Source organism: Heliconius melpomene, chromosome 7 (assembly GCF_056956725.1).
Source record: "Heliconius melpomene rosina isolate 202511_hmr_F chromosome 7, ASM5695672v1, whole genome shotgun sequence".
Taxonomy (NCBI): Eukaryota; Metazoa; Arthropoda; class Insecta; order Lepidoptera; family Nymphalidae; genus Heliconius; species Heliconius melpomene.
Genome location: NC_140395.1, coordinates 11,747,501 through 11,956,477, shown reverse-complemented (window position 1 = coordinate 11,956,477; position 208,977 = coordinate 11,747,501). Strand labels below are relative to the sequence as shown.

Below are 208,977 nucleotides of genomic sequence, written 5' to 3'. Positions count from 1 at the left end.
CTTTTTACTGAAAGTATATTTAATAAAATTATTTTTTTCCAAAGAGCAAAAAACATTAGCTCTGTTATCGAATCTTCGCTATTGGCGAACTTATTAGCTGGCGGGATTGCAGGCTTTGTATCAAAGGCAGCAATATATCCCTTTGACTTAATTAAAAAAAGACTGCAAATCCAAGGTTTCCAAGAACATAGAAAAAATTTTTTTGGTAGACAGATCTATTGTACTGGAACTATTAATTGTGTAAAATTAACTATTTCAGAGGAAGGTTTCCTAGCATTGTATAAAGGATTTGGCCCTAGTATTTTAAAAGCTGTATTTGTGTCTGCTTTACATTTTGCCGTGTATGATGAAATAAAATATAGAATTTTACAATTAAGTAAATAAGATCATCACAGTGCAGTCGATAACATCTGATTGTAAATGCAACAGTTGTTCATTTGATTCCCATACAAGGGAATCAGTTATTTTCTTTTCATCACTCAATACTCAATGTCTCCAAAATGGGGCAGTTAGTGTGAAATAGAATGTCCTAACACTAGATCCCCTCTGCCTATGCTACTATTTGAAGGAAAAATAAATACAAGTAATTCACAGTGTTGTTTTATATATTTAGTTATAATATTATGAAGCTCTTGTTTGTATCTTAAAAATGGACTTAATAAATCTAAAATAAGAAAAAAAATACATTTTAATTATACCATACAAAATAAATACTTTTTGATATCATTGACAGCCAAAGAAATAGTTGTCTAGTCCTTAAGATTTACTTGTGTTAATTAATAATATGTACTTATGTAAAAAAATCTGTGATATACAGTGTCGAGCTTATTAGATCTGTTATAAGTTTATTTATCTGTTAAGGTGTAATTTATTAAAAATGAATTTTATTTATTTTGCATTTTATTTTTGATATTAATCATTACAAGTTTTAATGTTATTTATAGTTTATTTTTGTATTAACCAGTACATTTTTACATTCATCAATGATTCAACCATAGGAAATAACATAACCCATATTTCTCATCAAAGTATCCTTGATTGCTGGTTGCAATTCTCTTTTCATATAAGTTGTCAAAAGAGTTCTAATGCCTTTTGTAAATATGTCCTCCATTTCCCGCGAAATATCTTCAACATCATCCAAATCGTCTTCTGGTCGAAATAATTTGCTTCTTTCATAATTCATTCTTTGATTCGATTCGTAAATTGTATCCCAATTATTCATGGATCTGCCAGCCATTTGGTCCTCAGTTGTTATATCTAAACCAGGCTCAAAATTAAACGTATCAGAGCGTTTCTTTCTTTTCAACGGCAAATTATCCTTATTTTTAATGGAATTTCGGTTGATATATTTCTCACAACCATATGCGTAGACACTAATGAAGCCTTGTTCAACAAATTCTGAATCTGTTTTAACATTGAACTTTCCAGGTTGTTGGTTTAAAGGTTGTGTATGGAATCCAATTCCAGCTTTCCTCAACCTTAGTATCATGTTACAGCCATTATTAGGATTTTTCTGGTAAGAGGAATCATATCGAGAATCAGCATAATTTTTTCTAAGTCGTCTACTGGCTGGAATCGTTCGGTCGAGCTCGTGGGCATCATACAAATCGACGTTCCCGCTTATTGTTAGGTCGTGGAATAAAAGCATAGTGTCTAGAGATACATTTCTAGGGTCAAAGTAACATTTTTCAACTCTAACCCAATTGCTATTCTGTGGTAATCTCACTCGCATTCTGGTTACATACATATCGATAGGGGCACTCCTCATTGATTGATAAAGGCTGTAACCATTGAGGTCAATGCTGGGATGCTAGAAATAATATAAGAATAATATATTAAGAATTGAAAATTTCATTATTTATAAGCGATTCACATCTATTGATAACAAAATCTATATTTATAAATGTTACGTACTTAAATATAAATATAGATTTTGTTATCAATAAAAAATATACAAAGTCACCGGTGGTACATAATAAAATCCAAGATCCAGTCCAGTCTTTTACCGAGTTTTTATATATCAATAGAAGTCACATATATACGTATGCTAAAACTTATCTTCTAATTAATTTTTACATTTTTAATGTTTTGAAGACCAATTTTAATTGCTGGATACTTTTAAATAATGAAGCAATATTTTATTTACTTGTGGCATATCTAAGTTCTTTGGTTGATTTCGTTTTCTCCGCTTTAACTGGTCTAGCGCTGACTCCAGGCGGGATGAGCATCTTTCTCCACTCACGGGTGACGATCCTAGAGGAGGCAAACTAGATGCCACTGGCCGGTCGTACCGCTTCGTCTCGAACAAAGGAAGGAATCTCGCGTCTGCACAAAGGATACATTAATCAATTAGTTTAGTTTACCGAGTCCCGACATAGATTAACCAACATTCTACGTTCCTCCTCATCCTATATTGCTGGGAACATAAACGTACGTAATACAAATCCAAAATTTGTTCTTAATATATGAGAGTACAATCGTACCTAATATGTATATTTGTATCGTCGTGTTTATTATAAATCCCAGGAACTACTCGTTCGAATTGAAAAAATCTTTTAGTGTTAAATATTCCATTTATCGAGGAATGCAAAAAGCTTTATTACATCACATTAATCGTTTCTATGTAATCCACTGTAGGTACATACAGTCATCGTTGCCTTGGGTGTAGTTGGTAGGCTTTTAAAATGTGTCATAGTTTCATACAGAATTCTTAGTTAAGTATTTCCATTTGACCACTTCGAAAACGGAGGCAAAGCCGCGTGTTATATTATCATAGATAAGAATAAATTGTAGATATACGGTGAATATAAGTATATTGTTATAATTTTTCTAGTATTTTCATTGTTAGTCAAGCCCGTAGTCGTGTCACTGCAGCTCTGCGGCTGTAAACACGACGGCTGTAGGTTTGATTTCCACTCAGGAAATAAATTATTTTAATTTCCCCGTTCTGGTAATAAGACAAGTCTTGGGTTGAGTTCACATTACTGGTAGGTACCTAATATTTCGAAAACTAGGCGGTGTGAGGGAACAGAGTATTTTAATACTAGATTTCCTCTGCCTGCCTACTACTTATAAGCAAAACACAGCGCGAAATTTAAAAAAATATACAAATTTAAACCTGTAAATCAACATCCAAAGAAAAGATGTAGAGATAAAAAGGAAAGTTTACTCGCAATTATTTTCCATAGCAATCCAACTTTTCACTTCTATTGTCTCGTGTTTACCACCGTGAAATAGTATATTTAGAGAAATATAATGCGTGTTCTTTTTATATTATTAAGAATATTATAGCCAACAAACAATCCAATGAAATGTTCACAATTTAATAACTATTTTAGGTTACTTTTCTATTATCAGAATTTAAGAAGTGCTGATGCCTAAATCGCACTTGCAATAATCATAACGCATAAACGAAATGTAGGGGCATACACTTACATGTTACGATAATGAAATAATTTTAAAATGGAAAGTGTGTGAAATTTTGTAACGTGGGTATTTTTTGGAAAAACAATAATGAGATTTATGTAACAGATTATATTTTATAACATATACTTAGATACTTTGTATTACCGGCCTTTGGCAACCATTAAAATAATCAGCTACTCAATGTTTGGAGATCTATACAATATAAGTAGCAAAGAGAAAACGAAAATGTAACAGTCTGTAAATAACATGTAATGGTAAGTTATATCAACAAATGAGAACTAAATCTGCTTCTCTCTGTATCCCGCACACACCAGGGTAGTGTTAAGACACTCCGTTAGACATTTTCCGTCGAGTTCTGGACACAACACGCAAGTTATATGAAACGGAAATTATTAGGGGAATTGTGCTCAAGATGGCATACTATGATAAGATGACACACTACCAATATTGATGAAACTATTAGCGCTAAGTGCGATCTTGTGACGTTTTAGAGAGTGTCTGTAGATGCAGCTAGTACTTAAATTCAGTATGGCTGAAAGTGAATGCAGATGGGCTAGTAATTCATGTTTTCGTTGTTTTCAATTGCAACAAATTTTTCTTTCGCTTTTGCTTCATGGTGAAAAGACATGTAGGATAAAGATTTTCTATTTGAACTAATTATAAATATAAAATAGGATTATTATATGACACAACTAACGCTAAAAGCGCATCCTAACCTATAAACTTTTGTCACAACGGTTAAAATTAAATTCATATATCTATTGGGTAAGATGACATACAAAACGTGAGTATAAGATGGCATACTATCTTACCCTTATAAATAGAATCGATGTATTTTTTTTGCTTTACCTACAAAATGCCTGGCAATTACAAACGAATATACGAGTATATTGGTCACAAGAAGACATGGATAAGGCTGCTAGAGCAAGGGCATTCAATAGCCGCAAGTGACGAAGCTTATTTCCCTTTTGGAAAAGGAAGTGACTGATAACGGAATCCAACCTCATAAAATTTGCAACATGTATGAATCTGGCCTTAATACTGTTTAAAAGCCCCCCAGCAAAGAAGAAACTATTTATTTGTGAACTATGCTCGACAAATAATGATGGCGTTTTTATGCCACATACTAAGTATGTCATTTTACCCTGTAGATATGTCGTCTTACACTGAGTCGACCTAAGTGCGATTTTTGTTTGTTTTTATGATGTTTGAAAGATGATTGTTCTGAAACTAAAATAATTTAGTTGATTATAAAATATATAATAGTATACGCAATATGCTGTTCTCAGATCACTTTATTTATTTGAAACATTTGTCTTCAAACAAAAAGTATGTCATCTTAAGCACAATTCCCCTAGGTGCTTTTATTGTTGTTAACATCAATATCGTTTTAGGCATTTGGCATTTTTTTGTAAACCTACTCTCATATAAATCTACATAAATTTTATAAAACAAACTTACTTTTCTCGGATTCTGGACCCGACAACTCGTTATCACTAGCCGAAGCCGTTTTCGCAAACAAAATGAACATCCACCAAAATTTCACCATTCTCACTATAATGAGCAGACATCAAATCCGAGTTGCAAAATTTTGAGTCTAAGACTTCGTTCTTTTAAAAAAGTAACTGTCAAATAATAGCGCGAAAATAGACAATGGCTTCCTCTCACTACGGACCCAAAATGTGAAATAAAATGTGGAAGTCGAGAGACAATAAGAAGTGCAGCCAGTGGAAAACGATCCCCGCTCAAAGTTTAATATCTTCTAGACGTTCCGCCACAACTATGTAGAGGATACCACTTTTGCAATGGTGACACCATAGCGACTGCAACGTTATTAGAGCAGATATGATGATCGAGATGATTATACGACATTTAGAAACAAATAAGAAGTAATAAAACATATGAATTGCATGTTTATATAAATTAAGTATGTTGTTTTATAAATAAAGTTTACCAAAAGAGTTCAACGCGAGATTATTTTGTCTTCCGGTGTTATACAAACTTTTCGTAGTTTCATCATGCAGATATAAATTTTACCTTCTTTTTTTAATGTTAGAATATTATACATAGGTATGTATGAATTTTTTTTAAAGAAACTATATAATTATGATTGTTGCCAATTAGTCATCTACTTTGGATGAGGGTGCGGGTTCAATTCCGTATGAAAATTTATCTAGGTATGTAAATCTATAGATATTATCTGCTGATATAGCTTATTTAAATCCAATTAATTGTTCTCTAATCGAATAATAAATTATTTAATATCAGTTTATTAGTCACTGTGCATTATTACTTGCTGATTTAATGCCTTATATTATAAATAATAATTAATAGAATTAACAAAATTAAATATATTGTTCTTTTATATTTCGCTTATACCTTCTATTTCAAGGATATATTATTTATTATCATTTTTGCTTATATTCTTCTATGGCATTACTCACTTAGTAACCTATATAATATGTATCTAATTTTCTGTGTTAGCGTCGTACATAAGTAGACTGTAACGTAATTATGAAAGGAAATTGGGTTGGTGCGTTTCGAATTGTTCATACCTTGATGGTGTCAACGAGAGTTCACTGATCTTCATAGAATTTTACTAGCGTTGTACTTGTATGCTATATATTCTTTATCTTAGATTGATAGCGGCAACCACACGTTAAGCTGGTTGCTTCACATGACCTAAATATAAATTATTATCGGGTTGATAACGTCATCTCCATTGTAGTGTTTCTAACGTTTCACTGCTTTATTTTTTTTAGGTTTTTTAATTATTTGATATAAGTACACTTTATTTGCGTCATTTTCGTCACCTTTAAAGGTATCTCTTTGCCATTCTCTCGTGGCTTGAGTAAATAATTTGGTATTCTCAATATCGAACTTTGGTTACATAAAATACGCACTGGTTTCGGTATATATAAATTATTTTTTTTATCTTCTGTCAGAAAATAAGTAAATAAAATAATTAAAATCAATGTATAACAGTATTTAGCAAATTAGACAGACTTAACCCAATATTACTTGATATTACTACTACTACTATTACTACTACTTTACAACTCATAATTTTTAGGATATGAGTGACGTAACCTAAAGCCGCTCTTTGCTTATTTACCAGATCGAGGAAATGACTAAGATAACAATTTTACATTAATTGTGATCATGAATGAAATTACCATTTTTTGTATTTTCTTCATTAATATCTGTTGTAATATTTTCGTATTACATTACGAAATAGTATGCAACAGTTGAACAAAGAGTAACTATATATTTAATTTGGTTAGCTTAATTTTTAGCTCCATTGTTCCTTATATTTAAAACATTTAATTCACAAACTCAATCCCCGACCCGAGGTGACCGGCCGGCATTGAATGATTGAGGAACTCGGGCGCATTATCCGCTGCTACTGACATGCGGTGGGCCAATCAACGTGACGACTGACGCAGTTTAAATAATTAGCTATTGATATCAAAGGACAATGCCGACTACCTACTTATATATTCAATAAATATATGGAAATACTGTTAACAACAGCGCTTAATACCTGCTTAACTCAACTCGTGACATAGCACGGAGCTAAAAATAATATAATATCTTAAAATATACTACAATATCGAGATATTATCTACATTTCGTAAGATACTAGAATAATATATTCATATTTATTTTGTAACTCTCTCAATATTAGTATACCTATTAATGTCAAGATACGAGATAACAGGCCGCGACGAGTTGTTGAATAACATCGGCGCTATATTCTTCTTATCATTTAGATAGGTATATCGTAATTAAATTTTCCTTTAACTAGTTTTAGTTATTTGCCTCTACAGTAGTAGAAATATATACAATTAAAGTTATATTTTGTTAATTTTCATATATCTAATACAGTTTTGCGTTGTATCTTGTAAGAAGACAGGAGGAAATGTTTTTTCTTTTTCTCTACTATCCGCATTCATTTCTTAAATGACATGACTTGCTGAGTGCTAGGGCTCAGTATACTTTTTGTTATCAGTTATCTGATAAGAAAAATAAAAAGATTTGATATTGGTACAACAAAGCCGTCGGTGGAATTTGAACCTACGTTTAATTGCTCCAAGATGGCGTCATCAATAAGTACCTATATCAAAATTTATTATAAGTGATTATTTAGAAAATGCATGAGTAATATTATCGAAATATCTTACCATAACTTTTATTTGACTAGTTGATACCAGTCCTGGCGCGGGTGCCTCAAGCCTGCCTTACCCCACTATAAACGCGACAGTTTACCGGTTTGATTCCCACTCGAGGAAATATAATATTTAATGTTTTCATTTCTTCGCTCTCGCAATGAGGCAAAGCGTTGCGTTGAGTTCCGCCACTCAGTAGTCAGTGCCTCCAGAATTCGGCGGAACGTGGGGAACCCTGGGGAACTTAATGATAACCGAGTGTCTTAACACTGGGTTTCCAGGTTCCCTCTGCCTGCTATGTTCTGTAACCCGAACGTTAATGTAAAAACAATACAAGAATAGTATTGTCGAAATATCTTACATTGATGTGAATGGTTGCAAGTTTAAACTATACCTAAGAACATAATTGAGAGCTGGTCTCATGAGTGTTAATAAAAATGATATTGAACTACAATGAGCCATAAGTGCCGGTTATTTATTGAGTAAAAGATATGGGCCATAAATTATCTTCTTCATTTCCTTCATACATACATATATGTATGGATATGAAGATTGTTAGATATAATAATTTTGTTACCTTATATAGATACATATATAGGCTTGAGATCGTCGTGACCAGAGGCACTAGGGTATGGCTGCAACGCGACGGTTGTGGGGTAGATCCCCACTCGAGAGAACGAATTATTATTTATTAATGTTTTCATTTCTTCGTTATGTCACCAAGGCTTAACAAGCAATTGGCGGAAATAGTGGGGAACGGAGTGTCTTAACTCCAAGTGCCCTCTGCCTACCCTGCTTTGTGCGGGAGGATACAGCGAGAAGCTGATTTTTTTTAAATATATATATATATCCATCTTATCTATGCCATTTCTATATAAATTAAAACAGAAATTTATGAACAATTGCAATAAAATAAAGGGAATTCGTGCGTTTCAAAACTGTATAAATATTACGAAAGCATTGTTATGAGTTAGAGACAATAACATCATTAAGTATTTGAACACTATTGCATGTTCACGAAAACAGACGTACTTACCTAATTGCATGTCTAATTTGTTTTTTTTTAATTTGTCTTTCACATGTAAAATAAGAAGAGAGCTATATAACTTTAAAAAAATCTGAAATGCGATGCGTACTTATTCTATCTCAATTACGAATTCCGCCATGTTCTGGAGGCATTGAATGTTATGTGGCGGAACTTAACGCCGCATTTTTACCTCAACGCCAGAGCAAAGAAATGGGAATGGAACCCACAACACGTCGCGTTTACATTCACTCTTTGTGCCGCTGCGCCACGACTGGCCTCAAGTTTTTTTTTATGATGAAAAATTAAGAAATTATACATTTTACTTTTGCGCTTTAGCGGAGTCTAATACCGCTTTATAAATTTCCTATGAAGTTTGAAATCCAACCATTGCAATTGGCTAGGCAGATTAAAATTTTGCTATAATGCCTATTACTATATCGGATTGATGTAGAACACTTCAAATACGGTTCTAATAATTGCAAATTTATAAATTTTAAATTACAGTTACTTTAACAGTTCTTTAATTATAATTACTTTTCAACGTATGTTTCAAAATGGAAGGTAGAGAATAAAATGACAATTAAGATTTCTCTGCTTTCCTCGTAAATTCTAAGAAATAATAGTTATGTGTGATTACGAAAATTATTATAATTCATTACATTTTTTTTAGATTCATACTGTATCCTGCACATGTCAGGGTTAACATAGGGAACCTAACATTTTAGTTTGTGTCCATAATTGTGGAGGAGATTTAATAAATTTATAAAGAAATATATATTAATAAAACTAAATCTTAATAAAATTAAAAAGTTACCGAAGTAAAAATTATCACACAGTAAAACATTTCAATTTAATTATTTGTGAAGAAACAATAAAAGTTCTTCGACATAGTATTTTTATGCTGGCCAGTTGCTTGTATCTGGATGGTGTAAGTCGACCATTGTGAGTGAACAATGGGGAAAGCATTCGAACATAGCAGAGACGTAGAGCCATTAAAGAAATTATGTAAAAACTTTTATTCCTTTACCTCAAACTTTTATGTATGCGATTATTATAACGCGGATAAATTTACGATACTTTTTTATGTAAACTGAACAAAAATATTAACTTAATTATATTTTTTAATACAAACATAAGCGAAACAAATATAAAGAAAAGTTAAAATATTTTCTGTTTCGAGACACTGCAAACCACCCCCCATTCTTAAACCATTTCATCTCAATGGTAAGTAAACGTAGGTTTAATGACTCCACAAATTCGTGGACTGTACACGATTGTCATTGTTCCATAAACTATTGTTCGTTTCGAGACACATTTAACCTCATATGTAAACTTTGAACGGCGTAAGCAGGAAGCGTTACATGCGTTATCGAAATAATGTCGTAAAACTTGCGAAATCTACATTCTACATCATGTCGATATAATTTTGTAATAATACGTAAGTAATCTACGTTGATTGATAAAACGATGATAAAAATCATTATTGACTATTTGTTTTATTTCAGACCAATCGTGGCGCAGGGGCACAGGCGTGCGATTGTAAACACGACAGATTGTGGGTTCGATTCCCACTCGAGGATATGTAATATTTCATATTTTCATTTCTTTGCTCTGGTAAGGAGGCAAAGCGCGGTGTTTAGTTCTGGCACTCAACACGCAATTCCTCCAGAATTTGGAGGAAGCGGGAGCGGACAAAATGAGGAAGTATCTTAATAGGAATGACATATAGCGTGAAATAAATAAAATAAATTTACCTACTATAGTGGTATTTGGTATAATAAATGTTTTATATTATTTATTTGAAGAACCTTAAAATATAGAGTTGGAAGTGGAAGTTGGAAGGAACACATATTGTGATGATGGAGAACTTACCTAGTTGCATTATTATTGATGTAGACCAAGTATACCTACCAAGTTGATAATAAGACGAAAATGAGTAAAATTTACATGCTTATTTAAATTTTTCATATTATGTTACATTATGTATACCTACCTATTTATCTAGTAAAAAAATTGTATTATAACACTTAAAATATTTTCAATTTTATTATTTACTATCAAATATGTATAAATGCTACATTTATGCTGTAATAATAACTAGACACTACAAAGAACTACGTGACTTTAAATTAGTCATTAACATAAGTGGTCTAAAAAGAAAAACAAAGCTTACGCTCTTTCTTTTATTTTACTTCACAAGTTAAACTGTTATAATAATAGGTAAGATTTTTAGGTAAATAATTTTATTTAAAGTAACAAAATTATGCAATTCTTTAAAACAAATGAATGTGTATCTCAAGGTAGCTGGAACGATGCCACAATATCTGTCTGAAAATAAATCAACTGAGAATAACAACACATGGTTCCATTTTTTGTCTTCTTTTTTATTATATTTCTCTAAAGCCGTGACCTTTTTATAGTTAGTGAGAAAAGGAACGTTTAACATGTGGTGTTCTTATTTAAGTTTATTTTTGTTACAAAAGCTGCACTTATTCTACAGATTTTAGTAGTAGTTACATTTGTGCATTTCATATATATTAACTGTTATATTATTTTTATTAAAATTTATCATTTCTAAATAGAGATACTCTACAAATCATTTTCATGAGATTAATTTATATTTACTTATAAAAAAAACATAGTTTTTAGCTTTACACCGTATCCCACCTATTGTTAAGACACCATTCGCAATAAGTCACTTTCCCACTTTTCACCGAATTATGGAGGCCGCGGTACTCAACGCCGGGCTCTGCCTCGTTGGCAAAGCGAGGAAATGAAAATAATAATTATTCCATTTCCCAGTGGGAATCGAGCCCACAACCATCGCAGATTCAAACGCTTGTACCCCTGCGCCCCGATTGGCAAAAAATATTACGATTGAATATTATACTCATTTAAATCATATATCATATTCCCTCTTTTACTTGTATTTTATGGACACGTAAATTATTATTTTTTTATGACGCTATAGAAAAATAAGAAATACTTCGCATCCAACTGAACTGACTGCATATTTATGTTTATCAATGTTATGTAACGTATAGGTATTATAATAGTAGTGCTATGGTACTTTTGTCTCTAGCTCTACATCGTTGATGTCTTTTTAATAGTAGTCGCACTTTGATAGTAAAGACTTCAACGATTTGTTCTAATCAATTTCAAAAATAGAACAACGGCATTTTTTTTAAACGAGAGATACCTGAAAATGTGTGTTTTAAAATTAAAATTACAGACTGCTATTTTTTTATTGTGAAATTTAACGATGATATCTTAAAAAGTGCACTCTAGTTTTTAACAACAATAAACATTTATTGAAATAAAATTTTATGTGAATTTGTTTTTAGCTTAATATTTTGTAAACATATTATATGTAGTTGTTTATTTGTTATTGTGTTAAGTGAATACGAGGTAATTATAATAATAATTATCGATTACTAGTAAAGATACTGCAAGCGTCTATAATTCAAGGCTTATTGTAATTAAACAGCATTTGATTTGTTCTGCATTTCTGTTTGCCTTCCAATAAGATGTAATTAAGCACGTGATTTGATGGGAAGCTAACATTAAGGAAATTATATATTGTATTTCTGTATAATAATGAAAAAAGCACAATTAAATACTGGCCAATTAAAAGCGAAACCATAAGTGTGAATAGGTAAAATTAAAATATTTATTTAGATGTATATTTATACTTTTGTATTTTGTGAATATACATGAAATAAAATATTTCCAAAATTAAATAGGATCATAGGTTTTTATAATTGCTAATAATTGCGTTATTTTATTAAGCTGTATTATTATATGTTATGGTAGATGTCACCACTTGTATTGGATGTGCTCATTCGTCACGATTTTGACGTTTTAATCAAGTATTGTGGTTCGTGTAGGGAGTGATTTCCATAAAAATAGTGTAAAGTTTAGTGTAATCGACCTCGCGTTCAAAAATAACTTGTAATAAAATGCGTAACAAATTAAAACAGTGCTCTTTTTGAAGTTAAAGAAGATGAATATCGAGGTTGTTTCATTATTGATCCACATTTCATTGTTAGAAGATCGCACAAGGTAATCGTCTGTTTGTTTAAGACAAAAGGCAGAGGCTTCGTCCTTCACACATTAGAACATCGTTATCAATGCACGTAACCGATCGGTTTAGTTAGAGGTGATTATTGAAGTAACTAAACAGTGCATGTAAGTACTTACGCCGAGAGCACGTCATTGTTAAAACACAATTAAAAAGAATTTACTTTACATATTACTAATTTTGTTATATATCTACTCTACGCTGGTGGTGGTCTTTATCGCTTTCTGCTACGAAATTTGTCTCAATTATCAGGTAACTCAACAAGCTTACTAATGGGTGGTATCATATACTAGTTTTCATCATGGCTAATGAAAAGAATAAATTTAACTCGCACAAGTCTTCATCTAGAACTAAAAGAAGTAGTAAAGTTGATAAACTGCAAACACTATTAATAGGTTTTGACAATGACAAGATTACAGAGTTGGTTATGAGAGATCAAACGTCTCCGCATTCAGATGATATTGAAGAACCTGCAGAAAAGGAATTTGTGAAAGATACTCAACATAATACAGTGCTTTTAAAGGATTCAACAATAAAAAGAGAAGTACATGTTCCAAAAGACAGGTTTCTGACAAAACAAGGATATCTTAAACGTAAAAACAAAGATAATTTGCAACTTTGTAATGACATATTGAAAAATGAATTAATGATTGTGGACAACAGAGAAAAACAAACTAAAGCAGTGCATAATAATATCAATAACAATGATTTAATTACAAGTGATCAAAATAAGAAAAGTTCTGATAAAGAAATTGAAAAACTTAATAAAACAAAAAGAAGGTCACCCAGAAATAGTGAAAAAAGTGATCAAAGTAGTAGTTCATCAGAAAAAAAAAGGAAAAAGTCAGATGACAGTCCAAAAAGTACACAAAAGAAAAAAGATTGTGTGATTCTTGACTCTGATGATGCATTAGAACTTCCACAATTACAAAGAATTAGGCTGCCTGAAAAAAAAGGTGTCTACATCTGTGATCTATGCGACAGAAGATATTCAACTAAATCTCTGATAAGAAGACATATGTACATACATTTGTATCGCAAACAATTTCCTTGTGGGCAATGTAAGAAAGTTTTCCGCAAATCATATTATTTATCAGCTCATATTACAAGACAACATCCCAACTGGGATCAACACTACATGTGTAATTTATGCAACAAGCCATTTCTGCTTAAAGAGAACTTAATTGCACATATGACTACTCACACCAACACTGAAACAAAGTTCAAATGTTTTTATTGCAATCAAAAATTTACTCAACAGCATAAATTAATTGCACATGAGAAAAAACATTTAACAGTCAACGGTAAATATGACTGCCTGGTGTGTGAAGAAAGCTTTGACTGCAGAATAAAACTATCTCTACATTTTAAATCACATTTAAAAGTGAAAGATTATATTTGCCAACACTGTGGTAAAGAGTTCTTAAGGATGAATTCAATGAAGCGTCATGTACAAATTTCTCATGCTGGCATAAGAATCCAATGTCCAATATGTAAGAAAGTTCTCAAAGGTCATTTATCTGAGCATATGCGTACACATGAAAATAAACGTCCTCACAAGTGTCCTGACTGCGGGCAACGTTTTACTCAATCGACTCAGCTAACTGTACATAGAAGATCTCATTCTGGAGCCCGTCCATATCCTTGCAGAATTTGCAATAGACCGTTTTCCCATTCCAATGCCCTCATGTTACATATTCGACGTCACACAGGAGAAAAACCTTTCCCTTGTGCCATGTGCCCTCTTTCTTTCTCACAGTTACCTCACATGAAAGCTCATATGCGAAAAATACATGGACAAACTAACCCATACAGATGTAAAAAATGTGAGCAGTTTTTCAAATTAAAAATTGACCTTGAAGATCATGACAAAGTTTGTCAAGTAGGAGTAAAAGAATTGTCCTTTGAGGAGAAAATCCAGGCTTCAATTCAAGTTGAAGAGGAGGAGGTCGTCGAATCTTTTATGAGCTTGTCTCGAATGAGATTCCTATTGGCTCTCCTTCTCACTATGATTGCTACCAAAGAGAAACTGAAATATTTAGGTGCGTAAAATTTTTGATTACTATTTTACACAGACAAGAATGCACTCATATCTTTTATTAATGGTGTGAACTATTTCGCTTTTTGTGTGTGACCCTTATAAATTTTAGTCATTGTGGAAATCCTACACAATATTCATCACATTTATCATAAATACAAGTGAACCTTTTGTAACATGAGGTACTACAGCTCATGTAAATATAAATAAACCCTAAGTAATAGACATCAACGGGAACACCACCATTAAGTGTTCATTGACTTTTGAACACATAACATATATTTTATGTATTATTTTATGCACAGTCATTGATTCCCAGTGTTTTAAACTCACTATGATGCAGGTACATTAAAACATTGGTCACTGCAGTCTTTCTTCATGTTTTTCAATTATTTCGTGTGTTGTGTGCTGATTTGTGCTTATGTGCAGTTCAACGTTGACTACGTTGTTCGCTCCAATACGTTTGTGAACAATGATTATATTTAATTGTATTTTAGACAACATTTGAACCATTATAATAAGAGGCAGTTGAGTCGTCAGGCAGGATATTGGGTAATATATCGACGTGTGAGTTCATTTACCATTTCGTTTATAATTTGGTGCTGGTTGGTGAAGGGCTTGAATGTGAAGACATGACAAAAATAAATAGGCAATAAATAATTTTTTTTAGGTCTACATTTGCTTTTTTGGAATGTTTAATTGCAAGGCCTAGGATATTTTGTAAGGTGGTGGATGATGGTGGTGATTTAATAATTTGTTTCAATTCAAAACTTTAAATATAAGTTGCAAGAGAAATTATTACAATTGTATATATAGAAAATGTATATAAAAATTAAATTATAATTTTGTTGTATATAATTCAATCTTTAGTACATATATTATATCTTTCAAATGCTAATATAATTATTTTATGACAGGTTTCAACAAACGTCTCATAGACGATTTGCTAGTGGAATCACTTGAAGCCATGGGTCATGTTCCGTGTAAAAATGAATCTCTTACACCATTGAAACGTTTGAAGATGAATATTGAAATATTACTAAATGGCACTGTGCCTAAAGAAAAAATGGCTAAATTCAAGAAAGAGAACAAGAGCACAGAAGATATATTGGAGCTTCTCACAGACGAAAAAAAGTAAGGTACAAAAAAAAAACAAATAAATAAAGAAAACTTAATATGTTGACTTGCAATAATTTGTGATAAGTAATATTTTTTTTGGGAAATATGTTATTTATAAACATCACAATTTAATAAAAAAATAAAAGTAACAAATATATCAATGATTCTGGCAAATGATAAGAAAATTTAAGATTATATTTAATTATTCAAAGAAAAAAAAAGGTTTATCTTTGAAAAACAAACCAAAAGTAAGACTTGCCATTTAAACAAAGTGATGATTCCAAAGTTTGTTATTTATTGGATTATGTTATAATATAATTTATGTTAGATAATTTATTTTTAATTTTCATTTTTGAATTTTTCAATTAGTATACCTGAAATCTTTACAATATATTTTTTTAGAGTAATGTGGTATATTATACAGGCTGGAAGTGTCAGCACCACATTAAATGAAACTACAGTTTTAACTTCTCTATAAAAGCCTAATACAATTTAAAAAAATCTTTTTCCCATCTTGGTTAATTTCTTTAGGTATGGATTTGAAATATTTTACCCTATACGCTGTTTCCGTAAATGGTTCGCTGACACTTCCACCCTATATATTTTAACACTAACTATATTTATATTTTATATACACAGGGGGAATTTTTTTAAAATTATTTTGACGTTAGTGTTTGATATCAACTGAAATATTTACAAAATCGATCTTTGATATGGAAACCTGCACAGTGCTTTCTCCCAAAATTTCATACAAAATAATCTAAAAAATACTTTGAAAAAGGTTGCTTTTAAAAACTATCTTAAAATAATATTATGCACTAATTAATAGCATTATAGAAAAATATTTGAATGTATATATGTTTGTGCCATTGTTGTTGTGTGTTTGGACAATTAAGTTATTTATCAAATTATTTTATATAATTAATGTGTTATTTCTGATTTATGTTACTATATCATGTATAATATAGTTATAATACTATTTTTCTAAAATAAGTTTTACTCCCAGTGCCATTCCTTGTTTGATGGCATGTTAAAAATAAAATTTATAGGTTGTATGTATTTATAACTGATAATAACTGATAATTATGTTGAAACAAAAAGATATTTAGCATATCAATTATTTTTCTAGGGTAATGGTTAGTATAAATGAAAAACAACAATAGTAATCAATCAATGTTGTTACAAAGTTATTGAAATAAAAAAATAACCTGTCTAAATGTCTGCCATAACAGATTTTTGGTAATTACACTTTATCTACAAGTGTACATTACAATGATAAATATCATACTTTTTGCTATGAATCCATTTCCATTAAAATAATAATATAAACTAATAAATGTTTATATGGTACAGTTCACTAGTTGTGACCACCCTGAAGTTAGCAAAAGATGCTGTGCAGATTTGATTTTAGGATTTTTATTACTTCCTGAATGGAGAATGTTCAGAAAGCCCAGTTTCATGACTGCCACGATTCGACTGTACTGTATTAATTTGTGCATTTCACATGTTATGTAGAAAATAATTTTAAAGTAGATATAATATTTTTTTTTCTTCTAGACAATTCTGTACAACAAATTTAGGTTGTGTGTATCTGAATTGGTTTGTAATTAGCAACATAACACCTAAATGTTTTGTCAAATATACTTTCATATATTATATAATAAAATAGATATTGTTAAAATACCAAAACACATAAACAAGCAACTGTCAGTATAATGAAAACAAAAATAAAAATTGGACAATATTTAAATGTGAAGACATTACAAATTAAGTGTCAATTATTTAAAAAAGACTATGGCCAGTTGGAAGTAGAAATATATTTTATTGATCATATTATTGCAATGTAAGTCATACATATAAATAATCTTGAATAACATCTGAACTAAGTATTGGGTTAATCATAATATGCATGAATTATTCATATTAATAAATATGTTTATTACGAGGCCGTCGTGGCGCAGCGGTATAACGTTGAGACGCTGTCATTGCAGTCAGCTATCAACGCCACGGTTGTGGGTTCGTTCCCAGTAAATAATTATTTTTATTTCTTTGCTCTGGTAGCAAGGGCGGCGGATTTGAAAATGTAATATATTCTGTTTCATGTTAGAAACAGCAATAGCAAGAAATATTATGTGTTATAGGTAATTAAATGCTTATCATTTATAACAACAGCATGCCATGTACCAATTCTAATATATAATTTAGATTTTAATTTAGTTATTTAGTTCTTGCCAATATTTTAACCATTTTACAAAGTATTTAGCCAAAGAAATATTTAGATTCATTCTATATTCGATAATTCGGCTTTATTATATTGATTTTGTATTTTATTATTAATTTAAGAATTTTTATAATAAAATTAATATTTTGTTAAACATATTATAAGGCATATTTTTATTACTGGCTTAAATTACCAAAGAAATGTGAAGTAGAAATAAATGTTTTTAATGTAGAATTGAGTTTGTTTTATGTCTTCACCACACTCTTGCATTATTATCTTATTAATGAACCATAAATTAGCATATCTGCGTATTGCTTACACACCCTGTTAAACATATAATTATATTAATTTATACATCATAAAAAATATATACATGGACGCCGTTAATTCTGTTCGTCTGACATAGAAAAGGCTTTGTAAATGGGAAATGGGGTTAAATGTTAATATTATCATAATTATCACATGTTTATCTTTCAAATCAAGTTGAAAATAAATTTAAATTTTCATTAAGATTCTACGAGTGGAGTCAATTACTCGATAATAATTAATATTAATCACTCGTTTTAAGAGTCTGAAGCTACCTTTATAATTTGCTGTCCATAGATAATAAACCGGTATATGTCAAATGACAAACCTAAACCTGTGACATTTAGTCAACAAAACAAAGTGAAACTCGTGAAGTCGTCATAATTCATAAATCATAACAATACGTCGACATGCCGTGCGTGTTATCTTGTACACGTATAAATTTAGTCAAAATTACTTAGATACATTGAAAAACTTCAGCCATGGGTACCGTAGGTCAATCTATTACTCTTGCGAACAGTATTATTGGAGTCGGCATACTTGCTATGCCGTTTTGTTTTCAACAAGTAAGTTTTTTTTATTATCAAATAGCCTTGAAATTTGAATAACCAAAAACGTGATTTACATACCGTATACAATAAATAAAGCCTTACATTTTCTACAGATATAAATTTTACGAAGTAAATAAATTTTGTTTTTTTTATAGTGTGGAGTTGTACTAGCTACTTTAATTTTAATTTTCATGGGATTAGTATCTAGACTAAGTTGTTATTTCCTCTTAAAGTCTGCAATTATTACTAGAAGAAGAAATTATGAATTCCTTGGTAAGTAACTGAATTAACGTTTAATTGAATTTTATAAATGTAAATGATGAAGCATCTAATGAAGAAACACTATAAGCAAATAATATAGATACTGACATTATATTTTATTTTAGCATTCCATATATTTGGCCCTGCTGGAAAGATGACAGTGGAACTGGGCATAATAGGTTTTTTGATGGGCACTTGTATAGCCTATTTTGTAGTGGTTGGAGATCTCGGTCCACAAATTATTGCTAAACTATTAAAAATTAACCAAAGTGATATTTTAAGGTATTTAATACTTGGATATTATTGTATTGTATATTGTGAAATAATATTTATTGCTATTTAAATTATATGCTTTTTTGTCATATAATTTTACTTTTGAATAAATTTTCAAGTATAAAAATAATGAACACTAGATTGACATTTTAAGAGCAGCCCTTAAATTTGACTCAAGCCTTATTTAGCATATTTATACATTAAGTATCTGCTTAGTTTATATTTTATATTATAAATCAAGTATAATTTACTAGAAAATATAAAAATAAGTATTTTATTTTAGTAAAAGTCCAAATCAGTATTACTTTATCAATTTATCATTATTAATTTACAAAAATATTTATAAAAAATAGTGTAACTTGATAAGATTTTGTAATGGCTTGAATGGTCCGAATACTTATATGGTATCAAAGAGACACGGGTTCGAGTCCCATTGCCATCATACTATTATGCATTTTCGAAAATATAAAAAATGATATATTTATTTTTATCTTTTGATATTTTTCAGAACATCTATTATGGTATTAGTATCCTTAGTTTGTGTGTTACCACTAGGGTTATTGCGGAATGTAGACAGTCTTAGTAATGTCAGTGCCGCCACCATTGCCTTTTATTTTTGTTTAGTTATTAAGGTAAGGAATTTTTAGCTATTATTTTCACAATATTGGTACCATATTAAAGGTTGACGATATTATTACCGAAATATAATTACTTAAAAGTAAACTCTTGAAAAGTATGTTGCTTATTTGTTAGTTTACTCCTCCACATGTATACTCTTCTACAGTTCTGTACTGTAGAAGTAACTATAATCTTTGGTACAATAAAAAAATAAAAACATTGAATATATTTTCATTGAAAAACATTGATCTTGTTTAATGTAATGCATCTATGACTCTTATTATCTGTTTATTTATAATGGACATTCAAATCTATGCAACTTTTAGATGGATTTAAATGAAAAACTTCGTTGTTTTAAATGAAAATCTTTTAAATATTGATATCTAAAAAAAATATTCATTTTTTCAGGTAATAGCTGAAGCAGCATCTCAACTATTCTCTGGCGACTGGACATCTCGTATTGAGATGTGGAGGCCAGCGGGAGTTTTACAATGTGTACCGATATTTTCTATGGCACTATTTTGTCAAACGTAATTATTATATTTTTTATTTAGTCTTTTTTTAAACATTTTGCTGCAGTAAACTAAACAAAGTTGAGTGGTGGAACTTAACATCATGCATTTGCCATGTTACCAGAGCGAAGATATGAAAATAATAAATACCTCACATATTTCATTTCCTCTCTAGTGGTCTATGGCAAAACTGCCGCAAATGATATAAAATACTTTAATTTCAAAAAGTTTTATTTTTGTTGTGCTTTATTATATATACATTGAATCTATTTGAAAATTTATTGTATGTGTTTTTGTTCTAGGCAGCTATTTGAAATATTTGAATCTTTACCGACATTGTCTTTGGAGAAGATGTGTTTAGTTACTAAGAACGCTATCAATATATGTTCAGGAGTTTACTTTACTTTGGGTGTTTTTGGTTATATAGCTTTTGGATCTCAGGAAATTTCTGGTGAGTGAAATGTTTAAATATTTTTTATTATTATTATTAATATAATAGGGTTTAGAAGATAAATTACAATTATCGATTATTGAAATGATTGATTGAAAAATATTTCAAACATTAGTGTATTGATTAATTGATGATGATTAATTTATTGTTATTTATTGATTATACATGCTATAATTTTATTAATATTAAGATTTTTTTCTTTAGAACATAATTGTCTCTAGCAATTACCTTAGTCTGTAACATTTTTAGTAAAATTTAGTCAAAGTAAAAAAATCTTGTAAAGGTCATGTTTAAGTATGGTTCAACGATTTTACCCTAAATAGATGACATTTATAATATTAGCAAACTATTTCAAGTTCATATTATAGTTTTTAATTCAGTTCAATTAATTTGTAATATAATTATATGAATAATATCATTTATTTTTAGCTTCACACTTGTTTAGGCAGAGTGAACCTGAGATAAAAATTATATATTTTTTTGTTATAATTAAAAATGTTACAAAAGTTATTACTATTATTTGATATCTTGAATTTGAAAGCCGGCTATTTTACAGCAATATCAATTGTTTTTTGGCTGATAGTAACATGTGTTTAATGTAGGTGGCCAGATGTTTTATAGTACCTATTTACTTATTGTCTTTATTGATAAAATTTTGATATAGTCTCAAAATATAGGATCGTGACGTGGGTAGGATAAATCTGACTTTATGCTATGATTGGGTTCAAATCCTATTTGGGGAAATGTTTAAGACTAAACGATCAGAAAGTAAGCCAAGCAAATAGTTTTTTTGTTTATATAAAAATTAAATACAGTAAAATACTACATAAATTATTGATTTACATGAGCCAAGTTTCTAAAGTAGCTAAAATTAAATTAGGAAATATTATTATTTTTTTTTATTTAAAGGTAATGTCTTAACAAGTCTAAGTCCAACATTCGCGAGTGACGTCATAAAGCTGGGTTTCGTCCTTTCTTTAGCGCTCAGCTTCCCTTTGATCATATTTCCGTGTCGAGCGAGTTTATATTCATTTTTGTATAGACGGGTAAGTTATTATAGTATATTTTAGTATTACATATTATTAAGTGACGATTGCTTTGTAGAATTTATAAGGTTGTCGGGCGTTGCGTGTTGGGTGGCAGAACTCAACGCCGCGCTTCGCCTCGACACCAGAGCGAAGAAATAGAAATATATTTTTAAAAATTAATATTTCATTTCCTCGAGTGCTGATTGAATCCACAACCAGTCGCATTTACAGTCACACTTTGTGCCTCTGCGCCACGATTGGTGTCAATTATCTATGATTATATATCGTAAACGGCACGATAATCTAAACCTAAAATTAAGGAAAATAATCACTAATCCCAGGCACACCCTGTCCACGAGCACTCAAACGCTTACACAAACACACACAGTTCAGCAATCCCGCCATCAGCGTTCCGATCACTAACCCTCGGTATAGTAGGGATGTCCCTCGGCGTGGGACTGCTGCTGCCCACCGTGGAGCTAGTGTTGGGCCTGCTGGGCGCCACAGTGGGTGTGCTAGTGTGTGTAGTGTTGCCAGCTGGTATATATTTGAGGGTTGTTGGCAAGGATCATCACGAAAGGGCGTTGGCTAAGGTAAGTGTTGCCATTTTTGTTAAATAAGTTTTGGTTGTAATTAATTTTGATGTTAATGACTAAATAAAGTAAAATGATTTAGATTTTTTTTTTTACATTTAGTTTATATATTTAATAATTCTCTAACTGAAAACAGCAACCACAGTCAATAATGTAGAAGACGTGAATTTATAAAAAAAAGTTAAATTGATTCAATGGACAACATCGGATAGTAATATCGATTTGTTTTGTAAATGATTAATTCAATTTAAAATACGACAACATATAGTGTGGCAAATGGAATTGAACTAAATTGCTTAGACGTACATATGGATGCTCATTACTATCATTGAATAATTTTACAACATACATTATCTGTAAACTAAGTTGCATATCAGTCAAAAACAAATATATATAAGGCATTGTTTAAAACGAATTATTTTCTTTCCTCATTAGTTCACAGTGGTATTGGGCGTGATAATATTAATACTAGGAACATTCGCGAATTTGCAAGCCGCGGAATTATCTCGAGATAAATACGACGACAAATTCATTACTCAGGAGCGGATAGATCAGATTGTTGAAGACTTCTTTCACAAGAGGGCGAAGGAGGGTATGTACTAAAGATGCATGGATTTATCATAAAAAGAATATGAATTCAAATATTTATTTTACAAATTATAATACTTTCATTGTTTTACCGTTGTGTAATTTTAGATTTATTAAAATTGTTATTTTTTTTGTTACTTTTTCTATATTTTATTAAGTCGAAAATTATTTTATCAAACCTGCTGTATCAATATATATTTTTTCCTACAGAAGTAATTGGCAAGCCTCAATTACAGAAACAACCACTATCTGACGAAGACATAAATAAACTCAATAATCCTATAATAAAAGATTCCGAGATTCAACCTCCCAATCCAGTACCGCCAGAATCACATTCCAAAGAGTTATTACCTAAAGAAAATATTATAAAGCAGGTGATAGAGGAACAAAATACTTTAAATAAAGCATCTGAAACACATCCAAAAAATGTTAAATTAAAATTAAATGAAGTAAAAGTGGCAAACGGTGTCAAAATCGCTGAAGAAAAAGAGGAAGAAAAAATAAAACAAGAAAAACTTAAAGAACAGAAACTTAAAGAAGATAAAATCGTAGAAGAAAAACAATCGAACCAAGAAAAAATCGATATAATGAAGCATCAACAACTCATAGAAACGATTAAACAACATGGCAAAGAACAAAAGGAACTTATAAAGGAACAGAAAGAAATATTAGATGAGATTATTAAAACTAAAAAGGAGTTGGAAAAAAATAAAAATGAAGTTGACAGCAGTGAAGCAAAGAAAATAGCCGTTGAAAGTATACAGAAAATTGCAAACATGGCGATACAGAGCTTGAGCGGTGTTACCGATAAACCAGTAGAAACTAAAGACTTAAATAAAGTTGATCCATTGAAAAAAATTGCAGATATGGCTGTCAACGATATAGCTAAAAAGGCGGAAGAAACTTTAGACGCCATTAAACATATAGATGAAGTTAAAGATAAAAAACTAGACAAAGTTGTAGAACAGCCAGATAACAATAAAAATACTAAAGTTGATACAGACAAGCAGGAACCGAAAACATTGGATCTTAATAATAATATCAAAGATGTTCCTCCACCAGAACTAGATACTAAAGTCGATGTAGAGAAATCAAATGTTGATAAAATACCTGTAAAAGAAATTCAAAACAACATTAAAGCTAACTTACAAGTGGAACAATCTAAATTAAATCCTTTAGACAATAAACCAAAATTAGATATTAAAGAAGATAGAAATAAAAAAGAAGATAATGTTGTAATAGATTCAGTAAAGGAACATTCCCACAAGCCAGATGAACCACAATCATACAAAGAAGGCGAAGACTCACAAAAAATACCTCAACTGCAAAAAACAATTCAAAACGTCCCCTTGGCTATAGCCATGAGTGAGAAAATTAGTGAAAATAAAAAACAAAATGTCGATAACGGTGCTATACATTTTAATGAAGACAATAATAATAATAATAAAATTCCAATTATAATGCCAAGAAGAAAACGTGAAGTAGTTGATTGTACCGAAAAAACTACTTTGAAGCCAGAAGATAAACAAATATGTGAGAATATAGAGAAAGATACAAACGAAATGCAAGAAGTGTATTTGAAGAATGTAGATTTGGGTGAAGTGGGTTTGGTGAACAATTTACCAGTTAAAGCTATTATGCATCACATGAGATCTCTTAAAAGTATTCAAGATAGGCAAAAATAATTTTATTTAGTACATTTTGTGTAGAAAATAATAAAAACCGTCAATTATAATATATCAAAACCCTTTGACCAGATTATGTCGATTCTTTTACTAAATCACAATTGCTTATGTTGAACTATAATATACTGTATATAAATATATGTTTTGGGTTATAAGTAATAACAATTAAATGAGATTAAATTGAGTCCTAGTTTTCCTGAAAAATCAACTTTTTAATGATAAACTTACAATATTTTTGATTGAAGTTTTATAGAAATCTTTCCTCATTTAAAAATTCTTATTCTTAACCATTTACCATTTTTAAATAGAAATTCGTACACTAAGTGCAATCTTATGCATTTATTAATTAATATCTTTTTCCATTGTATTAATAATTAACAATGTTAAGATAGTAAGCATTTATCTATAATTACTAAAACCAATTATTATAATTATATAGATCATGATGAAAGAAATATTTGATAAATTTGTCGTGCAGCTTTCGGTATTATGGCTAGTTTTGTAAAAAACTGAAGAGTTAAAAAGTATCTTCTGATTAAACGCTAGTGGGTTCGTTTCCTCGCTCTGGTAACAAAACGAAGAGCGGCGTGGAGTCCCGCTATTCGAGTATTTGTGATCTCATATTAAGTAATGTTTTAACTAATTGATTATTTTTATATTTAAACCAAGGTTCTTAATGTAACATAAATTTCATACATATTAAATTTGGTTTATATTTTCTCATCTCATAAGATAGGTTAATTTTGTAATGTCCATTGTTTATTTCCATAAATTATTTATTCAATTTATGTGCATTTTATTATAAAATCATTAAAAATATTTTGTAAATTTAAATAAGTAGTAATAGTCCTAACATTAATAAATTATGGTTTAACATGAGATTAAATATATTTATTACTACTTTTGGTATAGTTTTTTGTTGGTAATCATGTTTTCCAGTTTTTATTTTTAAGAATAAAATAGCGTTATTTGACAATAAATTGTGTATGTAGTCTGTAATTACAGCTTTGTTCCTTATTCTTTATTTAAAGTAAAATTAATCATAAAAAAAATTGTTGTAGCAAGCTACCTTAAACAAATATTGTTAACTCGACTGAAATAAAGAATATTAAAACCCTGTGTTCCCTTAAAGTAAGTAAATAAAACCAATTAAACTGTTAATGTAATATATTATTTATACAAATGCAAAATTCAATGAAATATTAACTAGTAAATAAACAAATAATAATAAATTAAGAGTTACTCCTTGCTTTCTTTTTCTTTATCCGTAGCTTTTCTAGACCTGAAATTAGAATAAGCAATGAGAATTTATTAATTTCTGTATTTTAGAATAAAAATGTTGTGTTTTATACTAATTATAAGCTGAAAATATTTGCAGATATTATTATTACTATTTAAGTACAAGCTACAGCAATCTTTGGATAACGTAAATTTGTACAGAGAAACAAAAAAAGTCTTACTTCCTAACACTCGTGGATTGGCTAGTATTAGAGGCGACTGAGGCACGCCGGGATCGCCGAGCGGGGGTCACAGGTTCAATTTCTGATACTGACACGGGGGATCCTTGCTGACTTGGAGTGTCCCCCTTCTGAAAAAAAAAAAAATTACATTTCCCTGTTATAAAAAAAGACACAACATAATACATTATACAAATACAAAATGGTATAAAAACAAAAAAAATGCGATTCTTTGTCTCTTTCTCGTTTCGTCCTTGACAAAACATCAAGTACATGGTATAAAAATATTGTATTACCATCAATTCCAGTGTGCATATTTTGAACTAATCAAAGAGAGTCAACAGTTTTACCAAGATTTCGTGACATTGATTCATAGATAGATTCATATAAGTGTATAAATTAAAATTATACAATCAGTATTTTTTATATGTTATCAATATTAACGATAGAAAAATATTTTAGAATACAATTTAAAAACATACCCATAAGTCAGTCGAAGCGCGTCGTCCCTTGGGCGTGTGTAGGGCTTCGCAGGCACGCGCGAACGAGGCCCGGCGCCGGCGTACCGGACTGTCGTAGGGGGACAGCGCCTCGGGGGTAGCACCTTTTAATTTAATGTATTTTTAAGAGAAATAAACAATAATAAATTTCAAATTTGAACGTTACTATTATAAGATACATATTACATATTTTTTTAGGTTAAGTTGATTTGTTATAAAGAAAGTATAAGGGCAATGTGTGTAAGGAGAAATTTTATTGTGATATTATAATTAACGACAAGATATACAAAACGAAGTTAAATTTATGTATTGTGGCAACCCATTGCACTAATATGTAAAATACCTGCTAGGACTAGGAGTTAATGAATTAACTAAAAGCATAATCAGTATTTGTTCAAAATGCAAAGGAGCATTTAGATTCTTCAGAACAGATTTTTTTAAATGTACATATCTGATATATGATATTTTTTATATGAATTGGAATGCAGTTTCAGTATTTGTAAACATGTTATTGTAAATAGATGAAAATGTTAATCAATATTCATATATTGGATTATTGCTATATAAGCTAATACCTTAATATTTCACTGTAATTTAAGACATATTATTGTGTATATTGTATAAAAGTAAAGAAAATAAAATTTTAGCCATAAATAATATATAAAATGTTTATAAAAGACAGTATAAATTATACATAAATATTTAAACATAAAACAAAAGAAAATTATATTTATTGATATAGAAAGATATACAACACAAGAAATAAAAATACAAAATTGTTTACCAATATCTACAGACAAACTTCTAACGACTTTAGCGGGTTTCAGCAAAGATTTAGTCTCAGAAGCTGCTCTTGCCATGCGAGCTGGAAATGTTTAGTTATAGAAAAGCTTATTGAAGTGCTGATCTAGGCATTTTTTTAAAGTTATAAATGTGTCAAAATCTTGTGTAAATAAAATTACTTTTATAACGGATTTAATGCTAACATCGTTTAGTTATAATCATAGAGTTTATAATGTTAGCACAGAATTTATTAGAATTATTATTAAAAAATTAAAGTATATAAAACCCATTGTGGTTTGGATACATAAATTTTTCCTGTCAATGATCTGTTTTATTTTGATATTAAAAATAAACTGAGTTGTTTTAATTATTCTAAAGTATAGCTCAAATTAATAGTATCTGCTGATAACAAAATTCGTTAAAAGTATTTTTATTTATAAATAGGAGGTTATTAGTATTATAGGACAATATATTTCAAACAAAAGGTGGTACGTAAATATATTTACCTAAAATAAGATTGATCTTAAAGAACTGAGTTTCCTCCTATAATAACCATACTATTTAAAAACTATTTTAAAGGCATTAGCATTGCTAACATGCTAAAATGAATTTTTAACATTCCACATTTAAGAAAGAAAAATACTTATTAAGAAAACTTATAAAATTCCCGCTACGTTAAGAAAAAAATTATAAGTTTTCTTAATAAGTATGCTAAGATGACTTTCATTGATGATTACATGCTATTAAAAAAATGTGAAAAAATAAAAAATGAACAAAAGGCATGCAATATTAGAGAGGATTATAAGCATATTTAATACTTACATCGTCTAGCGAAGGTGACATCTAAGGAGTTGCTCATTTCCTCTGGATCTGGTGAGCCTAGGGTTTTTGCAGTAAAGGAACATTTACAGCAGTTTTACATACAAAAGCTATCGCTTAGCTAGTTTAAAAAAAATCGTTTAAAACAAATAGTTTGTAAATTTAAATATATATTTTTAGGAAATCCTATATTTTATTTAATTATTATTATCTTTATAGTGAATTGAAGACTATTAAATATTTATTTGCATCATAGTCAAAACAAATGTATACTGTTTTGGAAACAGTATTTAATACAAATTATTATTATTGTTTTTTAATTTTGCAATTAATAAATGCAATATCAAATAATTTCAAATAAAATAATTTATTGTGATATGACGCTAGCTAAGCGATCAATAAATAAGAATAGCACAATAGTTTAAAAACCATATCTAAGACAACCGCTGGATTCAAAGAGCGCAGGACCGGACAGAGTGACGAGAATTAAGGGAGGCCTATGTCCAGCAGTGGACGTCGAAAGGCTGATGGATGGATGGATCTAAGACATGCATGACAATAAATGAGATAAAACTCAGATAGACAAAAAAATATTTAACGAGCAATTCTAAAAGGATAAATATTAATTAATACCAATGTAAAAAAAAATCTCCAGAAAGATTAACTCAAATAGATATATTTCTTCAATTTTGGACCTAGTAAAAAATAAATCAGCGTCATACTGTAATCCAGCATACAGGAGGCAGAGAGAACCTAGTGTTAAGACACTCCATTGCCCACATTTCGCCTAATTTTTCGAGGCAATGCGTGTTGAGCGGCGGAACTTAACTCCGGGCTTTTTGCCTTGGTGCCAGAACGAAGAAAAGATTAATATTTTTAAGAAATAATCATTCAATCCCTCGAGTGACCGAACCCGCAACAGTTGCCTTACAATCACATCCTTGTCACATTAAGGTTTTTAGGACTATAAATTATGTACTTACCTTCAAAATTGGGTTTATTTAATAAATTAATTCTATCCATTGTATTTGGGTCCATTGAATAGGTCGATGATGCGTCATCATCATCATCATCGAGTTCTGAACGAGAAGTGACACTTGGTTCTCGTATTTTATTGGTTCGGGTTTGGGCTTGGGGGTTCCGGGTTTTGGGTTCCAACCGGGATTGTAGTACTGCTTTTTGGTTACGAGTTAACCTGAAATTTTTACATGTAAAGACTTTAATGTAAGGAAATTTGAAAAAACGAAGTTACTTTTCAATATATTTATTACTTAATATGTGAAAATCTTATTATCTGTTTGCTGTCTTTCGGTTTATAAATAAAGATTTATTTTAAATGTAAAAATAGGTTCATAAAATGTTGGTACTAAACATACATAAAAAAATATCATAAGTTTAATCTGACATACATAAGCTGTTAAACTCATTACCTATTTTTGCATGGGGTATTCAGGTAAAAGTCAATTAAGCCCACACATTTTCAAAGCCACCCAAATCCTTAATTAACAGAAAAAAAAAACATAATAATATATTGTATTTTCTACATACCTTCTAGCACCTAATTCTTGTATTGTATCAGCACTTTCTGCCTTAGCATCTTCCGTGACCACTTCCGGTATAACCGACAAATCAGTTTTCGCGCTCAATATTGACTTCCGGCCTTTACGTGATTTAATTTCACCCTCTTCCGTTTTACTCTTATTAGATTTAACTGAAACATCTGATATCACACTAGCACTATCATCTTCTTTTTTGTTCTTAGATCTAGAAGATCGCCGTCGTGGTGTTAGAACATCTTCTATATCTTCTATCTTATCTTCATCTTTAGATTTTCTACGTGTTACGCTTTTAGCTTTAACAGGAGATGTAGATGCAACACTAGAGTTATCATCCTCTTTTTTACTTGTAGAACGAGTGGAACGACGACGTGGAGTCAACACTTCCTCTGCAATATCTTCTTCGATCTTCTCTGATAATTCTTTAGAAGCTCTACGTGTCATTATTTTTTTAACATCCAACGGTGTTTTAGCTCGTCTTGGAGTTACTTCTACTGTCTTAGTTTCAGGTTCATTTCCTTCAATATCTTTATTAACTGATTGAGCCCTTCTTCTTGTTGAAGGTGTTTTTGGAAGTTCTGCATCTGTAGATTTTACGGAATTAGTCGATTGTGTACGTTTTCTAGAAACTTTCTCTTTTTGAATTACTTTAGTTTCCAATGGCTCATTAGCTCCTGTGGATTCAGATTTTTCTGTAATTTCATTTTCTTTAATGTCGGGGAGTTTTTGTATTTGTAAGCTTTCTGTACTTTTTAGAACCTTCTTATCTTTAGTATCCTTTTTAACTTCGATAGTTTTAGTTTCTTTATCATTTGAGCTTTCAATAACTAGCTCACTTTCTTTATCTTTAAAGTCTTTTTTTTCCTTTGAACTTTCAGCATAATTTAAGATTTCCTTAGTTGTAGAGCTTTCGTTTTCTTGTCTATTCTTTGAACTTACTGATTTGTCGGCATCATCTTTACTTCGAGAAGTTTCATCAATAGGCATATTTAGGTTTTCATCTGTTTCCATTTCCTTAGAATCGATTTTATCGATTTTATTATCGGTATCTTTTTTAACTTCAACTTCTTCCTTAATATCACTTTGCATAACCTCTATAGTTTTTACTTCGTTTGGAACAATTCGAAGTTTTTTTTGTTCAGAGATGATTTGTACAGATTTTTTTACCATATCTTCACTTTCGGGTTCTACAGGTATATTAGCATCGACTACATCTACGCTTTCACTTGTTGGCACTAGTTCTTTAATAATTTCTTTTCGGACATTTTCCTCCTCTTCTATAGAAGGTACTTCTTCTACCGTTACTACGATTCGCATAGCCGCTGAAAGAAAAATGTACATATTTATCAATTAAAATATTAAATTAAAGTTTTTAAATTTGAGAAGTAAATATGATTTATATAGAATAAAAAATGGACATTTGTACAGTACGGTTTACGAGTTTCTCTCTTATGCTAGCTGTAGACGGCTGCGCATATTTGATTTTAAGATTTTCCTTAATTTTTTATTATTTTCTTCTCAAGTGAACAACGTGCAAAAATTTAGAAAGTCTAACTTCAGGGCTGTAAGTGCGGTAGACAATTAATGTAAAAACCCTTGTAAGAATATTTTTTAGAATAAGAAATGCTATTGTATACAGCATGGCTTCCTTTTAAATAACAAAAGATATAATATTTAAAACAGATACCTGTTTCCATAGGTTCAACAATCTCTTCAGCTTTTCCCATATCATGTTTATTTTCATCAGAATAATTAAGATTAATAGATTCTGTTTCTACTATAGAGTTATCATCAGTGAGTATGGACATGTTGGGTTCTACATCCACTATTAAAGTTGTCAAAATATCTTTTTGCTCTTCAACAGTATTTACAGGAATTTCCATTGCTTGTTCTAAAATAGGAACACTTTCTATCTCTTCAATGGTTACATTTTCTGTAATTTCAGGTTTTTTTTCCTCAGGATTGGTAACTTGTTTGTTAATTTGCAAGTTATCAGATGATTCGTCTGAATCAACTATGGATATTACTTCATTTTCACTTTCATCTTCACCTTCAGATCCGGATTCCTAAAAATATATTCATTTTTTTATATAATAATAAGACCAATACTTTTTAGAAATTTATAAACATTTGAACGTAGTGATTTATATACGTTCATTTTTCACACTTTAAAAATAATAATAAGATTATCGTGGAGTAGTATAAACGCAACGGTTATGGGTTCGATTTCCACTTGGGAGAAGTAATAATCTTGATATTTGCGCTCTGGTAAAGCGTTGCGTTGAGTTCCGCCACACAATACGCAATGTCTTTAAAACTAGACGGAAAGTAAGGAAAAAAAGTACTAGTTGCGCTCTGCCTGTTCTGCTATGTGGAATACAGAAGACATAAATAAAGCTGATAAAAAAATAATAAAAAAAGCTAATAAAGGCATGTTCTAACTATGATGACAAGATCTATGACTATATACTATATCTAACTATCTATGTTATCTACCTATTATATCTATATGGAGATTAATTTCTATATGAAATGTAAATGCTATAAGAATGCTAAAAATACTCACTTCTTCTTCATTCCCTGAGTTCTCACCATCTCCTTCCTCGTCTTCCTCGTTCTCTTCGGAACTTTCACTCGATTCTTCTACAACTTCAGAATCAGATTCAACCCTACACTCATCCGACATTTCACCCTCAATTTCACTAATTTCCCTCTCTATTTCAACTATTTGCTCTTTCTCCTTCATAACTCGCGCCGTTTCTTGTGATTTCCAATTTACTTCAACTTCACTGTCACTGGTCATTATATTAGAATCTACTAAATTCTGGACATTCGATGTGTCTATAGTACTATCTTCAACGAATACAGGTTTCTTACAATCACTTTCGTTTATTTTAATGGAAGTTTGAGGTAATTCTTCTATTTTAACTTGTTTTTCTTGAGCACTAGTTTCTATGCTACTTTCAAAGCTGTGTAGAACAGATTTTCCAAAATCTTCGTGAATAGTTGTAAATGCAGGTACAGATTTAAGTTCAGTATGAGATTCTTTTTCTTTTATACTTGTCTCAGCCACACTACTCTCATAGCTGTGTAATACTGATCGTTCTATATAAATTTCATTAATACTGGTAAAAGCCGGTAGTGGCTTGATTTTGTCTTCGTCAGCTCCCGAGTGCTTCTCCGGTGAGACTACAAGGAAGCTTTCAGATGAGCTTTGAAGAACAGATTTGTTTACTATTGGTGAAAACGTGACATCCATGAAACTTGGTACAGTTTTATTAGATTTCATTGGAGTACTCTCTACTGTCTCAGTTTTTTCTTCAATGACATCTGTATCCATTTTTTCCACTTCAGCTTGTTTAGTTTTAGCAAACGTATTAGCTTCTAATACTATTCTGGATAAAGATTTTTTGTTTCGGGATGGTTCTTTTTTAGGTGACATTAGCTTCTCAGGTGTTTTTGAACGACTCCTATAAATTTAATATTGAATAATTTTTGTTATACTACTTAAGATAAAATTATTATATAAATATTGTTTATACCTTAAGCTACGTGGACTAGATATGGCTGGTTGTTCTTCCACTTCGACCTCTGGAGTACGAGAGCGACTTCTGAATAGATATTGTTAGTTACTAATCAATCCTCATTTGATATTAAAAAGTCAAGGAAACATGCAACGTAAAATGCGTAAATTATTAGAAGAGGGTTAAGTCAATGACAAATATGTTATATATTGGTATGTTTATATTACCTTTTGTACTTTTTTACATAGAATCGATCATTTTTATTTTTTTGTCTATAAATATATTCCAATAAGTGAAAGAAGCAAGTAATGAATGAATAAATTAAGTAACTTAATAAATGCTAGCCCTGAATATGATGAGCTTGATATTTCAGGTATACAATTTGCACTATAAGAATATTTTGCCAAAGAATAATATAAATATATTAAATATCTCAATCAATATTAATGTTAAAAAGGCTTTCCTATAAAATCTATTCACTCTTCAGGTATATTTAACAATAATAATGTATGGAATTATTTTAAATTGAATCTCATGCAGTAATATTGCCAATTTACGTAATATTAAATTAAAATAGTAACATTGATATTGAGAAAAGCGACTTGAGTTTGTTGCCGGCTCTTCAGAGCTGCCTTCCGATCCTTGTTAATGATAGTTTTACGTTCATTCAACGATTTAATAAGTTCTTGCAATAGTCTATTTGAATCCTACTAATATTATAAATGTAAAAGTGTGTGAGGATGGATGTTTATTTCATTTTCATGCAAAAACTGCTGAAACGATTTAGATGAAACTTTACAGTAGCTTATACATCAGAATAAAGCATAGATTACTTTTTATGTAAAGATTCTTTATGGCTTTGATAAAACAACAAGTTTACGCGGGCGAAGCAGCGTTTGTATCACTAGTAAAGGATATTTTCATTAAAGGATATTTAAGATATATTTAACCTTAAACTGCGACGAGTTGGCGAAGCTGGTGGTGACTCTGATACTTCTTTGGGCACTTCCTTGATCGCCTCCAGCCGTGGTGACTCTATAATTGATTTCTCTTTTCTTTCTGGTGTACGAGATCTGCTTCTATAAATATATATAAAAATTAATTATCTTCAAAAACTTTATTTATTTGTTTATTAAATTTAGATTTATTTAACTTATTTACAACTATAGTATAAACTAGCGGCTCACCCACGGCTGCGCCCGCTTGAAGTACATGATTATTCATTTAATAAACAGAATTGACTGACAGTCAAATGTTGATGTCAATGAATAATTTAATTTACTCGTTCAGAAACAGCTTCAAATGTTAAATTATTGGTTAGGGTAAGGATTTATAATATTCTTTGTAAAATAACTGTAATATGTAATAATGCAATATATTACAAAACATACCCAAATCGAATCAAATAATCCAATAACGAAATCGAATCCAAAATAATTAATCAAATATTGAATCGAAAATATTTAAATGAGAACCTCATCGGTTGTTTTGAAAGCCCGTTACAAATACAACTAACTTTTTTTAATGAACCAATTTTGATGAAAAGATGTTAGGATGTTAAGTTGAGTTAAAACAAAACAATTGGTGAAAGTTTTAAGTAAATTGGTTCAGTACTTTCGGAGATAAACGTGATCATTCATACAGACAGACAAGAAATTTAAGTCTTCCTCTATCTGTTTCAGTCAAAAATACTAAATGTATAGATAAAATTATTTTACTGTTTTATTATAAGTATAGATAAAAGAAACGTAATAACATCACACACCTGAAAAGACAAAGGTACAAACAAATATTCCTTAAAGTGAAAATCAAACTCATAAAGTCATAACCATAACTTGTTTGGCAGGAGAATCTTTATTGTATTACTAGCATATTATTAATAATTGTAATTTGGTAACACTGTGAGGTACTTACTTTGATTTCTACTTAGAGAAAAATATTTTATTTTTGTATATACAAAGTGAAATAATATTTTTGTATACATACCTAAGTTGTCTTGGAATAGTAAGTAATGGTGCAGAGGCATGGGGTTCACTTCCAGCCTCCTGTTTAGGTAATTCAGGAATAGGTGCTAAGGAGGACCTTGGACTGAGTTCCGGAGTGCGTGATCTGCATCTGATATATAAACAAATATAAGTAAGTTAAGACTTTTACCCACTAACTGCCATACAAATGACAACACAATAAAGAGAAACAAATACAAAGAGAGTACGGTGCACGAGTCGCGGCGTAAGGATTTATTATTAATTTTGTTCATTTTTCTCTGGCATGTACAATTCGCTAAAGTTTAGAAAGCAAATCTTCGAAGTTGGCCATGACATGCTGCGTCCTGTATGTTACGTTACAAAGATTTAGAAAAAATATTTCTCAGTATCATAAGCACAACTATCGAGAGAGAAAACGAGTTTTTTTAAGCTGAAAATTTTTATATTCATTAATTATATTAGAAAATTATACCTTCGTGCTGGTGTAACTATTGGCGAATCTAGACGTTCGGGTGTAGCTGAATGACTTCTGAAATAAAAAAAACTATCAGAACTATACACACTATACAAAAAAAATACTACCACAGGTTGGTGTAACATTTTAAAATAAAAATAGTTGTATTAACGAATATTATAGAGACTATCGTGGCGCAGCAGCAGAGGCCTAGTTGTATATTCCACAGATGTTGGTTTCCCCCACTGAGATATATGAATTATTACCATTTCCTTGCACGGGTATTTCATTAACAAAGTGCATGTTCTGATAACGATCATTACCTTTTCTTATCCTACTATTTGATATAAATAACGTTAAATAACGTTCAGCTACAATAAGATGCTTGGTGTACAAAAAAATATTACCCACCTATTACCCAAAGATGCCGTATCACTACCAGATCGTATACTCCGCCTCCCAGATGGTGTTCTTGGTACGAAAGTCTCTAAATTCTCCACTTTCACTTCCATCTGTGTTTCTCTCTCACTTTCCTTGCACGGAGAGATCATTGGTGTATTTCTATTTCCAGTATACCGTGGGTTTATTAGAGTTACAGGTATATCTGCTATGCTTTCTACGGACGAGTTTGGATCATCTGAGAGACTACTATTCACTGATATTGAGAGTGATTTCCTGTAACAAAAAATGTAACCTGTAATAAGATTAAAAAAGAATATGTTTTTGATTCATAATTGTTTAGTTAATTAATATGTTCCGTTTATATGTTCAAATTTCTCTTACATTGTGGAGTGTGGTAGACGGAAATCAAGTCAACGATGATTTTATATACTACTAACAGATATAAAATTACGTTAATAATTTATATATATTAGGGTGGGCCAAAAAACGACGACAGAGAAAAAAATATTTTGTTTATGATTATTAGTATTTAATATGTCTTACCAAATGTTACTTGATAAACTTCATGATTTTATGTTTTATCATTTTTTATCTACAAGAATGTATATATTCATTCGACGATTCAAAAGTGCTTATAATAGTCTATTTCAGGGTTTCTTAAACTATGGGTCGCGTAGCGAAATTCTGGGGTCGCGAGAGATTCTAATGTCAAATATTTATATATACCATTTTATAACATCACTAGAGTTGGCGGATTTTTGTATGTTTCAAAACGAATTCTAAAACTATATATTTTCATATGTATATTGTTACCTAATAAATAAATCATCAAAAAATATTTATTTATTTTTCTTTTATATTTGTATAGGGGGTCGTTAAGAAACTCGTGAATGGGGTCGTGAATGACAAAAGTTTAAGAAGCCTTGGTCTATTTGAATAAAGAATATTTTGCATTTAAATTTGAATAATAAATGTTCGTATAATTCAAGCGGATGAAGTCGCCCAGATCGGCTAGTAATAAATATAATAAAAGTAAATTGTAATGTAATTTCATAAGAAATCCATGTATGTAACCATACCTTGATCTCACAGTGTCTTTGTAAGATTTCCTCGACTTGACCTCTTCTGCCGCAAATTTTTTTGGCGGTGACTCCATTGGATGTTGTTCACTCTGAAAAATAAAATAAACCTTTTTATAACTATATTAATATTATAAAGTTGAAGAATTTGTTTGCTAAAACAGACCAATCAGTCTCTTGGAACTACTCAATCTTTTGGAACTACTAATTCAAAAATGTTATACATGGCATTTAAAATGTGTATAATTTTTAGTTATTTGAACACTTGAACATGCGGACGAAGCCGTATAATAGCCGAAATAGCTAGTAATTAAGAACTTTATTTATAACATTCTTATTTTTAATTCTTCGCTTCATACTAATAGCAGTACTACTGTGATATAAAGCATTGAAATTACACTCAGGAAATAGATATTTAAACAAAGCTTTGATTTAAATTTGCCACCAATCATATATATGTAATTTACACTTTTCTACTCCTGATTACCATTAAGCAATACAAAACTATACAAATACAACAAATAAGTATAGGAGGAGCTTCTATGTCCATATTTATTATTATAGTACGACAAGAACTTTATGAGACCAGCGGTGGCGCAGGCGCGTGACTGTAAACGAGACATGTTGTGGGTTCGATATCCACTAGTGGGAATAAAATATTTCAAAGTGCGGCGTGAGCACTCAACACCCAATGCCTCTTGATTTTAGCGGAAAATGGGCAACAGAGTGGTTTAACACTAGGTTTCCTCTGCCTATCCTGCCGTGTGCGGGATGCAGCATGAAGCTAAATAAATAAAAAAAATACCATGGGAGAAGTCCTATGTCCATTCTCATCAAACTGATCATTGTCATCATTATCTTGTACCTCTTCTTTAATATCTTTCATTAATACTGGTACAGCGACTGGTGATGGGGTTGAACCTGCTTCTGACGATGTTGGTATTGTAAAACGCAAATGCCTGAAATATATAAAAAATATTATGTAAAACATCGTATAATTAAATTTTCTAAGAAATATAAAAAAATACATATATAATATAAAAAAATGAAATTTCAAAATTTTATTATGTTAAGGATATTATTGTAATATATATATTAATTACACTTCAGGCTTTATCCTGTACTAGCGGCCCGCTCGCGGTTTCACCCGCATGAACTATGTTATTATTAATTTCTGTCTCCATGACTACGTCCTAGTGACGTCTATGCAAAATTTGAAACTCCTAGCATTTGTAGTAACGAAGTTTCATACAAACTTCCGACCCCAAAAACAACCCTTTAGAAGTCGAATATTGCAAATTCCCGTCTTAGCGAGCACTTACGTCCTATAAATAACTCCTATGCAAAATTTGAGATTCCTAGCACTTGTAGTTTCTGAGATATCGTGATGAGTGAGTGACCTTTCGATTTTATATATATAGATAATAGGGTATAACTGTTATATGCCTATCTCTCTCTAGAGAGCCTAGTCTTGAAACATAATTGTCCAATATCCACAACAATGCGTATTGCGTGGCATAGCTTAACCATGCATTTTAATAACGCTGCAATTTTCTTTAATCATGGAATGGCCATGAAACAATGTCGATAAGTATACTATGCAATACAAAATATTTTATTTAAATTTAAACCAGTAGTTCCTAAGATTAGCGTGTTACAAACTCTTCAGTTTTATAATATTCAATATAGAAGTATAGATTTACAAATAATTGTGATATCTTACTTATTAGCATCACTACAATGTGTGTGATTGCTTGCCGTCTCTAATTCCTCATCACTGTCACCTAAATATCTTGAATCCACTGGAGATAGGGGTTCTTGGTTTCGGCTTTCTGGTCGACGGTTCTAGAAAATGATTTCTTATTTAATATTAATAATGAATATAAACTTTAATTATTTACGTCATATTGAACGAACATCAGAATTATACGAAAATGCGTTTATATCATATATGAAATTATGAAAATAAGGGCTGTTATCGAAAATTGCGTCGTGTAAAATGCGACGTTTATGGGTTCAATTCCCATCTAGATTACATCAAACACATATGTATAAATACTGTTAAAATTAATTTAATTCACTTAATATTATCTGCTAATTTTGTTTTTAGCTTTAATAATAAACTCAATAGTACTATTCACATAAAACTAAATATAAAATTAAAATATAGTCAATAACCTTTAAAATGCTATGCGGTGTTTCAGCGCCATTTCTCTCATAATTTTTATGTGGGCTTTCAACTTCAGGCATGTCGAGTAGACTTGCCATTTGCTGGTTAAGTGTTTCACTGACTTTTAAAGTGCACGGGACTTTGGGTTTTCTTGGTGTACCCGTAAGGTCCAGTTTGGCTCGTTTTGCCGGACTCGCTTCTGAAGATTTTTGCTCTGATAAGAAACTGGAATAGAGATTTGAACATATTGTATGTTTTGATTTTTTCGTATTATTTATATCTTTTGTGTGCAATAAAGAATATTACAATTCCTATAATACTTGGCAACAGAATATACATTTTTTTATTACCTTCTAGTCTTATATGTTTTTGGTGTACAAATAAAAGGAGTATCTTCAATGTTGAGAGCACGTTTGATACCTTTCCTCATTCTCGGCTTGTTAATCCATGTCTCACTTGCATTTTCAATTGTGTCCTACATAATAAATGAAATTAAGTTTTTTTTATTGTTAAAAAAAGCTAGTTGAGGCCGTCGTAGGGCAGAGGCATAATGGTATGACTGTAACGGGACGGTTGTGAGTTCGATCCCAACTGAAGGAAGTGAAATATTTATTTACGTTTATATTTCCATTTCTTCGCTCTGGTGTCGAGGCAAAGCGCGGCGTTGAATTCCGCCACTCAACACGCAATGCCTCCAGAATTCGGCAGAAAATGAGGAACGGAGTGTTTCATCACTAGGTTCCTTCTGCCTACCCTGAAGAATGTGCAGGATGTAGCGTGAAGCTGAAAAAAAATGTCTAAATAAATGGTGTTGTCATGGTAAGGTCGTGTCTAACTGTGTCTACAGTTTTCGTGGGGTTGAATTGCCTTTGAATTTTTTTTTAATAATACTATTAGTATTCTTTCCAGGAGCTTTTTTAATCTGTCTATCACTTTTTTGGGATTTTGTAGAAGGATATAGAATTTTACAGAACTTCATATTTTTATTGATTCCTAAAGGAGTTTAGGTTTTTAAATGCAAAATGTAAGTAGAGATAGTAATCATTCTAATAAAAAGTACCTTCAATGACAATTTTTAAAAAATACAATACCTGTATGAAAGACGATTTGTACACAAATGTGTTCTTAGGAGAATTCGCTTGAACATACACTGACATTGGTTTAGGTCGCATAACTGAAACAAAGTTAAAAACAATTATGAATCAAATAATAATAAGATTTTTTTAGTGTTTTTAGTGTTCTATGATAACTTACACTATAATTATCAATTTGATGCTCAATATATACTCGCCGCTTCGCTCGCCTGAAGTACGTTTATACTATATGCATGTATTAAAATTATGTATAAAGTATTTTTTACTACATAATATATGAAACGTGAAGTTTGAAAAAAATATAAATAAATATCACACACGGCTCAATTAATAAGTATGGTAAGAAAATAATAATAAAACTTCAATTAATTTTCCATATACGATCAGAAACAAACTAAAAAAAATTTTTAACAAGAACAAAATTTAAAATTAGAACACAACATACTATGCGGTTCGAAGTCAGTCAAAGCGACTCTCGCGACAGTGACGGTGACGGCGGGCAGAGCGCCGCACGCCGCCTCGACGAGCGCGTCGCGCGCGCCCTCGCGCTCCAGCGCCTCCAGCAACGACTCCGCCGACAGCCCCACACTGGTCGCGCTCGCGGGGCGCGCGCGCGCTTTTATGTGGCTGTTGTATTGCTGAGCTTCTAAGTATCTATGGGATAATAATATTCATAAGGTGAATAAGAATAACAAGATCTATTACGGAGTTCAACATTATGAATTTTTATTTGTCTATTACTTACCTAATTTCGTCTAGCATTAGGGGTTAGTTCAATAAGAAGAATATTTGTAGAACCCATGAAATTGTTAAGCGTGTGATATCAGTCATGAACAACATGCCATTGAATTAATTTTTGTTACATTTTTCCATATTTACAATTCTCCATATTTGAAACTTAAGCTAATTTATAACCAATTGATAAGTTAATTTTGTTTTGGAAACAGAGCAAAAATAGTCTGTAATACCAACCTGGCTTGTTGTAAGTAGTACATAATAAGAATGTCAGAAGTTTGCGATTCATTACAATCTTTCAAATAATTTATAAACACTTCTTCTTCAAATGGTAATAGTGTAGCTTGAAGAACTTTAGCTAGCTGACCAGTATTGCGACATCCTATGAAAAAAGCAAAAAGAAAAATATAATGATTACACAGAGAGAAAACTTATAATAAACAAAAGAGAGAGTAAAATTAGTGTTTTTTTATTAATTCAGTTATTCTTAATTTTAACAATTTAAAATTATTATTCCACACTTAGGAAACAAAACGTATGAAACGTAGCAGAATTTCATCTTGTGCCTCTTGCAAAATACTTGTTCCCGAAAGGCGCGCAATTAAATCCCGCTTGGTTCAAATTTTCTTAATTAAAATGCGGCAAAAGTCAAGAAACTAATAAGACGAATACTCAGTTTTATATATTTATAATTACAAATCACTACCATTTATACAAGGTGAAAACAAATAAAAAAATGTATACACTAACCTTTATAAATGAAATTAAGCAAATGTTTTTTGTCATTAATTGATTCCGCATTTTGCACACACATTCTAATAACATCCAAGGCTTCGAACACCAAACCTCTAGCCAAATACAAATGGCAACAAGACTGCCAATCTTCTAATTTATCGTGATCACTTATCTCACTATTTTGCAATGGTGCAGGTTTTCTAACATGTAGGTATTGTAAAGCAGCTTGAGTTTTCTTTTGGGCTAAGAGAGATGACAATACAACATGGTGTTGCCAGTCTGATAGTGTATTGCCAGTTAGACATTGGAGTTGGTCAAGAGCAAACTATAAATAAACAATAAAAGATAACAATTAATTTATTAAAAAAAATTGTAATGTTTATTTTGATTATTGGTTAAATATTTCTTTTTTATATTTTGAGATTTCTTTTTGTAAGATTAATATTTTCTATAATAAAGCATTTTTAAGATTTTGCTTTGAATACCTAGCACAAATAACTAATTTATAGGTGAATCAGATAGGAAGGACGCAAAAGAATTTAAAATATCATTATTCAAGTGATCATCAAACCCAAACCATTTGTGTGTGTAGTTGAACACTAAACTACCTAAGTCCTTAACTAACTAACTCCCACGATAGTGTCCCACGGTAATGTAATAAATAAGTAATCTTACATCAAAGTCTCGATGATCAAGATGCCAAAACGCTTGTGTAGCTTTAATGGCAGTGTTGCTCAAACCAAACATAGTTGGAAATTGCATTAATCGACGGATCACTGCTTCATATCTGAAAATAATATTGATTATAATGTTATATAATCTTATAAAAAAAACGCACAATTATTTTTTAATAACAAAAATTTTTAAATCAACATAATATTCAAATTAACGGTTCCAGAAAAAGTATTGAAAGTGAAATTTGCAAATTTATTTTATTGTTTGAACTACTAATAACGGTAGTTACTAGTTTTCGATTATATACACGTTTAAAAAACGCATAAACAAACAAGAACAAAATAAGAACAAGACAAGATAGAATAAGGCAAATTAGAAAAAATAACATAAACATTTGTAATAACCATCAGCTGAATATATATGAAAAATATATATTAAACTAAATCACACAAAAACCAACCTCAAATCATCGTAAAGCATGGAATAGTCCAGAAGCAGGTATAACAAGAGAGAGTGTTTGTGTTCTTCAGCGATGTCGGGTAGCAGATAGAGTCGCAGTAGCGCGTATAGCGAGGGAGGCGGGTAGAGACCGCCGCATTCACTACCCGCTTTCATCCACATTCTAATAAGACAATTTATTATTAAAAAACAGTAACACAAAAAGTTCAAGTAAACAAACAACTAGAAAATGATATCAGTCAAAATCAGTTAATCAGTTTTGGAGCTACGATGCCACAGACGGACCTACAGACACACACACATACATCCATAGATATATCCCTTAATTTTTGGAATTTTAAAATTGAAAATCAATTATTTTCATTTCCCAACTTTAGTAGACAAAGCGAGGTGAGTTTCACCGTTCAACATACAATAATATTACATATACATTTAGCCATTCATGTAGTAACTATGCTTTAAGGACATTGGTTAGAAGGTTTAGTATCTCAAAAGAAAAAATAGGGCCAATTTGTTATCTGTGTTGTAATAAAATACAAGAGAAAAAAAAATTCAGAAGCCAAGTGTGACTAGTAGCACTTTTTTTTCTGACTAATTAAATAAAAGCAAAATACTCACTGATGTACTCTTTCACCTCCAAATTCGTTTTCAATAAGTTGATCAATATATAGCAAGGAACATGATTTATTGACAGAGTCTTCTTCCATTTTGTCTTGTAGCCGATGCAATTTGACACGACTGTAATTATAACAAAAAATATTTATTAGCTATATCATTTTAATCCTTAAAAGAAATTTAAAATTATATATATATTTAAAATTTTTGTAACATATTTTTTTATTTTCTTTTCCCCACTCTCCTAAGCAGATCGCGGCGTTGATTTCTGCAACTCAATTTGCAATAGTGACCGCAGTGTCATAACAATAAGTTTCTATCTACCCTGTTACATGCAAGATCAAAAGTAGAAAAATCAAAAAAATATTAAATCTACGATACAAACCGTTTATCATAAGTAGAATACAACTGATGAGCGGGATACGGCAATGCTTCATACGAGTGCATTCTCTCGGGTAAAAGGCCGACACTGACGAACCACTGCACCACTTGGAAGTATAGCGACACTGTGCCTATACCTTTGTACTTCTCTTCCATTTCACTTAACGCTGGGAATAGAGAGCACTTTTTAGTACAAGCTTTTATTTTTATAGTGTAAGAAAATAAGTGAATAATGGTCCATTTGAATGCCAATAGAGAATTTAACAAAAAAAATTTTTTTTATTTTAAATAGAATTAATAGAAAATGTGAAAATAAAGAAGCGTCTTTGGAATCCGCCGTTTATAACAATCTATTTTTCTTAAATATACTTAAAAAAATTGTAACATACCATCAGGTACAACAAGATTACAACACTTGGTGAGGATAGCATCTAATAATCCTGTGAGCTGAGTGAGCTGTTGAACGCAATGCTCGAGACAACGCACTACATTCCTGCAAAGTATAACATAAATCTCAAGGTATATCTTATGATATTTTCTTAATGAAATTCTACAATGCTATAAAATTATTCTATATCTAAAGATAGCTTAGGCAATAGACAAAACAAGAAATAGTAGTTCATAATATAATATACATATACATTTTTTAATAACTGATCAACGCCAAATTCGTTAAATTGTTTGTCTTTCTATTGTATAAAATAGTCAATTTCAAAATGACATTTATATAAATACCATTTAAAAAATATAAGCAAAACCAACTGACGACACAGCAAAACAACATGGCGTCAATGTAAAGTCCGGTTCACCTGGCTTTACATTCAAGTAATTGAAATAAAAGAATATTTTTAAATGTCTCAATAGATTTTTCTTGAATAAAGAATGTACCTGTCAGGTATTGTGGCGGAAGTAAATAGAGGTACAGTAAGATCTTTAGCATTTTCCTTTAATTCAATAGCTCGTTTCCAACTCCAATCCACCTAAAAGTTTATTGTATTAATTAAAATTAAGATGCTGTTTCTTCAAATGTGCTTTAATTAAATTTAAAAAAATATTATATTATTAAATACTGCATATAAGTATAATAATTCTTGATGGTCCCAACAAGAAGTATGACGCTGCTATATTGGAAGTTAAAATAATTGGCTTAAAGATATAGTTATATGATTTATATTTGTATTTTTACTTTGAATGTATGTATGTCAGTTTTTTTTGTAGGTGGATGATTAGATCTTTGGACTTCTTGTTTAACAATAAAACAAGTCAAGTGCAAGCAGGACTCGCCTACCGAGAGTTCCATGCAATTTTTATAATTAACGTAAGTCAATTTTAAAAAGTTGACAAACTTAAATTTGCAGAAGTACTAACTATTTTTGTATGAAATTATATTTTGTGATATACTTATTGTGTTTTATCCATTTTTGTTTTTTTTTAAACTGGAAGTTCCCACTGCTTGCCAAATTTTACAATTGTATGGTAAATCATCGAGAAATAATTAGTATTGATGACGCGGAAAGTATCATGCAATATGCAGTAAAAAAATAATAATATATTGACTAAGTTAACTTAGAAGTTTTTTTTTCCAATTGTAGGCTTAAATTATTGATATTAATTGTTTTTTTGAGGTATGAAAATCAAATAAAACGAGAACAAAATATGAAAATATAGTAGATACTAACGATCATTTATATTAATTTAAATTAAAAAATATCTTACCAAAAACGGCAAAGTGCATCCAACGCCACTATGAGTGCCGGTGGCCCAGTCGTGCGCGCATCGCTTTAGGAACCTGGTTAGTCGACCCTCTAATGCCACTGATAAAATATACCGACGTTGATCTTCCTGTTGAATAGAGAATAATTAGCTTAAATTTTCATTTTGTTTAAGTTCATTATGAGGATGATACATAAATAAAACAAAGTACCAGGCTAACAGCATGCGGCAGGCAGTACAACGGGCGTAACCCAGCCGCGACCGCCGCAGCGTACAACGCCGCAGGGGACAGCAGGCAGCTGGGACCAGCCGCGCCGACTCCGCGTACTAACTGCCGTTGCACACCCACTGTATGGAGCGTGGAGACTTCTGACGTGTTCAACCACGTGCAATCTGTAATGGTATAATGTTATTTCTTATTATTTTTTTTCCTGTATATAGTTGAGTAGGCAGAGGGAACCTAGTGGTAAGGTACTCTATTCTACATTTATCGCCCAATTTTCGAGACATTACGTGTTAAGTGACGAAACTCAACGTCGTATTTAGTTTTCTTAGAAAGGAAAAAAATAACTCATCACGGGAATCGAGCCCGATACTGGGGCATTTACCGTGCCTGCCTTTGTACCACGACTAGTACAATTTATATGAGTTTTTATAAATTTTTTTACTTACTATATTGCAATGAATTAGGGTAAAAATGTTCTTCCAGCCTGGTTGCGTGTGTGTATGGAGACACTGAAGTTGGGTCCAAACGTATGTCCAACGTCAAACATGATCCACGACTGACTTCAGGACAGTGTGACACACTCATAAATGCATTGTTCTCCATATGATATGTGGCTAGAAATAATAATATATAATATTTATTGAAACAACAAGTAATGCCGTTTTTAATTTTTATTTCACATAGTAGGTATGTTAAATATTTGTAAATTTTAAAAAAGTCAATATGTAATTCATAAATCAAGTTAAATTGATATGATTTTATGTACATGTATGTTCGTAATAAAAATATTCTATTTTCTATTTATTTATTTTAATTCTTCATTACACCATAATTGATATTAATTAACTAAAACACAAAACGAAAAAACAAACATAAATTAACAAAAAACAGAAACAAATGATGATATAATACATACCTGGCATTTGATCTTTGTACCATTGATCAAGATCAAACAAAAGCATTCCATGTTGAGTTGCTGGGTTAGGACTATCTCCCCAACATTCCCATATCAGTTGACACAAGTTTAACATAGCTAAAAAATATACCATTTATATAATGAAGGCATGAAAAATAATAAAAAGAGACTTCAGGTGTAAAACATAGATTTTTTCAGTTTCAAATATCATACTCACTGTCTTCACCTTCCTCTCCAAGATTAGAATTGATTGAATATGTATGACATGATATACATCTACCACCTATGAGCTGAGTGTCTGTCACTGCACTTAACTCTATTTGAAATCTTATTGTTGCCATTGAAAATTCCTAAAATTATAACAACCTTAATTGTAACAGGAAAATATTTAGAACAAAAATAAAACAAAGTTGTAAGCGAGTGTATGAAAATATCAATTGAGTGATCAGGGTGCTTGGACTTTAAAATGTTTTTTTTCCTAAAATATTTTTTCATCTTTGGCATTGAATAATAATTTCATAATGTTAAAAGTACAAGCAAGCTAAATTTTTGTTGCTTCTAAATAGTTTTCTTTAACTGGCTAAAGTGTGTCCAAAAGAGAGGTGATTCCAAAGTTATATTACATTATTTTTTTAATGTTTTTAAGTAATTTTAAATAGAACAAAATCTTAAAAAATAAAATAATATAGATAAAAGAATAATATATCAGTATGGTTAAAATATTAATTTCTCTTTACCAAAATTCTGTATCTTGCATATAGCAGGGTAGGGAGAGGGCAGTGTTACATTTTGTATTATTACCAGAGCGAGAAAATGAGCATAATACATTCCAGTGTAGGAATTGAACCCACAACTGTCACAATTCCAACCAAGCGGGGTGCTGTTGTGCCTTGATGGCTTCTCAAGATTCTTTATTTTTTTTTAAATTTGCATATATTTAATAAATCTTCATACAACATAACTTTTTTTACCTGATAAAGACTTTTAGTACAATCCAACATTCTCTTTCCTTGATAAGTTAGAGAATACATAACAGCCAAAGGAAACTCTTCTTCTTCAAATCTATCTATTACCGAGAAAACAACCCACAAATAACAAAATGCTCTTGGATCATCACATGGTTCCTGCAATAATAAAAGCAAAATCAATTGATATTGCTTTTTTAATTAATTTGCAAATAATATGTTAGTACATATAATTTCTACAAACATTCCATAAAGCCATTAAATATTTGCAAAAATTATTTTTCAAGTCATAATCTGTCACTGACAATAGTTTTTTAACATTTTCGTATTTTAATTGATCATCATTTGTTGTTTTTATCTTTTTAATTAACAAAAGATTTTTACACTTATTGCTACTTTGTAATTTCAAAGAAAAATTTAAAGTCTTATTTAAACTCCACCCATATGAGAAATTATCCAAAACTGTTAGTTTCAGATATCATATCAGTTATTGCCACACAGATCCAAAGCATCCCTGATTAGAATCTCTTTTGAATCTTATAGAAAAAATTATTAACATGTTCTTACTTACCTGAAATCCAAAATGGGTAACAGGCACACATTCAACATTGACCTGAGAAGTGAATTCCAATTCTAAATTCAAAAGATTCCAAATTTGAAATGCTCCAAAATTAAAGCCAACAACCAAACTTCCTAACTGTGGTATATATTGAGCCACCGTAACTCTTATATGACTTTGTTTGGCTTTCATTCGAACTGTTGCATCAGGATTACGGAAAATGTACTGGCCTTCATGGAAAGAATCCTCATTTAATAAAATGGCTAAGTGATCATCATTTTCAACTGCTAAGTCTCTTTGACTCTCAATTTTGTGCATAGCTTTAAAAGGCACAAACACCAAATTTGTTACATTATTTTCATTTCTCACTAAATGTTCGTAGCCTTTTGATATATCTTTTAATGCTGCAAAAAAAGTTTAGCTAATTGAATAATCTTTACATATAAAATAAAGTGACTTCTCTAAAATATATGTTTATATCTTTTAAACTATGAAACTGGATGAATTTTATTATGGTTTTCATTGATGGACAGAGATTGTAACGGGAGGTATAATAAGCAAATAGAAGATAATTTATGTACGTTTTGACTATCTATTCTCTTCTTTTACCCCAATTTTAGAGATATTGCATGTATCCCAAACCAGAGCTAGGAAATGAAAGTAATTATTTCTCTTAGTGGGGATCAAACGGATAGTTTTTAAAGTTTAACACTGTCTCATTTTTACACAATGGCCTAACATACATATACTACTACATATAATAGTAAAAATAGAATAGTCGAAACAAGATATAATATAAATTGAATATTCGAGAGATGGACAAGTTGAAATATATTTTTACCTTGCAACAAGATGGTTCTGTTGAGATCAAAAACTACAATTTCACCTCTTTTGGTACCAGCCATAACACAACCATCGAAGCAAACCAGGGGTCCATTCGGCAATGCATCACAAACCGCAAGTTCCGCAATAACAATATTTGTTTGTATGCACCTAAGTACTTGGGAGCCATTGATGTGAAACACATATATAAGGCTAGTTGTATTATCACACTCTAAACTTATTAACAGTTGCTGTGAATTATCTGAGAGTGGTGTTGGTAGCTCTACCACACTTGTCACTGTGATTCTACTACTGTGAAACAAAAAATAAATAAAGTAAAAAGAAAATTAACCTGTTACAAAATGTATAAAATTTAAATGCATGGGTTCAAGTCCTGTTACTAATGTACTGGGATTTGTTCCTGGGAAACCGTCTAAGTTTTTACATGGCATAAGTTCAGAATAGAACCCCAGCACATACAATTCTTTATTAGAATTATACTAACAATAGTTTTGCCTATTTTATTAATGATAATAATTTGAAGAAATTGCTAACCTTATGCCAATTCCGAAAGTTCGCGCAGCAATTTTTAGACCACTTCTTAAATCGACCACACAAAATTTCGGACCAAGAGCAAGCCAGCCATACTTAGTGTCTTTTAAGATGCCGCCAAGAGGAGTTTTATCTGTAAAACGTTTTTTTTGTTAATTAAAATAATAATCCCGAAAGCAGGTGTTTTAACTTCGTTGTTGTTATACCGTACCAGAGAATTCCTCGGTTGGTTGTAAGTAATTAAAAACAGCTGGCGACAGACTTGTTGTTTTAACAATAGAAAACACACTTTCTTGTAATCTTTGCATAGTTGATAGTTATATCAGTGATTTGTTTGGTAAATTATAACGGCTAATTCTTCGCCTACAGGTTATGATTCATAATGTTGGTTATTGGTTTACTTTTCTAAACTACACTTATAACATTGAAATATGTCAACAAAGGAATTTAAACTTATATTCTACATAAATTTACACTAAATATTTAAATCTTTAAATGCTTGTTTGACAGACGAATCCGGTAAGCGCGGAATATATTTAATTTAGACTTTAGTTTATGGCCTTGGTTTATGGACATTAAAAATATGTGACATGACATTGACATTTCTAATTTAATTTCCAACGCTCATTACTTATCTTTACCTGTACTACTTTTAAAATTAGTAGTCGATAAATTTTGATATACGTTAATTGAACAATTGTCATATTTATTTTATGAAAACATTGATCGTGTATAAAAATAATTGCGCCTTATACTAAGCTATAAAGTACCATATTTAACATTTTGATTAAAACCATAGACAAAGTTAGGTAGACGAATAGAGTTCGACAAATTAATAATTTTTATTAAAGTGAATTTTGCATCAGAATCTTTGCGTTAGAATAATAATTATTTCAAATTATAATGTTCGTAAATTGGAGTAACATATAATTATAATAAGAAAATATTAAAATATAAATGCACAATTTTTTTTTAGCTTCACGCTCTAGTGTCCCGAATCCGCATGTAACAAAGTGGGCAGAGGGAGCGTTCGTTATTGTGGCACAGTTGAAGTTTTCCTCACTGAACAACATAATTGGGAATTTATAACTCCGAATCAAAGCTTTTTTATCTTGTATGCTGTATCCTACACGTAGCATGGTAGAATTCTGGAGGCATTGCATGATTGGTTAAATTTCACCTATAGATGTCACTTTATAGTGGATCTTCTTAAGTGTATTTTTACTATAATTACTTATGTATACTTACATAGAAACTTTGGTATTTTCTGTCTATCTTTAAAGAAAATGAAGCATGTGTAGAGTTCATAAATCAACCTGTTTGTCTCTCATCAACATTTGTCTCTAGAACGTATTTCAAATAGGACATTAGTAGAGTTTTATTAAAATTGGGGACATAGAGAAGGAAGCTCGGACAGTGAAATATGCGTTTCTTAAATCTATATTTTTTTCTGTGCTCCTCAGCCAGCGCCGTGACAGACTCGAAATGCTAAATAGTTTCTTGTTTATAATAAATAAACATATTATCAATAAGATAATATTTAAAATAAAATGTAAATATAGGGCATTTTAAAAAAACTTGTATTTTAAAATTACATTTTGTAATGCATGTCTTTATTATTACAACAATAACAAATAAAATATATCATTTTATTATAATAGGATACAGTGTTTATTGTTGTACTATATTTCTTATGTGAATTTTCATATGGGTCCCAACTTCTAATCATTCGGACAAAAATATAGCACATATATATTTAATTACAAATTCTGTAAAAAGAGAAAAAAAAAACGATTAACAGCACACGTTATAATATTTTGTCTTGTATTATTATTAATAGTATTTAAAAAACAACTAATAAATTAACATAGTATGTACCATTTTATTATTGAGTCATTTATATTTTATTTTATTGCATTATTTATATAAATAAGATATATCGATAAAATATACCTATGTCTTATATTACAATTGCGATTTTAGAAAATTTAATTACAAAGATTATGGAGCCTAAAATTTATTTTAATTGAGCAATTTTAATGTTTTTTATGTTGATTTACTCGTGTTACTACGTTGACTACATTTCTATTGGTTTCGTTAGAATGTGGACTTATTTTTATTTGCCCTTGCACTATGTTTAACATAGACGTATAAGGGCTATCTGATGGCTGACTACCATCAAAATTATTTTCTGTTTTTCTGTTCCTTAGAGAATCATTTCGACTACCCACGTTTTCGTACACAGAATTTTTCATTGAAATATATGCTTGATTATTATTATTTTTATTTGATTCTTTAGTTTTTTGACCTGGACTAAAACCATTTTGAGTCACTACTGGGTTAGATTTTGAAGTACTTGGTACTTCATTTTCTATTACATCATTAGGATTTGCACTTTCAAGTGAACTATTGCGAGTAACATGAAGACTGTTAGATCTTGAAGAATTTCCTGTAGAATGTAGTGTTGATGTACTTCCTTTCATACTTTCCAATTCTTTGGAAAATACTTCTTCACTTTTTTGAAATCTCTGTACGTGAGAAGATACTGGCGTTGTATTTTGAAGGGATATTGCGCTCAATGATCTTGATCGAGAGTTATTGGATTTATCTGATTGCAATGTATTTTTACTGTTTGATTTATGTATTGTATCATTATTAGAGGTTTCCATGGACCCATAAGCACTGTCTTTATTGGAACTTTGGTAAGTCGATTCGTCTTTGACGCCATATTTTCTTATTACATTTGCAGGTGCTACGGGTTCTATATTTTGAACATCATAAGACAAGGGATTTTTATTACTGGATCGATTGATTCCGTCGATTGTTTCTCCTGTTCTAGGGTTAATATGCTTTTCCGTGTCATAACGAAGAGTAACTCTGTGACTTTCATCTATTGGATGAGGTCTGGATCTGTGTTCTAGTTCTACATCGCTATCATCATATACGCTGGGCTCATGAATACTTTCTTCCTATAAAAGTTTAATTAAAAAATTAAATAGGTTGAAACTAAATAAAACAATATTCCAGTACAGATATAGAAAATACATACTTCTTCATCACCTTCTTCTATAACACTATTTTGAATCCATTCGCGAATTCTTTGTTTTTTCGCATGGCGATCAACTGTAATTTCAACACCATTTTCTCTGAAGTGTTTTAATAATGTATTCTTTTCATTTGGATCACTATGAAAACTATACATAGATGGGCAGAGTTCATCTATATCTCCACCCGCTGTAAAATAAGAAGTAATGTAAATAAACTGTAGGTATATAACGTTAAAGTATGCAATAACAATCTATACCTACATGATTCAATAGCAATATGAAGTATTATTTATTTGGTCTCTAACCCAGACATTTCTTGAATTTTTATTATAGATCAAGCGATATTTTTAACTCACCAATTCGATCCGTATATCCTTTTGCCATCCACCTGTCATCAACGTATCGCGATAATTCAGAGAAATTTGTTGCTCTCTTTTCTATTCTCGGCTCTACAAACTTTTTGAACATTTTTTGAGCTTTTGAAGAAACCATTTTCCACAATTTAGGCTGTCTCTTTAATGGATTAGCGCTGCTATACCAATTATAATAGCTTAAAATAAAATTATCGCAAATTAAGGTTTTGAAATACAAAAAATAAAATAAATGAGATGATAGAGTAGACTAAAACATTTTTACCTTAAGTATCTAGGATCATCGAATGCTGCTTTTTGCCAAGGCAAACATCCCGTAAGACAAATAAATATGACTATGCCGAACTGCCATACATCATGGGTTATTAGCGCTCTAGAAAAAAGAATAAATAATATATATTTTTAGACTCCAATCTCTTTATATATTTTTTTTTTTGGATTTTCATATATCAAATCTGTGTAGTTATAAATAAAGATTTGATAACGTTGGATCTTTACTATAGTGTGCGCAAATGTATAAAAAGATTTTTCTTTCAAGTATTTTAGGTACAATATCAGGAAAAAATAAAAGTATAACTTAGTTTAGATTTGAATATAACCAATGTCCGAAGTCCATTACTTACTTGTAACTGCTGTCCATGGACAAACGTAACACTTCGGGTGGCGAATACGGCAGCCACTCATTCCTTCTCCTTACTACAGATTGTGCTTTTCTTGTTTCTCCAAAATCACATAATTTTATTCTTGAAAAATCAGACTTAAAAATAAGAATATTATCTAGTTTAACATCACGATGTACCAAGTCTCTTTGATGGAGATGCTCTAATGCAGCTGCTAGCTGTTTTGCTACTCTTTTTGTATGAATTTCACCTATTCCCGTGTCCAGCATATTAGACGTAAGATCTCCTGAAATATATAATTGCTCATAGTTAATTAGTACATATATTGATAAATAATATTTTGCAGTATTTAGTTCCATAGAAGTCAAGAACTAATGTGCGGCACATTCATTTTACGTTGGCTTGATTCCAGTAAATAATGTATACAAATGGTATTTTATTACCCTTCTATACATACTTAAAGTATTCATATATACATGTGGGTGATTAAAGACGTCAATAGTTTTTATTTTATTACAAACTGTAGATATTTACCTAAAGGTGCATATTCCTGGCAAAATACATAAAAACCAGCAGTTTCAAAGGCAACATCGAAAGTCGTTACTATATTCTTATGTGCACTTAAATGTAAGCCATAATGGAATTCTCTATAAAAATCTCTTATAGATACGTAAGGTTTTGGCAGGGCCTTCAGAACAATTTCTGTATCTGATGCTCTATGTTCAACTAAAAGAATTTTCCCAAACCATCCTTCACCAACTATTTGCAGAATATCAAATTCTTCAACCAAACATACCTAAAAAATTATTATTTATTATTTTCAAATAAATACATATAACAACAAATAAATATATCAAATTGTATTTTTATATTTATATAGGAATTAAATTAAACCTCACTTTTTCTAATTCAAACTCTCTAATTTTATGTATGGAACCAGTAAGTGCTCTTCGCGTTCCGCTATTCATCTTTTGTTTCGTCTATGAGTCATTATCTGAAAATAGAAATTATTACTTTTAACCTAATGACCTCGAATATTGGATATCTATGGTTATTATTTCTTAAATGATTGTTCGAAGAGGACTCGTATGGACCCAACGTCGTTCCCATTTCATAAGAAACCGTTGAGTGAATGGTCTTGGATGGATGCCAGGATATGATGTCTACTCCAGAACCAGACAGCTGTCCTGACGTCACAGTGACGTCGCCTATCTTTATACACAATTACCTGATAGCCTAAGCTTAAACTGCTTTTAGTTAAGGCAGTTTTGATCGACATTTGTACATTTAATTTATGCATAAGCTTAGAGAATCAAAAACATAATTAGAATTTCTTGTAACAATCATGAATTCCTTCTGTTTTAAAATATAGGCTTTTCTTATTTTTTGTACATGCTAAATGGTGTCAACTTTACTTATGATCGTATTTATAATATACATTGTACCTACCCCCCATATAGTAGGGCAAAAGAAATCTGAGAAACTAGTCTTTTTATTATTTTTATGGAAAAAGACAAGGCAAAGAAGCGTACGGGTGACCTGATGGTAAGTGATCACCCCCTCCCACGACCCCATGTAACACCAGAGGATCTACAGGTGCGTTGCCGGCCTATAAGGTGGAAATAGACGTGCTTTTTCAAGGTACCCAGGTCGTATTGACCTGTAAACACTATCCCAGATAATTATCTAGAATTTTTGAGGCATTGCTTGTTAAGTCACCAGAGCGAGGAAGTAAAAATATGAATAATAAAGTATTTCCTAGTGGGGATCCAACCCATAACCGTCGTGTTTAGTCGCACGCTTGTGCCACTGCGCCACAAAGGCCTCATGTATTCAATCAATTTGAAAATATTTAGTTTTAAAAATAATATTACTTCTATTTAATTATTGTCAATGCCATGGAGATAGAGAAACTTGACAATGGGTTCGACATTATGATTTTAATATATTTTTTCAATGTAAAATGTACTTTTCGCAATAGAGGTTTCTACGTGACAGCGACACTGGGTCCTCGGAGGGGCTGAGCTAGAAAACTGTTGACAATAGCTTAGCAGATATAGTCCTTTGACCTTACTTTAGCTTGTGAGAGAACCAACCACATCTTGTAGGACTCGAATCTTTGTTTGTATTTTGGTGAGTTGATTTGATTTTCAGTGAAATAATAGGTCTTTTAACATACAAATTTATTAAAATAATGCAAGTGCTTTTGACTTCCTTTAATAAAAAAAAGTATTTGGTAAATTGAGATTTTATCAACATTATTCCTTTGACGTTTTTACTGAAATATTTTATAGAAAAAATAACAGCATGCATCTTTTATGTTTCTCACGGTTCTACCGAACGATAGGTAAAATAATCTGAGTGAAACCATTCATACAAATATTCCACAAATAATTAAACACTGATAGGATTCGGAATCGAATCCACAGTAGTCGTCTATCGTCTTAGCCTTTATACAATTCCGTTAAAATAGTTTCAAGCATATGTTTGAAGAATAAATATCTATTATGTTGGTTTGTGAATTATTGAAAGTAGAAGTCAGTATAAACTAGTAGTTAGAGTGGTACATAATTATTAAAAATATGTACATGAATATTATTTCCTAATACCAAAGAAAGACTTATAAGTAAGAGCAAATTACCAAACATAAAAGGGCAAATATCCGGTTATTAATATCACATATACAAAGCACTTGGATTTGTTCCAACACTAGCACATCACTGTCACATTATGGTAAAATTATTAAATATCACTATCGACTCTACACATTCGTCACTGCAGTTGGTTTCAGTTAAAAATGGGTTATTAGGTATATTTCAGGACTGCGGGTAGGTCGGGCGGCGCTTATGTCTGAACTGGCGGCGCACACGCAGCGACACCCGGCCGGTTATTTTTGTGCTACGTATACAAGTAAAAATTATTTTATAAGTAAAACGTAACGATCAATGACCTGACCATTTTCTATGAGACTTCCTTAAAAAATATTATATGGGTAACCCTTTCTGCTAAGTAATATTTTTTTCACGCAATGCCTCCAGAATTCGGCAGAAAGTGGGGAACGGAGTGTCTTAACATTAGGTTCCCTCTGCCTACCCTGCTGTGTGCGGGATACAGCGTAAAGCTGAATATTTTTGAATTTATGGGGTTCTCACGATTGTACCTTTTTTATTTTGAAAGATGATATATAAAATAATATCGTAATAAGTATCTTTATACAAACAATCTTCAATTTAATATTAATAAGTATTACTATATGTCTGTTGTAAATGTTATTTACTTTTTTAATTTATATTGTCTACAATAAGATTTCATTAACGCTTTTGTGAATATGCAATAAAATATTTCTATTCATAGATTGAGCGAGTTCCTAGACCTTAATTTGGCTGTATTCCAGACATTTTAATTTCAATTACAGCTATTAAAATACTAATTAGTAGGTACTATGATTAAACTAAATCCTTTCAAATTCTATTAGGTATGCCGCAAGTAAAAACATTTATATACATTTTATTATGAGTCGACGTAATTCAATAAAAAATACGCTAAGCTAAAGTTATGTGCAGTAAGCATGTGTGTGTAAAGTTAATTTGGTGCATCACCGAGGGCCTAACGGTGCGCCAGGCAAAGTCAGATGCTTGGTTTTTGGAGCTATTTGCATCATACTCTGCAGAGCAGGCGGTTATTCTAGCTGACCGACAAAAAGTGGTGATGTAGTCACTAGTAATTTTGATATGGTGGACTTTTGCTAAGATCTAGGAGCTGGAGCAGGAACCCGTCAAAAACCTCACCCACTAGAGACCTACAGATTCACTTGGCTATTTGTTACCGTCATGCATCAAAGCTAATTAAAGAATAAAAGAATGTCGAGTGAAATTTAGAGCTTCAATTTTATTCTAAGTGAACACAGAACTTGGCATCCATGTAGACTCCCATTTTTTTGTCGGTGAAGTCGAGAACGACACATTAGAAGTAAAAGTGGTTTTAGAGAATCTTTCTATCTGAACTATCTCGTCTTTTATTAAGAACCAAGAATAAGTAAAATAGTACGACCTTAATTTACATTATACATATGACAGACATTATACATAATTAAAAAATAGACCTGATCTAAGTACTACACCATAAATATTGATATTTGGGAATTCGAATAAATATTCAACCATAGTATTATGAATGAAAACTGGCTACGAATAATTAAAATATGTAAATAAAATAAAAAAAATATGAGAGTAACATATTTTTGTAGTTTTGATAATTCATTAGTTTGAACATATTATAACATACATATTGGTATCGTATATAAAAGTTGTACATTAAAAAGCAAATATGCAACTGCAAAACATAGACTAATCGTTAAGGCAATCTGTGTTCATTCATTACACATTCAGCTGACATTAACCCTATGTCAACATTTATGTAACGTCAAACTTTAGTGAAGTTTCAGTTTTTTTGACATTTATATTTTTGTTTGTTGTGATTTTGTTTACTGTATATATGAATTGTTTATGTGTAACATACTAACGAAATAAAATCTAGTACAAATTATTTGATAATGGAAGACAAAAATTAAAGAAGTATTTTTCTACAATGTACACAAAGGTAATAATTGTATTATTTGTTTAGAGGTTAGAATAAAAAGTTCAAATAATTAAATATGCTAAAACTATTGAAATATATTGTAGTTATTGATTATTAATAAATTATATATGTTGTTCATGTAATTCATGGCTATTATTGTATTAATTAATAATAAATTCTATGCAAATAAAATTAAAAATCTACGTATTATTATATTATTAGAGTATAAAAAAGCTCATTTCAATCTTTAGATCAACTATTTTATCTATTTATAATAAATATAAATAATATGATAAATAAAAATTACTTGGACAAAAAGAGAATGGCTAAATGGGTTACCAAGAGGCACTTTCATTACATAATTTTATTTATACATTTTTAGTATAATTTGGTAGGAAGTAACTATCTTTTATAGTTTATGTACTATAAAAGAAAGTTTTATAATTAATTATAAATTAACCATAATACAGAAACTGTGTAGTTTGAAATGCTTATTATTGCTTTCCATAATAAACCTATTAATATTGGTAATTTTAATATATTTCTTAAAGTTCTAGAAATTGATGTGCTAGAAACTAGCTTGTTTTCATAAAATTACAATTGAAAAATTTAAATATTTTGTACTATTAATAGGCAATATTATAACTTATTAATATTAAGTTTAAAACTTGAAAAGAAATTTATTTTACATTTTATTAATTTTTAAATTCATCTGGAGGAAGGAATAATTAATTTTCATTTACTCACCCTGGTAGATAGTGTGGTGTTAAGTTTCTCCATTTAACACACAATGCTTTGAAACCAAGCACAGAGCAGAGAATGGATTGTCTTGATATTAGATTTTTTAGCCTACTCATAAGCCTCAAAAAATCAATTCTAGACTATTAGTATATTTTATGATCAGTGTCATAGTCATAGTATTTAGATCAAGGGTGGTAAATTGCATTTATATTAGGCTACATCAGTAGTTACAATTCAGTATGCTATTAGCAATAAAAACTATGGTTGAGTGAACATAAAGTTAAATGCATAAAAGCTGAGTTCTAGATGAGTTAAGCTGTCTAGATGTGTTTTACATGTACAAAGTACATATAATGTTTAATATATAATTGAACATAATTCATAGCATTTAGTGGGTATTGTACACACTACCAGCATGCTTATAGTCTTTCCCACTATAACACATAAGCCTAATATAAATATCAATATTTTTTTTTATCATTTCGTTAGATCCCTACTAGTTATTATGATCATAATAATTTTCATTTCTCCATTCAGCTGTAGTGTTGAGTTCTACTCTACACGTCAGTCTAATCTCAATTGAGGGGAAAGCGGAGAATGTATAGTCTTATATAGACACTGAGTTCTCTCTGTCTAGCTTCCTTGCTCGGTCTAGTCTACTTGACAAAATGTGGAAAATGCAGGAAAGTAAAGAGATATACCTATATATAATTATGCGAATATCTATATATATACAGGGTGTCCCAGGAGTCAACGATAAAACGAAAACAGGTGATAGACCAAGTCGTGACAGTTATGAGAAAAATATAAAAAAAAATCTGTGTCATGTATTTTTCATATTATATTGATTTAAAAAAATATCGGAAAAACCGACACCCTGTGATGATTTTTCAAGTCCTAAGACTACAAATATTACTTTTTTTTAATTTTTTTTTCTGTAATGTAATCATGAGTAACCCTTCTGTGAATTACCGTTTAAGATTGAACCATACCTGCATCAGTTTTCAATAAAATGCCGTGTTTTTGCCAAACATTAAATTCAAAACAATTAGTACACCCAACTTTAACCGACTGTACTATAAAAAAAATGTACTACACTGTTTTTGCAAGTAACTTTAAAAGTTGGCGCATTTAATCTGGATTCCGAAATGGTATAATACTTGCTGGATTACTTCTTTGTTGAAGAGAGAAAAATCTAAATACACGATAATCGGGATGACGTTCAACGTTTTGGTATCTTTTCCGATACATTCTAGCTGCAGCATTAGCATTACATAACCGTTCTCCATGAATTAAATGCATATTGGCAATGTGTCAAAGATCGAGTATATGGCCTGCGAGAGCCCGGACTCGAGCACTATCCTTATAAGTCCTGGGCCAGCCCCTAAGTCGGAAAAAGTTTGGACAGTATCCTGCGATCACAGACCACACCATTGACCTCCCGCCACTTAGCCCAGGCAACGCTTATCCGACCATCGAGATCGTGATGGATGCCTCCAGACTCGTGCATGACGGATCTAAGATACCTGAACTTTTCCGACTTAGGGGCTGACCCAGGACCTATAACGCTAGTGCTCGAGTCCGCGATCTCGCAGGCCATATACTCGGTCTTTGACACATTGCCAATATGCATTTCATTCATGGAGAATGGTTATGTAATGCTAATGCTGCAGCTAGAATGTATCGGAAAAGATACCAAAACGTTGAACGTCATCCCGATTATCGTGTATTTAGATTTTTGTCTCTTCAACAAAGAAGTAATCCAGCAAGTATTATACCATTTCGGAATCCAGATTAAATGCGCCACCTTTTAAAGTTACTTGCAAAAACAGTGTAGTACATTTTTTTTATAGTACAGTCGGTTAAAGTTGGGTGTACTAAATGTTTTGAATTTAATGTTTGGCAAAAACACGGCATTTTATTGAAAACTGATGCAGGTATGGTTCAATCTTAAACGGTAATTCACAGAAGGGTTACTCATGATTACATTACAGAAAAAAATAAATAAAAAAAGTAATATTTGTAGTCTTAGGACTTGAAAAATCATCACAGGGTGTCGGTTTTTCCGATATTTTTTTAAATCAATATAATATGAAAAATACATGACACAGATTTTTTTTTATATTTTTCTCATAACTGTCACAACTTGGTCTATCACCTGTTTTCGTTTTATCGTTGTCTCCTGGGACACCCTGTATATATATATTTATATAACTAGTGGAACTGAACGCGGCTATGCCGGCTTGAACTATACGAATATTTATTAAATATATTTATGAAATTATTTTCAGTTTTCAATAGATGCGTTAAGCAAGCTCATTTTGGGTGACGTTTTCTAACAGCAAACTTTGCAAATCGTTGCTTAGCAACGACGGTTGTTATTAACATGGCGGAATAAATTGCATGTCAAATTAATAAGTATTTTAATATATTGGTATCTATCGATAATATTACAAATATGAGAAAAAAGTATCCTATGTTCATCCCGAGACCCTCAAGTATCTCTATATGAGTATTTTATCACAATTAAATTAGCGGTATGACCCTGATTGCGTAAAAGACAGACAGACAGACAGAGTTACTTTCGAATTTATAATATAGGTATGGATTATGTATATATGCATAAATGTAAGTAACATTTTAATAGAAAGTAAAATTAAGTTATATTTTAATTTGTATCAGTGGTCAGCTAATCTTATTTTATAACTAGCTTTTTACTATCCTGTTCTTAGGTGCAACTACATGTATATTGTATGTATGTGGTTTCAAATTGCATCCTCGTTTTTATAGAGCCGGCGTAATAGACATCGTTACACTTAAATGATAGTAGACCGCCCACGGATTTTATAACACCATACATAAAAACTCTTCTTTTGTTTGATTTTTTAGCTTCTACTTTATAGGGTTCTAACTTTCTAAATTGTACAGTTTTGATAGATCATGGAGAAACTAGTTAAGTCCAAGTCAATTCCAGTTTTTTACTTCGCTACTCATCACGCAATGTTTTAATTACGCTCCTCACAGATATCGGCGGAAAGTCGTGCACTGGAAGTGTGTTAAAGAGAACAGTGTGTTTAACACTAAATTCCCAGGTTCCCTCTAGTGGTAGGCAACACTGCTAGTGTGGGGTACAGCGTGAATGTAAAAAAAGAAACATTTGTTCCGTATTATTCTCTACATTATACTCTATTAGAATCATAAAATAAAATCTTATCCTATATATAATTGAATATCGCTTTCAATAGCCTATATTTACGTACATTCCTCATACGTAATGGCATTTAAGTGCCATTATACTACGTTTTTCTAAATAGCACTTCATACATTTAACAGCAGTTATACGAGCATAGATATCATAAAACATTTAAGTATTCTATTGTTTTGAATAATATCTACTTACTAGTTTATAATTAATTATGATGTTATTGTATTAGCAAAGTTGATAGACAAGACACTCCTTACTCCATTTTCCACATATTTGCGTATCGTAGAGCTGAACTCAACACCGTGGCATATCTTATTAGGTAGGTAGAATAATAAATGTATGCAACATTTATGCTTTTGTTTGTTATTGAGATTCCAATATTCTCAGAAACACCTTGAGCAAAAAATTTTGGTAAATTTACCTCCATAAATGAATTGTGGAAAGGAGTGTCTTAACACTAAGTTCCCTCTGCCTCTTGCATACAGCGTGAAGCTAGTAAAAAAATATACTCTTTGTAACAAAGAAATAAATTAAATGCTTTAATTTTCAAAATACCTGTAAATTAAGTGAGAAAACTACTACTATCTATATATATAAAAGGACTTGTCCTCACTGACTGAGGTAAGACGCACGCACAGCCGTAACCGCTGGTGGTAGAAACGTGGAATTTGGACAGATGTTTACTTTTGTAATCTGGACATCCACTAAGAAGGGATTTTGAAAAATTTTAACCCTAAAGGGGTGAAATAGGGGTTGAAAGTTTGTATGGAAAAAAATTGAAATCGGCACCAATTTTTATAAAATTTGAAATTTAGATTCTTAAAAGTATTTAATTGAACACGTGTTTCATGGTTTTCTAGAATTCTCCCCTTAAAGGTGGAAATAAGGGGTTGAAAATTTGTATGGAAAAATCTTTAAATCGCCACCGATTCTTATAAAATTTGAAATTTAGACTCTTAAAAATATTTCATTGAACACATGCTCCATGGTTTATTAGAATTCGCCCCTAAATAAGCAAGCGAAGCTGCGCCCATCCGCTAGTAAGTAAATAAATCTGAAGTTTCACAAATATTTTACCATTGGCTTAGCCCCATTTACAATTTATAGGATAAGATTTTATTTATAACAACTATCATAGAGCTATTGCATATGTAATGCCTTTTAAAATGTCAGCACCAAAGGTGAAATGCCATACCTACGCCAGGGCTAAGTAGCACACTTAGTATTCATTGTTTGTCCTATCCTCGGTAGATATTTCATAATCTATTTCCATTTTTTGTTTCTCTTATTGTATAGATTCTAGAAAATGTTTTGAAATTTCAGAAATACCTTTCATTTCATGAGATATTTCCTTGGTTTTCGTTTTTATTATGTTTTATATGTATTATGTAAAAATGAAATTTTATTTTTTATTTCTGCTTTACTTTTGCTGAATAATTGGATTAAAGCTTCGTTACTACGGAATCTTTATAACCTTTTGTTAGCCGTCTGTCCGTCTGTAAACACCATTTATCTCGAGATCTCGTAGATATATCAAGCGGAAATTAATATCAAATATTCAGGTTTACGGTTCCTGTATTTAAAGTAAAAAAAAGGAAACTTTGAAAAATGTCAATTTATATTAATATTACCGATAAAAACTAATACAAAATTATAATTGTAGTTCATCTATCTATATATATAAACGGACTTGTCCTCACCAACTGAGGTAAGACGCTCGCACAGCCGTAACCGCTGATGATAGAAACGTGAAATTTGGACAGATGTTTACATTCGTAATCTGGACATCCACTAAGAAGGGATTTTGGAAAACTTTAACCCTAAAGGGGCGAAATAGGGGTTGAAAGTTAGTATGGAAAAAAATTAAAATCGGCACCGATTCTTATAAAATTTGAAATTCAGACTCTTAAAAGTTTTTAATTGAACACGTGTTTCATGGTTTTCTAGAATTCTTTCCATAAGGGTGCAAATAAGGGGTTGAAAGTTTGTATGGAAAAATTCTTAAATCGCCACCGATTTTTATAAAATATGAAATTTAGACTTAAAAATATTTCATTGAACACATGTTTCATGGTTTATTAGAATTCACCCCTAAATACGTAAGCGAAGCTGCGCGCGTCCGCTAGTTACTTATAAAATATAAGTTTGTCATAAGTTTGTCAAGTTTTAAAAGGCGTCCAATCCTAAAATTTGTACGAAACCCTTGCCACTCGACTGGTTTGGTTTCTTTGACAATTTTTCGTAGCTTTCAGAGTGAAAGAATAAAGATATTCCATTCCTCCGAAGTGGAATCGAACCCACAACCGACGCGTTTACATTCATATGCCTTGCCGCAACGACTGCCTTTATTACAATTTAAAATAGTGTAAAATCTAATATGATCTAATAACACCGCTATAGTTATACTATTACTTAATTATATCTTAATTTAACCATAGCTCCCTTAACACAAATTTATTATTCATAGCAAACTAATAAACTCAAATAGGTAAGTCTAATTAATTCGCTGGTCTTTCCCCGTTATTTAATCTGGCGTTTGACGGTAAAAGTTGCCAATTAAAGGCCTCTTAAGATAAGTGAGAAGAATGTAAAGTGAGCAGCTTCCATGTTCTACTGTACCTACAGTACACTATTGTTAGTTAAATGTTTGCAAATAATTAAGGTTTTAGTTTGCGTGAAAATGGTTTGGTTTTGTTTACAAATTCGTTACTTATCATCACCACTACAAGCTCAATACTACAAGCACTACAAGCTTTGTAATCCTTGTAAATGTGCAATAAAGACTTTTTATCTTATCTTATCTCAATAATTCTTTAAATTTTTCATGTTGAACTGCAGAACTCAACGCTGCACTTTGCCTTCTGAGCGGGGAATTGAAACTAATATAAATTTAATTGTTCCCCTAAGTGACGATTAATCCGTATAACGATTCCGTAAAAGTGGTATAGATTTTCAGCCATCACTTATAGTTACACTCGCAGAGCTCAATAAGACATAGCAAAGAAATTATAATTTCAACTAAATCTGTATTCGGATTAAGACAATCGTGGCGCAATGGCAAAAGTGTGTGATTGTAAACGCAACGGTTCTGAGTTTGATAGCGTTGCATTGTTTTACACCACTCAACATGCCTCGAGCGGCGGAAAGTGGGTTCCCACTGCCTCCCCTACTATGTTCAAGACGGAACCGTGAATCTAAAAAAAATAAGAAATACGTGCATCAATATAAACCTTGTCCGTTAATTAGTTAATTAAATTAAAAGTGTTAAAAATTTAGATATCGGAGTAACATTTTTTGGCTCACTTCCACTCAACAATCATCGAGGCGGTCACTTTTTCAAATACCTTTGTATCTTAGAAACTCGGTAAGAATAATTACCGGCGCCTACACTCAGTAGAAAATAGTTTTAAAATATTGGATCTGTAATGTTTTATTATTGTTTTGTTTTTGTTTAGCAGAGTAAGTACAGGAAATATGGGTACTTAGTGTTAAGTCACTCTCCGGACGCCGGACACTCCGATCCTTTTAAGACACTTCCGTTTCCCATCTTCCGCCAAATTATTGAGGTGGGGAACGGAATCTCTTAACACTACGTTATTTTTACCTACCCTGCTGTGTGCGAGATACAGCATAACTTGATTTTATTTTATATCTGTTAGACTATTGCTTACTTTTGAACTTACAACCTTTTGCTTCTCGCTTCTATTTACTGGAGGGTCCACAGTACAGTAGGTTACAAATATTTCTATCGTTCCAAAGCTCAATTACCAAAGACTAGATACGGTCAGCAGTTTATATGGAAAGCAGCGAACAATCCATCCTGTCCCGTACGCTCGTGCCCGTTAGCCAGCACTGCCTCTACGACGATTTAATTAAAGCATTGTGTGCCCGCCGACATTAGCGTGCTTCCAATAGGCTAGGCACTGTTAAGGTGAGGTCTCTTTGGATTTAGTTGCTTCTATATTATAAAGAGACTGATGATTGGTTTCGTTTCTTTTTTTGGCCGAATTCTGGAGTGCTTAACGCCGCGCTGCCTTGACACCAGAGCGAAGAAATGAAAATATTAAATATTCCATATCCTCCAATGGTGATCGAACCCACATCCAGTCGCGTTTCAGTCACACGCTTGTGTTCCACGATTGGCCGATTTAATAAAATTTTGCATGTACATTTATTCTTGAAATAGGCATTGGGTTTATTTAATGGTTTAAATATTAATAAGTATATGTTTATTTAAATTTGTAATAAGTATAACTAAATAACCAAATATTATATAAGTATAACATATTATTTAACGCTATAGGTAGAAAATAGTAAGAATATAACAGAAACAGCTTAATACTATGTAATCAAGCCTTCGCTTTAACAGTGAACTCTCGATAAGGTATTATGCGCCATTATTATGCAGTGCTCTAAGGTTTCGGGAACGCAAACTCCTCGTCAATTAAGGTATCGCACAAACTCATCTTCTCCAAGTTGCAGTAAACCTAAACCTATACGGCACAATGGTATAATGAGACATTGGACGGGCCTCGCCTAGATTGTTCTTTGCCAGATTGAGGGTCTACACGTGGCCTCTAATGGCTTTTAGTGGTTTCTTTGATTGGGTTATTGGTTTCTGGTTATGGGATGTTGGGATGTTTTGCATTTTTGGAGTAAGTATTTCTATTTTTTAGTCGTCGCGTTTTGCTATCTGTCTTAATCACGATTAAATTAATTTTTTTTAATAATTTCATTCAGTATATCTTAGATATAAACTTGTATTCTTACAATAAATATTAATTTCGCCTTCTAGCTTCTATTTAAAATTCTTATTTGTCAGTTTTTTTCATCTTCAAACTGATTCCGGACTTATCATGATGGCAAAGCGAACATGGGAAACCAGTGTTTAGGCACTCCGCTCCCATTGAGACACTTCACTTTTCCGCCGATTTCTATAGGCATTGCGTGCTTATTCAACGCCGCGTTTTACTTTGAGGTCAGAGCGAAGAAATAAAAATATTGAATATTTAACTCCCTCGAATGGAAATCGAACTCACAACCTGTCGCTTTTACAGTCACACGCTGCGTGACGACTGGTCTAATTTAATTTGTCAACAGTAAATAAATCCACCAAACAACTAGTAAAACATTATACAATCTACTCTTATATGCTCTCTCGCTGAAGAGAAAATCGAATGTAATCTCCAATTAATTGAACATCGGCGATAAAATTCTTCATTGCACCACCTCAACACTTCGCACGTACTAACTAGTTTGCGAATGTTGTGGGAAATTTGCTAATGAGATACATAATTAAGGGGCTGTTGAAGAAAATTGTTAACTAAACTACCCACATTTAACGAGATCGTAGATACATATATTCAATTAATTTGATTTGATTTTTATCTGTTTTGGTTTATTTTGTATGTTATTTAATTTAATAAATACTGTTGTAAAATAAGTTAACAAGTTTGTTTTTTAGTATAATTAAAATATGTAAACGTTTAATAATTGATATATTTACATACAATGGTAATAATGAATGTAGTGATCTCATATATCCTACTGATTGAATTTTACCTTTGTGATCGTATAATATAATTAATTGAATTAAGGAATTAATTGTTTTTATTTTAGCTTCATGTTGTATCTGAAGGTACAGGGAGCCTTGGAAGCTAGTGTTAATGAATTCCGTTCCGATTAGGACAATTCCGTTCCGTATTGTTCCGTTCCGTTATCAGAGCGAGGAAATGAAAATATCAAATTTTTTTTTTGCTCGAGTGGGAATCGAACCCACAACCTGTCGCGTTTCTGGAAGTACAATAGTGTATAAATATGTATGATTTTTCAATAAAAGATACGGTATGATAGAGTTGTATAATACTATATTCTACTTTACTTGTTCGTTTCTGGTTGCGTCGGAAACATTTACGCCGGTGGGAAATCAATTGCGCGCGAGCACGCGGCGAAAGTGAATTATACCTTGATTGTTATTGTTATTCCTCAGTAATATTATGTATATTTGTAAAGACTTACATTGTTTTTCATAAATTTCCATTAAATCGAAGGGACCTGACAAGTATTATTACTTAAATATTTCAAGTAAGCGTGTGAGTGTAAACGCGGCGGGTTGGGGTTCGATTACTATGCGAGGAAATGAAATATTTAATATTTTCCAGGAACAAAGAAATAAATAAAATAAATATTTAATTTATTTCTTTGTTCCCCCATTTAACAAGCAATACTTCAATAATTCCGCGGGAAGTAGGGGACAGAGTGTTTTACTCTTAACACTAGGTTTCCTCTGCCCTGCTGTATGGCGGACACAGCATGTAGCTGAAAATAAAATCGTATCCACCAGCTTAAAATTACAAAACGATATACATATATTATATTCATTCTATCTACTTTAGTCATTAAAGCTTTATCTTATCATAAAAATATCACTAGTATTTATATTTATATCGAAAATATTAATTTCCAACACACCTATGTACATTATTAGTACATATAATAATCACCCCATAACTTCTAAATAATTTTGAACTTACATTTTACAATTTCGATCGTGCAAAGTCAGAGTTCGGTGCTAGTAAAGGTACCTATGCTCACCGCTCCCTCCGTGTTCTCACGAGTCGCTGCTTGTTCGACTGTCTCCAGACGACACGGATTTTAATCGCAACACTGTCATTGCTGATTTATCTTTAGATGGGCGCTTTGCTAAGATTTCCCCATTTCTGCTGTACCTGTTTTCCAATCGCTTAATATATGGTGTGGAGATATACCTATATAAATGTTATTTTAATTGGTTACTTACATTAATAAATATTTTATTTTAAATTTGATTAATTGTAGTCATGTTTTTTTTTATTTTGTTTTGACAAACTGTGCCTTCAAAGAGAATGTCTTTATTAAAATTAAATATTATTTCTGCCATTTTGTTACGGCGAGCCTTTACTTCAACAACAATATTGATTAAATGTAATTTCGTTGTTACCAGAATTAAAAATTATAATCCAAATTTTAGCTCAATCGGATACTGGGAAGTGGGTCAAATTGAATTTCCAAGATTTCACATACTAACACGGCAAGCCCTATAAAAGCTTTTAAATGGTAACCAATGGTAGAATTTTTCGAAATGTATGTAATTATTTTCTATTTTATACATTATAGAATAGATTGTATGATTTACCAATTTTAATTATAAAATTGAATTACGAGAGAAAGCCGAATTTAGTGCCAAATTATATCGAAACCCATTCAATTATTATTATTAGTCTTCATAAATTATTTCATGCATTTAAAGATACAAATTCTGGCATTCACGATGTAAGTCAACATACGAGTATCTATTAATTCTACGGATTGAAAATGCTAATGTAGTAAGCAAATACTATCGAAAGTCAACTGGGTTCCCAGTTTCCCACGTGCTATAAGAAGCCACGCCTCTACCAGGCCTATCATGTCCGCCTGTCAGGAGAACCATTGTAAAGACAATGTTGTTATTGTTAAAGTGGGTAAATATGGCTTATAATTTAAGATGAACATTTAGAACAAAGGCTGTTTTTTTGTTTCATATTAGACGTTTAGTTAGAAAGTAAATGACCTATATTTACTTTCATTTCAATAATAAATTTTGGTTTTAAACCATTTATTGCGTTTAAAATGACAATTGTCATACAAATTCTTTTGTATTCCTAATTATATCGTAAATATTCTTATTCTATTTTAAAATATCTGTTCTTCAATCTCTTTCGTCTGTTCTCTATACAACGTGACATTGGGAAGTGATAAGTGCTCAACTGGCACGCTCGGAACGCTATAAACTAAGAACTGAACTGTTTCTTTTAACTATGTTTTAATTAATTTACAAATCGATTTAAAATCACAAGCTTTCTGTGTGCTTACATCGTTCGTAATTCAAGATAATCTAGCTTAGTTTTGATATCTTCATTTTCATTTCTCAACATAAGTTTTCTACAATTTGCAACAAAGTAACATCTCCTATCCGTACACTTTACGTATTGCACGTTGTCAAAAGCCCTCGAGTATATTCCTTAATCTATCAAATTACAAGCCGGCCATCATCTTAATATCCCCCGCCCCTCGAGCTTTCAATAAACCAGTACCGCATTGATAGAGCCTAATTATAGTACGGATGCGCCTGCGCATGGAGTTGAGGGGAATTTGTACGGTAATACGCTATATATTGCTGGAATTGTTTAGATTTAGTTGATGTGGACGTCTTCGTGTTTGTTATTTGGTTTGATTGCTGAAATTGCTTGGTTAGGTTGCGTATAATTGATTTATTTTGATATTTTTTTAAATTTAGACGTTATTTTTTTATGTACCTTCTATTTCTAACTACGTCAGTGGAAAGGGCTGTCTTAAAAGACATTTAATTTTTTTTCGTCTGTTTGAGAACAGGCCAGCTTTTAAAATAATAACTTGAACCAACAATATTTGCTTGTGTAGCTAAACATTTGCCAAATTTATTTTAGTATATATAGTATAATTTACAATTGTAATCGTACATCATTTAATATTCTAATCACTAGGTTGTCTAATAATATATCAAATGAGCTTCTTATATAACTATATTCAATTCAATGAATTTAATTTATTAACAAGAATATTGTGACGGAATTCAACAAAAACACGAATACACCTGCATTAAAATAATATGGACATTTACATACAAAGTTAGTTTTGAAAATTTACATGGAAATGTTAATTATGTTAATGCATTCGATATCCTTCCACTGACTTTAAAATTGACGATGCAAAGGAAACGTGTTATAAAAGTAACGAAAATATTTACTGGTTATTGATCTACATAAATAATATTTAAATTAAATGAATTTCATTAAAGGTTGATTGAATTTGAACATTATTTTGATTTCTAAGTTATTAAATAACTTATTAGTTACTAAGATAGGTACTATATCGTTAAAAACCACACATTATTTAATTGTTTTTGTCTTAATCTATTACAATAGTTACATATTAATAATATAATTAAAAATTAATTCATTTTAATAATTAATTCTAAATCTATTAATAGTTAGTACGTTGGTGAGTATGAAATATTTTATTAGTTGTTATGATTTACTTTAAAATTACAATCTTTGAAAGAAATTATGATATTAGTTTGCCATTGATATGTAAATTCTACCAGCGCTAAGCAGATTTAGCGGATCTTAAGTAAAGAAAAATGTACTTTATGTCGGAACCATATCCATTTTGTACTGTTCTTATTACACATCCACTATGTGAGAGTAGGTCCTACAATTAGCAGCTGATTCTAAAAAGTACCATATTTTTAAGGAGCTTTCTTTTAAAATCTCTATCAATTATTTGTAATTATATTTCTCTCGTGATCGTGCTTTTTTGTAGAAAAATACACATATTCAAAAGTTGAAGTTAGCATTAAGTTGTTAGCGACACTACCTACACCAGTCCACTTAGTTATCGCCCTAAGCCCTACAAATCGTCCGCGTAAATGTCCTATGAAATTGCATCGTGAGTCCCGAACAGACCATAAACAATGGTGGAACGCGACGCGTTTATGATCCGGTAATGGCGTTAAAACAAAGTTATCTTTTATAAGCTTGACATATCTAGGACGCTGTTGTAATGTCATAATATGAATTGATCGAAGATCGACTGTACTTTCTTTTAGGGTTTCCTATCTTGAAGATACGAGTATTTTGTATGAAATTCGCTTCAAAAATGTGGAAAAGTGAAAATTTATGGGTTTCTTACTTCATTCCATACAAAATAAGTGAGTGCATAGGCCCATAACCTTGTTACTTACTTCCCATTGGCCTACAACCCTGAAGTTGCAACCTTCAATGGCCGAGTGCGACTCGAATTTAGGCGGTTTATTTATATAAAATTTAGGATTCCTTATATAATGAATAATGTGAACATATAAATACCGCGTTAGTCCTGGAGTGACGTGATGTTGGCATAGTTGCTAGATATTTCACTGCCTGGCAGTTATATCAAACGCTACAATGTTGCCATTTGACGGACGGCACAGCCGGTGAAATGAAGGAGTGTATGAAATTTAATGGTTTATACCTGATGCTAGTTTAGAAACGTAAAGTATACCTCACTGGTAATATAATATTGGCCTATTATCTAATTTTTAAAACCCTTTAGATATGCATATGATCGTTCATCTCTTCATACTTCCCCTGGAACTGAGTAGAATTTCTTAAGATTTATCTAAATACCTGACAACTTGACAAGTATGACAACTATGACTATAAATTATATAAGCTTATAACTTATTGCATGAAATCTAACTTCACACGAGTTTTTAGCTGAAGCAAAATCATCATTGAAATAAATGTTTAGCTTGAGGCTCGCATTAATATCAATACTTCAGGTTAAACCACGTGAACAACACTGATGATGATGGCGATGCTAACATTACTATTAATGTTTACGAAATTGTTGGTTTCAAATTGATATGTAATTGTATCTTAATAATAATTTAGAAAATGTTCATGTATTTTTTTTAAATATCTTCTGTTTTCTTTTAGTTATTTTCTAAAATTTAAAACAAATTGCAATTGCGTGGGTCTTGATTAATATTCGTAGTAGTCTTTGAACTTCTCATGAGCAAAGCCTCAGGTGTAGACGTGATGCAGCCTATGGCTTTTCTGATATTAGAATTGAGTTAAGTATTTAATTTTAATACTATATGAATAGAAATATATCTTTATTTATTATCACTTTTAAGTGATTGATAAATTGGATTTAACTCAACCGTTTCTAACAAATAAAACACCTCAGAGTCAGCATTCAGATATTTAGTTACATAGCGTTGTATAAATAAAACTATAATTTTCTGTGTGCTACACCAGCGTGCTCGTATATTCGCCACCGCGTATCTTATTACTGAATATCTTCTGCAGTATTACTGGCACTATTTATTAGATTGAGTCGTGAGACCGCGCGCGGTAGCCGGTATAAAATAAATAAATAGAATATTCTAGTAACAGGCCAATAAAGTAACGGTGTTCGCTTACGTATAGACTAGCTGTGGACTGCGACATTGGACGTTGAATTAGATTTTTTTTAAACAGTCTAATAAGTGCAATTGCAATGCCTAAACTTCACAATTTTTTATTTAATTGTGTCTCAATAACAACTTAATTTTAAAGATTATGACATTATATTGAAAACTATAATTTCAGTGACATCAGTAATAGTGATAAAACAGTTATTTTGTTTCGATATATTGCTAAATCGGTTGATAAATAAAACAATTGAGTTTTATTTATGAACCGATTGAAGTAAAACAAACACTAAATGTTAGGGGAAATTCGCCAAAATTGAGTGAAAACAGCATTTAAATCGTCCTTAAGCCATTTTTGAGAGATTAGTGATAAAGGCACAAATAAACAGACAAAAACCCACCCTTTGTTTTGGGTTCTACAATAATTACAAATACACTTAATAACAGTTATTCTATAGATCTTCTATGCACACAAAGAGTAAGTTAACAAAAATTTTAGCAATATTATATGTATAAAACCGTCAGCTATCACGAGATGGCATATGATTTTTTTCTTAAGGCACAAATAAAATTGTACCATTAAGATCAATGGATCAAAATTGAAACAAAACGCTAGATCTTTCATTAGTTTCCACATGCATGCATATGCATGCGAAATAAATCACAGTACACAGCAATAATCCCGTTTGTTTGTCGATACATTAACGATTGATTAAATAACATTCGCAACTGCGCGGGCGCTTATCATAACGCCGGGTTTATTGCTCTATTACACTATTATAATTTACGATTGCTTATTGAACAGTTTAAATGTTGTTAGGGCTTTACAAATAAAATATATTAGTTCAAAGATCGAATAGTTATGGTCTTTTTTTTTCAAAGCATATTATGACTTTTCGCTATTTCTCATCTTCATTCGATTATGAGTCGACTCATTTTCCATATTGATATTGATAACTTCCGTATTGCGCAGACGGTGCATATATGTATTCTTAAATGTTTAGTTTTTATTTATGCCTTTTACCAATAACAAAAGTACTAATTCTTAATTCTATAATGAAAAGTCTATGAAATGTTATAATCATTACTAATATTTTTGTATATTGGACTGCGTCTATTTCCATAGGGAAACTTAGTAAACCTAGTGTATCCCTCTGTGTACACTCTTTGTAGAGTGACGGAACTCAACGTTAATATTATTAATTTTTCGAGCTTGGATTTGAACCTGCAACAGTCGCATTCATAGTAAACAAATAAATAAAAGATATACAAATACAAAATATTTCATTAAAATGCTTGAGCTGCATTCAAGTGCAGCTAAATTAAAAATATGACTCCGAAAGTGTCATAAATAGTAAACTGATCGCGCGCTCGCGCATTACCTCTTAAATATTGCGGTTTCTTGCATAAATCCATGTGCTTATAAAATACTTTATGATGCCAACAAATAGTGTCCGTTTATATTGGAGCTTTTCCGCCTAACTTTGGTACTGCTTTTTGTTTAAAATGACAAGCGGGCATGTATAGTTTGAGGTGAATTTTCTTTTTCATATATTATTATAGGTTTTATTTCGAAAAAAACTCTTATGTTTGTTATATTTTAATTCAATACTGATAACTATTAGGTTCTTTGGTACACCCTTATATGCTTATGATTTATGGGCAATTATGATTTAAAAAAAAAAACGGTTTCACGCTGTATCTCAGCATACAGCAGAGTAGGCAGAGGGAATCCAGTGTTACGACACTCCGTTCCCCACTTTCTGCCGAATTCTGGAGGCATTGCGTGTTGAGTGGCAGTGACACCAGAGCGAAGAAATGAAAATATAAATTTAAATAACTGTTTTATCTCCTCGACTCACAATCAGTTGATTTTACCGTCACACTCTGTGCTCCTGCGCCACTACTGGCTTCTGTGAATATATGCAGATTTGGATTTTTAAAAATAAAATATCTTTCATATAACTAAGTATGCTTACTCGTCACTTAATCTCAACCTCTTTTTAATGTATGCCTATATAAATAGATAATTTATATGTAAAACGAAGGCGACCCTTAGTTGAGTTAATGGTTCCAGCGTCGTCGCCGTAGAGGTTTATCGATGTCAATAATAGTTTTAGTGCACCAGTGTCTTTGTTCGCGTGTATTAGCATAAAGATTAGTTGTAAATTGCTTCTTGCTGCATCGTCTATTATATTGTTTATACGATACGAACGTACGAACTGAGATGATGAAATGCTTGATGTTAACATTTGATCTTTTTGATTTGATATTTTTATTCAATTTTAATATTTTTAATTGAGACAGCGTGTGTTTGTTAACGCGGCGGTGGTAGGTTCAGTTTGTACTCAGGGATAAAATACTCGTAGAAACGTACTACCTACCCTACCTACCTACTACCTACTCGTACTACTAGTAGAAACTCGATTAATTTGTGATAAAAATTTTGATAAAATTGAGATTCGATACTCAACACGCAATGTCTCGTGAATTCGGCGACGACCGAGGTTTGATTCCTCTTAACTCTAAGTTTTCTCTGCATACCCTCGTATATGCGGGAAAACTAAGAAAAAATATAACTAACAGTGTATCTTTATAAGAAGGTAAGGTTATGTTAATAGATATAATTTAAATAAAATACACCTGTAGTGAAACATAATTATCTTTTGTTATAGAATTGACTGCCTCGACTGAAATGAATAAAAAGTAAGTGCGATATACATATTTTTTATATTTTATAGCGGAAGAGCTGTATAAATTAAGAATGTGAATAAAGACGATAATATAATGATTAAATTTATTAAAATAAAATACAACAATTTCGAAACCACACTTGCATTGTAATAAATTTTCTCAAATAGTCGCTGCACCTGCTCGAATAAATTATGACGTGTCGGGACGTGTTTTGCATATCTGTTCTCGAAGTTGATTTCTAGAAATGTTGTACTGAATGGATTTATGTAATTAATACTTTATCTTTCAGGTAGGTTTAATTTAATGGACTTACATTTTTGATTTGTAGGAAAGTTAGCTACATATTTCATAATTATTGAGCTTTAAAATTTAAAATAAAATAAAATTTTTAAACCGTCTTGGCGCGGCGGCGTGTGACTGTAACGCCGAGCATTGCCTCCTTGCCAAACTGAAAATATGAAAATATTAAATATTTCATTTCCTTATAGTGAGAATCGAACCCGCAACCAGTCCTGAACCTGAACCTGACAAACATTTACCTAAAATCCTATTATTTCAATTCAAGTAGCTCTATCATATCGTTCAGACGTCGTACTGACATCTCAATGTGTGCTCGTACGTAGTAACTCCCCATGTTCAACAGTACCCGGTCGTGCCGCACGCCTGCATAATGTGCTCACCGAGGACCTATTTTTTGCTGGTGAATTTTAAATGGTACATGTCCATGTCCATGGGAGTTAGTATTTCTTGCGCCTGGATTAGGTAATGTGGCTACTATCGGTGTTTGCTTGAAACTATAGATGACGAGATTCTTCCCGTTCTTTAGTATCTGATGAAGTCTTGAGGCATTGCGTGTTGAGTAACGGAACTCAACACTGTGCTCTGGCCTCGTTACCGGAGCGAGAAAATGAAAATTTTAAATATATTATTTCCCCGAGTGGAGATCAAACCTTAAGCGTCGTTTACAGTCACACACTTGTGCTCCTGCGCCACCAGCCCACGACCCCAAAAGCAAATTGTTATATTTCCTCAATGCGTAAAGTGGGGAACGAAGTGTCTGAAAACTGGGTTCCCTGGTTATTAATAAAATGGTAATTGTACAAATTCAAATAAAAAAGTCAACAGAAAAGTTGAAATTCATTTATTTAAGAAATTATTCCATAAAAGAGATTTCTAAACATAGCGAAACGATCAAGTAGTACTGGCCCAGCATGTAACGGTAGCCGTTACTATAATCGGTTGATGTGGTTTTGTATTAGAAATTGAGAGGTTGCGAGTCGACTCGTGACATTTGTGAGCTTCTTTCTCGATCTCGGCTTGTAGGACCTCTATGTGGTTAGGTAGGTTAGGTAAGCTGATAGTTCCCCTCTGTTTCCGTATTGTTCGTATAATGTTAGCTTTTGATTGTGTGCTGATATTTGAAATTTATTCACCATTTTGAATTTTCCATCATAAATTTTGCTATCATAATCGTGTGTCTCTTCTGAATGTGAATATGGTTATTTTAGTATAATGCATGACATTGTTATGTTATTGTTGTTATGTAAATATGGCGCTTGTTTCTTTTATATGTACAAGATATTCTCGTGTTCGTTTAATGTTGTTATAAACATAAAGTATCGTAGATCTTTATGGTAAGCGCATAGAGTTTTAAATTTTATGCATAGCGTAGGTAATATTGGAAAAATTCTACCATTTAAATCTATATATTTAATTTGTTTCATTGAGAATTTGATAAAATATTATAATTTAATAACTGTTCCTATATACATTTTTCTATATTTCCCCACCGCCTTAGGGCTTAGGTAAACAAACATTGCCTCACGAATGCTTTACGTTCGGTTGCTTCATTATTTATTTGTACTATACCAGATGCGGGCATCGAATATTGTTTATTTGCCGCTTTCGAACTTTATGCTGGATACGACTCCGCCCGTCGGACACACCTCCTATATCTAAGCTTTTATCTGGTATCCTCGATGTTATGGACGGCATCCGAGGCGGCGCGGCGAGGCCGTAGCATCTTTGCCGAGATGCTATGTGCAGGCAGGGCAGGACAGAGGATAGTATTTATCCTGTTGCTATGCATAACAAATGTTTCCAATGAAATATTAATCTTATTCAAAGTTTCATTAAATAAATAGCATAGCATAGCACGGTAAGCAGAGGAAACCTAGTGTTAAGACACTCCATTCTCCACTTTCCGCCGAATTTTTCAACGCCGGGCTTTTAAGGTTCATTAAGTTTTTTTTAATTACTAAAGTAATCAAGGATGATATTATGTTAGTTTCTGAAATGTTCATTATTAAAATTTTTAACTAATTATTATTGTAGGGTATATATACTATAGATATAAAGTTTGAAATTATCTTAATGGACAAACAAAATTGATTTTATATGGTCTAATGTCACATCAATTTAATAAAATTTTCAATTTATACGACTTTGTACACATCAATTAAAGCTTGATAACTGTCTTTATTGAATTCTATTTCTGAAATAATTGATACAAATCGTATCGCAGATGCTATTAAGATTATGAAAGATTTATTTCCCAGATAGGATCGGATTTCTGTTTATTGTTAACTGATAAAAAGATAGTAATATTTATAGTAATATAATATTCTTAGATATATTTAAGCTATAAAGCATTTATTACTTTGTAGGGCATTAATTAATTATTTTATATGAAATTAAAAATATTAATATATTTTGTTATTTTTATAGTAAGATACCGTATTTGTGATAATAATGTAAGAATTGCGACGTAGCTTGGACATATGGATTGATGAAAACGTATGGCTTAATTGGGGTTTTTTCCAATATTCTTAAAACCGGAGGTTCAAATCCCGCTGCGTTAAAAAAAAATTACTTTTTTCTTTTAATCTTGGTACATTGCTATCATTGTTTATAATTGGCCAAATTCCCATTTCCAACAATATACTATATATGCCTACCTACATAAGAAGTCAATAATTACGTAAGCAAATCCAATAGTTAGAATAATTTATACTCTCCACGAAATTACTTGTTAACACCTTGTTAATTATTAGCGAACACTAAGTACGATTAAATTGGCTTTGAGTTGGAATACTAAATATTAATCACAATTAATGACTGATCTTAATTAATTCTTTGCTAATCCTCTTACAACTGTTCCAAGGGCTTTCGAACTTCTAAGTTATTGAGTTAATAAATTGATTGGTCAGCTAAGCCGTTCTAAAACTGAAATATGACGATAGATAATGAATAAAAGTTTATATTTCAAGTAAATATTTTAAATATTCTTTGAAAATTCTATTTATTTGTAAGGTAAATATAAAAAGTCAAAATATGCTTTAAAGTGTTTCTAGGTATGGACGATGTTATGGATTCTTTGAATCTGATCTGATTTTTATAGGAAATTGTAAGAAGTGGCAAGCATTCATCAAAATAGCTAGATCATCTCACATTATAGGTGAAATTTTGAAAACTGTAAGTTTCTTAAAAAAAATAATTTAAAAATTAAAATAAAATATATAAGATAAAGTTTTTTTATGTGTTATAAGCTAACCCTTGACTATTATTAATTGCGTACTGCGTGAACAGTAGCCGCGGGCGTCACGGTTAATCGCCTTAACTTCATTAATTAATGTCGCTTCGTATTACCGGACCGTCCACTACGATGTTTTTGTCTACCCGCATTGAGTTATACATATAGATAGTTAGAAATTTGAGTGATTTAATATATGTATATTAGGCTTATATGATTTTTGTATTTTAAAAAATAAGTTTTTCGGCGATTTTTTTTGAATAGCAAGTGAAATCTGTAGCAAATGCTGTGATACAAAAACTAAGATAGATAGATAGATAAAACTCTTTATTGCATACATACAGGAAATAAAACATTTTACAAGATAAATATAAACCAATATTGAAAACAGATGATAAAAAAGAGAAAATAGTTGTTCGTCAAAAAAATATTTTCTTATAATTAGCTGACTAGCGGTGCTAGTAAGAGGTGAAGATGAATGATTAGGTATAGTTTTTTATATTGTAAGCAGATTCTAGACAGGTAGACCTACAAAATCCACCCAAAATTCTTATATTCAATATATATATATAAAAAATATTGTTTTAAAAATTATATTTCAACAAAAAACAACTTTGGCTAATTCAATACATTAGGTACAATATAAATTGATAATTAAGCAGTGTCATGTTCAATTTCCAAAATTCGTGTTTTATGTTAATAAGACAGAGGAACTTATTTGTTATTATTCTATCGATATAAATTATGTACGAGTATAAAAATACATTAGAAGTGTGGGTGAGAAATTAAATACCTTAATAAATTTACTGTCTTTTATTAAAACAGAATAATTTCGAAATAAAAGTTACCTTACATCATTCTTTAAATTTTAGTTCAGTTTCGCGAAATTTTAGTGATTAAAACAACACTATTTTTTTTAGTTTCACGCAAAAATGAAAATCTTCTATATATATAAAATCGAAAGGTCACTCACTCATCACGAAATCTCAGAAACTACAAGTGCTAGGAATCTCAAATTTTGCATAGGAGTTACTTATAGAACGTAGGTGCTCGCTAAGACGGGAATTTGCAAAATTCGACTTCTAAGGGGTTGTTTTTGGGGTCGAAAGTTTGTATGAAACTTTGTTACTACAAATACTAGGAGTCTCAATTTTGCATAGACGTCACTAGGACATCGTCATGGAGACAGAAATTAATAATAACATAGTTCACGCGAGTTAAACCGCGAGCGGGCCGCTAGTATTTAATATGTCATTCCCCGAAGTGGGAATCGAACGTACAATCGTCACGTTAATTAACAGACACATTATAAATATTACACACAATATTATAAATATTAAACAAATATAAATTGTAACATATCCACTTCTTTTATTGATAGCTTTTCAAAAGATTGATTGCCAAATCCATGCAAAATCCTTAGGCTTAACTTTTAAAAAGAATTCCACGAGATCGATGTTCGTCTCAGACAAATCGTCCCCATTTGTTCCAGCTGATTGGTCTGTTGGGGGGAAGTATCCCGTGATTGTTTTCTGGGAACCCTTGCAAAGTTCAACGTATAAACGGATACTTTTATGAACGAGGCCAAGCAATCTGCAAGTCTTTTTCGTGTAATACATCGCTCCTAACAATATACCACCATTGATATTAATGTGTGGGCTTCCGATACTTTATGCTGATAAATTGTACATCTTATTTTGGCTTTAAGATTTATTGATGTAGCATGTTATAATAATAAGATACGGTGATATTTAACATTTATATAAAACGTAGGTACTGATTCTCAGTTATTAATATCTATCTATATCTATATTTATAATAAAATCGTAACTGATTGGTGTCTGTACATGGAAGATAAGTCAGGAAAACTTTATACAAGCATTTACAACCAACCTTAAACAATTTTATAATATCTAAGTATCTCGTAGATAAATAGCTGTTTTGTTGAATTAGCGAAATCTTTACTTTTCAGTATAGGTGTAGATATTGTTTTCAAAATGATATTATTATTAGAATACAAACGTAATGCGTAAATTAATAATTATGTAGTTAAAGCGGGCGAAGCCGCGAGTGGGGGGCTATTAGAATATATAAACCTATGAGATTTGTTGTAAATGTTACTTTGTTATTCAGGTGAGTCAACAAAGTAAAAAAATCGCTACAATATCTGTTTTAAAAATTATATTAAAGTCTTTTACATATCAAAATAACGCAAGTAAGTAACAAAATACTACTTATAACAATCTCATATTTCTGTTAACAATGTAGATTGTAGACGGTCTCTCATACGGTTTTTGTAATATTTCTCTCTTAGCGGGTTCATTTGTTACGTCTAGAATTTATATACCAGCAACATTATCTTGTCCCTTCAAAGTGAGTGGAGTCGCGTTTGCGAATATATGCTTATATTAATGGCGTCGCGGCGTTTTATTAATATTTTACGCGGGCAAGCAGATTGTGTGTGCATGATCGCATGGGCACAAGTGTGTGACTGTGAATGCGACTGGTTGTGGATTCGATGCTCATTCGAGGAAATGAAATATTTACTGAAATGTATATTTTCATTTCTTCGCTCTGGTGTCTAAGCATAGAGCGGCGTTGAGTTCCGCCATCTAACACGTAATGTTTCCAGAATTCGGTGAAAAGTGGGGAACGGAGTGTCTCAACACTAGGTTCCCTCTACCTACCCTACCGTGTGCGGGATACAGCGTGTAGCTGATTTGAACAGATTGTGTGTAATAATTGGACATGCGTGAGGCGTGTCCTGGTAATGTGGTCATAAGTTAGCCGGAGGCTCGGGGCAGGTGTCATTATGCCAATCTCGGCAAGTCAGCGACGACCTGTTTCCCTGGCGTTGGTATGATCTATGAGGTCTTATGGGTTCGTGAATTGGCTTCTGCGAATTAGGCCTCAGGCTGATTTAGGGAAGTTTAATGTCTGTTCCTATATGGGTATACTTATCTATTCTTGTAACGTTTGCAGCGTCGTTACCAATGTGGAATTAAAACACCAGTAGGTACGGTTCTTATCGAAATTATCGAATTATCGATCTAATATCTTATCGAATATAATAATAATAAATGTGGTTTAGTCATTACACATTAGAGAACAGTCATGGCCCACGGGCACATGTATGTCACACCGCGCCAGGTTGTGGGTTCGATTCCTAGTCGAGGAAATTAAATATTTAATAATTTCATTTCCTCGCTCTGGTATCGAGTTTCGTCACTCAAAATGCCTCCAGAAATTGGCCGGAAAGTGGGGAGCGGAGTGTTTTATCACAAGGCTCCCATTATCATATATTATTATATATCTGCTATATGCGGGATACAAGGTAAAGCTATTTTTTTTTGATAAATATGATTAAGTCAATATATATAAAAAAAACAAGCATAACAAAGTTTAATAAATTGATTATTCCCAATGTTACATCTAATAAAGGGCGAGCGTCGCGTCGCTGCATTTCATTAAGCACGGGCCTAATGAAAATAATCACCATCGAGCACGGAGCTGCTTGACAAACGACCGAATGTAATTTCACACGCCATTATAACACGCTGGGTTGAGCCACAATATCCTATTAACCGTCGATGTGCTTAGGCTTAATAGATTTGTTTTGAATGGAAATGAAAATACCTACCTAGGTATCCTTGGTACCTTGTGAAATATATTTATACGGTAATAAATAGAAACCTGAAATTACCTTTTTGTTTGTACGTTATTGGGGGACGCGAGATATTTTACGGTTTAAAGCGTAAAGCTGCTCGTAATTGGTAATATATATTGAATTTAACGATTTATAATTGTAAAGTTTAACGGTGCCAGACGATTACTTGGGGCAATTCCGCAATTATGCACTTAAAACCCTACCCTAAGTCTAGCTAGCTAGTCGGAATCATATAGTCCATGTGGTATTTATCATAGCGTAGTCGGAGGAAGAAACGAGATCGTCGCTAGGCGAGGCCCCACCGATAAATCTGCCGCACTTAACTCGCAACCGGTAAATAACTATGGGATTTCCGCGTGGAGAAGACGATGCGCCTGAGCATAAATCTATGCCGGTATTGTGATATTGTGTTGCCATTACGGGCCGCGGGAAGGCAGGACGTCACATAAATACGTGTTTTGCTGTTAGTGCTGTCTGAACGTCTCTACTACAGTTTTATTGGTGTTTGAAAGTGTATGTGGTGATTGTTAAACAAATTTCAGCAATATGAAAGTTATCCTTTTTTGTGATTGAAAAATTTGTACTTATTTTGACCGGATAATGAAAAATAATTAATTATTATTTAAGAAAATATAAATCGAAACGTGATGGGGGCAGTGACGGAAGTATTGTTGAGTACAACTTAAAAATGGCCATCAAAGACTGTCAAATACCACGCCCCTCACACCTCATGACTAGACTAGATTTAAAATTTAATTATAATTAACACAAATGTACATATATGTAAAAATATCTCTGATAAGTAATGTATAAATTTAAGACATTAAAAAAAAAACTCTTTTAGGCATCATTTAAGCTGCCGAAAAAAAATATATAAAAAAAAGGGTAGACAATTATATAAAAGTATCCTGTGGGTACGGTTAGTATTATCCAACTTATGTTAATGTTTTTCGCGAATTCAAGTACTTTAGCACGTCCTAGTAAGTTGATTTCGAGACAGCAAGAGCGATGCAACACGTGTTCCAGGTGAAATTACCATTATTATCGATCATCTCGCTACGTCCTAACGACCGGCAATAGGCGCAGGCGAGACGTGAATTTTATCCACAGATTTTAATGCGAAGACCGGACCAGACCCGTCCCGTTAGTGCCCAGTAATTGTGCTTTGTTTACCTTTTCTGTTATAGTAACACCAGCGTTTGATTAGATCTCGCCTCCCTTGTATGGGAAATTTATGGCGATAACTTTTCTGTGGACTCCTGTGGATATCGACGAAATGGTGAAAAGAAATATTAGGTATTGTTTGTAAATTTTATATACTTATTTACACTTACATATGTAACGTTTTTATGTTTATTTAAAAAAAAAATGCTTTTTTGTTAGACTTTAGAAGTTTAGACGTTAGACTTTAGGAAAAAATAGGCGATCTTTTTATGCTCTATTCTTTTATACTATGAACATTGTTTAGCTTTCCGCTGTATCCTGCACAAAGCAGTTTAGTTAGAGGAAACCTAGGAACCTAGTGCTAAGTCACATCCATTCTCCACCATTCTCCATAATTTTGGTTCACAAAAAGTTACTGTTCTATATATCTATATTTTTTAACATATTTTTTTTTTTTCAGCTTCACGCTGTATCTCGCACACAGCAGGGTAGGCAGAGGGAACCAGGTGGTAAGACACTCCGTTCCCCACTATTCAAATGGACTTACTAAATTAATTTGGAGCTTAGAATTTTAGCTATTCTTATATAAGAAGTTTTTCTGCCATTAAAAAACAAATTGATAAAGTAAACTTCTTATTTATAGTATTGAAAAAGATTATACAATAACATTCACATTCGACGGTTATGCCCGAAGATTTTCACTCTCGATTCACAATATTTTCACTTTAAAGTGTTACCTCTATCTAAAAACGACGTTATGCTTTTATCCCTTATCTCTTAGTATTGCTTATCTGTTTTAATGGTAACAAAATATTTGAAAGCCACATTTGATATGTGCAATACAAAACTTAAATGAGTGCAGTTTCCTTTGATTTCATTATCTCTCGCAGTGACTACAACGAGTTCATGTTATTCGATGTAATATTTATGTATTCGATTTAATGTTACGATTACGATTATTTTGTCGTTTGGAACTAGTTTAAAATGTATGCCGTTTTTTAAGGTTCCGTACCTCAAAAAGTAATAACGGAATCCTTATAGGATTACTTTATGGTCCTTCTGTCTGTCCGTCAAGAGCATTTTCCTACGGTCTACTGTCTACGGTCCCTTGAAGAAAAGAAAAAGTCAACGCAATTGAAATATACGAGTGTTTATGCATAGTTTTTACGGATACGGATGAAATTCACCGCGTAATTAAACCTATAGGGTAATTCCCGTGGTCCTACAATTATGAAATTTGGCAAGAAGTGAAATCTTTCAGTATTAGTAAATGAAAAATCCAAAAAGTGAAAAAAGTAAATAATAATTCGGTGTTACTTTTAATAAAGATGAACTATGTCTATGCTTGTAACTCTTAATTCTAAGCTATTCTTCTACACGCTTCATATACTCGTATAATAATAATAAAGTTTTAGTTTTCGTAATAACTATGAGAATTACATCCTATTAGAGGCTAGTTTATTGGTAGTTACGATGATCGATTTACAGCCCATCTGCTTGTATGTGATGGATTCTACCATATATAATAAATGCATAAAATATATATACATAGGCAGGTATGTATATGAATTAACACTCTATTTACTTATGTTCGACCCTTCCTGTTTAAACTATTTAAAAAATTAACTATTATATTAAAACTATTTAAAACTTTTTCACTCTACACGCAATACCTCCAGAATTCGGCGGAAAATGGGGACCAGAGTGTCTTATCACTAGGTTACCTCTGCCTACCCTGCTGTGTGCAGGATACAGCGTGATTTCTTTATTTTTAATCATTCATTCTCCGAGTGGGAATTGAACCCATAACCGACCGCGCTTGTGCCGCTGCGCCACGACGACGGCCTCAATTATTTCAATTTATACAAATACAATCTGGTTAGTTACTTAACTGGGTTCCATGTCCGATTTCACTTGTTTCTAATTCATTGCACTCCTTGGCATCTGAATATTGCAATTGATTACCATTTCTAAATATTTTACACTCGACAGTCTTGTATACGTTACCCTTTACACGGCTCCCTGTGACTGTGGGACTTGTTCGTGTATTGTATCTTGTTTGAGTTCGCTAAGACTGCGCTCAGTATTTATTATTTTTTGTGCCTATACTTTATTTAGAAATTAAATTTTCTTTATAGCGTTTTTTAGGTGAATAGTTGACTGTGAGTTTTTCAATATTGTTTTTCTTTCATAGACATAGATTTGGATATTTCATGAAAGGGGAGTATCCTTTGATAGTATCATCTTTCACAAACTGCGAATTTATGTGACGTTGGGGGCATCCCGGACATCACATCAACTCGCACTAGTGTATTTATTATGAATAAATGGCGCACAATAAAAATAACACATTTTTCATGTAAGTTATATTTATTATTGTAGTGTTGAGTTCTGCCACTCAACTTTTTTCAAAAATTCGGCAGAAAGTGGAGAACGGAGTATCTTAACACTAGGGTCCCTCTGCCTACCCTGCTGTGTGCGGGATATAGCGCGAAGCTGATTTAATTTTGATTTTTAATTTGTAAAGATAATGATTTTTCAAAACTATAAAATTTGATTTAGACTATACAAAGATAGTTATGCGGCATAGTAGATGTGCCGGCGGCAGGATGCGAAAGTAAATAAATGTGTCTGTTTTATTTACCGACGCTGCCTTCTATACGTTTTATTGGATTGGTATCTTGCTACGGGCGGCTCCGGATAGGTTTCACATCACTAATTTTATAAGGAAAGGATTAATCGTTGAATATTCTATTTTATTTTTATAAGATGAAAGAAAGATAATCTTTTATGCTATATTTTCACGAATATAATACGATCTAGTCTAACTTATATTCTAGAACAATATCTAAAGCAATTGTAGAAATCACGTCGAATGCTATAGGTATGATTCATATTTTATGACTTGCCCATAATTCGTGATTACAATAATTTTAAATTATAAGTGGAGGGATCGCGCCACAAAATATGGAAAATTACACCTCCGCGAGAACTAGGGAGCACTGCGGGATTGCAGTACGAATTGCGAAATGACATTTACAACGATCGGTCCTGCCCGTTCGCTTAATTAGATCGTAAAGTCTATCTGTGCCCTCATTACCGAGCACTCGGTGTTGCTATACCAAATAATTTGAAACTTTATAATTTACAAGTATTTTTTTAAGACTCGGAGGAGCATACTTCCTTCTAGCAAGAAGATAGAGCGCGGCGTTAAGTTCTGTGCGTTTAATAAAATAATCTTCAAGTACAATTCGGCAAATCATTCATTAAGAAGTAAAATATTAATCAGTTTTATTGTGAACGTCTATTTATAGCCACATAATTATAATATGTATGTAAGTCGTCAGTCTAATAAGTTTAACATTTACGATGGGTTGGTAATAAATTCTAGCATGATAAGCTCAACCGATAAGCACATTTTGTTATGAAATATATAGTTTTGTTTACATTTACATTGAAACTTTATTTAAATGTTATTATTAATAATATTAAATACAAGATTAATGATGTCGTTCTAAATGTATTTGTTAGGTGTGATAGATAGATATTTAATATATATATATACATAATTATTAAATAAATAAATATATTAAATGTTTTCAGAATGTATGTTTGTGTGTTAATTCGATACGAAGTGTCTTTTTTAAAAGTTAGACTTGAAAAAGTACTAAAAGGAATCAATAACGTATTTTTTAAAAAAATTTTAATAACTTATACATTTACCTTATTTTACGAACTTGGTAAAGAGAAGCTATCAAAATGTAGGTATATGTGTGCATTCTCTGTCTATAGGTTTAGAGACATCAAACATTGCGTGTTTGATATCGAAGTCCAGCATCGCATTTTGTCTAACTTAATGACTGAGTAAAAACGTAAATATTTTTACTTCGACAACTAAAATTTTTTTGCAGAGGGAACCTTTTAATATTAAAAGGTTCCCTCTGTGTTAAAACATTCCATTCCCATTAAAACACTTTCGTACTTCCCGCCGAATTCGGGGAGCATTGCCTGTTTAGTAACAGATCTCAACCCTGCGCTTTGCCTAGTTACCAGAGCAAGGAGATATAAAATGTTTAATTTCTTCAAGTGAGAATCGAACCTACAATCTGTCTCGTTTATTCTTATTCCTCTGCGCAACTGCAGTTTATATTAATTATTAACTAAATATACATGCATCACTAAAGTGTTCTTTAGATATAGTATAAAACTTAGGATTAGATAAACCGTCACCCTGTTTGACTGTTTCAACCGATAGTGCCGTTTTATACACAATAATCTTATATAACGTTGTAAATTATGAGTACCAATTTCGCAGCCTCCCATCGCTTCCTCGACTTTCACAAACGAGATTTGCTCTGATAAAAACCTATTGGTGTCAGCTGCCCAGATTGTACGAACCTGAAAGCGCATGTACTGCACCTATCTCTCAGACACGGGCCATGGGCTAAGCAAACACCATGGGGATGGTCCAAATCGTGAGAATTTTGTTTAAAGACTATAATATAGAACTATATGTATATTAGTCGTTGTTTTGATTGTTAAAGAAATGTTATTGTTGCTCTATCTAAAGGTTTGAGTTAGGTATGTGCATAAATTATTATTTTGGCATATGGCACAGAGGCACCAAGTGACTAGTGGTAGTAGTAAATGTGACTAGTTGTAGGTTCGACCCCATTCGATTAAATGAAATATTTATTAAATTTTATATTTTTATTTCATTGCTCTAGTGTCGAGGCAAAACGCGACGTTGAGTTGAGCCATTCAATACGAAATGCCTCCAGAATTGGGCAGAAAATCGAGAACGTAGTGTCTTAACACTAGGTTCCCTCGGCCTACTCTGATGTGTGGGATACAGAATCAATCTGACTTATTTTTATTATGATACAGAAAAAAGCGAAACACAATAGCTCACTTCAACAACAGTAAAAACTCATCACTTGGACCGAGTCCATGTTACCTTTCACCGTAGAGATATTGTCCGTACGGCCGAGATCCCTGCAGCTCATTACCATATACTGTGGCCGTGACAGCATCGCAATTAACTATCTGTTTATTGTTGTTGAATTATAAACGACGTCCCGCCGTATCACTCCCGTGTTGCGAATGGAAAGCTGGGCTTGGTCTGTGTTTGGTTTAGATTTAGTGCTTTGTTGCTGGGGTCGGCCATTTCCTTAATAAATCTGTGCTGTGTGTGCTGTGTTTGATGGTTATTGTTATAATTTGTGACAATAAGATTCGTTCTTTAAGTTTCTGTATCCCGCATGTAACAGGGTATGCAGAGGGAGCGTAGTGTTAAGACACTCTGCTCCCCACTTTTGATTCAATTCTGAAGGTTTTGCGTGTTAACCCTTTGAGTCAAACGAAGTACAGGCTACTCGCTATTTGGCTTTTAATTTTAAATTAATTATTTTTATAGTATAGAGGCATATTGCATTGAAGCCGATCTTAAAGGGAACGAGGTGTCTCAGTACTAGGTTCCCAGGTTACCTCTGCCTACACTGCTAGGTACGGGTACAGAGTGAACCTAAAAAAATAGCAAAACAATTATTTAAATTTAAATTCCTTTTCTTTTGAATTACATACATATAAATCGATACTATTGATGATCATCGGTATTGGTATTGGTATTTAAATCTCTAATGAATCGATAACTAAACAACCTTTCACGATGTTTACACACAACCTTTCATACGTTCTGATTTCCAAAAGCGAGCTTAATTCGCTTCGGTTTCGCTTTTACATAAATAATGAGAAATGTCAATTGGTAAAACATGGCTCTAGTGCCATTTGCTTTGCGCGTCTTACAATGTAAAGAGCCCTAAAATACGTGCATTTACATTGGATCTGGATGATAACATCGTATAAACTATAAATTACTGTTTTCATTCTACTAGTATTTTTTTGTATGATTGTTGCAAAAATATATTTTTGTATTTAGTTAGAGTCATTGTTAAAAAAAATATATTTCACACTTAATTAATAGAAAGTTCTATCAATACTAACCTATTTATAAAATCAACTATTTTATTTTATTAATTTTTAAATATTTGATATGAAAATAGAGTCAATAGATTTTAACTAAGTTATATATAAATAGACTAAAAATAACAGATTTTAACATGAAATTGAATTTAATAAAATTAAATACAGTTAAACAGTCGCACGAGTCGAGACGGCAATTCCATTAGTGTTTAATAGCAAAGATTAATAGCAATGTAGAGACATATTATTTTATCGAATCTCACATAAAGGAGTGGCAGAGACTTCTCACAATTTCTACATCACAAATTTATGGCAGCATTAAGCAATTTATCGTTGGCCTTTATATAATATTATAATTAAAACATAACAATTTAAATTTAATTATTATACCATCAGACTACAGCTTAGTCGTGGCGTAGGGCCACAAGTGTGTGTCTGTTAACGCGACTGGTTGTGGTCTTGATCCTCAATCGAGGAAATGAAATGTATATTTTAATTTCTTAGCTCTGGTGTCGAGGCAGAGAGTCGCGGCGTTGAGTTCCGCCACTTAACATGCAAGGTCTCCAAAATTCGGCAGGGAAATGAGAAAGGGATGGTGGAGAATTCCGTCCGAAAAGAATTCCTTCTTAAGGAAAAAAAGGGAACCCTTATAAGATCACTTTGTTGTCCGTCTGTCTGTTTGTCTCTCTGTCAAAAATCTTTATCTCAGGAACGCTTGGAGATAATGAATTGAAATTCAAGCCACATACTCAGTTCTTCGGTCCCTTGACTTGCTAAAAAAATCTTATTTCGTAATTTACTTAAAAAAAGATATGACCGTTTATATCGCATAAAAGGCAGATTTTGACGCTATAAATGAATTAATAGAGTACTTCCGGTTGACCTAGAATTATGAAATTTGGCAGCTAACATCTCCAGTACAGTACTATTACAAGATAAAATTTTACTTTTCTGGTCAAATCCTGAAAAATTCTTAAAAAAAGGCAAAATTTGGTTTGAAGCCTCTAGTATAAGTAAGGTATTAGATGAAAGGGCTCTGGCTAAGATAAGCTTTAATTTCCGAAAAAGGTCGAGATCTCCATTTTTTGTACGGAGCCCTCGGTGGGCCAGCCCGATTCGTGCTTGTCCGGTTTTTTTAATAATATACTTACATGTGAATACTGCCTTTCGCGCTTCTAGGGCATAACTCACATAAATAAAAATCGACCGCTTAATTAAGCGATAACTCATTTTAATTTCGTCTCACTCGGAGCAGTCTAAGCGAAAAATTGTAAAAGGTTATAAATAATTGTACTCTCACATTGGTATCGACATATGGTAATGATGGAACAACCTGCGATTTATTTCGAAGCACAAGCTTTCAAAGCGTATGAAGAATTTTAATTTCAGTAATTTATTACGAATAATGAAATGAGTTATAGTATGGTATCTGTCATGTTGTTAACGTCGCCTTTAATTTTTTTTTTTAGTTATTACAACTTTTTTTTAATTGCTTATTTGCTGATAGTGGTATAAATAGTTCTAGTCGATTAAAATTATCGTGGCTTTAGTAAATACCGTATCTATAGTACGGTCTATCTAGATATAACTAGCAAGGTAGGCAGAGAGAGCCTAGTGTTAAGACACTCCGCTCCTAACTTTCCGCCGAATTCTGGACGCATTACATGGAACTCAACGCCGCGCTTTGCCTCGACACTAAAACGAAGAAATTAAAATTTAAATATTTCATTTCCTCGAGTGGGAATCGAACCCACAATCTTCCGCGTTTCCAGTTACACGCTAGTGCCCATTGCCTCTAAAAACTTAACTAGCCTCTATTTAACTCTACTTGTGCTTACATTTATAAAGCAATAAAGACCTGCACTGTATTTATAATACAAAAGTTATAGTGTTGCGTGATAATATCCATAACAACTTTTAAAAGAAAGTTATGGGTGCAGTCCAACTGATAAGATAACATCAATAGCGCATTTCAAGAGGTTCTCGTCCCCTTTTTGTCAATATGTTTAAGTATTTATCTTGCATCGAGATAAGCCAGACCAACTCATATAATGTAATTAGTCTGTCATTCGAATACAGTTTTTTTATCTCGTGTGCCATCGACACCACTCAACACTATGAATTAAACGTATCCGTCAAGTGTGTTATTAATGTATTGTGTTCCCTCTAATGTCGATATGGAATTGATTTTTCGTCTGAATAAACAATTGAGGCCAGTCGTGCTATGGGTTGTGGGTTCGATTCCCGCTGGAGGAAATGAAATATTTAATATTTCCATTTTCTTCGCTCTGGTGTCGACGTAAAGCGCGATGTTGAGTTTCGCCACTGCAACAAAAAAATAGCGGGCCATGAATGAATTCGACATTTCGCTGGGCGCGTGACAGTGAGGCGTGTTCGAATGTTAACTTGCGCATACATCATCGTTCTTGATACACCTGCGATGCCCCGCCCACACCCCTTCCCCCCGCACCTCTCCAGGCCCCTCCAGGCCCCTGTCTTTCGCCTGCCATCATCAGGGCACCATTCCATGTCCAGACACCACCGAGAGTGGTCGTTATTGCCGCCGCAATTAAAAAACGTTCGGTTATTTTTGAACTTTGTGCACTTGTGAACTTTACGTGTTTCAATAACGTGATCGTCCTTTTGAAGAGTTCAACGATATATGGTAAGTTACCATATTTTATTTTAATTAGGTATTTATAAATAGTGGCTAAGTCGATATATTTATAAGAGTTACTTCACTATCGGCTCGTTGAAGTAGTATTATAATCAATCTCGCCTTTTATCACTAACGTGATAAATAACCTATTTATAAATTGGTGTTCATAGTATGTAATATAATAATAATTTTATAGTTCGTAGAAACATGGTAATTATAAATTTAAAAAATCAGCTTTACGCTGTATCCCGCATATAGCAGTGTAAGGGAGAGGTAAGCTTGGAGCCAGAGCGAAGAAATGAAAATAATAATTAATTTCGCCGATCAATCGAACCCACGACCGTCGTCGTTACTATAACACCCTTGTACCCTGCGCCTCTACACATAAACAAACAATAATATGTACTAAATGAGTGCTTCAACGTTTTTTTCACTGCTCTACCTGTTGCCGAGAGGGGAGGAGTTTGACATGAAGAATACAACACGCAAGCGCGAAAACTTTCAAAAACAAAGCCAAGTTCACTTTCATACACATCTCTTCTATTACTATTATATAACAAAATCTAGATATTGCGTGTGTTGAAATTACTTTTAAAATACTTCATAGTTTTAATGCGAGTCTAAAATGTAATTTAGTAAAAGTTGTTCAATGTAAAATTATACTTAGGAGATTGTAAAAACTATTGGTTATGACTTGTGTAAAAAAAATATAATTAAATGACTAGAAATTCCTGTTTTCAACTTTTTGTCTAGATATCTAAAGTTACTTTTTTATTAATGAACTTGTCGACTGCCAAAACAGAAATGTATTTTGTACAACGTAATTAATAACTTTATTGTTAACTTTTATAAAAAATTATAACTTTATTATTAACTTTTTTTACAACATTCATTGGTTGTTAATGAATGTTGTATTTAGAAATTTTTTAGTTGTAAAAAATTACAAATACTATTTGCCATATTTTTAATTGAATTTAGGACTATCACATACATTATACGGTCAACATACAAACAACATCTAAAAATAAAATATTGAAATATCTATACTTGAATAGCAAAATAATAAGAGGCACACTTCTATGCAGTATCTAGGCAGCCGGCTATAAATAAGATTTCAAACGCATTTGTTCACTATAGTTTGAGCGTGTGTACTGCCTGCCATTGGATTGTCGACGATGTCCCAAAAGATACCCGTGGAAACTATGACGGTGGAATACGGCACGAGAACACCTATAACATTGTCTATTATATAGACAATGAACGCTGTTTTATATATTAAGCTAGTCGTGGTAAACACGACTGGTTATGGGTTCGATTCTCTCGCGAAGAAATTATATATTTGTTTATATTTCTGTTTATTCGCTCTGATGTAGGAGCAGCGGCGTTGAGTTTCGCCATGCGTAATCCAGAATAAGACGGAAAGTGGGGAATAGAGTGCCTTAACACTACGTTTCCTCTGCCTATCCTGATGTGTGCAGGATACAGCGTGCTTTTTACATTTGGACAACAGTATACTTATGTTGTTCTCCTAATCTCAGTTATTTGGGATTCGAGTCGAGCGTTCACGAGTAATTTAGATGGAATTCACAACAAATTGCGACAGCGCTAATAACTGTTATGAAAAAGTTTATTGTTTGGCGTCATTATGTCCGAAAATTGAGGTATATGGACATGTTAAGTGAAAGGTGAACTCGAATTATTATTTTTTATTTATATTTTAATAATTACACCAAAAAATATATTATCGACATTAAAATTATTATAATATTTTTTTCTTTAATTTATAGTAGGTACAGGTAAAAACTAAGGCCCGTAATCATAAATCGCTCTCAACTCTGAGATCGATCTGGAGACCGTTCTCATAATTGAGTTAGAACGATTTTTAAACACGGGCCTTAGTTTTTACCTATATAAAATTTACTAAATAGAGCCAGTTAATAATTTAGTTAAACATAGCACTTAGTGAGGCTAAAGAAAGGACAGTGTTCGCATGTCTCTTAGCATTTAGTCCTTCAGCTAATAGCTCCGACGTGACTACATATGTTCGATCTCGATCGTTAATCTTAGATTCCCTTAAAGCGAAGTCTTAATGTGTTGTCGATTCCGCCATTACCGTGTACCGAGAAGGCTAGGTAATTTTTATGAGCATGTTTTTTAAATGTCTTCATTTTATATACAATTTAACAAGAATTGTAATTAAGAAATATAGACAATGTGTAAAAGGCCAGTCTTGGCTCAAGGGTGTGACTTGTGGGTTCGATTCCTACTTGAAGATATGAAATATTTATTAAAATGTATGTTTTCATTTCTTTGATCTGGTGTGGAGGCATAGCGCGACGTTGAGTTACGCCACAAAACGCGCAATGTCTTCAGAATTCGGCGGAAAATGGAAAACGGAGTGTGTTGACACTAGGTTCCCTTTGCCTACCCTGCTGTTTGTGGGATACACCGTGAAGCTGATTATTAATTAATTAATAAATTTAATTAATTCACTAACAATGTATACATAACATCAAAAAATATCAAAATCAATCAATTGATATCGAAAAATATGAACGTAATATGGTTCTGATATTTAATTGGTTTAAATCCAGATGTAGCTGATGGCGACGGGAAGTCTTCAATTAGTGTTAATGCATCTTCCAATTCGCGCTCGCACTGTTATACTTGTGAACGTGTGTTTTTGTGCGTGTTGAGTGTAGGTATGAGTATGACTAATATCCGCTCGGGGACATCTGCTTCATGCTTGAAGACTTGATGTCATCCATAATAATTTTATCTATAACGTTTATAAATTTTCTATAACACGATTGTTAGTTTATTGGCACTATATATATATATTGCAATATAAATTTAAATACTTTGTAAAGTTATTGGTACTACATTACCTTCAACAAGGCCGTCTCGTTCAGGAATATATTTATGATGGGGATATATAATTCTTGCTATAATGTTTTTTAGGGCTTTGCGTTACTGCGAGGCCGTCGGTGCCCAGCAGCACATGGGTGTGTCTGTAACGGGGCGGTTGTGCGTTCGATCCCCACTCGACTCAATGAAATATTTGTTTACATTTTTATTTTTATTTCTTCGGTCTGGTGTCGATGCAAAAGATCAGCACGTAATGCCTCCAGAATTCGGCGGAAAGTGGAGAACGGAGTGTCTTAACACTAGGTTCCCTCTGCCTACCCTGCTGTGTGCGGGATACAGGATGAAGCTGATTTAATTTAATTTAATTTTAAAAAGTCGAAGTGTGTACTTTTATTGTGTCGTACGGAAGAGATAACCTGTTCTTAATAACATATGTGTGTACGTACGCTATGGAGAAAGAGAATGCCACAATCATTTATCACGATATAATTCTAAAGTATTAGAATTTTTTTTTTACAATTAGTCTGCCATTGAATATTAATGATGCTTTATAGTCTTGTGTAAAAGTTGACTTACAGTTTGACATTATTACGGTAATAATATGTCAATATTTATTTTTGCGTTTTTTATTTTAAAAAAGACACTATTAATCTATTTTTTTTATTCTGGCATTTTACATTTATCATTAGATTTATTAAATGTTATATTTAAAACTAGTGACCCGCTCGCCGCTTTACTTATCTGAATTACTTTGGTTTTCTAATAATAATAATAATATTTTAAAAACAATATCTATTTTTATATCAAAAAGAAGTTTCGGCCAATTCAATAAAACCGTTACTTATAGCAGTTTTGTTGAACAAAATAGTATAACTTTGTTATTTTTAAACCGATTGATATAAAATACTAAATTTTAAGGAATTAGTAAATAAGGAAAGGTCCGATTCTGAGATTAGCGTGAACAAACGCACAGACAGATAAAAATAAAATAAAATAAACACCACCAAAAACAAATTTTCTTATATATTTGCAACGTACAGACACCGATTCGTTCCGATTTTACTATAAGCATAGATGACCCTCATATTGATACAAGCGTTGTGGCCGAATCTGATTTATCACGTCGCCGTGTTCACGTGACGCCCGCCTGTTTATGAGTATGTTCATTTGACAGGAGATGGATGCCTGGCGGGCTTTCTTATTGCTGTCGTTTGTTCTGGGATTTATTGGACACGAAGTAACGGTCGCGCCCTCACCGGTCCTCCGGTGGTACTCCTGATGTATTACAGGGTACACTCGCCGTGTTTTCTTCAACAGTGCCTGATTTTCGATGATATAATAAATGAATTTAAATTTGTTTGATTTACTAAATTGGGTCCCATTGGCCTTATTGTATTGGAGACGTGCATATCTTATTTAAAATTTTATATTATTAAATATAATAAATTAATATAATAAATATAATAAAATAAAATAAATAAAATATAATAAATTAATTAAGGCTACAAATATATTTAAATTATTAATAAAATTAAAAGTTGCAACAACAATAAATGCTATTGTTTTATGTCTTCTAATATGTACTTAAGACAAAGATTACCAATAGGTAGTTAGTTTAACAAAACGGATAGTTTATTAATATTCATATATATTAATCTCATGTAAGACTTGGAAGACGATGCACGGAAACCCATAATTTATGTCATCGGTGGAGATTTATAGGACGGTAATAGTTTTAATTTATTAACTGCAACAAACGTTTGCGTAAAGTGCATTGGGTACTTTCTAACGTGCCACTAGTTATTTTTGCCTCTAAAGTCCCTTTTATATAAATAAATGATGTTGTTTATAAGGGAAATGTGTAAGCTTGGATCGTAATTCATTCGATGAAAGTAGTAATAAATAAATTGTTTTAAGCAATTTAACACAGACAAGAATTCATTATCAATTTGAAAATCTTCATATATATCTTTGATTTGTTATTAATTTTTATTACCTATATGCTTCTAGTCATCTGTAATAAACTAAGCTTAGATGAAATGTTAAAGCTTTTCATTGGAAACGGCCATTAACTCATGCTTTAACTTTTTATAGACTGTAAGTGTCTAGCATTCGATTACGCCTTCATTGTTTAACCCTTCATATCTCAAGTACACGAAACGTTTACAGCAATGAATGTGTACTAACTAGCGGTGGCGGTGTTATTTATGACGGCCGATACTATCGATCCGGACTTGTCAATCATTTTGTACCAACGAAATGTCTACGAATTCTACTCGATACATGTTCAAATGATTCTAAATCTTGGGATGTAGAGAATAAATGATTTAAATCGTGAAACACTATTTGTAGAACGTAAGCGCAAGTTAGCCACGGTCATCCATCATTCATGGGTCCGGACGCGTAACGAGCCTTTATTCGAGAGTGGATAGATGCGCTCGCGACGGTTTTTACACCCTCCTGCGTTTTGATGGATCACGAATTTGTATTGGCCTTACTATTCAAATATACATCTTGATCAACGTCTCCTCTTCCAGTAGGTACAAAGGATTTACGTAAGTTTACGTTTTTAGTTTACACGTTATCTGCGTCTCTATCTCCAACATGTGTTAAGTATCCCTTAATGGTTGCCTATTCATTGCTGTAAATGGCGTTTGTTATTTCCATGCCTCCCTTTTCAACTTGGCCTCAAGCTTCGGTATCTGATGCGCATAATTGAATAACTAATACAATCTCGACTCCCCACTGTAAGTAAGCGACGTTCGTTCGTACGGAAGAGATCAGACCCCAACGATCGTCAGATTTTATCTTAACATTGACATTTCAATACTGGTATGGGATCAATCGTTCGCTGATGGTGGTACGTTGACATTTAGTTAAGAAATATGGTTGCCAGATGAACAATACGAATATTAAGAATAGGTTTTATTGATGTAATAGTTGTATTTTGTGACCAAAATTAATAGATTGTTATAATTTGATTTTTTTTTATATGTAAAATATATTTTTTTTAATGTCGAATGTCGTATTATCATACTGATTTAGTCCTGTAATATCCTAGGCGGATATGCATCCACTCTGAATTATAATTAAATTTAGTTTTTTCTTAAGAAACAGCCGATATTTAATTTTAAAACAGATATAAATTCATCCATATTTGATCGCCTTCCTCTTTAATTAGGAAGAATATCAAAATGTCTTTTTTTTCATATTTGTATCTACTGTATAAAGAGTCATGAATTAGAATTGCCAAGCTCAATAAATTTTCAATGAGGTTTACAACTTTGTCGAAAGGTTTCACGATCTTGCACAGACAGTACTTTCGATGGCACAATTTTATAGCTAATATATTATTCGATATTATGACTTCTGTAATTTTGAGCTCGCTCTATACCATAAATGACGTTGTTTCCAAGTTTTACTTAGTTACGCGTGATGAAACGTTTACAAGCTTAAGTCTTGTGATGATGATTGATGGCGGTTGTCAAACTGATGACAGACGAACGGATAGACAGTTTCATTTCATCTATTTGCACCTACTTAAGTCTAATGAAAATATTTTTTAAGGTTTTAGTATCGATACATGAATTAATAAGTTATCTGTAGTAATATGGTTAGTTTGGTTGGTTGGTTGAATGTGCTAAACCTGAGAAACTACTAGTTTCAATTGAAAAATCCTTTTTTTTAATAGTCTATATACATATTGGGGATGATACCTATATACCTTAAGAAGGTGTTATTATTTGTTTTTATTTTTGTAACTTTAAGCTGTGTCCCACTCATGTCTCTACAGTAGAAGGAACCTTAAACCTATTATTAAGAAACTCCGTTTCCATTAAGACACTTTCTGCCGAATACTTGAGTCTTTTAAAATAAAGCTCTTATCTATATATATAAAAGGACTTGTCCTCACTGACTGAGGTAAGACGCACGCACAGCCGTAACCGCTGTGCGTAGAAACTTGAAATTTGGACAAAAGTTTACTTTCGTAATCTGGACATCCACTAAGAAGGGATTTTGAAAAATTTTAACCCTAAAGGGGTGAAATAGGGGTTCAAAGTTTGTATGAAAAAAAAATTAAATCGGCACCGATTTTTATAAAATTTAAAATTTAGATTTTTAAAAGTATTTAATTAAACACGTGTTTCATCGTTCTAGAATTCTCTCCCTAAGGGTGCAAATAAAGGGTTGAAAGTTTGTATGGGAAAATTCTTAAATCGCCACCGATTTTTATAAAATTTGATATTTAGACTGTTAAAAACATTTAATTGAACATATGTTTCATGGGTTTCTAGAATTCACCCCCTAAGGGTGCAAATAAGGGGTTGAAAGTATGTATAGATTTTTTTTTAAATCGGGACCAATTTTTATAAAATTTAAAATTCAGACTATTAAAAGTATTTAATAGAACACATGTTTCATGGTATATTAGAATTCCCCCCTAAATACGCAAGTGAAGCTGCGCGTGCCCGCTAGTAAGAGTATAAGAGTAAAAAAATCTATTATTCGTAAATAAAGCGTTTCGATTATTAAGCGTTATATTTCGATCGCCGTTCGCTCCAAATTACTCAATAACGCGGTCAGTGTTGGTTCTTTAAAATTTTTCAATACTATTGTTCTTATAACAATGCACCTCTTTCTATACGTCTTTTTAAGCGTCGTGACTTTCACTTAATGAATATACCAATAAATCGATGAATATATTGAGGAATATATTGATGAATATATTAAGGATGAATAATTGAGGCTGTATAATGTACACAAGTATGTGAATATAATGTGACGGTTGTGGGTTCGATTCCCGCTCGAGGGAATGAATTATTATTTATAATTATTATTTGATTTCTTCGCTCTAGCACCAACGCAAAAGTACGGCGTTTTCCCCAGTTTCACTTAACGTAAAATGCCTCGAAAATTTCGAAAAAGTGGGGAATAGAGTGTCTTAACAATAGGTTCCCTCTGTCTACCTTCCTGTGTGCGGAATACATCGTAAAGCTGATTTTTTAAATTTAATAATAAAGCAACATAATTAATTTCGAATCTAACAACTTTGTGAATATAAATTTAATTTCGAGGTTATTTATTATGTAGGCAATATATTGTTTATTCTTCTAAATAGTAATTTAATTCTTATTTAAATTATAATAAAAACTGTTTTTCTTTGCTACGACGTGTGCCAAAATGTCGTAGTCTAGACACAGCTATCAGTCATTAAAAATAAGCTTGATTTCATAGCGTGAGTTTTTGTTGGTATTTTTGACATTTCTCGGAAATTAGGTATAGATAAGGCGTTTGTCGTGTTCAAAAGCGTACCTACTTTATTGCATGTTATTTATGTATTCTAATAAATTATATTTTAGATTTACTTCAATATAAAAATCACGCTGTATCCCGCATACAGCAGTGCAGGCAGAGAGATCCTAGTGTTAAGACACTCTGTTCCCCACTATCCGCCAATTTTTTTGAGGCATTGCGTGTTGAGCTGCGGAACTCAACGCCGGCCGATTTACTTCAATATGTAAGTTTCAATCCAATTTTCAATATTCACTATAATATTTTGGATTTTAAAATAAGAGTAGCCTCAGGGTTTAGTTGTTAAAGATATTACTTCATTTATGTTAGTGGGTGACTGATAAAATTAGTTAAGTTATTACTTAACTACGTCCCTTTTATTACTTAAATCCATGTGGCATATTTGAAGGCGTGGTTTATGATTGGTATAAGCATTTAATTAATTGACTTTATAAAGCGTAATATTTATTAGTAATAATTATTATACTGTTATTTATATGGAGGCCAGTCGTGGCTCAGGGGCACAAGCATGTGACTGTAAGCGCGAGTAGTTGTGAGTTCGATTCCCACTTGAAGGAATGTGATATTCAATATTTTCGTTACTTCTCTGGTGTCAAGGCAAAGCGCAGTGTTGACTTAGCCACTCAACACGTAATGCCTCCAGAGTTTGGTGGAAATTGGGGAGCGGAGTGTCGTAACTCTAGACTCCTCAAAAAAAATACGAGTTTCGTATATAGTTATTATTATACTGTTTAGCTAAACTACAGAATTAATATCATCCGTCTACCAGCGTCTGAGAGCGGTACATACTCGTACGTAATTATCGTGGCATCGATTCTATGCGCCTCTCGGTAATGAAGATATCGTCCCATCTTCTTTATTGCTATCGTGAAATATAGAAATGCTTATAGCCAAATTTATAGCATGTTGTTTAAGGTTATGTATGTAGGGAGAACAATAAATAACTATTTTCTACATTTAATTGCACTTATTTTATGGCGTTGCCGTTGTGGCGCAGGGGCGCTTGGAGGTATGTCACTGTAAACTCAGCGGTTGTGGATTCGATTCTCACTCGAGGTAATGCAATATTTATAATAAAATTTCCTCGATTTGGTAACAAGGCAAAGCGCGGCGCGGCGTCGTAGTACTTCAGCTGAAAGTGCGGAATGGAGTGTTTCGACACTGGGTTCCCTACTCTGCTATGTGTGAGATACAGAGCTCACAGGTAAAATTTTTATTTTATTTTTTAATTTATTTATTAGGAAGAGAAAGAAGAAGAAATTAATCAATATCTAAATAGAATTTCGATATTGACATTTTAATAGAATAGAATTGTAATATTGACGTTTTAATCGAATAGAATTTTAATATTGACATATTAATATAACTGTGTCTACATTTGAAGTCGTGTTAAGTATATTTTTATACTGTGTCTACAACACAACCTGTCCGGTTCGGCAGCGCGCAGGACGTTCACCGCGGACGTGCATAAATAATTGTAATCACTTTTTATCTCGGCGACACCATCTATTTTAGATCTCTCTCGACTCTTGGACATGGCGATTAGAGCTGAGCTGATGGGTTTAGATAATATTTTAAGTATGTAAGTTTATTATGAAATAAATTGTTAAATGATTTATGGTTAAATAAAAATTCAATTAATATCAGCTTCACGCTGTATCCCGTACATACGAGGGAGGCAGAGGGAAACTAGTGTTAAAACACTCTGTTTCCTATATTGCGTCGAATTTTTCGAGGCCTTGCATGTTGAGAGGTGTGATTCAACGTCGGGCTTTTTGCCTTAGTGTAAGTGCGAAGAAAGGAAAATTGTAATAAATAATAAAATACATTTTCTTGAGTGGGGATCGAACCGTCGCGTTACAGTTGTGTACGCGATGCCTTGTACCCCAACGCCACGACGTTCTCGATTTATTTTTATTTCTTAATATATATATATATATATATATACCCATAAATATTTGTATAATTTATGCTTATATAAATAAATAGTTAATATAAATCACTTCCCACCTATATACTCGTAGATCTTTTAACTACATACTCAAAGGATTTTTTTTAATGTGGTTTTCATTAAAAGAATGATTTGAAGCTCAGGTATGTATATCTCTATATTAATATGTCAAGCAAAATCTTAATATCTATTTTTAAAAAAAAATGTGCGGACGGAGGAGTGTGAAACATGTGCCATCTATCTATCTATATATATAAAATCGAAAGGTCACTCACTCATCACGAAATCTCAGAAACTACATGTGAAAGGAATCTCAAATTTTGCATAGGAGTTACTTATAAGACGTAGGTGCTCTCTAAGACGGGAATTTGCAATATTCGACTCCTAAGGGGATGAAATAGAGGTTGAAAGTTTGTATGGGATTTTATTATTTTAAAATTATTTTATTTTAAATCGCCACCGATTTTTATAAAATTTGAAATTTAAACTCTTAAAATTATTTCATTGAACACGTGTTTCAGTGTTCAAGTACAAATAAGCGGGCGAAGCTGCGCGCGTCTGCTAGTATTTTATATATAGAGATAATCCACAATGCTGATACTTTGTTAAAATAATACATAAAATACATTAAATTAATAAAATAAATATGTAATGGTCCTCTAGCTAGAATAAAATATTTCATGAAAAATGTGGTCCATTCGGGTGAAGCGAAACACTGATATATTATGATGATTTTTACGACAAACTTTTATCTTATTTTTTGTGTCAGAACTGTATTAGTTATCGTCTATACAATAAAAAATTTCTTATCTCTTTGTTTTTTGTTTCAGATACGCCGTCGATGTGTTCAAGTATCGATGCATAATACAAACTTTTTATAAATGTAAGTTTTTACAATTTGTCTTTAATTTTTTATTAGGGGTTTTTTAACTGACTTCAAAAAAGGGGGAAATATAGTTTTATTGTTGAAATTGAATAATATTTGATTACCTACGTATAGTAGGTACTTGTCAGCTAAGCTTCCAAGCACGTTGTATATTTGTCCACAATTTTTTTTGGTAATTTTAAATCACATGAGATCATCATTATTGATTTAAATTATAGGTATATGCAAATACCACTTAGACTACAGTCCAAGTTTCGTCAAAATTGGTTCAGTTGTTTTTAAGATACAGATATCTACGCATTTCTTTGGACTTTAGAGAACGTGTGAGTATTAGATAAATATGTACTTAGGTTAATTTTCTTTTCAATTGACGAATATTTTTGTTGAGTTTAATATATTACAATTATTTTTTTATTTAATATTTTATTTACCACGAATATAGGTAGACTTTAAGTATAATTCTGTTGAGTCATTGCACTTGGATAAGGCAGTAAATTCGAATGACTGACTGGACTCTAAATAAATACTCATTTTATTGGCTATAATAAGACACCGTATGTTTATTGCTTGGTAACTTATTTTATTGTTGTTTCCAACGCTAGATTCTGTCACAAAATCACACTTTTATGAAATTTCGCGGAAAAATATTATTTTTATTTGATGATCTGTTGGATGGAGTTATAACTGTTGAAATTCGCAATATTCAAATTATTATTATTTACAATTTTTGAAAATATTATTCCACACGTAGGAAAGAAAAACACTTTTTAGGAAGCGAAGAAGAAAGACAAGCGATAATAACAATGATTTTCTAATAAGAATTTTGAGCGGTAGCTTTACGTTCATTCGACGATTGAAGTAGAAAGAGAGAGAGAGAGAATTCTTGCAAATCTATTTGATTAAAATATATTTTGAATTTAAGTTGAATTATGAATTTGAACGGTGCTTAATGTCAACTTTATCTTCGTATATAAATACATATTTCAGTTAGCACTATATTTTATCTAATGTTTTCTTTGTAAAGTTATAAAAAGATGTCATTACTTATTAAGAAATGATGTAATACCGTTATATTACTTCATTTAAAAATATTATACTTACATAGTTCAACACATACATTTATCAGATATAATACCGCGTTACTGCAACTATTAAGAAATAGGTAGGTACGTACAATAGAAGTGCTGTGGAACGAATGTAAGACAATGCAGTTGTAAAATTAATTATGAATAGAGCTCTTCCAAAGCTATGTAAAACTAGTTTAGCTTTTTTTATATTTTTAATTTTTTGCTTTTTATTGTACATTCACTTTTATTCGGACGGAATTGAATATATTTAATAGATCATTATTTCTTAAATGGGAATTGAACCCATAATCTCACTCTGATAATATTAATAATTGCGACAGGATGGATTAATATAATGCTGATTTACGTAGATAACTTTAAATTAATAATTACAATTATATGCTGTAAAATATTTAATGCTTGCATAAGAACTACATAAAAGATCTCTTACTGTGGTGTCTATTTTGCATTCTTACGTCTATTGAAACTTAATTCTAATGACACTTGGGAGAAATATCATATTTAAAATATAGCTATTGTCCACGTAACGTACTTTGCTAGGTACCATCACGCAACTTGACGGAGGGAAATGTTCTTACTTTCCCCCGAATTCTGGAGGCGTTGCGTGTTGAGTAGACGTACATTGACTCTACCTAAAATTATTAAATAAATAATTAGAAAAGAAAATTGTCAAGATTACTTCTAATACATCTAATTTGTCTAACAGCACAACCTGTCATTAATTTATTATTATGTTAATAATAATTCTAGCTAGATCTAAACAACAGGAAACATCGCACTAAATAATGAGACGTTTGTAATACAAATTCTAACTGCTGATTTTGATCTCATCAGATATCTCTGTCACGCTCGTTTTGGTGTCCACCTCGGTGTATTAGAAAGGGACGGTTGAAGTTCCTGGTTACCTTTGAAATGTAATTATTAACTAACTAATGAGTTACTTGTTGGAAGAGCAATTTGCGCAGGATTAGAGCTAGTTTTGAAATGAGTTTAATAAACAGCTTTTAGTTTGTAGTTGAGTAGCGAACGAGATGTTATTTAAGTATTAAAGTTTTTATTAGACAGGTCTTACGTTGTACAATTTATAAATTAGTTATGAAAATTATATAATTACTAGCGGACGCGCGCAGCTTCGCTTGCGTATTTAGGGGTGAATTCTAATAAACCACGAAACATGTGTTCAATTAATGTATTTTTAAGAGACTAAAAGAGTCGGTGGCGATTTAAAGATTTTTCCATACAAACTATCAACCCCTTATTTGCACCCTTAGGGGGTGAATTCTAGAAAACAATGAAACACATTTTCAATTAAATATTTTTATGAGTCTAAGTTTCAAATTTTATAATAATCGCTGGCGGTTTAAAGATGTTTCCATACAAACTTTCAACCCCTTATTTGCACCCTTAGAGGAGGAATTCTAGAAAACGATGAAACACGTGTTCAATTAAATACTTTTAAAAATCTAAATTTCAAATTTTATAAAAATCGATAAAGATTTAAATTTTTTCCATACAAACTTTGAACCCCTATTTGACCCCTTTAGGGTTAAAATTTTTCAAAATCCCTTCTTAGTGGATGTCCAGATTACAAAAGTAAACTTTTGTCCAAATTTAACGTTTCTACCATCAGCGGTTAAGGCTGTGCGCGCGTCTTACCTCAGTCAGTGAGGACAAGTCCTTTTATATATATAGATAATAAGTTTTTGGGCAATTTAATTTTAATATATTGATATTAAATGATGTTGATAAAATTGTTAATCAAAATGCATAAAATTATAACAACGTAACAAAAACGAGAAATATTAAATTTATAATACATTACAAATTTAATATTTCTTGGTATTTATTACTTTGTACAACATTCGTTTCGTAACACCAAACGAGCGTAGCTTTCATACACGTCTAAGATAATTCCAGCGTGCACATACAAGACAAATTCTCTTATATCTAAAATCGATTTGCCACGGTAACGCCTCTCGCAGCGACGCATGCGCACGCGCACCATTGATTATTCACGCATGGCAAGCACTTATCAACATACTAATTTGAGTTTATTTAATAATATAGTATAGATACATAAAGTTTTATTATATTATATACATATAAATAGAGATTTTATTTAATAATCATTATGTAACTAAACTTGGATTTAAATTAAGCACTACTTTTGAGGCCCGTCGTGGCGCAGAGGCACAAGTGTGTGACTGTAAACGCGACCTGTTGTGGGTTCGATCCTCATTCTCTCCTCCTCTAGTTTCTCTTTATTCTCCGCCACTCAGCACGCAATGCCTCTGGAATTCGGCTGAACTGGGAAATATAGTGTCTTAACACTAGGTTCCCTCTGCCTACCCTGCTGTGTACGGGATACTTACTACTATGATCTATTATGCCACAGACAGTACTTATATAAAAATGAATTGTCCTACGAACACAGAATAGAAAGAGTTAAATTCTTTCATACATAATATCGTTACTCAGAAATTACTTAATGGCTGTGATGATTGCGTTAAATTGTCAGAATATGTATTTATCGAGACAATGTAACAAAAATGGCTTGTACTATAATCAGACCAGCGGGGGTGCCCCGTTTGAGTACATATCTGAATGAAGAGAATATTATGTTTTTATTGAATCTTGTACATAGCTGTTATAAAATATTTATTTATTTCAATTTCATAAGTAGGAATCGACCCCACAACCTGTTGCGTTTACAGTCACACGGTGCTTCTGCGCCACCACTACCTGCTTTGATAAATATATAATTCTAATCTATAATTGCTTAGAATTTATGAGCATTTCATTTTTTTTATATGGCAACGATATGTCTGGCTGAAAATAACGGAAGATCCCACGCGCGTGCGCGGGACATGTAGATTGCGAGTTGATGATAATGTTTAAAAATATATATTTAGAACTCTACCTTAAAGAAAGAAGATTCAAAATTCTATCAAACGGTAAAGCACCGGTAGCCTCTTTATCTGTAGTAATTTCGCTACCTACATACGAGTACCATTATATTCTAAAGAAGCTTGTGCTGTATGAACTTCAAAGCTTGGTCTCTGAAGTTTATACTAAGCATCCACTTATTGGGAGTAATATGGATGACTAAGTTAGTAGAGATATTGGTGAGTCAATATCTGTTCCTTACTGGATATTATACATATTACGAAATTGTCTTTACATTTGTTACTATCTTGCATAGAGAGGACTTATTGAAAAAATTTCTTAGGATATTCTATGTAATTTTAATAACGTATTTATTTATTTTTACATGTGTAAAAAATGAAACGTATATATATTTAAACTACATAAATAATTATATTATAATAAATATGTTGTAGCAAGTGTATAAAAATTACGACGTAGCTTGATAAGAGCGTTTGGCTTACGCCCAATATTAATAATGTATCTCCTATCTCCAGTTAACGTCTATCTCGTACTGTCCGACATATCTATCCAATCACTAACCTGCATGCCTACCTCCATCTCTGTCTATTTCAATCTATGGTAGCAATTTTTGGATTAGGATTGGTTATTAACATTGGGCGTTAGAAGTCTTAGTGTTTGGATGGTTTCCCAAAAGACGCTAGTTCAATACCGGCAACGTAAAAGTTTTATATATTTTCTAAAAAAGTATTTTTCTTCCCTAAGTGTGGAATAATATTCTAAAAAGATTTAAAACTGTACGAACTATTATAACAGACAAAAATTAAACAATAAAGAGTATCTGTGAAGTGTCTCAAGTGAACACTCAGTCACGATATTTAATTTTAGACTATTTGTGAGAAATGTTTTATACGAAATGCATACGGATATGCTGAAATTCTATTTATGCGAATCAAATGCACGTCAGTTCCTATCATATCCCGTCACGGGATCTCGAGTTAATGGATTTCTTGTGAAATTGATTTAAGAAATTCCAAGGCTGTATTATTTTGAATTTCAATTTAACTATTTTATTTAGGTACCTATGTATTTATCAGCAGAGGAGGTTGTAATTAAGACAAATAGATAAAGAAAATGTCCCAATATTTTAAAAGAATAGATATACAAATATATCGATACACAGACATAAAAACGAATTTAAAGCATCAAAGCTGTCAAACTTCTTGACCAAATACGAACATAATGGAGCCGAATGATTTCAAAATTATTTATATTTTTAAAGTCGTATAATGTCTATCATATGCTATAAATAAGTCATAACTGTATTCCAAGCATAAATACCCATAAAATTATATAAAATAAAAATATTGAAATTTAAAGTTGTCACAATAAATTCACTGACGGAAGACCGGTGTGCTACTCCATGTTATTATGTTTATAGGTCGAAATGGTAATGCATAGGATCGGCCACGATCACGGTATTCTCGTTTTGACGCGATATGTTCGTTATACATTATGGTGGATATTCATCTATATGCAAACTGCCCATGTAGACATGCAACTTGAAATTCTAAATCCAACAAGTATTCTACTAATATTTGGTATAGAGCATCATCTGTCTGTGTACGTGTACATTTCCTTGGTGTCCTGGACTGGTATTTTTTCTGGGGTGGGCACCAGACTATTCTAATGTGGGCACAGACCAACCCCCCCTATTCCTACGCCCATGGGAACGGATGTGACGAAGCGCGGCGATAAGTTTCATGACGTGAAAGAAGAGTCGGTTCTTTCTGCCAAACTGCTCTATCTGCACTAAAGTCAGTTGTTATACTATCGTGGGATTTATTTTACCATTTTAATATAACCTTAGTAATATTTTAATTCAGTTCTTATTGTCCTTCTTTTGCATTTATTACGCCTTATCTATACAATTAATTGAAGATGGCATTGTATAGTACGCTTTTAATATTTGATAAAGCAAAATGCAAATTGAAATTATGTATAATACTAGTGATTATTTTTTTTTCCTTAAAGAAGTCGTTCTTATATTGTTGATTTTCTTATATTCGGTTAATAATATGCTATTTTTAAAAGAAAGTAGACGATTTATTATTTTATCAAAAAATTGGACAACTATAGAAATTGTTATTTATATTCGCGATATTGACTTTTACTGAACAATGTAATTTTTGGCGCCAAAACAATCTGACCTCTGCCAAATATTCATATTATCTGTGTAAAACTTTAATTTATTGGCTTAATGATCTCAAAAAAAATTAAACCATTCGTGGTTAAGCCACAAGCGTATGACTGTAAACTCGATAGGTTGTGGGTTCGATTCCCATACGAGGAAATTAAATATTTAATACTTTCATTTCTCCACTCTGGTACCGAGGCAAAACAAATTTAAATTTAAATCAAAAATTGGCTTACGGAAATTAGAACATTCTATGATATGTATAAAATATCTGATAAGTAAGAGTTCAATCGACTTTTATAATATATATCATAACGCCACACCAACGGGTACACATAAAAAAACCATGCCATATTTTAATTATAATAGAGGATGTGGGTAATTTATATTTAGATAATACTTTTTGGCTCTATGATAAGAAGTTCGTTCATAAGGGGAATAATGACCATAGTGATAAAATAACAATCTGTCATATTTCGACTTCAAACATTAAGTTTATAGCGCAGTGGGAGCGCAGCGTCTTACTGCAAACATGATGTTTGTGGGTTCGATTATCTATGGGGTGTTGGTAACAAGGCAAAACGCAACATTGTGATCCGCCACTCAACACGTCTCGAAAATTGGGCGGTGGCGGTATTTTAACACTATGTTCCCTATATGCTCATAAAATAAATGAAAAGAAAATACATACATAGTAGCTGTAAGTAAACCTTAAGTCAAAATGATTCATGCATGTGAATGACCTCATGTAAATTAATAATGTCCATTTCTTATGTTATAAATATTTCATAGTTAATACTCGTGGTCTTTTATAAATTTAGATTATCTAATAAATACTTATTTTAAAATTGGCTTTTATAAAACAAAAGTTAAAGTTAACAGTTTGTCTATTAAACCAAGAACATATAGTAACCTAGTTATGGAAAAAAACACTCTGTTCTCCACTATATCATCGAACCGTCATCGAGACGTCACTATATTTATCTTGCTTGTAAAACATAGTAATTCTATAATTATATATGTAATATTATTTTGAACAAAATACAAGGCGACTATGAATAGAAAAAGAACGTGATTACTTTCTCTCTCTCTCTCGAAGGATCTGTGGTCCAAAATGTTAGCGTAATAATAAAAATATTAAAATACTTAATTTGCTAAAAGTATAGACTTCTCAATAGTTACTTTTAGCGTGTGATATGATAGTTATGTTTTCAAAGAATTCTTTATCAGTATTAGTCATATTTAAAAAGAAACCTTTTGACATTTCCGATTAGGATCTTATATCAGTCATGAATCACAGATAACAATTTTCATTTCGATGTTTACATAACAATACAAATAAGATTTAAGGTAATCTGCAATAGCATTCAAGTGTTTTGCAAATATAAAAAAACCCTTTAGTGATAAAGAAATATTTTTATATCTTAAGTATAGTTTTAAATGAAATTTACTTACGTCTTTACTTGTAATGGCTGTTTTGACACATTTGTTTCGCAAAATTGACGCTGTAGCGCCATTCGCGCGTCAAATTGCTAATTTACCTTTTTATTGCCTTAACAACGCTACTATTCTCTTGTTACCTTGTCAATTTGCTAGGTGAGAACATGTACAAACTTAAAATGCATGATTGTACTAGCCAATATACTTTGTTGGCAATAAGTAAGCTTCACGCTGTATATAGGCGGAGGGAACCTGGGAACCTAATGTTACGAGAGTCGGTTTACATTAAGACTTACATTCTCCATTTACCGCCGAATTCTGGTGGCAATGCGTGAGGAGTGACGGGTCTCAACTATACACTTTGCCTAAACACATGTAGACTCCAATATTAATGAAAAACACAATTGTTTCATAATTTTCATCCAGATAATTATTCAAAAATAAAAAAGCGAATCAGAAAACTTTGAAGCACACCACTTAGCGCTTTCATGCCACTCTACTAACTCTACTCTACTCTTCTCAAAGAAACAAATGTTATGCAAAAAAAGAAATCTGTCCATTTATGTATCTATTAACATTATAAGAAACATCACAACTTAATTTCATATTATATTAGACATTATCTGCATAATATTTAAAAAAATATCCATTTTAATATCATTTTAATATGTATTCATATATTTGTTTTCCCGTGTTTATATTATAACACATTTAGTTAATAACCATAGTCTACTGAGAAGCGAGCTCCTCTCATCTTTAATGTTATTTACAATGTTTTCACTTCTAATTTGCATCTGATCAAGTCTATTACGCGGCTTGAAGGAACATTAAAATCTATCAACTATTAATGGTTCTAACTTGTCGGTTCTCGTCTCTATGTAATGATTCTGGGTTTCATTTTAAGCGAAAATTGTTGGGTATAATATATTTAATAATAATAATATTATTAACTTACTTATTTATAAATATTTACGAAACGGATTTTTTTAACCGACTTCTATAGGAAAGGCTATTAATTCGAATGTATTTTTTTATGTTCGTTACCCCAGAACTTTTGATTTTGAACTGATTTTGATAACTCTTTGCTGTGCTAGTGGCTAGTGCTTCCCGTGTAGCCCTATTTTAATTTGGTCTATTTCTAACAATGTTATGTATGAAAATCCACATACGCTTAGGTAATTTGCATTAAGTATGCGAGCGAAAAATGGACGAATAACTTAATAAATAAACTAAATAAACTTTTCTTAAAAAAATATAATTATTTCGCATATATATTAAGTTTTATTATGACTGTAATAATAAACAAAACATAAGTTAATAAATTATTATTTTTATCATGTATATTTTATGTCTAATCCAATATAAGAAAAATACTCGAGTTATTAAAAACCGGATGCGTTTATAGTGCATTATATATATTGCGAAATTACGGGTTTGATATAACAAAACAAACATTTACAACCATTTAAAATTGTTCGCGTGTGATAAGATGCAGTCCTGTCTGATGATGGGTATCACATATTATATCGACGTTTGATCTCGATGTTTAATATTTGACTTGTAAAGTCTTTAAAAACATATTCGATTCTCACATTCTCAGCTTTATGCTGTTTCTCAAACATAAGGTAGGCAGAGGGAACCTGGCAATTTAACCTAGTGTTAAGTCCATTACTTTCCGTGCCCATTAAGACAGTTCCGTTGGCCATATTTAAATTTTCATATTTTATTAAGTTAAAGACATCTTAACTATTGTTGATAGTGTCAAGGTTGCAATGAAACCTATAGTTGTTTGTAGACGGGCTTTCTTTGAGTTTCCACAATTAGTGCAATTAGTGCTAATGCGACTCTGATTGTGGATAAAGCTGGCAGATGTGATCATGTTTATATATTGAAAGGTCAGATTCCATTTGTTTTCGAAGCTATGTTGACAAGTAAATATCGTTTGAAATTATCATCTATAACTACTCGTAATATAAATTTAAATCATAATTATTAATAAGATTGAAGCCCGTTATTTCAAAATAACTGTTTTTTAAAGCTTAAATTCACAGTTATTTGCATAATACTAAAACGCATATAAATAAGAATTAAAAAGTGCATGTCATTAAAAAAAATCAACCTACTTTCGCTAATTACAGTAAAATAATTGTAAATCAATAGCTAGCTATTCATATGGTTTAAGCGGACGAATTCGCGGGGAGGTCGCTAGCTTTGAAATGTTTGATTAAATAATGTTTCAAAGGCGCAAATAATTTCATCTATGACATAAATAGACGTCGACGAGTGTATCGGCCAGCTACCGACACGCGCATACAGATGCTGAAAGAATGTACTTGTGTTCTTCAAATCCTTTCTTGAACGTTAAAACTTTTATCGCTACCAAATCGACTGTCGTAAATCCCAAGTCGCGGCCCATTGTTGCCGTACACTTATATGGGAGCGGTCAAAATAAATCACGAGCGGGAACCATATCGGCACAAACGTAGTCTATCGCCGCGATCGAGAGATACCGAGTATTACGCTATTGAATTAGCATTACCGCTGTTCTCGATGTCGTTCCGGCTGAGTGCATGTCTCATTCATCATGGTCGTGTTATTTTTAATTTCTGTCTTTTTAAAGCGGTCGGTGGAATAGGATAGATCTTAAGATATATATAGATGCGAAATCTTCGTATCAGAGATTCGTGTGGACGTTTATGTCTTTACGAGAATGTTAATGTACATTTATTATAATCAAATTTATATTGTTGGTATTTTTTTCCAGGTATTTACCGAACTGAATGAACACCACATAAACAGTTCCACCTATTGAAAGTAAGTTTATAACAGTTTATAATAATTATTATATCTTTCAACAAATTTTAATTAAAACTTATTCTTCGCGAGAGGTCATTGATTTGTGAACAAAATTTCGTTAGTGAGCGTTTGACGCGTGCCTCTGCTTAATTTATAACTAATATATAGTTGGTGTCGATAACATTTGCACCGTCTGTACGTCTAACGTTGACCTGATTATAGGACGCGGTAAACAGTCTTCATTCAACTTGTCTATTTCATTTCATAGATAAGGCTCACAGGCGTTTATCACATTGTATTTGTTGACTCCTCGTATCTCACAGGAGATTTATTAATTCATGAATATCGATCTGACAAATAAAACAATTATTCAATTAGGCCACCGCCAGATATTGTCAGTTGACCGCGGTCCACTCTCAATCACTCCAAATGGACCCAATATAGGAGATATGTCTGATCGGATGTAGCGGTCGGATATTGAATAATAATTGGTCCACACAAAGTTGGATCGTCACGATGGAGATGGTATCTCTCGAGCGTGCCGCATCCATCAGCCCTGGAGGGGCGCTATCTGCGCCGGTATCGCGCACCAACGATAACCATTGTCTTACTGCTTCGATTATATCAGCGAAATTTGTGCTCGCCTCCGCCGTTTGTCTTTTGCCGCAAATGAGAGGTAATAGGACGCGACGGCGCATAAAAGCCGCGTTTCTGCCAGACTTTTGCCTAGTCATTAGTATGCCGTGGGAACCTAACCTTATCACTTGTTATTGGGAAATATTTTTTATAGATTATCATCCACGAATCTGGAGAATTATTAATGTTTAAGCCATATTGGTTTATATTACATTGTATATTCATTTAGTTGATTAAATCCAATAAACGATAGATAAAATTTAAATATCAATCCGACATTAAACAAATTATAAGGCAGTGCTAACGAAATATTAAAATATATTCCTACATTAATACTAAGCCGTTTGCAATTGAACGGACGGTAAAGTTCAACGGCGATGGCCCGGGCGGCCACTTAATAGCGTTAGCGTCATTGTCTCACAGTCATTAATAAGTGCTCGGACAGTTCTATTGGCCGCGGTCCATAATGGGTCGGGACTGCTCCGCTATGATATCACGAATTCGTATCCTAATAACCCTCGGGGGTATATCGACTCGGCTGAAACCAGAAACGGAGTCGTCCATGCCCGTGCAGTCCTCGTTTTAATTTATTTTCGATTTTGATATTACCTTTAATATAGCTTATGTTTATGGAATGAATATAAATAAATTCTATATGCAATTGAAAGTCCGATCTCTCTCAATGGGAGTCGGATGTCTAGCAATCAAATTATATTATATTATAGAATATTTATTTATGAGAAGTTTTTGTTAGAATAAATGCATGTCTCACTAGATAGTTTTGAATATTTTATCTTACGATTACAGATATTACTATAATTTAATACTATTCAAACGTAATTTATTAGTGCATTGCAGTAATAGTTTCTCTGAATGAATATATTAAATATCTACGTCTAAGAAAGACGTCAAGCGCACAAATTGGTGTTGTTTGGGTAAACACGTTCGCATGTTGATTTGTATGACGTGACCGCTGTAAACATTTGTAGTAATTTCGCATACGAGATATTATAAAACTACGATAATTACAGAACTATTAGGAGATTCCAAGTAAAGGATAAATATAGGTATGACTTTCCTCTACAACACGTGTTTCATTTTTTTAAACATTTTTCAAAAGTATATATTAAAGGATATTATTATACAAAAAACAGATAACTGTATAGTCATTGTCTTGTACTTTTATAATTATAGCCTATTTTATTTATAAATAATTTAATTTAATAAACCAATAACTCTGATTGTATCGGGCTCGCACTCAGCTGCTGTAAATCCAGTTGACCGCGCACGCGCTGTCCGTCAATTAGGCCCAATTAGTGTGATGCTCCTTTGATCCACCGACCCGTGTCATTCGAGTCTTTCTCTTGTTAACACGAGACCACGACAGAGGGAAGTAGCGTTTTATTTATTTATATACCATAGTAAACTTTAAAAATAGATTTGGAAATTTCTTTTATTTTCTGTTGGCTTGATCCCCACTCGTGGGAATGTATAATATTTATATTATTATTTCCAAGCTCCCGAAATTGGGCGGTAAATGGAGAACGGATTACTTTGACACTAGGTGCGGTTTACTTACTGTACTAGTTATATGCAGTAAGCAAAAAATAGATTAATATTAGGTTGTTAGGTTAGTGTTCTCTAGATGTTTTGATTTTTTAGAATAACGTGTTTCTTTACACAATTTTAATCACGCGCATCATTTGTAGAAAGTTATTCTTACTGGAAATACTTCTTTCTTTTATTACTTATTATACATAATTATTATACATATATTTATTATACATATATACACAATTAATTATTTTCTTTGACACATAATTAAGATATTATACACTTTGTATCATTTTTATTTCTATATTACTCGTAAATATGCAAATTTACTTAGTTGATTTTGGGGCTCCCTCCCAATTTTCCCCCGAATTCAAGAGGATTACATGTTGAATCGCGGAATTCAACGTCGGGCTTTGCCTCGACACCTGAGCGTAGAAATGATAATACTAAATATATAATTTCCTCCTCATCATTTTACTTTGTATAACATAATGTGAAGTAAAATATTTGAAGAATGAACAATTATAAATTGCGCCACTTACATCTCACTAACTAAAAAATGCTGAGTCGTGGTTTTTAAAAATAATTCGATTTGCATGCACGAGCATAAAGTCATTAAAAACTATTCTAGGAAGCGTTAATAATATTCATTATCTGTACAAGCCAGCGACATTCGCGGACGCCCGCGCTCATTTGTTTATAACACGACAAGATAAAGTTGACGGCATATTTCTTAATTGGTTATTGCACGATACATACAGACACTATCGGCCACTTATTCCAACATAATAAACATTATCATAACAATAACAAGTGCTAGCGGGTTCGAATGCTCGATGCTCGTGTCGGCGCGATAACCTATGGATCTCAGAGTCAGTTGGCACTCGGTTCTGTTCGCGTCAACTCACGTACGTCACTTTGTGCTTTCTAATATTCTGTCATTTGAAATAGTTTTGTTTTTTTTTTAATTTTTTTTTGCAATAGATACGTAGTGAGCTTTGCTAGTGTTTTTTTTTTCAAGTTAATAGTTTGTGTTGCCATTTTGTTGTTGTATATGCGCATGCGCTGCTAGCTGTAACAGGTAATAAAGGCTTTTATTTTTTAATTTTCCTTTTAATTTAAATAATTTATGCATTGTTTCAAATTGTTAAATGTTGTTTAAGTTTTTTTTTCCTCTATCATTATTTATAGCAAAACAATACAATATTATTTTGTTCTTATCATCGTGATATCATTATTAATATTATTTCAACAAAAAGCTCTACAGTTACTTGTTTTCACATCTCATTAGCATAATTTAAAAAACACGTTATAAAATGATCAAAAGTTTTTACTTTAATTTAAAACCATCGAAAATGCTGTAGACACTGTTAATATCAGCTATCTAATTAAGCTATTGAAGCGATGACCTCTCGATAGTGTTTTATGTGAGTTAAATTGTCAGGGGGCATTCCTATGCCGTTGAATGAAATTCTTTACCTCTCAATCTTTAGGTGGTTCGTTCATTAATCACCTCTTGTTTGTCCAAGGGCGAGGTACGGCGTTCAAATCTTTTGTACGTGTTTCTGTGATATTGAAATTCTTCACTTAACTACTATTTAATAGTACCTAGAATAATATTATTAATATATACGTTGCTTATGTTTCATACAAATTGTATGTTAGTAGCACTTTATTGCTCACCAGTTATTAATAATTACAGCTTCTATAAATAATGCCATTATAAAATTGTTAGCTTTTTGTTTGTTCTTCAGGTTTTTCTTATATATTCAATATAGATATTGATATTGAAAAAACTTAAAATTTAAACATTTAAAAAAAATATACAGGAACGATCCCAATTTCTATTATTTTTTTAAAATAATTTCACAGATGATTATTACTTAAATATACCAGCTCTTTAAATAATATTAATTTTAGAATAACAGAAGATAAAATACTTTTTCGTATAGTTTTCCTTTCCACAGAACATTTTTGATGAATTATACACGCTACGGCGTGAGTTACCGTTACGGCGATCGTAAGCGTGCTGTCATATTTGTTTTTTTTTGTTCACATAATATTTCATTCTATTCGACCTAGTTATTGCTATACACATGCTGTTAGAAATTGTCAGTCTCTTTTAAGTTATTATTGAGGTATGCAAATTGTGGAACTTGAAATGGTGTCGCTTTTAAAAAAAGTTATTTTTTTTATATTTTTTTTCTTTTTGTTCTTTTTTAGTTTCACGTTATTTCCCGCACAGAGCTGAGTAGACAGATGAAACCTTGGAACATAATGTTGAGACACTTCGTTCCCCACTTTCGATAGAATTCTGGAGGCATTGCAAAGCAAGAATATGAAAATATTTATATAATTCCTTGAGTGGGGATCGAACCCACAATATGTAGCGTTTACAGTTTTTAGAAAATATAAAAACATTACATTTTTTTTATTCTTTGCATAGTGCACTTTACTACAATTGTGACTAGTAATATGTACATTGTATATATAATTTCTTACATATGGAAATATAAATTGGTGCTACACAATACGTATAGGTGGATCATTAAAAAATATTGAAGTTTGAGAACTTGAACAGTCCTTAAAACAAATTGTTGACATTTTCAAACATATTTGACATAACACTTGAAGCTTTTCTTTTGAATTAAGAAATAACATCCCGAATACCATAAGCTTCTGTTTCTGCAACATAGTCCCGTCCTGTGAATTCGTGAGAAATTTTTCATGCCATTTCAATGTGTATTTCTTTACGTTCAAATTCTCGGCGTCGCGAGCATAGCATATGCAAATGTACACACGCCAGTATGCTAGTGTAAAATAGAGCCGGTGTCACTCGCCTGACCCGCCGCCACTCGGAATATATTACTAAGAAGACAATTGTGTTTGCCTCGAAACTACCATTGGTGGCGTTTTTTCTTTTAAACATATTATTTTTTCAATACTACAACTAATTATTTATGCAATAGTTGCTAGTTTACCTATTGGGTTCTATATTTATGAACAATATAATGGAAATTACTTTTTTTCTATCATTGTTTAAAATTGTATGAATATTCAAGAGTTTGTTTATTGTATAAGAGACTCAAAGGCAATATTATATAAATACATGGTTGAAATAATGACAGTTTCGTTTTCAATGTTTATTAAGCTTTTGGAACTCAAATAGTTTGTTGTGTATTTTACTTGTGGATTACCGGTGTTTTCTCTATTGATGTTCATGTCTTAGACATTATTTTCTCTCTCATCTCTACACATGATTATACCTAAAATCCTGCAACCAATAACAAAAAGATATTAATTTAATATCTGACACCCCCAGATTCATCATGGTGGTGGTACTGAACGGTGTCCTCGCGGACGAGTGCCCCACTTCAGTCAGGGCATTGTTAGCTGCCCATCCTGGATACAGAGATGCTGCAGCACAGTTACTGGCGGCAGCAGCTAGAGAGGTGCAAGCACCGGGTCTCTTGTACGTAGCGCAGAGGGAGCTTGCTGCGGTTGTACCACATGATAGTGAGTATTGGAATTTGCAAATTCGTCTTAAGTTTATGTTCTTTAGTATTTTCACTAACCCGGATTATGAATTTCAATTAAATTATTTTAAATGAAACTCTTTAAAAGGTTTTATATTTTTATAGATAGGGTATATATAGGGGGGATATATAGGGGATAGGGTAGACTGTGATAGTCTACGCTATTCAAATTTTAAGAAAATGACTTACTAATCTAAATATTTTAAGCAATACTGTAGCTAATTTTCATTAATAATAAATTATAGGCACATTTTGAAAAGTCATGAGTTGTTGAATTATTATCTTATTTTTAATACAACCCATTTTTGTTTTCAGAAAACGTTAGCATCATTGGTTCTGATGATGCGACTTCGTGCATCATAGTCGTCGTGAGGCATTCCGGTAATATAAACAATTTTTAAATAGCAAAATAATAAAAATAATAATAAATTTCTGATTGGGAATCGAACCCACAACCATTACGTATTTAATCCCACGCTTATACCACAGCGCCATGACGGCCTCAATCGTAATAAGTAAAAATAATAACAACTCAAAATCAAAATATTTACAATCAATCTTCTTTCAGGTTCCGGGGCAGTGTCTCTAGCACATTTAGATGGCTCAGGAACAGCCGAAGCGGCGGCGGCCATGGTGTCACGGGTCCAGCAGTTGGCCATAGGATATCCTGAAGGGCGTCTCGAGTTACAGCTTGTGGGCGGGTTCACAGACCCACACAGATACTCGGACGATCTATTTGCGAATATAATGTGTAAGTTTTCTTATTTTTTGTTATATTTAAACTTTTAGGCCAACCTAGGTCTTAACACAGGGGTGCGATACTAGCGTGCGTATTTGAGGAAAGGAAATATTTAATACTAGTGGACCCGAACGCGGCTACGCCCGCCTAAACTATACGAATATTTATTAAATATATTTATGAAATTATTTTCAGTTTTCAATAGATAGATGCGTTAAGCAAGCTCATTTTGGGTGACGTTTTATAACAACAAACTTTGCAAATCGTTGCTTAGCAACACGACGGTTGTTATTAACATGGCGCAATAAATTGCATGTCAAATTAATAAGTATTTTAATATATGGGTATATATCGAAAATATTACAAATATGAGAAAAAAAAATATCCTATGTTCATCCCGGGATCCTCAAGTATCTCTATATGAGTATTTTATCACAATTAAATTAGCGGTTTGGCCCTGATTGCGTAAAAGACAGACAGACAGACAGAGTTACTTTCGAATTTATAATATAGGTATGGATTTTCAGTTTCTCGCTTTGGTAACGAGTCAAAGCGCGGTGTTGAGTTCCGCCATTCAATAAGCATTGCCTACAGAATTCGGCGAAAAATGTAGAAAAAAAAATGTGTTAATGAAAACGGAGTGTCTTTATACTAGGTACCGTGGTTCCATCCATATAATAATTGAGAACGAAATTAATTGAGAAGATATATAACCTAAGTACTTGGTTATTTTTTGCGAGATCTCTATATCACACTCCTCTTAACTACCATAGCATATACATATAATATAGCGCTTATCACTTAGTGCGTAATTTAATAGCTATCATCTTTAGCTAATAATACAAAAAGCTGTTTTGCTATGATAAACATACATTAATCGTTTGGATTTTTCCGTACTATTTTTGTTTTTTATAACTAACTATGAAAATAATTTAATTTAGAATATGTGTATGTAAGTGTAGATATAAGCAACCTAATAGTAAATCATTCCGTTTCGGATTTGAACCCATAACTATTATAGTAAATAGAAAAATTTCTCAATAGTATTACGACGACGTTGTCACTCTTACATAACTGTAATGTCGAATTTTCTATTGAATGCTAATAATTATTGGTTAAATTCACGTCTATGAGGTAATAACAATTAGACTTGGTATATTATTGGCACCAATTCCTTGTTTTATTTTTGTGACAATTATTTCATTTGAATATTAAATTATAAGTGACGTCAGTTAGAATATTAATTTATAACAACTAATAATAAACTTATATGATAATATAGATATATTACATTTTTTATAACTCTAACATTGTAATAAAATGATCCAATAATGATTCACTATTTAAAACAAGATATTTTTTGCACGATTAAATCATGATTGCCTCTGATATTTGACAATCTTTGCAGAGATTCAGTTTAACAAATCAAATCAGCTTCACACTTTATCCCGCACACAGCAGGGTAGGCAGAGGGAACCTCGAGTTAAGACACTTCGTTCCCCACTCTCCGCAGAATCCGTCTTAACACTAGTTTCCCTCTGCCTACCCTGCTGCGCACAGGAGACAGTGTGAAGCATTGATTTGACATAATCGTAGAACAGAGTGTCTTAACGTTGAATTTTCTTGACTTCTCTGCTATGCGGGAGAACATCAACGGGTAATACAATATTTATAATAAACAGCATTAAATCCATACATCAGACTCCCAGTAATATACACGAGCGTGTCACGGCAAGGTCACGCCGGTGTGCTGTCACGTTGCCAAATGCCCGCAAATTATAGCCAGAACGACGCGTGGGCGGGCCATTGTTGAACGTTATGTATTTCAATTAGTGCCCCAATAATTCCACTTTGCATGTCACTTGCGTGATAATGGTGACAATTTCTGTCATTTACTAAGGATATATGTATATGCTAACGGTAGTCAAATGGGTGTGGGACACTTTGATGTTTAAGGAATGCTTCTTTTATGTATTTTTGGCGAAATGTTAGGTTTCTTTTTTATTTTCTTTTTAGTTGAGTTTGAATTAGTTCGTGGTAAATAATTTTGCATGTTAGAAAATTCACAAGTCTTGTATATGCTCTTAACCTGGCCAGAATAAAAAACATTAATATTGCAAAAATATATATTTTTATATATTATCACATTGTGTGTTGAATGGCGAAACTCAAGTCTCTTTGACTTATTACAAAAGCGATGAAATGAAAATTAAATAATACGTTCTCCCGATTGCGAATCGAACCCACAACCGCCGCGACATTACTAAAGGTAGATAATATTATATTGTAACTATGAACTCAAATTTCCCATTAATAATTCCAGCGTCATTCCATCGTCTAACAGAAGAAATAGACCTAACATTGGCCTGCTGCTGTGAACTGAACACGGCATTAGGGAGTGGATTTCCAGCCCCCCTGGTCACAGGTGTGGGGGTCGACATAAGGGCAGGCGATCTCTTCCCGGCCACGTTCCCGGATAAGGGACCAGAACTGTCTCTAAGATGCGCTAGGTATATAACTGGAGGATTGCACGCTGCACAGGTATTGTTTTTTTTATATTAACATGAATTTGAAAATAAAATTGTCTAATAGATTTTTTACACGTATATAATATGTGTATTGTGTATATATTTTATTCAAAATTGCACTCTTGTTTTCAAAAGACACATACACTATTTCGAATCCCATTTGAAGTAAAATTTCGCATCTAATAGTAGTTGTAAATGTCTATTTTAATAACTGATGGACCAACTATTTTGAATTTGAATTATTCTTCCAGGTGCTAGATATATACGACAATGGCGTGGGCATGTTGCGTATAGGTCCGTTCAACTACGAGCCGCTGAGAGGCGTCGACCTCTGGTTAGAGCAATCGGACGACTTCATACTGCAGCACCTCAGCACGACGCCGGCCGTCGAGCCGCCGCATTTCGTGCATAATGTATGTTTTCTTATATTGGCTTTGGGTTTTTTTGTGATTGTTATATATTTTGGGGTCAGTCTTGGTCACAAAGTATGGCTGTAAACGTTCGATTCCCACTCGAGGAAATAAAATATTTTATTTTCATTTTTTCGATCTGGTGTCTAGGTAAAGCTTGGCGTTGACTTTTGCTATTCAAGAAGCAATGTCTCGAGAAGTCGATGGAAAGTGTGTCTTAACTCTAGATTCCCGTATACCCTGCCATATGTGGAACACGGCGTTAAACAAAAAACATAAATGAAATTAAGCACAATTTCCCCAATTCCAGATACGCTCAACACTCAAGTTCATACAACAACACCCGTTCCCGGCGGTCACTGTATTCCCGGACAACAGACCCCATTACTACCGACGCGATGAACAGACCGGTTGCTGGGTGCACGTTCGATTCTAGTTTTGGAGTTCTTTAATCATGACTGAAACTGTTGGTTGTCTGAGAAAAAAATGTATTTGTTACTGTGACAGAATACGATGTTATATTAGACATGATATAATATAAAAGAAATTCAATAATATACAAAGTGAAATGATTACATTACAAAACTTGCCATGAAATTCCTTCAAAAAAATGATAAACAAAATTGTTTGGAACAAAGGGATAATTCGCTTTATTATTATATCCGTAACATACTTACGGATACGTTAGTTCCTTGCTTGAAATATCAGTAAATAAATAAAATAAACTAATTGCTTAAATAAACAAAACGCAAGCTTGTGGTCTCTTGAAACTAATTTGAACTTGAAATACTTAACTTGACTCTCTACTTATTTTGAATTCACTAGTATATCTACTATTTATAAATGACAAGAGTGATTTTTTTTCTTATATGACATGATTTTTGAAACTCTTACGTTGATTTTTGAGCATGTAATAAAATTATCATTACATACTTAGTTGCTTAGAGAAAATTTACAACTACAACATTTAAATAAAAAAGATGTATTGTATGAGAAGGTTGTATGTAATTAACACATGTATAACACATGTAATACTACAAGGAAACAATTGCTATTTTTGTTTCTGTTATATTAAACAGATAGAAAAAGATGTTTGGTACATAAATCCAATAAGACTTGAAAATCTAGAGCCAGTTTAAAATTTAATAATATTCTAAGTTTGTTCGTTTGAAATATAATTGGAATAAAAGATCAATGATTTAATTTGTGCGCGGCGTTAAGTTCTGCCACTCATGGTTTCATCTGCATTCTTAGCTATATACGGGATACACTGTGAAACAAAAAAAAGAATAAAATTATAATATTCTTTTATATCATGACTTACGTCTTGATTTTTTACCACAAAATAAAAAAAATGTGTCAAGTATTGCCAGTGCATATTATGTTATAGATAATATAATTACTGAAATAAATAAAAACACATTCCAGTGTAAATTATTTGTTATTATTATTTTTTTTACACTTAATTTCAGGGACATTTAAAATGTATGAACATTAAAATATGATAATTTCCTTAAAATTATAATAAAGAGAATTTGATTTGTAAATTTTTGTGATTGAAAAAAAAAATAACTGTTATTTTTTTAGTTTTATATGATTTTTGTTATTATGACGTAATAAAACATAATTTAGATATAATATTATATGTAAATATGCTTTAGAGTTACTTATAAGTTAAATGTATTGTATATTTTGACATATCATCATCAACTAGAATTGTTGAATTAATAATTTAGAATAACATTCTATTAATTATTTTTTTCCCATTCATACCATTTCAATTTTAATGAAATATTTTCATTCTTTAAATATTTTATGCAAATCTGTTATTTTCTTTATGTCTATTAAAAGTATGTAAGTTAGCTTTATATGGGTAATAATAAAAAATGCGCTGTAAATATATTAGCAACTTTAGAAAAATTATTAGATACGGCGTTAATAGTTATTGTTTTTAAAATATAATGAATATATTGAAAGTTCCATAGATTTTTTGTTGTTTTATTTCATACAATTCATATTACTCTTGATTGTAAAGGTGACGGCTGTGGGATTTTGATTACCAATGGAATTGAATTATTTTCGTTTCTTGGCTATGGTAAAAAGACAAGTTCCACCACAACACGCAATATGGAGCATATTAGGCGGTGCGTGGGGACTGGATTTTTTTAACAGTAGATTTCCTCTGCCTACCCTTCTTTATGTGGGATACAGCGTACCGAATCAGCTACATAATTCAAATTATTGATGAGATTGAACTATACTTATACTCCACTCCACTCAACACTGATGTTTACAGAGGCGGCGAGGCCGATATACAGAGTATTTTTGACATCACCAGTAAATGAAACCACAATTTTAACTACTCCATACAAGCCTAATACAATTAAAACAAAAGAGATTTTGCCAAAAATGAAAAAGTGCTCAAAGTTGTTTAACCTTTAGTAATATTTTTGTAGCAGTGTTTACGTTATCTATTCGTAACTGCGTCACACATAATACAGTATGGATAAATATCGTGAAAGCAAAAAAAATCCTACGTCCGAATTATTGACTTATCTTAATTATTTTTTTAAGTATGGGTTTGAAATATTTTTCTCTCTATGCTGTTCCCGTAAAAGGAGCGCTGACTCTTCCACCTCTAAAAATTAGAAATGAGGTTATTCGGAAAAGAATAGGAGTTACCGACGTCGGTGGACAGGCCGACACATCTGCCAAAGGACTGATGGCCGTTGAAGCATTTAAGTTCTTGATTGGAGATCATAAAAAAGTAAGTAAGGGTCTACCTTCCAAGGTCCAGCTGGATGGACCGACGATCTAATGATCTTTTAGTTACTAAAGAATTAGTACCTATGTCGAGATATTCAAGCATAAGAAATTTAACCTATCGGCACATCATATTGCACTAGCACCTAGGCTAATGTATTGCTGCCAATGAAGCCACGTAGAGAAACGTTCTTAAAGAGCTACATTGAAATTTAGAAGTGTTTAAAATGTTTCTATTTCTATATATTATGTAAAAAAACACTTTAAAATTCATATTAAACATTTTAAAATTTTACTATATCTGGCAAAGCTAAACAAAAAAGATTTATGGTTTATATTTTTTAATTATAACGTTCAAAAATTTGGTACAGTGACCATTTTTTTGTAAAACGCCGTAATATATTGTCTATGATTTAGTATGTACATTATTTTGACAGCTGAGATCATAGTACGTGAGTTTAGTCAAGTTTATTATTGTTGAAGTATAACTTTATTATCAGGATAAAGTTTTAACTCTAGAAAGTGCTTAGACAAAGAAATATGGAAAAACCCACAGTTACTGAACAACCCCCTCCTTATTCCGCTTCTGTGCCACCAGGTAATTATTTTTTATAGTGAATCATAATTTTACATACTTTCGAGATAAGGTTTTTGTATTGCGCCACTTTTAATTGTTGTGATATATTACTATTAGATTGACATGTTTTAACTATTCTTTAATGCTTTAATCTCATTAATATCTGTTGACCGAAAAGCAACTTGTGTATACTTATAGGTATATGTATTAACAAATTTAATGTCTGTGTCATTACTTATTCATTATTAGGTTGTTTTGTTCTCATTTCTTTTATTATCTTTTTGTTCCTTTTCTTAATAGATATAAATTGTTCTTAGAACAGCATAATATGCTCCTGGTTAGCTTATTTAAATTGACATGTATCTCATTAACAATATCACCATATCTACCTACTATCATGTATCTCACTATTACTATCTCATTAACATTATTTATTAATTAAATTTAAAAAATAAGGATCAAGATTTAGAAAATCTTTGAAAAAACTATTTGACCTTTACTATTTCATTTGCATTTTTGAAACCATGTAGGATATTCTAAAACTTGTAATGTAAATTAGTTATCAGGATTTCACTTTAATAGAAATCCATTTAACTTTGGAATTTATATTATTATTTTAAACATTACTAAACTTTGTTTTCTTATGATAAAATTGTAAGTAATGTATATTATTTGGAAAAATATGAAATGTACAATAGTCACAAATACATAATTATGTATTAAGTAAAAAAATAAACTGTGGCCGTCCTAAGGTTTGCAGTAGATTTGATATTAGTATTTTTCTTACTTTATATGACTTTTTTTCTTATTTACTTCCCAAGTGATCAGTGTGCAAAAGTTGTCAAGTATATTTTACTATTTGTCAAGCATAAGTATAATTGGCTATAATGATTATGGGTAAAAGAATAAGCATTTTTGCATGAAGAGCTATAAATTGTATGAGCATTTTAAAAAAAAAACATAATATCATGTGTCATATTATGAAATGAAATTAATGCTGTTTGTAGTACTGTGACTAACACTGTGTAAACATGATTTGTGTTGATAAGAGATCCATTTGTTAAAATCAATACAAGGCAAAATGGAGAACAATAAGTTCGACCCCTTAACAATGCCTCTAAAATGCACCAGAAAGTGTGGGAAATGTTGTAATGGGAATGTAATATCATAACACTAGGTTCCCACCTGTTCCGCTACCCTTTTAAGTGTGAGATAGCGTGATACTAAAAATACATTATATTATGAAATGTTCTTAACCTAAATCTTTTAAGCTCTATTAATGTTGTACTAATATATATAGTCTTTAATGAACATCTATAATTCTATAAGATTAATAGAGGTTTTAATTATATTTTTGTAATAATATTTGCTGAAGATAATGATTTTATGAATCAGTATTTCCTAAGCATCTTGGGAAAGTCCTTATTTATAATTACCTCATAAAATAACTTTTTTCCGATGGGCTTAGAGTTTGAATTTCAATAGAGCTTAGGTAATAGATCACTATTACCTAAGATCTAGTCCATGTAACTTATCAAAGTTACATGGGATTTCCCCAGTAGGCAGTAAATGGAAAAAAACACTTTTTTACCTCTAAATATTTAAACATAAGCTGGACAATCTACCTTCATGGTACAGTGGGATAACGTTTGACTGTAAGCACAGTGGTTGTGGGTTCAATCCCCACTCGGGCGAATTATTATAATTAAATTATTTTCTTTTCCCTGTTCCAAGATAGATTTTAGAGATTCAGATAAAATGTATCATTATGTTCCGCCAGTGAACACATATCGTCGAAATCAGGTGGAAATGGTCTAATCTATAAATGTGTATTCTCTATCTAAAAGCAGTCATTGATTTTAAATTTACATTGCAATGTGATGTAACCACAATAATATTGTACACAGATCTTTGTAATATAATTTTATACATCCAACTTTATATCACTATATGAAATAAAAACATGTTATAAACAAAACGAATTCCCTATTTCAGGTCAACCACAAGCACACATGTATCCGCCGCCGCCCCCTCAGCCATCAGCGTTCCCACCCCCGCCTCCTGGCTACACCCCCTACGGTAACACCCCCCAAGCTACAGCATTCGTGCCAAACTACGGAGCTACCAACATTATAATACCACCGCCTATAATCGCGGTAGGAGCATGTCCAGCTTGCAGGGTTGGCATCCTTGAAGATGATTTCACGTGCCTAGGTATTTTGTGCGCTATCCTTTTCTTTCCTATTGGAATTTTGTGCTGTCTTGCTCTGAAAAACCGAAGATGCTCGAATTGTGGCGCTATGTTCGGATAGAAATGGTTTTAAGTGGGCTCCATACTTAATTTCTCGTTAGTGTTGCCAGGATCTGCATCAATTTTATTTTTTCGAATCAGAATTTATTGATTGTGTAACTTAACAGCACGGTAATACTAATGGGATAATAAATTAAGCAATGAAATATGGTACCGTCCAGCATTTCACATTTTTTTATACTACAGGACTTAGTTTAAAATGTGAATCTTTTATAAATATCGTAAAGTACATATTTTAAAATAGTCAATGGAGCTTAATGTCAATTAAATTTAAATTTATTTACATTAGAAACTTCTAATAATATATAATAACGATAACTATCGGTGATGATTCAGTCGTATTAATCATACCATCACAATTTTTTTTTAATTGATTATAAATAAGTGAACTGATTTGTTTAGACAATACTGAGCAAAATTTACGTATAATATTTTTAAATCATTCCATATAATTGCTTAAAAATGACAATTTACTACTGTATTTTTTGGTGTGGTACAGTAAACAATGTTTTATTTAGAAATCATGCTAACTAATGCCTGAATTAGGCTATGCTACTAAATGACACTATATTTGATAACTGTTTATTAGGACTATAAAAGCATAAAAAAAGACAAAAATCATTGTAAAACAAAACATTTTATATCATAATTATATTTTTTTTAAATAAAAAACGAAGGTAGTATAAAGTTATAATAAATAATTTTTTTTCTGAGGTGGCACAATGCCTCACTGTAAACAAAACGGTTGTGGGTTTCACCCATCTGAGACGCAATATGTGCTTGAGGAATGGAAAAGTTAAAAATGAATAAATAAAAATGAAAAGTTAAAAATGAAAAGTTAAAAATGAATAAATAGTAATTTTGTACTCGTTAAAGATTCGTTGCTTAAAATTTTTAATTTTTTATAATTTTTTTCATTATGAAATAACATCACAATTTAATCATCTATGTTTTCATAATTCTTACGTATTCATTTCGGAATTTTAGTTTCTTTTTAAAAATGATTTAATTTTTATTATATCTCTTAGACTTTTTTATTGAATGATGATTTTTTTTTAAATTATGAGATGAAAACTATAATCTATTGGTTTATATATTATGGTAGCGGCAATCTGTATAGTTCTGATATTCTATACATAGCCTCGGCAATGTATAGAATACCTGGGACATCCAGGCAATGTATAAAATGTTATTGTCCATTACATACTCTACCTGCTTTTGCACCGGCAATGTTTAAAATAAATAGATCTTAGTCATATTCCTCTATTTGAGCTACAGATTTAGCGGTTATTTAGTGCAAGTTAGATTAGTAATTTTCAAACTTAAAAATAACTAACCTTATTTAAGCTTACTTATACTGAAAATTCCTTGGTATTGGTAATGGTAATTAATTTTATTTCATTAATTACCTTTTTACTTACCCCACTTTTTAGGTATTTTGTACATTGCCGAGGTATTGTATAGAGTACTGAATTATACAGACTACCGGTAATATATAATGAAGTTTAAGTCGCTTTTAAGATAAGGTTTTGTTTTAGGAGGATAAGGCGGTTATGATCATTATTAAAAAAATATTAAAATCCAGATTGTCAAAAATTTATATCTTAAAGTAAATTATAGGCATTTCTACGAAATATGATTATAATAGAATTACTTTTGGTCTTCAGTTATTCTATTATAATTATATTTTGCAGCTGTTCCTATAGTTATTATAATCGTCTTAAGTGAATTAGCCAAAGGTTTTATAAAGTGCTAAGGAGCTATCCATAAACTACGTCGCACGCTAAAGGGGAGATGGTCAATAAAGTGTGTCATTTAGGGACAAACAACAATAACAACAGTTGCTGGGCAACAGCAGCAGTTGTTCGGCAACAGTATAGTAAGGGCGACGAGTCGTGGCTCCCTAAAATTAGCTGACTGCGCAGACTAATGGATTTTTTCGTACTTTTAATTATCTTCTTGCCAAGTGTGAATTGTGCAAGAGTTCAGAAAGCGCAGCTTAAAGGCAGTCACTGTAAATTGGACGTACTGTATGTGACGTCACACTAGGTAATTGGTCTTATCAGCTTCAACAAGAACGTCAAAACTGATAAAAGAAACCTGGTGAAAAGGTGTGATGGTAAAAAATATATAAAATTCTTGTGACGTCATTTATGAATAGTCCTAACGCGCTTGATGTTGGCAAAATTGTTAACGCAACTTAATGTGATAAGGAGGGTAGAATATTTTATTATACATATTATTACTTTATATGAATATTTATATGTTATTGTGCTTTCACCAAATTGTTAACTACAGTTAACTTGTTTTCACTGTTACTGCTTGAAAGACTTAAAGTAACTATTGTTATAACAATTATATAGAGAATTTATATGGAATATTTTTTTAAAACAGGAGTTAAACGTAGTTTTTTTTTCCTAAACACTTGTTAATGGTAAGTGAGAGCACTGTAACGATAGATCGAATATTAATTTTAAAATCATATTGTTTATTAAATCGCATATTGCTTTTCTCTATAAAAAAAAAGAACTTATTGGAGTTAAGTTGTTTTGAAATATTTTCACAGATGTCACTTGTATATTAAAAAAGGGCGGCTAGTTCTAATAACCGTTACTAGATGGCGAAAAATACAAAATCAAGTAAAATTATACTCATTTATGTATTTAACCTGTACAAAATAAACAATGCTTTCTCTAGAATATTAGAATAGAAAAATTAAAGATAAAATTTGTAGTGCAAAATATAAAGTGCCATTAACATTAACGTATTGCCATATATAAAATTGTTATACTTAATTTATACGTATTCGTACGTATTTTTGTATTTTTTATTAAACAGCATATCATCATATCGATATTATTTTATCAGGAATCCATGTTTTTCATGAAAAAAACTTGTTATAATGTTACTCTAAATGCCTTTATTGATAAGTGATGTTATATCTACATACATACTATATGTATAAACATATTATGATATACAAATATCTATTAAAGTTACTATTTGTATTACGGATTTTCCAAATAAAGTTTGGAGGAATATCTTGTTGTGTTTATTTTTCCCCAATTTCTTATTAATATATCTATATAAATCATATAAACTTGTTTTTATGTTCCCATTCAATTTTTAACTACTGTTGATTGGTATCATTAACATATGAAATTAACTTTGAGTTGTAACATGACTAAAATCAAATTAAATCAAATCAGCTTCAAGCTGTATCCCGCACACAGCAGGATAGGCAGAGGGAACCTAGTGTTAGGACACTCCGTTCCCCACTTTCCACCGAATTCTGGGGCTATGCGTGTTGAGTGGCAGAACTCAACGCCGCGCTTTGCCTTGACATCAGAGCGAAGAAATGGAAATATAAACGTAAGTAAATATTTCACTTCCTCGAGTGGGGATCGAACCCACAACCGTATATACCGATAATGTGTAGCGTGTAGCAGTTGACCAATAAATACTATGTCAAAAATAGATTAAACGTAGGTAACGGAATAATGTATCATTAATCTCTTCCTCTTTCATAATATAACCAGCATTATGAACAAGAAAAACATTATCAACAAAACATACAAATAAATTATAAGCAAAAAATCATTTTTAGAAAAAGCTTTTATTTAAAAGCCCTAAAAAGGAGAAAATAAAATTTGTCTTTTAAATTTTAACTATCAACTCATAACCTCATTGTACACAATTTATATGATCATAAAAGCTTGTCGCGCGATTTACTTGTGTAACTAAACTATAGCTAATTTAATTATGTAAAATCTGCTAAGTTTCAATTTTTAAAATTTGAATTTAATTAAATATTGATTAACGCGACAAGCTTTTATGATCATATAAATTGTGTACAATGAGGTTATGAGTTGATGGTTAAAATTTAAAAGACAAATTTTATTTTCTCCTTTTTAGGGCTTTTAAATAAAAGCTTTTTCTAAAAATGATTTTTTGCTTATAATTTATTTTTTACTTTTTAGTTACCACTGTCTAGGTTTCTCACACTAGAGACATGTACCACGATTCCGCTTCTATGGTTAGGAATGCTGTTGGCGACACTAGACCCTTCCCGATTACAGTGGGGGTTCACCAGGGCTCGACTCTTAGTCCGTTCTTATTCAATGTAGTGCAGCCTCCATGGCTGATGATGTATGCCGACGACATAGCACTCATTGACGAGAACCGACTGATGCTGGAGCGTAAAGTGAACCTCTGGAAGGGTACGCTTGAGAACGGCGGTCTTAAACTAAATGTGTCGAAGACCGAGGCCACATATGGCCTGCTAGAGTCCGGACTCGAGCACGATCCTTATAGGTCCTTAGCCAGCCGTTAAGTCAGAAAAGTTCAGGTACCTTGGATCCGTTATGCACGAGTCTGGAGGCATCGATCACGATGTCCATGGCCGGATAAGTTGGCCAGCACTATCTCGGCACATTTAGGAGCTTCACGTCACGGAAATGAAGATGCTGAGGTGGATCTGCGGCGTAACGCGGTCTGACCGCATGCGCAACACATTCGTTCGAGGTAGTCTTGGGGTCCGTGACGTAGCGGATAAGCTCCAAGAGCGCCGCCTGAGATGGTTTGGCCACGTTACGCGCCGGTCTAAGAACTATGTCGGATGCAAGTGCCTTGCTATATCAGTTCCTGGAGTGAGGCCTCCTGGACACCCAAGGAAGCGCTGGTTGGATGTCGTGATGCCGGATATGAGAGCCAATGCTCTAACCACCGAGGACGCAAAAGACCGCGCAAAGTGGAGTAGGTTGAGTAGGAAGGCAGACCCTGGCAATAGCCGGGATTAATGCCAGGAGGAAGAAGGTTTCTCACACTAGATGTCATATTATTTTTCTAATTATTCTCGGCAAGCCCTTTCATTTGATACCCGTATTGCAGATGTGCATAAATAATAACTATTCCGCCATCTTAGATGTTCTGCCATATTGGATTTAGAAAAACGTCACATTTTTCGAGTTACTCTCAACGAGCCCTTTCAATAGATATCCATATTGTAGAAGTAGACTAAAATTAACTATTCGGCTATCTTGGATGGTCCGCCATATTGGATTTAGAATGACGTTAGATTATTTTTCGAGTTGCTCTCAATGAGCCCATTCATTTGATATCCATACTGCAGAATTGCGAAAATAATAACTATTCGTTCATCTTGGCTGGTCCCTCATATTGGATTTACAATGACGTCACATTATTTTCCAAGTTGCTCTTAAGAAGTTCTTTCATTTGATACCCATGTTATAGAAGTGCATTAAATATAACTATTCCGCCATCTTGGATAGTCCGCCTTATTAGATTTAGAATGACGTCAGATCATTTTTCAAGTTGCTCTTAAGAAGCCCTTTCATTTGATACCCGTAATGTACAAGTGCATCAAAAATAACTATTCTGTTACTTTGGATGGTTCGCCATATTGGATTTAGAATGACGTTACACTATTTTTCCGATTACTCTCAACAAGCCCTTTCATTTGATACCCATATTATAGAAGTTCATGAAATATAACTATTCTGCCATCCTGGATGGTCCGCCATATTGTATTTAGAATGAAGTCACAAACCTTATCGTGCATTGTCATCCAAACCAAACGTGTATACAAAATTTCAACTCAATCGTACGAACATACCTTTCATTATATGAAAGCACAAAAAACTTGAATCGTGTCAATTCTATTGGATTTCAAGTGATGTCACATTATTTTTCTAATAGTTCTCGGCAAGATCTTTCATTTGATACCTATATTGCAGAAGTGCATAAATAATAACTATTCCGCCATCTTAGATGTTCCGCCATATTGGATTTAGTATAACGTCACATTAGTTTTAGAGTTACGGTCAACGACCCATTTCATTTAATATCTATGTTGTAGAAGTAGACCAAATTGATACTTGGCTATCTTCAATATCCTCCTTATGGGATTTAGAGTGACATCACATTATTTTTCGAGTTGCTCTCAACGAGTCCTTTCATTTGATACCCATATTGTAGAAGTACATTAAAAATAACTATCCTGCCATCTTGCATGGTCCGCCATATTACATTTAGAATGACGTCACATATTTTATCGTGCATTGTCATCCAAAGTAAACGTGTATACAAAATTTCAGCTCAATCGGTTGACGATATCTACTTCAAAATTGAGCTGTAAGATTTCACCCGAACCCACATACATACATTGCAAGTTAAATAAAAGCTTTTAAAAAATACATATAGAAAAAACGATTACGCTTTATTTATAATAGAGTTATAATATTATATTTTATGGAGAAAGTAAGCCTTTTAATATGAAATATGGGTGACAAGTTATAAGAAAAGCGTATTGGCTGCGCACTCGCGATAACATTGCCCATTGAACGAATATATTGGTTGAGGAAGTCGGGCTTGAGTTATTTATAAGTTAAAAGTGAAGCCATCGTGGCGCAGTGCGACAGTGCTTGTTGTGGGTTCGATTTCCACTCAGAACAATTTATATTTAAATATATTTAAATCTTTTTTATTTCTTCTCCTTACATATAGCATGGTATGTAAAAAGGTCCTAGTATTATTTTTCTATTAGACATTCCGCTTCCCACGCACCGGCGAATTCTCGAGACATTGTTGATTGGCGGAATTCAACGCCTCAGTTTGCCTACATATATTAGGTATAAAATCATATAAATTTATTTAGCCACTTTTTTCACCTCAGTAAAATTCTAAATTCAAAATATTGACACTTACATACACTATAAAGTATTTCATATAGGTATTATGTGAAATTTGCAATAAACATAAACAAACAAACGTCGTATTTAAAATATTATGAATCACGAGTGTCCTACACGTGCAGTCGCGACTTCATTATGAATGCTATGTATTTTTTAATGAAGCTAGAGCTAAGCCGTCAGCCGGCACACATTCTGTGAATGTTCTCGTTAAACCGAATTTCGTCTCAGTCCAGAATGTTAGTACCGGAGTTTTTAATTATATTTTTAATATTTTCTAAAGAAATAGGCGGGCTTCTAATTTATTTTCTTCGTTAATTACATATTTATTAAAGCCTTTTGGTTGACACATAATTTTATTTCACGTTTTTGCGTTTATATAGCGCAAGGTGAGTAGCGATGTGAAAAATTAATAAGTCCATTGACAAACACCCTTCTTTGTCTTTTACTTCATACTATATTAATTTTCCATGAAATTCTGGGAGGCATTGTATGTTGAGTGGCAGAACTCGAGTAAATTAAAATATTAAATATTTTGTTTCCTCGAGTGGGAATCGAACCCACAATCTATTAACCTGTTTACAATCGCACGTTTGTGCTCCTGCGCCACATCTGGCCTCAACTCCTTTAGCTTTATAAAATAAATATAAGTAGATATGTATAATAACTAAACATATAACAAGCATATATAATAACATGTCAATAACAAACCACACCGAATTAAGCTGTCAATTAGGTAAGCTGTCAACATAAGTACTTATTTCACTTGGTAATTGCGTTTGATTTTTATTTTTTACAAAAACATATTTCTTGATGAGGCCGTCGTAGCTCAGGGGTACAAGGTATGATTGTAACGCGACGGCTGTGGATTCAATTGCCACTTGAAGGAATTAATGCTTAGTTCTTAATATTTTCGTATATTTGCTCTGGCACAAATCCAACTAACATAAATTATAATTTTTTAATATTTTGATTTCATCGCTATGGCAGCAAGGCAAAAGACACACAACACGCAAAGTCTCGAAAAATTGGGCGGAAAGTGGAGAACGTAGTGCCTTAACACTACGTTCCCTCTGCTTACCCTGCTGTATTTTCTTTATTTCAAAATATATTTAATTACATATTGTAATAAAAAAAAACTATAGTAACTATATAATTTATAATAAAAACAAAACAACACCGTTTGTTAGCTACAGAAGATAATTAGTAAAGGAAAATTTTATAAAATTTTCACCAACCAACAGACTTTATAGTTCATAATACAATAAAAATAAAGTTTTAATCGACTTATACAAGGTCCAACAACTAGGTACTATACAGGTCAATTATTTTTACTTCGCGTGGTCTGTAACCACATGGGATTAAAACGCAATTTAGAAAATGGCTACGCTAGTTCATAAAGTGTTAATTTATTAACTAAAACGGAATGGAAGTTTTTACAACGGTGCTGAAGTGCCCTCACCGTATGAAAACAGTGTTCGGCGTTAAGTAAACAAGGCTTGATGAAACAATCGCGAGTTATTTTTTAATGTTTTTTCATGGAAACTCATATAGCATGGATGATTTTATTAATCGTTCCAGTTTTTCTTATATTATTTTAGATATGATTTATATGAAAAAAAGGAACATTTTCTTATTTCCGCCCACATTAAGGTTCGCCTACATTTAGTTTTATTAAAAACTAACATTAGATTGTTTACACAAGGATAGTAAGTTTTATATATATATCTATATTTTCTAGAGAATTAAACCTACAAGATATCCATGTAAAGTGTAAACAAGCTTTGTTTGACAGAGTTATTTTGTAGACATTGAATTGTCATAAAATGATGTGGGAAATAACTATGTTTTCCCTCTTTTGCTTCTAAAATTTTTCCGGAGTAGGTACATATTTCGTTTAACCCTAAATAATAGTGAGAGTCACCTTATATTATGGTGAGATTACAAGGATCTAAAACCCTTAGGGCGGATATAGCACCATATATGGTTATGTTATTCTGAAGGTAATAGAAATATACGCATTTCCTACGTTTTCCTTCTATTTACGAACTTTATTGGTTTTAGGGGACTATTTGCAACCAATTTAGATCCCTGGCAAAATAAAGAAAATAAAAAACTGAGTTTTTTTCAGTTCAGGTTTTCACGCTGTGTCCCGCACATAGCAGGGTAGGCAAAAGGAACCTGGGAACATAGTGTTAAAATACTCTTTTTAAGACATTTCGGTTTCCTAATTTTCGTCGAATGCTAGAGGTATTGTGGGGTGTGGGGCGAAATTCAACGCCGCTCTTTGCTTCGACACCGTTGCGAAGACATTATTAAATATTTCATTAATTTAATCCATCCGGTCTTTTCCATCACAGATTAAATTCCAAATCATTAACAAATAAATATCAAATTAAATATAATTTTACAAATAAACAATATTCAATGCATTTGTATTCAATGCTTAAAATTGTTCAAATTTCTACGCAATTAGCGCATTTCAAAGGAAAATATAGTAGAATATATTGTCCATTGTTTATAAATGAAATTTTATATTGAAATACACATGACAATGACATTTAAATTTAATTTATTATAATAGTTAACGTTTGTTTTAATAATCATTTATCAAGTTTAACGAGCTAAATGATATTGTTATACAAAAAGCTTTATTTAGTATGCTGTGAAAGCTGCGTGTAAACACGATAGATTGTGGGTTCGATTCCCACTCGGGATACTGAATTATTAATTCTGGTTCTCGCTCTGGTAACAAAGCAAAGCGCGGTGTTGAATACCGCCACTCAACACGCAATGCAGTCAAAAATTCAGAGCAAATAACCTATAAACACATGAAATAAATACTTGAAAACCGAGTAGGTAGTTAGTTTTTAAATAGGGCAAGCGGGGCTTTGTTCTGAATAGCTGTCTGTACCGGAAGGTAGATCCGCGCGGCAGATAGCGACTCTATGGTGTCTCTACCCTTTGTTGGTGTTCATAGAAATATAAATGCCGAGAATTTTACTTTATTCCGATGAATTTAGTGAACTTATTCGCTAAAACAGGCTAAATAGTAATAAAATATATAAGCATGAAGAATAGAGAAGATCGTCGGCCACTAATTTTAGGAAGAATATTTTTGAAGACAAATTCAATATGTAGTCACAATTAAAGACTTGTAAGGACATTTTTTACTTATTTCGCAATAAAGATGGTCCTGGCGCAGTGGCACACGTGTGTGACTGACAACGCTGGGAAATTTTCATTTCGTCGCTCTAGTATCGCGGCGTTTAGTTCCACCAATCATCACACAATGCCTCAAAAATTCAGCGGGAGCGGAGTGTCTTAACACCGTGCAGGTAAAAAAAATAGCTTTTATTAAATATATGTGGTATATTTAGTGTATTTTCATTCATAAAAATATTATTTTCAGTACTTTTACGTAATTTATAGTTTTAGCACTCATTAAAGTAATTACAAATCGAAAACTAAAGACACTTCACGTCCTTCGAAGTTTTCTACATTTGCGTGTAACCGCATTTGCGTACTAATATCTGTTTAAACTTGCCTAATTTTCCTTAACAGATAAAGTTATAGTATTTTGAACTTTAAAAATATAGGAAAAAGATTAAAATTCGCATAAAAAATTGTATTGCGGCGTATGTTTTGAGGCAACTTGGGTACGCTTCGTTAAACCCATTCGAATAGTAACTAATGGTTGGATCAACGGTTACCACTAAGCTGAAAAATCTAAATAAATTATGAAAAATACCTACTTTTTACTACTAGCTAATGCTATATATTTCTATTTACCAGCTCCTTTCAGAAATTATAATCGGCTTAAAATTCTAAACATGACGGTTGTGGGTTCATTTCCATTTGTCCCCCAAGTGAAAATGAACTTACAACCGTGATGTATTATTATTTGGTTATAGGATGAAGGGTGCCGCGGTGCTTAGTTCCGCCACTCAATGTCTTGAAAATTAGGCAACGGATTGTCTTAACGGAGTATCCTCTACCGACCGTCCTGTAAGAGGCATACAAGGTAGTTCCATCAATCAACATGGACTATCTCGAAAAATCGGCGGAAAATGGGAAAAGGAGTGTCTTATCACTACCTTGATCATACGCTTACGTGTAAAGTAAAAAAATATTGCTTAAGAATTATGGACACCCTAAAATTTGTTACCTAAAGTACAACCCTAATGCTAACTGATTCGCCTTACATCGTTCGTATTTACTTTGAACATTTAGATTTCACTTTATATGTAACTCATATTTAGGTTATTGATATATCGTATTACCAAGAGTTTTGCTTGGAAAATTGAATGATTAATTATTAGAATTTCGATTTAGTTTTGCAAGCTGAATTAAAACTTTTTATTTAAATAATATTATTCGTTCGATTAATTTTATATGAAAATATGATTTTTTTATTAATTATCATTGACAAAATATATTTTTAAAGTGTAGTTGCACTTAAAAGTTAGTTATACGTAGAAATGAAACTTTGTGTTATTTTATTCATAACTGCGAGTTAAAAGAACCAGTTAATGTTTGTGTTGTATTCGTTGAATTGATATATTTTGCTCCAATAAATAAAAATAAAGCTGGGTTCACATAACAGAGACTTGACGTTTAGAAAATATTGGATTTGCTAGAATTTATTGAATTCTTACAACGGCATAGGTTAGAAAATGTTTTATTTTTATTTAGTTGGTTAAAATCACAAGTATACAGTTGTTCAAAGTTATGAGGTCTTGATATTTTTTAAGCTTCACGCTGTATATACCGCAGATAGCATGGTAGACAGAGGGAACCTGGGAACCTCTGTGTTAAAAAACTTGGATCTCCATGAAGACATTTCCTTTCTCCACTTTTCGCCGATTACCTGAGGCATTGCGTTTTGACGCTTATTACCATAGTGAAGAAATGAAAGAAAATAGTCTTCTTTTGTGTCCATAAATATAGAAAAGTGGGAATTATTACATAATATTATGTATCTATTTTAAAATAAACTATTAAACAACAGTATTTGTATGTTCTCATTTCTTTAAGTAATAGATAAAAAATCTCTTGGTGGTTTGTAATCGCCTTATTCTATATATAATCTGGATAACAGAAAGTGAGTGATTTCGTGGTTCGTTGGTTCGGAACCAAACGAGTGTCATTACATTCATATCCACTGAGCTATATTGATAGCTTTCTCACATAGAATACTTTTTAAATATATATTTTTTTGATATATTATTATTTTGTAGTAAAAATTATTTTTATTATAATATTATTATATTAAATTATATTATTACACAAGCGTGTGACTGTAAACGCGAGAGATTGTGGGCTCCCACAATCACACACACTCTCTTTCTCTCTTTCTCTCTGTGGATTCTCATTCGAAGAAGTTAAATATTTTCATTTCTTCGCTCTGGTGTTGAGGCAGTGCGTGGCGTTGAGTTCCGCCACTCAACATGAAGTGCCTCTAAATTTCGGCGGAAACTTTGGCGAAAAAAACATAATACAATATAGCCAATAGCCTTCCTCTACAAATGGACTATACAACAGAAAAAGAATTTTTCAATTTGACTATATGGCAAAATATAATATTGACCTTTCAAATTCGGTAAAAAAGTTTTTGAACACAGTATGAATTGAATAACACATACAAGAGTTCTAGCCAATTAAAACTAAAAAAAAAACATGTGCGTTCAAATTCTACTTCGGTGAAAATCTCTACGTATTTTTATTATTTTTATGGTTAACACAGTGTGACCCAAGTGGCGCAGGCGCACAGGGGTGCCACTGTAGACGCGACGGTTGTGGGCTCAATTCCGTCTGAGGCGAATTAAATTTTTAATACTTTCCTCTCCCCGCTCTGGTGAGTGGCGTCGTGTCCCGCCACTTAACAAGCAAACGCCTCGAGATTAAGGGAAAAGAAGAAGAAAGGGGAAAAGAAGGGGGGAACGGAAGTATCTTAACGCTAGGTTACAAAAGCGTGAAGCGACTTTTCATTTAAATCGAAATTTGAATGTTTTTTGAATTTATAATTCATGCTAAGAAATACGACATCTATATACAACAAGGTACTTAAATAAAACTAAATACGTAATGGTTGTGAGTTCAACTCAGATTAATTCAAATATAAAATGTTAACTGTTAAGAAAAAGGCGGCGTTTAATTCTGCCATTCGCGACGCAATATGGAATACGGAATACAATCCACCCTTTATATAAATTACAAAAAACTTATAACAGGATATAACAAACTATTATTATAACGACAAACGCCATCTTAAAGGTCTTATATAATATATAACAACAAGTTAGAGCAAACTGACAAAACAAATTAACGATACACCTCGCTGTCTCCCTGGTACCTCTACCTGTAACAAGAACACATTATACGAACTTACTTCCCAACTAGTTCCTTAATTAATTACTAAAGCGCATATCTATATATATGAATAAGTTCACACGTTAAGGTTATCCTTCTCCTATATTATTATAGAGAAATTATATGTTTGCCATATTATAACACCTATAGGCCGTTGTGGCTCAGTGGACTAAGAGTGTGACGTTAATCGCAATTGTTGTTAGTTCTATTCCCATTCAGAAAAACCTGTACCCGAAATATCGAGGTACGGAAAACCTGTACTCGAATTCCTTTTAATTTCAAGTACCAAATGCAGCAGTATTTAGTTGTAATCAGCAATATTTTCGGCTACCTTCAAAGCACCTTAAATGGATATTAGGTATATCTATATAGTTAATTAATAAAAATGTCTTCTTTAAGTTCCTAAACATGCTGTATGCCGCACAAATCAGGAACCTTATGTTAACACTGGCCTCCATTTTCCGCCGAATTTTCGAGACATTGCTTGTTGAGTGGCGAAACTTAACGCCGTGCTTGCATGCCTGACCGAGGCGATTTTAAGTAATTTATATAAAAAAATAATTAAGTAAACTGAAATACCTGTACACTTCTTTTTAAATATATAATACCTACAACTATTACTCCGTAAAAGTAAATATAAAGCTCATTTTCTTAAAGGTTTTCCAATATGTAATACCTATATGAGAAGCAGGCAGGATTGCGGTAGGCTGTATCTGCTTCTATAATTTAAAATGTAAATGCCACGTAGGAATGCTGGATACGCATCGGTCCCGTCTCTTTAAGCAAATAGCTTCCTATCGGAGATGAGAGAAAACTGGGAGATATTTACTTGAATATTTATAAAAAATCTAAGATAACATTATTGGGAAACTGATCTTGTATTTTGGTTTGTAAGATATTCTCATATATGTATTTGTTATAGTCGTGGCGCAGCGGCACAAGGGTGTGACTGTAACGCGACGGTTGTGGGTTCGAATCCCATTCGAGGAAGTGAAATATTTATTTACGATTATATTCCCTCTGTTTCTCTCTCCTCTATTTCTGCCCTCGGGTGTTGAGGCAAAGCGTGGCGTTGAGTTCTGCCACTCAACACGCAATGCTTCTAGAATTTGGCAGAAAGTGGGGAGCGGAGTGTTAACACTAGGTTCCCTCTGCCTATCCTGCTGTGTGCGGGATTTAGCGTGAAGCTGATTTTAATTTATATTCCACAATAATAGTAGTAGTTTAGTCAATTTCATATGTATAGTTGTCCCTGTATAACGTCTCTGATGTCTGATAGTATGACCAAATATAACCGTTGATGCACTATGCATAATTAAACCCCGCACACGTCAGGTCAAGTCGAGCTTATCTTGTGTTCACGACACACACGTACATATTGGAACTGGAATTGACGCTTTGTTGTCATTCTTGTTTATTTTATCGAGTTATAACTTCAAAAGGAATATTATATTTTCACAATTTTAGTTTTGTTTTTAAAAGCTTTTATAAATTACATGGATTAACATGGCAATATAAATTATTGTCAATATTTTTTTATCTTTTTAGGGTTCTGCATCTCTTAAGAAAACAGGAATCTTTATAAGATTACTTTTTGTCCGTCCGTCCGTCTCTCTGTCTGTCAAGAACCTTTAGGAAAGCTTGGAGATATCGAATTGAATTTCGAACTATATACTCTGGTCTACGGTCCCTTGATTTCCTAAAAAATCTGTCTATCTGTCGTTCTGTCTGAAAAAAATCAGTAGGTATTTCTGCATTTACTAAAAGAATATGGATCTCTTTGCCATCTATAGATAGTTAGTATCTAGTTTAGGAAAAAAACACTACTACACTACACTACTGGTTGAATGCTAAAACAAATAGCTTTAAAAGGGTGGTAAAATTTGGTTTTAAAGCCGCTAGTTCAAGTAAGGTATCAAATGAAAGGGCTCAAGCTAAGCTAAGCTTGAATTTCAGAAAAAGCTCTAGACCTCCAATTTTTGTACGGAACTTTTGGGGGACGCTCGAATAACGCTTGTCCGGTTTTTTTTTGGTATGAATAGTTAAAGAATGAGTTTTATTATATTACTAGTGGACCCGGACGCGGCTACGCCTGCTTGAATTATAAGAATATTTATTAAATATATTTATGAAATTATTGGATGAATATCAAAATATAAGTTCATTTTGGGTGACGTTTTCTTAAAACAACAAACAAACTTTGCGAATCGTTGCTTAGCAACGACGGTTGTTATTAACATGGGAGAATAAATTGCATGTCAAGTTAGAAAGTATTTAAATTTATTAGTATATATGTGTAATGTAATGTTATATAGCCTATAGCACTTCTGAAGAATGCAGCTTTCATACAAAACAAAAACAAAGTAAATCGGACCAGTAGATCCAGAGATCTTAGAGTTCAAACAAACAAACAAACAAACAAACAAACAAACTCTTCCGCTTTATTATATTAGTATAGAAGTATAGATATACAAATATGAAAAAAAAATTGTCGCTTTATATCAAAGCGGCGTCATGGCGTTTCTCATTTTTTTCCCTATAAAATGTTTATCTGATTACCTAATATGCACATAATAGAAACATAATTGACTATAATACATTCAACATGTACCATAGAATCATGATGCAAAATAAACTCACTGCACTAATTAACTTGTATTCATTACAGTCATTTATTTTCGTTAACATTTAATTTAAAAAAACTCCAAAAATGGATACAATTTTTAGCTCATTCTTTTTTCGTGTACATATTTTTTAATAATTATATTAAAAATTTGAATGTGAATTACGATTGCTCGATGCAGAGTGTAGTCTATGAAATTGAAATTTACGCGTTAATTTTCATATTGTTTATATAAATTTACAGACAGTTGTGGAGTGGAAAAGTTTTGCAATAAAATTGTTTATTATGCATAGTTTATTGCAGTTTCAAATCCCACAAAGAGAAATTCTGGATATTTAATATATGTGCAAACTACTGAATTAAATACAGTGCAGCCATTTCAGTTTAACATTATTATTTGTCGTACTAATTTATGTATTTTTTATAAAAAAAAGTTTCCTTCTCAAAGCACGGTGATGCCTCAAGAATGCGGCTGAAAGTAGGTAACGGAAGTGACTGAATGGGGAACACAGTATCTCAATAACTCCCTTAGATTAATTTTACTATATAGTGATAATTATAAGTGTTTTCATTAACTGCTATCATTAAAAGTTTTCGGACTCCATACCATTATGTAGATAATACACGTCTTATCGCCTTAATTCAAAATATCCTTCTGTTATTCCGTATACAAGAGCAAGATCCCGAGAGGATTTTGTGTTGTATGTTAAGGAAAGCTTCTTATAGAAATGAAACGTACCAGTGGAAACGGAGAAGTTCTCTATACTAAATGTGTATTTATATATACTTCTAAGGCTAGATTAAGAAAAAGATAAACAAAAAAAAATTATAGTTAATAATTTTGAGAAAGTTAAAAAAAGGACAGACCGCACGTCTGTAGAGTGTAAGTACTCTTCTTCAAACATTTTCAAAAGTGTTTTTGGTATCGTAAGATTTTTAGAATCAAAATACTTCGAGAACCTACACATTATCTAATGGTAGTGGAGAGATTTCTTATCTTTTATACTATTCAACTGCAAAACATCAACACCTTTCATGATACTTCTGATATAATCTGGAGCATTGAAGATATGTGCTACGAGAAGATTGTATAAGAAATATATGTATTCGGAAAATGTATATTTAAAGGAAGTTCCATTTGTATAAGTCATTTTATTTACCTATGCATATTACAAATAAATAAAATTGAATCTGTGATTTTAAAATAACTGTGTTTTTTCAGGTTATGTACATGATACTAAAACATAAACAATCAATAAATAAAAAAAAAAGAGAACCTACTAGACCTCTCTGTTCTTAACTTTGTATTCTTTAGCTTCAGGCTGTACTCCGAACATAACAGGGTGGGCAGGGGGAATCTATTGTTAAGACACTCCATCGTCGTCGGGAACGGGAACGGTTGGGAACAGCAGCTGTTACCAGAGCGAAGAAATTAACATGTTAATAAATAGTAATTTATTTCCCAGAATGGGAAGTTAATTATTATTATTATATTTCGTATTACATACCCATTGCGCTACAAGAGTAATTTAATTTGCTAAACAAATATCATGAAAGAGCGTGTTAAATTTTATTAATCATTGTCTAGTCCTCAACAAAGAGTTGAAAACGCTGTATTAATATAAGGGGATGAGAGTTGCGTAGACAAAATAAATATTTGAGGTAGGATAATGCGGTGTCACATTGCTGTTTTCACGGTGCTCTAGTGGAGGTAAATTTCTGGACAAAAAACAGGTAAAGGTGTGTATTTTACACAGAAAATTAACATAATAATATGTTTACAGCATTATAATTTTAATTGGTTCAATATTAACATGGTAAAAACGATTTCATTATGCATTTGAGATCGTCGTAACGTACTGGGCACAACATCGAATTTGGAGTCCAATATTTTCATATACACATGTAGAAAAGCATTTTTTTATGTATTTACGAGCACATACTAGTATATTTAAAAAATCCATTTTATATAAAGAAATAAAGCTTTTTCTATTTTGCGAATTAAAAATAATGAATAGCTGTGAATTTTATATTATGCGTATTTATAAGTAACACTGCAGTTTAGTCCTGACGTTGAACGCGACAACTCTGAATTTTCAATTAAAGTTAGAAATAATTTAAAACTCGTCAGCTGTTACTTAATATAACATATTATTTCACTATTCATTAAGACCGAGTATAATTTAGACTAGGATATTACTTTGTGACTAAAAATAATTTAAATTTAATATTTTAAGCATAGATTAAACAAATTTTACTAGTCTATGACGATGTATTTGAGTTTTATCTATATATATATATATGAAAAATAATAATAAAGACATATAAGTAATAATAATATCAAAATATATTTTTAAGAACAAATTCGTAGCGTTAGACGAGAGTGTCTAGTATTCCTGTCTAAAGGACGTCCGAACACAGTTTCTCGTATGATTTAGGTCTGACAGGTGGCCTTTCAGCGTCTTGTAATTTTTTTTACATATAGAATGATTTCGACGGAATTTGTTTTTTTTTAGATTTTAGATGACTAGACTCGTATTTCACGTTCTATTTTCTTGATATGAATAGAGAATTCGGCGGAAAGTGGGGAGCAGAAGTGTCTCAACGTTAGGTTCCCAGGTTCCCTCCACCTACCATGCAATGTGTGGGATACAGATGAAGATATCAAACTTTATATTTATAATTTCATTCAAGATGGTAATGAATTATTCTAAGTATAGGAAGAAACAAAAAAAGCTAAACTGAATTTTTTTAAAAAAATTTTAGCTTTTGAAAAGGCAATTAATAATTACTTACTACATTAGAGTTTCTTTTCTAGTGTGTTATGACCATGTGACAGTGACTAATTTAATTAAAAGTGAAATTCAAAATTCATACCTCTATTTCTTCCGATGAAGTATAAAAAAGGGAACGGGAAAGGGGAACGGAGTGTCTTTCCACTAGGTTCCCTATGCCTACCCTGCTGTGTGCGGGATACAGCGTGAAGCTGAAGCTGAAGTATAAAAATGAAGCAAAACTAAAAATACGAGCGTTTATAAATTTCCGTCTCGTACAACTCTAATTGCCGACGTTAAATAAATCGCTATCAATTAATTGGACTTACAACTTACCTAATGCAATGAAAGGAGAACTCATTAATAATTTCTTATTGCTTTGTGCTACACAAACAACAGGACTCTGCCTACCCTGCTACATGTGTAAAGCTGAAAAACAAGGCATTTAATAGCTTTTAACGTTTATCTGGTCAATTTCCGTTACGTTTAACTAGGAGAGGAGGAAAGGCAAACTTTATACTAACAAAGCGAAGTTGCCTACAAACTGCTAGTTGAGCGTCGCATCCGCTTACCGATACCTGATATTTTAAGTCTTTATTAAAACACTAGGACTTTATACACTGTGCCCTTATATAACACTTAATAATAGTTCTCTAATAATTATTTTATTTACTAGTTTATATTTTAACATTGGTATATTATATTTTTTTACCTAATTCGACTGCTTCGTTAATTAAAATAATCCTCGAGTGGAAATCAAACCCACAATCATCGCCTATACGTCAAATGATGAAGCCAGACGCTTCCATTGCGTCACAACGGCTCCAATAAATAATCAATTACGTGATATTAAAACAATTATTCATTTTAAAAACCTAAGTACACTAGTTTCACAATCCCTAGAAACTTTTATTAAGTAAGCTTTATTGGAATGGTTTGGAAAGTATAATTCTATCAAGAATAAATTTAATATTCTAACTAAGTTCTTTTGTAATATTAAAGGAAATTAGTTCTACTTTTTGTATTTAAAAGTAATGGAATTTGTAAATGTTCTAGTCCAAATGAAATTAATTTACGTAACCCTTATTTGGATTATTTAGTTTGTATTGTACTCATTACATTTGTATTATTAACTTATTCTGTAGAAAAAGCGTGTTTTTTAAATTTATTATACATAATAACATAAGTTTTAAGTTTTTTTAGTTCCTAAATCTTACTGTACGTGAGTTATGAAGGCTACAATACTTAACATAAAAGTTTATTTTCTCGATATCTATTATAGATGTTTTTAGGAAATTGAAGTGAACGCGACTATTCAAAACCGTGTTATAATATTTGTTTTTAGAAATTTCCGATTTCGTATTCATGAAAAATTAACAAGGCTTATTTTTCGAGGCCTTCGTATTGCAAGGGCAAAAGGGTGTGACTGTAACGCGTCGGTTGAGGGTTCAGTGCCCCGAAAAATTCGGCGTGAAGCGGGGAGTGTTTTAAGACTGGGTTCCCTCTGCCTATCCTGCTGAGGGATACAGCGTGAATCATATTGTTTTTCCAACGAAGGACGCGAGACGGTTAACGTTAATAAAAATATAAAATTCTTACTATGTTATTTTTTTTGTACAACGAGAATATTTTACAGGAAAGTGCGCTGAACGAAATTGGTCACCGGCTCGCCACATTTTCACACGATAAATAAAAAATCCTGTAACAGGGCGTCGGTTAAAAACTTTGTATAAAATTTTTGATCGAAATTTCCTCTAGTTCCTGTAGTATTGTCGAATTAAAAAAAAAGATAATTTACTTGTACTTTTTGTGAAATGAAAATAGTTTAGTTTTTTGGGCATTTTAAAGTTAGTTATTTAAATTTTGCTTTAGTGAGCGAAAATATAATTATTTGTACTAGTTATCTTTACAGATAAATTTAATTGACATGTCTGTCTGAGATTACAAAAGAATTGCAGCTTTCAAGGGCGTGTGTTATTTACACGATATGAAAAAGGAGTTTAATTTTTTTGTCAGTCTGTATGTCTTTTAAATAGTTACCACATAAGTATGACATACATATACTCACTATAAAATGTAGTCAAAATTACAGTAAATTTTAGTTAGTGCTACGAGTAGATAAACTCGTTCAAAAAAGGCAGTAGGACGACATTTTGCTATTTCAGAAGAAAATAAATTGGATCCATCCAGAGTTACACTGTAAACGCCCACCGCGTTCCGCTCTGCTACTCTTTCATTTAGCCAGAAGTTGTCGAATATTTTTGTTACAACAATACGAACAAAAGCTAAAAATAATAAAAAGAGCCTCAAAAAGTGTTTTAAATAAAAGTTTATTTCCCCGTAGCGCTTTGATCGCGAAACCTTGATAAGTTTGAGCTTTTAATTAGATTCCAAAAATAGGATTTAAAGATTAATTAATTTATGTAAAAATGAACTAATATAGCAAAAACTAAATTGATAGTTACTTTCTTCCCATACAGAGACTTGGTGTATATAACTGAAACAACATGACCTTTGTATTTTCACTTAATCTTCTTGATAGATCCTATCTTTTGTTTATTTACCAGAGTAAATAGAGATAAATATAGAAAATAAAGAAGATTAATCATCTCTCCTTCATTCATATTCATATGATACATCTTATATGCCACCAACAGACTGTATGCTGTATGTATGACAATTTTCTAGTATTATTCCCATTGATACTGTTAGCTTCTACTTATATGAGTAGAATAGATCTTTCTAATATCTTATTCCCTCGTCCATGTCACTTGTATTTCCTTATATTCATAATATACTGTCGTCTTGTGAATTGCAAATTCCATCAGATAAGCTGATTCCGTAAATCTTACGTGGAAAATGCATCTATACGGATTATGGAAAGTATAAGATATAGAATAAAGTAGAGTTATTTACAATTTATACTTTTTTTATTCTTGCATTAAACGAGTCAGGGATAACAGTTTTTTTTTAAATTACCTTCCAAATTTGAGAAGGCATGCTGATCTTACTGCCAGGCTTAAACTTAAACAACGTAGCTTAACTTAGCTTCACGCTTTATCCCTAGCGGGGTAGTCAGAGAGAACGAAACGCCAAACGCTACGATGTACATACCTCTTTCGCCTCGTCCACTGTCATCAACCTCTTCATACATGTCCTCCGGGGGTCCTCATGATTTTTACGTGACCTTCCTCTAGTATCTTCGATACTGTGTTTTCGAATGTCAACCGAGGTTTCCCCCTAAGTCTCTTACCACTACATCCATGTTGTTTAAAAAAAATAATAATAAATGTAAGTAATATTTGCATAAGTGTATCATCTGTTAAAGCTTATCCTAAATTGTCTCAGTACAACAATACGGGTTAGAATAAGTTGCAAGTTGTCTAATTTATCCTCGCTGGCTCGTCGCCAAGCGCCATCACCATACGTCAGGAGTAACGCGCTTCGGGATTATGCGGTTTGACAGGGATTTGCGAGGAGTTTTCTATCTAGATATTGCACCCATTAGTTTTGTAGTTATCGATGTATCTTCGTATATATTGGTTAAGAGGTTGAATATTTTAATTCAGTGCTAAGCGTCACGCTGAATCCCGCACACAGCAGGGTAAGCAGAGAGAACCTAGTGTTGAGACAATCCGATCCACATTTTCCGTCCTCATGTTCCGCGTGTTGAATGGGAGAAGTCAATGACGTGCTTTGCGTCGACACCAGAACGAAGAAATGAAAATATTCAATATTTAACGACGAGTGGGAATCGAACCCACATCCTGCCACGTTTACACATTATATCAAACCTCATTTCCGAAATTAATTTTTATACTGTCCAATATCTACATAGTACGTTAATTTTAAAATTGGTCCAGAAACAAATGAAAATGAAATTCAACAGACGTAGCCAATAATAAATGAACTGAATAGAAATTATTTTCGCTAAGAGGTTAAGCTAAGCTGAATATTAAGTATTAATTCTGTGTCAAAGCAATTCAGGGGTGGATTTTGGTCTATGGTTTCTGTTTAATTTTCAAATATAAGGTAAGAATATTTATTTTTTTATTATTTTGTAATTATTTTAATTGAAGTTTTATAATGATAAGAGAAATTTAGGCCGCGGTGGCGCTATGATACAAGTGTGCGTCTGTAAACGCAACAGTTGTGTATTCGATTCCCACTCAGGGAAATATTGAAACGCGGCGTTGAGTTCCGCCACTCAACACGCAATGCGTCAAGAATTCAGAAGAAAGTGTGGAACGAGAGAGCCTCGTTGAGAACGGAGTGGCTTAACACTAACACTAAGTTCCCCAGCTCGCTCTGCCTACCTAACATGCATCCATGTAGGATACAGCATGGAGTTAAAAAAAGTATAGACCAGTTATATATTGTATAAAATTAACAAACAGACTGAAATTTTATTATATATTGCTATAAATATAAAGTATAAATAAGCGTAGTGTTACATAAACCTGGGAGGCGAGATAGCATCGTTACACGTAATGAATAAATTTTCCTTACGACTACTTTGTTTAGTATCTACTTACATTTCTTAGTATTCTAGACATAGATATAAATATATTATATTATTTAGTTCATTTTTCGACCAAAAAAGTATGTATTAAAAAAGAGAATACATGTTTTGTCAGGTTTTCAAATAATAGTAACGCGTGAACAATAGGCTCTTGTTAATATTTCAAAATCAAATATATTATAATCTTATACTTGCTTAATTTTCCTCTTTAGGAAAATATAATAAAAAATCACTTTGTCTTCCTCGTTTTGATTAATACGTAAAAGTATAAACCCATCCTTTAATTTTAGACGTCGAACCTGCACCTACCTATAACTACATCATTAATTGTTATTTTATTTTTTTTTCTCGCTGTATTCTGCATGTACCAGGATAGAAAGAGTGAGCCTAGTGCTAAGATACTCCACTCCTCAATTTCCGCCTATTTCTTTGTTGAAATCAACGCCATGCTTCGCCTCAACCAAAGCGAAGCGAAAATATAAAATATTTCATTTCCTCGAGTGGGAATCGAACACACAACCTACCACGTTTACAGACACGCTTGTGTGTCAAGACTGACAGAGGTTAGGCCTCATTTATATTAATATTAAATCATAAATACTAATATCGTAACTAAAAGTTATAATAAATAAAAAATTAAACATGTCCAATACGAATACATAGATATGAGCCATTCAACATTCTATTTACTCACCCGTCCGAAAATTAATTACCTCGATGTACGCCGGACCACGTTTATTGTCACTAGATTGCCACAGACTATGTTATAGATATAGAGTAAATATGGTATTGCCATGTTCAAATATTACTCTATGTTTTTAAGTAAATACTTATTTTTTTTCTTGATTGAATGATGTATGACGATGACATTCAGGTTGAATGTTTCGAGTGGCAAACTCAACACTGCATAGATTTTTTTTAAGAGCGAAGAAATGAAAATAATTTAATTAATTCTCCTGAATGGAAATCGCTATAATAGTCTCAATAAGTATTTAAAATATTTACATTTACTTGATATGGTAGAGCAAAAAAGATAAAGGGTTCTTCTATAAAATTTAAATTACAAGTAATTTTGTAAAGTATTTGAAATAAGAAAGTCTTTCTTCTCGAAAGTTCTAAGTTCTAAAATAAACATTGCAGTTTCTTTAAAAACGGCAGTGAGAATAGTTGACGTCGTGTGCAAGTGACACGATCATTTACATTATATATTTTATTCATATTTCTTTGGCTGCTTCTTAAAAATCTATATAGATACAGCTGCTGTACAGCTTGTTGTCTTACAATAAATACTTTAAGCAATTTACATATTTATTTTATGAAAAAAAAATATAAAAAAATACTTAAACTGTAACTATAAATGTATTACATAAACATCAACAAATTTAAAACTGTAAATCTCTGATATTTCTAAATAAATATTTTTTTCTGTAACTTTATCGTCTCTTGCTTAAAAAATACAGAGAGCTAGTAACGTATGTGCATGAATTGAAGAGCGCTCCAATATTTCAACCATATTTCTAACATATTGACAATCTGTAGGTACACCAGAGTCAACACGAAATATAAAAATTTTTGATGATAAAACGATTTAGTGTTGGTTTTTTGTATTTTTACTACTTTACCGTAATTCAAGATATTTAAGAAATTACATAACCTTGAAAATAATTTAAAAAGATCTAATTTAAGTCCATAACGTTATATTTTTTGTTAAAGAAGTATTATTTATATAAAAGCTTTAAAGATTGTTTTTAAAATGTGAAGATAAGATCCGTACCGAATATACCGTTTTATATACATATCAGTTTATTAAAAGCAGTTTGTTAGAAATAGTTTAAAAATAGTAGAATTCAACAAGCGCTAGCTTAAATATAACACAGTACAGTGAATACTGAATGGTGTTAGTTAGCAAATCGCTGTAAAGTGGTTTGACCAAAGTATAGAACTATTGACGTCGCGTCGCTGGAATGCAGCTCGCATTCATGTTGCAATTCCACGTTCACCTGAATATCATCATATATATAATATTGCAACATATATTTACAATATATGCAATGATTTTATTTGTATGTATTATTAATAGAGGCCGTCGACTGTAGACTCGACGGTTAGTTGTTGGTTCGATTCCCACTTGAGGAGATTAAATATTAAATATTTTTATTTCTTTATTCTGGTGTCGAGGCAAGGAGTGGCGTAGAGTTTCGCCATTCAATACGTTATGCCTTCAGAACTCAGCAGAAAGTGAGGAGTGGAGTATTTTAGCACTACTTCTCCTATGTCTACTCTGCAATGACATACAGCTTACTACCCTAAGATGGTTTTAATATTTAGTACGGATAAAATTGTAGGATATTAACGATAAATTATTCTACAAAGGTCCTGAAACTTCTCAAGATTAAACTAAACTTATAGAATTTCATATAACCCGCCAATGCGAGGAATTCAAATGTCTCGGTCGTCCATCCACGAAATGTACTGCGCTATATAATATGTTTTTTTTTCTTAAGATTTTAGATATATTGCAAAGTTATTTAACAGAATTGGGAATAAATTCTGAGCTGAAGGACTTGAGCATCATAATGATACATGCATGTATTTCAAATATAAGCGTGTGATTGTAAACGTAATTTTTTTTCGTCGCTCTGGTGAAAAGCCTAACCACGGCATTGAGGTTCCCTCTGCCTACAGAGTAAAGCTAATAAAAATATATATTTTTTTAACGAAGTATTTTTTTCCCCTGCGCTACCTATATTATATTACCCATTATATAATCTACCTAATTAAACCACTGCACTTCTTATTACTAAATTATTCTTTCTGTATTAGTATTTTGCTTGGAAGATCGCCCTTATTCTCATATTACGCACTCGAAGAGTCAAATACCCGAAACCTCACATCACGAGCGCCCAGCGACCTATAGAATTTGTTAATTATAGACAACAGTTTAACTTGGGACCATTCATTTTATTGTTCTGACATTCTCTTTCTTCAGCTTCACGCTGTACCTCGCGCGTAGCAGGCTAGGCAGGTACCTGGGGATCAATTAAATAAACGCTCACAAATGGTCATACATACCAAAAAGTTTTACTCATATCTCTTCCCTGAAATGGTAATTTATAAATACAAAAAGTCTTTAAAACTATAATATGTTTTTAACATTTTTAAAGTTTTATTTCACATTTAAGAGCAAACAATACTTTTATAGAAACTGATTAATTTTTTTTAATTATAAATTGCCTTGTGAATCTTAGAAGGTTTCCAAGAAGCGCGGGTGCATATCCAGCTACGTTCAAATTTTAATACGTTTCTAAGAAGGTAACAATATGATGTATGGTGTATATAGGTACATTATATATGTAGATTTCCAAGCATCAGTATAAGGCGTATGTAGGTGAAAGACAGGAAGATGAGAAAGGAAGACGCCGGTGCTGTCACAACGACACATCAATTTCATTCAGTCTTGCTAGAACTTCTTTGAAATTATTCCACAAGTCAGGGAATTTGAAATTGAATGAACTTAAATTTTAAAAGTTGGCTCTTATAATATGAAGGTATCATATATTTTTTTCATATAACATAACAATTGAAAATATTAATATTACTTTCAAGTAGATTCTTGTTGAAATTAAAATCCAATATCTGAAAATATAAGACAAAAAAAAATCTTTTTATAGTGTCGTAAACAAAAAAATTGTTTCGACACATTTCCCAGAACTTTAACAATAAAGCAAGTGGAGGAAAAAAATATGAGTAGGTTCTTGTTACAGCCGCTGTTATATCCTACAAGGAATATTTTAATATTTCTGACAGAATTGTGAAGAGGATTTATATTCCGGCAAAACAGTTATGTAGTCTTAGATGGGAGCTTTGCATAACTCAATGAGTGAGCCTGATTGCCTTGTGTAACTTTAAGAAGCAAAATAAGGAAAAAAAATATATACTTGAGGCCCTCGTGGCCCAGTGGCACGTGGGTGTCACTGTAAACACGATAGATTGTGAGTTCGATTCTTTGAATTGTTATTTATTACCAAGTCAGACACAAGTGAAACAGTTCCGGTCCTCACCGCCAAATTTGTAGGCATGCGTGTTGAGTGGTGGAACTCAACGCCGCGCTTTGCCTCTTTATCAGAGCAAGAAAATATTAAATATTTCACCTCCTCGAGTGGGCATCGAACCCACAACCTGTAGCGTTAACAGTCGCACACTTGTGCCGCTGCGCCACTAATGGCCTCAAAAATATTATTCTAAGTATGTTTTTATATATTTATGAGACAACAAAGACACAAGCTTACAGTGATATATATAGAACTAACTCAATGTATGCACAAGCAGCTCTCAGGTATAGGCACAATTAATGTTTGCAAATTTAATGCGAAGTTATGTTTCTGTATTCCATAGAATGTAAATATGAACTAGCAGCTAACTGGAACAATAGGAGCTTCTATTGCCTGGATTCTAGAAATGTATTAAATCGTGTTTATGTTTACATTTATTACTAGGGATATGGCTATATAACTCAAAGCGAAATGTTTTGAAAATTAAGCGGAAGCGGAACAGAGTGCTTTTGCAATAGGTTCCCTGTGCTTACCCCACTATGTATACTACTATACTATATATATTATACCCTACTAAAAAAAAAGATATGGCTATTATTATTTCTTTTTATTATGCTTATTTGCATTATAACGCAAAAATAAATAGAAATCATTTTGCATTATAATGCTAGTTAATTCAAAGATTTAAGACACAGAGTACATTTCATCTATGTCGTATACTCGTCGTATGAGGCCGTCATTGAACAGTAAGTAGTTCAGCGTGCGACTGTAAACGCGACGGTCGTAGGTTCGATTACCATTCAGTGAAATTAATTAATCATATTTTATTTTCCTGCCTTGCCCTGGTAAGAAGGTTAACTGGTAAGAACAGAAGGGTCCGGACACTAGGTTCTCTCGTGAAGCTGCTTTGTATCATGAATATTGAATGACGTCAATTAGTATATAATTAACATGAAATCAGTTCCCATGTATAATGTCGGTTAATCGCCAATTAGTGTCTCTGAGTGTAGTGCATATAATATTTTTAGTATACCATTAGTGCTTTAACGCCTTGGTGGAGCACATTAACGAGAAATATGCGACTCCTTAGAGATTGTGACAAGTAGTTTATTCAATGGCAATAAGATATAATGTGGAACGTGAGGTCTTTTAGACCACTTTTAGAGAAAATTTTAATTTATTTCAATGGGTAGTGCTTTATAAATGTTTCACGTATAGCCATAGCTTAATTAGTAAAATTAAATTTTCTTACTAAAGAAATTTGAACTGGTATTGCTTTGTATTATAGAATAGTCTTGTTTTAGATGTAAAATAAATAAACTTAAATATATAAATTTAAAATGTCACAAATTTTTTTATTTTACTTTCAGTTTTAAATAGAGTCACCTTGGTACAGTGGACATCTGATTGTAAACACGATGGGTGTAGATTTGATTTCTACTCGGAAGTTGAGATAACATTGAATTTCGCCTTGAAAATGTCTCGAATTCAGGTTGATTATACGTTCCTCTGAACATTGCTAAGCTAATATTGTTTTGTTATAAGTTTTGCTGTCGGTACATCTATGTTATTATATACTATTTTATAATATCTATCCTTTTAAAAAAATCCTTAGTTACTAATACTGTAAAGTATTAAGTAAGTTCATCAATTCTTTTTTAGTGAATGATATCTGAATCACAAAGATAATTTTAAGTGTTTTAAAAGTAAAACTCACATTCACAACTGTAGGTTAACTTGGTTCCTTCGTATTCCCCGGGGGCGCGTTAAACCGACTCAGCTGAAACATTTTAAAGGCAGTTAACGTCTTACTAGATGAATGTTTACTGGAACGCTTGCTGGCTAATTTCTCCCGATTTGTAGTGACCTGATATAGTTTTTGGTGTTGGGTTTTTGGTTCGATTCCTATTCGAGGAATTAATTTTTATTATTAATAAATTATTTATTATTTGTTTATAATAATATTAATAAATTATTAATATTTGAATTATTTAATATTTTTTTTCTTCGTCCTGGTATCACGTTACGATTGGCTTACTACAATCACTAAAATTGACAAAAAATTGTAACTTATTACTAGAAAAATCTATTAGCAAAAGAAAAAGATATTTTTTTTTCCACATAGTCCATATAAAAAAATTGTAAGGACGAATTTTATTATACTATTCGGTGTACGTTTCTCTTAATAATGACTGCAATAAAAAGGCGCAATAACGTATTTAGTACTTTATTTATTCATTTTTATTTTAGTGTGTTTTTTATTTGTATTTTGCATAATATATACTCCGACGGAATATCCTTAAAGGGTTTCGTCATATGTTGTTTTTGACCATTTTCTGTTCAAGCAAAAATATTGCTTACCTACCGAGATATGTAATCATCTATTATATTATTCATCTATTAATCATCTATTTTAGCTTCATTCTATATCCCGCACTTAGCAAGTTAGGCAGAAGAAACTTAGTTCTCTGTTCTCTTCGTTCAAAGCACTCTGTTCCTATTCACTTCCGTTACCTAATTTCCGCCGAATTCTGAAGGCTTTGCGTGTTGAGTTTCGTAGCTCAATGCCGCGTTTTGCCTCATTACCAGAGCGAGAAAATGAAAATATTAAAATAAATCTAATAATTTCTAATGATTATCCCGCAAAAGAATAAACTTATTAAAATTTCATTCAGTTATTAATGTTGAAATTTTGACACATTTCATGTTGTGAGACAGAACTGTACTTTCAAATTGAATTCGAACCCACAAACATTGCGGTAGATTCCTAAAGCACAAAAAGTATTCCAGTATCTTGCCTATATACATAATACCTCTTGGTACAGTAGATACAACTAACTGAATTTAATATGTCGATAACCTACTCTCGATTCAATTACCGGTAATTTCAACTTAATCGTAAACCGTTAATTGCTTCGGTCGATTGTTTAATCGAGTACGGAAAATTACAGGAAATAATTTTAAATTGTATTTTTAATGTATTTACTTCTAAAATATGCTGCCTCCCGCACACAGCAAGGTAGGCAGAGGGAACCTGATTTTAAGACCTTCCTTTTCCCACTTTCAGCCGAATTTTTCGAGGATTGCGTGTTGAGTGCTTGTAGACTTATTCAGACATTTGCATCTATCAACTCAGCCCATTCTGGTCCACTGCTGGACATAGGCCTTTCCCAGGGTGCGCCAGAGCTCCTGATCCTCCTCCTTCCACATCCAGTCGAAGCCAGCAATTTTCTCAGGTCGTCGGTCCATTCGCATCTAGGCACCGTAACATAAACTTTTACATTTTAAAATGAATTTTACAAAGAAATTTCTTGTATTTGAACAAGTAAATGAAACACGAAATCTCGTGTACGTACAAGCAGTTACCGTCCATTTTGAACGTCTCGCGTCGTACAACTTTATTCCCGTTAGTACATAGTTGGAGGTGCATCCTGGAAACTAGTTTCGTGTTTAATCTTACGTATTTACCACGTTTACACTTACGTATTTACCACGTTTACGAGAACCAAGCAGGTTATGTGACCTGAATTAAAATATAATATTATTAATTTTGGGGTCGATTTGACTGTCATTAGGGGTTCGTTTCTCACTCGGGGTTGTATTATTTTCATTTCATCGCTCTGGTGACAAGACAGCGTTAAGTTTCGTACGGTGAGTGCTTGACCCATGATTATTATTTATAAAGTTATTTGTGTATAAGCATTATTGTTCTTTGCGTTAGTTTTTGAGCACAAATCCTTGAAAAAGAAATTCTAAAAACAAAAGTTTTAACAACTGCACAGTAGTAGGTATTGTCTGGGAAGGATGTGAACATGTAATCTAATTGGAAAGGCAGCTGAGACATGCTATCTAAGGAGCGAGGGTCTTTCCAATTGGTTTTTGTGAACGAATTCAATGCCCTCTTAGAGAAATGTCCATTTTTAGAATAAAAGATTATTATTAAGACAGCCTTGGAATAAGTGAAAAATATAGCGCAGAAACATTAAATTTTCTTTATGTGTGTCGCAAAAAGTTTTGTTAAAGCAAAAAATATTTAATACTTCTAATTAAAACTTGCAGTTTCTCTTTAATTTTTTTTTCGCAAGTTCCGTTTCTTTTTGCGAAGAACTTCTGTCTCTGATTACGGTACTACGACGACGTCGAGCTCCTTATTGAAGCTAGACTAACTACAGTTATTGTTCGTTTATTTTTCAAACTAAAGAAGGAAGTTAACAGCAACTTTTTGTGCAATATCTTTTCAAAAAATATTAAGGAAAACTAAAATATAATCAAATTATTATTTTTGGAAAGTTTATTAACTTTATAGTCTCTTAGTAAATCACTTATTTACCTATGAATGTACTTATACTTTTTCAAAGAATTCTGAAATTTTGGAAGACCGTAGCTTATAGGTTTCATTTATTTTATAAATCAGAGATATTTATAAAATAAATATTATTTAAAAACATACGTATTTGCCAAATGTTGTACTTTTTAAGTACGATGTTATTTAATACATTTCATTGTTTAAAACAAAAATAATAAATTCTTGTTGAACTAAAACAAGGAAATTGTTAGTCGTTCTCTTTTTATTGTTTCGTACTTTATTCAGTGAATATTGTTCCTATGCTTCAGTATCGCTGTAATGACAGCGACGCGTATAGATTTTTTAAGTATTTCTATAATATTTCTTTAACAAATTATATAAATAGTCCAACTTTTATTTGTAGACAACCTGGTATATCTATCTAAAAGCACGGCGAACTTACCTCTTACATATTTAAATAATTAGTGTTAAAGCTTAACATAATATAGTCCTTAATATAACGACTGTTTTTGACAAGAACAAATATACTAATCCCATTTTGATGAAAATATTTGTAAGTGAATGATTTAGTAGATCTTATTAAGTAGGTATAAGAGTAAGACATGGAGGCATTTGGCTATAAAAGCGGTGGTCGTAGGTTTAAACTCTTAAATCTTATATCTTTTTTCTACAGGAAATATTTTTTATTCCTCGGGTTAACAAAGTGTAGCGTTGATTACCACCATTCAACACGAAATATTTAGAAAATCGTTAATAGTTTTCGTAGAATCTATCTACTATGGCATTAGTAAGAAGCCAAAATAATATTACATTATAATATACCAATCTCCTGAAAACACAATTTCTCTAGTATTCCTTCAAACTCCATATAATCTCGTAGAGTATACAATCTAGACCGTGTTAATTGCCGTCAGATTGCCCCCGACGCCTACATCGAGGTGCTCATGTCAGCCCTATGCAATTAAAGGATGGTTTTCACTGCAGATTAAAATGTTACCTTATTAACTTATTTGACGCCACTGATTTTGCTGTTTTACATCCTACTTACGTTATATAAGTGAGATGAAATGATGCTGAAATGGACAGAAAGTGAAAGGCGGAGTGTTTTCACTCTACGATCCATTTAAATGAGGGCCATATTTACTAAAATATAACAGTAAGCAACAAAAAACAACGTTTATACTTATCTATATCCAAAAAAAGATACATCCTAATTAAGTATGAGAATTATTTCTGTTTTATTTCCAGAAATTAATTGGATTATCAGAACACTCCGTACCAGAGGTTAGCTTTTAAGGCCATTGAGTTCTAAGAGTTTAGTGCCTAACCAGAAATTTACACAGGAGAAACTTATTGTCATGAAATAAAAAATTGATTTTTGAAATTTTGTGATAATTTTTATTAGAAATTTAACAGCTTGGTCTCTCAGCTCTACTAACTTCATATATTAGTATTAAAAAAACTAAAATTTAACCTCTGCAAAGGACATGCAGTAAGAATCCCCCTAAACTGATACTCGATATATTCGGCGACAACGAAACTAGTTGATGCGTGATATTGGCTTCGAGGTACTCTAGTGTTACTCCACTATAAACATGTTTCACTTGCATTATCTCTAGAAGCTATTTGCTTATACTTTGCAGTCTTCCTAATAACATTTATTATACTTAATGTAGTGCAAAGGCTATAGGTTCCTTCCTATATATTTTGTGAAAAGATGATAATTTATTTTGCCTTAATTTTGCCTAACAGCAGAGAACAATAAAAAGACATTACTCTCTTGTTCTTTTATTAGTTAACGAAATTGCATGAAAGATGTTGCAAATTGCATGAAATTCTCACGTCGAAATTAGTTTAAACATTCCTGGAAAACATTTATTCTTTTAGCGTCACGCTGTATCCCGCCCATAGCAGTGTAGGTAGAGGGAATCTTAGAAAATAATGATATTAGAGTTCCGTCTGGTATAGAAAGAAGTAAGAAGAAGAAGAAGAAAAAGTAATACAAATCGATTTTACAAACTAAATTCTACAAATACATTAGCTGTCCATTTGAATTGATGATATTTTAGAAGACGGTTTATAGTTATCCTTGAATTTAGAAAAAAAAACAGTACATATTTATTATTTTAAAATTTTAAATCTAGAATCACAAGATAAGTACGAGAAAAGGACAGAATTTTATAAACATTTTACATAATTTTATAACAACTTACCTTATCGAACCATAAATTATGAAACTCAATCGCAGGAAGGGTCAGGAAGCTGTTAGCTCTGGTTATCAAAACGGACACGTAGGTGGCCTCAGGAGGTAAATCAATTATTAACTTCTTAACTAGCTTTTACTTCCTTCAATATGTTTGGATAGGTATCGCTAACTGTTCGATTATTTTAATTTCATTAGTTTGTTTATGTTCTAAGTATATAAAATATGGTCTTATAAAGTTATTTAGGCTTAAGCTGTGGGTTCGATTCCCACTCGAGGAAATAAAATATTTAATATTCTTATTTATTCGCTCTGGTGGTGTTTGGTGTCGGCAGAGGGAGCCAAGTTTGAGCGAAACGTCTTAACATTCCGCTGCCCACTTTCCGCCCAATTTTCGAAACATTATGTGCTTGAGTAGCAGAACTTAGTGCCCCTCTAAATCTTGTCATCAGAGGAAATGAAAATTCCATCCATTCCACCAAATGGAAATCGAACTCATAACCATTTACAGATAGATGCTGTACCGTTTATTTATATATTCCATGTTTTCCCTTGAAATATCTAAAATATTTTCCACTATTTGTGGAGATTGTATTACAACTTATATTACAACTTTATATCTCATTTATCATTGTTTCTTCAGAATTTTTACACAATAAAAATATACAATACTCCTTTGCTATTCACACAACGATCCATAAAGGTCACGTGCGCGTCCCACTCGTTATTATGACAAATGCGGATATTATACACAAAATGAAGCTATAAATTTTTATAATATTAGAATATTTTAATTGCTAAACCTTGTTACAATCTGAATATAAATTATATTCAAAATTATAGCACTAGGTAGTAACTTGTAACCGTATTTAATCGTAATTAAATAAAGGTTCATTATTTACTGACAATTTTGTTAAAATTTCTGTTAATATTAAAAAAGACAAGAGTAAATATTAATAAAAGAATAGATATACATGTCATTAAAGATATTATTGGTTAGTTGATACCGAGGGTTGTGGGTTCGATCCTCAGCGAGGGTAAATATTTGTGAAATAGTATCTATCAATCTATCCATATATACATTTTTGAAAATTAAATGTTATATACGGTAATAAATTGGAATCTACGTTATTAAACTATTTTCAATGCATTTTCATTTTAATTTCGCTAAGTGTTATGCATGATATTGATGGACTAAAATCATTTTGTAAGTAAGTTTTTGTTTGAAAAAGCATAGAAGAATATTCGAGTAACTAAGAAAATGGAATATTCATAGTAAGTCTTTAACATATTATAGCACAGATATCTTCCTGGCTTAATATGAAAATTAAAAAAAAAACTTTTTAACTCTCGCGTATACGAAAGGCAAGGGACGAGAAATTTGAGTTTGAACAATAGCGCTATCAAATAATTTCATTTTTGTACTAAATAATATATTTTTAGTGACGAAACATTTTCTGCTTCAGCCTTACATGTTGGTCTATTTAAAAGTATAAAATATGTCAGTATGTCTAGCGAACTTTAATAGTTCTTATATTAACGTTATCTAAGAAAAAATATCAATTACTAAAAAATATTTTGGTTGAGACCATCACCAAAAAAGTATGAAAACAAGTCTTATAGATAAGTTTTTTACATTAATAACTTAATGTAAAAAACCCGAAGACTATTTAAGAGAAAAATAAAAAAAACTAAAAACATAAAATATAAACATAATTAGGATTTTTTTTGTTTCTGCAACATCTCTATTGTTCACTCGTAATTGTATCAATTCATCGCGAAGTAGGTTAAGGATCTCTCTTCCAGTGCGCCGCGCTCAGTTAATGATAATATATTTAGTGAGTCCTACGAACTTTGTTTATATCGACCTATTCTATTTGGTTAAATGAAATGGAAAATTGTTGTATGGATAAAAAAAACACAAGGCCACTTGTGGCCCAAGCTTGTGACTGTGTGACAGGCTGTGCGTTCGATTCCCAGTAGAGGAATTAAAATATTTATACTATTTATATTATACCTATTATTTTTTATGATATTATATAACTTTAAAAGAAAATTCTAGTACTATTTATAACTCCAACAAATATACCAGTATGAAATCGATTTTTCTTTGTTTTTCCTGAAAAACTTCGTGGCAATGATTGGAAGTTTATTGTTACACGATCAAAACATTCAAAGAACACAAATCAAAAACAAGTATTGGCGGTAGTTGAAAATAAAATAAACAAGTTTTTACCTAAACAGTTCTTTTAATTAAAAAAATATGTCAACCTTATATGTGAATATTTTATAAAAAAAAATACAGTCAAATTGATAACCTCCTCCTTTTTGAAGTCGGTTAAAAAGAATATAATACTTATCTTACATTTAAAATGTATCTAAGATTAAATGCTATATATATAATAGCTCTATTAAGATCTTATTCTCACTGCAACAAGCTTCCGGTCTCTTTCATAGATCGTTTTGTTGCAGAAAAAAGTTCAACAGCTTTTTCCCGGAGTACTTATACTTGTAAGTATATAGATACTAACGTCGCTGTCTAGGTAAAGGAAACAAAATGTTATATAATAGCTGAATAATATTCTGTATAACATGACATGAAACATTAAAGAATATTATTGAAATTCGCAATTTCGCTCGTGGAATTTGAACCCCCAATCGTCGTGTATAAAGGGACCGAGCTCACTGTGTACCGAGCAGTAGAAGTTTTAATAAATATTTATAAATATTTTAGTAACAATTTTCATCGCTCTAAATTACTTTTCCTTGTAATATTCCTGCAATGAAATCTTGTTTGTATTATTTTTTTTACAGCTTCACGCTGTAAACCACTTTCCACCGCATTCGTTGATGGAGAAATTCTTACCAGAGTGAAGAAATAAAAATATTAAATATTTCATTTCCTCCAGTCCAGTGTGATCGAGTGTGAATCGAACCCGCAACTTGTGTGTGTGTGACTCTGCGCCACGATTGGCTTATACTGTTTTAAATTAATATTTTAATTTAAATCCTTTTATTGGTGACAGGTGTTTTAAAGTGGGCCGGGGGCTACATCTGTTCTTGTTCTTGAAATAAAGGGTTCAAACAAATGTCTCGTTTCAATTCGACACTTTCGTGTTAAATTGAAGCTTTTCAGGCTTTTAAATGTAAATCATTGTGTCAAATTGCGTTACATGTGTAAATAAAATTGGTTTCCAATAATGAGATTTTCATATATTTTTCCAGTGCCAGCTGTGGCGCGGGAGTACAAGCGTGTGACAGTCATCGCTACGGGTTGTGGATTCGATTCCCAATCGAGGAAATGAAATATATTATATTTTCATTTCTTTCTTCGCTCGACACGCGACGTCTCCAGAATTCGGCAGAAAGTGGGGAGCGGAGTGTCTTAACACTAGGCTTCCTCTATCTAGTATTAGGTAAGAAATAATAGACAAAAAAATTAAAAACATATTTAATTTAGCATCACGGACAAGAAAGTACAGGTAAAGATCACAAATAATTTTGATATAACAAGATATAAAGATATGATAATATATGTGTGTATGTATATTGACATGTAACATATATGTAGTTCTATTTATAATATTTTTTCTTTAAAATGCTTTATGTACAATTTATTACAGACGTAACTCATTTATTAAATTAATTTTCAAATAACTTTAAATTTAGTCAAGTTTCAACATAATTGAAAACAAATATTTTAATATTTTCAAAATTTAACACCAAATCATTCAAAATTAATTTATATATAAAATATAAATTAAATTATTCTGTTTAATTTTTCTTTTATAACAATAAGTACGTATTTAATTATCTGTGTAATATTTTTCCTTTTTCTCCACAAATTTCATAATTATATAGATTACATAAGATAATTATAGCAAGCAATATCATTGAGAGTATATAAATAAGCGTTTATATTTATCCAAAAAGAGAACAATTTTGGTCCCTTACTTTTAATAATTTATAATTTTTAACTCTCATTTTAGAAAGTATAATTTTCCAACATATTATATATAACATTTAATAAATATTGAAGCAAATGAAAGTACAGGTAACTGAGTGAATATACAATTAAGCTTTCGCTTTTATTATTACATTTATGATACATTCATTTCAAACGTCGCTTTTTCTCTTTTTTCTACGTAAATATTTTAATCTGTTACAATTATTTCAATCGATCTTATTTGAGAAATCGATTCAAACTATAAGTGAATGTTGTTATAATATACATAAACTTTGTCATTGTCAGCCTGTATGTGTTGTTTGTCATTTTATGCAAATTTAATAATTTGAGGCCTTTTATTATATATTTCTTGTATTCAAGATTCACATGACGAAAAACTTCTGTATACATTAAAATTCTGTAAACCGCATATATATCCACATTCCAAACACCTAATGGGGTTCTTCATTGAAATCTCCAAATCCTCAATGACTCGAATCGATTTATAGCACCTGACCGAATATCTCACATTAAACTTACCTTTAAATTCACATCACTATCACTGTAATATACATGACCGTTTATCATTCTGAGTGTTCGATCGAACTAATCTATTTAAATTTATCTTGGGGCTCCCGGTCACGCTGTCCCCATCCCCTTTGGCACAAGTCTTGGTACGCATTATCATCAGATCTGTACGGATGCTGGGCCTCCTTACGTTAGGGGCTACGACCCCACAAGCATCCGAAAGCCGCCTTTTGATAGATAACGTGCATTTTTTACTTCTATTACTTTGACTACTTGTTGGGGGTAAAGTACAAGGACTTCCAAACGCGGTACTAACACGCTTGTGATGATTAGGTGCCATTTCTAAAGGTAAGTTTGCGACTACAAATAGTTCGTAGAAGAGATCATCGACGTGAAAGTTCCTTTTGGCTGATGTTTCCACGAACACGCACGCGGAGTCTTGTGTCGTGCAGTACGCGCTCGCCTCTTCCGGTTGTACAGACCTGGATATACAATGACATTACAAATATATAATGATATTGTACGATTCATAATTTAAATTAGGAACAGGTGTAAATCTTTTTATGTTAAATATTAAAAATATTAAAATATTTTTTTGTATATCACACATAGCAGGGTAGGCAGAAGAAACTTAGTATTAAAAAATTCCGTTCCCCATTTTCCATCAAATCCTGGAAGCATTGCATGTTGAGTGGCGGAACTGGCCTCGTATTTTGGTCCGGTAACTTTATATATTGTCTTTATGAAAGAAAATAAATTATTTTAAGCTCATAAATTCCATTCAAAACTGTCTCCAACCCCCCATACTTATGAATCATAACCAAAATTTATAGAAGCTTTGGCACAGTCATTTATCATGTCTAGTCTATTGTAGTACGCAATAAATTACATCTATCCATCTCCGTCGGGCGTCTCGTGATGCTCGAGGGTATCTGGTAAAAACTATTATAGTTGAAGTATATCTAATTTCATTAAACTTAGCCTGCTGTAGCGTGGACTGATACAATGTTATGTTTCTAGAATACTTGTTTCATAGATGATATAAAGAAAATGGGTTTTTATTCTTTGCAAGTTGTTTATTACAAAACTTTAGTTATGGTTTTAACATTCGTTTAAAATCCATATATCTATTTTCATTTCATTTAATTAATATATTTTATGGTTTGGATATATAACATCATCATCATCAAGTTAGAAACTTAAAGGAGTAACTGGACTCTTAAGCAACTGTACAAGTAACTATATAATCACAGGACTAATTTTAAGTAATGTCTAAAGAAAAATAAGTAGAAAAGAAATGTACGTAATAAAATTTTGCGGAATATACGTCTGTAATGTAAGAGAAAAAAAATAATTAATACCCACTTTAGATCCCTATCACATTTGTTCCCAGCTATCGCCATGGGTACTCTAGGAGCCTGCTTCCTTCCTCTGCTACTTCCGCTACTAGCACTGGCTTTAGTCTCCAATATCTGTTCTCGGAGACGTATCACCTCTTCAAAGGATTCTCGACAGTCCATTGCGAATACTAGCACGAAGAGGTCACCTGTAATATAACAAAGATAGCATATAGAGTCGAATATAACTATATGTAACTATTTTTTGAGTAATTGATAGACCAATTCTGAGAACGTCGGTTTTTTAGATAGAAAATTAAAAACTGTAATAAATAAATAATAACTGTACTAAACTAACTGTAATAAATAATAGATAAATAGCTATATTTGCCATTAGCATAACCGCCATTGTAAACATAATTTTTTAACTGTTTTCTTACTATTTTTTTACATGTGCAATAAAAGAATATATATATTAAAAGTTCCTTAATGGTATAGTTATTTTATATCCAGTATATAGCAGGGTAGGCAGAACTACAACCTACAACCTTCGCGTTTACAGACTCGCTTGTGCGACTGCGCCATGATGGTCTCAGTAATTTTTAAGTTATTTTACCTAATTCCACTATCACGTTAATATCATATTAAAATACACGTAACACCTCTAAATTATTAAAGCGTCGCAAGCTATTTTACAAACTAATAGGATAGTTATCTAAGCACTAAATCGCTCTATAATGGGATATTTCGCTATATTGTATGCAAACTACCTTCAAAATCTTTCCCAGTGCTTCTAACTATGTTCACGATGTCATGTTTATGATCGTATATCAGAAGTGAGTTCAAAAATATGAATATTAAATTAAAAATTAAATCAGCTTCACGCTTTATTCCGCACACACCAGGGTAGGCAGAGGGAACCTAGTGTTAAGACACTCCGTTCTCCACTTTGTGCCGAATTCTGGAGGCTCATTACATATATAACTAAAATATATATTATTATTAATATATTAGTTTGACTTTGACTCAACGCCGCGTTTTGCCTCGTTACCAGACCAAAGAAATGAAAATATTAAATACTAGCGGCCCGCCCGCGGCTTCGCCTGCGTAAACTACGTTATTATTAATTTCTGTCTCCATGAGTACCTACGTCCTATAAGTGACGTCCATGCAAAATTTGAGACCTAGCATTTATAGTAACGAAGTTTCATACAAACTTTCAACCCCAAAAACAACCCCTTAGAAGTCGAATATTGCATATTCCCATCTTAGCGAGCATCTACATCCTATAAGTAACTCCTATGCAAAATTTCAGATTCCTAGCACATGTAGTTTCTGAGATTTCGTGATGAGTGAGTGACCTTTCGATTTTATATATATAGATTATTCCCCAGAGTAGGAATTGAACTCACAAGGATCGCGTTTACAGTCACACCCCTGAACCCTGCGCCATGATAAAGAGTGAAGTTAGAAAAAATAATAACATATATTAAAGTTAAATAATAACTAGGCCATAAAGTAAATAACATTTTAGCTAAAATATTTGACATAATAGTTCTAGTTACAGCATACTACGCTGCGTACCTACAATCTTTTGATCTTCCATGTACCGTACATTTACATTTACAAAGTTTACATTTATGTGATGTAATGTTGATTTACAGTGCTATGCACTTTAACTAATCATAATGGAGAATAAAATTACATGTAAAATTTAATTTGGGTAAGAAAATTAAATTCTAAATAGTTATTTTTCTTCATTTTAATGCAGTATTCTATAATTATATAGTAGGGTAGGCAGAGAGAAGTAAGAAGTGTTAGGATTCGTTCTCCATTTTCCGTCCCAGTTCAATATATTCAGTATTGAATAGTGAAACTCAACGTTGCCTTTTGTCTAAACGAGCGAAGCGAAGTTAATTCCCCACGTAGATATCGAACTCACAACCACCGCAATTGCATTCTGACGCTGTTCCTTAGATCCTAATTAGTCTTACCTTAAAAGTTAAGTACTTGCCTTAAAAGTTCATTTATGAAATGTTTCTAAGCATAAGAAAAATATATCCCGCATTAACCGAGATACGCTGAGAGATCCTAGTGACGTTCAGATTCAACCACAGCAGGGAAACTAAAAAAAAGAACATTTTCCCGAGTGGAATTGGAACCCATAACTCTCGCTTACATTAGGTTTGAGCTTCTTATCAACTTACATACTTAACTTACTCGCATATATATAATTTTCATTAAACAAATACCTACCTATATTTATAAAAAAAGTCTTCAAAGGTAAAACACGCATTGTTAGTTTCACCGCAAACGTCCATTATCCGGCTGCATAATAGAACATTTCCAAATCACCCACATAATCGATTTAACCGCGCGCAACACTGCCCCGCACGTCAACATCCAATTATTGCAACAAAGCCCAAATGAGCTGAATGATGAGAAATCATTGAAGTTAATAAATGAATTTGCTGATATATCTGGCTGGCCGTTTGTAGGTTCGATCCTCAATCGAGGAAATAAAATATATATTTAATTAAATTAATATTTTCATTTCTTTGCTCTAGTGTCGAGGTATAGCGCGGCGTGGAGTTCCGCCACTCAACACGCTATGCCTCCAGAATTTGGCGGAAAATAGAGAACAGAGTGTCTCAACACCAGGTTCCCTCTGCCTACCCTGCTGTATGCGGGATACAGTGTACAGTATAATTGTAGTATATTATCCGTGTTCACAATTTTATTATACAATAACAATAAAACAACTTAATTTATCTTTTTCATATAACACCTTCACGTTTTCCCATTTGGAATTTCAACTCGCTACTAATGTACACGAATATAAACTATGACGTTTAACGTTTAACCACTAAAATTCACACAAGAATAATATTACAGAACCAAAGTTCAATTCATAATAATATTTAGTTAAATTATTACTGAACTAAGGTAGAGCAGAAGTTGAGAGCAGATGCTCCGTCAGTTGGGAAAGTAAACGGCCTCTGAAGCTTTACGTTTTCCATGTAAGCTATTTATATAAGCTTTCTAACTTATGTTTATTTTGTTCAAGTAATATTATATGAAACTGTTATATTATTTGACGACGTGACTGCAATGTTTGTGGGTTCGATCCCCACTCGAGGAAGTGAAATATTTATTTACGTTTATATTTCCATTTCTTCGCTCTGGTGTCGAGGCAAAACGCGGCGTTGAATTCTGCAACTCAACACGCAATGCCTCCAGAATTCGGCAGAAAGTGAGGAACGTAGTCTTAACACTAGGTTTCCTCTGCATATCCTGCTGTGTGCGGAATGCAGCGTGAAAATTAAAAAAAATATACATAATGTATAAAAACAAAAAATCTTTTACTTTTCTCTTACACTGTGGATAAACATAATAATATTATTTTTATACTACCACTATAGCATAGAAGTAACAGAACACTTGGCAATTAGCGCGACAAAGCTTCGTTCCCGACTCGAAATAGACCAGCTTTATCATATTATACGGCAATGAGCTAACTATAATCATATTTCATGAATGACGTTACAATGGTATATTTTTATCTTATATATCTGATATGGTATCTATTCATTATTTTGGATTACTGCTTCAGGTTATAATTATATTGAAATTGCGTAAAACGGTTATATAAATGAACAAATTCCCATACTATGGTAACGAATTAAAGGTGCGGCGTTGAGCTCCGCCCCTCAGAATTCATTCATGAGCTTCAGAATTAGGTAGTAAGTGAGTAAGGAATATTTCTTAATCGGAGTAAAGTGTCTTAACACTAGGTTCTCAAGTAATTTCTGCCTACCCTGTAAAGCTAAAATATCAATAAAATTCAAGAAAAAATCACAATACAGTGAAAAATGTGTTTTTTTTTAATTACAATGTTTTACAAATTTAATTTATCACTTATATAATTATAATATATTCACCTACTCATATACAATACACATTGTACACTCGTATGTGGTACCACCATAAAAAAACATATGAATAACAAACTATAGGCCTCAAATTCATATGCGGGAGCTATGAAACGTAAATTCTTTAATGTTTTTAAATATCCTAAATATATTTTACACAACGTTATAAGAAATTTAACCATATATTCTCATATAGGTACCTATAACGACTACCTATCACAAATGATGATATATCATATCATAAGGGAAACTCATTTCAACATAACGTAAACTATTTAACACAACATGGAAACTAAGTGATTTATCACTGTGTTTCTGCTGGTTAATGAATACAGAATATTTCATATTACACTACATTATTAAGTAACATAAATTGCAACAAGCATATAAGAACTTCGACGTAGATCGATTAGAACTTATGGCTTAGTTGGTCAAGGCGCTTAGACGGCTTCCAAGAGGCACGGGTTCAGATCCCGATACTTTAAAATTTTTATATGTTTTCAAAACAATAGTGTGTTTTTGATATTATCACTGAAAAATACACTATGTTATTCTAAAACTGCTATAATTATATGGACATGAACAATATACCTAATAACATTTTCTATCGTATCGTATAACATAATATGTAAATATATTATAAAAAGCTTCTACCTCTATTCAAACACAAGTTAAGGTTAAATACCGAGAAAACTAAACGCATTATGGTAACAAGAAAAAGTAGGTACTTACTGCACCTTCAATGATATAACTTTCAAACCAGGTAACCTATTATCCTACTATAATGAAATTGCACTGGAGGTACGTTTATCATCGTAGTTGCCATTTTTAATTTTTTTTTTCAGCTTCACGCTGTATCCCGCACACATCAGTGTAGGCAGAGGGAACATAGAGTGAAGACACTCCATTCCCCACCAGAACCAGAATATAATATAAATGAATGATTCTCTACATATAAATAGTCTGTGTAAGTTCAACAGGGCCGCTTTTAGGTTAAATACGGCTTGCAAGCTCCGTAGAATTTGTCGAAATGGCCCACTTTTTTCATACTTAGAGCAAACACTTTTTAATTTTTCGCCAAGACCATGCATGCATATGTTTTGTTATGTACTTTTTTATTTTGTTACCGCATTTTTTTTTTACCGCATTTTATGTGGCTTCTGCAGTATTATGCTAAAAAATAATAATAATGTCTAGAGGGCCTAGAGCCCTTGTAGCGCAGCGGCACGAGGGTGTGACAGTAACGCGACGGTTGTGGGTTCGATCACCACTCGATGAAGCGAGAAAGAGATGAGCGAAGAAATGAAATTATAAATAAAAATATTTATTTATAATTTCATTAAAATATTTATTTATAAAAATATTTATTTATAATTTCATTTCTTCGCTCTGGTGTCGAGGCAAAAAGCGGCGTTGAGTTTCGCCACTCAACACGCAATGCCTCCAGCAAATGTACCAAATAAACTCGGCGGAAAGTGAACTACGAGGTGTCCTAACAGTAGGTTCCCTCTGCTGTGTGCGGAATTCAGCTTCTAGTAATAATAACGACATTTTCCAAAATAAAAAAAAATAACAATAGAAAATTACATAACACAATGAACATAAAACCACCCTTACATAAAATTAGAAAAAAAATTGTAGGTACACCACATAATCTCCGTTAACTAGATAAAAGGTCAAACCCGGTCTGAGGCTATAAATTCACATTCTGAATGTACTTGGATAAAAAGGACTTAGCGAACTTGCATAAATCAGAGAGAGAGTGGTTTTCTTACATATTTGAATAGCGAGAGTCATGTTAAATATCTTTATATTGGAGTTTATTTAGTTGAAAATGTTTGGAGAATGTTTGTGAACTGTCCTAAACTTATATTTGAAGTTATATATTAGAGGCCGTCGTAGCGCAGGGACGCAAGAGTGTGACTGTAAGCGCGAAAAGTTTTGGATTCGATTCCCACTTGAGGAAAGGAAAAAAAAATATTTTCTTTGCTCTTGTGTCGAGGCAAAGAATGGTGCTGAATTCCGCCACTCAACAAGCAATGTCTCCAAAATTTAGCGGAAAATGAAGAGCGAAGTGTTTTAACACTAGGCTCCCTCTGTATGTCCTTTTGCATGTGGTATACAGACCGTGAACCTCAAAATTTACAACTAAATATATTTTAAAAATAAATTCTCACCTGTAAGAAACGACAATCTTCTCATAGCAGGAAAAGGATGATTGCCAGAAGTATCAAGTAAATCCAATTGGTATACTTCTCCTCGGATCCGGTACAGCTTGCGATGGAAGTCTTCTATGGTGGGGGTATAACTGTCTTCGAATTTTGTACCAAGAAATCTTGCTACGAGTGAAGTCTTGCCCACTCGAGCTGATCTGTAGAGTAATAAAAAAATAAATATATTTTTATGATCTCGTATGGGTCAGTCATAATGTACCTACATAAATAGATCTTCATACATACTGGAAACGGAAACTATAATATAACTATAACTTCACAGTTTTACTGTCAAGAATAATATAAAAAATTCTATTTATTTTCATTGAAAAACTGTTATTCATTGTTCAAATTTTGTTTTTCTACATAAGCTGTTATGAACAATATATTGAGGGCGCAGTGCAGGGTCACAAAGTGTGACTCTAAACGGTTTAACTGGTTGTGGGTTCGATCCCCACTTGAAGAAAAGAAATATTTATTTAAATTTATAGTGCCACTCAACATACCCCCAGAATTCAGCCGAAAGTGGGGAACGAAGCGTCTTAACACAAGGTTCCTCCTGCCTACCCTTCCGTGTGCGGGATACAGCGCTGATTTTCACCTATTATAAACAAATAGATGAATATATTATGCATATAGATCTGTTTTCTACTCTCTTCCGAAATTTCTGTCATTTTCGTTACCAGAATTCTATCACAACACAGATTATTTAAGTTAATCAACGCTCACTGCAATGAAAATTGGTAATCTGCAGATTACCTTCTCGTTGAGCTGTCGGCTACGTGTCATTTAACTATACGACTGTCGTTATTACCGTACATACCGTAGTAGAGATTGTTGGAATGTTTAATACGAATGCATCTCTGGTAACCGTTGTAATAATACAATGCCATGAGCATTATAGGCAGAGGAAACAACAAGAGGAAAAAATAATTCATTCACTCGAGTGGGGGTCTAATCTACAACCGTCGCGTTACAGTCACAACCTTTTGCCCCTGCGTCACGACGGCCTTATAAAATAAAGATAAAAGAAAGTAAAATGCATTTCTAAACATTTACCAGAATAAATACAGAAATATAGAATTTTATTACAATTTTACATTTTCACCCATTAGTTCTTCCCTCTAAAGTGCAAATGAAATGAATTTGCACGGAGCAGATGCGAGATAGCTTGTTACGTTGTTAAGATTAAACCTTATTGTAAAGTATTTTTGTTTATTTTTATTGTAATAAAAATAGTTTTTTTTTATTTGCCGTGTAAAAGGTCAATTTGCAAGGTCAATTTGTTCCACTTCCAAGTATTTGAAGAAATTTGTATTTCGACTTCAGTTCTGATGACAATGAAATTACATATTATTAATATTGTTATTAATTCAAAATGGCCGTCGCGACAAAATGGCTGATTACAAATATTTACACAATGAACCTTATATGAATTTCAAATGAAAATCTCGAAAACTTGTTTTTAAAAAGTTTTTTAATTAATATTTCATTTATTTCTACATAAAACAACGCTTGTGATGTGGGCGTTGATAACCGCTGCACGTTTATGCGGTTTGGGTATTATGGCAAATGTTACAAATGGATTGATGATAGTTAAAATTAATACAAGAAATAATATTTTTTTTCATATGACAACTATTTTTATTATCATTATGACCTATTATATATAATGCTTTTTTTGTTAATGATAGTAAATCTTTGCACATCTGTCTTTTAAAGCTTCTTTAAACAAATTATAAAAAAAAATCTAATAAATATATTAAAAAAAACTGAATCTCTACAAGGAAAGCACGAGTTAAATGGATTCAAAAGGACATTGCGTACATATCATTAACATTAATACGGAAATAAGAAAAAAGAATATCCTTTTGGACCACAAAAAATTCTTGAGACGTTAACCCTTAACATACCCTTCGTTCACCCCATATAGTAGGTTTAAGTATTAAGGATATATAGAATATAGAGTATAGGTTTTGTAGGCATAGGTATATTAAATATAAGTATAAATCTTTATTTATTTGTGTACTCTGTAAGAGTTCTCTAGGTTAGGTTAGTTGACCCAATTGCAATGCGAATACGTTTCCTTCCTTAAACAATACAGGTTTAATACTTTAATTGGAATCCCGGTACTTTCATTAAGTGCATGCAACCCAATTAACTCTTGTTATTGAGTCGACCACGCAAATGTATAGTTTAATTTTGTATTCTCAACGCATGACTTCGTTAGTTGGGAAGAAATCTTTTTTATTCTTTTAAATCCATGGAAAATATTTTTTTTTATGAATGGACAGATTCAGGACTAAAGCTAATGCTGCATTTTTATTCTTCCTACTGTATTCCTACCTTCATACCTTCATACCTTCATACTGTATTCCACACATAGCAGGGTAGACAGAGGGAACCTGGTATCTAGATGATGATGAGATGGTTAAGACACTTCGTTTCCATCACAATACTTCCGTTCTCCATTTTCTGCCTTATTTTGGAGTCATTGCGAGTTGAGTATCAAAACTTATCGCCACGCTTTACCTCGTTACCAGAGCGGGGAATTGAAAATATGAAATATTTCTCGAGTGGGAATCGAACCCACAAATGTTGCTCCTACGATACGACTGGCCTAACAATTTATCAATCCTGGCATTATATAACAAACTTAAAATAAGAAATAATACAATTAGATTACCACAATAAGAAATTTAAAAAAGGATTTAAAAATAAACAAAAATACTAAGTGATTTTCCAACAATGGAACGTGGGTTGCGGTTTCGTGACGAATAACCATTAGCCCTCGTAAAATTTCTAGTAAATCACCAGTTGATTACTATTTATGCACTTTTTGCATTCCACCTCATAGCTGGCCGTAATGGGAGTACATGTTTATTTTTTACTTTTTATTATCCCCACCTATTTTTCTTTTTAAACTTTTTTTGTTACTGTACTAATATTGATTCGTCGAACCCTTCATCCATTAGGATTTTTCGTGCAAACTAGCAACCCGCTCCTGGCTTCGCCCTTCGATATAATTATTTATTTTTACATCTTACTATTACTTAATTTTGAGACGTTTTTGGGTTGCAATGCCTCACAGAATTCAACGGAAAGTGGGAAATTGAAATAGAACGAATAGGAGTATATTAACATTAGGTAGCCAGATTTTAAATAAAAACAACTTTAATAGCTTACATTTTTAATATTTAATTAACGAAAACCTTGTATTCTTTAAAACTTACTTTCATATATGTAGAGTGCATAACTATATTTATAATCCTATATCTTATAAAACAAAGTCGCTTTTCGTGTCTGTCTGAACTTTCTAACTCTTCTTCTTCTAAACCACCCAACGGATTTTTATGCGGTTTTCACCATTAAGTCGAGTATTTCTCAGGGAAGGTTTATATATAGTTTATTATTTGTACATTCTTATGTAAATTAACATAAATAAGATAAATGTGTCTAAAGTCCTACCCATTGAGACACTTTCGCGCATGCGCTGCTTTAATGGTAAGTACTACATGAAAATAATGTACTGGAGTATTGTTCCTCTTAATAAGATCTACAAAAAAGTCCGCGAGAGCATATTTTTATCTTTTAAGGATAACGTGTAGTGATCATATTTCTGTCTAAAAATAGTAATTTCAATATTTTTTTTATTGTGAGGGATATTTTTCCATAATGGTATTAATCCTTATCCTTTAAAATACTTTATTAATTTTCTACGTTAAACGAAGATAAAATTTGCTGTTTACAATATTTCGAAATTGCGAATAGTTTTAGAGAAAAACGCGTTTAATTGTTGAAACATCACGCCGTTGACTCATCAGCTGTGCCGACTCAAGTTTTACTTATCCCTTACTCTCAGCATATAAATAAGTATGTTAGTTACGTTGGCCATTTAATGTAGATGAACTGTCTTTTACTGTTTTTTCATTTTAATAAGTACTATAGAAGTTATTACAATATCAAAACATCCTTGCTGCGAAACGCGCCCCGCGACGTTTTATACAAGCGCGTCATGAGCAGTCATCGGTGGTTCCGTGGTAGAATGCTCGCCTGCCACGCGGGCGGCCCGGGTTCGATTCCCGGCCAATGCATTCTATTTAATTTTCCTCACAAGCAGCCACGTAGTGCTTGCTTTTCATCAGGGACAGAATACCCTCTTTAGCATTAACCACAAGCTCGAAAAAAAAAACCCGCCCGCTATAGAAGCATAGCAACGAAGATTTAGATGCGTTTGCAAGTATTGGATAATTGGAGTTGAATGTATCATTTCAGCGCGATATATTTGGTTTCATATTTTTGTAGTAGTTATTAGTTAGTTTAGGAAGGCTGTTGTTTATAATTTCTTCCGTTTAAAAATAGTCATTTAAATATATTTTAATAAGTACTTGAAAAGATTAGTAGCACAGATTTAAAATTACGATACCTACTAAAAAATCCTTGCCGAGTAAAACAATTGGAAAATCCTTATTGGAACTACGAAAATGCGGGTTGCATTAGAGTTTAATAAATTTTCACATTATCTTAAGTGCTTTGCAAACATACGTTATATGAATAATCCAGTAGTAAAAGCGGGCGAAGCCGCAAGGGGGTCGCTAGTAATAATATAAAAATGAACAAAGTTACGAAATAAAAGTAAGTGCCTGAATTTAAACCAAATTTATATATGAATAAATAACATTCTAACATAAACATAGCTTTATATATATGTAGATATATATATTAATTTAGATTAAGATATAATCTGTATATATTGATTAATAGCGAAGACTAATTTATTCATAGCTCGTCAATCAAAGTGAGCTCCAATCCTGTTCCTAAGTCTTCACTCTCTTGAGACCATCATTAAAATATATAAAATTGTCCAATTCTTTTTAATTTATATAAAACATCGTATTATATCCTGCTTTTCCACTAACACTGTGTATCGAGTGGTGTAACTCAATCCGTTTTCTTACAAGAGAGGTAATAAAATAAAAACAATTTTAATAAATCAGTTCCTGGAGTGGAAATCGAACTTACAACCATCGAGTTAACAGTCGGACTCAGTCAGTCAGCTCAGTGTTAGAGTGCACCGTTCTCTCTGACTACATGGAGCTAGAGATATACCGTGAAGCTAACTTAAGTATATAAATAAAACAAGGCTCTCTTGGCGCATTGGTACAAGCGTGGAAACACGATGGTTTTGGGTTCGATTCCCACTCGGGGAAATATTTTCTTTTCCTCGCACTAAAGTAAGGCCCGGTGTTGATTTCCGCCACTCAACAGCCAATGCCTCGAGCGGCAGAAACTGGGGAACGGATTGTCTTATCACTAGGTTCCCCCTCCTACCTTAAAAAGAAAAAAAAGCAAATTAAGCTCTAAAAAGAACACAAAACCTGTTTATAAATAAACTTATTTATTCCTTCTTATTATGAGTCTTTCAACTCCTTAACGGTCCTCTTGGTATTTATTTAGGTTGGGCCTTCTCCTCTAACTTCGCGTCTCGAGACCGACGTTAAACAAATCTCAGGACTTTCATTTACCGCCGTCTGTTCGGACGCGTTATTGTAACTTTAATAACAGACTATTAGGAACTTATATCGGAAGGAACTGGCATGTGATTCTTATAAGAAATCACTTTTGATTTCTTATAAGAATCACATGCCTGCCAAAAGCATTTATGCACCGTTTTTGCTGTATTTTGTACGAAATTCGCCGTGTAATTCAAACTTGTAGGGTACATGCCGTAGATCTACAGTTATGAAATTTGGCACGAAGTGAAAACTTACTATATATACAAATAAAGGTATTTCATGGGAAAAAATCATTATAAAATTATATTTATAGGTTATTTCATATAAAATGAATGCATTAGCCCGCAAAATAAATTTGTTAATTAAACTATTATTCATAAAATGAATGAATGTAACTAAACATTTATTCATTTGATATTTTTCCTTTTTAAATTTTCACGCTCACCTCATTTTCTTTGTGAAAAGATCAAAGTGTTAAAACACTTCGACGCTAACTTTATTAATAGGAATATTATACAATTGCCTTTATATGGTTCTCACTAAATAATATAAAAAAAATCACCAAGTAATTGCTTCTTGCAAAACATCCAATATCCTTTTCAGCTAGAGGTTGGACAGTTTGCACGCTATATGAAATATACGAAACTTTTTCGTCCATTCTCATTTTTCCTCAAGAATATTAAATATTAAAGCGTCTATGATATTTAAGAAGTTCCAAGAAACTTTTGAAAAAGCTGAGATGAAACGTTAATGCCTCAAGTTTCGCTATGACTAGTAATTTGTGTAAATATTTCGGTCGAATATTTCGAAGTTCGTTAATACCGATTACAATTAATCTATGTCAGTCGATCGTGGGGTAAACATTGTAAGAGATAATCGTTAAAGGTCTTTATGTCGGAGATTATTAAAAATTTGCGAATTTTTGGCTTTTCGAATAAATTAATTAAGCTTTTCCAATGATGCCAAGTTAGCATAGTTTGGTTGTTAGTTGTAGGTTAAAAAATTAAGTAAAAAATTCATGTAAAAAAAATACATTATTTAAATTTTTCCTGCATATTACAAGTAGAAATCTTAATAAGATTTTTTTTGGAGCCAATATTGCACAGCGTCTAAATAATCGCGATAGTTTTGAGTTCGATCTCCACTTGGGTGTATAAATTATTTTAATTATTTTCATTATTACCAAGACAAAGCGTAGTTGGGTTCCGCTACTCAACAAACTACTTTCAATTAAACTATTCTAACTAAAAACCTATAAAAGTTCTCAAATACATTCTAACAATATAGAAACATTTGAATGCATATTCTATCCGTGAAAAATGTGATTCTTTTTCTATCCACGACGCATGTGGCCTAATACACGTACAATATATGAATTTTTAGGCCGATTCGCAACCGTTTCGGTTATGGTCCAAGCTATATGAATATTGAAGTGAGGCCAGAGTAGCGCAGTGGTATAAGCGTATAGTAGTACTGTAAAAGCGACAAGTTGTGGATTCAATTCCAACTCGAGGAAATGAAATATTTTCATTTCCTTTAAGTAAGGAGGCAAAGCGCGGCGTTGAGTTCCGTAACGGAGACGCAAGGCTTCCGTGGAAAATGGGGAACAGAAGTGTCTTAATGGAAACAGAGTGTCTGAACACCCTGTGTACTTCAGCATGAAGTTAAAAAAGTGAATATTATATATACCACAGTGGACATACAACTAAGCGTATAATATTTTAGCAATCTTTCTGTATTCAAAGCTTTGGAATTTTAAATAAAATAGATCGCTTGAACCCACGCACGTAATAACTGATAAAATATTCAAGTTCAATTATTTACAACTTTAGATAAATTAATATAAACTTTCCGCATATGTTTGTTAATTCAACCTTACTGTACTTATTAAGAGAAGTTTTAGCTTTATATTAGTTTATAGAAATATAAAAGTAATATTAATAAAGTTAATATCTAGTAACATTATAATTTCAAATAAGTGAAATTGCAATGAATTGAATTTACATTTTAAAATTAAAATATTAAATAATTTGAACCCAGAACTGTAGTATATACTCGTAGTAAGATTCATTGCAAAACCATACAAAGTGCTGATTAAAAGGAATAATATTAGTAAATTCAGTATTATTTTTATAAGCTTTTTTATACTATGCATTAGTCTTCGTAGATAGGCTTAAAAAACGACGGTTTTTAAAGTACCTACTCATAAAGAATAAAAAGGCTTAAATAAAAAAAATTATGAAACCTTAAGGGTCTAATCCAATTATTCTTCGTTTATAAATTCAGAGAGTATTCAAATTTCTTATCCCATTTCAGATCGGCGGCCTTAATTAAAGAAAAAAATATTTTATAGAAATGAAATATTGATAAGAATCTAGTTCACCTTTTTTCATTCACTTGCTCTTATTGGGTTTTAAACATCTAGAGGACGTTTAATGATACCTGCATCATACATTTTTTTAGAGAAAGCCAATTTTTTTGGAGACTGTATTTGTAAGTTGCGGACGCGTTTTCTTTTTTGTAGATAGTACAAAGGAAATCTGATTTTTTCGTTTTCGCAGAAATTTCGAGAAGTCCTCCTTTTTCTAAGAATATTTTAATTAAACACTAGATACACGTGGTCCGTACGTTTTTTTTTAGCTTTTTAGCTTTGAAAACAAAAGCGGACAATAGTTCTGACTGTGCATTTTATATCAATCACTAAGTAACCGAAGTCTTAAACATATAGTTATCTTTTAACGTGATATGTAAAATTCTACTTCTTTCTATTCTACCTACACATTTCCAAAGGAAACTTTAAGCAAATTTATAGAAATTATACAGAAATAGTTCCATCTCTAAAAATCGGTGCTACTGTAGGCGCCATCAGGGCCAACAACATAATACACAGTAAAAAAAGAATAAATAAATATACATAGATAAAACAGATATATATAGATATAAAATTTTTTATAGAATTTAAAAATAGAACACTTATACCAGATGTTGTAAATGCGCTCTATAAAGAGCTGCAATAGTAATGTTGAAGCAGAAAATCTGTAATCCATCAATTCCTCGCCTCACCGATCAAAGGTGTGAACTATAGACGGATCGGCTCTGCCATCATTTACGTAATGAACCATTCCTCTCTACACTATAAGTATGTATAGGTGTTTGTATGTAATTTGTTCGTATACTAATACTGTGTATACAAAATAAAAATGAAAAAGATTTACGAATGATTCATTCATTCATTCATTCAAATTGTAAAATATATTCAAATTCAAAATATTCTTTATTCAAATAGACTATTAAAAGCACTTTTGAATCGTCGAAAAATTGAATATTGCAACTTGAATATTATTAGTTTTTTTATTTATTAATATTTTTTTTGACGCTATAACATATTATTATTATTTAATACAAACTATACTTAGTTAATCCATTTTTATATGGAAATTTGTAATAGTAAACGACGTTATATAAATTTATAATAGACATGTTTCACCCGTCTGGCTACACAAATTGTTTATATTAAGTTAATTCAAGCACTTTGAGATATATTTTAATGTTCCGGAAATAGAAAATGGACTGTATTACTTTAAATCATTAATAAGCTATATATTTCTTAATTCATGTTCGCCCAGTGGAAAGGAATTGCTTTAATTACCTCGCTCTCATAATAAGACAAACCTGGCGTTGAACTCCGTCACACAATACGCAATTACTCGAAAATATAAAGACTACGAACGTTTAGTGACTACACTATTAAATTTGTGCTAATTAATTAAAAAATCAATGAAAGCTATCTCAATCCTAAATATCGGAATCATTGATGATGTGCCGAGTGCTACGCAAACTATCCCATCGTAGGCCTCCACTAACATTGTTCAAGTATCGAAATAAGAGTTACTAAGGAATGTTACTATAAAAAAATATTTTTATTTCGATTATTATAAAAAATACGTATTATTCTCGATTTTCGATGAATTATTTAATGTCTTTTATCCAATCCATAAAATTATTGCCCATATAAAACTCTTCCGGTTTGACATGCAGGTGCTGAAGTTTGACATGCAGGTTCCTTGGGAAGTATAGGGAAGCACTATAAGAGTATTTCTCGAAATACCTATGACACCGGAAAAAAATACATTTTACGGATTACGTAAAATCGAATCCGTTTACGAAAGCGGATTTAGTGGCTACAATTTCTAGTCTTTTATTTGAGATAATATCATCAAATCGCTTAAATTTGTTTCAGTTAAATAAAATCAAATTAAAATATAAATTGCGCTAAAGTTTATATTATTCATGGATACGTATAGAGACATATTTTAACTGATTTCCTTCCCCCGTCTGTTTTTGATTTTATTTTATTTTCACAATTAAATAACGAGCATAGTTTTTAATGTTAAGGTTTCTTTTTTGATGAAAAACAATCAATTTGCAGCTCGGATAAAGCCTTTCTTCATCGCATAATAAATTCTCCGTGTTGTTTTGTCTGTTTTTTATAAAGAATTTTCGAACTGTGAACAATTCAGATATAATTTTCCATTATATAAAACGAGAAACGAGAAAACATCAATAAAGATTACACGAGATAATTCAAAATTAACAAAATAAATGAGTAAATTTACACAAAAGATAAATACATTGTATTAGAATGTGTTGTAAAACATACAATGTATCGAAAACCCATCGAGAGAGTACTTAGTACGGGCCCCTGTGATGTATTCGGCTACGGAGATGGTAATCAGAGCGAACGCTTCAACGCGGAATTTGCAATTTGGTCCATTGCGGATTGTCAGCAGTGATTTATTACTGCTTTAGATCCATTATCAGGGTCCAAAACCACGAAGTATGAATGTAATGTGTGTGGGTTCAATTTCCACTGGAAAAATTAAATACCTATGTAATATTTCCACTTTCTTCGCTCTGGTGTCAAAGCAATTCTCCAGAATTCGGCGAAAAGTGAAGAAGGGAATATCTTAACACTAGGTTCCCTCTGCCTACCTTGCTATGTGAGGGATGCAACGTGACACTAAAAATAATTTAAAAAAAAAATTACCATGCGAATATTAGGGACGCGTTAAGTACTACTTTCATATGCCTAACACGATTTAAAATTATTTGCGTAAATTGGTGAACGCTGAAAGGGTATCGATGTTAATGTCGAATTCAATTTGATTGAAATGCTTATTGCGTTCAAAATAAATGTAATAAAATATATTTTATTCGCTGCTTTGTATTTTACTTTTTTGTATTTTTAATGTTATTTTTTTTCCATTTTGTCACCAATAAAGATTTGACTCGTAAAATCGAAATTACATGTATTTTCAATTTGCCAACGTATGAGATTTTAGCCCTTATCGTATAATCAATCGTCCTTAATAAATCAACTCTACCGTGATGGTTTCAACAGTGACGTAATTTTTTTATAAGAAAATCTTACTTCGCTTATATATTTATCATCTAAATGTGATGTTTTACTTATTTGGTGCAAAAAAAATGTATAATAAATAAATATATTACATCTTACCCTAACATAACTAATCTGAAGCAATTCTTGGGCGGCGGAGCTGATTCCTCACAGGCTTGAGGAATCGGTGCACTTGGGCCAGGGGATTCAGATCCTGAATCTTCTCCAGTTTCTGCTCCAGCACCCCGTCTGCACAGCCATGATGTTCCACATTTGTCCCTAGCATCTTCAGTTGGTGCAGCGAACTGGCAACGTCGTGGCGATCTTTGCTTTCCTGCAGGGGATAATGAAGATTTCAAGGGCGAAGATGGGGCTCTCACTGGACTAGATGACGCCCTCACAGGCGATGGGGACACTTTTACAGGAGAGGATTGGAGGGACAGCCCCCCCTTTTCGGTCCCATTCAACATTTTTCACTTGGCACTTTACACTTTAGCACTTTGAAGTTTATATTCATATTTTGGCACTTTTATGTCAAACACTAGTAAAATTAAGTCACTGTAATATATTTGGTTTAATTGAATGAAGATTTTAAAATTATCTAAATATAATTTTAATATAATTTATTACTTTTTTATCATAATAAGTATAATTAGTTAAATTATCTCTAGTTGGTGAACCATAAAGAAATAAACATTAAAATCTCTACTTGCCGTACTTTACATAAACTTACTATTAAAAATAATCGTCCCTAGTTACAAAATTTTAATCCCACCAATAGAGATAACAGGTTTAAATCTAGCACAAAAATATGCAAATTATCAGAACCCTTTTCATCAGAGGATTCCCAACATTAGCTTTTTCATTTTATCACATGGGATGAGGTGACCTTCCCTATAGCACCATCTATAGATTTTATATGAAATGGCTATTCAAAATGTTTGTCCCACATTTCATATCCCTTAACTGATCGATTTACCAGAGACCCCTAATTTACATACTAACCGAATATATGGGGCTGTCGTAGCCCAGTGGCACAAGGGTTTGACTGTAACGCGACGGTTGTGGTTTCAAATCCCACTCGAGGGAATAAATTATTATGTATTAATATTTTCATTTTCTTCGCTCTAACACAAAGGTAAAAGCCCAACGCTGAATTCCGCCACTCAACACGCAATCCCTCCACAATTCAGCGTAAAGTGAGGAAGGGAGTGTCTTAACACTACATTTTCTCTGCCTATCCTGCGGAGTGAAGTTAATTAAACTATAATATAGAACGTTTGTAGTAAGTGTTCGAGTAACGGTAAGCTGCTACAGGTTACTTTGTATGCTTAATCGAGAAACCAACTAAGTTTTAGTGGAACGTTCTAAACGTGAATTTTAATATTAATGACTTAGCGCAGTAAAGGATGAAATGGTTTGATAGTCTTAAAAGCTGGGTAACATCATGTAGTTTGCAATCGAGAGGACTTTGATATCATTTAAGTATTGGTAGTCGAAAATTAATAGGTAAATATTATATCACTGTAATTAAATACTATATTTGTTTATAACTTAAGGATCAATTACTACCTACTTGTGGCACGTGGCAGGAGGAACTGGGAACCCTAGTGCTAAAACACTTCGTTCCCACTTTCCGCCGAAGTAGGAAGTATTACTTGTTAAATTTCGTAACCCAACGCCTCGCTTCGCGTTGTTACCAGAGCAATATTTCATTGCCTCGAGTGGAAATCGAATTTACAACCTATCACATTCACGACTGGCTCACTTGTCCTTAACATAAAAAAAAATATCACACAATATATAAAATGCAATCAAAATTTAAATAAATCAGAAAAACTTATTTATAAAAAAATTGCAAGCTTATTTACTATAGAAAATTAAAAATATTCCATACACAAAAGCAAAAGGCATAATATTAAACAAAAGGTCCTATATAGATACTGTAGGTATTCCACAGCCGTCGCGGACGCAAATCACGTTGGAAGTAATTTTATCGGAATTTTAAATGCGCTGTTTAATTTCGAATGCGATACAGGAATAATTCAGTATTGTTCAAGCGTAACATTTCATTTGAGCTTAATCTTCGTTCAATTAAAAAAATCGTTTTTTTTTTATTTCAAAATTCCTGCAACCCCTTAATTGTTTCCCCTTTTTTCATTAAAAGTCATATGGCATGTTGCTGTTATTTATGATTTTGCAAAGTAGGACATCGGGCAGGATATTGAAAATATGTTAGTAATTGTAAACGCGATGGTGGTGTATCCGATTATAGATATATGTAAAAAGTATTTACATTTTCCCCGCTCTATAATACAAAGCGCAGTGTTGAGCTCCGCCACTTACCACGTCTAGATAATTGGGGGGACTAGGTTCTGCCTTTATGGTTTGCCTACCCTTATATGCTTTTATATTTTTGAATTTCAAATATTTTGGGCCGTCCTGCATCGTGCCTCAAGCACACAAGCGTGCGACTGCAAATGTGACGGTTGTGAGTTCGATTCCCACTCAGGGAAAAACAATATTTAATATATTCATTTCCTCGCTCTTAACAGAGCGCTTTTTGTCTTGACACACACACAAGACAAAAAGCTTGGGTGAGTTCCGCCACTAAATACACAATATCTCAAAAATTTAACGGAATGTGGAGAATGAAGTGTAAACAGTGTTATTTTTGTCTAGTTTTTATTTACAATTTTACGAAAACTCATAAAACATCCATCTATCGTTAACAAAGCCATTAACCAGCGTGGTTTGTTGGGCTCGGCAGTCAGGATTGCATTTAGGCAAGCATCAAGCTGGGAGAGAGCGCTCTAGCTTATTTATTAACGATGCGATTAACCCAATTGTTCGCAATCACTGGTGAAGAAACGGGAGATTATGGGCGTTGACAATACACCTTTGTGTGGATTGATGATGTAGGGTTAATTTTATTATATTAAAATATATATAATTAATTAAGCTTGTTGTTGATTTTAATAAAGATAGTTTTAATCGTTTATTAGAGTACCACACCCAAATGGTGATCACTGAGACTCCGCCGTATGTTTGTTTGTCCATCAGTCACCAATCTCATGAACCGTGAAATCGTTTTTTTTTCGTCGTGTCCAACTCTCCCGGTTTTTATGTTGCTAGTGTTTAATTCAAATTTTAAAAACATTAATTTAATATATTTATTTACGTTACATATCAAATTTCAATTCAAAATATTCATTATTCAAATAGAGAATTGAAAAATAACCATGTCGTTAGTTGAAAAAAAAAATATTGATAAATCCTATATTATTTACAATTAAGTAGACTAGCAGCTTTAAATGATATTTAATTAATCATCTTTATTCTATAAGAGAAATAAAAAAATCTAAACATAAAAGTTATCAAACACCCTCAAACTCTAAGTTAGATAAACATAGATTGCAAATGGTATTTAAAGTACTTTAAGTGAATTTAATTTACCAAAGGCCTGGAGTCACTCCACGCTCTTGACTCCACTCGACTCCGAGTACCGGCCTCGTTACAAAGAGAACATCGAAATGACCAAAGTACGATAGGAATGGAACGAAATACAAATTGTTATTTCCTGAGTTTATCGAAAACCGATTATAACGGCGGTTGACTTCGAACGCGATACGCAAACAAGAGTAGAGTACAAATTAGCTTCCGAATTCCCTATAGTTTTGTATTGCAATTTTATAGGTTATTTTAAAATCTAGCTATTTTTTATATTTCTGATATAAAAATTTACTCTCTAAAGATGCATTGGAGTCATTTCTAATCTGGATAATGGTTGTGTTTCAATTTCTATTAATTATAATGAAATGTTTTTTTTCAGCTTCACGCTGATCCCGTTGGTGGCAGGGTAGGTAAGTGTTAAAACACCTAATGTTAAGATACTCTCCTTCCCACTTTTCGCTGAATTCTATCAGAGAAGACACTCATTTCCCACAACAATTTCTTACTTATACGTAATTTATAATTTCTATCTTCATCTTTCGTTTAAATTCTTACAATTCTACGATTGATATTTTTATTAAATTGATCTATTATTATAAATACAATATCATATTGAATGGTTTTCTATACAAATGAAATCGAAACAATTTTGTCATATTTCGATATTAATTTTCCAATAGATCAAAGCTTGCTCTAAAATGCTTGAGGGTATCGAATATCGTTATTATTACTCGCAAGTCCTTTGATATACCTTTCTATGGCTGAACTAAAAATATTAAATATATTTTTTTTCAGCTTCTCGCTGTACACTGCATGTAGCAAGTTGAGCACAGGGAGCCAAGTGTCAAGAGACTCTGCTCCCCATTTTTTGCTTAATTCTGGAAGCATTGTGTGTTGAGTGGCAGAGCTCAAGAATGCGCTTAGCCTTGACACCAGAACGAAAACGAAAAAAAAAATTAAAAATGTATAGCAATTCTTTTTAATAATTCGTAAACTCTCTTATACTCTAGCATTTTCAAAACAATTTTATAAGAGAATACAAGAGTTGTTTCCAATAACACGAAATCAAACGTGGGAGTGACGGAGCGATCACCAAGTTTTAATTGGGTTGTTTTCGTATGCCGGTCGTGACCGCCTGTTCTACTCTGGGGACCCAATACTGGCTATAGCGAAATTGAAAAATATAATTTGCTACGTTGAAATGTTTTAATCGCTTTTAAATCTGGCTCTTTATATTAAATGCAAATTTACTAGACACAAACGTGGGATTGTAAGCGCAACAGATTGTGGATTCGATTTCCACTCGAGGAAACAAAATATTTAATATTTTCATTTCTTCACTCTGACGAGACAAAGCGTGCCGTTGAGATGTCTCGGGATTTCTTTTTTGTTGATTTTTTGCTGATGGCGGGGTTCCACTCTGTGCTTTGTCTCCTTACCAGAGCGAGGAAATGAAAATATTAAATATTTCATTCCCTCAAATGAGAATCGAATCTTGTACTCCACGAGGGCCTTAATCTCCATTTAGAGCTGTTTCTTTATTTAAATTATCAATTCTATAAATATATAAGTACGTATATAAAAATAGCAAGCATATGGTGAGTTCTCCGACGAAAGCTAATTTCCTTAATATTAAGCCGGCTCCATATAATTGTATGTTACAGCCAGTCGTTTTACTTGTTCACGCAAACTGCCTCAATTAAGTGTTGCCAGGATTATGAGATTCTGTAATCGCGTGGGTTGCCTGTAGCGGAATTACTGAATTAAAAGTTTGTGATATGTTTGCAGGTGTATGCACTCTTTTTGTATGAAATAAACTACAGTTATAAGTTTCTAATGTTTTTTTCTTATGAAATACCTAAAAATTTTCACTTTTCGTATTTTTTAAGTTTTCACTTCGTGCCAAAATGCAACAAAAACGAGGCATAAATGCTAGTATCATTTGATTACGTTGACTTAGAAGTTGTTTTTTGTGCTTCAAGAGACCCTCAACCTGAACGTTTGGTATTAATTTCAGCTTGATACTTCCTCGCAATCCTGAGATAAGTGTTCGCGTCAATTCGTTGTCTACGAGTATACTAGAGAACGAATTGACGCGAACTATACGCGTTGCCTAGTAACGTGTATGTCACTCTATACAAAAATAGTGAATTATATTTATTTAATTAATTTAATGTATGCATCAGTTAAAAAATATTAGCATTCTACATGAAGATTTTGCTTCATCTAATAATATATGGATTATTTACGACCACTTATATATTAGATATTGATCTTTTTACTCCCTTCTGCCGTAGTATCTTACTTATCACTTATATTACTAATACGAATCCTGCAGACAGTCATTTTTTATATCCTAATAAAACGACCCTTCTAAAAGGGATGGTAAGTGAAGGACAATGGTTTTTACTTTATTCTTTATAATATCGTTCTCTACTTAGAGCCCTTCCCTAAATGTAAAAATAAAATGACGAAAAGAAAAGTATAATAGGATAGAGAAAGCGAATCTGGAAATCTAATGTTAAGTAAGACACGCACACAAAATAGTAAATAATAATAGTAAATACAGAGAGAAAATAGAAATATTTAATTTCCTCAGCTGGAAATCGAACCTACAACCTATCTCGCTTACGGTTGCACGCTGGTGCCTCTACGCCATGACTGGCCTCATACATTTTAAATGGTAGTATTAAATCAGCGTCAAACATAACACAAAAAAGCTCTAAAACTAAATTTTCATTAGTATAACGTGAAAAACGACTCACAGTGTCAAAGAGAATAAGAGCCAGAGCATATTTGTATATATATTTTGTAAACTCATGCAAAATTTATAAGCTTAGTGTTGATATATAGAGTATTCGAAATTTAGGACAACTAAAAATTTATTTTATTGCAAACATCGTTTTTTTCATCAAATTGTTTAAAAATTAAAAAGAAAATGTTCATGCCTCAAAGGACGTCCTCAACTTCATAATAATGTTAAAACTGTAGAAGTTTACTGTTGATAATATGATCTTTTCTACAGTATTTATAAAAAAAATATATAATCTATGTATCCCGTAAATAACAGCGTAAGAAGAGGGAACCTAGTGATAAGACACTCCATCCCCAATTAATATAAGAAAAATATTGTATAAAAACTTATATGTATATAGACAAGCCGGAAAATGTACCTTGTACTTAATTGACTAAAATATGTTGACAAACTATGCTTCAACTATATAAAAATAAATAAATGATCAGAATTTAAAATAATTAATAAAGAAAAACTCTATTTGTTTTTCCTGTAGTGATAACAATAATAATTAACCCAAAACCCAAAAAAGATTAATAAAACTCTTTAAATATAACGTAAAAATTTACGTTTTCAACTAACATTTGAAACAAATGAAATCAGAGAGTTAAAACAATTACCCAGGCTATGAGAGGTCTTGAGAATAAAAAGAGAGTAAAGGCTTGCTTTTGTTTTGTTTTCTTACTCTACTTTTTCGTTTCGCGTTTATTGCGGTGGGCTCTTAACGTTTACGACGTTTATGTCTTTCGCTTCATAATGAAAATGCAGTGCATGTACTATCTTTCTTTTAAGGTAAGTACGCGTGTTTAACTTCTTTTGCTGTTTTTTAATATTTAATATTAATAAAAATATATATTAAAGCAGTCATAGCGCCGGGCACAAGCGTGTAAACGCGACGGTTGTGGATTAGATTTTGCTTTTTTTTTCAGGGACTTTTTTTACTGGGAACCCAGAGGCCAGACGTGGCACAGGAACATTCGCTTGCAGCTGTGAACGCGTTGATTATAGGTTGCTTCGAAAATGCTTCGAAAATTAGGCGAAAATTGGGGAATGGAACTGGGGTAATGGGAACGAATAGTACGTGAAACTAGGTTCTCTTTGCCTATCATTATACATTTTTATAAATATTTCATTTCCTCGAGTGGGGATCGAACCCGCAAGCAGTCGCGCTTATAGTCACACATTTGTGCCTTTGTGCCAAGACGGCCTCCTATAATATAGCAATTAATTATTATTTGATAATAGTTTAAGATAAAATGGAAAATATTTGTATTATTACTATAGTCTAGGCTAGCATTACGTGACCAGCACAGCTTTCTTTACGGGAGCATTTTAAATATGCAGTAATATCGATCTAACACAAACGTATTTACCACCCAGCAGTGTTCCTAGTAGTAGAATTCGTGAAAATATGTAGTAATACATAGATAGAGAGCTTTATAAGTATCGTATATCAAACTTTAGGTTATGGATGATAATTGAATCTGTGGTAGAAAAACAGCCAAGTGCGAATTGCACGCATGCCCGAAGGGTTCTGTACTACTATCTACAAAATACGAGCACAAAAATAACGTTTGTTATATTATGTCCTTTCAAATATTTATTTTATTATCTTTTTTAGTATGTACTGGTTCTCTTTTTTTGAATAGACAGTAAAGTCTTAAAATTAAGTTCCCGTTTTACCTTATGAATACGGGACCCTAAAAACAAAACACCAAAGTATTGTTATAATCAATGTTATAAATAAATAATATTTTATGCTTTCATAAAGACGTTTCTTGCAAAGCATGTGCAGAGGAAACCCATGCATGTTAAGTGGCGAAGAAGGAGACGTAAATTTTAAGTTTATTCTAACATTGGTGCACTAACACTAAGTATTGATATAAAATCATACAGTGCTCAATATAAAGAAATGCTAAAATTAAATTACTTAAAAAGTCGCTAATTGAAACAAATATTGAACCTATTTCAAAAAATCTTACAATTTTGTTACAAGATCCATTTGAGTAATCTTAAACTATTTTTTGCAAGTTTTCCAATGAGCTAGTGGATAGGTTTATACGTTGCAAAATTAATTTCCGTAGAGTCTGCCCTCTCGGCATAAACTAATAAAATTAGTCGGTGGTGGCAAACGCTGTTATATTCATCTTATTTTATACTTTGCTTCGAGTTTAGCGCCTTAAAACTGTGTAACCAATCGTTTATATAGGAAACGCAAAACATCGTTGTATTTAAGCATGTATTTATATGATCTTTTTAAAGAAAGATACTTTTGTAGAAAACGTACAAAAAATTTTTAATAGATAATAATTCATATTTCATAAGTTATATATTTCTAACTAATATATATACTTAGTTCATATTTAATAAGTTCATACATAACTTTTAATTTCAATTGACTACGCAGGCAAATCCGTGAATAAAATCTAGTATAGTATAAATAGCTAACATTTTCTTCCACATTGCTTCCATTCCTTACCAAACTTGTTGCTCAACTGGTTGCATGAGTAATCTAAATTTAATTTGAAAACACATTACTATATCAACTATCCAACTAGACGTGACACGAACACGTCCACGTCACGTCCTTCTACATACTAAATGTGTACTAGTTGTGATTAGTTTACTTCGTGTAACGTACTAAGTGATATAATAAATCAAATTAAATTAAATCAGCTTTAAGCTCTATCCCGCGCACGACAGGGTAGGCAAAGGGAACCTAACCGGCGTTTAGTTCCGCCATTCAAATTGAAAATTTGGCGGAAAGTGAGGAATGGCTTAACACTAGGTTCCATCTGCCTACCCTGCTGCGATATAGGTTAGCAAAATAACATAAGAAAATTTCGAAATCCTTGTAAGAACAAGCAAATTTTCTAAATTGGAAAGGTAGCTAAGAGAACTTAGTTTCCTATGTTCCTTTAGGCAACTCAGCCCCTATTTGTATCGAAAACACAAATTGTTCGTACGTAGACAAAGGACATACCTACTATGCCAAGTGTTTCACAAAGGTGTTACTGCATTGTCAAATAAAACGTGATGAAATAAAGAAATTGTAACCTATATATATGAAAACTAGCTGTCTACCTATAGAGGCCAGTAGTGGCGCAGGGGCACTAGCGTATGACTGTAAACACGATTGGTTGTGGATTCGATTTCACCTCAAAGAAATTAAATATTTATTATTTTAATTTCAGGTAAAGCTCGTTGACTTCCGTCAATCAACAAGCAATGCCTCCAGATTTCGGCGGAAAAAATATTTAAAATGAATAAAATATTATTAATAGAAATTATTTGTCTGTTTAAACAAGCACATCTTGACACTATTAGACGGAGAAAAATTGTTTCATTCACTCTTTTTGTTGTTATATAGCCAAGAGTTATAGGGCTGTGCCTATAATTTATATTAGACTGACACACTTGATGTAGAGCCGTAGGGGCTAACCTACTACCGTTCCACGATCTTAAACTATAAATAATAATGAAACAAAAGTTATTTGGTCTGTCATGCATTTTTCATGGAAGTATATATACGTATATAAAAAATTAAGATGGGAACTTCCGAATATGAAAGAAATAATTAATTGCTAAAGATACAGCTAAAATATTCGTTATAAGATAATGAGGAGATAAAGGGGAAAAGACCTTATCATGGCGCCATAAGCCGCCATCGCCTGTAAGCACGGTGGTTGAGGATACCATCCTCAGACAAATTATACAATTTAATTTTTATTATTTATTCTCTCTGCTTAAGAAAGATTCTAATTAGAATTGACATATACTTGTATATGTTACTTTTAAAATTCAAATATTCTTTTAAATGGCGGGCTCTATGAGTTTCTATAGCATCAAATTATCGACAACGCCGGCTTTGACGACAGCGTAAAGTCTTTTGCAATTTAATGACCGACATAATTCACACATTAAGATAAATGAAAATTAATTTAAAAGAGTTCCAGTTCTAGTTAGTGCTAAAGTAAATAATTCATTTTATATGGCTTGACTGGCATAGTTATAGACTTATATAATACAAATATTTTGTATATGAAACGTAGCTGCCTAAAACTAGCTGTCGTTTTATTTTGAACACTTCTTTTTTCATATCCACCCTTTATGCCGCTTAGATAGAGAAAACCTACAAGACACTACATTCTCCATTTTCTCTCATATATTGAAATTGAAATTAGCAACTGTTGTATGTACGTACCCTAAAGCGCTTAAAAAACTATATTGAAATAAATATTTAGAAATTAAATTCGTTTTCGTTCGAATAAATGATCAAAATAAACAAACATGTAAAAGATAAATTCTTATTTAAAATATAAAGATATAGAACCTTTAGTCTTTAATTAAATCAAAAATATCTCAACTTACTAATTAAAGTAATCTCTAAATATTGTCGTAGCTAATATTTTTTTTCTATTTGCAATTTATTTCCCACTGAGCGTCGTCTTTAATGAAAAGATTACAGCGTGTCCTCCCACGCCACTACAGACGGAGCTTTATAAGTTTCTGTTAACTCTTAATTAGAAGTCTTTATATAGGGTGCCCTTAAAAAATGATTACCGTAATTATTTCTTACGATTGTAAGCTGCTTTTTTGTTGCTAAATTATTTTATTTTCTAATTAAGCTTCTTACTGGCTTTGTCTTTTGTTATAGTGATTTTTGTATATTTTTTTGAAGATGTCCTTATAAAATAGATAATAATTAAGTTTAGTTATTTTTTAGAGCCACGTTGTCCTTTTCCCTTGCCGCACACAGCAAGAGTAGGCAGAGGAAATTTAGTGTTAAGACACTGCGTTCACCATTTTCCGTGTCGAGTAGCGGAACTCAACGGCGCGCTTTGCCTCCATACCACAATGAAGAAATGAAAATATTAAATATTTATTTTCCTCCAATAAGGATCAAACCTATAACCTATCGTGTTTACAGTCACACATTTTTGCCCTTGCACCAAAACTGGCCTCAAAAAAAAACTTATAAACAAAAAAGAAATACTACTTGAATACATTCAAATATATTTCGTAGACTACACAGTTCTACAATAAAAAAGTTTACCCTTTTATTCATTCCATAAAATCCCTTCAGGAAATTCAATTGTGCATGAAATATTGTTCTGTGCCTCGAAACAAACGATATAATATAATAAGTAAAGACTATTTCTCCGAATAAATGGAGAAAATCAAGTTTGTGCACGCCATATTATTTACTTGAGATTTACTACGAATTATTCTCTGTCAGTGATGCCCGTGATTACATTGTTTAGAAAATGTTAAAAAAAAACTATTCTTTTATACTAATAAGCATCGTTATGGTCGCTATAGCGATAGCATGTGACTGGAAAAACAACGACTGTGAGTTCGATTCCCGCTCGGGGGAATTCATTATTTTCATTTCCTCGATCTGGTAAAAAGAATAATAACTTATCTCTGCCTTTTGTACAGAAAAATAATTTAGCTATTTCATTAATAAATAACATGAAAGGTTGTGGGTTCGATTTCTACTCGAGATCATGAACGACAACGAACGACGGGACGGTAAAGCTATTTTTATATAAAAATACTATAAGATAATACAATACACCTATCCCCCGATTTACACGGTAGATACGTTCCTGAGAAAACCGTGTAAATCGAAAATTAAAAATTTTCAAGTCAAAACCGTGAAAATCGAAAAGCTTGTAGAAAATGCATAATGTTGATATTTAACAGTTGTGATTTTTTTAGGTGCATACACCTAAAAATATTGAAAAAAATGCATTCGTGCATTGACAGGTTAAAATAAGTAATACATTACGCAAACACTGTTTTTTTATTTAATTACAATACATTAAACAGAAGAACAAAAATAAAACCAAAGGTGTTTTATTTTCATTCATCATTGTCAGAAATTGCTCTCATTCTTTTTTTCGGAATTGAAGGTTTGAATTCACTTTCATCACTCGAAGTTATTTGTGCCGATTCGATGTTTGAAGCAGAAATATTTACATTATGAGAGATGGTAATAAAATCGATTATTAACAATTGCTTCGAATTTTTTGTAAGATCTTTGTAAACTTCTTCATATTGAGCCAAGCAGCGATTTATACGAGTGCGATAAAAACAAAAAAAAAACTTATTTGGAAAACCGTGTAAAAGCGAAAACGTGTAAAAAAGTACCGTGTAAATCGAGGGATAGGTGTATTTATAAAAGACGTTTCAAAAAATATTTTGTATGAAAACACTTTTACACAATATTTTGGACAGAACATAAAGAATAGAAGTAGTAAAGAAAAAGTTTTATAACTTAATATAGGCGTGTTTTTTATGACTTCGTACTTGTGACCTGTGTTCAAGAGGTTTGCGACTTTTATGAAGCACCGAGGGAATTTTATTGTCTGATTTATTTGTACCCGATAAGTATAATTCAGTTTGAGGGCGGTCATGGCGGTGAGGCACAAGTGTGGTAGGTTGTGAGTTCGATTCCCACTCGAGGAAATGAAATATTTGATATTTTCATTTCTTCGCTCTGGTGTCAAAGGAAAGCGCGGCGTTGATTTCCACCACTCAACACACAATGCTGCCAGAATTGAAAGGAAAAATGGGAAGCGGAGAATCTTAACACTAGACACCCTCAGCCTACCCTGCTACATGCGGAATACAGCGTGAAGCTGATCAATAGATAAGTATAGTTTCGTTTTAAAATTCCAATAAAAATTTTGAATATAACGATGGAAATTCTCATAGATTGCTATTGCTATGATATTTATTCATGGCCTGAAGTAATATTAAGATAACGGCTTCTTCGCGGGCGTCTAAGATTTAGTTCTTATTTAACGTTAGTATAAATAACATAGTGTATGTAAATGACCTCGTAAATAATAAGATAGCGGTTGACGACTTTAGGGTAAATACATATTTAATTTTTTCCCTATTCTGTTCACAAAATAAATGCGGCATTTTTTGCTTTTATCTTCTTATATCATACAATATACAAGATTTATAATTTTATAGTAATATTAATAGTAGCTAAAACTTAATGATAATGATTTCTTGTAAATAAGCAAAAACAAATTAAAAAAAAAACAATATTAAAAAATAGTTTTTATTGCGATCCATATATCAAAAGAAGAAACGAAGACATTAAAAGATATCAATACAAAGTTATATATTATCTAATTTATTTTGTACAACATTTTAAAATAAGTTCATCTACTTTAATAAGTGGTACCCACTTCCCATTGACTTGCAATGATGAAATTATTACGAAACCCTTGGTTCAAATCCCACTCGCACTTGACCACTTTTTTAAACATAATGAACGTAGTCTTTCATATAAAACGAGCTAAAATTCTGTCTAAGTTTTCATTTATATTTACAACATCCCATATCCTAAAGTTAACTTCTTAAAGCCCCTCAGGCTCGGAGTCATAATAATGGACCTAGATAAATATTTGTATTAAATATGTTCCGTATACGATACGAGTTTTCCTATAAGCCTATATAAACTTTAGGCAGCTAAGTAAATATAATTTTCGATAGTAATAAATTAAATTTGAAATCTATTTTATTGACTTATTATAATTTGTCTATATTACTAATTAATATTTCATAATGACTTTTGGTTCATATTTTACGGGTAAAATTTTATTTATAATAAACGAGGGTTGAGTCACTCAACACACAATGCTTCCAGAATTCGATGGAAAATCGGGAACGGAAGTATCTTAATGGGAACTCAATGTCCTAACACTAGGTTTCCAAACTCCATCTACCTACTCTGCTTAGGAGGTCACACACATTATCTTCATTTTTATCAAAAAAATATCCTATCGTAAATGAATAAATCTACGAAAAGAATATAAAATAAGAAACATGTATAAAATATTGTAAGTAATTAAAATTCTCTAATATAATTAATTAACAACAAATAAAAACACAGAAGAATTTAATCGAAAAACCAAATAATTGAATTTGGTAATACAAATTAAACAACTTGAACAAAGTTAGTATTGTTCATATAAAACTCGTTGCGACGGAAGTAGGTAAATAAATTTACCGCAAAACCTCAACAGATTCTTGGTAGGGACAAAACATTGTTATACGTTGTTGGAATTCAAATCAAATATCGCTTATAATTTCCTAACTTTTACTGAGTACTCCTGAGAATTCTCCGCTGCACTGTGATTGATGGAGGTAGAACATTTTCTCTTTAATTAACAGATCATAGAGCCATATTTATTTATTATTATTAGTTTCTGCGTGTTGCAGGGTGGGCACAAACACTGCGTTCTCCACTTTATTTAGGAGAATTTTCTAGGAACCTTATTCACATTTCTATCCCTTATAAGAAAGGGAGAATCTACTTGTGCTAGTTAAGACAATCCGTTCCTTCGTGAAATGCAAATATTTGATTCCCTCTACTGGGTGTCGAACCGACAGAAATCGCGTTTGTTGTCATTTACTCCCGCCACGATAGCCTTAGTAGTTCGATCTAAGAACTACAATGACTTTTGTTAAAATATACAAGATAACGAAAATATATAAAAACGCAAATATCATCTGAGAACAGAAGGTGACTTTTGCGTAACGCTCCTACTGGCTAGTATCAAGATAATCGACATTCTGAACCATAATGCTAACACAAAATTACTTGTAATAAAACCATTTTAAATCTTAAGCCAGTGTCACTTTAGCGATCCCGTCGGGAAACCAAAATTACATTATGGGTGGGAAGTATTCTCAAAAAAGCTAAGAGGCCTCTTTGGTGCTTCCATCCATTAGCAGGACATTAGCCATTAAATTTGATCGTATAATAAAGAAACGAAAGTAATTTAACGTAATGGCGTTTACGATCGACGCCGGGTTAACACTTATTGCGGCTAAAACTTAAAGCTAACGTTAGAATCATGTTTACTTCATTTGCATGTTAGTTAGTTTGTTTTAATATAAATATGATTATGAAAACTATCACTTGTCACTTTATATTATGTATTGCGTTCCTATAATTATTTGTATTTTTATTTTATTCACAAAATCTATATATATATATATATATATATATATATATATATATATATATATATATATATATATTCAAAATCATTTATGTTCCAGTTCTAGTTAAAGTAAATAATTAATTTTATTTGGCTTGACTGGAATAGTTATAGACTTATATAATACAAATATTTTGTATAAGAAATGCAGCTGCTTAAAACTAGCTGTCGCTTTATTTTGAACACTTCTTTTTCATATTCACCCTTTATGTCGCCTAGATAGGGAAAACCTAGTGTTAAGACACTACATACTTTAATTTCTCTCATATATTGAAATTGAAAATAGAAACTGTTGAATGAACTGTACGTACACTAAAGCTTAAAATCGTTTTCGTTCGAATAAATGATCGAAATAAACCAACACGTAAAAGATAAATTCTTATCTAATGTTTAAACCTTTTTTCTTTAATTGAATCAAAAATATCTCAACTTACTAATTAAAGTAATCTCTAAATATTGTCGTAGCTAATACTTTTTTTTCTATTTGCAATTTATTTCCCACTGAGCGTCGTCTTTAATGAAAAGATTACAGTGTATCCTCCCACGCCACTACAGACGGAGCTTTATAAGTTTCTGTTAACTCTTAATTAAAAGTCTTTATATAGGGTGCCCTTAAAAAATGATTACCGTAATTATTTCTTACGATTGTAAGCTGTTTTTTTGTTGCTAAATTATTTTATTTTCTAATTAAGCTTCTTACTGGCTTTGTCTTTTGTTATAGTGATTTTTGTATATTTTTTGAAGATGTCCTTATAAAATAGATAATAATTAAATTATAATTATTGTTTAGCATCACGTTGTATGTCGCACACAGCAGGCAGGGGAAAAGAAGGGTAGGCAGAAGAACTCTAGTGTTAAGACACTACGTTCCCCATTTTCCACCAAATTCTGGAAGCATTGAGTGTTGAGTAGCAGAACTCAGCGCCGATTTGCCTCCATACCACAGCTAAGAAATGAAAATATTAAACATTTCTTTTCCTCCAATAGGAATCGAACCCATAACCTGTCGTATTTACAATCACACATTTGTGCCCTTGCACCAAAACTGGCCTCAAAAAAACTTATATTATTAAAACAAAAAAGAAACGCTACTTGAATACATTCAAATATATTTCGTAGACTACAGTTCCACAATAAAAAAGTTTACCCTTTTATTCATTCCATAAAATCCCTTCAGGAAATTCAATTGTGCATTAAAAGGTTGTTCTGTGCCTCGAAACAAACGATATAATATAATAAGTAAAGACTATTTCTCCGAATAAATGGAGAAAATCAAGTTTGTGCACGCCATATTATTTACTTAAGATTTACTACGAATTATTCTGTCAGTGATGCCCGTGATTACATTGTTTAGAAAATGTTAAAAAAAAACTATTCTTTTATACTAATAAGCATCGTTATGGTCGCTATAGCGATAGCATGTGACTGGAAAAACAACGACTGTGAGTTCGATTCCCGCTCGGGGGAATTCATTATTTTCATTTCCTTGATCTGGTAAAAAGAATAATAACTTATCTCTGCCTTTTGTACAGAAAAATAATTTAGCTATTTCATTAATAAATAACATGAAAGGTTGTGGGTTCGATTTCTACTCGAGATCATGAACGACAACGAACGACGGGACGGTAAAGCTATTTTTATATAAAAATACTATAAGATAATACAATACACCTATCCCCCGATTTACACGGTAGATACGTTCCTGAGAAAACCGTGTAAATCGAAAATTAAAAATTTTCAAGTCAAAACCGTGAAAATCGAAAAGCTTGTAGAAAATGCATAATGTTGATATTTAACAGTTGTGATTTTTTTAGGTGCATACACCTAAAAATATTGAAAAAAATGCATTCGTGCATTGACAGGTTAAAATAAGTAATACATTACGCAAACACTGTTTTTTTATTTAATTACAATACATTAAACAGAAGAACAAAAATAAAACCAAAGGTGTTTTATTTTCATTCATCATTGTCAGAAATTGCTCTCATTCTTTTTTTCGGAATTGAAGGTTTGAATTCACTTTCATCACTCGAAGTTATTTGTGCCGATTCGATGTTTGAAGCAGAAATATTTACATTATGAGAGATGGTAATAAAATCGATTATTAACAATTGCTTCGAATTTTTTGTAAGATCTTTGTAAACTTCTTCATATTGAGCCAAGCAGCGATTTATACGAGTGCGATAAAAACAAAAAAAAAACTTATTTGGAAAACCGTGTAAAAGCGAAAACGTGTAAAAAAGTACCGTGTAAATCGAGGGATAGGTGTATTTATAAAAGACGTTTCAAAAAATATTTTGTATGAAAACACTTTTACACAATATTTTGGACAGAACATAAAGAATAGAAGTAGTAAAGAAAAAGTTTTATAACTTAATATAGGCGTGTCTTTTATGACTTCATACTTGTGACCTGTGTTCAAGAGGTTTGCGACTTTTATGAAGCACCGAGGGGATTTTATTATCTGATTTATTTGTACCCGATAAGTATAATTCAGTTTGAGGGCGGTCATGGCGGTGAGGCACAAGTGTGGTAGGTTGTGAGTTCGATTCCCACTCGAGGAAATGAAATATTTGATATTTTCATTTCTTCGCTCTGGTGTCAAAGGAAAGCGCGGCGTTGATTTCCACCACTCAACACACAATGCTGTCAGAATTGAAAGGAAAAATGGGAAGCGGAGAATCTCAACACTAGACACCCTCAGCCTACCCTGCTACATGCGGAATACAGCGTGAAGCTAATCAATAGATAAGTATAGTTTCGTTTTAAAATTCCAATAAAAATTTTGAATATAACGATGGAAATTCTCATAGATTGCTATTGCTATGATATTTATTCATGGCCTGAAGTAATATTAAGATAACAGCTTCTTCGCGGGCGTCTAAGATTTAGTTCTTATTTAACGTTAGTATAAATAACATAGTGTATGTAAATGACCTCGTAAATAATAAGATAGCGGTTGACGACATTAGGGTAAACTCATATTTAAATTTTTCCCTATTCTGCTCACAAAATAAATGTGGCATTTTTTTGCTTTTATCTTCTTATGTCATACATAAACAAGATTTATAATTTTATAGTAATATTAATAGTAGCTAAAACTTAATGATAATGATTTCTTGTAAATAAGCAAAAAAAAGTTTAAAAAAATCAGTATTGAAAAATAGTTTTTATTGCGATCCATATATCAAAAGAAGAAACGAAGACATTAAAAGATACCAATACAAAGTTATATATTCTCTAATTTATTTTGTACAACATTTTAAAATAAGTTCATCCACTTTAATAAGTGATACCCACTTCCCATTGACTTGCAATGATGAAATTATTACGAAACCCTTGGTTCAAATCCCACTCGCTCTTGACCACTTTTTTATATTTAAAAATGAACGTAGCCTTTCATATAAAACGAGCAAAAATTCTGTCTAAGTTTTCATTTATATTTACAGCATCCCATATCCTAAAGTTAACTTCTTAAAACCCCTCAGGCTCGGAGTCAAAATAATGGACCTAGACAAATATTTGTATTAAATATGTTCCGTATACGAGTTTCCCTACAAGCCTGTATAAACTTTAGGCAGCTAAGTAAATATAATTTTCGATAATAATAAATTTAATTTGAAATCTATTTTATTGACTTATTATAATTTGTCTATATTACTTACTAATTAATATTGCAAAATAACTTTTGGTTCATATTTTACGGGTAAAATTTTATATATAACTAGCGGACGCGCGCAGCTTCGCTTGCGTAATTAGGGGTGAATTCTAATAAACCACGAAACATGTGTTCAATAAAATATTTTTAAGAGTCTAAATTTCAAATTTTATAAAAATCGGTGGCGATTTAAAGATTTTTCCATACAAACTTTCAACCCCTTATTTGCACCCTTAGGGGAAGAATTCTAGACAACCATGAAACATGTGTTCAATTAAATACTTTTAAGAGTCTGAATTTCAAATTTTATAAAAATTTGTGCCAATTTAAAAAAATTCTACACAAACTTTCAACCCCTTATTTGCACCCTTAGGGGAAGGATTCTAGAAAACGATGAAACACGTGTTCAATTAAATACTTTTAAAAATCTAAATTTCAAATTTTATAAAAATCGGTGTCGATTTAATTTTTTTTCCATACAAACTTTGAACCCCTATTACACCCCTTTAGGGTTAAAATTTTTCAAAATCCCTTCTTAGTGGATGTCCAGATTACGAAAGTAAACATCTGTCCAAATTTCGCGTTTCTACCATCAGCGGTTACGGCTGTGCGTGCGTCTTACCTCAGTCAGTGAGGACAAGTCCTTTTATATATATAGATAACCGAGGGTTGAGGTTGCTAGTCGTGGCGTAGGGCCGGTCCGACTGTAAATGTGGCAAGTTGTCGGTTCGATTCCCACTCAAGTATTTAATATTTTCATTTTCTCGATCTGGTTGGGAAAGCGAGGCGTTGAGTTCTGCCACTCAACACGCAATGCTTCCAGAATTCGATGGAAAATCGGGAACGGAAGTATCTGTGTCGGGAACACAGTGTCTTAACACTAGGTTTCCAGGCAATCTGCCTACTCTGTAACGTACTCGGAGGACACACAGCTTTTCTGACATGAGGAACATTCTCCATTTTTCCCGTCTTAACATAAATACATATATTGAACTTTTTATCATATTTTGTGTATAAATAATAAAATATTTCCTAATATAATTAATTAACAACAAATATCAACATAAAAGAATTTAATCGAAAAATCAAATAATTGAATTTGGCAATACAAATTAAACAACTTGAACAAAGTTAGTATTGTTCATATAAAACTCGGTGCGACGGAAGTAGGTAAATAAATTTACCGCAAAACCTCGACAGATTCTTGGTAGGGACAAAACATTGTTATACGTTGTTGGAATTCAAATCAAATATCGCTTATAATTTCCTAACTTTTACTGAGTACTCCTGAGAATTCTCCGCTGCACTGTGATTGATGGAGGTAGAACATTTTCTCTTTAATTAACAGATCATAGAGCCATATTTATTTATTATTATTAGTTTCTGCGTGTTGCAGGGTGGGCACAAACACTGCGTTCTCCACTTTATTTAGGAGAATTTTCTAGGAACCTTATTCACATTTCTATCCCTTATAAGATAGGGAGAATCTACTTGCGCTAGTTAAGACAATCCGTTCCTTTGTGAAATGTAAATATGTGATTCCCTCGAATGGGTGTCGAACCGACAGACATCACATTTGTTGTCATTTACTTACGCCACGATAGCCCTAAGGCTAGTTCTTAGGACGAACTACTAATAGTTCGTCCTAAGAACTACAAGTTTTGTTAAAATATACAAGACAACGAAAATATATAAAAACGTAAATATCAACTGAGAACAGAAGGTGACTTTTGCGTAACGCTCCTACTGGCTAGTATCAAGATAATCGACATTCTGAACCCTAATGCTAACACAAAATTACTTGTAATAAAACCATTTTAAATCTTAAGCCAGTGTCACTTTAGCGATCCCGTCGGGAAACCAAAATTACATTATGGGTGGGAAGTATTCTCAAAAAAGCTAAGAGGGCTCTTTGGTGCTTCCATCCATTAGCAGGACATTAGCCATTAAATTTGATCGTATAATAAAGAAACGAAAGTAATTTACCATAATGGCGTTTACGATCGACGCCGGGTTAACTCTTATTGCGGCTAAAACTTAAAGCTAACGTTAGAATCATGTTTACTTCATTTGCATGTTAGTTAGTTTGTTTTAATATAAATATGATTATGAAAACTATCACTTGTCACTTTATATTATGTATTGCGTTCCTATAATTATTCATATTTTTATTTTATCCACAAAATCTATATATATTCAAAATCTTTTATGAATACATTTTTTTTTGTTATTATAGAAAGATAAATAAAATAAATATAATGTTTTAAACAAGTTAAAAAAGCAAAATTTATTTTAAAAGTTTGCATTCGTGTAAAAATCTACCAAAACATATAACTCATCTTTTCTAATTTAATATATATATAACATTACATAGAAAAAAAATGGGACCGAAATTATACTGAAAACTCATTTTCTAGCTAAATAATCCATTTTATTGTGGCTACGTGGGATCCTTCGAAATATACGTTTCCGAGCTTGTATCAAGGACGTTTGTAAAAAAACGATAATCGTTCATTGGAATTGTTATCGCGATCGGCTCGTACGTGATGGTGCTGGTAGAACGATTTCGCTGTAACCTACTGACTTTAAAATATCTTTTTGTACTAAAGTAAAAATTTTATTACTTGACTAGAATTTTTTAAAACTGTGGTTGACAATTGTAATTAACTTAATAATTTATCTTCAAAAAGTCTAGTAGTCTTCAAAAAATGTACAACTTTCTCATAAATTTGGCGAGTATCAATGCTGCGCTTTACCTCGCTTCTAGAGCGGGGAAATATTTTCAATATTAAATATTTCATTTCCTCGAGTGGAAACCGAACCCACAACCTATCGCATTTACACTAAAAACTAAAAATTAAACATTTTACTTATAAGTAGTTAGTTAGTTTGGACATGGCGAAGGCCTTTGATCGAGTGTGGCATAGGGCGCTCCTTGCTAAACTTCCATCCTATGGGCTTCCCGAGAACTTATGCAGGTGGATCGCCAGCTTTCTCACTGGGCGTAGCATCAAGGTCGCTGTCGACGGTTTTTGCTCCAATCATATGCCCGTGAACGCAGGCGTTTCCCAAGGCTGCGTGCTGTCCCCCACGCTGTTTCTTCTGCATATCAATGACATGCTGGAAGATTCTAGTATTCATTGCTATGCAGATGACAGCACGGTGGACGCTGTTTACTCCGGCCGCGCAAGTCTTTCTCGGGAAAACGCTGAACAGTGCCGAAATAAACTTGTGTCTTCTGTTGGACATCCCTCGAGAATGTCTCTTCATGGGGTGAAAAGAACCTGGTACAATTTAACCCCCTGAAGACACAGGTTTGCGCGTTAACCACTAAAAAAATCCCATTTATCGTATCGCCAGTCTTTCAGAACACTCTCCTTTCAGCCGCAACCAGTATCAGCATATTGGGCCTTAATGTTTCGAGTGACTGTCAGTATCGTGATCATCTGGAAAGCAAGGCCAAGTTGGCCTCGAAGAAATTGGGGGTCATAAATAGAGCGAGACGGTACTTCACGCCAAAACACCGATTGGCCCTATATAGGGCTCAGGTTCGGCCACATATGGAGTACTGTTCTCATCTCTGGGCTGGTGCACCCCAGTATCAGCTTGACCCATTTGATCGCATACAACGTAGAGCTGTTCGAATCATTAAGGACCCAGTAAGCTGTGAAAGGCTTGACACTTTGGCTCTGCGTAGAGACGTCTCCTCGCTGTGCGTTCTCTATCGCATTT

At 32.1% G+C, this 208,977-nt stretch overlaps 9 protein-coding genes across 20 annotated transcripts in view; 5 read left to right on the top strand and 4 right to left on the bottom strand.

Moving 5' to 3' along the window:
- LOC146537883 (mitochondrial thiamine pyrophosphate carrier-like) overlaps positions 1–891 on the top strand; it is a 1,893-nt gene extending 1,002 nt beyond the window's left edge. The window contains exon 1 of the mRNA XM_085188742.1: positions 1–891. This exon is cut by the window's left edge and continues 1,002 nt beyond it. Coding sequence (XP_085044868.1) covers positions 1–384 — 384 coding nt within the window. The 3' untranslated portion in view covers positions 385–891.
- LOC146537882 (uncharacterized) lies at positions 883–5,164 on the bottom strand. The gene is made up of 3 exons (XM_085188741.1): positions 4,888–5,164; positions 2,147–2,325; positions 883–1,810 (listed from the first exon to the last, which is right to left on the bottom strand). Exons 1-3 carry the CDS (start codon positions 4,973–4,975, stop codon positions 989–991), a joined length of 1,089 nt encoding a protein of 362 aa, XP_085044867.1. The 5' UTR covers positions 4,976–5,164; the 3' UTR covers positions 883–988.
- Positions 5,165–12,442: 7,278 nt separating this feature from the next.
- Positions 12,443–18,312, top strand: LOC146537881 (uncharacterized). Of its 4 annotated transcripts, none has more exons than XR_014878147.1 (3): positions 12,443–14,745; positions 15,239–15,308; positions 15,659–15,791. XR_014878147.1 is itself a non-coding variant. In XM_085188465.1 (3 exons), exons 2-3 carry the CDS (start codon positions 13,131–13,133, stop codon positions 15,877–15,879), a joined length of 1,836 nt encoding a protein of 611 aa, XP_085044591.1. In that variant the 5' UTR covers positions 12,445–12,684; positions 13,116–13,130; the 3' UTR covers positions 15,880–18,312. The 4 variants fall into 4 exon arrangements, 3 of the variants coding, with proteins under 3 accessions (XP_085044591.1, XP_085044590.1, XP_085044589.1); XM_085188465.1 differs by lacking the exon at positions 15,239–15,308 and having other exon boundaries at positions 12,445–12,684; positions 13,116–14,745; positions 15,659–18,312; XM_085188464.1 differs by lacking the exon at positions 15,239–15,308 and having other exon boundaries at positions 12,445–12,810; positions 13,116–14,745; positions 15,659–18,312.
- Positions 18,313–18,725: 413 nt separating this feature from the next.
- Positions 18,726–25,847, top strand: LOC146537880 (uncharacterized). Its single transcript, XM_085188462.1, has 10 exons — positions 18,726–18,953; positions 19,094–19,211; positions 19,325–19,481; positions 19,981–20,104; positions 20,499–20,620; positions 20,905–21,053; positions 21,963–22,099; positions 22,423–22,674; positions 23,110–23,266; positions 23,473–25,847. Exons 1-10 carry the CDS (start codon positions 18,870–18,872, stop codon positions 24,945–24,947), a joined length of 2,775 nt encoding a protein of 924 aa, XP_085044588.1. The 5' UTR covers positions 18,726–18,869; the 3' UTR covers positions 24,948–25,847.
- A 249-nt stretch (positions 25,848–26,096) lies between these two features.
- Positions 26,097–50,656, bottom strand: Elys (AT hook containing transcription factor 1 homolog). 3 transcript variants are annotated; one of them, XM_085188458.1, is made up of 39 exons: positions 50,335–50,655; positions 50,127–50,256; positions 49,591–49,883; positions 48,762–49,153; positions 48,197–48,349; positions 47,443–47,575; positions 47,226–47,342; positions 46,756–46,923; positions 46,295–46,476; positions 46,087–46,212; positions 45,259–45,350; positions 44,760–44,863; positions 44,375–44,537; positions 43,993–44,112; positions 43,376–43,537; positions 42,916–43,027; positions 42,256–42,565; positions 41,743–41,887; positions 41,216–41,424; positions 40,768–40,850; positions 40,027–40,151; positions 39,685–39,901; positions 39,230–39,351; positions 38,312–38,465; positions 37,507–37,598; positions 36,437–36,700; positions 36,044–36,100; positions 35,573–35,701; positions 34,537–34,665; positions 33,605–33,673; positions 32,629–33,532; positions 31,750–32,128; positions 30,055–31,384; positions 29,490–29,701; positions 28,510–28,566; positions 27,689–27,769; positions 26,887–27,008; positions 26,408–26,535; positions 26,097–26,229 (listed from the first exon to the last, which is right to left on the bottom strand). In XM_085188458.1, exons 1-39 carry the CDS (start codon positions 50,429–50,431, stop codon positions 26,187–26,189), a joined length of 7,905 nt encoding a protein of 2,634 aa, XP_085044584.1. In that variant the 5' UTR covers positions 50,432–50,655; the 3' UTR covers positions 26,097–26,186. The 3 variants fall into 3 exon arrangements, with proteins under 3 accessions (XP_085044584.1, XP_085044585.1, XP_085044587.1); XM_085188459.1 differs by lacking the exon at positions 27,689–27,769; XM_085188461.1 differs by lacking the exons at positions 27,689–27,769; positions 28,510–28,566 and having other exon boundaries at positions 50,335–50,656.
- Positions 50,657–51,714: 1,058 nt separating this feature from the next.
- On the bottom strand, positions 51,715–57,030 carry LOC146537878 (uncharacterized). Its single transcript, XM_085188264.1, has 8 exons — positions 56,803–57,030; positions 55,061–55,155; positions 54,696–54,957; positions 54,165–54,447; positions 53,807–53,914; positions 53,527–53,720; positions 53,173–53,357; positions 51,715–53,092 (listed from the first exon to the last, which is right to left on the bottom strand). The coding sequence occupies exons 2-8, from the start codon at positions 55,127–55,129 to the stop codon at positions 52,160–52,162; spliced, it is 2,034 nt and encodes a 677-aa protein (XP_085044390.1). The 5' UTR covers positions 55,130–55,155; positions 56,803–57,030; the 3' UTR covers positions 51,715–52,159.
- Positions 57,031–58,597: 1,567 nt separating this feature from the next.
- On the top strand, positions 58,598–126,211 carry Ntan1 (N-terminal amidohydrolase 1). Of its 6 annotated transcripts, none has more exons than XM_085187567.1 (10): positions 58,598–58,760; positions 76,375–76,405; positions 104,360–104,412; positions 114,791–114,840; positions 120,335–120,528; positions 120,864–120,929; positions 121,117–121,299; positions 123,611–123,828; positions 124,067–124,228; positions 124,536–126,211. In XM_085187567.1, the coding sequence occupies exons 5-10, from the start codon at positions 120,342–120,344 to the stop codon at positions 124,659–124,661; spliced, it is 942 nt and encodes a 313-aa protein (XP_085043693.1). In that variant the 5' UTR covers positions 58,598–58,760; positions 76,375–76,405; positions 104,360–104,412; positions 114,791–114,840; positions 120,335–120,341; the 3' UTR covers positions 124,662–126,211. The 6 variants fall into 6 exon arrangements, with proteins under 6 accessions (XP_085043693.1, XP_085043694.1, XP_085043695.1 ...); XM_085187569.1 differs by lacking the exon at positions 58,598–58,760 and adding an exon at positions 62,989–63,004; XM_085187568.1 differs by lacking the exon at positions 76,375–76,405.
- Positions 126,212–127,406: 1,195 nt separating this feature from the next.
- On the top strand, positions 127,407–130,272 carry LOC146537876 (uncharacterized). The gene is made up of 2 exons (XM_085187952.1): positions 127,407–127,586; positions 129,561–130,272. Exons 1-2 carry the CDS (start codon positions 127,529–127,531, stop codon positions 129,875–129,877), a joined length of 375 nt encoding a protein of 124 aa, XP_085044078.1. The 5' UTR covers positions 127,407–127,528; the 3' UTR covers positions 129,878–130,272.
- Positions 130,273–166,931: 36,659 nt separating this feature from the next.
- LOC146537875 (GTP-binding protein Rhes) overlaps positions 166,932–208,977 on the bottom strand; it is a 45,150-nt gene continuing 3,104 nt past the window's right edge. Inside the window, exons 2-5 of one of the 2 annotated variants that reach the window (XM_085188602.1) lie at positions 186,429–186,866; positions 175,359–175,552; positions 169,278–169,458; positions 166,932–168,394 (exon numbers count right to left, since the gene is read on the bottom strand). In XM_085188602.1, the coding sequence (XP_085044728.1) occupies positions 167,944–168,394; positions 169,278–169,458; positions 175,359–175,552; positions 186,429–186,778 (1,176 nt within the window). In that variant the 5' untranslated portion in view covers positions 186,779–186,866 and the 3' untranslated portion in view covers positions 166,932–167,943. Of the gene's footprint in view, positions 168,395–169,277; positions 169,459–175,358; positions 175,553–186,428; positions 186,935–208,977 lie in introns of those variants that run through there. The other variant, XM_085188603.1, reaches the window with a different exon arrangement.

Excerpts from the sequence above, each read along its gene's own strand:
- LOC146537882 (XM_085188741.1), bottom strand. The coding sequence starts at position 4,975 with ATGGTGAAATTTTGGTGGATGTTCATTTTGTTTGCGAAAACGGCTTCG. Across the intron at positions 2,326-4,887 it reads GGGTCCAGAATCCGAGAAAA|ACGCGAGATTCCTTCCTTTG; the intron begins GTAAGTTTGTTT and ends TCCTTTGTGCAG. Across the intron at positions 1,811-2,146 it reads AGAACTTAGATATGCCACAA|CATCCCAGCATTGACCTCAA; the intron begins GTAAATAAAATA and ends TATTATTTCTAG.
- LOC146537881 (XM_085188463.1), top strand. The coding sequence starts at position 13,005 with ATGGCTAATGAAAAGAATAAATTTAACTCGCACAAGTCTTCATCTAGA. Across the intron at positions 14,746-15,658 it reads AGAGAAACTGAAATATTTAG|GTTTCAACAAACGTCTCATA; the intron begins GTGCGTAAAATT and ends ATTTTATGACAG.
- LOC146537880 (XM_085188462.1), top strand. The coding sequence starts at position 18,870 with ATGGGTACCGTAGGTCAATCTATTACTCTTGCGAACAGTATTATTGGA. Across the intron at positions 20,105-20,498 it reads ATTTTTGTTTAGTTATTAAG|GTAATAGCTGAAGCAGCATC; the intron begins GTAAGGAATTTT and ends TCATTTTTTCAG. Across the intron at positions 20,621-20,904 it reads ATGGCACTATTTTGTCAAAC|GCAGCTATTTGAAATATTTG; the intron begins GTAATTATTATA and ends TTTTTGTTCTAG.
- Elys (XM_085188458.1), bottom strand. The coding sequence starts at position 50,431 with ATGCAAAGATTACAAGAAAGTGTGTTTTCTATTGTTAAAACAACAAGT. Across the intron at positions 42,566-42,915 it reads TTGATCATCGAGACTTTGAT|TTTGCTCTTGACCAACTCCA; the intron begins GTAAGATTACTT and ends GTTTATTTATAG. Across the intron at positions 36,701-37,506 it reads AAAGACACTGTGAGATCAAG|GAAATCACTCTCAATATCAG; the intron begins GTATGGTTACAT and ends TTTTTGTTACAG.
- LOC146537878 (XM_085188264.1), bottom strand. The coding sequence starts at position 55,129 with ATGAATAGCGGAACGCGAAGAGCACTTACTGGTTCCATACATAAAATT. Across the intron at positions 53,358-53,526 it reads AGGATATACGGATCGAATTG|CGGGTGGAGATATAGATGAA; the intron begins GTGAGTTAAAAA and ends CTTATTTTACAG. Across the intron at positions 53,093-53,172 it reads TAGAAGAAGGTGATGAAGAA|GAAGAAAGTATTCATGAGCC; the intron begins GTATGTATTTTC and ends AAACTTTTATAG.
- Ntan1 (XM_085187568.1), top strand. The coding sequence starts at position 120,342 with ATGGTGGTGGTACTGAACGGTGTCCTCGCGGACGAGTGCCCCACTTCA. Across the intron at positions 121,300-123,610 it reads TCTATTTGCGAATATAATGT|CGTCATTCCATCGTCTAACA; the intron begins GTAAGTTTTCTT and ends TAATAATTCCAG. Across the intron at positions 124,229-124,535 it reads CGCCGCATTTCGTGCATAAT|ATACGCTCAACACTCAAGTT; the intron begins GTATGTTTTCTT and ends CCCCAATTCCAG.
- LOC146537876 (XM_085187952.1), top strand. The coding sequence starts at position 127,529 with ATGGAAAAACCCACAGTTACTGAACAACCCCCTCCTTATTCCGCTTCT. Across the intron at positions 127,587-129,560 it reads TTCCGCTTCTGTGCCACCAG|GTCAACCACAAGCACACATG; the intron begins GTAATTATTTTT and ends TCCCTATTTCAG.